At 48.3% G+C, this 284,546-nt stretch overlaps 5 protein-coding genes across 10 annotated transcripts; all 5 read left to right on the top strand.

Annotated features, from left to right (window-relative positions):
* The first annotated feature begins 23,791 nt into the window (after positions 1-23,791).
* Positions 23,792-28,555, top strand: SLC32A1 (solute carrier family 32 member 1). Its single transcript, XM_032420010.1, has 2 exons — positions 23,792-24,441; positions 26,643-28,555. Exons 1-2 carry the CDS (start codon positions 24,049-24,051, stop codon positions 27,828-27,830), a joined length of 1,581 nt encoding a protein of 526 aa, XP_032275901.1. The 5' UTR covers positions 23,792-24,048; the 3' UTR covers positions 27,831-28,555.
* A 6,629-nt stretch (positions 28,556-35,184) lies between these two features.
* On the top strand, positions 35,185-63,902 carry ACTR5 (actin related protein 5). The gene is made up of 10 exons (XM_032419676.1): positions 35,185-35,585; positions 36,761-36,990; positions 39,107-39,276; positions 44,234-44,451; positions 45,170-45,352; positions 53,415-53,531; positions 54,288-54,427; positions 55,638-55,770; positions 59,564-61,052; positions 63,541-63,902. The coding sequence occupies exons 1-9, from the start codon at positions 35,187-35,189 to the stop codon at positions 59,819-59,821; spliced, it is 1,848 nt and encodes a 615-aa protein (XP_032275567.1). The 5' UTR covers positions 35,185-35,186; the 3' UTR covers positions 59,822-61,052; positions 63,541-63,902.
* Positions 63,903-87,165: 23,263 nt separating this feature from the next.
* On the top strand, positions 87,166-180,077 carry PPP1R16B (protein phosphatase 1 regulatory subunit 16B). Of its 2 annotated transcripts, none has more exons than XM_032420191.1 (11): positions 87,166-87,245; positions 113,876-114,239; positions 156,818-156,888; positions 160,773-160,918; positions 162,993-163,096; positions 164,789-164,913; positions 167,700-167,825; positions 168,568-168,643; positions 169,381-169,510; positions 169,606-169,770; positions 175,329-175,679. In XM_032420191.1, exons 2-11 carry the CDS (start codon positions 113,990-113,992, stop codon positions 175,582-175,584), a joined length of 1,449 nt encoding a protein of 482 aa, XP_032276082.1. In that variant the 5' UTR covers positions 87,166-87,245; positions 113,876-113,989; the 3' UTR covers positions 175,585-175,679. The 2 variants fall into 2 exon arrangements, with proteins under 2 accessions (XP_032276082.1, XP_032276081.1); XM_032420190.1 differs by having other exon boundaries at positions 87,170-87,245; positions 169,602-169,770; positions 175,329-180,077.
* A 1,854-nt stretch (positions 180,078-181,931) lies between these two features.
* Positions 181,932-201,470, top strand: FAM83D (family with sequence similarity 83 member D). The gene is made up of 4 exons (XM_032419759.1): positions 181,932-182,421; positions 191,761-191,928; positions 197,638-197,762; positions 200,089-201,470. Exons 1-4 carry the CDS (start codon positions 181,945-181,947, stop codon positions 201,074-201,076), a joined length of 1,758 nt encoding a protein of 585 aa, XP_032275650.1. The 5' UTR covers positions 181,932-181,944; the 3' UTR covers positions 201,077-201,470.
* Positions 201,471-208,120: 6,650 nt separating this feature from the next.
* Positions 208,121-273,793, top strand: DHX35 (DEAH-box helicase 35). 5 transcript variants are annotated; one of them, XM_032419340.1, is made up of 22 exons: positions 208,121-208,226; positions 212,861-212,994; positions 218,053-218,145; positions 224,285-224,362; positions 230,116-230,220; positions 232,310-232,371; positions 233,209-233,278; positions 235,236-235,295; positions 241,444-241,556; positions 242,698-242,794; positions 243,653-243,811; positions 245,752-245,962; positions 249,894-250,018; positions 252,755-252,809; positions 255,631-255,726; positions 257,518-257,612; positions 259,311-259,388; positions 260,915-261,044; positions 263,869-263,950; positions 265,414-265,485; positions 267,620-267,731; positions 268,962-273,792. In XM_032419340.1, exons 1-22 carry the CDS (start codon positions 208,187-208,189, stop codon positions 269,115-269,117), a joined length of 2,223 nt encoding a protein of 740 aa, XP_032275231.1. In that variant the 5' UTR covers positions 208,121-208,186; the 3' UTR covers positions 269,118-273,792. The 5 variants fall into 5 exon arrangements, with proteins under 5 accessions (XP_032275231.1, XP_032275233.1, XP_032275232.1 ...); XM_032419342.1 differs by having other exon boundaries at positions 271,445-273,789; XM_032419341.1 differs by lacking the exon at positions 268,962-273,792 and having other exon boundaries at positions 267,620-268,738.
* Positions 273,794-284,546: the final 10,753 nt, after the last annotated feature.

The following is a 284,546-nucleotide window of genomic DNA, read 5'->3' as shown; positions in this document are numbered from 1 at the left end:
CCCAAGCAGGATACACAGGCTGGAGATAAGACCAAGAACAGATTCCCTTTGGTGCTCAGGTGCTGTTCATCAGAAATCAACAGCCCCGAAGCCCTGGCTGTGACAGGCACAGGATGATAACAATGCCATGTGATCAGCAGCCTTGGAGGATAGGCTGTCACTGGCTCCCAGAGATAAGGGAACAACCCCTCCACCTAGGGAGGGGTGTCACAGAGCCTACAGGCCAAAGCAGCAAGAGCTAAAGCTTGCCTGACCCTTATACCTCGCCTGGGCTCCCTCTTCCCAGCAGGCCCCTGGAGCTCCCTTCTGTCACTCAGGAGCCCTGGCCCCTATTATGCACCCACACTTCCGACCCCTGTTCTCTGGAGTTAATCATGTTATCTCTAGAGCACAGGTGTCAACAGATGATAACAGACAAGGGGTTTCTTTCCTACCTCCCTGCCCCACAGAGGCTGCTGAGAGAGTTGGTGGTGGGGGTGGAGGGGTGGGGGGATGGGGGGTAGGGGTTGGAAAATAGACAGATCTTCCTCCAGATGGTTTATCCAGACCACAGACTCCACATTAACAGCCCTCTCCACGATCAGACCATTCAAGTCAGCCTCAGAGACAAACTTGAGGCTAACCTAGGACTCTGGAGGAATCAGGAGGGTGGGCATGGGGGAGATGCTAGCAACATTTTTGGTGTCTTCCCATCCCACCCCCATCCCACCCCCTATGGAGCAAAGCTGCTGACCCCACACCTGGGTCCTAGTTTTGAGATGGGTTCTGCTGCTCTGGTTCTGCTCTACCCTTTCCCCATTCCTGCACATCCCTTTCCCTACCAGGTCACAGTAGCCATGAAGTGGAGAGTCAGCATGCTTGGGTTCTGGTCCCTTCTCTGGCCCAGCTTTGATGAGTGATCTTGGGGATCACAGATGAGTCACTTTACTACCTGGCCTCAGTTTTTCCCCTGTAAATTGGGTTACTAATGTGTGACTATCAGATCTGTCAGGTGGTATGAAGTTCTAGTAGAGGAGGGAGGTCTGAGATTTACCCTCACAAAACAGGCCCATGGAGCAGAGCTGGGTCTCAGCCTGGGTGTCAGCTCTGCCTGACTCCTAGGGGGTGAGATCACCCTCCCTCCAGTTTCCCTATTCTTTCTGCTCCTCTTCTTCCATGTCTATGATGTTACTGCTCGTTGGTTCAGCCTCTAGGCTCACCTCTGTGATGCCCTCCTGTTTTCTTCCCTTCCATTTCTGTCACTCAGTTGGTTCTCCCTCTTGACCTTTTGCTGATTGTTTATGTATATCTTTACACCTCACTCTGCTTTTTTGCTTGCTGCCAGTGAGGGATGTATGCAAAGGATTATATTTACCTAGCCCATATTTTAATACTATTATGGATGCCGTTGATGTCATTATGGATGACCATCCAACATCCTGGAGTTGACCTCTCAGCTCAAGTAACCTCCACCTCCCTCACCCTTTCTGTTTGTACTCACGGATATATTCAGACTTTGTCATCACCCATGACCTTCCCGTCTTTGAAATATTAAGCTTTCCAATGACAGTCTCCCATGTTCTTGGTTCTCTAATTCCCTCTCTCTGACATCACTAAGATCTCCAGTTTCTTACCATGTCCTCTCCCTTTTTTTTTTACCAACATACCTGCCCCTGCTTGCACAATAGCCTTTCTACCTGGTTAAGATCCCTTGATTCATCATATGAAACATCTTTCTGTCAATGGTTCTCTTGTCCTTCAGCTGCCTTCATTTATTCACTCACTCATTCATTTATTTGTTTATCCAACACATCGTTATTGAACATCTACTATGCTCAGGCACAGGGCTAGATTCTAGAAACGATGGTAAATAAATAAACATTAATTATCCTTTAGAGTTCCAGAATTTTAATCCAATCCAATTCACTCTTGGCTCTTATGTTTGGGTGCTGAGTATTCCTAAAAATTTCTGGTTTCCAACATTCTCTGGACCCTCATTGTTGCCAAGAGTCCTTCTATATGCTTTTTACATTCTTTTTCCCATTCCCTGGGAGCTATCTCAACTTAAGCTTCTTAAGCTTCCACTATGAAAACTTTCCTGAATATCTCTGGTTTGATGTCCTTGTTTTCTGAGTCTCTGCAAACAAACAAACAAACAAACAAACCAGAGGCCATTAGGTCTATTAATTCTGAATAATGAGGTTACATTGTATGTGATGTAAGAGCGGAAGAGACCATCCCCCACAACGTGTGGATTCTAATCTTGCCTCTACTGTGGTCTTGCTGGGCAATCTCAAATGCTGCTGCATTGGATCAGTGGTTCTAGGTATTTTAGTGTCCTGACACCTTCAGAAATTGTGTTGAAGCTTTGGACTCTCTCTGGAGGAGTACCCTTGCAAATGCATTCCACCGACAATTTCAAAAAGTTCACAGACTCCATAAAGCCCAGTTAAGAGCTTGTGGATTAGATGAACTCCATGGACATTTTCAACTTTCTGGCCTAAGAATTACTGATCTTATGTTGCCTTCGGCCCATACATCAACCTTGCCCCACATCAGGGTACAGAGTGTAAGGGGAGGGTTCAAGAATCCAATCAGAGGAACAGAGATATGAATGAAGATGGAGCAGGCATTGTTCACTCTCTCCAATGGGCAAAATAGTGTAAAAGAATTTCTCTTCCTTTGCCAGTTCCCAAAAATGCTGAATTGGAAAATGTGAGTGTATTTCCTATTGCTAGGTAAAGATAAATTACCCCAATCTTAGCAGTTTAAAACAACAACAAGGGCACCTGGATGCCTCAGATGGTTAAGTGTCTGCCTTCGGCTCAGGTCGTGAGCCCAGGGTCCTGGGATCAAGTCCCACATCGGGCTCCCTCCTCAGCAGGGAGCCTGCTTCTCCCCCTCCCACTCCCCCTGCTCGTGCTTTCTCTCTCTGTCAAATAAATAAATAAAATCTTTTAAAAAAATAAAAATAAATAAAACAACAACAAATATTTATTACCTCCCATAGTTTCTGCAAGTTAGGAATTCAGGATTAATTTAGCCAAGTGGCTCTGGTTTGAGTCTCTCAAGAGTGCAGTCAAGAAGTCAGCTGTTGTCCAAGGGTTCAACTGGGCCCAAGCATCCACATCCAAGGGGACCTACTCACCTGGACAACAGATTGGCCCTGCCTATTAGTAAAAGGCTATCCCTCCCCACGTGGGCCTCTCCCTAGGGCTGCCCAAGTGCCCTCATGACATGGTGACTGGCTTCCTCCAGAGCCAGTGATCCAAGAGAAAGTGAGGTGGTAGCTGTGATGTCTTTTCTGATCTAGTCAGGTGTCACCATGTCCACAATACCCCATTGGTCATGCAGGTCAATGCTTTCCAACGTGAAAGGGACCTGCACCAGGGCATGAATTCCGGGAGGCGATCATCACTGGGGGCCATCTTGGGGGCTGGTTACCACAGTGGGAGATGTTCCCAATGGGAAGCCATCATGCTTGCTCAGAAGTTGGGAGTTTCTCAGCCATATCTGCCTGTACTTTGGAGAACATCTGTTGGTCTTTGATTGTTCACTTCCCTTTGCATCCAGCTCCATGAGGCTAGCTGGTAAAGTGCATTTTTCTTTTGTTACAAATGTAGTGTAGAAGTTACCACCACGTTGGGTATATAACAGCCAACCCTTATGGAGAAGTCACTACATGCTGTGCACTGTCCTAAGCACCATACATGTATTACCTCATTTAACCATTAAAAAGACCTATGAGGTGGAAGCTATCATAGCCCCCAGTTTACAAATGAGAAAACTGAGGGGCGCCTGGGTGGCTCAGTCATTAAGCATCTGCCTTCGGCTCTGGTCATGATCCCAGGGTCCTGGGATCGAGCCCTGCATCAAGCTCCCTGCTCAGCGGGAAGTCTGCTTCTCCCTCTCCCTCTCCCACTCCCCCTACTTGTGTTCCCTCTCTCACTGTGTCTCTTTCTGTCAAATACATAAAATCTTAAAAAAAAAAAAGAGAGAGAGAAAACTGAGACATGCAAAAACAAAGTAATTTCCCCAAGACCACACGGTTAGCAAGTGTCAAAGCAAGAGTTTGAACCAAGGCAATCTAGGGAGTACGTGCTCTTGACTGCCACCCTTGACCACAGGCAGAAGGGGCCATAGGTGGCTTGGGCTGTGGGAGTTCCCAAGTTCTGTGGGAGCATTTAGAGTGGGCCAGTGACTGGTGAGCTGGGAAGCACAGGCACGTAAGCACAAAGGAAACGCTTCGGAAGGAAGAGACAAGCACAGAGGCAGGGAAAGAAGCGGGGGCTGGGTGTATACTGGGAATCAGACAAGGGAGGAGAGAATTTGGCCAAAAGCTTCATAGGCCACCAAGTGGTTGAGGAGAATGAAGATGACATTGGAGCCCTTGGAGGAAGCAGTTTGGGAGAGTGGTGAGTGGCAGCCAGATTATAGTGGGTCTGGGGTGCGTGGGTGTGAGGCAGCAGGTATAGACCAGTCTTAGGAGAGGCTGGCTGTGAATCAAGGGGAGGCAGCATGGGGAGTACAGGGAGAGAGAGAGCAGGGCCATCCCCGGACAATATGAGGGGTCCAGGACAGGCCCCCCTGAGCCCCCGCTTACTGCCCAGAACTAAGCAGAGCAGAATCTGCCTGGCAAAGACTTGTTCTCAATCCCAGAAAGAATCCCCTATCCCAGGGAGTGCCAAGTGAGGCCTGAAGACATAAATATTTGCTCGGCTTCTGCCCTTCTTGTTCAAATAAGGCATTGCTTAGGGGATGGAGGCTGGCTGCCTAGCAAGGAAGTGAGAAATCAGTGAGGGTAGAGGAGTGCGAAGGAGCAACAATTGCTCTTGGGGCCACTAATGAATCCCCCAGGCTCTGGAGCTCCTGGAACCCATTAGCTCATCAAAGCAGCTAAATAATACCCCTGCTCCTTTACCAGACATCTGTTCAAACAAAGCCAACCTTTCCCCTCCCAGCCAGTCTCCACTGCAACGCCTGAGCCTGAGCTCCGTCTGTCCGTGGCTGATCCGTTGGATTGGGCTGTGTGTAGTGCCCGTCTGTATCTCTGGCCGTAACATGCTGTGTTATTTCAACAGGGTATGTTGCTATGTTATGACCATGACCATGGGCTTCTCTGGGGCTGTGCCCTGTGTGGGTTTCTTTTGCCAGTACGTAAGAGTCTACGTGTGCTGGCTACAATGAACTGAGTTACTGTGTGTGTGTGTGTGTGTGTGTGCGCAACACCATCTTGCCGTGCAACCCTATTGGGTGACGTGTGGCTATGTCGCCATAAGACTCAAGTGTTTTTTTACATGCGGTGACAATTCCTGTGCTGGGTGTTGAGATGGTACGTCCCTGTGTGTGATTTGGTGGTGTGCCATGAGACATCTCTTCTGCGTGTGTGTGTTTGTGTGCACACACACTGTGAAACTGTCCCTGGGCCCGTATGTAGCTATATTGGGCCATCTGGTCATATACAAAGGTACTCGAACAATGCTGTGACTGTGTGTAACTCTGTGAACTGGGTGTTGGGCTACATCCCATGAAGTCAGGTTGCCACTGTGAGACACTGTGTTTTAGTAGGATGCTTTACTACGATTGCTGGCATGAACAGAAGGATCGAAATCTCTGATTTCCCTTCCCAGTAGATCAGGGGCTACCCTGAGGAGCATCTGGCCAGACGTGGCAGATGTGAATGGATGCTCAATGGGGTGGGGCACCTCTTCTCAGTTGTTGGGTATAAGTCCAAGCCCTAAATCCTAAGAAGCATCAGACAAAAGCAAAGGCAACATCCAGGAGGCAGCCAACCCAGTAGCTAGATGAGGGAAGAACCTGGGAACAAGTCAGGCCGTCTGACAGTGGCCACCAAGCCCAAGGAGGCAGTGGCCAGTGAAGGGAGGGGGCAAGGCCAGGGTCTGAAGTTTCCAGAACTGACCAACAGATCCCTGTTGCCACCGTGATGTAGTGGGGTTAGACTAGCCGCTTCTACATACATCAGAATCGCTTGGGATATTTATTTCAGTGAGGTTCCTAGACCCATAACCAAAGGTTCTGATTTAGGAGGGCCGGGGAGGGCCCGGGTGTCTACATTTTTAACAAGAATTCCGGGTAGTAAGGACCACACTTTAAGAAACCTTGGATTCCAGGAACCCTAGGAAATGATGCTGAGAACATGAGGTACAGCAAGGATCTAGAGGGGAGGAGGAGGAAAGCAAGAGGAGACAAGGAGGGAAGGGAGGAGAGCTGGAGACCATGGAGTAGCAGGTGTCCTTGGTTCCTGCCTGTATCTCCCAAGCACTCCCCCGGTCCAGTCTGTGCCCAGTCCCACAGGCTTTTCACCTGAGCCTGTGCACTGGGCAGCCCGAGCAAGCACCTGGGAGCCTGGGAGTTAATCCCTACCAGCCCCCCCCAGCCCCCTCTGAGCAACCCTCAACCCAGGATGCACAGGAGTGGAGCATAAACTCCCTGGCTCCCTCATCCCTCAGGTGGTACAATCAGTACAATTGGAGGTGCATTCTGCTCTGTCTCCTAGAGGTCCCCAGTGAGACTGAATCCCACTTGCCCACAGCAAAACCTGCTCACTAACCACCTCTCCCATTTCTTTGGGGCTCTTTTCCCTTCCCGCTCTCTCTTGCTCTCTTGAAGGTGCTCCCTGGAATCACTTGCCATGTAAACTACTAGCACCCACTATTTCTTTGGGGCTCTTTTCCCTTCCCGCTCTCTCTTGCTCTCTTGATGGTACTCCCTGAAATCACTTGCCGTGTAAACTACTAGCACCCACATTCCTTGTCTCAGGTTTGGCTTCTTGGGGATTTCAACCCAAGACAGGTGAAGGGAAGAAACCCCAAAGCTTCTCAGCATGAAGAATCAAGGGGTGCTAGATGGAGCTGACCAGGTGGGAGAGGGGAGGGGGCGGGGACTTCCACCAGCCACTTGAGACCCTCCCCTGCTTTTGGAGGGGGCCAGGGCTGCCCCCTCAGGCGCCCTGGGGAATGAATGAAGGTTCTCTCAGTGTAGCTGCTTCCCTTCTGGTCTTTGATGCACCTGATCAATTTGATGGCTCCTTGGAAATCTCTACTTACCAAACCCACAGGTTGTAACCCCCAGCAGTTCCACTCAAGGGCACCTTCCAGGGCCACCCTCTTAGCCCCTGGCCTGGGGAGGCAGCCCTGGGCCTGGCAGGATCTGCTGAGCAGCATCAGGCTCCTTTCTAACTCCATCTGGATGGAGTTCCTCCGCTCAGACTGCTTGGAAGCGGTGTCCACGCTGTCTGAAGCTGCTGCTCTTCCCAGCCTGTCTCCCTTGGGCAGCCCCTCCATCTGCTCGGGCAATTTCCTGCAGGAATGTACTGTGTGAAAAAAGACCCCCCGCCCATGATGAGACCCAGCTGCCCAAAGGTCAGTCTCTCTGAGTAGAGCATTTGGGCTTTGTTCTGGGGTCATTTCGATGCCCAGCATTTCTTAGTATACATAGCACCATTGCAGCCTTTTGCCCAGTGCTGGCAAGTGGGGGCTCGGGGTGTGACCACAGGTCCATGTGTCTTCTCTGGGACAGCAAGTACGTTTCCTTGTGCATGCCACCCAATGAACAGCTGGCTGCCCAGGGCACCATGGTGGGACAGAGTCTGAAGCTGTGTCTGGGCTCAGAAGAGGGTAGTGGAGCGGCTTGCTGATGGCCTGGTGTGGGGAATGGTAGCAGGCTGTTGATGCCCTGCCTCACCTCCCCTCGGCCACCTCCAAGCTCATGTCCAGCTTCGGTGGACAGTTTCTGGGCCCGCTAGAAGTTTCCCATCTCTTGACCAAAATGTGAAATCTAAGCTGAGGCTGGAGGGTGAGCTAGCCATCAACCAGCAGTGGCTGGGCAGGTGGGGTACCAGCCAGGCCCGAGGGGGGGCATCAACTATAGACCCCCAGACTACATAGCTCTGGTCATCGGCTTTGAGCTTCCTGCAAGTTCTTCGGCCCAGGAGCACTCCAGGTCTTAAGAACATAGCAGCTTCCTGGAGGTCTTTAATTCTCCTCTCATGTCCAAGCCAAGATCCCCACTGTTGGTGCAGGAAGGACTCCCACAGCTCTGGCTTTGACTGGATAAACTCACCCTGGCACCCTCTGAGCCCATGTCTGGTTTCTAGTTTGAGATCCTGAGTTTGCTTTTAATACCAGAGGTGTCACTTAACCTGGAGCATGCACCTCTAACCCAGGAGGGGTGAAGAAAGCATGACCAGGACATATACCATCCCCTCCTATACCCAGGGCAGACATCACTAGCTGATCAGATAACCCTCCCACTGAGGATACACTTAGCTTCAGAATCCAGGGCTCTTGTCCATTGCGTTTGAGGAAAGGTCTTGGGCTCAGGCAACAGCAATGACAACGATGATGGTGATGATAATCTTATTCACAGATGTTCACTGTGGCTTGAGGCTTGCAAAGTACTATCAGCAACCTTCCTTCCATGGCTTATCCTTCAACCTTCAAAGATAGGTCATTGTTTTATTCAGGTTTCTTTAGGTTGTCACTAACAGAGGATGTTTGTTTTTCCCCCAACATGCTTGAAAAAAAGCTCCACAGAGAATGCTGATGTCTAGGCCTGGGTCACATCTCTGTCCCTGGGGTCCACACGGCGGGCCCCACCCGTATTGTATGTACTGAGAAGGATGATTATGAAATGAGGTGGGGAGCAGGTGATTCTCCAAGAGAATGGATACTGGAGGTACAAAGAGCACAGGTCCACGGGAGCATGATTGCCTATCCCTGCCCCGTTTCCCAGAGGAGGAGACGGATGCTCAGGGATAGCAGATGCCTTGCCCAAAGTCACACAGCCAGAGGGTAGAAGTGTCAGTATGAAAACCCAGGGTCCTAAAACTGAGTCCAGGATGCTTTTCCCTTCATTAGGGCTGCTCCTCCGAGGTTAAAATGAAGTGACTCTTACTCCCTTCAAGAAACTCCCCAGACAGAGTACCCTGAGACCATCTCTAGTCCTGCTGGCCAGGACCACACGGGGACAGAAGGGGCCTCTGCTCTGTCATGATCCCTCCCCAAATGGCTGGACATGGATTCAGAGGGGACGGTCGGGGCAGGATGAGCAGGGACACTTCCCAGCAGTCAGCCACCCCCGGCCCAGGTGGAGCCATCCTGCATCCCCCATCCAGGGGACAGCAGGCGGCCAAACAGGCAATTAATTACTGCCTGGCGGTTGCAGGCTCCCCTTCCCACTCTGTTCAGCCAAGTGTGTAATGGAAATGGGACTAAAACAGACTCCCCCGCCCAGAGGGACCCTGGTCTGCTCAGCAGACAATGAGCTCTGGGGAGCCAGGGAAGGGCCTGGGACACAGAGATGAGTGAGCTTCTCTTGACTCTTCCTTCCTCCCCGGTCTCAGGCCCTTGGCTGCAGGCACAGTCTTCTCAGGGCCCTGCTTAGAAGCAGTCCTTTTCTGGCAGCCTGAATACAGGAGAGTTGTTAGTATTAGTCTCCAGTAATATTACCCACGGTGTATTGAGTGATGTCCTACATCCTTCACAAGCGTTCTCTCTTCAAATGTTCAAGGAAGTCTTTGATGGGACTTTTTTTATCCCTCTTTTATAGCTGGGCTATCCCTCTTCTTATTTTTTTAAAGATTATTTATTTATTTAACAGAGATAGAGAGAGAGAGCACAAGTAGGCAGAGCAGCAGGCAGAGGGAGAGGGAGAAGCAGGCTTCCCGCTGAGCAGGGAGCCCGATGCCGGGCTCGACCCCAGGACCCTGGGATCATGGCCTGAGCCGAAGGCAGACGCTTAATGACTGAGCCACCCAGGCGCCCTGAGCCATGTACATTCTGATGGTGAATTTGCTTTTAGTAAACTTCTACACACACTCCTGTTACAGATTCTTAGAAATCATCCAACCTGGTTGAAAAATGGTTGCCCCAGAACAAGGGAACTTGGCTCCCCTAGACGTCCAGATGGGCAGCCTGGCAAACCCAGGGCCATGGCTCAGTCAAAGGAAGAAAAGACCAAAGTCTAGTCCAGATCAAGGCACACAGAGAGAAGTCACACACAACTAAAGTGAGCCAGAGATTGTCCCCTCCCCCATGCACGGCTTGCTGGGGGTGTCCTGGCTCCCCAAGCCTCGGAGCCCTAGGATGAGGGGGTGCTGAGAGAGTTTGCTCAAGTCACCCCAGCAGCTGGCATGAGATCCAACCCTGAATGGGGGTCCATGAATGCTGAATAAAGGAACAAATGAATGAACGGAAAAAAGAATGAATGGCATATCTATTCAGGGGAAGCTGTAAAGTATCAAGAAAAGAGGGAAGGAGAAATGATTAGACAGTGCTGTCTATTCTCGGCTCCTTTAGAATACTGCATAATCTCTGTATTCTGATGTGAAAGCTCTCCAAAGACAAATTAGATGAAAAGAAAAAAAAACCAATGCCAGTGCTCCTTCTGTGTTTCAAAAAGGGGAAGAGCACATATTTGTACTTGTTTCTATACTTGTACATGTTGTACAGACAAATGGAAGGGTACTTAAGAAACCAGTAGCAGGGGTTTGGGAGAATTGGAAAGTGGGTAGGTGGGTGACAGCAGCTACAGGGACACTTTTCATTATATATATATAATGAAATAATGAAATAATGTTATATATATACATATATAACATATATATATATTTGTTTCTGAGCCATGTGGAAAAAAAAATCAAGAAAAGGAAAAAGAAAAAAGGAAATTTCTGCTCCAAGAAAACACATAAGAGTCACCCCTTGCTTGACGCCAGGGGAGGTAAGGGATGCCTAGTTTTCTTCTCAAGGACTTAGTTTAATTAAGGGCTTAGAGATCTCCTAACCTATTGATCTTGGACCACAAAGCATTAGGTGAATTCCCAGGAGCTCCGGGCTTTCTGAAATCATTCCCTTACACTCCACATCTCTCTTGTAGCCTCCGTACCCTTCCATGGTGGCAAAGGGGTGGCACTGGTGGTGGCCACTGGGACGACAGGCAGCAGGAAAGAATTCTTTGGGGGCCCCGGAGGCTGTCCTGGTGAGGAGGAAGGGGAGAAGCTCAAAGGCCTGAATACAAGAGGCCGAGAAGCAAAATGAAAGAAGCTTTGTTTCCGCCTTCACTGCACCCCTCCCACACCCACCTGCTGGGACTCCGGAAAGATCCACCAGCCAGGGAATTGGGTGGGGGGCAGTCCTGAGTGGGCACTCTCTCCCGGATCTCCAGGGGCAGGGAGCACCCTGCTGACATCAGGGCTACATTTATAATAGTCCAATGTGAAGTAGCACAAATATTGTATGCTTTGAGCACGGGGCGCCCCAGGGGCTGAGCCCAGCACCATGAGCTGGGAGAACGGGGAGGCGGGGGGAGATTGCAGCCCCCACACCTGGGGTCAGATTGATTAGGAGCCAAAGGGAGGAGGCCAGCAGCTGGGTGTCTATGGGATCTAGACTCAGGGACCCCACGGAGAGAACCTCCTGCCCCAAGAAAGCCTGTGGCCTTGGAATTTCTGACACTGACAGACACGCTCTACTAGAGGCCCTTCAGTAAGCACATTCATTTGGCTTTTACATCTTTGCTTGGAGGAGGCCTCCTGATCCTTCAGTGACCTTCACGTTGAGGACATAGCCCAGGCTGTGAGTCCCTAAGAGGAAAACCCCAGCCTTGGTCTGCAGCTGGAAGGATCGAGGCTGGAGGGAGGCCTCCAGCAAGCTCCTAAAGAGCCTCATCCTTTGAACCTGCCCTGGAGCCTGGTCAAACCCCTGGCTGCGGTGACAGGCTGGGTGTGGGGCAGGTTTTCAGAGCAGGGTTTGTTCATCCTCGGAACAGGCCCATGTGGCCTAGCTCCAACCTCACAGACCCACCTGGGAGTGCCACATCCTCTGGGGCTGAGCCGGGGTCCACACTGGTAATTCTGACGCTACTAACAACAACCAAACCAATGTGAACCCCAGCTGCCAATTCCTGAGCCCTTCCTAAAAGGCACGGGGCTTTATGCACATCACCCCACTGAATCCTCACATCAGCCTCAAGAGGAAGGTAGGCACGCGTCTCCAGCTGCCTGGGACTTCTCAAGCCAAGCTTCGAGCAGGCACCCAGTCCCACTTACCAGCTAGGATATGGGGAGGCGGGAGACGTAGGAGCCGTTGGCAGTCATGGAGAGTCAGAACAAAGGCGACCTGCAGAGGACACAGATGTGGGAGAAGGAGAGGGGTCCCCCCGGTCCCGCTCTCCTGAGGCCCTGCTGCTTCCTGCCCTTCCTTCGTTACCTGAGACCCCAGCATGCTACCAGGAATGCCCCTTTGGACCTAAGCTAGGGGCTGAGGTTGAGGATAAATGAGATAACACGTTTAGCCCCTTTGATGGAAAAAATAAGTCCCTGCTAAGGGACTATTATCACTCCAATTAGGAGGACACGGGCTCACCCGGCGGGGGGGCCTGTGTTCTATCTTTCACACACTACCGTGAGCTGGGTGGTCCCGGGAAGCCCATTAGACACGACAGACCTGTGAGCCAAGGAGGAGGGTGGAAGGTGCTCCCACAGGGGTGCTGTCCAAGCAATGGTCTGGGGGCTGGCACAGGGAGATGGGGGGGCTGAAGCATACAGTAAGGAGGCTTGGGGATTCAGCCCCACCTTCCCTGGTCCAGACTCTTGGGGGCCCGGGGTGCTTGGCATCCTCATGTGGTCCTGGCTGTCAGCACAGTGGTTTGTACAGAGGCCTGGGAGGAGCATCATCCACGGCAGGCTCCGTGCTGAGCACCAGGATATAAGGACGAGTAAGACACAGTCATACCGCATGTACATGCAGTAGACCAGGGCCAAGTACAGAGGAGGGCGGGAATACCTGGGAGGGGCAAACCCAGCCTTGGGGAATCAAAGAGGGCTTCCAGGAGGAGGTGACATCTAAACAGTGACCTAAGAATGCCTAATAATACTAGCTAATATCCACGAAGGATGTATTACATATGAGATCTTTTAGATGCTTCATATCCTTTGAGGTAATCCTTTCTGCCACCCGTGGAGGGAGGGCTGATTATCCCCATTAAACAGATGAGGCTCTGTTGGGTGAAGTGAGTCTCCTGGTCACATAGCTTCAAAGTGGTGGAGATTGGACACACACACACACACACACAGCCACAGATTGTGTTGAATTGAACAATACTACTTGAAAACACAGCGAAAGCCTCTTCCACATCTTCCTTTGGACTCCGTGTGCATTTCTGAGCGCTGACCAGTTTAACAGTGAATGCACCACCCCTTCTTCCCACTGCCAGGACGTAGTTCTAGGACAATCATTTTCATGCCTGGTTTAAGTGTGGGTTCTGAACCCCAGAAATGAGGGTGAGTGGGAGCAGGGGTGGGAAGCACCTGTAGCAGGAGCAAAGAGATCCTCCTGACCCGCTGGATAGGAGGCTGCTGAAGCCGGCCTGGGGTCAGAACTCACAGGGCCTCATAGACTGAGTGGTGGGGAGGGAGTTTGGACTCTGTCATGAGGGCAGCTGGATGATGGAGAACGCTAAACTTGGCTTTATTTTATTTTATTTTATTTTATTTTATTTTATTTTATTTAATAGCTAAGAAGCCATTCACTATTGTCAAACATGGAAAGTAGCATCTCTCTCGCTCTCTCTTTTTTAAAAAGATCTTCATGTATTTATTTGACAGAGCGAGACACAGTGAGAGCAGGAACACAAACAGGGGGAGTGGGAGAGGCAGAAGCAGGCTTCCCGTTGAGCGGGGAGCCCAATGCCAGGCTCGATCCAGGACCCTGGGATCAGGACCCCAGCCGAAGGCAGACGCCCAACGACTGAGCCACCCAGGCGCCCCCAGACTTGGCTTTAGACCTCTGCCAGGTAAGCATCATGCCCACAGAGGAAACTTCGGTGGTGGTGGAGAGGGGAGGCAGTGCCTAAGCCTGAGTGCAGCTTCCTCCCTGGAGGGCAGAGCTTCCTTCTGAGCCCCGCCTTCTGAGCCTCTCCGAGCTTGGGCCCAGGCTCTGGAGGGAGGGAGCTGAGGGGCTGGGTTTCCAGCCGCCTTCTGCAGACCCTCTTCATCTTGAGTGAGGAAATAGCTGGTGCTTCTCAGCCAATCACCAAGCACCCCCCCCCCCCAATGAGCCATAATGACTCCTGATTGCTCCTTTGTCGGTGGGCAGGCTTTCAATGCCATTTCCATCTGAGACTGTGGGGAGGAGGAAATGGGGGTCATGCAGACCAATAGGCTCTGCTGGTTTTTTATTTTAGGATAAATGCATGTGGTGGGGGGTTGAGCCGCACCCCCCCAGGCTCTCAGATCCAAGTGCCAGGCACAGAGGAGTGGGGGTGAAGGTGGAGATGGACAGAACCAGTTCCCACAGTGGGCAGGACTTCACAGATTACAAGGCACCATGGGGTAGGATCATATCCTTAGTGGACTAATGAGTAACTGAGGCTCAGGGAGGGGTTAGTGTATGCTCACAGATCCTAAAGCGTGGAAGCAAGTGAGGTTTCATTCATTATCAGTCAGGGGACATTTATTGAGCACCTACTCTGTGTCAAGCACTGTGCTCGGTGTTAAATATAAACCCAGAGTTTTTCCAGTTGTGACAACATTAGAATAGCTAGAGTTGGGCGCCTGGGTGGCTCACTCAGTTGGGCATCTGCATTCAGCTCTGGTCCTGGTCCCAGGGTCCTGGGATTGAGTCCTGCATCGGGCTGCCTGCTCAGTGGGGAGCGTGCTTGTCCCTCTCCCTCTGCCCCTCCCTCTGCTCATGCTCTTTCTCTCAAATAAATAAATAAAATCTTTTATTTTTTTTTAAAAGAATAGGGGCGCCTGGGTGGCTCATTCATTAAATGTCTGCCTTCGGCTTAGGTCATGATCCCAGGGTCCTGGGATAGAGCCCCGCATTGGGCTCCCTGCTCAGCAGGAAGCCTGTTTCTCCCTCTCCCACTCCCCCTGCTTGTGTTCCCTGTCTCTCTGGCTCTTTGTGTCAATTGTCAATAAATAAATAAAATCTTAAAAAAAAAAAAAGAAAAGCTAGTGTTTACTGAGCATTTACTATGTGCCAGCTGTTTCACTGCCTACGTATCAGGTTACAGTTCACCGATCTTCCCAGCAACACTGTTCAGGAGAGTGCGACAGGCACTTGCATGGGGCAGGAAGTGTTTCTCTCTGTCTCCATCCTGAAGGTTGGCACAGACGGAAGATGGTTCAGAAATAGGAGCATTTGGAGAGAACAAAGACTGATGGCCTGAGGAGATAAGAGAGAGGGTCCAAAGGGGAGGGGTCGTCTCAAGGCGGATGGTCAAATGGACGACTCCAGGAGATCTGATCAAAGAACCTCAGCGATCAGAAAGAATGAAGTCTGTCCTTTGCAACCAAGTGGATGGAACTAGAATGTATTAGATTAAGTGAAATAAGTCAGTCAGAGAAAGACAGATACCATATGATTTTACTCATATGTGGAATTTAAGAAACAAAAGAGATGAACATATGGGAAGGGGGTAAAGAAAAAAAGGAGAGAGGAAAACAAGCCATAAGAGACTCTTAATGACAGAGAACAAACTGGGGGTTGATGGAGGGAGGTGGGTGGGTGATGGGGATTAAGGAGGGCACTTGTTATGATGAGCACTGGGTGTTGTATGGAAGTGATGAATCATGAATTCTACTCCTGAAACCAATATTACACTATATGTTAACTAACTAAAGTTTAAATAAAAACTTGAAACACTAAAAAAAAAAAAAAAAAGAACTGTCCTGCAGAGCCTGGGTAAGCTGAGAATAGCACACACACACACACACACACACACACACACACACACACACACAGAGCCACAGATTGTGTTGAATTGAATGATCCTACTTGAAAACACAGCAAAAGCCTCTTCCACATCTTCCTTTGGACTCCGTGTGCATTTCTGAGCGCTGACCAGTTTAACAGTGAATGCGCCACCCCTTCTTGCCACTGCCAGGACGTAGTTCTAGGACAATCATTCTCATCCCTGTTTATAGATGGGTAAACTGAGGCTGAGAGACCCTGAACCACCTGCCCAGGGTCACTCAACCAGGAGTGGCAGAGGGGACTCCAGAGCTGAGCTGTGAACCAACATCCCCCTCAAACTGTCCCTGGACCCACTGGTTGGAAGGGGGGGTGCCCCGGGTACATAGCAGGCAGTGGACAATCAACCTCTGCCCGACTGTGGAACAGCAAGCCCCCTCCCCCTCCTCCTGCCCCTCCTCCCCGCGGCCCAGCTCCGCTCAGAGCTATTAACCAGGTCACGCTGGCTTGTCCCAGTCCAATAGTTCCCTTAATTGCCTTTTTATAGCACGTCGTACAACTGTTCATTACGCTGTCATATTTCCCCTCGAAGGCAGCAGTGGGGGAGCCAAACGGAGGATGGGGACCCTTCCAGGTGGCAGGGGCTGTGTGTGGGGCACCAATGTGCGAAGCTTATTTTCTACTTGGTCAGAATGAATTAAATGCATGCTGCTCACACTTGAGTCATACACGAGCCACTTTTAAAGGGGAAAAAAAACACAGCCCCTTCCCAACAATTGATGGGTTATTTTTATTACAATTTTACTGAAATACGTACAAACATAAAGCTAGGTAGAAATCCTTATCCTTTTAGCTCTACACAACAAGAAAAGCTAAGACAATGTGTCAATGGGATACAAACAAAGCTACAAAATAAAAAGATTCAAAATAACACAATGAATTTCATGTGATGGATGATGTACTGCTGAAATTAAATTGCCACTTGCACAATGAGTATGGTTCTGTATGCTTGAGCATTTAGCCTCCCTCTGGTCTTTTGTCATGAGGCCTATGACAATTACAGCAGTTTGGTCATCCAGGAGACTCAGAATCTGGTGGTAGATTTTTTAGATATAAAATAATATAATATAGTAGCGCCTGGCTGGCTCAGTGGGTAGAGCGTGTGACTCTTGCTTGATCTCAGGGTTTTGAGTTGGAGCTCCATGTTGGGTGTAGAGATTATTTAAAAGTAAAATCTTAAAAAAATAATATAATATAAAATGAACCAATTCTGGGTGAGAGTTCACACATCCCAGGTTAGGAAACAACTGACGTCCCAGGAGCCTTTATCAACTGTTCTGGGCTAAGCCATCCTGTGGGGAAGAGTCATGTTCTCTTGAGGCTGGGTAGCCCAGACACAGGGAGCAGCCCTCTGAGGCCAGACTGCACCCAGAAATCCACAAGCTCTTCTGAGCACCTACCAGAGGCCTGCTCTGTGCCTCCCCATCTCCCTGTCCCAGAGGAGTTGCCTGTATAACCGGGAGGAAGAAGAGGGTGGCCGGAGTAGACATATACACCAGTCAATGCATGGAGAGCTATCCGGCCAGTGGGAGCCAGATCTAGATTGTAGCCCTTCCCCAGAGTCCAGGGTCCAAGCCCTACCACGAGGACTCACCTAGAGTGCTGAGGTTTTAAGGACAGCTCTGAACCTAGGTTTGAATCCTGGATCCACCACAACCTAGCTATGAGACCTTGGGCAAGTTACTTAACTTCTCTGTACTCCGCTGTCCTCATCTTGTAAATAGACATGAAACCAATCCAAGCTCACAGGGATGCTGTAAGGCAATCACGAAAGAACATGCATGGAATAAACACTTGTTAAACAGTAACGTGGACATTTCACCCGGCTCCAGCTCTCAACACAACTGGAAGAGACAGAAACTTAGAGGTTGGGCTCTTAAGCTGGAGGCCATTGAGTCATCATGGGCAGGCTATAGAGGATTTGAAATCGGTGTGACATGTGTATGCAACTGGACAGAGGACCTTCAGCCTCATCAGATGTCCAAAGGGATTGTGACCTAGAAAAATCTTTGCCCACTAAGCTAGTGCTGGTCAGGGGCTGGCAGAGGTACTCTGTGTCTTAGTCAGCTGGAGCACCGTTAACAAGACAGCACAGAATGGGTCGCTTACCCAAGGGACATTCACTGTCTCATGGTTCCAGAGGCTCAAGTCCCATATCAAGGTCTGGCAGGGTCGGTTTCTGGGGAGGACTCTTCCTGGCCTGCAGATGGCCACCTTGGCACTGTGTCCTCATGTGGCAGAGAGCACAAGCAAGGTTTGAGGGTCCAGGAGGTCAGACTGTCCCCCAGCCCCTTTGCATTCTGGAGCCCAGGGTCCTTGATGCGGGGCTCACAAGCGTCAGGGCCTCCCCCATGGTTGTCTCTCCCAGTCGCTAGAACCAGTGACCCACAGATTCCTAAGGGTGCTGAGTGCTCTCGAAAGGAGTCCCTGGGGACGCCTGAGTGGCTCAGTCGGTTCAGCGTCTGCCTTCAGCTCGGGTCGTGATCCCAGGGTCCTGGGATCGATCCCAGCATCGGGCTCCCCGCTCAGCGGGGAGTCTGCTTCTCCTTCTGCTTGCCGTTCCCCCTGCTTGTGCGCTCTCTCCCTCTCTCAAATAAATAAATTAAATTAAAAAAAAAAAAGAAAGAAAGGAGTCCCTGAATCTGAGTGTGCACCCCAAGCCCATCTGAACAAAGATCACATCTTGCATGTATGACTAGCTTCCAACCCTGCAGAAGGTGATGTGGGTGTAAAAGACAAATCTGTTTAGAGGGGCTACGGAACCCAAAATTCAGAGCTGGATTTTGGTCATTGTGTATGTGTATTTCCTCAGCCAATTATACTAAAAGTTCACGGGGGCAAATGGTTTTGTGACACCGATTTAATTCAACCCCATTAATGTTTATTCAGTGTCTACTGAGTGCTGGCGACCCCAGCGCTCCTCCTTCAGCTGTAGGCAGCTTTTTATGGTTTCCAAGGCTGCCGAGAGCCAGGCCTGGGTCCCCACGTCCCCGGCTCCCTGGCCTTTTCTCAGAACCATCTGCACAGAAGGTTTGAATCTAGAAGCCCAGAAGTTATGAAAGCCAGCCTCCCTTGCCCTGAGACAGGACTCCCCTGGACATTGTCCCCGATGGGCATCCGGTCTCTGCCTGCATGCCTCCAGAGATGGGCTGCTAATTTAGGAAGGAAAACCACTCATATTTAGTCATTAATGTATTTTAATTTGTTGTACCCTGAGCTTTCAGAGGCAACAGCTACACCCCCAGTGGTCCCACCTGATTTGTCACACCAAAGGGAGGAAGACTCAGGGTCTTTGTTCCAGGCATGGGCTGCCCCCTCGGAACCCTCAGCCCTGCTGCCCCCTCTCCTCCCTTGTGCCCACAGACGCAGCATCAGGAAATTGAGTTCTGGTTTGGGGCAAGGTAGGCATGGCTTCCTCCATCTGCATGAAACCCTCACTACTGCCCCAGCTTGAGGGAGGGAGGACGATTTATAGGGCCAGCATCTGTCTCCTCAGCAGGAAAAGGCTCACTGACAGAATTTGCTCTGGAAAAGGAAGGGGGGGGTCTGTCTGTGATCATTCAGCCCCAAAATGATGCTCATGATGTTGGCTTTCCAGGCCATTAATTCAAGGGCTCCCTACCCCATCCCCCATGTTGCTGCCTGCTCTGGGAGATAAGCCCAGTTCTATTTAACCCTATTTATTCCTCCCAAAAGTGGCCTCCATCTCCGTTTGCCAGGCGTTTAACCCCTTGGGTCCTGAAATCATCAAAAACAGAAACGGATCTCCTGTTGCCAGAGGGGTGCACATTCCACCTGGGCCCAGACTGCAGGATTGGTCCAGAATACTGTCCTTGCTTCATGGGGCTTGGCAGGAGTCCTGGGATCTCCCAAGCCCCTCAAGACTGTGGGACCTTGTGTGGCCCTGAGAGGAGAGCCCCCCGGCCCCACTCCCAGGGTGGACAGCAGCGACAGTTCCGGCTCCCTCCCCACAACCCTCCCAGCTCCCATTTTCTCAGTCCCAGGGCTGGGGTCTGGCTCCGGCCAAGAGGGAGGCTGTGGAACCTCCGTTTCTTTTGTGCCCTGCTGGCTGGTGCCTCTGCCTGGCATGTCCTTCTCTGTCTCCCTCTTCCCTCTTCTAGCTTGTTCCTTTTTATATCTCCTCTGTCCCTTTTCCTCCCTTTGTTCTCCCTTCTATTCCCCTTCGGTAATCCTATAGGGGTACGCTTGCATTCGGGGGTGCCTGACTATGGGTGTGGGTGTGAACTGTATGTGTGGTCCGTGTCTGGGTGTCTGTCAGTGTGTGTACAATTCTCCGTGTTACCTGCCCATCCTGTGCTGCTGCGTGTCTAAGTCTGTCATCTGGGTGACGGTGCCCCTGGGGCTCCATCTGGGGGGGGGGGTCTGTCCTGGTTTCTCTGTGTGGCGGGCAGTCTCGGTTCAGATCTTCTGTGTGTCTGCATGCTGGCCTGTCCTTGACCTGTGTGCACTGCCCAGTGTAAGTCTGCCAATGTGCTTGAATCTGGGCACTGGCCCTCGCTTCTTGGTCCATCCGTCAGTTGCCTGGTCATTCTCTGTGTGTGAGTGCATGTGTGTCTGTGTGCATTGTGTTTCAGCGCAGGGGGCCACGCTGCTGCAAATTCCTCTCGAGAGGGCGCCCCTAGAGGAGCTTATCAGGAGAATCTGGAGGCTGATGGCTTCTCTAGAGCACGCCCAGCTCATTACCAGCTAGGCAGGTTGTCCTGCTTGCCTCCTGGGGCTGCCTGCCAGGTCCCCTGCCCTCTGCCCAACTCCTGACCTCCATTCCCTTCCCTGGAAGGGGTGAGGATGGGGAGGTGAGGCAAAGACAGAAGAGGGCACATGCCAACTCACCCTGACTTCCACACACATCACGGGCTTTTTCTTGCACACTCACTTTCCCCCCCCCAAACAATGAGACATGGCCATTCAGTATGGCAGCAAAAACAAAAGAATAATTGCTACCATGTCCTGGGCACTGAGCATTCCCTGCTAGGCATTTTACATACAAGACTCACCGAATCCTTTCAAGAACCAGATGAAGCTGTTACTATTATTTTCACATTTTAGTGATGAGGAAGTAGAAGCTAAGAGAAGTTAAGTAAGTAGTCCAATGTCGCACAGCTAATACGTGAGGGAGCAGAATATTCCAATGAGGGAAGGCTGCTTGGGAGCTGGCCACCCTGGCCTGGGAAGAGGCATTTGTGGCAATTAGCAGGAAAAGAGGGATGCAGAGGCTTTCCTGCCCCAACTGCTGACATCTGATGACTGCCAGAGGGACGGCTGTCTGCTTCAGATGTCACCTCTTGACGGTGTGGTGGCCAAACACAAACAGCCAGGGAGAGGAGATGGAAGGACAGACAAGGTCACGGAAAGGGAGGCACAGGAGGAACATCAGGATTCCTGGGGCTCTACCCTGGCTCTACCCTGGACTCTGGGTGACCTTCAGCAGGACACCTCATGGCCAGGCCTGGGTGTGCTTATCTGTAAAAGAAGGGGTGTTTTAGGGACGGCTTAAGCATCGCAGGAAGGATGATTGGACTGAATGCTCTCCAATGTCCCCATAGACCCAAAAATTGTGGTGGGGAGCCTAGACAAGGACCATGCTCGCATGGTCCTGGTGGTTCCCACAACAGTGGGAAGATAGTCACGTGCACAGTAGGGCAGTGAGAAGGTTTGCTGAATGAATGAATGACCCCATTTCTCACTAATGAAAGAACTTCACAGCGCCCCTTGGGTCTTAACAGCAGGGAACAACATAAGGGAAAAGGAAAGAGAGGATAAGCATTTTGGACCCTCCTAAAATCCACACATAAATCAGCAATGACCAACTCATACATAGACGGCATTGCCTCACTTGTCAAAGAAGGCATCAATGGCCGTCTTCAGGTCTGGGTGTGTATGGGCTAGAGGCAGGCACTAGGGACTCCTGGTTTCTGCCCGGATCACCTTGTGTGGAACTAAAGAATTTCACCAGGAACAGAAAAGGTGGCATGAAGATTAGGAGGTGAAGACCTTTGTCTGTAGGAGTCTAGGGAAAGGGATCTCTTTCCCAGCCTCTGGGGATGGGGATGGGGCTGGAGGAGGGTCTCTGTATAGGGCAAATCTCTGGGATGGGAGATCAGTTCTATTTCAAACCTCTCTAGAGGAGATGATCTGTATTTGGGGAGGAAAGATTTCTGTTCTCTTTGTTCTGAGTCGTATCATGACTTGGAGGATCTGTGTTTGGGGTCAGGCTCTATGGAAAGGTTTTCTTGTCATAGCAGCTGGTGCAGGGGGATGGATTCTTCAGGTTACTTATGGGGGTGGGTTTCTGTCTTGGTTTCTGGCGAGCAGGCTCTTGGGGGAATTTAAGGGGGTACCTGGGGAGGGATCAAGAGCATCTCTGTCCAGTGTGGCGGAGGTTCCCTATCTGGAGAGGAGCTTGCCAAAGACTGAGGCGCTGAGAGGAGGGGACAGGGAGTAGGGGGGAAGTCTTGTCTTGCCTGTCTTGTCCTGGCAGTTCCAACTCGCTGGTCAAAGCCCTCAGGCCGCCCTACTTGTGCGCTGACGTGAGCTAATCTAGAAATACTACAGGGGAGGGGGAGACTGGGGTTCTCAGAGAGACAGAGCCTTGAGAGGGGGAGATAGGGGATCCCTTTCTTTTCCTTTCCTTCAGTTTCTCCCTACCCCTACCCCTACCCGCACCCCAGTCACAGCCGCCAGTCCTCCTCCACCTAGGCCAGGTCGCATAGCTGCTGTTTCCTGCTCAGGCTCAAGAGGAGTCCCGGTGGGAGCCCAGCTGGGAACACAGGCAGGGACCCATACCGAGCGGTGGACCCTCAGGGAGACACAACTACAAAAGGGCGCACACAGGCAAAAACGCAGGCAACCCATTCGGGAACACTTAACCACACAATCGAACACACCAGCTCTGCGAACGCACAGGCTCAAATGCGCACGAAACCACACATTTACAGAACAAACACGGTTACCAAATCTCACCCTCGGAATCCGCTCAGATTCGGCCCGTAGCAGTATCTGAGAAGGTATCGGTCTTTGTCTCGGGGTCGCTCTCTTACTCGCGCGCGCACACACGCACCCCACTCAACAGAAAGGGTCTAGGTTTTCACCACCGCGGCGAGCGCACAGCGCACCTCCGCGCCCGGGGCCCGCGGCGAGCCCTGCTTTCCTACCGGCGGGACACCGGCTGCGCCCCTCTGCTCCGTGGACATTCGCAGACCCGCCACGAGGCTGTCGAGAGAGGCCCTCACGAAGTCCTGCCTCCTTCCAGACTCCCAAACGAAAAGAAAGTGAAAGGCCAACCTTTCGCCTCCATTCTGCGCACATTTGGAGGCCGGTCGGTGGCGAGCGAGCCGCAGAATCGCTTTCATCGCGGCGTCTCTGGACGGGCTGAGACAGCCCCGTGACCCAGACGGGCTGAGCATTCTCGAGAGCGGTCCAGGACGGACACTTCTGCCTCCGAGGGGGGCTTGCGGCCAGGTCTCAGTGTGAGTAATGGGTACAGATCGACGCCCAGACGGCCCGCGCCGCGGGAGACAGGTAACTGTCCTGCCGCCTTTCTGGACCTCCAGAGCAGTCCTCGGCCAGAGGCTCTGGGGCCGAAAGACGCCCGGGCTCTGGAGGGGGTAGTCGCGGCCGCGGGACCGCGAGAATCAGCACGCTCCGGCCCCCTCCCTCCCTGCGGCGGCGAGGTGGGAAGGGCTAGGATCCGAGCTTAGCACCTCCCCCAGAAATGCAGCACTCCAGCCCCCACCGTGCCCTCCGCGCCCCCTCCCGTGTGCGCTCCCTCTCGGTGCCACCCGGCGGGCGCCCTTCGCCGGCCCCCATCTCAATTCTCCCGAGTCCCTTCGCGCCCCTTGTCTCTTCTCGCTGCCCTCCTCCCCCAACCCCTCGCCTCCTGGTGTTTCCCCTTCCCCAACGCCCGCCCCCCGCCTGATTCCGAGGGGCGGGAGCGCAGTGGGCTGCGCACGGGTGGGGGCGCCGCACCAGCCTCGCGTAGCCGCTCTGACGCCGCCGCCGCCGCCGCCGCCCTCCGCAGCCCAGCGCGCGCCCCGCGCCAGCTCCGCAGTGCACTCGCCGCCGCGGCTCCGCCAGCCCCGCTGCCCGCCCGCAGGGTGGGCTCCGAGCGAGCCTCAGACGCCCCCCGAGGGGGTCATGAGCCAGAGCGCCCTGGGGCGCCGCGGGGAAAGCGAGCGAAGATAGCGGCCTCGCGCCCCCCTGGCCCTCGCCGCCTTGCCGCGCATCCCCCGCGTCCCCGGCCCCTTCTGTCCTTTCCACGGACCCCGCCGCCGCCATGGCCACCCTTCTCCGCAGCAAGCTGTCCAACGTGGCCACAACCGTGTCCAACAAGTCCCAGGCCAAGGTGAGCGGCATGTTCGCCAGGATGGGTTTTCAGGCGGCCACCGACGAGGAAGCGGTGGGTTTTGCTCACTGCGATGACCTCGACTTTGAGCACCGTCAGGGCCTGCAGATGGACATCCTGAAAACAGAGGGTGAGCCCTGCGCGGACGAGGGCGCCGAGCCGCCCGTCGAGGGAGACATCCATTACCAGCGCGGCGGTGGCGCGCCCCTGCCGACCTCGGGCTCCAAAGATCAGAATGTGGGGGCTGGTGGCGAATTCGGGGGCCACGACAAACCCAAGATCACCGCGTGGGAGGCGGGCTGGAACGTGACCAACGCTATCCAGGTGAGCGCGGGATTCCCTGCTCTGCCTGCCCCTACCCTCCACCTCCTCCAGCTCTGGAGCACCAGGCTCTACCCCCGTCCGAGTCCCCGGGCGATCTCAGCGGAGAGATCCCCTCCTCTACCCAGGATCTCACCTTCCCCCATCCCTCCCAGCCCTGTGGGGAGGGGGGGCGGGGGGGATCTACAACCCTACAAGCGGGGTCTCCCGCCCTGATCCGCACTCCCTCCAGCGGCCCCAGGCGCAGGACTGCTAGGCTGAGGTTTGGTCCGAGGCACTTGCCCTGAGACCCTGCAAACCGGAGGGAAACAGGAGGAGGGGAGCGGGGAGGGGTGAGGGAGAAAGAAAATCAGGATTGGAGGGAACGGTGTCGCCTGGGACTCCGGAATGGATTCACAGCTGCATGCTCAGGAGGAAAGGAGAGAGGGAAATTGCTGAGCTGGGAGTCTCCTCCCCTGACACAGGCACAAGACACACTTGCTCACATCCACCCTCCCCCACGAACAATCGCCGCACAGGTGCACACGGCATGCATCTATATATAGACCACAAGACTATCCTCAAAGGCACCTTCCTACACCCCCCCACAAGCACATACCTGTACATACCAAACACACACACGAACCTTGAACATACACATGCACACAAGCACAGATTCTTGCAAACAGGATCCAGCCCACTTTCTCAGGTGCTGCCCTATTAGGGACATACAGGTGTACACAAACATAAGCACATGCATGACGTGCCCACACAAGCACACTTAGTCTGTGGTACCTCAGTGCTCCCTGTGCACAGACACCCCTTTCGCCCGAAATCCCGGCTACACGGCAAAGAGGCGACCAGCTTCTCCGCGTGTGACTCTGGAGAAGCAGCCTCCGGATGCTCTGAACAGTCTCTGGTCTCCAGGCCTGCCACCCCTTCACCCTACTCGCAGCACCCCACTCCCCACCAGGCGGCGCCGGACTCTGCGGGGAGCGGGTTTGGAGTCTGCACAACGACCCCAGGAGCTGGCGAAGGCGGGCAGGCCACGGCTTGAGGGGAGGAGGAGGTCTCAGCCCAAGGAGCCCCCGGGCCCTGTGGCTTGGTCCCCCTGGCGTCCCCAGAGTGCACAGTCGTTGGGGCGCACAACATGGATCTCCCGGGAGTGGAAGGCCAAAGCGGGGTTGCTTCAGGGACCCAGGCTGCGCAGGGCCCTGCACACTAAGTGGTCCGACTCGAGGCGCCTCCCGCTCCCGGGCCCTGCGAGGCGGCCGTGCAGAACCATGGGCAAGGGACAGCGACCGCCTCCTTGCCACCCGCGCCTTCGCCAGGGGCGTCTTTGAAGGCCCCGTTCCATAGGCCCGGAAGGAGGCCAGGGAGGGAGACTGGAGGCCTGGAGGCCGTGGGAACCCTGGATTTCGTTAGCTTCTCTTCCCTTTGTAGATTCTAAACCCTTCTTCCACGGTCCGCCCACCTGAGTCTGCAGCTTGACTCCTTGATTTATATTCTCACCCGCTTGCACTTTCCCCCAGAGGCCCCTTATCCTGCTTGCCTCTACCACTCTCAGCCCCTTCCTTAGGCTCCAGCCTCTCCCACCCTACTGAAGCCTTGCCTTAGGATTCTCACCCCGTGCGCCTCTGGCCTCACCCCCTCCCCCCAAAGCCTTTGGGAGCATCCTCACTTTCCCTCCATTCTTGCCTCCCTCTGCTTCCCGTTAGTGCACCCTCAGCCCCTCTTCTGTCCTACCCTAGCTCTTTCCCCTCCCACTGCCGCGTTCATGTTCTCTTCTCCAGTCGGCCATAGGCCCTCATTAGCTTCCCTGTACCCCATTCCAGTCCCACCTTAAATCCCGTGCCCCCTCTTCCTGATGGCTCAGGCCTCGCTCTACCTTTCTCAGCACCCTTTTCTGGCCATGACTCCTCCAGCCCCTTCTCCATATACCAGTCCCTCCTTGTGTCTTGACCCCACACTCAGCCTCCTCCGCACCTCCCAGCCGTAGGCACACCTTGAACACCTCCCTCTCCATCTCTGACTGACTCCCCCAGCAGGCCTCGGTGCACCCCCATTCCAGCCTACTCTTAACCTCTCCTCCCGGTGGCTCAAGTCCCGTTCTCACTCCACTTAGCGCCCCCTTGCGGCTGCAGCCTTAAGCCACGCCCCCAGGTCCCCTTTGGCGAGGCTGCGGCCGCTGAGCACCCGGGTCTGGTTGCCTTTCCGCTTCGCAGGGCATGTTCGTGCTGGGCCTGCCCTACGCCATCCTGCACGGCGGCTACCTGGGGTTGTTCCTCATCATCTTCGCCGCCGTGGTGTGCTGCTACACCGGCAAGATCCTCATCGCCTGCCTGTACGAGGAGAACGAGGATGGCGAGGTGGTGCGGGTGCGGGACTCGTATGTAGCCATAGCCAACGCGTGCTGCGCCCCGCGCTTCCCCACGCTGGGAGGCCGCGTGGTGAACGTAGCGCAGATCATCGAGCTGGTGATGACTTGCATCCTGTACGTGGTGGTCAGCGGCAACCTCATGTACAACAGCTTCCCAGGGCTTCCCGTATCGCAGAAGTCCTGGTCCATTATCGCCACCGCCGTGCTGCTGCCCTGCGCCTTCCTTAAGAACCTCAAGGCAGTGTCCAAGTTCAGCCTGCTGTGCACTTTGGCTCACTTCGTCATCAACATCCTGGTCATCGCCTACTGCCTCTCGCGGGCGCGCGACTGGGCCTGGGAGAAGGTCAAGTTCTATATCGATGTCAAGAAGTTTCCCATCTCCATTGGCATCATCGTGTTCAGCTACACGTCCCAGATCTTCCTGCCTTCGCTGGAGGGCAACATGCAGCAGCCCAGCGAGTTCCACTGCATGATGAACTGGACGCACATCGCCGCCTGCGTGCTCAAAGGCCTCTTCGCGCTGGTGGCCTACCTCACCTGGGCCGACGAGACCAAGGAGGTCATCACGGACAACCTGCCTGGTTCCATCCGTGCCGTGGTAAACATCTTCCTGGTGGCCAAAGCGCTGCTGTCCTACCCGCTGCCCTTCTTCGCTGCTGTCGAGGTGCTGGAGAAGTCGCTCTTCCAGGAAGGCAGCCGCGCGTTCTTCCCCGGCTGCTACGGCGGCGACGGGCGCCTCAAGTCGTGGGGGCTGACGCTGCGCTGTGCGCTCGTGGTCTTCACGCTGCTCATGGCCATCTACGTGCCGCACTTCGCGCTGCTCATGGGCCTCACCGGCAGTCTCACGGGCGCCGGCCTCTGCTTCCTGCTGCCCAGCCTCTTCCACCTGCGCCTGCTCTGGCGCAAGCTGCTGTGGCACCAAGTCTTCTTCGATGTCGCCATCTTCGTCATCGGCGGCATCTGCAGTGTGTCCGGCTTCGTGCACTCGCTGGAGGGCCTCATCGAGGCCTACCGAACCAACGCGGAGGACTAGGGCGCCAGGGCTCAGGTTCTCCCGCGCTCTTCCCACCCTCCCCACCCACCTCCACCGGCCCTGTACGCCCTGCCGCCGTGCTTGGGAAGCCAAGCTTTAAACATCTCTGGTTCCTAGTTTCTGATTATCGGGGATGGGGGGTGGGGTGGGAGGGGATAGGAATCCACAATCCATCGCGTCTGCGTTTCTGTTGTCCTTTCTTTTCCACAACACCCTAGTTTCTGGGGAGGCGGGGGCGAATTTGTGGGCCGGGCTCTCTGTCCTTCCCGGAGGGACCCCGACTCTTTGGTCCCTGTCACCGAGGCAGGTGGGAAGGGAGGGAGAGGGGGCGCAGCTCGCAGGCGCAGAAACTTGACCTTGGGGGGGGGACATTTCACAGCCATCCAGTGCTCGGAATCTGCAGCGTCCAGCCATTTCCAGCAAGAGCGCTTCCCATTCCAGGGACATTTCAACCCTGCAGAGAGAAAGGCTGGCCGGGAAATCCGTTTCGGGTGGGCGATTTCCTTCGGCGAAGCGGGGAGGCGAGAAGCCGAGGCAGGGCCGGCTTGTCTGCCGGTTTTCAGGAATCCAAACTCATCTTGTGCAATTTATCAGGTTGTGGAACTGTTCTACTGTGCGTGTGGTGTGCTCGTGGTGAATAAGATGAAATGTATATCAGAAAAAAAATCTATCTCTAATTTAGAGTGCGGTACATAATTATATCCGCAAATAAAGAAGAAACAAAGGCGCCCGCGCCTCGTGTCAGTTCTGCATTTTTGCGCCCGGGGCTGGGGTGGGGGGAGGTTGACCGGGTGTGGGGCGGGGGTAGGATCCCAAAGCGTTGGACCGCAGGGGAACCGGCTCTGGCCAGGCCGGGTGAAGCAGGTGTGGGTGGAGGAGCACCTGTAGTTAAAGGGTCCTGGAAGAGCCCCGGGGGGAATGAGGAGGATGGTTTGCAGTAAGAGGAGGCTCTCCAGGTGTTTGCGGGAGGCAGGGGAAGGAGCATGCCGTGCTCCCTGCGGTTTCAGTGTGGCCTCCGTGCCGCAGCCAACAGGACAATATTTGTTCTGAATCCCTCCTGGGGGTTGGATCCATCTGAGAATTCTGGGGACTCTCTCAACCTCCAATCCTGGTGGGGGGGAGACAATAAACAAGGGCATGCAGAAATCCACACTTGGCTGTGGACTGTGAAGAGAACTGTAAAGGAAATCAACAGCAGGTTGTGTATTTCCCCGGGGTTCCCAGGGCCAGGGGCCAACCTGGCCTCCCAGGCATCTCTCACCCAGGAGAACCCCACTCAAGTCCAAGCTGAGGTTTATACGGCCACAGTGAAGAAATCTGGCTGTTTAGAATCAACAGCCTGAGCAATTTGTGTCCCAATCTCCCCTCTTCTTGAACAGCCTGTTTGAGATTTTTTTTTTTTAATTAACCTAGAGGATCCAGTCCTTTTTTGGTGCAGATCCGACTCCAGGGTGCCAATCCCAGACCCGTTGGAGAAGGTCATAGTCAGACTTAATAGATGCGGTTGAGGAAGGCAAGAAGGCCAGGCCATTCCTAGGGTCCTCACAGGAGACAAGCCATGTGGGAGGTTTTCAGTCTCCACCACCAAGGCAGAGGACTAGTTTGGAGCGGTTTCTCTAGATGTGATCTGTGCACGAGGAAGAACTGTGAGAATGCCCAAGAACAATGTCCATTCTCCCTACTCTCTGCAACGGCTGTGGGTGCCCATGCGCGCATGTATAGGAGATATAAAGATCTGCGTGTGGGGTGGGGGGAAGGCTACATCTGTGTCTTGTGAGAGCCTTGATGAATGTGTGTGTGTGTGTGCGCACGCACGCACACACACAGAGCATCTTTGTGGGCTTGCCTGCGACAGAGGTGACCTCTCACCACCTTGGTTCTGCAGCCATGGAGCAGAAGAGGGTTAGGATCCGGTCCTCTCTGCTGCCTGAGGTTCTGACTATTTAAACGGGCCATCTGAGATGTTCAGATGTCAAACACCTAATCCCCCTTTGTCACAATTGTCTCTCATCCAGGATCCGGAGCTGGCCAAAGAATCCTCAGTTTCCAGCTTCCCTAGGCTTTCTGATGTCTCCCAGGCCTGGAAGCTGACCCTCCCCCTGCCCTGCTTGCCACTTCTCCTGGGCTGGTCTACTGGTCCACCGGTCCGCCGACCCTGGGACGTGCTCTGAGTCTCAGGGCAGTCTGTAGTCTTCAGAAAAAGCCCAGACTGCTGCAGTGGAAGGCAAAGTGGGGGCATCACGTGCACCAGCTCCATCCTTCCCGTCTTTAGAAGGACAAATGAGACAGCAGGCAAGTCTGGACGCAGTGGCTGCCACCTCCGCAGACTTGCCTAGATCCACTCCCCTGAGTCCAGCTCCGGGCTTTGTGCTCAGCTTGCAGGAGCCCTGGTCACCCCGGGCCGGGTCCTGAGGGTGATGGGGCAGGAAAGCCAGCCTTCTAGGCGCACCCTCATAGGTAGGACATCCATTTCAGACTCATATTCAGGCTGCCGGGAGAAATAGGGAGCAGGTAGCTGGGACCCATCTCCGTGCCCCCAACACACCAGCATGCATGGGTAGAAGTTGAAAGGAAGCACTCCAGTGGTGCTTCGGGTCCGCAGCGAGGGCACTGTCTGAGTCTGAGGGAGGTGTTAGGCCTGGCCTAATGAATCTTCATTAGGGGGTCGAATTGAGGAAGGGGTGGGGAGAATCCACCTCTGCACCCCCCCCCAGGGTGCCCATCTGTACCCAGCAGGTCTTAGCATGGATCCTGATAAGGGGTCCCCTCCGGCGTCCGTGGCAGGCAGCCGTGCTTTGGTGTACCTGGCTCAACGCCTTGGGCCCCTGGCCTGGAACCAAGACCCTTGCCATCCCCCCCCCCAACCCGGGAACCCAGGAGTCGCCGCCACCTGGTCCCGAGACAGCCCTGTCTTGTCCCCCAGCAGTGAGAACGCAAGCTGCCAGCCCTCAAAGAAGGCTCTCCACTTTTAGAATTTGGATAAACTCTTTCCTGCAGACCCCAGATTTCTAAATGCTTCTTCCCTTCCTGCCATCCGCCCCCCCACCCCACCCAGTTGATAATCACTGTTTATCTCTAGTGCTTTATTTTCAGGTCCTCCATATTTCAAAATGGGCTTTTGATCGTTTTCCCCTCAAATATAAAAAGATGCTCTGTTGTGGAATTAAATGACATGTCTTACCCCAGGGACTGATCTGTTCCTGCCTTAGGAACTTGGGAGGGAAGGAGGGAGCCAAACAGGCTCATAAGGACCAGTCAGGAAGTTGAGAGGATCCTTGACTTTCTGTTGGTGGGGATGAAGGATCTCAAGGTCAAGGGCCAGAGAGAGACTTCAGTCAAAGAGGCAGCAGACCAGCTACAGGGCTTAGTCCTCACTGCCAGTGAGGGTGTGATGGAAAACCCAGACCTGGACATCCAGGGATTCAGGAGAGGGAGCTGATTTGACCCCAGAGAGCCAGCCTTGGGTGTCCTTCTCACTGTTTTTTATTTTTTTCCTTTTCAACCTTAAGAAAAATTTCAAGCATACAGAAAAGGTAAAAAAATTCTACACTGACAGCCCACATACCCACCACCTAGACTGAACAATTAACATTTTTACAGTGCTGAAATAGCTATCCCATATCTATCCATCTATTCATCTAGAAATCCACCTTTAAAAAAAAAATGCATTTCAAAGATGCAGACCTCAGTGTATTTCCCTGTTGCTGAAGCATGCAGGATCAGTAACAGTGACATCCAGAGAGTATAGACCAGTAGCAGCACTACGCTCAGCCATCCTGAGTCTGAAGCAAAAGAAAGGATCAGCAATGATCCGGTCTTGATTTCAAATTTTATTATTTTGTTCATGTTATTTTGAACATTATAGTTCAGTTTTGAATTTTGACCTTGAAAATCGTTTATCAAATATCTTATTGAATTCTTCTGTACCTTCTTAAATTTTGCTCTCCTAACAAATGCTTCACTTGCCTCATGCTAATCTCAGTGAGGTAGGGGCTTGGGAGATGAGCTCTACTTCCTAGAGGTTTGGATTGAGTCTGTTCAAGAGACCGGCTGTGACTGATCCCACAGTGATGCTGTGGGTGCCATCTCTGCCAGTTGTGGGGGCCAGGAGGGACCAGGAGAGGAGAGGCCTCTAGCCAGAAACACCCAGCCGGATGGTCCAGCAGTGCTGAGGGCCAAGCTCAAGGCAAGTGGGGGGGTGGGGGTGAGGGAGGAGGTTTACACTTCTAGCAGCTCCCAACAACACTCTGTGGGTGGGATGGAAACAGCGTGTACAGATGTAACTAGTTAAGATAAGGTCATACTGAAGTGGGACGGGACCTTAATCCAATATGACTGTTGTCCTTATAAAAAGAGGAAAAGAGATACACATACAGGGAAAATGCCATGTGACAGTGGAGGCAGAGAGGGGAGCGATGTGTGTATAAGCAACACCAAAATATAAGATAAAGGCATGGAACAAATTCTCCCTTAGAGTCTCCAGAGAGAGCATGGCTCTGCCAACACCTTGATTTGGGACTTCTGGCATCCAGAACTATGAGAGAATAAAATTCTGTTGTTTTCAGCCATTCTCTCTAGTGGTACTTTATTATGCCAGCCCTAGGAAACTAATACAGTAGGCTTTTGTCTATTTTCTTCTAGTCATTTCCATGGGCAAATAATCACAACCATAGATTTGACTAGTGCTATGTTGTGCAACAGAGTAACCACTAGCTACATATGGTTATTTAAATTTAAATGTAAGTTAAAATTAAGTAAAAGAAAAAAATCAGCTCCTCAGTTGCACTACTCACATGTGGCTCATGCATTAGACATTGCAGACTGTAGGACATTTCCATCATGGCAGAAAGTACTATTGGACAGCATTGGTCTAGTGTAGCTGTCAATGTTCTCCTGCAATAATGCTGCATGGCAACCCAGAATTTCAGCAGATTATAAGGACAAACGTTTTTGTTGTTGTTGTTCATGGGTCCACAGGGCAGGTCAACTTTAGGTTGCAGGTCAGCTGGACTTGGCTCCAGGCTGTAGTTTGCGTGCTTGTCTGCTTCATGGGTCTTCCATCCTCTTTAGACTCAGGGCATGTTCTTCTCCTGACTAACAGCAGGAGTGCAAGAGGGCAGTCTAAACCACAAAGCACATTTTAAGTCTTTGCTCAGATCACATTTGGTCATCCTTGGCTAAACGCAAGCCACATGGCCAAGCCCAGTATCAACGTCTGCAGTGAGAGGCCCTACAAAGTTACGTGGCAGATGGTATGGATTATAATCCTATTACTGTATGGGAGTGAAGAACTGGGATCAAGAATCCAGTCTACCTTACTTATACATAGTGCTTTTTTTTTTTTCCTGAAAAAGTAATACATTCACACGGCTAAAAATGTGTTAAAATATGCAGTGAAAAATTTTCCCACACCTGATCCTCCCACCTTGACTCCTCCCTTTACAAGTAAACTCATATTAGTTTCCTCTCTATCTGTATGAAAATACAAGCAAAACCATATGTATTTGTTCCCTCTCTTTCGTAAAGGCAGTTCACTATACACTGTACTACTGCCTTCACTTATTCCTTTTAAAAATAAATCTTGAAGATTTGTCCATGTTAGCATACATAGATGTAGTTCTTAAACTTACGTTCACTTATATTTACTGTTCTCTGTGTTCTGCTTATTCCTGCTTTCTCAGCTCAAGGATGGGTACTTTCATAGTTTTTTTTTTTTTTTTTTAAGATATTTTTTATTTATTTATTTGACAGAGAGATAGAGAGCACAAGTAGGCAGAGTGGCAGGCAGAGGGAAAGGGAGAAGCAGGCTTCCTGCTGAGCAGGGAGCCCAATGCGGGGCTCAATCCCAGGACCCTGGGACCATGACCCGAGCCGAAGGCAGCTGCTTAACCAACTGAGCCACCCAGGCGCCCCAAGGATGGGTACTTTCAGATATCTGAGACAATGGGTTTGTGTTGGAAGGCAACACACTTAACCTGATTTTGCCACTAGGCTGGTTCTCAATCTGGCCTAGAGGTGTTCACAGAGATTTTGAGAAAGGCTTAAGGTCTTATCTCTTGCTAAAAGTGTTTATTCGGAGCCATCTTTTATAATTAACTTGCTTTTCTGTCTCAAAGTTACATGTTCCAGAACTGGAAGTGTAGAGTGCAGCTGCCCTAAACCTTTGTATCCCCCTAGCTGGGGGAAATCGGGTAGGGGAGAGCTTGCCTAATCCTTTTAGAGCTAAAACTGGGAGGGAGGGGTGTCACATAATCTCCACTCCTACCCCCATTGGCCAGAATTTAGTCATATACTCATACTAGATGACCTTGCGTGGGAGTTATACCACTAAAAGGAAGAGAGAATATACATATTGAGGATCAATTAGTCCTTTTCTCAGTCTCTGAGGTCTCAGTGAGAGGGCATAGTCTGTGGGAGTTAATAAATAAATAATAATTTAATTATTTAATAATAAATGTATTAAGACACTCTATTGTATTACAAAATATTACACACAGGCAAGTGCACAAATCCTAAGTGGACAGTTTGATGAATTTTCACAAAGTGAAAGTGCGTAGCAAGATCTCTGGTCCAGAAATTGATCTCTGTCGGGCGCCTGGGTGGCTCAGTTGGTTAAGCGACTGCGTTAGGCTCAGGTCATGATCCTGGAGTTCCTGGATGAGTCCCGCATCGGGCTCCCTGCTCGGCAGGGAGTCTGCTTCTCCCTCTGACCCTCCCCCCTCTCATGTGCTCTCTCTCATTCTCTCTCTCTCAAATAAATAAATAAAATCTTAAAAAAAAAAAAAGAAATTGATCTCTGTCAATACCCCAGAGTTTGAATTTCCCTGACTGCCCGGCTAAGGGAGTCAAAACCCTGTGGAGGAGGAGCCAAGGGCGGTTGAAGGTGAGCTACCCAAAAAACGGGGTGTGGCCAGGCGAAAAGGCGGGCCCGGCGTAGTTTCGCGCCCCTTTCTGGAGGCCGGGAAGGGGCGGAGCCTGATGGTGTTTCGCATACAGGGGCGGGGCTTACTGGCCGACGTCCCGGATAGAGCGAAGGGGCGTGGCCAGATCGGATGGTGGGGCGAGGTTAAGCAAAGGCGGGACTTCGAGGCCAGCATGGGCGGGGCTTAGTGATCTCAAAGGCGGCCTGGGTCGCTAGGGGCGAATCACGCGAAAAGGGTGGCCAGGCGCAGCGAGGGGAGGAGGCTTGGGGGGGGCTCTCGTCACGCACGGGGCGGAGTCTCCTGCCGTCGGTGCGGGTGCTACAGTGGGGGGCAGGGATAGCGCCCTCTGAGCGGGCGCTGCGGCGAGGGGCGGGGTTAGCGCCGTCTGGGCGGACGCTGCGGCGAGGGGCGGGCACAGCGTACGCGCTCCAAAATGGCGGCGACCGGTGCCGCTGGGCCGGTGGCGAATGTCTTCCCGTTCCGCGATGCCCGCGCCGCGCCAGACCCAGTGCTGGAGGCCGGCCCGGGGGCACACGGGCCACTGCCGGTGCCGCTCGTGCTGGACAACGGGTCGTTCCAGGCCCGCGCCGGCTGGGCATGCCCCGGGCCGGACCCGGGCCCCGAGCCGCGCCTGCAGTTCCGCGCCGTGTGCGCCCGCGGGCGTGGCGGGGCTCGGGGCGGGGCGGGCCCGCAGGTGGGAAACGCGCTGGGCAGCCTGGAGCCGCTGCGCTGGATGCTGCGCTCACCCTTCGACCGCAACGTACCGGTCAACCTGGAGCTGCAGGAGCTGCTGCTGGACTACAGCTTCCAGCACCTGGGTGTCTCCTCACAGGTGAGGCAGGGGGAGGTGGGTTAGGCTTGAGGGAAGGGGTGAGGTCGCAGCTCCCCGCACTCTGCTCTCCGAGAGGACGTAGTCACAACAGTAGTTCTCGTTGTCCTTTAGTCATTCATTTAGTCAGTCGAGTAAATCTTAAGTGCCCAATGTGTGTAAGCCCTGGGCTAGGCTCTTGGAGTACAGCAGTGAACAAAACAGCGCTCCTTCTCTCTTGCAGCGTACATGTGGCGTAGGTGCTCGTTTGTTATCAAATTCATTTATTAACTAATCTGTATTGAGCACCTACTCTGTGTCAGGCACTTTTCTAGGCGTTTGGAATACATCCATGAATGTAACAGAAAATTTCCTGTGCTATGGACCTAGAATGAAAAGGCAGACAATAACCAATAGAATTAAGTAGTAGATTCTAAGGCATGGTAGGAGAGGAGAGGATTACGTTTTTTCAGATGGTCAGGGTAAGACTCAGGAAGAAGGTGATGCTCTAGCAAGGATTGAAGGAGGTGATTGAGGGAGTAAGCCATGTGAATGTCTGAGCAGATAGTATTCCAGAGGAACAGCCAGTGAAAAGGCCCTGAGCAGGAGTGTGCCCTAATCCTGAGAGCAGCCAGAGTAAGAGGAGAGTAGTCAGTGGAGGAGAAAGTCAGAGAGGTAATGAGGGAGCAAATCACATTTGGCTTTTACTTGAGTGAAATGAGAAGCCATTGCAGGGTGTTGAGTGGAGCAGGGACATGACTTCTGTCCCGAAAGGATCACTATAGCTGCTGTTTGAAGAATGGATTGACATGGGTCATAGGGTAGAACCAGGAGACCAGTAAGGAGGCTGTTGGAATAATCCCAGTGAGAGGTGGTGGTGACTTAGGTGAAGGAGGTCAGGGGAGGGGTATGTGGTAGAAGCAGTTGGATTCTGGAGGTAAATTGAAGATAGAGCCAACATGATTTGCTGGCAGTTTGGATGGGGCTTGACTTAATAACCTTAAATTGACCCTACTTTCATATTTTCTCAAACAACCTCTAGTAAGGATGAGATCAGTGTTTTACAGTTGCTTCTGGTCAGGTTTTTGATTGAAGACCAAAAGCAAATTGAGTCTTTACAGTAGGACTTTGGTTTCTTTTATGTTTTAAAAAGAGTATTCTTTTGTTACTCATCTGTTCTCCCTTTTCTTTCAAAGTAGGGCTGTGTCGATCATCCCATAGTTTTGACAGAAGCTGTGTGCAACCCATTGTATTCTCGGCAAATGATGTCTGAGCTTCTTTTTGAGTGCTATGGGATTCCTAAGGTTGCCTATGGAATAGACAGCCTTTTCAGCTTCTACCACAATAAGCCAAAGAACTTGATTTCCAGTGGGCTCATCATTTCCTCTGGATACCAGTGTACACATATTTTACCCATCTTAGAAGGGAGGTGAGTAGCACTGACAGCATTTGAGTGCTGTTTTGAGAAGCATTTGGGAAACATTTATTGGGTGCCCACTTGAAAGGTGAAGTGGAAAGAACAAGTATGAACTGGCCTCTGGGCTTGGCGCTGACATACTTCACTATGTGATTTCAGTTAAGTCAATTCACCTTCCATCCTTTGTGACCTCCTGGTGGGAGTTGCAGTAGATAGTCTTTGAGGTCCAGATCAATAATTCTAGAACTTTACTGTTTTGATTTATGGCAAGATAGCTAACATAGTACCTACAGGTAGTAGGTGCTTCATAAAAATGTTTTGAATAAATTATTTGAGTAATTTAAATGGTCTTTGTGTTCTGGAGTCACCTTTTTATTAATCATGATTGTTTAGGCCTTTTTTTTTTCAGGTACAGTGCCTGGCACATAATATAGGTACATTTCCAAGTTGGATAAAAGGTGAGGGTAGTTTCTGTCATTTTTAAACCTGGTTTTTTTTTTTTTTAAGATTTTATTTATTTGATAGAGAACACAAGCAGGGGGAGTGGGAGAGGGAGAAGCAGGCTCCCCACTGAGCAGGGAGCCCGACTTGGGGCTCGATTCCAGGACCCTGGGATCATGACCCCAGCTGAAGGCAGACCCTTAATCGACTGAGCCACCCAGGCACCCCTAAACGTGTTTTCATGTTATAGTTGGACTTTTATTGTCTGAGAAGAGACTACGCCAACATCATGCTCTCCTGAGGTTTCTTACTGCGTAAAGAGGGTGTGTAAGTAAGGAGTGGAATCCTGGCTTTGGAGTTGAATGCCTGGGTTTGCAGCCCTGCTGAGGATGAGGTTATTTGCCTTCTTCACATAGCTTCTTAACATGTAAAATTGGGAAAAACTGATTTTTTCGGGGTTACCCTGAGGATGAAATGAGATCATGTAGGTGATGGCATTTTGTGAACTATAAAAGAGTCTGAATGTTTAAGTCAAAATAAATGTTGCTGAATTTATTGAGACCTAAAATGGTCATTTCTCTTGAAGTTTCTATAAAAATTTATGAAGATAATACTTCTTTTACACATTACCAAACACTACTGATATATGGAATTTTCTATTTTATGTAAGCAGAATATGTGGAAATTAAAAATAACATTATGTTATTTTTATAGCGTATTGAGAGAAAAGTATTTTACCTGAAAGCTAAGAAATGATCACAGTGAGGGGCGCCTGGGTGGCTCAGTCGTTAAGTGTCTGCCTTCAGCTCGGGTCATGATCTCAGGATCCTGGGATCAAGCCCTGCATCGGGTTCCCTGCTCCGCGGGAAGCCTGCTTCTCCCTCTCTTGCTCCCTCTGCTTGTGTTCCCTCTCTCGCTGTGTCTCTCTCTGTCAAATAAATAAAATCTTAAAAAAAAAAAAAAGAAATGAACACAGTGGAGCCTGTCCTGTTCTGTACTGGCATCTGCTGGTGAGGGGTGATATAGCAGCAACATTTCAATATGCAGCAAGATCCTAGTGCTCTGCTTCTCTAAATTTTTCGCATTAAGAAAAATGTTATTCTGGTTCTCTTCCCCTTCGCATCATGTGAAAAGGGACCTGGTCCTTTTAGGAGATTACAGTAAGCCAGTATGTGTGTACTTAATGTGTATGCATCAGTAGAAGGGGAGTGTCTAGGGGAGGGGTTCTCAGACTCCAGCCTGTGCTATAATTACCTGGGAAGCTTGTTAAAATGTGTATTCCCAGGCTTACCCCAAAGCAAATGAGTCCTGAGAATTGGCATGTTTAACATTTCCCCCAGCTAATTCTACAAGGACCACAGTTTGAGAAATCCTGACAAGTGACATAAGGGTCTGAATTCAGAGTGCACAATCTTCCCATCAAACCTTGTTTCTTTCTGAGACTCTTGATGGATGTTAGATGCCATGTATCTGGGTGTGGACTAGGACTTCCTGCATAGTGTAAGAGGCTGAATCAAGGGAGCTTTAGAGTCCCTTCATCTGTAAAGTTTTCTGTTCCCTCACTGGGTCCATTTCTTCTTTGTTCATCTGAATTGTTATCCTTCCCCCAAACTCCCCACGAAGTGTTCCCTGTTCTTTCTTCCATGTTGCCAAAGTGTCAGTGTTGTTTTCCATTCCTTGATTGTAGGTTAGATGCTAAAAACTGCAAACGCATCAATCTGGGAGGAAGCCAAGCAGCGGGCTACCTCCAGCGCCTCCTGCAGCTGAAGTATCCTGGGCACCTGGCAGCCATCACTCTCAGCCGCATGGAGGAGATCCTGCACGAGCACAGCTATGTTGCTGAAGATTATGTGGAAGGTAACGAAGAGGGCATTTGCCTGTAGCTTGTAGATATTGTACATGGAGGGTATTTCTTAAATTGTTCCCAGGATGACTCTTTTGCTTTTCAGTATCCCCTCTTCCTTTTCGTATTTACTTAAACTTTTCAATAAACTGATAACTTATACATGTGGGTTCTTTTTCAAAAGGGTTTTGACTAATTTACTTCCTTTGCCTTTCCATATAGATGTTAGGATTAGCTTGTTTGTATCTACAAAAATGTTCTGTTGGGATTTTGATTGAAAGTGTATGAAATCTGTGGATTAGATTGGATATGAAACAACAGCAGTTTTTTTTAAGATTTTATTTATTTATTTGCCAGAGAGAGAGAGAATGAAAGAGAGATGGAGAGAGAGCGAGAGTACAGGCAGGGGGGAGGCAGGCAGAGGGAGAAGCAGGCACCTTGCTGAGCAGGGAGCCCGATGCAGGACTCAATCCCAGGACCCCGGGATCATGACCTGAGCCAAAGGCAGACGCTTAACCGACTGAGCCCCCCCAGGTGTCCCTGAAACAACAACATTTTAAATAAAAATCCAAATACAATACTAAGTCAAGATGTAATATTAAATCTAGACTGGGGAGAAGTGACATTTTGTACTATATGGAATCTTCTAATCCATGAACGTAGTAGGTCTTTCCATTTACCTAGGTCCTTTATTGATTTCCTTCAGCATTTTGTAGTTTTCGACATACCGATCCTGTACGTGTTCTGTTAGATTTATGCCTAAGTCTTTCTTTGCTTGTTTCATCTCAGTTTCCACTTGCTCATTGTTAATGTATAGAAATGCAGTTAATTTTTATGTGTTGACCTTATATACCGGACCTTGCTAAATTTATTTTAGTTTTTTGTAGATTCCTTGGGAATTTCTGTGTAGACATGTCATCTGTGAATAGGGACAGTTTTATTTCTTCCTTTCCAGTCTGTTTGCCTTTTTTTTCTTTGTCTTGCTTTTGGATATTGAACTAGCCTTGATTGGGTGGGGTGATAGACCCCACTTACTCAGGTATATTATTATTTTTATATGTTGCTTTATTTGAGTTGGTAATATTTTATGGGGTTTTATGTCTATATTCATGAGGGATGTTGATCTATAGTTTTCTTATATTGTCTTTGTCTGGTCTTGGTATCATGGTGATGCTGGTCTTGTTAAATTAGCTCGAAGTGTTCCTCCTTTTTTTTTTTTTTTTTTATTAATTTGGTGGGGGAGGGGCAGGAGAGAGAGAGAATCTTAAGGAGGCTCCCTGCTCACCTCTTGAGCTTGACATGGGGCTTGATCTCACTACCCTGAGATCATGACCTGAGCTGAAACCAAGAGTCGGATGCTTGACTGACTGCGCCACCCAGGCGCCCCCCCTTCTTCTATATTCTGAAAAAGATTGTGTAGATAATTGATACTTTTTTTTTTTAAATGTTTGATAGAATTCTCCAGTGGAACAATTTGAGCCTGGGGATTTCTTTTTCTGAAGACTTAACTATGGATTCAATTTAATAGATGTAGGACTATTTAGGTAATCTCATTGATGTCTTTTTATTATTTCCTTCCTTCTACTTGCTTTAGGTTTAGTTTGTTCTCTTTCTTCTAGATTCTTAAGGTAGAAGTTCAGATTATTATGAGACCAATCTTCTTTTTTTTTTTTAAGATTTTATTTATTTATTTGACAGAGAGGGACACAGCGAGAGAGGGAACACAAGTGGGGGAGAGGGAGAAGCAGACTTCCCGCTGAGCAGGGAGCCTGATGCGGGGCTCAATCCCGGGACCCCGGGATCATGACCTGAGCTGAAGGCAGACGCTTAACTACTGAGCCACCCAGGCGCCCCGAGACCATTCTTCTTTTTAAGCATTTAATGCTCCAGATTTCCCCTTCAACATTGCTTTATCTACATCCTATAGATTTTGATATATTTTCATTTTTATTGAGTTCAGATATTTTCTAATTTCCCTCAAGATTTCTTTTTATGAACCATTGATTATTTAGAAATGTGTTGTTTTATTGGGACTACATCAAAATAAAAAGCTTCTGTACAGTGAAGGAAACAGTCAACAAAACTAAAAGACAGCCTATGGAATGGGAGAAGATACTTGCAAATGACACATCCAATGAAGGGTTAGTATCCAAAATACATAAAGAACTGATATAACTCAACACCCAAAAAAACCAAATAGTCCAATTAAAAATGGGCAGAAGGCATGAACAAGCATTTCTCCAAAGAAGACATACAGATGGTCAAGAGACACGTGAAAAGATGCTCAACATCACTCACCATCAAGGAAATGCAAATCAAAACTACAAGGAGATACCATCACACACCTCTCAGAATGGCTAAAATCAAAAACACAGGAAACAGGTGTTGGCCAGGATGTGGAGAAAAAGGAGCCCTCTTATACCATTGGTGGGAATGCAAACTGGTGCAACCACTCTGGAAAACAGTATGGAGGTTCCTTAAAAAGCTAAAAATAGGGGCACCTGGGTGGCTCAGTCATTGAGCGTCTGCCTTTGGCTCAGTTCATGGTCCCAGGGTCCTGGGATCGAGCCCCACGTCGGGCTCCCTACTCCAAGGGAGGCCTGCTTTTCCCTCTCCCACTCCCCCTGCTTATATTCCCTCTCTCGCTATGTCTCTCTCTGTCAAATAAATAAATAAAATCTTAAAAAAAAAAAAAAGTTTAAAATAGAAGCACCAGTGATTCAGTAATCACACTACTGGGTATTTACCCCAAGAATACAAAAACACTAATTTGAAGGGATATATGTACCCTATGTTTATAGCAGCATTATTTACAATAGGTGAATTATGGAAGCAGCCCAAGTGTCCATTGATAGATGAATGGATAAAGAAGATGTGGTGTATATATATACACAAAGGAATGTTACCAGCCGTAAAAATGCATGAAATCTTGTCATCTGCAATGACATGCATTGAACTAGAGTATTATGCCAAGGGAAATAAGTCAGAGAAAGACAAATCATATGATTTCACTCATGTAGAATTTAAGAAACAAAACAAATGAACAAAGGGAAAAAAAAAGAGAGAGTGAGGCAAACCAAGAAATAGACTCTTAACCATCAAGAACAAATGGATGGTTACCAGAGGGCAGGAAGGTGGGGGGATGGGTGAAATAGGTGATGGGGATTGAGGAGCACACTTGTGATGAGCACTGGATGAAATATGGAATTGTTGAATTGCTATAATGTATGCCTGAAACTAACGCTATATGTTAACTATACTGGAATTAAAATAAAAACTTAATTAAAAAATAAAACCTTCAGGTTTTAAGGGTTAAGTCTAACTTTATATTTTAATGAATAGTTGATGTAGAAAGCTGAAAGTTAAAAAAAGAAAGGTGTTTTATTTTTTAAAAATTTCATCCATTTATTTGAGAGAGAGAGAGAGAGCACGCACAAGTGGGGGAAGAGGCAGAAGGAGAGGGAGAAGCAGGCTCCCAGCCGAGCAGGGAGCCCCACGTGGGGCTCGATCCCAGGATCATCCCCAGGATCATGACCTGAGCCGAAGGCAGACGCCCAACCGACTGAGCCACCCAGGCACCCCTAGGAAGGTGTTTTTTTATAGCCAAGTATTTGGAGATACTTCTATTGTATTTCTATGACTTATTTCTAGTTTAATTTCATTATGTCAGGAAACTATGTGGTATCAGTGGAGCTTGTGAAGGTTTGTTTTATGACCCGGGCATGGTGTGCTTTGGCGTATGTTCCATTTATACTTGAAAAGAACATGGACTCTGCTGTTGGGTGGAGTATTCTGTGATGTTGTTTAGGTTTACTGGTTGATGGTGGTGGTGAGTTCTTCTGTGTCCCTGTTCCTTTTCCATGCTCTAACTCTGTTGATTATTAAGAGTTTTGAAATCTTAAGGGATAATTGTAAATTTTTTATTTCTCCTTTCATATCTGTCGGTTTTTGCTTTAAAGTATCTAAAGCACTTTTGTTAGGGACATATTTAGAATTCTTAGGTTATCTTGACGAGTTGACTTTTTATCATTATACAGTATCTCTTTTTATCCCTTGCAGTTTTCTTGGCTTTGATGTCTACTTGGCCATTAATACAGCCACTCCTATTTTCTTTTGCTGAGTGCTTGCATGGAATAGTTTTTCCATCCTTTTAATCTACTTATGTCATTATATTCAAAGTGAGTTTCTTCATAGTTGGTGGTTTTTTTTTTTTTTTAATCCACTGTGTCAGTCTCTATCTTTTAACTAGTCTGGTAAGACCATTTAAAATTAATTATTCATATGTTGGATTTAGTTCTACCATTTTATTATTTGTTATCTTATTCTCTTTGTTGTTCCCGTTTCTCCTGCCTTCTTTTGGGTTATTTGAGTATTTAAAAAATTTGTTTTGGTATTGGTATTTTAATTTATCTGTTGTGTTTTTACTGTATCTTTCTGTGTAGTTTTTTTAGTGGTTTCCCTGAGGTTATAATCAATAGACTTTTCGCACTGTTTTTAGAATCTCTCTTCTACTAGTTCGTGTGGAACGCGGCAATGTTAGCACCCCAGAGGCTCCTTGCTCCTTTATGCTGGGTTGTCTTATGCAGCACATGTACGTATGTTGGAAACCCAACAGACAGCGTGATGGTTTTACGTTGAATTGTCAAACATATTTTAAAGAACTCAGGAGGTTAGTCTGTCACATTGAACGAGATTGTCTTTTCTTTTGCTCTTCCTTCTTTCCTGATGTTCCGAGTTTCCTTCTGCTGTCACGTCTGTCAGGCGAACTTTACTTAGCAGTTCTTTGAGAGCAGATCTGTGGGCATTATGTCCAGGGGGTACAGCTGCATTTTGTCGACTGGGTGGAGTCAGAGATTGGGTGGATCGTGCTTGCTCCATCTTACCTGGATCTGGAACCCTGGTATTGACTTTCTACTTTTCTGTGCTAATAGTGTTTTCCATTTCATAACTTCCAAAATTATTTCTCTGAAGAACTGCAGAAATGGCGGTGCCCTGATTATTACGAAAACAACGTCCACAAGATGCAGCTCCCGTTTTCCAGCAAGCTCCTCGGCAGCACTCTGAGCTCGGAGGAGAAGCAGGAACGGCGGCAGCAGCAGCTGCGGCGGCTGCAGGAGCTCAACGCCCGCCGGCGGGAGGAGAAGCTGCAGCTGGACCAGGAGCGTCTGGACAGACTGCTCTACGTGCAGGTACGTGCGCATCCCGGCAGCGGGCTCCGGCCTTTGCGCAAGGCAGTCCCAGAAAGGGTTCTCCCTGCATCTTCCTCGGCCAGGAGATGCAGTGACTGTCTGAGTGCCCCTTGGGGTCAAGAAGGAGTCGAGGGTGCTGAGTGTGGAGCTCCTCAGCACAGAGGACCTGTACTGTGCACAGAGCATCAGGTGTCTCTGACAGAGCTGTGCACTTTGGCTTCCCTCATTCACTTTGGCCTTATCATCTTTGTTTTATAACTTTTTAATTGAAGTGTAGCACATGTGCTACCAAGTGCACAGATCTCAAGTGTGTAGCTCAATGGATTTTCACAACATGAAACACCCCATGTATCTGCCATCCAGAGCACTCCCAGCACCCCGGAAATCTCCCGTGTGTCCCCTCTTAGCCAGTAACCTTCCCACGTCTTCCCCACTCAAAAGGTAACGACGTTTCTGACACCTGGCACCGTAGATTAGTTTTGCCTACTCAGGTGGTGCTAAGACCGGGGAACGATGCAGCCTAGAGACAGCTGGGGAGGAGGGCGGTGTGTGAACCACGCGTGGGAGGTGAGATTTTGTGGAGGGGCAGGCTAGGGGAGTGCTGGGAGCCCCCTCCTGCTGTAGTTTTTCTGTTTGGCTTCCAAGCTGCTTCTCTTTCCTTCCTGTATATGATTGCGCTGTCATCTTTGAAGATGAATTGCGACTGCTCGGGTTTCAGGAACTTCTAGAGGATGGCCAGATGGATCAGTTTCACAAAGCTCTGGTGGAACTGAACATGGACTCCCCGGAAGAGCTGCAGTCCTACATCCAGAAGCTCAGCTCGGCGGTGGAGCAGGCAAAGCAGAAAATCCTCCAAGCAGAAGTCACCCTCGAGGTGGATGTGGTGGACAGCAAGCCAGAGGTACCAAGGACCTTGGGAGGAGGGTCCTGTAGGGTCATTTAGCCTGAGGGTCGGAGGAGTGTCTGGAGAAGACTGACATCAGAGATGTGACCACACTTGGGAAGGCAGTGCGGTGCGTGCCGTCCACGCGGACAGGGGCGGGGCAGAGATGGCACTGACTTCGTGCTGACCTGATGGCTTTTACCCTGTAGATCTCTGGCCCCCCTGGGACGGGGAACTGTTCTTGTAGAGTAGAACATTCACGCACCTGCCGTGTGGTGCCATCTTGGAATCTGAACATTCCCTTTTGATGGTTATTTGCATTTAGTCACACACTCCTTTCTACTTTTTTCTGATATTTTTAAAAAAATTTTTATTGTTATGTTAATCACCATACATTACGTCATTAGTTTTTTTTTACATTTTTATTATTATGTTAATCACCATACATTACATCATTAGTTTTTGATGTAGTGTTCCATGATTCATTGTTTGCGTATAACACCCAGTGCTCCATGCAGTACGTGCCCTCTTTAATACCCATCACCAGTCTAACCCATCCCCCCACCCCCCACATCATTAGTTTTTGATGTAGTGTTCCATGATTCATTGTTTGTGCATAACACCCAGTGCTCTTCTGATATTTTTTTAATATATTGTGGTTCATGTTTCACTTCCTTTCCATCTTCATGTCCCCTAAGGACAGGGATCATGCTTCATGATAGTTGATGGATTTTTTACAGCAAATAGCAGACGTGCTTAATAAAATATCCATGGGTTGATTTAAGATCAGCCTTTTATGACTAAAACTGATTGTTTGAATAAGCTCTTTGGTGTTCTCTGTCTCTCCTTTTCGTTTCCACACCAGTGGCCTGTTTATAAGTGTTGATGTGGCGTAAAGGCAGGTGGCAGGGCTGAGTGAGGGCCCCGGTGGTGCACACCCTCACCCTGGGCGCTGCACACGTGTACTCATGAGTTGGCTCGCCTGGCTTTAGAACTGGAAGAAAGTGTTAATAAAAGTGTGTGCATTGTTCCCGAATCCGTCTGCTCTGGAGTTCTAAGACAAAGGACTTGTTCATTGCCTTGTGACACTTCTAGGCCAGGATTAACCAATCTAGTGTGGTGGCTTTTTGTTTTTCAGTCAACTTGCTTTAAATTCTAAAACCTATACTTTTATTTTTATTTATTTATTTTTTCTGTAGGTGGCTATGCCTTTAATAGTGAAAGATACATGTTCATCCTCACCGTTTTGAGGAAATGGTTCTTTTTTTTTTAAATTTTATTTTATTATGTTAGTCACCATAAGTTACATCATTAGTTTTTGATGTAGTGTTCCATGATTCATTTAAAACCTATACTTTTAGAAAGAAACAGTCCCATGGAAAAATCCAGTTTGGTGCTGGGCGTGGTGCGGCTGCTTGCCACTGACTTGAGATGTGTCTTTAGCTTGGCAGGAGGCCTGTTCTTGCTCCCGGCTCTCAGCTAGAGGCTCACTGACATGCTTGCTGCGCTCAGCCTCCATCCCAGCTCTCCCACAGCTGAGACTCCCAGAGGCCAGCAACCGGCCAGGGCACGCATGTCAGAGCAGACCCCAAGTCAGGCTCCCTGCATGTGGCTTCCGGGATGGCTGAGGTGGGGGCGAGGGGCCTTGACTGCCGTCTTACTCTGGTGTGGTGTCCCAGGTCAGCCTCGAAGAGCCGGTGTGCCTTTCCTCGCTCGCCTCTCCCAGTTTCCCGACTATGCATCGGATCTCAGCTGTTTACTGGGATCCAGACCCATGTTGCCTTTGTTGTTTATTCATCTGTGTTCAGTTTTCATCGTGCTTAATGCGCCAATAGGACATCGGCATCTTTATACCAGAGATGTGCCGCTAAGCCACGGGCAGGCGAGGGATTTCAGATTTAAAAAGAAAAGCTGTAAAATGTGATTCCTGAGCAGTTGAGGAGCTAATTTTTCCTTCCCTTTGTTCATTTTTCTGCATTTGTTACAGGCTGTGATTCAGCCACTCCTTCATACATTTAGCAGGTACTTATTAAGTCCCTACTTCGTTCTGTGCTCTGGGGATACGTATTCTCTCTGGGCTTGGGGAGGTTTTGAAATGTTGGACTTCCAGTAGTTTCTCTATATACAGTGATGAGTTGGTCTGTCCCCAAAGCATTGAGGGTGTCAGCATTTATTGAGGGTGATTGTTAGTGATTAGGGTTGGTTACAGTAACTTTCATGGGATAAATGTGACCACAACACTGGCCGGCTGGTTCTACCTTTCAAAAAGTATTTATAGTGTGTTTTCCAACTATGTAATTCATTTAGAATGGAGGGAATGGATTTATGTGGATCAAAGTTCATATTGAAATGCAGTAATGGCTAAATTGGATTAATCCAGCAAAATTTTTAACTTACAGTGTTTCCTAAGGTCCATTTTTTTTCCCACAGACCAGGCCATTCCAGCCCTTGCTGTTCTGCAAATAATGTGATGAAGATGTTGTAAAGGAGTAGGCTTTGTTAGCATTCCTAAGGAAGTATTTAGGCTAGAGGATGTTAGCCTTCCGTCACTGTAAGCACAGCAGTGGTTGGGGGGGGGGCACAGTTTTAGAGCACCATTACTTGTTGGAGAACACAATGAGCTTAATACAGAAAGTTCTCTTGCCTGATTAGCCAAGATCAGAGCTGGCCTCTGCTTGTTCTTTTTTTTTTTTAAGATTTTATTTGTTTATTAGAGAGAATGAGCAAGGGAGTGGCAGAGGGAGAAGCAGGAGAAGCAAAGCAGACTCCCCGCTGAGCAGGGAGCCTGATGCGGGGCTCGAAACAGGACCCTGGGATCATGACCTGAGCCAAAGGCAGACGCTTAACGACTGAGCCACCCAGGCGCCCCTGGCCTCTGCTTGTTCTGATGCCGCTCAATCAAGATTGTTCCAGGGAACCATGCTGCATCTTCTCTGATGTGCTTTGGCAAACTATCATTCTGTTCAGTTCCAAAAGAATGCCTGTTTGTGTTCCTGAACGGCACGCAGTGCATGTAGAGGCTCTGGCAAACCGTAGAGAGAGAGAAGCCAGCCGTGGTAGAGGAATCTGTTCTCTGTAGGGTCTCTATAGCCCATTGTCTGCTTTGAAATTATTAGCTTTGTTTCTCTGTGAATCATACGAATTAGGGTAAGTATATGTGCTGCCGAAGCGAGCACACGAATTAGGATAAGTAAAGTATCTTTTTATCATTTTTAGTGAAGCTTAGAAGTTATCTTTAAGGTGACATGCTTCTGAGTACAGCTAGGTGAAGGTGGATGATGATGTTTTTGCCGTAGCTGAGGAAGCCTATTGAAACTCGAACATTTTACAGTCCTCTTTTCCAGGGAAATTGGAGGGTGTATCCCAGGCCTCACCACTCAATGGTAGGTATGGTATGCTAGGGACTAATGATGCAATTAAGGTACATTTCCTGCACTCCTTGGTACCTAAAAGAATAAGGCTATCGGATCATACTTAGCTGACTAATGAAGCTTATCTGGTGTGATGGTACATGTGTGTGGGAATTTAGATGCTAAAGTTTTGAGAAAGGATTGGATATGTGAGCTGGGCCCTGAAAGGTGATATGATTTCAGTAGGTATCAGGTGAGGAGGGAAAGACATTATGGATCGAGACGTTTAGATGCAAAGCAGCCCGCGGGCAGGGAGCACTGTAGGTTGGGTGTGGAGTGCGGGAGATGGAGCAGGGGAGGGAGGCAGGGGCCGGCCGATAAAGGTCTTTGTCAGTCAGCCTGGATATTATCCTTTATAAGACAGAGTCTTCAAAGGATGTCCAGCAAGGAAGTAATCCAAGGAGACTTGCTGTTAGGAAAAGAACTGGTGGCAGTTAGGATGATGGGTTTAGGGAGAGGTGAGGCTGGAAGTGGGAAGGCAGGATATAAATGTGTTGCGGCAGTCCGGCGGAGAGCTGGTGGAGGGGGTGGGAGAGTAGCCATGGCAATGGGGGGTGGAGGAGACGCTTCAGAGGTAGCTCCAAGGATTTGGGTGCCACTTAGGGGCAATGGTGACAGGAGTGGCGGTGGCTGGTAACAGAACGTGTGACAAGTGCCAGACCCTGTACTGAGCATTTCTGTAAGTGTCGTCTTGATTCTGTGAGTACTGTCGTATTTCCATTGGACAAATAAGGAAACTCAGGTTCAGGAGAGTGAAGGAATTTGCCCAGGGTTGCACAGCTAGAGGTGGCGCAGCTGAGGATCGGACCCAAGCGATCCGATTGCAGATTCACTCTGGTCCCACTGAGGTCCCACGGAGGTGCTCCTAAAAGGCTGCGGGTGGGGGTAGTACCTTTGGTTTGAGCACCTTATCTTCAAAGGACTTCAGGTGGAATTTGCCAGGACCCAGCCGTGGAAGGAGCTAGAATCGCATGGGGAGTGAGAAAAGAAGGATGCCTGGGGAAGGCCTCTGCTTAGGGGTCCAGGACCTGAGGAAAAGCCGGGGGAAGAGGCCGAGGAAGAGCAGAGATGAGAGAGCAGCAGGGGTGGCGGGCTCAGCCTCGGATGGGCGATGGCACGGGAGCATGGAAGGACGGGAGGACGGGTGAAGAGGTGGGGTGCAGGAGAAATAGAAACACCTGAGGCGAGCTGCTGAGAACCGCCAGCGGTGACTGGAAAGGGGCCTGAGGAGAAGTGCTGGGAGGGGTTGCAGACACCTGCTCTGGGGAATGCACAGGGGAGCTGAAGAGGACCACAGGCCCACCAGCAGCAGCCTGGCACTTTCTTTCTCCACTCTTGCCCACGCCCACGAGGAGCATATTTTACTTACCTGTTGCCATGTGGAAAAGCACTCCAAACTTAGTAGCATAAAATGATGATCATTGTGTTGTGCTCACGAATTTGACGGGTCAGGAATTCGGGCAGAGCGTAGCAGGGATCTCTGCTCTGTGATGCCTGGGGCCTCAGCTGGGAAGACTTGGACATCTGGGGACTGGGAGCCCTGGATGGTTTTTCACTTTGCTAACATCTGAGCCGGGATGACTCAAAGGCCATGCTTAGCAAGATGGTGGACCTGAGCACCCACACCCACCGAGCACCCAGACAGGAGCAAAGCCCGTGCCTGTCCATGTGCCTTGGACTTCTCAGCTTGGCAACCGGCTTCCAGGAGGGAGCTCCCCAAGGGAGAGTAGCCAGAGAGCCAGTGTTTCAAGAGGTCAAGGTCAAGGGAACTGTGTGGCCTCGTATGACCTCACATTGGAAGTCACATGACACCGCTTGCACCATACTCTATTGGTTGGAGTCCCACAGGTCCCTGCTAAGATTCAAGGGGAGGAAATAAACCACACCTCAGAATCCCCTTGAGGAAGAGCTTGTCGGATGGAAGATATCGTTTTGACTGTTTTTGAAAAATACAGTCTACCCCAGCGCAGAAGTGGAAAGAGCATTGGGTGGCACCCTTTAGGATTTGAGAGTGGTTGTTGGTAGAGCAGGTAGGGTCGGGCTGGAGGGTGGCAGTTGCGATTGGGCTCCGGGGCGGGTAGAGGAAGGTGTGAATGCACAAGGGAGGTCATCACTGGGAGGTCAGAGAGGTTAGAGGAGTGGAGGTTGGGATGAAGATGAGGAAGATGGAGGTGTGGGGGGTGGGTAGAGCAGAAGGTAGGAGAGAACTCCATGGAGCCCAAGGCTTGCCTTTACTCATTATTATTTGGGGGAAGGACCCACAAGTTTGGCCTGTAGTTATTTTAAATACACAGGTGACATTTGTGTGCCACCAGCCTGGTATTGTAATAATTATCTAAGGGGCCAAAATGAGTGCCTAGTTAGAAGAAGGAAGAAGTGTTCAGTTCTCACCCCACCACTGCCCTAGGGGTGCGCCCTACTTACAGAGGAGGAAGTGGGCTCAGACTGTGCCATTCAGAGCTGGACCGATGTGACCCTTAAGCCTTGCCTCTTTCTGTAACACCGCACCGCTCCTGGTTGCTTGTCGTCCCGGATGATAAGCCACCAAATGAGAGAGAATTTTCGCGATCCGTTTCTGATCCTCTCTTGGGACCCCGGAGTTTAGTGCCAAGCCAGAACAGGCACAGGCATTCCCAGGGTTGGGGCTTCTTTCTGGGAGATGAGAGTCTTGCAGATTAGAAACCTCACACCTCCAGGGGAGCATTCCTTCTAACGGAGTTCTGCGGCCCCTGCTGGGGCAGAGAAGCCTGTCACTTCATTCAGCTGGCCTTGCTGCCGCTTGTAGATCTTTTGTTCTCTTCTTGTTCACCTTGACCTCAGGGAGCTCTTTTCCATACTTGCAGAGCCAGTTGTCCTGCCGCACTCAGACTCATGATGTATAGAATTTCAGCTTGAGGCAGCGCAAAGACTTTGGAGCTAAGCCATCTGTCTTGGGCCAGGTTTCTACCACTTACTAGTGTGATGTGATCTTGGGCAAGTCTTGGTCCCCTGTTGAGCCCATTTCCTTGCCCATGAAGCTCAGGAGTCATCTCTGCAGGGAAGATTGTGGAGGAGCGGGTTGCCTGTTCCTGAATTGGGTTCAGTATTCCGATGGCTCTCGCCTCCTTCCCTGAGAGTAAGGTCCTTGGATTCTCACCTCCCAGCCCACCCTCTTTCCTCCTTAAATTACCTATTTCCAGACCAGTCCCTCTCTTCCTGTTCTCTACTCTCAGAGGAAGAAATGTTCCCTGTCCTTTCCAGGGTTTACTCCTTCCTTAAATTTATAATTTGTGTAGAGGTAGAATGCTCTATATTGAACAGAATTTAGGATCCGTTGTCCCCCATTCTATAAGCCATATATGCATGTGACTGTTCTGGTGTGTGTGCCAGAGGAGTGTGAAGGGCACTGCCTTGTTTAAGAGTGAGTTTGAGTGCCTGGGTGGCTCAGTCGGTTGAGCATCCGACTCTTTATTTCAGCTCAGGTCATGATCTCAGGGTCCTGAGATTGAGCCCTGAATCGGGTTCCACACTGAGCATGGAGCTTGCTTGGGATTCTTTCTCTCTCTCCCTCTGCCCCTCCTGACTCGTGTGCAGTCTCTCTCTCTCTCTCAAAATAAAAATAAAAAAACCTTTAAAAAGAGAAGGAGGAAGTTTGAATGCTAATTTACATTGGCAGTATATGTGGCTATGTTCTAGAGATTGTATTTAAGTGCTCTGAATTATGTTGGTAGTTTATATACGTCACAGAGTCCAAGGGTAAGGCCAGACTCAGGATACATACTCCACGCAGGGACCTCCCCTCGGGCATGCCAGGTGGATAGTACTGAGTCGGCTTGTGTCCTCCCAAGACGCCTTCTCATAAAACAGTCCTTTCTCCGCCAGCTGTTATTGTTAGAGCGGTCTTGCATAGAATTTCTTCCTGTAACTTCTTCCCCTTGAGTCCAAGTGGTAAAACTTCTCTGCCTTTCACATGGCAGAACAACAGATGGCTAGAATGTCACCTAAAACCACACCACCCCCTGCCCAAATTCTTTTGTCCAGGTCAAAATTACAATATACCGTAAGTCCTCTACTGGGAGCAGTGCCAGTGTGTGTAGGCTCTACCCAGGTTCGCTGTGGCTGAAGCGGAAAGCCCGTTCTGCGGGGCACCACAGTCCCGAAGCTCTCTGCCGCCTCAGGAGCTCTTAGTCACGTCTCCAGCCCAGTGGACCAGCCGATAAGAGACTACTTATTAAAGCCCATTAGTGTTGGCACTTGGATTTATTAATCGTTAAGAGATTTATTTAATTTTGCAGGTGTCTGGGCCACTCTGTAGGATACAACTCTTGCTCTCTCTCCCGCAGAGTTGCGTGTGCGGTCTCGTGCCTAAGGCAGACAGCATGACCCCCCACCCCCCCGCCCCCCGCTCCGGGCCTGCCAGAGGGCTTCAGAGAGGAGATGGGAGTTGTTGAGGTTTGTGTGAGGGGGAGGGGACAGGAGCAAAGCCCATGCCTGGCTTTTTAGGCTTTTAATCCTTGTGTTCACATGTCTTAACTTCTTCTTTTTAATAGTTTAGAAAATTTTTCATAGTTTCTATATAAACTTCCAGGACATTGAGCGAAACACCAATTCTTGTTTGTGACCGTGAACTGATAGAGTGAAGGCCTCCTGAAGTTACAGGTGCTGTTTTGTTCTGTTTCTTCTGTTCTTAGACCCCTGACCTGGAGCAGCTAGAGCCGTCTCTGGAAGATGTGGAAAGCATCCATGATTTTGAACCCTTGTTTTCAGAGGAAACCCCTGAAGCGGAGAAGCCAGTCACCACTGTCCAGGTTGGGCCCCTGTAGCCCGCACCATGCTTCTGCTTTGAAACCTTTGACGTAAAAGACCAGTCTGCCCTAGTTTGCTTCTTTAGGAATATTTTTGCAAAAAGAAAAAAAAAAAATTCCAGTTGTATTTTCTAGAAAGGTTGGGGGCTAGGGTACTAACACTAAAACATCTGAAGTCAGGGCTTTTCCTACTGATTGATTGGGGTTCCAGCACTAAGATTGTGACCCTGTGGGAAACAGTCCGCCTTGGTAGAAATATTTAGGCAAGTAATTGAGGACTTTAGACCTGAGGCCTAGCTTTAGTGGTTTCATTTAAATTTAAGCCAGTGTAATTGTGCTTAATCCTCATTTGGGCCTATGTATCTGTCAGGGCAAATGGCCACCAGACAGACTGACCTGAGTCTGGGGCTCACCTGGGAGAGCGCTTTCCCGGCCGCGCAGGGACCAGGCTGCTGAGCAGGGTGGTGGTAGGAGGCTTGGCCGGCCAGTGCCGGGCCTTCCTGCTACCTCTCTTCATGAGCTCTTTCCCTGCGACGCGGGGACCATTTCGTGATGCAAAGTTGAAGGTATTTGTAATACAGAGGTGGGAGAAAGGCAGGTAATGGAATTATCCTATCAGGAGAGTTGGGGAGAGGTTATTCTTGCAGGAACGAAGGACAGAAGCTATGTTGGCATAAGAAATACAGTTTGAGGGAACTGGCAACTGGAATGTTTGTCACTGTGGCCTAAAAATATCTTCTAAACCTTGGGTTTTTAAAGCCCGTGTTTAACTTGGCAGCCTATCATCAGCTGTTTGTCGGGACAGAAAGAATTCGAGCTCCAGAAATTATCTTCCAGCCATCCCTCATAGGGGAGGAGCAGGCTGGCATAGCAGAGACCCTTCAGTACATCCTGGACAGGTGAGACTGAACCTTCTTTTCCTTCCATTTTCCAGAACCGTTTCCTCAGATTTCACACTGAGTAGTAGATGAGGTGGGCATTTGAAAATCTGCCTCACGCCCTCCTTTTTATTGACTTGCTGTGCTCAGATAGTATTCTTTATCTCTCCCCAACCCCGGCACATTGCAGAGGCTCTGTAATTCTTTTCTAAAAATGTAAATGCTCAGTTGATTTGAGGAGCTTTAAGAAATTCTTTGACGTTTAAGCAGCACAACAATATATGTGCATTGGCTTTCATATAAACCTTGACATTATTGAAGACTGGTGATTTTTAAGTACCCTAAAAACGTGCAGAGCTTATAAAAGTTTTTTTTCCTCCTTGCAGACATTTTATTTAAGAGTTTGCACTTCCATAAAATGCTCCTCCCCCATCCCATTTATACAGGCATTTTCCTGCAGTGTGAAATTGTCCTAATTCAAGCTGGGCAAGTGGAGAGCATGATTTGTAGTTTTCTGGCTGCTGTTGGCTGAAACCGGATGAAAACTGGCACCTAGCAAGGAGGAAAAGCTACTGCGGCCAATGTGTATGAGTGGCTTTGAGCTTTGTCTTAATGGGAAAGTGCTCAAGCATGTGAAAGATAAAGCTGTTATTTAAGAAAAAAAAAAAAGGAAAAAAACAAACCACGCAGGTGGAAAGGTGGGCCAGCAGAAGGGAGGCAGGACTTTTTGGGGTGTTGGAAATGTTCTGTTTCTTGATTGTGGTGATGGTTACTGGGGGGTATACATTTGTCAGACTTCATCAAAATGTTTGGAAATCAGTCCTCCATAAAGTCAAGTTTTTAAAAAAAGTGTGTTAAAAGACACAAAACTTCTAATCTTACTAAGGAAATGAATTCTGTAAAGTCATAAGTGAAAAATGGAAGTTTTGTGTTTGTTTTTTTTTTTTTTAATTTATTTTAGAGGGTGGGGAGGGGCAGAGGGAGAGGGAGAGAGAATCTCATGGAGCCCAACGTGGGGCTCAGTCTCACAACCCTGAGATCGTGACCTGAGTTGAAATCAAGAGTTGGACACTTACCGACTGAGCCACCCAGGTACCCTGGAAGTTTTTTTAAAAACACTCTTTTTGCAGATGTTTTCTGTTCTGTGCCAAGACCTTACGTTTCTACATCAGCATTCTCCTTTGATCCTACGTTGGTAGGACTATGCCAAAAGGAATCTACTTCCTCCTAGGTACTCAAAGGACGTTCAGGACCTGCTGGTTCAGAATGTTTTCCTCACCGGTGGAAACATGATGTACCCTGGGATGAAAGGTAGAATCGAGAAGGAGCTGTTGGAGATGAGGCCCTTCCAGTCTGCTTTTAAGGTACTGCTTATTCACATAACCAGCTGTTGTGTAAGATTATTCAGTATTTGTTTTCTGATTGCAAAAGTCATAAATACGGCATAGAGGAGGGCAGGTACTTTTTAGTTCCATCATCCAGAAATATCCACTGTTAACATTTTTGGGGCTTTTCTTCTGGTCTTTGATATGTGTTGAATTTTTGAAGCAGAATGGAAATCATGTTTTATGTATTTCTCTGTTTTGTTTTGTTTTTTTTTTAACTGGAAAAAGACACAAATCTAATAATATTCAGGGAATACAAGGAGTACACACTGAGAGTAGTCATTCTCTTTACCCGCCCCTCATTCTAAGGGCAAAGCTTCACTTGCACAGATTCTCTGTACATGAGTGTAACCTGCCTTGTAACCTGCATTTCTTCCCATGTCATTCTTCCAAAATACTTTTTTTTCTTCCGTATGGTGTGGATGCCCCATAGGGTATCTACTGAATCCTTTTGATCTCTAAGAAACATGGTCTCAGCCCCTATCGAGGACCAGGCACCTCGCAGATGCCGAGATGTCCTAGACACGACCCCTAGCTGCAAGGAACTTGCTACCTGAGGGGCAGCAGCTGATTAAATAGGCTGTGATAGCCCAGAATGTGATGGACGTCCAGGCATGGGCACCTGTCCGTCTTGGAATTTAGGAAGGGCTTTGTGGAAGTGAGTCTTCCTAAGATGAGGATGTGTGTGCCATCTAGACATTGTGGAGTGGGGTGGGATGGAGGGAGCATTCCAGAGAGGGATTAGCATGAGCAGAGGCTCAGGGTCCAGAAGCCTGCTGAGCGAGTGAGCTGCAGTTGAGTGTGGCTGGAGCACAGGGTTGCTATAGAGGAGTGGAGGGGGTTGCAGTAGAGAGGTCGGTAGGCCCTGCAGGTCCTGCTGAGAGGCTGACCTCGGTCCCCTGTGCTGCATGATGTATTACACATTCCCGGCACGGGCTCTGAGCTCTGGGCCTTATTCTATCACCACTGTTCCTGAACCTTGCCAAGCCTTCGTTTTGTCAGTGGTGTAAAGGGGTAATCAGAACTCCTGTTACCAGGATTCACTAGTACAATGAAGTGCTCAGCATAGGGCCTGCACAAAATGAACACTTCGACGTTAGCTGTTGTATGGGGGGAGGGGTCCCTAGGATCACCCCAGGTTCCATGATTTGCTAGGAGGACTCACAGGAATCGTATATATATATGATATAGTCACATATCATACTCACATATAATTATCCTCATGGCTACGATTTGAAAGGAAACAAAGCAAAATTAGTACAGAGAAGAGGTGCGTGGGGCGACGTCCAGGGGAAAGCAGGTATGAGCTCCCAGAGTCCTCACCCAGTGGAGTCTCACAGAACACGTTTAATTCTCCCAGCAGTGAGCTGTGACAACACATGTGAAATGTCACCAACCAGGGAAGCTCGTTAGAGACTCAGTGCCCAGGGTTTTATTGGGAGCCGATCATGTAGGCACCCCCTGCCTGGCACTTACCCAAATTCCAGACTCCCAGAAGGAAGCAGGTGTTCAGCATAAACTACATTATTTGTTCAAACGTCAGGAACAGTGTCTACTCTTACCAGTCAGTGGTGGAGGCCTGCCAGAAGTCCAAGTTCGTAGGTGCCAGCCAAGGACAGCCTTGTAAGCAGTCAGGCCTGTGGGTTAACTCTTTTCTGCACAGCTGTTGTTACTGTTAAGCCCACCGGACTGTGAGGGAGTCTAAGCAGGGGAATCGTTTCATTCAGTTTGAATATTAGGAAGCTATTTTTGACTGTTGTGGAAAATGGGGTATCAGGAGAAATACTGGAAGCAGGAGGCCAGTTAGGAGGCAGCTCAGAGGCTTTAGGATTGAGTCCTCCTACCAGTTTGCAGTGTCTCCTGTGAGCTGACCTTGAATTTCTCCAGCATTATCTCTCATCACTCCCCCTTCCACCCTGTACTTTGTTCCCCAATATGCCATGTTTTCTCGCCTCAGGGTGTTTGCACCTGCTGGTTCCCTTTGGAATACCCTTCCCAGCTCAATACTCATGTCTCTCATGGCTGGCTTGGATGTCACATCTGCCAGAAGCCTTCCGTGTCCTTAACCTGTATTCCTTACTAGACCCACCTCTATTAGGGAAGGATGGACTGTTTTGTGAATTGTTGTTCCCCAGGTCTTGGCTCAATGTCTCTGGGTAGCTATGCAGGATATAAGCAGTAGGCATTGGGAGAGGACAGGAGGGAGCTCATGTGGCAGAGATTAAGGGAGTGAAGTTGTGAGAACTGAGTAACAGGTTGGATATGGGGAGAGAAGTGTGGGACCCAAGACAATTCCCAAGTCCTAGGTTGGGCAACTGGTGGGACAAATATGACATTCCCTGGACTAGGAAATGGGAGAGGAAGAGCGGGCTTGAGGGTGGAGAATGAGTTCCACTTCTGGGGTGGGTTGAGTTGGGTTTCCAGTGGGATGCCCAGGAAGCGGTGACTCCTAGCCAGCTGCCGAGTGCTCCAGAGAAAGGCAGAAGGGTGGACTCGGATCCCCTAGCATAACTGTGTTATTAGTGGGCACTGTTTGGAGGATAGGTGATGTCCATTAGGCCTTACATAACATCAGCATTTAAGGGCCTTTGGGAGGGTGGGGGTGCCCATGAAGGAGGCTGAGAAAGAGGTGGTGGGAGAGGCAGGAGGAGGGCTAGACTGGGGGGTGGGGGTGGGGGTGACGGCACAGAAGGAGAGCACAGGTATGCGCTGGCGGGCTTGACTTGTGATGACATAACTAGTGCGTCCTATTATCAAATGTTTAAGATCTATTTCTTGATCATCGCAAAAGCCTTTCCCGTGAATTACTTTGTGAATATTAGCTGTAGGAATGCTGCCAGATTGCTCTTCCCAGCTCTCTTTTAGCTGGTTCATCCTCGTGGGGCACAGCCTCAGCTTCCGTCCCTTCCACCTTCGCTGCTCCTTTTCAGCTGCGGATGTGGTAAGTGTGTGTCAGGCCAGAATTAATAACCCCTGATACTCAGCATTTAGGTTATGTGCATGCTGAGTCCACTTTATGTCGCCTGCCTGTTACTTCAGAAAGTTCTGAAACCACCACTCCAACCTGGAGCTCCTGTGGTTGGGGGAGGGAGGTAGGAGGGAGGTGGGAAAGCAGGTGGCGACTCTGGGAAACAGGAAGCCTGGTTTGAGCTACAGAGGATGTTCCCCGCTCTGGTCAGGTCAGCTGGGTTGAGGGGCTCCCCCGGGGCTGCTGACCACGGGATTGCTCCAATAATAAGCAATGGAAACGGCACTGGCAACGTCCTGGACAACACCCCAGGCCCTTCTCTCTGCTCTCTGCTCCTGAGGCTCATTGGTCACCATAGTGAGACCCACCTCGTATCAGCCCCTGCTTCTCGCTGCTCACAGAGTGGGCGTCAGGATGGGAAGGCCTTTCCTCCAGGTGGAGTGCCTGCTCCGCTTCCTCTCTCCATCTGGCAGCTTGTGGTCGACAGCGTTGGAACAGGAGGGGGGCAGCTGGGCCCTCTCTGGCCCATAGTGGCAGGTGGGTGTTCACGAAAGAGCCGGCAGCCGTTGATTCTGTGAGGCCGAGCCTGGTGTGCTCTGCATGCTGTGTGCTCTCTTGGAGAGTCTGCAGCATCTCAGCTCAGCTGTATTTGGAGGGTGCGGACAGTTATGCACCAGGGCCCTCCCGCGTGTGTATTTCTGGGGATATCACGTAGGGAGGGGGCTGCGGCTGGGTCTGCTGAACGCTCACTCCTCGAGCCCTGAGGGGGAGACGGCCCTCTGCTGAGTGCTCTTTGTGTTTCAGGTTCAGCTTGCTTCCAACCCCGTGCTGGACGCCTGGTATGGTGCTCGGGACTGGGCCTTGGACCACCTGGACGATGATGAAGTCTGGATCACCAGGAAAGAGTATGAAGAGAAGGGAGGAGAGTACCTCAAGGAGCACTGTGCATCCAACATCTACGTCCCCATCCGCCTGCCCAAGCAGGCCTCACGCTTCTCAGACGCGCAGGCCCCCGGCAGAGGCTCGGGGGCCAGCGGAGGCAGTGCTGGTGAGCAAGCCTAGTGGGCGCCCTCTGGGACCCGGGACCGCGGTGGCCAGTGTGACGGACGGATGCTGTGCTAGCTGGGTGCGGCCTGAGCCTGCTGGCGGCGCTGGTCTGCAGGGTGGATTTCTCCTGGGGAGAACAGTTAAGGGACACTGGAAATTACCCTTTTGAACTGCATTCACTTGGGGGCTCCTGCAGTGAAGAGACTTTAAGTGACTTTCTGGTCTTTGCTGAACCATGGACGAGCTGTGGCATCAGCTTCCCGCAGCAGTAAATGAAGATGGAATGGAGGACGGGGATGTACAAAACGTTAAGGGTTTATTTCTTCATTTAAAAAATCCTTTAAAAAAATCCTTCAAAATTTATGTTGTCCGTGTAGATATTTTTCTGACTTTACTCAGAAATTGTGTGAATGCCCAGCAGGTGGAGGCCTTTCACATGTGTATAAAGAAAAGGTAGAGTGTACTTTATACACACTTTATACATGTGTATAAAGTAAAGATAACAAAAGTAATCACCCACGAGATCTCAGGAGCTGGAAATGTTTTCCTCCTATTATTTCCTCTTAAAATAAGTAAAAAGGGCCCAAAGAGGGGAACCAAACTGCACGGAATTTCTCCATCAGGGACCTCCTTTGTGCCCCCTTCTGAATGGGCAGAAATGAGGCCTTAGCCTAATTTTTGTTCATACTTTCTATGCTGGAAACTTTTGCACCATATGAGGCCTTCCTGCAGATTTTTCTTTCTATGCCCACAAGTTTGTTGGCTGCTTAACTTTCTCAACCTTTCAGAAGAAAGAGAGTCTGGAAAAGTTGAATCATGTAGCCGCCTCAGTTTTGCCATAACCTTACATTCCCTGTATCCTTGCAGCTTCATCTTCAATGGACAAATGTCCCCTCTCTTTTATAGAGATTGCTCGGTGTGAACTTTAACTCTGCAACATCTCTGGTAGTTGAGCCCAGAGGCCCCTGAGACGCTAGTGTTCTGTCACAGAATCTATCCACTTAAATCCCAGGGAGCCTCTAGCCCATCCCTCTCATGAGGCCGCCTCAGAACCCGTTGGCTCGTGCAGCTTTCCAGGGGCGATCGCCTGGATCCGCAGCCCTCGGGGCTCAGGAACTCAAGATCTGGAGCAGACAGCAGTGATGGTGGAGACAGAAGACTTGGGCCGACCCAGGGCCTCCCAGAGCCCGAGGACTGAGAGATGGTGATAGGCATGAGCTGTGAAGAAAGGATAGTTGCCAAGAAGGTAAGGGAGGTTTTCATATCCTGTTCCCGGGAAGAAGGACGCCAACTGCTAGTAGGCCTGGGGGTCTCTCTCCCATAGTCAGTGGTTTCAACAGCCTGAGCGACAGTGATGAGCTCAGCACGGCCATGGAGGCTGAGCCCTGCTGGGGAGACCCCGGGTGGGCAGGTAAACCCAGACATAGTTACGTAGCTGGGCCTGCTCAGGGTTTCCGTAGACCGGAACAGAGGAGATGTGGGGCTGGGCAGGCCGAGGGGCTGAGCCTTGGGCTCTCTAGTTTCATCTCTCGCCCCTCACATTAAGCCTGCCGTGACCTTCCACAGCCGCCTTAGGGGTTATGGTGGCTCTCCCTCATCGAGGCTGCTCCTCCCTCCCTTGCACAGACCCCCTGCAGAGCAGTCACCATGTGCCTTGGGCTTTGTCTCTCCCCCAGGATGGTCTCCTCTAAATTAAAGTGTTCCCAAGAGCAGGAAGTATTCCATTCAGTGTGGAGTATCCACAGTGGATTTTTAATGGACGGCTAGATCTGTGACCAGAGAATATTTGAGGGTAGTCTGTCCACTCTGTTGAGAGGAACAGATCGAGAGTCCACACTGAGGACTTCCTCTCAGCCATACTGAGGCATCTGATGTTCCCTTCCGACCCTACCGTGGTTTTTTCCTGGAGAGGTGGGCATGACTGCAGCTGAATGTTCTAGGGGCGGCTGTGAAGAAACAAACTCCTATAGCCCAGCTTAGGCTCTTGTGCTCTTGTGGCAGGAGGAGATAGCCTGGGGAAGGGACTGTCCTGGGTCTCTAGGACCCCCCAGCTCTGGATTTGAGTTAGGGCAGCTCTCAAGGTTGGGTGGCCACAAAGAGTGACGGGGCCCCCCGTCTGTGGGTACCCCGGCTGCTGCCTGCTTACGCTGCCGCTGCCTCCTCATGGCAACTCTGGAAATAAGCAGTTTTGTCAAAGGAACCAACAAAGAAGGTAAAAAGAGAGTGAAGCAAGAGTGCAGTAAGTGTTCAAAGATGTGCAGATGAGGCTAGCCCAAGAAACGGAGAAGCCAGATTCATACAAGTATAATACGCAAAGATCATTTTATGCCTACCTAAGGGACTAAGTGAATAAAGTGACATCTATCATTATAATAAGAATTTTGCCATTAAATCGTTCCAAGAAAATTAGAAAATGCTAGGATGCCAGAGGATTCAAAGCTGTAAGCAGAGATCCTGGCTGTGTACGAAGTACATTCTCCTTTCTTCCCGGGCCCGTGGTCCTGGAGAGGCGCCCCTTCTGGGGATGAGGGAGGCCCCCAGGTTGTCTGAGGTGGTATAGAGGGAAGCATGGAAGGGGCTGGCACCTGGAGACTTATTACAGCAACAGAGGATCATTTCCCAGCCTCCCGTGCGGTTGTTCTCGTGGCCATCTGAGTTCTGGCTGGTGGAATATGGGCAGAAGGACACCCATCATTTCCAGGGCTGGCTTCTATAAACCTCTTTCCTCCTTCCCCGATCACCGGCTGAATGGGGCGCCATTAAGGCTCATGAGGAGTGCAGAGCCACTAAGTGGAGGGAACCAGGTCCCTAAGTGACTACCTGGAACAGAGGCTCTATAAATTCCTCCCCCTGTGAGGAAGTAAACTCTCACCGTGTTAAGCTGCAGAGCTCTTAGGCCTTATCTGTTATAGCAACTAGCATTTTTCCAACGAAAATTTTAGGTTACAAATAAAAATGTCATTAACTCTGTATTAAACAGGGATTTGTTAGGAAAAATAAAAAATAGTATGAAATGAGGAGAATAGCGTGATAGTTATTCCTTTATTTAGGAAATGGGAATGATCATTTCTTTTACCCTGTAGGAGGATTAAATGAGATAATGAAATCACCTAAGGATTTCCACCAACATAGCAGACTTCTGATCTAGAAGAGCCCCTGCCCCCAACCTGCTACAAAGTTAGGCAATAACTAAACAAAAAGTTGTGATGCTGAGCCTGACAGAGAAAATCATAGCTATCATAGAAAATCATAGAAATCAGAAATGAATACAAAAAAAATCAAGGCCAGAGTGGTAACCACAAGTAGGCACTGAGGCAGACCGAGATGAGCCCTAGGGATGGACAGGGACTGCTAAGCCCCGGGAAATCCCTTAGGTAGACTGACCTGCTCCCTGCTTTCCCTTTCTGTTCCCTTCTTTCCATGACGTCCTCTCCTTTATTCTCCCTGTTCTGCTTATGTCTGAGCAGCCACCAAGACCCAAGCACTCTTCCTTCTGCCCCTTGCCCATCAGGGCTCCTCTTCCTTTCCTAGGCCCAGGGAGCCCTGTGGAATCCAGTTATCCCAGGGGCTCAGGAGGCATTTCCCATAGCACACATTTTCACTGACCAAAATCATCATGAGGTCAAGAGGAGTCTGTGCTATAGGGAAATTCAAGGTGATGCAGTGGGTTGAATTATGTCCCCCCCAAATGACATGTCCATGTTGTAACCCAGTGTCTGCTTATTTGGAAATAGGCTCTTTGCAGTTGGAATTAAGGACCTGGACGTGAGATCAGCCTGGATTTAGGGTGGGCCCTCAAGCCAGTGACTGATGTCCTTATAAAAGAAATGACACGGGGAAGAAGGCCATGTGAAGACAGAGGCAGAGACTGGAGGAGGGCAGCCACAAGCCAGGAACACCAGGAGCCACCAGAAGCTGGAAGAGGCCAGGAAGGATTCTCCTCTAGAGCCGTCATAGGGAATATGGGCTGATGACACCTTGATTTGGTATCCAGAACTGTGAGAGAATAAATTTCTGTTGCGTTAGGTACCATGTTTGTGGTCATTTGTTACAGACACCGATGTCCAGGTTAAATCTGGGAAGGTATCTGGGTATGGGTGGGAAGCTTTTAAGCCATAAAGAAGCAGATAACTTGCCCACAAGATGGAGGAATCCTAGCAATAGCAGGACCTAGATAACAAAGGCTTATCCCGAGATAAGGAGTAGAGAGGAGGCAATGAAGGAGTAGAGGAGGGGTTTGGAAAGTGCGCAGGACCAGAGCTGAGGGTCCTGGAGAGGCACCCCTTCTGGGGATGAGGGAGGCCCCCAGGTTGTCTGAGGTGGTATAGGGGGAAGCGTGGAAGGGGCTGGCACCTGGAGACTTATTACAGCAACAGAGGATCAGAGGAAGCTTGACACGCAAAGGTGCTAAATACTGGAGAATCTGCCTTGCTGCAGCACCAGGAGGGGGCGTCCCTGAGAGACTTGGAGACCCACCGAACCCCTCTCCCTGCCCTGTTCCTCACCCATAATCCTCCTGCTAATAGTTGCTCAGGTAAATCTAACATGCCCAAATATGAACATTAATAAACCAGCACCCTAATGGGGATACTGCAAGAAAAAAACAAAATCAGAAAATTCAAAGTCAAACTTGTGAGCAGAAAACACACGGGAAAAAAAGCCAGAAGGAAATTGTAATGCAGCATTCCAACAGGAATTAAAATAATTAGACAAGCAAATGCAGCTGTGAGGACATCGCGAAACAAATGAAAAGCTTTAAGTAGAAAGGACCAAGAGGATGTGAAATGGAAACTGACGGGACCCAGGTAGGAACTGAATGTAAAAGAAAAATGATCTCGGAAACCTAAATCCAAGATGCACAAAGGGGAGAGATATTCGACTGGAAAGAAAAAAAGGAAAAACCAAATGAAAATAAGAGAAAGTTACAGATAAGGAAAAGAGGCAAAGGAAATCTAATCAAGTTGAATGTAGTTGAAGAAAATTCGACATACTGAATTTTATATTGTAAAGGAAGAAGAAAAACAATGGAACAAAAATTCATATTAAAAATGGTAATTCGGTAATACTTTCCCCCAAAGAGGAAATGCTCGAATACAAGTACTGTAAAGACACGCTGTGTGTGAGCTTGGGAAGAAGAGTAAACTCTGAGAAAATCCTAGGTAAATAAATCCTCTGGGCCTCTAGGCAGAAAGACACAATGGCTTGCACTGTCAAGAAAAATTAGATGTCATCGGACTTTCTAACAGCACTCTGTGTAATTTAATACTAGAAAGTTGACCAAAGAAATTGAATAATGAAAAAACAAAAATGGTAAAATAAGTTTATTTGGAAAAAAAAAAAAACAAAATTTAAGGAATACTAGAAAACCTGCCAGAAAAAGACCAACAACAATTTAAAAACTACTAGAAAGAATACACGAAATAATAAGGAAATAATTATTAAAATAAAAATCATAATTACTTTGTACAATTCTTTGCAAATACATTTGAAAAATATAGACAAAAATCGTCATTTTTTTAGGAAAATGGAATTCACCAGAACTGCCCCTAATAGGAATATATAAAGTCCGAATAGACCCATTTCCATACAGAAACTAAAGACCATTGTCACAGAGCTGCCCCCTCAAAAAAGCTCCAGGTCCAGTTAAGTTCACAGAATTCTATTAGCCTTTAAAGACTGGATACTTCCAATGTCCCTTAAACTTTTTCAGAGCGCAGAAAACAAATCCTCTAAAGTATTATTATGCATGACTGCTATAAAAATCTGGTAGATTGCACACACACAAAATTATAGATAGCCCAATCTTACCTAAAATGTCAATGAAGTAAACACAAGTCAATTATTTACAAACAGAATCCACTAGGGGCGCCTGGGTGGCTCAGTCTGTTGGAAGGCTGCGTTCTGCTCAGGTCATGATCTCGGGGTCCTGGGATAGTGCCCCACTTTGGGTTCCCTGCTCGGCAGGGAGTCTGCTTCTCCCTCTGCCCCTCCTCCTACTCATGCTCTATCTCTCTCTCTCTCAAATAAATAAAATCTTTATTTTTTTTGGATTTTATTTATTTGAGAGAGAGAGCATGAGCTGGGGAGAGGGGCAGAGAGAGGACAAGGAGACTCCACACTGAGCAGGGAGCCTGACCTGGGGTTCGATCCCAGGACCCTGGGATCATGACCTGAGCCGAAGGCAGATGTTTGACTGAGCCATCCAGACGCCCAATAAATAAAATCATAAAAAAGAAGAAGAAGAAGAAGAAACCACCAGCACATGAAAAGAAAATACATGCTGACCAAATGAATTTTATTCCAGGAATGCAAGTGTAGCCACCAAATACCAAAAATCTCAGAGCCTTAACGCACGGTTTATTTCTTATGGTGCGTGTCCAGTGATTGTCATCGTGTGTGTGGTTTGGGAGGGGCTGCACTGTCCCACATAATCGCTGCACACCATCTTAGGAGTCTGCCACCTCAACGAAAGGAAGGAACAGGAATATGGAGAGTCAAGTCCTGGCTCCGAAATGCTTCTCCCCAGAAGTGACGCACAGCATACGTGCTCAGATTTCACTGGCCAAAGAAAATAAGGTAGCCGTGTGTGATCTCTTAGCATTCCATTTTACCCCCTCTGCCTAGTTATGCCTCTCTCTTTTTTTTGTGATTGCTCTAGAAATTACAACATGCATCCTTCATTTATTGTAACATAGATTAAGTCTATAATACTTCACGTACAATGTAAGAATATTGCCACATATAACTCCATTTTTAACTTTGGGGATTTGCTCTTGGTATCATGTGCTTCACTATTATAAATCCCATAACATATTTTTAATTTTTTAAATTTACTCAGTAGTCTTCTGGAGAAATCTAAAAAGATGGCCTTTTACCTGCACATTGACTCTTTCCGGTCAAGAAAGTGGGGGTAGGAGGACGTTTTCTTGGCATTAGGGCTTGCACATTCTTCTCAGGAATGCTAACAGGATGGGGGAGAGGCTTTCCTCTGGCTGGTGCCTAACGAAGCAGCCTTTTGGAAACCTCCCAGAGGAAATGCAGTGGGATTCTCCCCGCAGCCATTCTTCAACCTGGACAACAAGAATTGTCTGGAAGGCGAATTCACCTGCTTGGCTCTTTCCCTCCTGAGTCACATTTTGATGACCACCGGGCGGGGACTGGGCTGTATCAGATCTTGCCCGCCCTTTCCCGGCCTGGGCAACCATCTGGGGATTGCCTGGGAATCAAGTTGATGGACATTCCTCAGTCTAGACAAACTTCTGGAAACTCTTTAACTTTAGTTGTGGGAGGAGGAGTTGGCCCGCTGATCATTCCCCAGCTTGGGACACCGGCAGTACTTTGGACTGGGTTTCGTATAAGTATTGTTAAATCTAGAAGGCTTTATAATTGGGCCAGCAATATCCATGCCCTGGTCACTATTCATAATAAAGGACATTCCAAGAGTATCAGCTAAGGAAGTCCTTTTGTTGATAGTGATTCTGTCAGCCTTTGTCATTGGCATGCCTTCGGCCACTGTGAGGAGGTACACTCGATGGCTAAGTACACAAATAAGAATCTGAATAAAACTGACCAGAATATGTACAAAGCCCCCCAAGGAGGAGGAAGAGCTTCTGCTTGACAGCTTTTTCCACATTCTGGGTCTGACAATAGGGAAGCTCTTATAAGATTATTGTGGTCCACTGGGAAATTTGGGGACCTGCCAACTACACCCAGTGAATCCTGGCATCCCCTTCTGTGTGTGCCGAGCCATGGGTTCTGGAAACAGGATGAGTAGACAGACCCTTTGGTGCCTCAAAGTTGTGCCCCAACTTTGAGGGTGCACCAAAGAAGACATGAATGCAAGACATCCCACGGTTTCTTTTCTGAAATCGGAGCCGATTTTGGAGAAGGACCAAAGTCAAAAGGGCTTCCAGAGGAGCTTGCTTGGGTGAAGAAGATAAGAGCCGGGCGGGTAGCTGGGGAAGGTGAGGTACCTCGGCCTCGGCCCCTTGTGAGCTCCGGGAGCAGAACTGGAAAAGTTCTCAGTGCTCTTTTCCTTTCCACATTCTGAGTTGGCGTTCCCAGGCCTTCTCTTTTCACTCGCTGCTGTCTAATGGGATTCCGGGGCTTGGCCTTGAGCATGGAGAGCCTCCTTATTGACAACTTCTAGTGAAGAGAATCTCAGAAAGAAAAGAAGGAGGTGTTCCCTCTTCCCCTGAAAGTTTGGAAAAGCAGACACTCTCCTGAGAACAGCAGAAAGCCATTTCCAAGAGCCTATTCGGAGAAAATGTGGGCCTCTCCTCAGGCTCTGATTTTGGCTGCAAATGTTATTTGTAACAAAGGACTCTTTAAAGTCATCTGGGTTTCAGAAAAATGTAATCATATGCTGTAAAAAAAAAAAAACTTTAAAAAAGGTGGCATCTTTAAAATTAAAAAAAAATTAATAGGTAGCTTTGCTTAATTATATATCGCCCAAGTAATAACATTTCATTTGACATTTCTGTTTTAAAAATGAAGGTACAACTCTTTGTCCGTTGTCTGTATTGACCAGAGGAGCTTTGCAATTTCCCTCTTCTTCTTTTTCCTATGACTATGACTTTAAATGAACAATACACAATACAATGTACAAATACTGTATATTTGGCTTTGGAATTGTATATATGTTATATGCAATTATAAAACAAGATTTTATTCAAAATAAGAACACAGTCCTTAAAAATCAAAGGCAAAGTGAAACAAGTGAACCTAATTATCAGGTTGGTAGCTTACTTACACAGAGAGGTCTTATTTTAAGTCTTGAACGAGGTGACTTTAATTAGGTGATTTTATTTTAAGTGACTTTTTTCACAGTAGTGAGGAAAAAACCAGTAATTGAATGTACATCTTTAGTGGGATATAGTCTAAGAACAAAAAAGGACTGTAAAGAAATCTTGCTATTTTCAGCAATTATGTTGTTAGTAATGGCATTGGTGTGGCTATTCTGAAGATATATATATATATATATATATATATATATATATATATATGCAAATAATTATGTTAAGGTTGCTAGAATCCAGGATTTCCAGCATAAGAAACAAGATATAAAAATATAAAATCAGGGGCACCTGGGTGGCTCAGTCGGTCACACGTCCAACTCTTGATTTTGGAGATGGAGCCCTGCATCAGGCTCTGGGCTGGGCATGGAGCCTGCTTAAGATTCTCTCTCTCCCTTTCCCTCCGCCCCTCCCCCCACCGTGTGCATGCTACCTCTCTCCCTCTCTCAAAAAAAAAAAAAAAAAATATATATATATATAAAATCAAAAATGAAAAGTCCTGTAATCCTATATTTGAGTCATAAGTATCAGTATGAACACGTGATGTATTTTCTCTCTAAAAGTATTAATTTCTTAGCTGAAATATGATCTGGAAATAATGAAGAGCCCAGTCATCAAGGAACACCCCTAGTGTGGCTTCTCATTCAAAGGAACCAGGGCTCATTAGAAGGAACTGTTTCTTATTAAAAGGAACCAGGGCTCCTTGGAGAAATGGCTGCTTCCAGTTCTGGGGCAGGAAATAGACAAGATGAACCTGGACTATCTTGTTGCATCAGAAAGCAAGGAAACTATCAAAGACTCCCAAAGATTCCTGGGATCATATTGAAAGAACTCAGGAGCCAACTTGAAGTGGCTCCCACTGGCCAAGGAATGAGATCACTGGACATTCAGAAAGAATAAAAATGAAGGGTTAAAGCACATCAGATATTAAAATCCACGAATTCATCATTGGTTATCTTTGGAGGAACCAGCTCATAATTCTGCAAACGATATAAAGTGAAAGAAGCAGGCATTGATCCGGCCTTTCCTGTACCAACCGTTTCCCATGGTAAACAAATAGATGATAAGGGAATTTTTCTTTATAGAGGATTTCCAGCTAATACATGAAGAAAGAATGATAGAATACCCCTATCGCCTAACTCCTGATAATGGCAAGGGGCCATGATCATCAAACCCTGCTAGGAACCATCGGGTGAAGAGCTGAAGGTACCTTTATAATGGACAGATATCAGGTGCCTTCTGATATGAGGCATTATAACACATTGAACACCTTCATGAAGTACTCTTACAAAAAATTTTTAATCTGAATCTGGTCAGGCCTCCAAATTTAACTGCCAGTTTCCTGGAAATATTGGGAGCAGAGAAACATTGTATAAATTAGGGTCCCAACAGGAAGCTGGAAGCAGATGGTGAACTCCGATTAGGAAAATTCCAAGAGGAGTTATTTATCCAGGTGAAGGCAGCGTGGAAAGAATTAGTGGGATGAGGGGCAGAGAAGCCTTCACCAGTAGAAACTGGAAAGGGAGGGAGTTGTGTCTTGAGAGGAGCAATTACCTTCAGTCAAGAAGCACAGCCAACCCAAGGTGGCCTTGCGGTTGGGGGGGCCAGGGAAATGAACACACTGAGCTCACTCTTCTCCCTCCCTCCCATTCCCACCAGGGCTCCCTATTGGCCAAACCCTGGAGCCAGAGTGTGAGCCAGCCTAGTGGATGCTGTCCACGAAGGTCAGCCTCCAGGGGAAAAGACCAGTGTGGAGAAGGGTGGAAGGAGGACCTGAGTGGGGCAAATGAGTAAAATCAGTCACAAACATGCTAACATCATGGGGATGCAATCAGCAAAATTCAGAATGCAGAGAACTCTCCAGGACAAACAATCTTCCTTTTTTTCCGGAAACTTCCATCAAATAAATTGCAAAGAGGGGAAAAAAGAGGTCCAGTGGGGAAACCTATAAATTAACCTTTCCCCCCTGCCCCCAACAAATAAACTGCAAAGTGGATAAAAGGAAGGAAGACCTGTAAATTAAAAGACACTTGAAACCAAACGCAAATATGAAGTTTGGACCTTGTTCGGATCCTGATGGTAATGAATCAATTGTTAAACAAAATAAACTTCTGAAGAAATCCAGGAAATGTGAACTCTGGATAGTTGATGATACGAAAGAATTATTGATACGTTTTTATTTTCCGATGTGCTTGTTATGCTGACAGAGGGGTGGGGAGGCTTATCGAGATACCTACTGAAGTATTTGCAGATGAAATGATGTGTCTGGGATTTGCTCCAGAGTAATCAAGTGGGGCAGAGGGGCGGGTGTGTGGTGGGGGAGGTACAGAGGAAAAGTGGCCATCTGTTTGGGGGGGGTAGGCACACCCCTGTTCATTATCCCTCTGTCTACTTTTGCTTGTGTTTGAAGTTTCCCATTTAAAAAAGTAAAGTACTAGTACTCCAATCTAGCCTTGGTTTTTTTTGTCCTGTAGCAATCGGTCTCAGATATTATGCAACATTACTGCATTTGGAGCGGCTGCTCTCTCATCTTTGAAAAATGTATGTGCATGCGTATCTGCCACAAACATGGTGGATAACTCCACGGGAATGTGATCTGCATATCCATGACATAGATATATGCTAATATAGCAGCTGATACACAGCACAACAGTGTTTCTTGGAGATCACACCACATCAATACAAAGAGAGCTTCCACATTCTCTTTTTTTCCTTTGTTCTTATGTGTGTGTGTGTGTGTGTTTAAAGATTTTATTTATTTATTCGACAGAGAGAGATAGCAAGAGAGGGAACACAAGCACAGGGGAGCTGGAACAGGACGCTGGGATCATGACCTGAGCCACCCAGGTGCCTCTCCTTTGTTCTTATGTTTAATGGAAAATGCATTCACAAGATTCTGAAAAACCACCCTCCAATCCTTTGCTCTTTCATACCAAGAAATGTGATAAGAATTGCAACCATTTTCCTGTCATGGGTGTTTGTCATTTGACTTTGTTGGGTGTTCTTCCATGCAGAATTCCTATGGTCTCAAATCAAACAATCTTTTAAAATTGCTTTTGGGTTTTATCTCATACTTAGCAGTATGAGATAATGAAAAAAAACCTTCCGTTTTCTTTCCATATATTTAATTCTTTTAAACCTTTTAAAAAAAGATTTATTTATTTGAGAAAGAGAGTGAGTGGGAGGGAGAGGGAGAGAGAATCTGAAGCAGACCACGCTGAGTGCAGAGTCCGAAGTGGGGCTTGTACTCAGGGCTCCATCCCACAACCGTGAGATCACGACCTGAGCTGAAACCAAGAGTCAGACGCTTAACTGACTGAGCCACCCAGGTGCGCCTCTTTAAAACCTTTTTATGTAAAAAACAAAAACAAAAACAAAAAGCCATAAATAATGGCATAAAATATAAGTGCACAACCTAACACCTTGTTATAAAATGAGCACCTGCGTCATCACGGTGGTCGAGAGACTGAACATTGCTACTCTGAGCCCCCTCCCCAGGAACCCCCAGCATGATCTTTCCTGATCGAAATCTGCTCCTATCCCCTGGTAAGAAGCTACTGTACCAACCTCTAGAGTATTCCTTCCGGTGCTCTTTATAGTTTTACCACGGAATTCTGCATCCCTAAACATGGTCTTTAAGATCCATCCCTGTTACATGCGGTTCTGTATTCAGGCCTGTTGTTCTATAGTATTTTACTGACATGTATACCATGATTTATTTATCCACTTGAAATTTATGTTGGTGTAGGTTTATGGTAGAACTCCAGCTGAATTACTTTTCAGATAACTAGCCAGTTGTACCAACAGTATTTATTAACTAATCCATCTCTTTTCCACTGATTTAAATGCCACCTTTATTATTTATTAAATGACCTTATATTTTTTGGTCTAGTTCCAGACTCACTCATCTGCTCTATTCATCTCTCTGTCTATTCCTGAATTCATAATGAACTATTACTCTCACTTTGTTGCACACTTTAAAATGTAGCAGAGTCTGTCTCCCCAGAATTCTCTCTCTCTCTTTTTTTAAGAACTTATTTTTATATTCTTGCATGATCCTTGGAATCAGTTAGTGAAATTCCAGAATACTCCTGTTGGAATATTTGTTTGCATCCCATTAAAATTATGGATTAAACGATGAAAGGTGGGATCTTTTCTTTATTGAATCTTCTAGCCCCAAATGGAAAAGTGCCTTTTTCCTTTATTCAAGTCTTCACATCACACAATAGACTTCAAAAGTTTTATTCATATATTTCCTACACATTTTTTTGTGAAGTAAACTCACTCATTCAAACGTTTGAGTAGTATTCCATGATGTTTCATGTCACGATTTATTTAATTATTCCACCTTTTTTTTTTTTTTTTAAGATTTTATTTACTTGTCAGAGAGAGACAGAGCAAGCAGGGGGAACGGCAGGCAGAGGGAGAAGCAGGCTCCCCACCGAGCAAGGAGCACGATGCGGGGCTCGATCCCAGGACCCTGGGACCATGACCTGAGCCAAAGACAGATGCTTAACTGACTGAGCCACCCAGACGTCCCTTAATTATTCCACTTTTGACGGCATTTGAATAGATCTGTTTCTAAGTTTATTCCATTACAAACAACGCTGCAGTAAATATCCCTGCACACACACATATTTGGAAAGGATTCACTCTACACATGAAATTGCTAGACCAAAGGATGTTTTAAATGTTGACAGATGTTGTCAAATTACTGTCCAAAACGATACCAGTTTACACTTTCTATAGGTATCCACCCATTTTCCACCCTTGGATAGATCCCGCGTATTTACAACTTTAAAATCTTTTTCTAATGCTCAGTAAATTATATCTCACTGTGGTTTTAGTGAATACTTCTTTGGTTTCTGGTCATTTGTATTTCTTCTGAGCATTCCCCATTCATATCCTTTACCTAGTTTGACATGGGATGTACATCTTTTTCATATACATTTTGTATATGCTCTTTATTTCGTGTGCGTACCTTTTATTAAAGTATGAAACATTTAGTTCTTCTTCAGCGTCTGGCATTATAGTTTTCTAATTTTCTCCATAAAGATCTTATGCAGGTTTATTATTCTGAGATGCCTCTTAGCTTTTATTGCTATTGTAAATGGCATCTTTTTTTTAAGAGGATATTTTCTAATTGTATTGCTGTTACACTGATCTGTATCACTGATGTTCATTTACAAAGCTAGATCTCACAGCCCCGAAGAGCTCTCTTATTAGTGCTCATGATCCGAATGAGAATCTGTTGGATTTTTAAATGCAGAAGATCATAGACCTTTTTTAGTGTCATGTGGCAACAGGTAATTAAGCAAGTCTTGCGATGTAGAATCCAGAAAGTGGGGAGAGGGAGACAGAACTGCAGAGGCAGAGGCTGGAGGAAAGTGAGGAAGCAGGACAGGCAAGAGATGGTCGAGAGAGACAGAGGAGGTGGGCAGACCGGGAAGCCTGGGGGTGTGTGCGGGGAGCGGCCGGCGGAGAAATGAGGGTTTGAGTAAGTGTGCCTGGGAATTTTGTATCTGTATGCCCTTCACGGTGTTTGAAAAATAAAAGCGGAGTTCTGGGTAACGTTCTTGGGGACCGAACTGTGCTTGTGTGATGGGACTGGACGCCTGGGATCCCGGCTCATTCCTGCTGCAGAATGCGCCGACCAAGCGTGAGACCCCACACCGAGAGTGAGGGGACTAAAGAAGGAAGAAAACAGGAAGAATAATACTCCATTAATATAACAGAAGAAACAACTAGGCCGCAAAGAGGCAACATCACTAATTAAAGAATTGTGTGCTGTCCCGAAAAAAATAGGGAATATGGTGATAAACGTAAATCAAATAAAATTAAAATCTATAAGGTCCTTGATATTAAGTAGAGGTTTATAGCAAAAAGGTAAAATAAAATAATGTATTTATTATTATATTTATTTTTATAAGTTTAATTTATTTATTTTGTATTTTATTATATTCATTAATTATTATTACGCTGTTGTAGCTTTCTAGATGGACAGGTCTGGGCTGGAATTCTGGGTCCTCCACTCACAAGCTGTGTGAACTTGGGCAAAGATAGGCAATCCCTGAGACTGAGAGGTCAGCAAAGAAGGCAAACATGGGACACAAACACGCTCGCTGGCTTACGACCACAGGGAAATCCAGGCCCCAGCTGGGACCCCTGAGTCAGGTCCGCGGGCTGGGTCCTTCTCTGCCCTTGCGCTCTCATCCTTGGGTCCGCTCAGGTCTGGTGCACCAGGTGGCAGTGTTCCGAGAGAGCCAGGCTTGTGCACATGTGCCTTTGGAGCTCCTTCTTGCATCACATTTGCTGATGTCCCACTGGCCACAGCAGGTCACTTGGACAAGTCCCAAGTCCATGTGGGAGGGGGCCACGCGAAGGCATGGATATCGAGAGGTGTGGTTCATGGGGGACCGTTAATGTGATAGCATTACAATGGAATGGACAGCGTCCTGTGCAGGGCACGCTTGACCCTCAGCCCCTACTCACAAGCTCAAGTGAGACCTTCCCAGGAGCAGCCAGAGCATAAGCAGGTAAAACCAGCAGATGGGGCTGGCGCTGGTACAGTCCGAATTATTGCAGGGGACTGTTGCTTTGATAGGAGGGTTGAACCAGGATCGGGGCAGCCCAGGGGAGGCCATCAGAGGCCCAGAAGAGCAAGAGGTGACAAACACAGGCTCTGGAACAGGAAGACCTGAGTTCAGGTCTTGACTTTGCCATTTACTTGTTCATAGCTCTGGGCTAGGAACTTCCCCACTTTGGCATCTTCGTCTGTAAAACTGACCTCACATGTTGTTATAAGAGTTAAATGAGATCAGTAGAGCTTAGCTTAGCACAAAGAAGCGGTCCACGAATGGTAGTGGTTGTGGCCAGTGTGGCAAGAGTGGTGGTGAATAGAATGATGGTCAGTGATGACGGGGGACAGAGGGCAGGAGTGCTCCGGATGAGCAGTGAGCTCTGGACGGGTGAGGGCATCCCGGGCAGATGGAACAGCATGTTCAAAGACGTGGGGGTAGGATGAGTCTCATGGGCTTAACACACTGTGATGCTGTTGGAGCAACTGGAGGTGGGGGGCATGCAGATTGTGTTTTCCCAAGAGGCCATAGGACTCTCTCCCATCCCCCATGCTCTTCCAACAGTATGGCTGTTATGGGCTGAATTGAATCCCTCCCAATTCATACGTCGAAGCCTAACCCTAGTACTTCGGAATGTGGAGAGAAGGTCTTTAAAAAGGTGATTAAGTTAAAATAAGGCTGTTAGCATGGGCCCTAATCCAATCTGACTGGTGTGCTGATAAGAGGAAATTTGGACACACAGAGACCCAGGGGTGGGCACGCAGAGGGAAGACCAGGTGAGAACAGAGCAAGAGGGCCACCATCTGCAAGCTAAGAGGAGAAGCCCCAGGAGAAACCAAACCTACTGACACCTTGATCTTGGACTTTTAGTCTCCAGAACTATGGGAAATACATTTTTATTGTTTAAGCCACTCGGTCTGTGGTATATTGTGGCAGCCTTAGCAAATCACTACAGTGACCTTGGCATTCCTCCCATTTTGGAGGTCCATGTTGTCTCCCCTTGAAGCTGGGTGGAAACGTTCACACTTGAGCCAAGCCGCCATGCTGGCAGGAAGCCCGAGCTCACATGGAGGGGCCCCATGGAGAGGCCCTATGTAGATGTTCCTGTTGACGACCTCACTGAGGTCCCGCTGACACTCAGTGCCAGTCAGCACACACGTGAGTGAAGACACCTCCAGATGATCCCAGCTGCCAGCTGTTGAGTCACCCCCAACCCCGAGTCTTCCCAGCTGATGCCCCAGATAGGTGGAACAGAGACAAGCTGTCCCTACTGCGCCCTTTCCATATTTGGGACCTGCAGAATGTAGGAGCGTAATAAAATGGTTGTTTCCCTCACTAAGTTTTTAGGAAGTTTGTTACACAGCAGCATGAATTCCCAAAGGCTCTTCTAGAGCAGCTCCCACAGACCTGGCTCTCGCCTGTAAAGGCAAGGACCCCTGCTCTCCATCCAGCGCACTCCCAGCCTTGATGCAGAGCTGTTGCTGCCACCTGGCGGCCAATGGAAAGAATGCAAGACCCACCGTTCTCCCGTTCTTTTTGTTTATTTATTTATTTACTTATTTATTTATTTTAAATTTTACTTAATTAACATATAGTGCAATATTGGTTTCTGGAGTAGAATTCAGTGATTCATCACTTACATACAACACTCAGTGCTCATCACAACAAATGCCCTCTTTAATACCCATCAGCCATCTAGTCCATCTCCCACCCACCTCCCTCCACCACCCCTCAGTTTGTTCTCTATCATTAAGAGTCTCTTGGGGTGCCTGGGTGGCTCAGTCGGTTAAGCGTCCGACTCGATTTCAGCTCAGGTCTTGGTCTCAGGGTCGTGAGGTCAAGCCCCATGCTGGGTGTGGAGCCTACTTTATTATTTTTTTTAAAGATTTATTTATTCATGGAGAGAGAGAGAGAGAAAGAGACAAAGAGAGCACAAGCAAGGGGGGGGCAGAGGGAGAGGGAGAAGCAGACTCCCCGCTGAGCTGGGAGCCCAACATGGGGCTCCATCCCAGGACCTGGAGATTGTGACCTGAGCCCAAGGCAGACGCCCAACCATATGAGTCACCCAGGTGCCCCTGGAGCCTACTTAAAAAAAAAAAAAAAAAGTCTTTTATGGCTTGTTTCCCTCTCTCCTTTTTTTCTTTTCCCTTCCCATATGTTCATCTGTTCTCTTTCTTAAATTCCACCTGTGAGTGAGATCATATGGTATTTGTCTTTCTCTGACTGACTTATTTCACTTAGCATAATACCCTCTAGTTCCAGGCACGTTGTTGCAAATGGCAAGATTTCATTCTTTTTGATGGCTGAGTCATATTCCATTGTGTATATATAACACAACTTCTTTATGCATTCATCAGTCGATGGACATTTGGGCAGAGTTTGGCTATTGTTGATAATGCTCCCTTTCTTTTTATTTTTTTTCCTGATTTTCCTATTGCTCCCTTTCTCTTTAAGAGAAGCTTATTCTCACTCATTCTTTCATTCCACAGACATTCACAATCCCTGATGGTGGTGGGTCAAGTGTAGTTTTAAAAAGCATAATCTAACATTACTGGTTCTTATATGCTTTTGTCTGTGGTCATGAGATTTCAAGTCCTCAATCCCTTAAACTTTCTTCTAAAATCCAAAATTCTCTGAAAACGGAAAGGTTTTCATCAGTTTACAAAACCTCGCTCAGGAGCTAGGCCTTATCTGAAATGACATGAAGCTATGTATCCTCTCTCATTAACATTTCTCAGCAGAAATATTAGTGTTTGAATATGCCCTAGACTCCTCTAGGGGTGTTATATAATAGGGAGCGCTGGTTCTCAAAGTGTGGTCCCCAGACCAGCAGCATCAGTGTCCACTGGGAACTTGTCAAACATGGAAATTCTCAGGCTCCACCCCAGCCCTACTGAATCAAAAACTGGGATGGGGTCTAGCCATCTGTGCTTTAATAACCCCTAATGGTGATTCTGGTTCTTGTTTAAATATGAGAATCACTGATCTCATGAGTATATACTCTATAGAGTATATGCATCACATTGCATTTATAAAACCCAAAAGCCTGAATTCTAAAGCACATTTGGTCCCCATGGTTTCAGATAAGAGATTCCTTGCAGACTTGTATTTTGAAATTTGAAGTCACGTTAAAGGAAGCCATGAGATCTTTGTGTTTAAGAGGGCAGTGGGGATGCCTGGATGGCTCAGTCGGTTAAGGTTAAGCGTCTGCCTTTGGCTCAGGTCATGATCTCCAGGTCCTGGAATCGAGCTCCACGTTGGGCTCCCTGCTTAGCGGGGAGTCTGCTTCTTCCTTTCCCTCTGCTGCTCCCCGCCTCGCTCGTACTCTCTCTTTCTCTTAAATAAATAGATAGATAGATAGATAAATAAATAAATACAATCTTAAAAACAAGTAAAAAGGAAGAGGGTAGTGGTTCCTTGTAGAAAGGGTGATTAATAATAATAAAAGTCAACTTCTCCTGAGTGTTTATAACATACCAGGCACTGTGCTAAGTGCCTACGCTCATCAAGTCCATACAATGAACTTAGAAAGTGGGCATTTTCATCATCCCCATTTTATGAGTGGGAAAACTAAGGCCAGGGGAGTGAGCAATTACCAAAGCACGGAGAGGGCCACCAACAGGAGCTGTGGCCTCCAGTAGAGGGACACAGCCAACTCACGTGACCTTGTTTCTTCAGCACTGTGAATCCTGGGGCACCTCTCTTTGGCTAAACTCTACCAGTCAGAGGACAAGGGAATCCCTATAGCTTAACCTGCAGGGGGGCTGAGCAGGGTGAAAGATGGAGAATAGGGGCCATGTGTTATATTTCTATAGCATGTGTATATATCCTAACCAAATGCTACCCTGTTTTTAAATACCAAAGTATCACATTGCAAGTATCCATTTGCAACTTGCTTTCTTCTCTCACTCACATTTCGTTTTCCATATGTATCTATGTTGATACAGGTAGATTTATTTCAGTTCATTTTCTCTGTTGTTTAGCATCCCATCATATTCAAATAGCCCTTCACTTATTGGTATCAATCCCCTCTTGGTGGGTAGTTAGAATGTTGCCCATCTTTTGCTATTACAAATAAAACTACAATAAATATTCTTAGACTTCTCTTTTCCTACACAGGTGGGAGTCTCTCTGCAGGCCGGGTGCTCCTAAAAGTGGAGTTGCTGGGGCACAGGACGTGGACCTGCCTATCCAACTTTTCCAAACAATGCTAAATTTCGAAGTGGTTGTACCACTGTTTAGTTCCCCTCACTCCAAGGGGTTCCTGTCATATCCCTGGCCTGTCCCTCACTTGAAAGGACTTTTTTGCCTTTCTGACAGCCGTCCAACTTCTCTCTCCTGGGTGTCTTACTTGCATTTCCCCAAGAATTTCGAAGCTGAGACCCTCTCCAGCCAATCTCTTATGTGAGGATAAGCATCTTGCCTTCTCACTTAGGCTGTGCCTCTTCATCTTCCAAGCCTAGATTTCTAGAAAGCCAAAAGCCCTTTCCTCTCTTGTCTGAGGCAGTAACACATGAAAAATGCCACCTGGGCCTTGGGTGTCACCACTTGGGACTGGAGAGCGACTTTGTTTGCTCTGCATGGTATCTGTCCTTCCCCAGAGGCGAAGAGTGACAGACAGCAGCTGATGGGCACCGAGCTGAGGGCAACCGCGGTAGGGACAATAAAACAAAAATCGTGGGGAAGAAAACCTAAATGTGTCTGCTTTCCAAAATATTGCCACATTTCCCAGAGCTGTTTACTGAACCCTAGGGCATGGTGGGACCGGTGACATGTTCTCCGTAAACCCTTCCAACATCTTGTAAAGCAGGGTCACTTCATCCGCTCCACAGATCCTCCCTGTGCCCCTAAGTGCTGGGCTTTGTTAGGCCCTGGGAATTCAGTGGCGGACAAAACAGACCTGGTCCCAGCTGGTGGTGCCCACCATCTATGTCAGTCTGTCAGGCCTGTCGTGACAAAAGACACACACGGTGGGGGGGGGGGGGGGGCTGAAACAACAGAAACTTGTTTTCTCACAGTTCTGTGGGGTGGAAGTTCAAGATCAAGGTGTCAGCAGGGTTGGTTTTTCTGAGGCCTCTTGGGCTTGCAGCTGGCTGTCTTCTCCCTTTGTCTTTTCTTTTTCTTTTAAAGATTTTATTTATTTATTTGACACAGAGAGAGAGAGTGCATGAGCAGGGGGAGGGGCAGAGGTAGAGGGAGAAGCAGGCTCCCCACGGAGCAGGGAGCCCGATGCGGGGCTCAATCCCAGGACCCTGGGGTCTGAGCCGAAGGCAGACGCCTAACCGACTGAGCCACCAGGAGCCCCTCCCTGTGTCTTTACAGTGTTTTCTCTGTCTTAAACATCTTCCTCTAAGGACGCAGGCCACACTGGATGAGGGGCCACCCATATGACCTCATTTACCTTCATCGCCTCTTTCAAGGTCCTATCCTCAAATGTAGTCCCATTCTGAGGTCCTGAGGGTGAGGACGGAAACATGCATGGAGGTGGGATGGGAACACAACTCAGCCCATAACACTCTCTAATGGCAGAAGCAGACATTCATCCAGCGGTTACAAAGCTAGGTCAAATTATAGCTGTGTTCTCGGGGTTTGACTGAGAGGCTTCTAGGAAGCCTTCACTGAGGAAGTGACATTTGGGCTGAGCCCCAGAAGAAGGGCGGGAGTTCAGCAGGGAAAGAGGAGCAGGTCAAGCAGAGGGAAGAGGATGCGAGAGATGAGAGATGGCAGTTCCCTGCAGGGCATTGGAGAAATGAAAGGCAGCCAGGTTGTTGGGGGGGGGGGGGCAGGAACGGTGACGCCCTGCATCAGGTAAAAATCACCGGGGCACCCCTTAAAAACACAGATCCTGGGCCTTACTCCAGGCCTCCTGAATCTGAATCTCCAAGGGAGGGGGCTCAGGTACCTGCATTCTTTCCCACTGTCCAGATTTTGTGATTTTGAAAAACATCAAACTTGCAGAGAAATTGAAAGCAAAGTCCAAGGAACACTTGGATAGCCTCCACCTAGATTCACCAATGGTGACTATTTCGGCACATTTCTGCTTTTCTTTCTTCCTCATTCACCCTCTCCTCAGCAGGCATCCCCTAAGAATAAGGGAAGGACCTTTCCTCCATAACCACAATACCGTGATCATAGCTCAGAGTATTAAGGTTGATTCAGTAATGGCATCTAATATATACACTCTTTACTTTTTTGATCCAGGATCCAATCAGGGTCCACGCTTTATGTATATATTTTTGGTTATGTCCCTTTAATCTCTTTTAATCTAGAAGAACTCCCCATCTTTACAAAAAATTAACTTTTTAAAAGAGAGTCTAGGCTTGTGGAATGCCCCACATTCTAGATTTGTCTAAATTGTCCTCATGATTAAAATCAGGTTAAGTATTTTTGGCAAGAATATGACATAGATGATGTTGCGTACATCATATTACATCACATTAGGGCACGCACACAATGTCAGGTTGTCCCATTCTTGGCGATGTTGGGTTTGATCATTTGGCTCAGGTGGGGGCTTCTGGATCTCTCCATTGTAAAGGTACATTTCCCCCTTTTTAATCAGTACATAATTTGGGACAGTGATCATTTGAACCACGTGAATATTCTGTTATCCGGCAACTTTTTACTCAGTGGCTCTAGCATCTGTTGATGACCCTTGTCTCCTTAGTTGTTATTAAACTGGTGACTGCACAGTGGCATCTGCATTTTTAATAAGTGCCCCAGGTGATTCTTTTACTCAGGAAATTTGGGAAACTCTGCTTAAGTCAAGGTAAGGGATGCAGGAGAATGAGAGGTCACTATCCTGGCAGCTGGAGGCATTAACTAAGACCTGTTGTTCTTTAGAATCAGTTACAGTGCATATCCCGAGGCCCCCGTACTACACCTAAGAATGAGGAAGGAGTGCAAAGGACAGGCCTGGGAAGCAGCGTTTTAACACTCTTCCTTCCTGGGTAATTCGGTGCTTCCCAAACATAGACTTAGGTAGCCATCCTTAGCCTGGCTGCACATTGCATTTTCAACTCACCTGGGGAGTTTTTGTGATCTGTGTGTATATGTGTGTGTCTAGAGGTAGGAGCCCCACCTCCAGAATCTGATTCAAATGGCCTGGGGTAGAGCCTGGCCATCAACCTTTCCCAAAGCTCCCTCCGTGATTCCAACATCCTGCCAAGGTTGACAGCCACTCACTGGGTTCCGAGGGTTCTCTGTAAACTGAATATAAAAATGAAAACCCATCTCTCCGCTCTCCTAGTGACCCTGAAACTCCCAGTGTTGCAGGACTGAGCTCACCTGCTAGCTGAAAACATCTGGTGCTCCCTCGACACCTCTATGGGGCTCCCACTGTGTGCAAACATTTCTGACTGTGTTCTTTGGGAAGAGGTCAAAGAAAGGTCACTTCCCTCAAAAGCACGAGGACGTGGGAAAAAATACACACACAAACACATGCAAGTCTTGTACAAAAGGAGTTTCGCAGACCAGGAAACTGACCGTCTGGAAGGGGAAATGACCGCCCAGCAAGTTCACGGTGGAGCCAGGACCCGTGGCCAGCGTGCCTTTCTACCCCTCTGGCTCATTTTCCCCTGAGCCCATGCTGCACTTGCTGCACGTCTGTTGGTTGGGCCTGGCCCGCCGCCAACACCTTCACCAGCCACCTAGCAAGGCTCACCGGGGGCCAGGCATCGAACTTGGTATCTGCTACATGAATGAATGTAGCTGGCCCAACACCTGCCCACTGGCTGGCATTAAGAACCAGTGGCTCAGATAACCTTGAAAATGAATCCCTTTGAGCTGGATTAGCTCATTTTCCCACAGACTCAGGAGTCTCTGGGCCTTTCTTCTTCTGGAGTCCTTGCTTTACATCAGAGCAAACCTATACTGCACCCCAATTCTACCTTCCGTGTCATGTGTATGTAACAATGAGTTCACTCGAGCTGCACTTGACCAGTTAAACAAAAGTTATTGTAGATATTTAATTCTATATTTATAAACACTCACGTTTCAGATTTTATGCATTGGGGCCAATCCATTTATTCTTCGGTCCTCAAACATTTCCAGTGGTCTGTTAGAATGCTCCTTGGCCTTGGACTGCACCCTAATGTCTCACAGACTGCAGCTGAACTCAAAATAAAGGGCAGGCCTTTCCTGCCTGGGGACGGAGGCTTGGAGGACACGGTCAGTGTTGCTTTCAAAGGACCAGTTAGCTTCTTTTGGGGAAAACTTCACTGCGATACAATTCATATACCATACAATTCACCCATTTAAAGTGTACAATTCAGTGGATTCTGGTATATCCATGGTTGAGCAACCAATCACCACATCAGTTTTAAAACCTTTTCATCACCCCCCTAAAGAATCTAGTGTCCTTTATCATTCATGCTCCACTTGCCCCCCAAACCCTCTCCCAACTCCAGACAACCGCTGATCTACTATCTGTCTCTAGAGATTTGCCTCTTCTGAACATTTCACAGCAACGGAATCACGCAGTATGTGGTCTTGTGTCTGGTTTCTTTCACGTGGCACAATGTTTTCAAGGTTTATCCATGCCGTGGCCTGTGTCAGAACTCCATTCCTTTTGATGCCCAAATAATACTGCGTGGTATGGATATACTGCATTTTATTTATCCATTCATCATTTGATGGACACTTGGGTTGTTTCCACTTTGGGGCTAGTATGAAGAGTGCTACCATGAAGGTTCGTGGACAGGTTTGGGTGCATGTATGCTTCTATTTCTCTCAGGTGTGTACCTACCAGTGGAATTTCTGGACCATCTGGTAACTCTGTGTTGAACATCGTGAGGAACTGGCAGACTGTTTTTGAAAGCAACTACACCATTTTACATTTCCACCAGCGATGTATGAGGTTTCTCATTTCTTCACATCCTTGCCAACACTTGTTATTGCCTGTCTTTTTGATTATAGCCATCCTATTAAGTTTGAAATTGTGCCTCATTGTGGTTTTGATCTGCATTTCCTCGATGGCTAATGATACTGTGTATCTCCTCATGTACTTACTGGCCACTTATATATCTTCTTCGGAGAAATATCTATTCAGGTTCTTTGTCAAATTTGTAATTGATTTATCTACCTTTTTATTATTGAGTTATAAGAGTTCCTTATATATTTTAGATACAAGACCTTATCAGATATACTATTTGCAAGAATTTCCTCCCATCTTGTGGGTTATCGTATTAGTTTGCTAGGGCTGCTGTAACAAAATAGCACATTCTGGGTGACTTAAACCACAGAAATTTCTTCTCACAGTTCTAGAGGCTAGAACTCCAAGATCAAGGTGTCTGGAGATATGGTTCCTTCCAAGGTTTCCCTCCTTGGCCTGTAGATAGCCATCTCCTCCATGTGTCTTCATGAGGTCATCGCTCTATGGGTACGTCCCTGATGTCTTTTCCTCCTCTTTAAAGGACACTAGTCGTACTGGATTCAGGCCCCATATTATGGGCCTCAGTTTATTTTTATTTTTTATTTTTTTAAGATTTTTTTTTAAAGAATTTTTTTTTTTTTAATTCATTTGAGACAGAGATACAGAGTAAGAGAGAAAGCAGGAGCAGTGGGGAGGGGCAGAGGAGGAGGGAGAAGCCGACTCGCCGCTGAGCAGGGAGCCCGATGCGGGGCTCGATCCTAGGACCTGGAGATCATGACCTGAGCCTAAGGCAGACGCTTAACCGTCTGAGCCACCCAGGTGCCCCTGGGCCTCAGTTTAATTTAATGACCTCTTTAAAGACCTTATTACCTAATACAGTTACATTCTGAGATACTGGGGGTTGGGACTTCCACATGTGAAATTTGGGGGGGGGGAACACAATTCAGCCCATAACAGTTATCTTTTCATTTTCTTGATGGTGTCCCAACTTTTGTAACACAGAAGTTTTTTTGTTTGTTTGTTTGTTTTATCAAGTCTGACTTATCTATTTTTTTCTGTGTTGCTTGTGCTCTAGGTGCCATATGTAAGAAGCCATTACTTAATCCATGGTCACAATTCATGCTAATGTTTTCTTATGAGTGTTTTGCAGTTTTAGCTCTTACATGTCAGTCTGGTCTGTTTTGAGTTAATTTCTGTATATGGTGTGAGGTAGGGGTCTGTCCTCCTTCTTTTGCAGATGGAAATCCATTTGTCCCAGCACCATTAGTTGAAAAGACTATTTTTTTCCTCATTAAATTGTGTTCTCACTCTTGTTAAAGATCAGTTGGTTGTAAGTGTAAGGGTTTATATCTGGACTCTCAGTTTTATTCCATTGATCAATATGTCTATCCTTGTACCCATACTACACTGTCTTGATCACTGTAGCTGTGCAGTAAGTTTTGAAATCAGGAAGCATGAGTCCTCCACCTTATTCTGAGTGCACTTGAACTTTTGGTATCAAACATGGTGAGAGCTGTGAATGAACAGTAGAGCATGGGGTTTGGGGCCCATCCTCAAGGCTTCATGTCAGGAACACAGGCTCCAAGTTTGACACCTGCCTTGGAGAGATGGATTCCCGCCCTCTCAGCCCACAGCTCCTCATGACAAATCAACGGAAACATTCTGCAGAGAACAATGATCCCCTTGGGTTATTTTAAACATCACTTTATGTCTTCCCTACCTGCTCTGCTCCCTAATTGCTCTTTCTGAAACAGTGTCATTCACAACTGGATTATTAATGAACTTACAGGGAGCCCAGGGGGTGAATGAGGGAGGGGGCTTTCAGGGGAGGCCTTGGGGGGCCTGAGGGCCTGGAACAAGGCCAGCCCTGAGGTTTTCACTTCCCCAAGAAAGTTTACTGAGTTTCCTTAGCAAACAGGAAATCACTAAACTCAGGTTACACTGTCCACCTCAAAAGAACATTGCAAGTGTGTGATGACCCAGAGGAATTCTTTAAACCAGACTGCTGGGACTTGAAATAACTGTGCAGCACCCCAAAACTCCCCAAACTTAAACCTTGTCTGCACCCCCGCTGGCTGACCCTGGGCTGCCTAGGGCTCGAAGCTGAGGCTGAGAAAGCTCAGGAAACAAGGCCCTTTGTGGAGAAGAGAATTCTATTGTTCTAAAGCCAGTGTTCAGGGAGTGTGGATTCTAGAGAATGTTTTGGTATGGGGTTTTTCCCTTTGTTAACTTTCTCTTCTCTTCTTGGGGGGTGGGGAGGGGAGTAGGGCCCTCTCTAGAGCAACTTAAAAATAGTTAAATCCATTATCCTGTTTAAAAAAAAAAAAAGAAAAAGATGGTGCTCAGAGGGCTGGGGCCTTGAGCCCCAGAAAGAGGCTTGAAGTGGAGGATAGAAGGCACCTCGGCGTGTTTTGCTTTTCGTTTTCGCCATTACATCTCTGGAGAGCAGCCCCTGTCCGGGTCCTGCACACCTCAAGCGGTGACAGATGTCAGCGGAGGTACGACCACTTCCTTCCTCCTGAGCCTCACCTCCTTTCTTTTCAGAAAGAGGAAATGATAGGAGGCCACTTCGCAGGCCACAGCCCCCAAGCTCCCACTGATCTCCCCACCCCTTCTCAGCTGGGGAACCTGCCCAGGCTAACACGTCCCCAGGGCAAGGCCTAGTTGGGCTCCTTAACGTCCAAGGAAGCCTTCAGATTCAGGCGGCGCAGGCCCTCAAGGTAGGAGACCTGACTTTCCGGCACTGGTACTAATTCTGGGTGACCTCGGGCAGGTTACTGCTCCCCTCTGGGCTTCATGACGCCCTTCCGTTGAATGGGAGCAAGAATACAGTCGTGGGCTTCCCCCTTTCCGCGTTTGGTGGTTGTGAGGAGGGGGCGTGAGGAGGGGGGAAGACCATCGGGAAGACTGGCCGTGTCCCATCGCCTTCGATTTCCCGCTGCTCAAAGGAGGGGGCCGCACCGCCCTAGGGCCCCGGCACCCTTGGGCGAGCTCCCTCGCCAGGCAGAGGAGCCGGGTGAGCGTGCCCACCCACTTCCCGCGAGCTCAGGCCCCGCCTGCGGGGAGGAGCCGAGGGGCGGCGCGGAGGCTGGCGGCCGGGCTCAGCCCGCTTCTGTCGCCGCACGGGCAGCTGCGGCTCGGGGACCGACTGACGGAGCCAGGGCCGGAGCCGCTCGGGGCCGGGCGACGGAGAGCGGGTGAGTTCCCCGGCGGCACCGCCCCTCCCTGCTGGACCCGGCGGGGATGAGGATCGCGGCGGGGAGGTGGTACCAGCCGCCGAAGGTCTGGCTGGGGGTGTGTGGGCGCGTGGGCCAAGGGCCGGCGGCTGGAGGGAATTGGGGGAGGGGGCACTGGAACGGCGGGTGCCGGGAGTCGGGCTGGAGTGGGGGCGTTCTCCGGGTCTGGCGCGCCAACGACGAGGCCGGGGTAGGGGGCGCATTGGCAGGCTGTTGGCTGGGGCCGCCGTGGCCCGATCTTGGGGCAGCCTGTGGGATTTCGGCTGCTTCTGTCGGGGGGCGCAATGCCGGGAAGCGGGAGCCACGACCAGCATCAAACAGCCCGGGCGCCCAGCCTCGGGGCCCGGCATGGGGGTGCCGCCCCCTCGCGTGGTGGCGCCAGGACCCCGCAGGGAGCGCTCCTGCCCCGGCGGGAAAGGTCCCCAGGGCAGGCACCCCCGCGTGCGGACCCGCCCCGCCGCCGGCTCCAGCTGACAGCGCCCGCTGGACCCGGGAGACCCCGCGCGCTTCTTCCCCGTGAGAGGTGCGCCCGGCCTCTCCAAAGGGCCTCCGTGCGCGGGCTGCTGGGTCCCCCGCGCCAGGAGCGCGCCTCTCCTCCCGAGTCCCGCGCCCCGACTCCGGCCGGAGGAGCGCCCCCGAGCGCCTGGGATGGGCAGAACCCGTGCAGCGCGCCCCGGGGAGGTCGCGCAGAGGGGTCTCCCCAAGGTCATCAGGAGCGCCCAGGCTGAGCTGCCCAGACCTCCCCGAGTCGAAAGCAGGGAGGGGGAGGCGCCCGCTTCCCGCCTCCTTCCCTGATGCAGACTCCCTCCCTCCTCCACCACCTCCCCCAGTCCGGACCCGGCTTCACGGGAGCTGCTGCTGATGCAGCTCCCAGCCCCGAGCGGATGGCTGAACCTAGGCGAGCTTCGAAGCCGGTGCTCCCGGGAGGGCCGCGCGAAAAGCCTGGGCCCCGGTGCTCCCGGGCACCTCGGGGGCGGAGAGAGAGGTGGCTGCATAAGCGCTCCTCAGAACCGAAAGCCGAGCTGCTTGCGCGCCCATGTGATTGGCTTCCACATAATGGGCCCCTGTTCTCGCTGTCAGAAGCGCCCACCAGCTCCCCGCGGCCGCGGGCACCAGGTGCCGCCTCTGAATCGCCCTCTGTGGAGGACCCAGGGCCCTGAGGTGCCAGGCGCCCTTTCCCGCAGGGCTCTCTCGGGAAGGGGCCTGTCGTTAGCCGCCTGAACCCGCGTGATACTTTCCTGTGTGCCCTGCCATTTCCTGCGGCTGGTGAGACACCGAGGGGGAAAAACCCTCCATCTGGGAGGCCTCCCCCTAGGCTGGTAGTAAAGCGCCTTAGCTCAGCCGGTGACTAGCGCTCCGCCGGAGGGCAAGGCACTTGGCCTCTGGGAGCCTCAGTTGCCTCTAGGAAATGGGGCTAATGATCAGGCAGTGGGCAGGGGTGGTGAGGGGCCCCGTGTGAAGTGCGTGGTGCAGTGGAGCAGGACAGGAGGAATGCTCTTAGGTAAATACTGGCGACTTTCATAATGGTTTTGAGCGGGGCGTGTCTCTTCTTTTAGGCAGGAGCAGAAGTGGAGTTCTGGTGGGTGGTTCTGCAGGGGCGGGGGGAGTTTCCACATCTTCTTCCCTCAGCTCCGGCCGTAAAGTTCCAGCCTGCAGGCGGCTTGTGGGCCCTGGTGAGTCCTTTCAGGTCCCTGCCTGCTCACAGGGCAGTCCTACACACATCCCCCAGCCCCCACCCCTTCCCTCCCACCTGCCACCAGGATGTTGGAGGCAAGATGTCACCCAGGCTACTCCGACGTGCAACTCTGCACCTTCCCCTCAGTTGGAGTCTACCCAACAGTGTCCCTCACCCCGAAACCTTTCTGACCCCTCTCCTGGTCCCAGCCTCTGGAGTGTCTCCTTCAGGAAGGCCAGCCCATCCTTCCTATTCCTCCCTCAATCTCCTCTCACTGGGACGTTCACCTGCATGTCTCTGGTTAGTGTGTTGGGGCTCCTTGCATCCTGGTGCTCTCTGGACCTCCTCTGCATGCATGCAAGGACATGCAGGCAAGGCCAATGTTGGTACTTGGTGCTGGAGTGAAGGTTAAATTCTAATCTAGCCGCTAAGTCTGTTTGGGAGCGTGAGTGACATGGGGGAAGAGGATGCTGACACAGGAGGGTGGGAATCCCCCTGAGGCAAGAACCTTGCTGCAGAGCCCATTCAGACTCTTTGGAAACTAGGGCCTCGGGTTCTTCTCAAAGCCAGCCCCATCCCCAGAGTGACCTTTCTCTGGCCAACAGAGGTTGCAGCTAGCCTGGTTTTGCAGATAGCAGAAGGCACATTCCTGGATTCATGCGCTGTGCTTGGACCCTCCGGAACCCCACCCAACCTTGCCCCTTCCCCCAACTAGCTGCCCCAGTCTGCACCCTGCCTGCACCCAGGACTTGAACCATTTGGTGTATAGTGGGTCCCACAGGGCATTTTTCCAGCAGAGACCAGGACATCCTTCTTTCCCTGAGCACATCTTAGAGATTGGGCTCAAGGAGAGCTCCAACAAACAAGCCTGCCTCCTACGGAAAGCTACAAAGTAAGAAGAGCAAGGGCACCAGACAGGTCTAGTTCAAATGATAGCTCTATCCTTAAAAGCTCTGTGATGCTAGGTAAATTATTTACCCTCTCTGAGTCCTGGTTTTCTCATCTGTAGAATGGCAGCAATAGTAATGTCTACGTCGTGGGGTTGTGAGGATTCTGTGAGACTGTAAGACATAGAAGGTGCTTAGGACAGCACCCGGCGCGGGTAGGAATGCAGGAAATGACTATTGTCACCAGCACCACCATTTCCTCCTTTGCCCTGGGCTGTCAGAGGTCCTACCGCCTCCAGTCTGGGGGTGTCAGACCTCTTGTGCCTCTCCCTCTCAGGACTGGGGAAGCCTCTCGGCTGGGGAGGCCTGATTCCTGGGAACTGGAGTCCAGCCTGGGCCTGTCCCCAGGAAGTCTGCAAGTTAGCCTCTCCCGACCCGGGCTGCCATTTCTCAGGATTTGTGGATTCATTCACTAGATATTTACCCCATTCTAGACCTTGTACTTAGGATGGGATTTTAAGATGAATCAAGCAGCTCAGGGCCCCCTCTGCGAGGGAGAGGCCAGCCTGGAAACTGAGATCGAGGACAGTGTGGGAGAACAGCCTCACTGACAAGAAGAGGAGTGGAGAGTAGAGCGGCGGATGGACCGGTGGCCCGGGCCAGCAGACCCAAGTTTCACTCCTGACTCTGCCGCCTCGCTGCTGGGGGGTGATGGGCAGATGCTCAGCTCAGGGCCTTTTAGACATTAATCAGAGCTGTGCACATGTTAGTTGCTATTATTACTAGTCTATGATGACCAGTAACAGGTGGGCAAACTTTGCTGTGGGAGCACAGCTGAGGTCTTCAGAGACAATTTTCCAGGTGGCGGGTAGCAGGGGGCGGGCAGGCTGAGCAGAGAGAGCAGCTTGCACAAACGCACAGGGGCTCGAAAGTGCAGCAGGGTGTCTCTGAGAGCGGTGGGCGGGAGGGGCAGCTGGAACACCATCGCCATGGGGCGTCGTGGAGGCAGGGCGGCAGGCGAGGCCAGGGTGGTGGGCAGAGGCCATCCCGCCAAGGGGTCCCAAGTGATTAAACGCTCACTGATCCGAAGCAGGCATCCTGCGGCCCGTGGAGGGTCGTCTGACTGCACACCCAAGGAAGTCCACGATTAACTTCGGCACGGGAGGGCTGGCCTGCACTCCTCTGCCAATAGGTAACTGTCCCTTCTTCCTTCTCCTGGGAAGGCACGGAGATCCCCTCGTTCTTCCTACTGCTTCTCCTACTTCTGCACCTGTTTCTCCCTTCCTGGGACTCGGTTTCTTTCTTTCTTTTTTTTAAGATTTTATTTATTTATTTGACAGAGAGAGACACAGTGAGAGAGGGAACACAAGCAGGGGGAGTGGGAGAGGGAGAAGCAGGCTTCCCGCCGAGCAGGGAGCCCGATGCGGGGCTCGATCCCAGGACCCCGGGATCATGACCTGAGCCGAAGGCAGACGCTTAACGATTGAGCCACTCAGGCGCCCCTGGGACTCGGTTTCTTATCCGAAGGAAGGGGATGTGGGTGGAAGAAGTGTCGTGATTTGGCTCCTTATTGATTATAATATTGTACCAAGTGCTTTCCTGGATGCTGGTCACCGTCCAAGGTCTTTGCTTGCATTGCCATGGAATCCTCATAGTGACTTACTGAAGTGGATGCATTTATCCCCGTTGCACAGAAGGGGACACTGAGGCACCGAGGGTGAGGCGATTTGCTGAAGGGTGTGCAGCTCCTAAGTGGCAGGAATTCATGTATGGGGGTCTCCGAAGCTGCTATGTACTGTCCTATACCATTTCACTCATGCTCCTTCTAAATATCTAAAGCTGACTGCAGAACGTCCGCCTTCTTTCACTGTCTACCGTTGGATGCTGGGCAGTAGGCACCTTGGAGATGGGTCACAGTGGGGTGTGCTCTAGGTAACTGGACACTGCCCCATTCTCTCCCTGCCCTGATTTTTGGGGAGGCCCTGGGTGCAGGCACGTGGCAAAGGGGAGGAGGTGTCCCTGCATGTCTCAGAGTTCAGGGCGGCGTTTCTCGGCCCCACAGGGTCCCCCAAACATGCCTTGAGGCAGGCAGTTTGCAACTTGATTGATGTGCCAGGTGGTGGTTGAGTTCCCCCGTGACCCCCAGGAAGGAATGAGCCTTTTAGGATGGCCAGTCAGAGCATCACGTGACCCTACCTGTTTTCAGAAGGCAATGGCTCAAATTTCCTTTTCCTTTTCCGAGGCAGACTTTAGGTTCAAATCCCAGTTCTGCCTTCCACTGGCTTTGGGACCTTGGGCGATTTCTTCACTTTCTTGAGCCTTAATTTCTTCATCTGCAAATACAGATCATATATACCTTACGTATATATGCTATTCGGTGTCATCATAAAGATTTGTAACCCTACAAAGAATATCTGGCTTCCATGTCGTAGATAATACGTTGGTGTAATATCCACAACATTGACCTCCATGGTACTTACCGTAATTGTGATGATCTGGTTATTTGGGGCCATTACTCTTTTAGTCTGTCTCATCCACTAGACCAGTGGTTCACATCTGGGAGCACTTTGGGCCCCAGGAGTCCTTTGGGAATGTCTGGAGACATTTTTGGTTGTCACAACTGGGGAGGTAAAGAGGGGGAGAGCTAGTGGGTACAGGCCAGGCAGGGATGCTGCTCAATTTCTTACATTGCACAGGATGGCCCCTCACCGCAAAGGACTACCCGATCCCAAATACCAATAGTGCCGAGGCCAAGAAACGTCGCATAGGACTATGAGCCCCATAAGGTCAGTGACTGTGTCTAATTCATTCAGCTCTGTGTCCCCAGTTGCCCAGCATGAAGCCCGGTACACGGGAGACAATCTATATGCATGAGGACTTGGAAGGCCTTGTGTCCCCTGGAGTCCCAGAGGTTTGGCTTGTAGGACATTTTGAATGGGCAGAAGAGATTTAGATGAACCTAAATGATAAACGGCCAATTGGTAATTCAGGCCAAAGATATTCCGACCAAGCTATTTTCCTTCCCAAGCAGGTGCTGGGGGGCCCAAATGATCATTGCTGCAGTCACCAGTGCATTCTGGTCATGTGGATACGGGACCCACCTTTATCTGGACAAGCAGGCTAGGGCAGGGGGACGTCGGTGCTGACAAGGTCCTGTCGCCCGGGCCCTTGGGATTTGCCAAGCTGGGGCACAGCTGCTGTTACCTTCCTGTTTTTCCCTTTCTGGTGGAATGAAGGAAACCCACTGAATGGCTGTTTTCCCACTGACATTTACAGCAATGTGATCGGCCTTGGATTAATGAGGTCAAGCTCCAGTGTGAAATCTGCCCGATAACTTGAAGCCTGGCCAACAGGAAGACGTGGCTTGTTTTCTTTGGGCCATTTGATGTCTTTGGATGGCTTTGGCCAGGGAAGCAGGGGCCACAGCTCTGTACAAAAGGAGGGAATGTTTCATGCCCCAGAATTATAGAGCTGGAGTTGTTGTCTCTTATTCAATTTACTGGGAAGGTTTATTTTAACGGGGACTCAGAAAGAAGTAACTCGTTTAAGCAGAGGTTCACCGTGGGCCCCAGCTGGCTGCTGAGCATGGATCTGGGCTATGAAAGCCTGTTTTTCTGGGGCTCTCTGAGGGTTTGAAGGAGAATATTGGCCCCAAAGGGCGCTTGGACAGGTTAGAGGAGCACATGCAGATGCAGGGAGGGACCTTGGACATATGCCTCGAACTTGCTCATGAACCATCTTGGGGTTCCTGTAAAATGCGGAATCTCCTTCAGTAGGTCTGAGTCCTGGGAGTCTGCATTTGTAACAAGCTCCCAAGGGGGAGCCAGTCCGCTGGCTTGTGAACTGCACTTCGAGTAGCAAGGGTCTGGGGAACCCCACGTCTACAGGTGAGGGGTCCCTGGTGTGAGCCACACAAACACGAGAGCGTTCCGCCCGCTACGCCTGTTGGCCCAGCCATCTGCTGTGCTAGCAGGCTCTCAGACGCGCGTGTTTATTGCTTCCCTTCTCTGTGTGCCCGGGTCTGGGACCGAACATGGAAGCGAGGCTGCTTGTTCCCAAGAGCAAGAACAGGTGTGACTAGGGCTTCCAGCAATGTGTGTCCAGGGACGCACTGTTCCTGGGTCACCTGATCACCTGGGGCTTGTTAAACGTACAGATCCCCGGGCCCTCGCCCAACCCAGCTGTATCCCAACTGGCCGGGCCGTGGGAATCTGTATTTTTAAAAAGTGGGTCTGGTGCTTCTGATTCTCGGCCAGGCTGGCGGAGGGGAAGCCGGCAGGAAGCAGCGGCGGCGGCGTGTGCAAGTGCATTGCTCAGCGGGCGCGGTGTGGAAGGTTGTAAAGTTGTGTACAGCTCCGCGGCACCTGGCGGAGGGAGGGGCCCAAACCTAGCCTGCTCCGCTTGCCAAGCTCTGCACCCTGCCGGGTTGCATCTGTCTGGAAGGAAGGGCACCTTTTTTAAAATAGTAATAATAATCATCAACATTTGGTACTGATTGTGAGCCAAGCACTGTCTATTGAACCGTTTTAGTCTTCCTGGCAAACCGAAGAGGTGGCATTACCACTACCCTGATTTTACTGCTAAGGAAAGTGAGGCAGAGAGAGGTTCAGCGAATTGCCCCAGGTCACACAGCCATTAAGTACAGGAGTCGGGGCGCCTGGGTGGCTCAGTCGTTAAGCGACTGCCTTTGGCTCAGGTCGTGATCCCAGGGTCCTGGGATCGAGCCCCGCATCGGGCTCCCTGCTCGGCGGGAAGCCTGCTTCTCCCTCTCCCACTCCCCCTGCTTGTGTTCTCTCTCTTGCTGTGTCTCTCTCTGTCAAATAAATAAATAAAAGCTTTTAAAAAAAAAAAAGTACAGGAGTCAGGATTTGAATACAGGACATCTGGATTCAAGGTCCTTGCACTTAAATCATTACACTCTCTGGCTTTCCTTTGGGCAAAAATGCTGTTGTGTTTTGTGGGGCTGTCCCAACTCTGAGGGAGTGCCTTTTTGGATTTCTTTCCCAGATGGGGGAAAGGCTCTCAGGGACCTTGGCTGCTCCTGGAGTCAGACCTGGGTTTGATCCCCACGTCTACCACTTTCTGTAATCTTGAGCAAGTTACTCGTCACCTCACTGAGCCTCAATCCCCTACGTGTAGAATAAGAATAATAATAGCATGAGATGATGTGACTAACCATCTAGCTCCGCACACAGGATGCCCTTGATATATATCAGCAATGCTTACTATGTTAGTATCGGCCCGGGGTAAGATAGATGGCTTCAGAGCAGAGGGGATAGGTGTGCAGAGCCCTGGGTCATATATGTCCCTGGAGGGTGAGCGGGGGTTGCTTTGCTCACCCAGGTTACTTACTTATGTTTATGACTTACCAAGGCATCCCTTCCTTTGCCTCTTGGCCCTGGTTGGAGGCCCCATGTCCATGCCAGCCTGGTGAGTTCTCAGAATTTCTTGGCTCCCAGACTGACTCAGAGTCTCAGTCAGAACTGGCCTTATTTCCTCTCCTCCCAGAGCAAGTAAAAGGCATGCATGCTCACACTTTATTTTCTTCAGGGCTCTTGGCCCTTCTCGGTGACTGGTCCTGTGTCCAGGCTCCTTTCTGGAACTCTGTAGACATCATTGGCTCCCCCATGAACTGGACAGAGAGCCAATGTTGCCTTACAGACATTGCCTATTGCCTTATAAATAGGGAAGATTTTCCCCCAAATTTCATTAGTTTTCTTCTTTCACATATAAAGCCAAGCTTTTGTTTTCTTATTGCTGTATTTTATGCTTTTTAATTATAAAAAGAATACAAAATCATTATTAGCATCCAGACAGTACAGAAATGTGGAAAACAGAAAGTAAAATGTCCCCAGCCCTCATCCCCAGCCACTCATTGCTTTTCCCCAGAAGGAATCCCTGGATTTTTTTTTTTTAATCTTTCCATAAATTTCTTATATACATACAAACCCATATTCATTTACGTGTCTATCCTTTTTTCTCTTTAACACACCTCTACAGCACTCTTGTGAAGCTTCCTTTCTCCGCTCGGAGCGCATGTCAACATGTAGAGATACATAGCTCGGTCTTCAGGGCTGTGCGGTATTGCAGTAATAAACACGTGTCTTAATGGATTTTCTAGTTCCCTGTGACAGTTAAGATTGTTTCCGGTTTTTTCCTACTACAACTATGGTGCTGCAATATCCCTCTGGTGCGGAGTATCTCTTTGTCCACTGGCACGAGGTTATCCCTGTGGAAATTTCCCTGCGGTTTGAACTGTGATGGGCATCGTCACATTGTCCTCCCAAGAGTCCAGGCCACTTTCTATTCCCTCAACAGTGTGTGTGAATGAATGCCTCTTTCCCCATCCCCTTCTCCAACACCGTGTGGTAAGCCACTTTGATTTTTGCTGGTCTGATAGGAATAACTGGAAAGAATGTTTCTGAGTCAGGTGCCACATTAATACAGATTTTATAACCTTTTAGATGGTGCCTACATAAGGATTGTTAAATATTCAATGAACTACATTTTACCTGGCCTTATGATTGGAATTAGAGATATAAGATTAAATGAAGCTGGTTTCTGCCCTCAAGTTGATCCCTGTCTCCTGGAGGAAGCAGACACGTGGAAAAATCAAATCAAAACAAAACAGTGCGGTTCAAGTGTGCCAGAGGAATGCATAAGCTAAGCTAACTCTTGCTCGAGAAACTCTATCTTCATGAATACACAAATGAGTTTGTAAAATACAGTATGCACTATGTCCTGGGGGAAGAGGGGTACTTGAAATCCTCAGAAGAAAATGACTTGGTTAGAAGCAGAAGAATCCTGCAGCTTACCCCTAGTGGGGAGAGCAGAAGAGGTGGGCAGTGAGGAAGCAGGGTGGGGGGGGGGGGGGCGGGGGGTGAGGGGGGACTAGATGATTTTCAGAGAGTCACTTTGGTGGTTTCTGGCTTTACTAATAGAAACCCATCAGTCCAAGGAAGGTGGTGCAGAAACCCAGCTGAGTTTGTAGCGCTCATTACCCATCACTCATACCCGGGCAAATGTGTACGTTAGTGCAGAAACAGTGAGAGCAAAGGAGCTGGAAGCTGGATTTGAACCCACAACCCTGGGGCTCACAGAGGCTGGCATTGCGTGGCAGGAGTACCTCCCCCAGGAGGTACAAGGACGCGGGCTCCGGACGGTGCCCACTGTAGGGCAGATGCACAGAATGGGTGTTCAGTGAATGAGAGAACATCAAAGATGTCTCTGTCTCGTAAAGGGGCCTCCTACTCGAAGAGAACCAATTAGAAAGGGGTATGATCCCCTAATCTATCTACCTGTGGGGAGCCACACCTTAGCTGTACGTTTTCTTTGGGTCACTGTCCCGATATCTCTTCATTCTCTTGGGATGGCTTAAGAACAATACAAAGCAGGGGACAGTTGAGAAGAACTGAAACTGCGCTTTGGGATGAACATAAGCATCATTTTACAACAGATCACCTAAGCAGGGGCACACAGAGCCCGTTGGACAGCATGCAGAGTCGAAAAGAGACCGTGAAGCCAGGGACAATCCTATGCTGCTCCCCACCCCACCCCCACCCCGTGGAAGGCAAGGCAGGGGCCTGGGAGGTGTGTCCTGGGTCGGGCCCTCGGTATGCCCCCACATCCCCCATCAGCCAGATCTGTTTTGTCTGGTTTGATTCTCCAGTGCTGGTTCCAAGCCAGGATCACTCCTTATGATCCAAGGATGGAATAATCTCAGTGAATTTTCAGTCCCTGGGTCTCCTGCCCTACTGTCCACCGTCTCCCACGGAATACCTACTGTGTGCTGGGGTGGCTGTGTAGTGGGTTGTAAAGGTGGATGATGTATATCCCTTGCCTTTCGAGAGCATCTGGTCCAAGGGAAGAGGCATATCTGAAACTAACAATTACTACAAAGTTCAGAGCGCCGCAGGAGAGATGTGGTCATGTGCCCTAGAACTGGAGAGGAGGAGAAAGAAACCCATTTGGCACAGGGCAGATGAAGATCAACCCGGAGGGAAGAAAAGGAGCATTGAGACAGTATTGTGTAAGTGAGACAAGGCGAATGTGGAGCACCGTGCCTGGAAAGCACTTAAGGGATGACAGATACCATCATCCCAGCATTTGTACCAGCTCTCAAAGAACGAGGAGTTTGCCAGGTAAAGGGAAAGAAGGGTATTGCCATCCCATGGAATGTAATGAATGAAGGTGAGGAGAGTGGGGTATGTGGTGGTGTGAAACTTGTGGGGGCTTCGTAGCAGAGAAATCTAAGTCTGTGTCTCCCAGTCCTGGTTTCTAGTTGTGACTTTGGGCATGTCAAGATGAGCCTCCATGTCCTAATCTGCCGATTAGGGATAATCCTATCTGTTTTTAACGGCTGATTGTGGGGATTAAAGTTAATTTGTGTGTGGTAGCTGGCACATAGCAGAGTCTCAGCATATGGGGGCTACCATTGCAGAGGTGTGAATCCATCAGTCTGCTTCAGTGTAGCTGGAAAATGGAGTGTTAGCGGGTTGGGGATAGGGAGGGAGGTTGGGATGGCCAGAGATAAAGCTAAAACATCAAGGCCAGATACCAGATGGGCTGGACTGTGAGGCTGAGGAGTTTAGACCTGGCTCTGGAGACAACAGGGAGGCATTAAAGTCTTCCTTACGAGGGCAATCCTACAGGATCAGACCTAGTTTCAGAATGAACGCTCTGCCAGTGGGATGCATGATGGGTTGGAAGGTGAAGAATGAAGATGAGGGAACCACTTTGGGAAATGCTGCATTCCACGATCCTGTCTTGGCAACCCAAGGCTCACATTAGCTTAGAAGAAGTTCTTTTTTTTTTTTTTAAAGATTTTATTTATTTATTTTGATATATATAGAGAGACAGCAAGAGAGGGAACACAAGCGGGGGGTGGGGGTGGGGGGTGGGAAAGGGAGAAGCAGGCTTCCCGTGGAACAGGGAGCCCGATGTGGGGCTCCATCCCAGGACCCTGGGATCATGACCCGAGCTGAAGGCAGACACTTAACGACTGAGCCACACAGGTGCCCCTAGAAGAGGTTCTAGTAAGTCCTGCAGTCAGGCACTTTATGGAGAGGCAGATTAAGGCAGTGAGTAAGAACATGGCCTTCGGCGTCAAGGCCAGTGTGGATGTGAATCCTAGCCCTGTTGCTTATTATTTAACCTCACTGAGCTGTAGTTAACCCTTCTGTAAAATGACAGTTAACAGTACCTTCCTCATAGGCTGGTTGTGATGATGAATGAGATTGTGTAGATAAAGCACGCAGCTTAGCTCTAGGAAGTCAGTAGGTGCTCAACAAAAGTTGATAATTAGAATTTTTAAATTTATATATTTGACCATGAAACCCCTTCTCCATGTAACACCTGTTGACCATCCTTGGAGCTCCTGGTGTTCTACAGAAAACATCTTGCTTTAGACCTTTCTGGAGAAACAGCACCTCTTTTTGCCCCAAGAGATAGTAAGGAGCATCACCAAGTTCTAACACAGTGTGGTTCTTGGATGTACATTAGACCCAAGCAGGGAGCTTTCAAAAATGTCAATGCTTGGCTGCACCTGGAACCAATTCAACTAGAGGTGGGACCCACACATCAGTATTTTTCCCTAAATTTAATGATTTATTAAAGTAAAACAAATATAGGAAAGCACACAAACCTTAAGTGAATGAATCTTTCACAAACTGAACATGCCATGTAGCCCATACCCTGCTTGCTAGTATTCCTGCAACCCCTTTTACGTTCCTTTCCAGAAGCTCCTCCACCCCCAAACCACGATCCTGATGAATTTTAGATGCATTTTGCCTGTTGTTGAATTTCACGCACATGGAATTCCAGAACATGCTTTGTTGTGTGTGTCTGGTGGTTAACATTGTGAGAGTCCTCCATACTGACGAGTGAGTAATTTTGAATTGCTCATTGTCTTTGCTGTACAATGTTCCCTTGTGTGATTGTACCATAATTCTTTTCCAGACTATTGTTGGTGGGCATTTTGGATAGTTTACACACTTTAGCACAATTACAAACAGTGCTGTTAACATTCTTATAAATGCCTTTTTGTGAGTGTATACAGAAATTTCTGTTGGGTATATTTCTAGGAAGGAAATGGCTAGATTAAAGCTGCCGAGCAGTTTTTAAAAGTGGTTATACCAATTTATATTCCCAGTGTATAAGAATTCTTGCCAACAATTGCTATTTTCTGTCTTAAAAGTTTGTTTGTTTGTTTGTTTTGGCCATTCTGGTGGATATATAGTAGTCTTACTCTGTGATCTTAATCTATGTTCCTAGCATCTCCAGGTGATTCCAATGCATAACCAAGTTTGCGAAACTCTTTCCTTTTTTTTTTCCCCAAGATTTTATTTATTTATCTGAGAGAGAGAGCATGAGCAGGGGAAGAGGGAGAAAGAGAAGCAGACTTCCCACTAAGCAAGGAACCTGACGCTGGGCTCGATCCTAGGACCCTGAGCCAAAGGCAGATGCTTAACTGACTGAGCCACCCAGGTGCCCCTGTGAACTGCTTTCCTAACAGGTTTTGAAAAAGCAAAATACCCTTTAGTGGAACTGGATAAAGAAGGGTTACAGTGGCCAGTGCCTCCCCTTCGACTCCCTCTGATGTCTGTACCCAGAGTTTTGTATTGACCTGATCTGTGTAATCAGCCAGTGGAGGATGCTTTTGCTGTGGAAGGGAAGTGCAGAGGTGCACCAAAGCTGACAGCCTGCCCCTTGTTCCTCTGTGCTTGATGTGGGGCACATGGTGCCATCAGGAATGATCTGGAAACTGGAAAGAGGCCATGGAGGGACTTCACTCTCTTCTTCCAATTTAAGACCTGAAAGAGAAGGGGAGGACTCAGGGAGTGGCTAGTGGTCTACACAGATGTCAGGTGAAAGATCTGGTCTTTGGGACCAGAGTTTAAGGTTTTGTGTTGTGTTTTTGCTCCTCAAAGTTTGCCCGATACCTGGCACTTGGAAGGTACTCAAAATACGGTCACTGTGAAACAAACTGAGGGTTCTAGAGGGGAGGGGGTTGGGGGATGGGTTAGCCTGGTGATGGGTATTAAAGAGGGCACGTACTGAATGGAGCACTGGGTGTTATAGGCAAACAATGAATCATGGAACACTACATCAAAAACTAATGATGTAATGTATGGTGATTAACATAACAATAAAAAAATACTGTCACTGAAGTCAAGATGAGAGAGAACTACGTGACTGTCCCAAGGGGAAAGCACAACTCACGTGGATGCAGAGAAAGGCGTTGGTGGGGATTTAGCAGATCTGATAGCTTTGGTTCTCTTCTTTGTAGTGTCTGCATTGTGGCCAATACTTTCTATGTGCTCATTTATTTTCCCTTACACCCTTGAGCAAAGTTACAGTAGCTGCTTTAAATCCTTATCTTTTCCAACATCTGGGGGCATCTTGGGGTAGATCTCTGTTGATTGCCTTTCCTCTTGAGTTTGGGTCACCTTTTCCTGTTTGTTTTTAAATTTTTTTTCTAGTAATTTTGGATTATATTCTGAACATTATGAGTGAGACTTGAAGAGACCGTTAATTTTATTATGTTCCTCAGAACAGTAATGATTTCCTTTGTTTTATCAGGCAGTTAACTTGACCAAACTCAAACTCAAAACTCAATTTCCCCTGCGTGGGCAACAGCTCAAAATCTTTGTTCAGTTCCTTTGGCCTGAGTTGAACTGCTGGGAACCTGTCCCGTAAATGCACAATTCAGGGAGATTTGGGTGGAGTTTATACCCAGAATTTGGGGCTACTGTTCTGTGGCTGTTTTCTGAGACACCTCTTCTCATTTTCCGGGTGTAGTTACCGAATTCTGCCCCTTAATTGCTCAGACAGGAAGAGTGAAGTTGTAGCTACCATACACATTAATTGGGGCCTGTCCTTGGTGAAAACCCTATAAAAACATGGAAGTCGCTCTTTCTTTTAAGTGTTGACTCCCCTCTATTTTCCATATGTTTGTAATTGAACAAACTTAGTGCCTTCTAATAGATTATGTGTGTGTGTGTGTATGTGTATGTGTGTGTGTGTTTTATAGTTATATGTGAGAGGGTAGGTCCAAAAAGAACCTCTCTCCCATTACTAAAAGCAGAAACTTTCTGATCAATGGTTCATTTAGGGACCTTCAGAGCCCCCTTATTTATTTATTTATTTTTAAAGATTTTATTTATTTATTTGAGAGAGAGAGAGAATGAGAGAGAGCGAGTACATGAGAGGGGGGAGGGTCAGAGGGAGAAGCAGACTCCCTGCTGAGCAGGGAGCCCGATGCGGGACTCGATCCAGGGACTCCAGGATCATGACCTGAGCCGAAGGCAGTCGCTTAACCAACTGAGCCACCCAGGCGCCCCAGAGCCCCCTTATTTTATGGAAATAAATAGAGTAGATGGCAATAAATGTTTATTTGTTTATTGAATAAATGCATGAGGCTTTAAATAAAAAAAAAAAAAACGGAAGTGAATTGGGGAGAAAATTGCCAAAAGAAAAATCCCGAGACCGGCTATGCCTGGATGGCTCCAGGTATCAAGTAGGGAGGGTGTCCGATAATTTGCTGGAGACAATGTTGGGTGGAGGATGGTAATAATATTAGGGCTCTGGATCGCTGAGGATAGACCACAGTGGCTCACAAAGTGAACCTGAGTTTTCAACACGAGATGACAAACTCAATTGTGACAGTAACATCACTTTCATGGGGTCGAGTCCATGGCTTACGGAGAACTTATCATGTTGAGCGGAAAGACAGCTGGTCAGAGGGGAGGCAGAGGTATGCCTGGAGTTCTGTGCCCTCCCGAGGAGCTGAGGGGAGGGAATCAAAGTGAAGGAACTCTGGCTGGAGATCAAAGAGCAGAGGAAGTAAAGTCCAGGCAGTCCTACTACAGCTTGCTCCTCTCTGCATGGTGACCTGGGAGGTCACGGACCCAGTATGGAGAGACTTCAAAGACTACGTAGATAATGCACGGAAATGTCTTTTACCAAAACGCAGAGCATCTGGAGACTTCCTGACTTATTCTACCGAATTTCATCTCTCAGAGAGTAGAGAAGAGAGGACAGTTGCTGGGATGAGTCTGGCTCAGGAGCCGCTGGGTGAAGTAAAAATGAGAAAGTGCCTCCCCAGAAAGGGAATGCTGAGCCCACAGGGGTTTGGAAGACAGGTTTTATGAAATTTAAGGGTGTGATTACAGTTGACCCTTGAACAACATGGGTTGAACTGCATTGGTCTGCATAACTGTGGATTTTTTTTCCCATACGGCACAGTCCCGTAAATGTATTTTCTCTTATGACTTTCTTATGTATTTTTTTTTTTTAGATTTTATTTATTTATTTGACAGAGAGAGAGACAGCGAGAGGGGGAACACAAGCAGGGGGAGTGGGAGCGGGAGAAGCAGGCTTCCCGCCGAGCAGGGAGCCCGATGCGGGGCTCGATCCCAGGACCCTGGGATCACGACCTGAGCCAAAGGCAGTCGCTTAACGACTGAGCCACCCAGGCGCCCCTCTTAGGACTTTCTTATTAACATGTTCTCTCTAGCTTACTTTATTGCAAGGATACCGGATATAATACATACAACATACGGAAGCTGTGTTTATGTTATGTTATGTTAGCAGTAAGGCTTCTGGTCAGCAGTGGGCGATTACTAGTTAAGTTTTTGGAGAGTCAAAAGGTGTTATGTGGATTTTTGAAAGTGGGGGGGTCGGCACCCCTACCCCCTGCATTGCTCGAGGGTCAACTGTACATATATTTCCTGTCCCAGCCTCCAAAAGTAATGACAGCTCCAACAGTCAGGGAAGTTATAGCTTTAATCAGTTATCCTCACTCTGCATAGATTTTCTTTTTCCTCCTTCATGGGTTTCTCTTCTTGCTACCAGTCAAGCTTCTGTGGGCCATCTTCCCTGTGTGACATTTTTTTTCTCTTCTTTTCAAGTAGGGAAGATATTAAAAATACTGAACCATCATGGCACAGGCTTAGACCAATCAGAAGAGAGGCTAACCTCAGCAGCCAGAATATGAGCCCTTCTTACCAGCTCCTTACCTCTGAATCTTTGTTTTCTGCTCTTTGAAATGGGGACACCACTTCCACTGCCGAGTTGGCACAATGGTCCGAGAGCTACAGGGAAAGAGCCTGACAAGTGGAAGGCGTGCTGTGGACAGAAGCTGCCCTTGGTACCCTGCACTCTCTCTCTGGGTCGATTTCGTCTACACATCGTATAGCTTTTCTGATGCTACTCCTTAGTTTCATTAAGTCTATATTTTTTTTCTAAAGATTTTTTAAAAATATTTTATTTATTTATTTGAGAGAGAGAGAATGAGAGAGAGAGCACACGAGAGGAGGGAGGGTCAGAGGGAGAAGCAGACTCCCTGCCGAGCAGGGAGCCCGATGCGGGACTCGATCCAGGGACTCCAGGATCATGACCTGAGCCGAAGGCAGTCGCTTAACCAACTGAGCCACCCAAGCACCCTTTTCTAAAGATTTTATTTATTTATTTTAGAGATAGAGAGAGGGAGAGAAAGAGAGGATGTGAGTGGTGGGAGGAGCAGAGGGAGAGGGACAAGCAGACTCTGTGCAGAGTCTCCACAACCCCGAGATCCCACTGGAACCAAAACCAAGAGTTGGATGCCCAGCCGACTGAACCACCCCGGTGCCCCACATTAGGTCTATGTTTTACTGTATGTTGACTTCAGCAAGTGAAGTCTTGCATTTCATGAGGAAGATCTTTTAAAGCAATTAAGGTTCTTTTAGGGTTTTCCCTAGTTCTTTCTTCTCCTTCTCCTTTTATGTGTGTAGACTTCGGAATTAAGTGGACCTGGGTTCACATCCCAGCTCCACCCCTCACTGGCTGCACCACTCAAGGTGTCTGCTCTCCACTGTGCTCTTCCTCCTCGTTCTTCCTTCCTCCAGTGTGGGACTTTCTCCTTCAAGTCTAGCACTCTGTTTTTTACTGTCCTCGCTTCCTTGGAATATTCTCTAAACCTCAGTGAGCAAACAATATGAAAAACCCTTTAAAATTCCCACCCCTGCTACTTCCAATTGGCTCAGAAGACCCCTGGTCCAAGGGGAGGAGAGAGCTTGCTAGTTTCGGAAGTGGAGAGAGGGGTCTTGTTAGGAAGCAGACCATGGTCCCCTTCCTCCTTTATGTTGGCAGTGGTGTGGGACCCATGATGCTTGGAACGGACGAGAAAGTGATCCCTGGATGGTAGTAGTGCCTTTGCCCCTCCTCCTGCAGGAATGGACGCCGTCCAGTTACCAGGAGAATGTGTCATCTCCCCGTCTCCAGGGGCAGAGCTGAGCCAGGTGGCAGTCAGCTGTGGGAGTTGCCTTCCTTTGCTTGAGCTGGCTCCGCATACTGCTTCCTAGAGTCCGGATCTAGTCAATTTAAGGGATGGAGTAATGGAGTACAGTTCTTCCTTCTACCCCCTTGAAGTTATTAGAGAATAGAGGGAGTTATTAGAGAAATTCCTACTGGAACCTAAGATAGTCTTGATTCTTGTCTACCACAGAGGCCACAGTGATTTTGTATTGTTGTTTGGGTGATATATTGGGATTTGAGGGGCCCTTCCACTCAATCTGATAACTGTCTAGATGTTTGTGTTTAAGACTCGAGGATTTTGAGCCCTGGTGCAAAGGCAAGTATTGAAATCCAAGGTTAGGCAAGCATGATGTAGAGCAGAGCTGCATGCCCAGTATGCATGCGAGCCACTCTCCACTGCTTTCCCCATGGCAGACATTACTAATCGACCACACCGCTCATTCCTCCTGTCGTCACACACACACACACACGCACACACATACACACACACACACACACACACGGCCCCAGAACCCCTCCCCTCACAGTGCTCCAGGTGGCCATCACCAACCCAAGAGCTGGTGCCACAGAGGAAAGCTCGGCCCAAGATGTCATGCGGAAAGAGAGAGGCAGAGGACACAGGCCACTCTGGGCTTGGCCAGTGTGAATGGCCATCCCCTGTTTGATAAATGCGTAACCAAGGAGGGCGTTTTGTGGCCACAGGTGGCCTCCTTTGGAAATTGATCCTTCCAGCTGCAAAGGGAGTTTTTTCTCTCCCTGCAAAGAGAGGGGGTGGACCACACTCCCTCAAGCCTGGAGAAACAGTATGTGTAATTTGACTCCTGTTTCCCCGTGCTTAGCTGTTACATAAGCTTCTTTAGAGCCTGGCTGTTGGGTGTAGACTGACTAATGTTCGTAGACCTCATGTCGGCTCTGTGTGTGCCCCATCCTTGGCACCTTCCCTCTGGCCCCTGCAGCCTCCCCCACACTTGACATTCTTATCGACAAGCATGTGGGCCTCTCTGTGGGTTCAGGTTCACGGGGAGAAGCTCAGCATGAAAGACTGGTGTGTTCATGGGTTTTCCTTCACCTGCTTGAGCTGTGGTTTCCTTTTAAGTTTTCTTGGAGTTGAGCCCGAGAAAGCTGTCTCACCATCATAGGCAAGAAGGAATCCAAAACATCATCAACCAGTATCTACTTCAAATGGCCCTTACAGTCTAGCTAGCCGGGTGGTTACCAAGTTCCAGGCTGCAAATATGCGTGAGGGGTACTTGCTCCTAATACAGGTGATCTGTCTACCAGGCCAGGACTGGGGCTTACTGGGCCAGTCCCACCCACCAGCCCACATGGGTGGTAGACCTTCTCTGTCAGCAGCCTCACGAATGGCCTTGGAGTTCCTGGTGGTGGGACCCCAACACTGTGCCATGGCTGGGTTTTGCACAATTGTCAGTGTTGGACAATTTTTCCTCTTGCCAGGCTGATCCTACCTCTTCATTTTGCCTGTCCAGGATCTCAGCTCTGCCCTCTAGAGACTTGGAAAATAGCTCATGGCTTTTGTTAAGGCCTGGTCCTATACTACCAAAGTGGCCCAGCCAGTTCAGTCGGAGGTCTGCTGGGCTCTGATCATCCCCAGTGCTGGACACAATTCTTTTCCCAAGAAAGTTCAAGTCGCACTAATTACTTGACCCCTCCTTGTTCTTGTTGAACGGTGGGTGTTGAATCCTGACACCCTCCCCTGGCCGGATCCCCCTCAAAGTCTTGCCAAATTGGGTCATAGTAAATGGGCTTCAAGAGACAGTGACAAGTCGGGGGCCAAGCCCAGGGCCACCACTCAGAGGTCTGAATGAAGGAGCACAGCTGGGAGAGGCAGACTTGAGGAGCAGGCCCTTGGGACCTGAGTCCCCCAACAGACTTAAAACCAGAATGCCTGTGTGGGATGACTGTGCTTGAAGTCTAGAAGGTACATCCCAGAAGGGCTAGGATAGTGAGGCCATAAAATCCCATGAGGATGGGCTTGAGGGTGACAAGGCTAATTTCTAACTCAGATATTTGGAGCACCAAAGGCCCCAGAAGTCTCTTTGCTCATGGGTAAAACATTTTTATACTGGGGCGGGGGTGCGGGGGTTTGATGCTGTTATTCAAAGCAGTGTGTTGTGTGAGGGTGGGGGCATACATCTTTAGGAGAGAAAGTGGGTCCCAAGTGAGCTCCAAGGAGGAGGGAAAGCCAACGCTGTTTGTTTTGTTTTGGTCTTCTCCTCGAGCTCAGCCGCACAGGAAGCACGAGGAGAGAGCACTCTCGGGCTTCCTCTAGGCTGAGGCCAATATTGTGTGGAGAAGAATAGCTGAAGAACAAGAAAAAAATCTTAACATTTTCTTTTGACGGTGTGAACTTTGAGACACTGTCTGACTCATGTTTTAAAGACTCTTCAATTTGAATTCACCTTCCTCCGTGTTGTTTTTCTCAAGGCACTAGGCTCGAGTCCAAAGATGTGTCAACCAGCTGCCCCCCTGGGATTGAGGAGTCTCAAGGCCCTGGGCCCCCTGCTCCCCTCTGAGGGGGCGGGGCTGCTGACAGAACCCAGCTTTGGCCTTCCCACCCTTCCTCAAGGCCGGCCTTCAGCTGGGGGGACGCGGGGCGGGGGGGGAAGTGGCCATATCTGGAACTGTGCCCCTAGCAAGAGGCCACTCACCCTGCTTCAGACAACAGTTCCTTCCGGGGTCCCCATTCCTGCACCCGGAAAAGCAGCATTGCTGTCTGTTAGGGTACTTTGGGCTACAGGGAACTAAATTCAGTTCAGCTAGCTTGAATAATAAAGAGGATTTTGTTGTTTTGGATCACCGAAATCGAGAAGCACCTAAGTGAAAGGACCCCGTTTCCCCTCCTCTGACTCCCAAGTATTGGCTTCACCCCTAGGCTGGCTTCCGGCTGCAACTGGGGTTCATGCTTCCACGTCAGGGGCAATGGGAAAAGAGAGTTACTGCCTGGGGCCAGTGTAGGTCATGTGCCTCCCCCCAGCCAATCAGCAGGGCTGGGCAGAGGCCTTTGCTGACAGGTTCTGGCCAATCAGGGCCCAGCCCAGAGTAATGCTAGGGCAGCTACAAAGACCACCAGCAGTCTGTGTCTTTTAGCGGACCCATGCCTCTCTTTCTTTTCCTGTTCCCCCAGAGGCATATCATTGCCCGAACAGCACCCCTGTAATGGTCTTCTTTTTCATTTTCAAGGAGGAGGGGGTTCTATAGAGTGTCCTCCCCAGTCCCTCGTCCACCCCCAGCACACTTCCTCACCCCTTCCCCTGGAGGGCAGCCCCTGCTTCCCTAGACGTGCGCTGACTTGGTTTCTCCTTGAGCAGACAGCAAGGGTTAGCAGATGCACCAAGAGGAATCAAGCTCAGACTTTGTCAACAGGAACCAGACGCTGAATCAAGGCTCACCCCAAATGCCTGTCCTGCCCCACTGAGGTCAAGTGGCTTGGCCTCAGACTTCCCGCTGCCCACAATCAGACTATTTTGTTTCATCTGCCTGACCTCATACAGCCACTTGTGGGAAAATTAAGTACCCTGCCCTATTTCCCCCTTGCTTCTGATTTCTCTTCTCATATCACACACAGTTCCTGGATATAATCTCACCTCAACCTGGCCTCTGCAGACCATTTCCACACCTGCCTCGTCAGCCTGGCCGCTCCACTGGCTCGTGGCCCCACGTGCCCAGTTCTCTGCGGGATGGTCTGTATGGATGTTCCCACAAAACACCGGGCTCAGTATGTCTCCACAGAGCTGGTTTTCCTCCACATGAGGTCCCCCTTGGGGATCCCCTGACTCAGACTCCGAGATAAGTGTTGATGATGTTGCTCTCCCAGGTCCTGACAGTTGGGGCTGCGTCCCTAACACCATCCCGGTTTTCCTCTGGAAGTGCGGACAGGTGCGCCCAGGTCTCAGAGGGGGCCAGGCCACAGCCCTTAGGAGGCAGGACTTCTGTGGGCTGCCCCAGCACCCAGACAGGTGCCCTGTCTTGGGGGCTGCCCAGCTGCTGTGTTAGCAGCACGATGGCAATTCTTTAATTAGACCAAGCAGGGTTTTCTCGGACGGGGGTGGGAGGAGGTGTGTGGGTCTATTGGGGGAAACTAGGTCACCTGAAAACCAGCAGTCAAGAGGGAGCTGTCCTGGAGCCCCAGCTCCAGGGAACCCAGAGGGGTGAGGAAGGAGGGGGCTGGCAGGGAGAGCAGAGTCAGACGAAAATGTGCTCTGGCCCCTTTTACTGGCCCTTGGGAGGCATTGTCCTCGCCTTGCTCCAGGGGGCTGGGCAACTGCCCTTAATTCCTTCCTCCTGAGCAAACTGCCCTAGTCAAGGAGGGCATTGCAGTGAGTCCCTTCTGTCTGCCTGGGGCCTGCTACCATGGGGCCCGGGGAGGGAGTACTGCCCTGGGAATCAGACCCATGGCTTGAGGTTCTGCTCAGTCTGTTTCCTTGGAGCATGTTCCCCACTCCCTCGTGCCTCTGTTTTGTCTTCCATCCAATCATCAGGGACTGTGCCTGTCTTCTGCCCTGCTGTACCCCTAGCCCTTAGCACAGTCCTGGCATGTGCTAGATGCCAGATAGGTATTTGTCAGATGAAATTGTCAATTCATATGAGTGTTTCTCTTATAAAATTGTCATTGAGGATCAGTAGCCAGGTGGATTTCCCAAATGCCAATCACTTACAGTTTTTGCCAACATTAAATCCCATCATTATTTCATTTTTTTTTGGCTACCACCTTGCTAGTTTTCCACTGAAGTAGATTTCTTTAAGAGCGAAATTTTATATCACAGCCATAAGTAAACAGTAACCGTGAAAACTAATCCACAGAAAACAGAACAATGTGTTTGCGTTCTATCCCAGATGCCATTGCTTGCCCAAGGCTATGAGCCTGAGGCCCGCCTTCTCTTTGTTTACAAGGGAGAGTGACATGGTTATAAGGATGGATGTTTAAAAGTCTATTAGTACCCAACTGACACTTTCTTCTGGGGAAAATCCAATAGATGAAAAAAGAAGTGAAGAACATGACTTGCTTTCTGTAAGTCCATGTTATGTGAAATCTTGTTGCATACTTTTGAAAATTCCCTTGGAGTGGATTCTCTTTCCACACTTAGGGAAACACTTGGCTGAGATGATGGGTGGGGGGGTCCTTAGAAAGGATTAAGGGCTTTAATTAACAGGCTAAGTGATTGGTATGCTTATTCTTTAGTCTTGGCAGGGTTTTGGTACCTCCCACTTAGTAGGTGATCAGTAAACACTCAATAGTGCAAAAAGGAGTAACTGTGTGCAGAATGTTAGGGCCCAAAGCGATCTTACAGAATACTCAGGCCGATCTGGCAAAAGTGGAAATGGTGTTCTCTGGCGCGTGATGGAGAATCTGCCACCTCCTGAGAGCACAAGCACCTTGCTGACTTGCTTGATGGACTGCTCTGGAGGCTGGGTGTCTGTCTTTCTGGTGCACAGCACTGCTCCCCTGCACCCGGGGCCTGTTCTTCAATGGGGAGATACATAGACTCTCTTCTCTTTCTTTCTGGATGTTTGGAGAATGCTGTCTCATTCTGCCTAAGACAGGGCTCGCAAACTCAGGTGACCACAGGAGCTAACAAGGGATGCCAATTAGTGAAGGAGGTCAGGTGGGGTAATGGGGGGGGGTAGTGTCCCCACCTGAACGGGACAGTCCTACTCCATATCTGCAGATTGTTACCATAGGAGCCTGGCGTGGCCAGGTGCTGAGATGGTCTAGGAAAACCTGAACATCTGATTTCGGATATTAAAACTTCAAGTTTTAAATGTTAGCAATACATTACTATATTATAAAACATAGTACGGTCCAGAGCCCAACCAACAAACCAGCCAAACATGGTGTGGACCTGGGGGCTTCCTGGTTAAGTCTGGCCCCTAGTCACATACTGCTCACTGCTGCCCCGAAGACTTCTGTTCTTTCTAGGCTGAGCAGCCCCATCCTCAAGCCATGTTTGTGGGTTTCTAGAATTCCCTGCATGATGATCAGCCCCTCTGCCTGCCTTTGAACATTGGCAAGCTCCCTCTCAGCCCATGTCTGTCCTTTTCATCTGGCAAACTCCTACTCATCATTTCAGATTCAAATCAGTTGTCCCCTACTCTGGAGAGCTTTCCTCATCGCCTCAGGCAGACTGGCCCTTCCATTTTCTAGCTATGACATGATGTTGGGTAAACTGCTTAATCTCTCTGTGCCTCAGTTTCCTTCTCTGTGAAATGGGGATGATGATAGTACCTACCTCATTAGATTGTCAAGAGGATAAAAAGAATTTGTAGATACACTGATAGACAGACAGACAGACAGAGGTTTCCTAGAAGGCAGAGCTAGTCCCTGATCCATCTCTGAATCAGGGCTTGTCACAGAGCAGGTGTTCATTAGATGTTAGATCACTTGAGGAAGTGGGGAGAAGTAGATATGTGATCCACTAGCTCCCAGTGAGGTCTGACTGTCATGATATGATGTGGTTGGGAATTCAACTCTTTCGAACTCCTTACTTTTTAAAAAGGCAACCAAAATATCTGCCTAAATGGCTAAAATGCAAAAACAGTGATACCACCAAATGCTGGCAGAGAAACTGGATCACTCATACATTGCTGGTGGGAATGAAAAATGGTACAGTCGCTCTAGGAAACAGAGTTTGACAGTTTTTTATAAAACTAATCATATAATTACCAAACGATCCTGCAGTTGTGCTCTTGGGCATTTACTCCAAAGAAGTGAAAACTTGTATTCACACAAAGCCTGCACATGAAGGTAATAGCCCCAAACTGGAAACAGCCCAGACATTCTGCAGTGAGTAAGCAAACTGTGGTACATTCACACAATGGAATACTACTTGGCATTGAAGAGAATGGACTATGGATACACACAACAATTTGGATGAATCTCAAGGGAATGAACTGAGTAAAAAAGTCAATCCCAAAAGGTTACCTACTATCTGGTTCTATTTATATAACATTTTTGAAGTGACACAGTTCTAGAGATGGGAATCAGTTGATAGCCCAGGGGAAGGATAAGAATGCTTGGAGGGAGGGGGGTTAGGGAATCCTTGTGTGATGGAACTGTTTGTATCTTGACTGTGGTGGTGGACACACGAACCTACACATATGATGAAATTGTGTTAAACTAAACACACACACACACAAAGGAGTACATGTAAAACCAGGGAATTCTGAATAGATTGATAGGTTGTATCAATATCAGGTTCCTGGTCATGCTACTGAGTATAGTTTTGCAGGACCTTATCATGGGGATAAACTAGGTAAAGGTTGCATATTATTTGCTACAACTGCATGTGAATCTACAATGATCTCAAAATAAAAAGTATAATTAATTCATTTAAAAAGCATTACAAGGTATCCACAACAAAATAAAATAAAAACAACCAAAGGCAGTTGGCTTGTTTTTTTGTCTTTTTTTTTTTTTGCTGAGCTTTGCCTTCGGCTTATGTTTACTTTTGAAGTTGGGTTCACTCAGACCCTGAGGACCTTTGCCCTCTGAGCATGGTCAAGCCAACCCCTTCCCCATTTGCTTGTCTGCCCTCCAGTCTCAGAGCTGGGAGGGACCTGAAGAACAATCTGACACAATCTGACCTCCCAGGGGTCAGGCTAACGCCGCATCCTGGTCGTTAGCCTCTGGAGGATGGGCAGTCCGCGAGTGAAGCGGGGAACCCAGAAGATCAGCAATCACTTCTTGAAGCCCAGAGCTATCCTGACCCCTGGGGACCAGCAGGCATTTCCATATTACCCAAATGCAGACCTGTGCCAGTCTTTCTCTTTCTCTTGCCCAACACCCCACAACTCTCCACCAGCCTTGCCTGTGAGGTCCCAGATGAGCTGGGTTTACATGATCTGGCTCTTTTCCCTGCAAGCTGTTTCTCTCTGTTATTAGGTGTATAACTTTTTTGGTCAGCTCTTTTTATTCCTATTAATTCTGGAAGGTGGAGACAGTATTTTACAGGTGGGAAAACAGGCTTAAAGAGTTTCAAGTGATTGTTCCAAGACCCTTTCCCTGTGTGTCTGAGAGTCCACAGGGTCGGCGCTGAGTGAAGACAGGGACCAATTAGCATCGGACTGAAATTTGGTTGACTTCATGTTGTCCAGCAGTCTATGAGAGCAAAAAATGTGATTAAAAAAAAAATTTTAAGGTCATCTAAAGAAGAAAACTTCAACCAAGATTTTCTAGGTCTCAGTAGTTCAGCAATTACCAAACTTTTTGGTCTTAGGACCCCTTTACATTCTTAAAATTAAGGATGCCCAAGAGCTTTTGTTTATGTGGATGATATCTGTCAATATTTACCACATAATAAATTAATACTGGGAAATTTAAAATATGGCATTAATTCCTTTAAAAATAACAATAAAGCCCTTATATGTTATAATAATATAACAAGCCCCTTATGTGTTATAACAATATAACAACCTTATATGAAATAACAATGTAAACTCCCCCGATTAATAATTTTGTGGCATGATGGAGGTGTTAGCAAAGGCTACGGTGGTAATCATATTGCAATAGATAAACGTATCAGATCAACACTTCATATGCCTTAGGCTTACACAAGGTTATAGGTCGATTCTATCTCAATTAAAAAGAAAAAGAAAAAGAAAAAGAAAAAGAATATAATAGAAAAAGCAAGTGTTTGGAACACGGGGCGAGTACCACCGCTCAGATGGGAATTTCGAGGCTGACCGGCGTGTCCATCTGTGTCTCTCTCCCCGCACAGGCCCCACCATGAGGCCCCAGCCCCGCAGGAGCCCCCGCGCCGCCCCGGCACCCCGCGCCCCGCGCTAGCCCGCCGCGCCAGCCCCCCGCCAGGGTGTGGGGAGGCGCCAAGGCCATGGCCAGCCACGTGGACCTGCTGACCGAGCTGCAGCTGCTGGAGAAGGTGCCCACGCTGGAGCGGCTGCGCGCCGCCCAGAAGCGCCGGGCGCAGCAGCTGAAGAAGTGGGCGCAGTACGAGCAGGACCTGCAGCACCGCAAGCGCAAGCACGAGCGGAAGCGCAGCGCGGGCGGCCGGCGGAAGAAGGTGTCCTTCGAGGCCAGCGTGGCCCTGCTGGAGGCCTCCCTGAGGAACGACGCCGAGGAAGGTAGGCCCCTCTGCCCCCGGTCGGCGCGGCCCCGGGTGCCTCCCGCCCGGCGCGGGGGTGTGTGGGGGGGAGAGCTGGGCCCCGGGGGTCTGCGCCGCGGAGGCGGGGTGCTGGCCGGGCCTGGCCGGTCTCCCCGGTGCGGGCGGGCGCGCGTGTCCTGGCAAGGGCATGTTCCGAGGTGGGGCTCTGAATGGATCTTCGACTTTTTTTTTTGGAGATAAGAATTCTAGCCTTTGGCTCATGAACACCACATTCATTTTCCTTCCCTCCCACGAATGTGCACCAACATCGCACTTCTGCGCACGATTATTCTAGATGTGGCGAACAAACGGGATCTTGTCTTGCTCCTCCAAGAGCTCACTACTCAGAGCATCTGGCATTTCTTAAGCCCCTCCTCTGAGCCAGGCCACCCGCGCCGGACGCTCCGTATGCGGTTGGGTTTTACTGGGCCTCGGCTGCGGCCCGGGATGGGGTAGGGCCTGGTTACTAGCACAGGCCTGCACTTAGCCTGCCCTCGCTTCTCAAACTGATTTTGTCGGTTATTCCCGGGGTGACTCTGGCAAGGAGGCAAGTCACTTGGGCTCCCTATACCTTAGTTTCCACCTCTGTAAAATGGGGATAAATGCTAGTATCCGCCTCAAGGGCTTGCTGTGAGCATTAAATTAGCGAATACCGCTAAGTTATTGGATATGTGTGGTCCCTCGTACTCTGTGAGTGGTTATTAGTATGTTTTATTTTATTACATGATTCCTATATTTTATTTCATTATATTTATAGAATGAATGTATGTTTATATACACATTTGTATATATATAACATTTGTATAATATCATATATATATATATACATATGTATATATATAATTGTTTATATGCAGAGTGTCCATAAACTCTGGAAACAGAGGAATATACACAATGTTGTCTAGGACATTTTCACTCTATAAAGCAAACTAATAAACACAAATGCAAATACACACTCATATAATCTGTTTCCAGATATTATGGATATCCTGTACTTGTTACATTTTACTTAATTATGTTATTATATGTCCCCTGATCCAGATACCATGATACCCCAGAGGCATGTATAATAAACACCCATTTTACAGATGGGGAAACTGAGACCCAGAGAGGTTCAGAACCTTGACCAAGGTGGCAGAGCTGGGACCAGGAACCACAGGATCCAAGGTCTTGTCACTGGCCTCATGGCCTTGTAGGTTTGTTTCCCGTTATATCAATGATTGGAGGATCCATGATTCGACCAAAGCTCTCTTCTCTGAGGATGCTCTGAGGGGTCATCGCGCAGCTGAGGTTTGTGTGTGTGTCCTGTGCTCCCCTCAGCAGCCTCCAGTCCCCTCCCGGTATAGGAGGCCTTTCTGGCTGTCCCTGGAGAGGCTCGCTAGCCATGGTTCCTGGGTCCCTCTGGCCTCCTGCCTGCGCACACCCTCCAGACATGTGCTAATGCAGTCATCGAGAGAGGGATGGCACTTGCTGCACTAGAGGGTTGGGTTTTATGCACGTTGCTCCTCAGGTTCTAGCACCCTCTGAGAAGCACAATTCCCCTTCTGCCCTGGTTACAGAGTGCTCTGGGAACGGAACAGAAGCATTCCCAGAACTACTCAGCTGGAAAGAGCGCAGCTGAGAGCCTGGGGTGAGCAGCCCCCGGGAGAGAGGCATGAAATGTCGGGCTCGGGGGACTGGCCCTGCGAGGCTCCTTCCCACATGAGGTGCTGGGTGACGTGGCAGACCCATCCCGCTCAGTGGGCGGCACATCAATGATGTCTAATTTGTGTCGTGGGCGGCGGTTCATCAGCTCTTCTTTGCCCCTCATCTTTTCCTCCCTCCTTCCCTGACAAAGCCCTGTTCCCCTCCCTGAAGGGACTCTGTGAGCTGGCTGACAGCTGATCCAGAATGTCGGCGCCTCCCCAGCCCCGGCGTGGGCCCCACACCCAGCCAGCCTCCCACACAGACTGGTGAGAAGGAGCTCCAGGCATGGGTCCAGGACCGCAGGCCCCCTCGGCCTTGCGTGTGACCTTGAGCGGCTTGTTTCACTGCTCTGGGTCCACCTTCTTAATCTGTAAAATGGAGTTTGTTTGTTTGTTTGTTTTAAAGATTTTATCTCTTTATTTGACAGAGAGACGGTGAGAGAGGAAACACAAGTAGGGGGAGGGGGAGTGGGAGAGGGAGAAGCAGGCCTCCAGCTGAGCAGGGAGCCCGATGCGGGGCTCGATCCCAGGACCCTGGGATCATGGCCTGAGCCGAAGGCAGACGCTTAACGACTGAGCCACCCAGGCGCCCCATGTAAAATGGAGTTTTGAACCTTGTCCTCAAGGGGGTGTGACAAGAATGAGACAAGACCCTAAATGTGACAGCTCTCTGAAAAGTGACCCTGAATGCTGCACCAGGGTGGTGACCATTTTAACACACTTTGTTTTTAAGAACCCAAATATACACAAACATGTTCTTCTTGTAAAAATCAACACAGAAGCATACAGAGTAAAAAGTCCCTCCCTCCACCCTTCTTTCTCTCTGTTAGTTTCATGTGTTTCCTCCCAGGCATTTTTCTTATTTGCCTGTGTATTTGTCCACTTGGAGAAACAGGGTCTAGTTTTTAATTTTTTTTTGTTTTTACGTAAGTGATGACATGTTGGATACGTTATTCTGCAGTTTTCTTTTTTTTTTTTTTTTTCCACCCAACAAGATACCTTGGAGGTGTTTTCAATGCCAGTACCGTGGAATAATAGAGCTGTAGTATTCTTTTTAATCACTGCATAGTATTCTGTAGTATGGATTCAGCAGAAATTTTGAACTGGTTCCTTAGTGAAGGGCATGGAGATTTTTTCAGTAGTTTTGCTTTTGCCCAAGTGAACATTTTGTGCACACAGGGTAGATGTTGATCAAGGACAGATGTGGGAAAATGGAAGAGTTGGTTGCAAGGGTATGTGTATTAAATTTGAGTGAGTCAAGTGCTGCCCCCTTCGGCTGGTCCCTAGCCTTGGGGCAGCCAAGTGAGGGTGGAGGCCTGGAGCACTGTGCGCTGTGGGGAGCTGTAGGGTGGGGTGAGAGGTCCCCCTGTAGTCCACAGGTGGCTGGGCTTGGGCTGGGGTGTGCAGCTTCCATCAGTCAGCAGGCAGTCTGGCCAGGCTACGCTCAGCATCTTGGCAGCATGACAGAGCCCGCTGCTCCCAGCTGGTGGGGATGGTTTCTGTGTGCTGGCGGAGCCGGTGCTGGGGAGGCTGCAGGGGCGTTAGCTCACAGCGGGATGGGAATGGGGGTGTCAGCTCCCCCGCTCCCTTGAGCTCACAGCAGTGGCTGAGTCAACCTCCTCCACCTGCCAGGGCAATGTGAGTCAACCCAGAGAAAGGCAGCGCTGGAGAGGGACTCACTGTACTTCCTTCTCCGGCTCTGCATTGTCTTCAGGCTAACATCCGGGCACCAGGGACCCTCCTTGGTCTTGGACCTGCCTGGGATCATGACCTGAGCCGAAGGCAGACGCTTAATGACTGAGCCACCCAGGTGCTCCATGTAAAATGGAGTTTTGAACCTTGTCCTCAAGGGGGTGTGACAAGAATGAGACAAGACCCTAAATGTGACAGCTCTCTGAAAAGTGACCCCCACCCTCTTGTGCCCCCTGCCCAGCATCACCCCGTACTCCAACCATCTCCAACTCCAGCTTCTTCCCGTATGCCCTGCGTTCTCATACCTCCCCACCTTTGCATACGCAGTTCCCTCTGTCTGGAACACTCCTTCCCCTGATTCCTATAACCTAGGGGTTGGGTCTTGAGTGACCTTCTTGGGGAGCAGTCTGTGAGCCTTTTCTGCACCCCGCCCCATCACTAGTTAGAGCAGTAACAGACACAGCTGACGTTTCCCGAGAGGCAGTGCAGTGTCGTGGAGAGGAGCATGGACTCTGGAGCTAGTTCTCCAGGATTCAAGTCCCAGCTCTGCCGCGTACTAGCTGTGCAACATCAGCAAATTTACTCAACTTCTCGGGGCCTCAGGTTCCCCATCTGTGAAAATGAGGAGGATATAATACAACTGCCTCAGAAAGTTGTCGTGGGGTTAAAATGAGTTTACAGATGTTGAAGTGGTATGCTAAGGAGTAGATTTAAGTGCTATAAATTGTAGCTATTCTGCATCATCTGTGGTCTACACTTACATAATCTACACTAGTGTATACACTGATTATCATTGTTACTGTTATTTACGGAGTGCTTACTTTGTATCAAAAGTTATCTCAGTTAATCCTCATAACGACCCTCTGCGAGGGAGTCAAATCTCATTTTTTAAAAATAGCTCTATTGAGGTTTAATTGACATATCACAAAATTTGCCCATTTTAAGTGTGCGATTCAATGATTTTCAGTAAATTTACAGAGCTACGCACCCATCACCACAACCCAATTTTTGAACGTTCCGTCACCCCCAAGAGAAACTTTGTGCCCATTTGTAGTCACTCCTGATTCCCACCCCTGCCCCCCAGCCCTAGGCAACCACTAACCTGCATTCTGCCTCTATACCCTTGCTTTTTCTGGAACGTTCCACTTACATGGACTCATCCAATATGTGATCTTTTGCGATTGGCTTCTTTCATTTAGAGTTATGTTCCCAAGGTGGGTTCAAGTTGTGGCATGTGTCAGGATTTCATTTCTTTTATTGCCCTATAGTATTCCTTTGTATGGATATGCCGCATTTCGTTTATCCATTCACATTTGGATTGCTTCCTTTTGTGGTAAGTCTTTGTTTGCACTTATGTTTTTATTTCTCTTGGGTGGTTACCTAGGACTGGAATTGCTGGGTCATATGGCAAATTTGGGTCTAACATTTAGGAAGCTGCTAACCTGTTTTCCAAAAGGGCGGCACCATTTTGCATTCTCCAACCTCATTTGACAGATGAGGACATCGAAACTCTGAGAGGCTATGTCACCTGCCAAAGATCTCATAGGTTTTTGGTGTCAGACCTGGGACTCAGACCCACATCTGATGTCTCTGAAGCCTGTGCTTTTAACTGCCAGGTGGACCTGGCACCTCCTGCTTTGGATGAGAGAGCCACTCACTTATGGTTCTGATCTGTGTCTCTTGGGGCCTGAAGATCCTGCTGCTCCTGCCAGCCTCTTAGGCCCTTGGCACTGGGGGTGGGGTGGGGGGTCCCCTGGATAAGCTCTTCATCCCGAGGTGTAACCTCTTTCCACGGCCACATGAGCCAGCCTCTGTTGAAACCACCCAACATTTGTTAAGTTGTCAGGGCTTCTGTTCTTCTCTCCGAATGTGCAGGGTTTTCTTTATGGAAACTGTTCACATTCCCAAAAAAGTTTGAGTGATTCTTCTATAGCCTAATTTTAACGCTTCAACTGTTATTCTCATGGTAAAGGTTTTCAAACTTTTTTTTTTTTTTTTCCAGCAGTGGAAACTTTTCTTTCTGTGAAATTATGCAGAAACTCAATATGTAAAAAGGGTGAAAGAGCTATTCTGGCTGAGGCTGTGGGGGTGGGGGCGGTGGCCACCGGACCCTCACCCACCACGCGCCCCGCAGACGGCTCCCTCGCTGGGAGGTGTACTGGGGCACACCTGGGCTCTGTACGTCGTGCTTAAACTGTCGACTCATCCAAAGGAAACGTAGGTCTGACTTTCACGTCTGGTGATTTTGAAAAGGGAAGTTTCTTTTCTCTTAGTTATAAAAATCATTCATCCTTGTTAAAGTACAGGAAAAAAACATTAAGAAAATAAAATCACAGATACACCCAAAGTGAACAACAACAACTACTGATAATGTTTTGGTATTGTTCTATTACTCAGGGTCCTGATAGGGAAGAAATGGAGAAAAGTTTAATAAAGGGGTAGTTTCCAAAGAGCTTAGGGCATTAGTCCTCAACCTTTTTGGTCTCAAGGCCCCTTTATATGGTTCAAAACTGAGAAATCTCAAGAGCTTTTGTTTCACTGGGTTCTGTATTGATATTTATCATATTAGAAATTAAGACTGCGGAATTAAAAAATATCTACTCATTAAAACATAAAAATAAAGCCATTATCTGTTGTACTAGTTATCTATTGCTGCATAGCAGAGGAGCTCAAAATTTAGCAGCTTAAAACAATAAACGTTTACTGTTTCACACAGTTTCTGTGGATCAAGAATCCAGGGGCAACGTGGCCTGGGTGGTTCTAGCTCAGGATCTCTCATAAGGTTGCAATTACCTCACGATTTAATGGGGCTGGAGAATCTGCCTCCAAGATGGCACACTCACATGGCTCTTGGCAGGAGGCCTCAGATTCTTGCCATATGAGCCTCTTCATGGGGCCACTTGAGTGTCTTCTGAACATGCTGGCTGGCTTTCTTCAGAGTGAGTGATCCAAGAGATCGAGTAAGGAGGAAACCACACTGCCTTTTATGACCTAGACTTTTAAGTCATATATCATTACTTCTGCCATATTCTATTCATTAGAAACGATTCACAAAGTCTAGCTCACACTCATGGGGAGAGGAATTAGGCTCCACCTCTTGAAGCGAGGAGAATTTGTGGACATGTTCTAGAACTACCACATGTGAACATAAATATTTTTATGAAAAATACTAATATTTTTCAAGACAAAAAAATATAGAGTAGCCTTGTTTTATACTTTGCTTAAAAGAAGATAGCTGGATTCTCTTATCTGCTTCTGCATTCAATATGTTGTGATATGTTATATTGGTTAAAGTAAATGAAGAAAATCTTACCTCACACAGATGTGTCATTGGAAAAGAGAGGAATATTTTAATTGCTTTTTCAGATCATTGTGGATATTCTTTGATATTGCAACCAAATTCAACAAGTGGTAGCTTCTTGAAGGTTAGTCTCAATGTGGAATTTGAAACCATATCGATTTTTTGCTTTTCTTACTTTGTTACATTAAAATCCATTGGTGGTCTTGCATTTTGAAAGGTTCTTTTACCCATGTCTACTTTCTTTTCTTTTTTTTAAAGGTAATGTATTATCTGTTAGAAAATATTAGCTCACTTTTTTTTGGCTATTACACCAAAAACACAAGCAACAAAAGGAAAAAATTAACAGGTGGGCCTATATCAAACCCAAAAGCTTCTGCACAGCAAAAAGAATGGTCAGCAAAAGAAGAAGCAAACTACGGAATAGGAGAAAGTATTTGCAAACTATATCTCAGATAGGGGGTTAATATCCAAAAGATATAAGGAACTCATACAACTCAATAACAAAAAAACAAATAATCCAATTAAAAATGGGCAGAATACCTGAATAGACATTTTCCCACAGAAGACATACAGATGGCCAACAGGTATATGAAAAGATGCTCAACATCATTAATCATTAGGGAAATGCAGATCAAAGCCACAATGAGATAACACTTCATTTAAGACCATGGAAGAACTTTAATGGCTTCTCTCCCGTAGTAATAGCAAGGTAGATCGAGCAAAGAACATAAACCAAGAGAAACCCTGGGATACCTTGGTAGCTCCATGTTGAGCCAAGAAGAAGAGAACAAAGGAGACCAATAATCATCTGCCAGGGTGGAAGAAAGACAACTAGGGCGGTGTGGCATCTCAGAACCCTAGGGAGGGAGCCATTTTTAGAAGAAAGGTCCATCTGCTGAGCCAGATGTGGCCTAGAGGTGGACAGTTTTATATTGTATTAATATAATCTTTGCAAAAGAGATTGTTAATGATGACCTCCTAGTCCTCTGTCTGAATGTACCATAATTTACATAACCACTCCCCTATGATTGGATTTTCAGGTTGTTTCCAATTTTTGCTACTATAAATTATGCTGGTGGTGGTGATTATCACTGTATTAAAGTATTTGGTCACAGGTTTGATCGTTTACTTTGGGTAGATTCCTTGAGGCTCATAGTTTTGAGATATAAACATCTACAAGGCTTTGGTAGAAGTTGCTTATTTGGTCAGTTTGCAACGCCCCCCAGCCTGTGTGCCGGCCTGCCTCACCTCTGCCTTGCTCATTGGCACCGCTGGATGCCACAGAAAGCGTAAAGTTGCTGATAGATTCAATATATGGGAGATAGTCCTGTTGTCTTAATTCACATGTAAGGGAGAAGTTTAAGGTTGAATACCTATTCATAATCTTCCTGGGCATTCGTTTCTTTATTTCTCTGAGTTGTCTATTTTTTGGGTCCATTTTTTCTACTAGTTTCTTTTTCTTGTTGACTTCAATGATTGAGTAATGTTTGTGACAGAGGAGAGAAAGGGAGGAGGAGAGAGAGAAAGCATGAAAATGGAGGGGAGGATGTGGGTTGTTGTCATGTACGGTGCACATGCTTTCTGCAGACTGTGTGTGTGTGTGTGTGTGCACGTGCGCATGTGTGTATGTGTGTGTTCGCTTTACCATTTTGTTTATAGATCATTTTTATGTAGTTAAATCTAATGATATTCACTCCCCCCCTTCATTATTTTGTTCTTTGCTTTTATCCCTCAAAAACAGGGCTTTTATCCCTCTAAAACTATGGCTTGAAGGCCAAATCTTGCCACCATCTGTTTTTGTAAATAAAGTTTTATTGGAATACAGCCACGTCTAACCATTTACATGTTATCTAACCTTCCCACTGCAGCGACAGGGTTAGGTAGTTGCCACAGAGACCATATAACCTGTAAAGATAAAAATATTTACTCTCGCCCTATACAGAAAAATTTTGCTCACTCTTGCTCTAAAGCGTTGCCTCATCCAGTGATGTATATTAGCCTCCATGCTCTTCTAGATTTTTGTGGCCTTATGTAAATAAAGTAAACATGTAATTTTTCTGGAATTCACTTTAGTGTAAAGTAGTCAATGAAAATCTGTCTATCTCCATTTTGTTTCCAAAGCATTTCCAATTGTCCAGCTTCCTTCCCTTCCCTATGAGTTTGCGATGCCATGCTCATCCTCCTGAGCCTCATCTGTGAAAAAGGGTAACTTTCCAAGCTGTTTATTGTGTTCCAACGATCTGTTTCTGTGCCAATTACACATGGTTTTGATCCCAGCTTTCTAATGTGGCTTAGTGTATGATAGAACGAGTCCTTCCTCAAATTGCTCTTCTTTTGCAAAATGTTCTTGGTTATGTTCTTGGTTACATAAGAACTTTTGGTCAAGTGTTCCCTCCAGAGCTCAAAAATAGATTCCTCCAAAATTAATTAATATTATAAATGGGTATAGAGTTTTGGTTTTACAAGATGAGAGGAATTCTGGAGATGGATGGCTATGACGGTCGCACAGCACACGGCATTATGAATATAATATTCATAATATTATTGTGATATAATATATAGGCATTATATATTATATATAATAATAATAATACCACTGAACTGTACTCTTAAAAATGATTAAGATGGTAAATTTTATGCATATTTTACCACCGTAAAAAAGTGAGAAAAATGAAAAAACAAAACAACCTCCCCAAATTTAGCCAGGGACCAGAGGGAGGGGAGAAAGGGAAGTTATTGTCTAATGGGTATAGAGCTTCCATTTGGAAAGATGAAAAAAGTTGGAGATGGATGCTGGTGACGGTTGCACAACAATGGGAATGTAATTAATGCCACTCAGCTGTACAGTAAGGAGTGGTTAATATGATAAATCTTATCTTCTGTATATTTTACCACAATTTAAAAAATTAATTTGGGGCCAACGGATATCTGTGTCATGAGTTTTTCTAAGCAAGCAAATGGCACACGTCTCTACTGGGCAACTCTTCTTTTAAGTCCTTTGGGAAAGCTACAAGGTTTTTGTTGTTGTTGTTGTCCTTATGGGTTTTTTTGTTTTGTTTTGTTTTTGTTTTATTTTATTTTGTTTTTTATCATGTAAGTCCTGTTTATTTCTTGAAAGGAAGGCTTTAAGTTTTTATCTATTAATTTTGTAGAAAGACATTTTACTGTCTCAATTTTTCAGCGGGTTCTTTCAGGGTTTTCATATAGAGAATGACATTATCTGCAGATGATAAGGTCGTCTGTTCATTCCGGTGTTTCAGTGAGGCTGTCATGCCCATAACCTATCCTCCCACCTCTTCTCTCTAGGCCAACAACTCCTGTTCCTTTTGCTGACTTTTATAAGAAGTGACTTTGAGATTCGCGAACAACTTTCCCAAAGCCTGATCTGGCTCCCCCTAGGGTGAATGGAACTGTCGGTTTCCTCATTCTGGTTGAGTTTGTCAGTTAGTCTGGCCCAAATTTCCATTGGCTTTTTGGGCCACCACTGTTGACTCATCTGGAGTTTATAAGAAACCGAAACCCCCAAGTGGGTGTCCCATTAGTGAACTTACATCTTCCCCATCCTGTTCTTATGCAAGTGATTAAAAACAAACAAACAAACTATCTGTTGAAATACGTTCTTCATACAGAAAAGGGCAAAATGGGTTCCACTTTCACATGTCACGGGTGCCTCTGTAACCAGTACTCACTCAGATTGAAAAACAGAACATCACTGGCACGCCAGAAGCCGTCCTGGACACACAGGTGATTTTCGGCCCTGAAGTCGAGACCCTAAATTGATCTTGTTGAATTTGAGCCCATTATCCACCTGCTCAAATAATTTGGACTTTGAATGATAACACAGATTTCTGTGTTACCAGTGACAGGAAATCCAACTCAAACTAACTGAAGCCCATGTGGATCCAGGGGGCTACCCAAAATTGTCTCTGATCACTCTTAGCAGCTCGAAGTGTATATTCTCTACTTTCAGTAACTTCATTAGGAATAATTTCTCTTTCCAACAGTCTTCCAGGTTCAGCAAGTCCCAGAATTGAATCTCGTTGGCTCAGATGCCTACCTCTGAGGCAATCACAAGGGCTGGAGCAGGGATGCAATGCTATGATTGATCTGATCTGAGGCATATGCACACCCCTGAAGTCAGCTCCTCCCAAAACACATGGGCTGACACTTGGAGATATGTTGTACCCACCCCAAGGGCAAGTGGGATGCGGTTACCAGAAGGAAGAAAAATGGATGATGGGCAGGCCATAATGAAATATGTGCGTCTCAGATGAAATAGTAATCTCCAGCTTCTATTCCGTGCCATTCACAAATGCAGTCGGCACTTGCCTTCTACTCCAGAGTTGTTCAGTAGAACTTTTTCTGATGATGGAAATGCACTATCCATTATGGTAGCTACTGGTCATATGTGGCTCTTGGGCCTTTAAAATGTGACTAGGAGACCAAGGAACTGAAATTTTGATTTTATTTAGTATAAAATCATTTAAGCAGTCTCCTGCTTAAGTCACCAAAGCCTGATCTGGCTCCCCCTAGCCTAGAGGGCCCGTATCAGACAACACAGTCCTGGACCCTATCCAGATCCCTGATAAAAATGTTGAATAAGCATTGGCCAAAGACAGAGCCTAGGGCACAACCCCAGAGGCCTCCTCCTTATTAATGTATCCAGTCAATCATTACCCATTACGGATAGTTGTTCAACTGAAAGGCATTTAACTATACTGTTTTTGTAGTTGGTATGTGAGGTCAATCGCAAGAGTTTCCTATAAAAAAAAGAGCCTTCCTGTCCTACATAAACTTGGAAGAAGTTTTCTCTCTGAGGATTAAATTATAACAAAACATGTAAGGGATCAGAGTAGAATTTCATGCACAGACATCCATGGAGCACAGTCTGAACATCTTCAGACCAGCGCCAGTGGCCCCATAGTGAACAGGAGACTGGCTCAGGCCATAATGGAGCTCACAGTCTAGCAAAGTCAGTTTGAAGAGAGCACAGTATTAATATGCTGAAGAGTGGATGATGTTATAAAGAGAGCCTTGTCAAGAACAGATGCCTAGAAAAAGGAGGCTAGGAGATCATTAACGAGTGAGGCCATCTAAATACTGTCCAAGGGAGAAGACCAACAAATGTGACCAACAACTTTGAAGATGACCATCCCCTTGCTAAGGGCATTGTGATTATGGAAAAAGAGACTTCAACCCATCCTGACATGATGCCATTAATGTGATGATTATGTACCTGCTTGCAATCCTCTGATTATAACTTGGCCTCCCAGCCAGGTCTACCTGCAGGCGCAGAATGAGTCGACCATGCTTAAGTGAATTTCTGGCACGTAAGACAATTCCTTTTCTCAGGTGAAACTGTGTTGTGGTTTTATTCAGCAGCCTCCTAGGCTCAGATTGTATGGAACTACTCTGGAGCGAAGAAACCACTTGTGGTAGGTAAACCATAGTCAATCATGGTAAACCATGGTCAGTCACCAATGGGATGCCATCCTGGGGGACTCAGCCAATTGGAACTCTCCTGGAATCTCTTTAAACCCCAAACACCATGACTTTCCAGCATTTCCCTTCCCCACGTAAGGAGATATGTGAGAGGCTTGTCAAATGCTCACTGGAATCCAGAAAGTCCCTATCTTTAACATTTCTCAGTCTAGTGACCCTGTTGAGGAGATAGTTGAGATATTTGGGGCATGACTTATTCTTGCTTGGCTTCTAGGAACCACTGTTTCCTTTATAATGGAGTGAGAAGATGTATTTCTATCAGAGGAACTCAGAGGCTCTTTCAATGAACAAATCCTAAGCCCTTCTAAAACAATCACCAAGGCCAAAGTCATTAACTAACCCTGGGGAGGAAGGCTGGGGTTTAGCAAATAGGAGAATGTTCCAGAATCTGCTCAAAGTATTAAATCGTCTAGTACATCCATCCATCCCGTGTTTGTGCCAACAAACAGAGCTGACCCCACCGCCCCATCCTCTTGTCTGCCACTTGGTGGAGGCAGTTGTGTCCAGAACAGAGGTGAAAACCAAGAGGAGAGATACGAAATCTGCTAAGTTGGGGAGAGGGAGTGGTGCCTTCATCCTTTACACATGAAAAGCTCAATGAAGCCCAAATCTTGATGGAGGAGTCAGTGTTCCCAATCCTTCAAGAGAAACCTGAGGACACAGGCTTTTTGGCATAAGGATCCCCAATTCCCTAGGCACCACAAAGGTAGTAATGGCAATTCTTCAGGTGAGTCATCCTCAAGAACTGTACTGAATTGGCTGCCTATTGTTGCATAACAAACCATCCTGAGACACTTAGTGGCTCAGAACAACTTACTTCTCAGTGTTTCTTTGGATTGGCTAGGCACTTCTGTTGGTCCTGCCTGGGCTCAGTATGAGGTTGTGGTTATTTGCTGGGTCAGCCAGTGTCTGGGCTCAGCTGGGATGGCTGGGATTCTCTCTGCGTGTGGTCTTCTATGCTGGGCTTCCTCCAGCATAGTGGGCTCGGGGTTTCAAGAAAGCAAGCTCCAGTGCCCAAGCATGTATGTGGCCCTTTGCCTGCATCATGTTTGCTGATGTCTCATTGGCCAAAGTAAGTCACATGGCCAAGCTCAGCATCAATGCTGGAAGAGCCTCTACATGCCTTCTAGTACCCATGTGCATGGCTGCTGAAAGGCCTGATTCACAGGGGCTCTTACTGGTACAATCTACCACATACTCTAGACTTTGCTTTGCTTTAGACCAGAATTCTAGCAACCCAGTGTGATAACCCTGGGCATATTGTTTTGGTCAGATGCTGTGATTGGCTGTTGATATACCTGCAGTGTCTGGGATTGTACCAGGTGGGCCAAACCCTGTGGGACCCCAGACCCTGGGTTGAGCATGTCAAGTATATGATTTGCATTGACTCCAGAACCATGTGGCAGTCAGAATTCAGCACCGGGGAATGGTTCTTATGCTTATTTAATTTTATTGCTTATTAACTGCATAGCCACGACAGTGATTTATGTGATTTCATAATATTAGGTTGAACCCTCAGTAATTGGGGTTAAAGTCTGGAATAATGTTGAAACAGAAGCAGGAACAGAAAAATAATCATCAGCCAGATGGAACGAATTATTAGTTCACAAATGCAGTGTGTTCAGTAGATAAAAATCTTTCAAAACATGGATGGCATAGGGAAAACTGAATCAAAGTGGGGCCCTTGTTGGAAAGGTTGGGAAGCTTTGCAGAGAGGTGATGGACCTTGAGAGTTAGCATGGAGTCAGACAAAACTAAGTTTTAATCTTCATTTTGGGCCTTGGGTGAATGACTTAATCTCTTTGTGCTTAGATTCCTCATCTGTAAAGTGGAGAGAATAGTGACTGTGGGGGTGGGAGCAGTGGAGATTCATAGAGATAAAGTCTGGCCAGCAAATATAGCCTAAGTGGCAATTACTATCATCCACCACTAGCCTCGGTTACGATGGGCCAGCAGCAAGGTTAACATCTCTTCTGTTTTCTTTCTAATCCTTCTTCCACTCACCCCGACTGCCATAACTACCCCATTTCTTCGATCTCCATTTACTCAGTGCCAGCCTATCTATTAGTCATTCATATAAGAATATCCTGATTGTAGTCATTTACACTTTAGTATGAAAATGAAAACATTTTACAGCAATTTTCATTGCAAGCCAGTGGGAAATGAAAGGTTTTGGCCACCCCACATGATGGAACACTTAAAGCCTGCTTGCATGAGGGAGTCCTTTCAGACTCCCTAAAGTGAAAGGGCCTGCCCCCCTGAAGAACTTCTGTCAGACCATTTACTGAGACTGTAGAACTCGAGGTGCCTGGGATCTCCTTGTATCATGTGTCATCTCTCAAGGCGGCCACAAATACATGTTTTGTTTGGCTTGAGCCATTTGAATTAGGTTCAAAACCCATCTATAATTATAAAAGCTCTTTGGAAGGACCCTAATTAGCTTCTATAAATGGCTTTCTCTAACCTTTTGGAGTTAATATGATCCATTCCCTTGTCATTAAAAAGAAATATCCTAGATTATTTCACAAAACTTCTCCTAAGTTCCTTGGCACCTAACGTTTTCTCAAAGAGACATGGTGGCCAACCTTCCTCTGAATGGGCAAGGTTTCTACACAGTCATTCCTTCCGGCTCATGACTTTCTTCTTCATTTGCTGCCCACGGATGCTGAAAATAACTTGTTTTCTGGCAAGCCTGGGATGAGATTCCTTATGATTTAATCAGATCCATAATGAAGCTCTCCTGGCTTTTAGGAGAGAGCATCCCAAACTGCAGGGATGCTGTGGGCAGGGCCCTGGTGAGGGGAAGGAGCCTCTAGTCTTAGCATCACATCTGGAACCAGGAGAGCGGCTCCAGGACCATGCTACCCAACCCGCCAGGGTCCTCCCGTGCGGCTGGGACTCCTGGCTCTGCCTGCCAGTGTTCCATGCCCTGTTCCGTGTGGGCTTTGCCTTTCCACTCCCAGTAGCCCAGACCAAAGGCCTCACAGATAATAAGCAGGAAACATTCCATTTCTGAACATCAGCTGCTTGGTCCAGGAAGACATAATTTCCTGCAGAGATATGTATATATAGACCAAGACATATTTGTCCTGACTAAAGCCAAGATTCCCTTGATCGTTCCAAACTAGTGTGAACTCTAGATAATACAAAGATGCGAGAGAAGCTGGGGAGGGGCCGAGTAACTAACTGGGTGATGAGTGATGATCTGAGTGGGTGGCACAGAGTTGGATAGTGAAGGAACAGCTAAGGTAATGGGAAAGTAGCTGGAGAGAGGGAGTAGCTGGGCAATGAAGGACTAGTTGGAGAATAGAAAAGTAACTGGATAATGAAGGTAAGGCACAAAGTGGGACTTACTGCAGTGGGATAGTAGAAGAGTCCCAGACCTGCAGTGGGACAGTAGAAGAGTCCCAGACCAGTCCCAGACCAGGGGGTCATTCTGCTCTGCTCCAAGCGCCTCCATTTTGCCACTTTCTTAGGTCTTGCTGGTGAGAAAGAAGCTCTAAGTGTGTATCCATGAACTTGAATCTAGGCCGCTACAAACTAGGGGGGTAAAGCTTTCCCGGATTAAGGCTGATGTTATGGCAGTGGTGGGTGGGTGCTGTGTGGCTGGCTGAGTTTCTTCCCTTTAGGAAGGGGTTCTCTCTTCTCTCAGCTCCTCAGAGGATGGGTGAGGTTGCCTGCCAGATGTCCCATCGGAGCCCACATCTGATCCCCCACTGGCCCAGCATCATCTTCATTGTTCTGTCTGCCAGTTTTCATTGGACACTATGTGCCAGGCACTGTGCTATAAGTTTTTCCATGCATCATCTCATTTCAGCCTTTTGACAACTCCATAAAATAAGTATTATTGAGAGCCCCCACTTTACAGGTGGATTAACTGAGGCTTAGGTCTAGTCCCTTGCCCAGGCGAGAAGCAGAGCGAGCACTGTCTGTACTCTAAGCCTTATGCTACAGTCATGGATTACACCCATATGGAGGATTTTCCCCTCTTCAAAAGCCCAATCCTCCCCCATTCACCCTTTAAGAGCATGTAGCAAGGTCTGATCCAGAAGTGAGGGCTCAGGTAGAGTATCCTGTGTGAGTGAGGAGCCTGAGAAACAAGCCAAGTGCCCATGACCCCCACCTGCGGGTGGGTGCAGCTGCCTGTTAGCTGTGTTCCAAACCCATCCCCAAGGAGGTCTGTTAGATAAAGTCACAATTTAGAACCAGTGTTCCCCAGGGTGTACCCACCACTGGCAATCAGACCTCATTTGCACTTAGACATTTATAGTCCGTTGTGAATTTCCATCATCTGCATAGGCTGAGCCATAGGAATAGAAAGCTCCTGGGCTTGGGCAGTTTGTCCTTCTCTCTTCTGTCCTTTCCAGCATGTCTTGGGACAGATGCCATGTCAAGGGTCATGCCCCGCTGACGTTTTCAAAACACTTTCTGACACTAGGTGCTTGCAAAACATTATATGGCAATAACTTCAGGCTTCAGAAAATTGTTTTAATTCAAAAAAGATTTACATTTGGGTCCTGAAGAGCCTGACTGTTCTCCTTATTTCATGAAAGCAATGCAATCTCGTTGTCATAGGTGACGTGGTGCCTTATTGAATAAGCTGCTGATTCCAAGATAAGCCATTCACTCCAGAGGCTCTTGGTTGGTAAAATTGTTTTTCGCTAAAAGAAGCTTAAGGTTAAGCTCTAATTAATGGAGGGGGTTGGATTTTATACAGATGGATTGGTAAGTAGGTTTGAGGACATGTCAAATACGCCATCTTTTTCTCTGCAGCTGAAAATATATTCATAAAGCCCACACAACTCTGTAGATTTCTTAAAACTCCATTTTTGGCAAGCATATTCTTGGTCTTGGTGTGCTCTGGCTAATAAACAGCTTCTGACTCATGGCACTCAGTGACTGATTATTGCCTTGACCGAGGTGTCTCCCAGGGCAGACCCAATGGGAGCCAAAATCCCCCAGGTCTTTCCAGGGTGGCCATGGCTTGGAGATCTCAGCCAGGCACTAGGGCTCTGTCTTAGTCAGCTTGGGTTGTCATAGAAAAATACCACAGACTAGGTGGCTTAAACAATAAAAATGTATTTCCCACGTTTCTGGAGGCTGAAAGTCCAAGATCAAGGAGCCAGAATGGTCAGTTTCTGGTGAGAATCATCCTCCTGGTTTATGGATGGCCTCCTTCTCACTGTGTCCTTACATGAGAGAGAGAATAAGCAAACCCTCTGGTGTCTCTTCTTCTAAGGCCACTAATCTCATCACAAAGGCCCCACCCTCATGACCGCATTTAAACCTAATGACCTCCTAAAGGCACCATCTCCAAATACCATCACACTGGGGGTTAAGGTTTCAACGTATAAATTTGAGGGGGACACAGTTCAGTCCATAGCAGGCCCTTTGTGCTATTGGGTCAGAGGGGTTCCTTACAATCTGGAGAAGCTGGTAAGGAGTCCCCAAGGAGGACACAAAGGCAGCCTAAGACTAGGAGGGTATTCCCAAGGGCTGGCTACACCGAAGGGAAGTCCATTGTTGATTAGAAGAGCTCTGGGATCCCCAGATCCTGGCCGACTCAGAATGGATCATTTTTGGAGGAGAATCCTGGTCTTTGAAAACTTTCTGGCGGAGAGGAAAAGAAATGGAGGCAGAGGGAAAGACCAAACTGATCTTCTGGGTAAATGAAATGGGCCTGCTAGCTGCCACCCACTTTGCACTGTAAGATTTGAGCAGGGGGGCTATGATTGGGTTCTGCAGAATCATGCAGAGGGCAAGGAGCTTGTTGACCAAATCCCTGAAGTGACCCAGAAAGGTGTAAGGAAGTAGAGATGTGGAGGGGAGCTGTATTACCAGGGAGGGGTACTGATTCTCTATTGCCATGTAAGAAAAACCACTCCAAAACTTAGGGGTTTAAACAAGCACCATTTTATTATTATCTCTCAGGGGTCAGAATTCAGATAGAGCACAGCAGGGAAATTTCATCTGTGCTGGGGCCTTAGCTAGGATGACGTACATAGTGAGGCCTGGGGCATCTTGGAGCTGGCTGGGCATCTCTCTCTCCATGTGGCCTGTCCAACATGGCAGCCTTGGCAGTCAGACTTCTTATGTGGTAGCTCAGGGCTCCCAGAGTACATGTTCCAGGATCAAGGAAGTTGAAGCTGCCTATATCTTGAGTTTTGGAAGAATCACAATGCCCACTAAGTTTTAAGGAGGAGGGATGAAGACCCCATCTCCTGATGGCAGGAGTTCGATGGTCACCATTTGTGGCCATCTTTATAACAAGGTGGTAATTGCTGTGACATTTTGAAGTTTATCTCTTGCTCACATAACCATCCAACGTGGGTGTTTATGGGTTACCTGGGGCTGGAGGTGCAGGTAGGGAATGGGGAATGACTGCCAATGGGCATGGGGTTTCTTTTTGGGGTGCTGAAATGTTCTAAAATGGATTGTGGTGATGGTTGTACAACTCTGAAAGGTCCTCTTAGGTGATTTCCTCCATGCGGTGACCTTGTACCCAGGTTCCTTCCATCTATGGTTCTGAGCTCTACATCTACATCATCCAACAGAAATATAATGCAAGTCACATATGTAATTTTCAGTGTCCTAGTAGCCACATTCAAAAAGGTGAAAACAAACAGGTGAAATTACTTTTAATAAATTTAATAATATATTTTATTCAACCCAGTATATCCAAAATATTATTTCAACATGCAATCAATATAAAAACTTATTAATGAAATACCTTACAGTCTGGGGTTTTTTAATAGAAGCCTTTGAAATCCAGTGTGTGTTGACACATTTGTATGTCAGTTCGGATTGGACACCTTTCAAGTGTCCGTGGCCACAGCTGGCTTGTAGTCCCATATTGGGCAGTACAACTCTAGACCCCCAGGTCCTGTCCGTTCAGGCCAGGAGTGGAGAGTGTGTTGGGATTGCAAGGGAGGGTTCCACAGAGTTCTTCCTATGCCACTCATGCCCACATCCCACTGACCAGGACCCAGACTATGGCCCCACCTTTACAAGGGAGATGGGGACAGATAATTCTAGCTACGTGCCCAGGAGGATAAGGAAGCAGGGTTTGGTGAACACATAGAAGCTTCTGCCCTAGCAGCCAACTATTTCTGGAGTACCTACTGTGTGCTGGTGGTCCTGGTCAGCAGCCTTTGCTTAGGTTTGGAGTAAGTGTGAGGAAGCTTTGCTTTATACACTGTTGCCCTTGACTCATAGTCCCTTCTGCTTCAAGTGGCATCCAGCTTAGTAGCGCTTTCTATGTGCCAGACATTTAAAGTGCTTCATTAATATTCACCCCATTGAATCCTCCTGACAACCTTATGAGAGGTTCTGTGATTACCCGGTTTCTGCAGTTGTGGAAGCATATGCACAGAGAGGTAAAGCAACTTGCCCGAAGTCACACAGCGAGTTAGGGGCAGACCTGGGAACTGAACTCAGACATTCGGACTTGTGCCCTCATCTCCACACTAAGCTGCCCCCCTTTGTGGCCATCAGAGGTCAGACTGTATGTGGGACGGAGAGGGTCATGGGACTTCTTCAGCGGATAAGGACCTCCTACACCTCTCACAAGGGACCTTCCAGGGCCCGGGTGGGCTGCTGGAGCAGTGCCAGGGGCTCCGTGGCTGTTGTGCTTTCTCAGTGGGAAGGTGGCACTGACAGCTTTGTGGGGAGACAGAGGAGAGGACTGTAACCCAGCAGCGCCTGGTTGGCGCACCCTGCCGTCCAGCTCCGTTCCCTGTGCCAGTCTCCCGGCCTTCTCTGTCAGTCCTCGCTCCCATACTCACCCTCCACCGACAGCCTCTTCACATCTCCCCACTGGTCCGCAGAGAGCCAGCCCCTCCCTCAGCTTGCAAACCCCCCGGCAAAATGGAGGCTTGACCAGATAGCAGCCACTGCCCCTGGGGTCTCAGGGTACCCTCCACTGGAAGTTCTAGCTTCAGCCAGCTTCCTTTGATTTACGAAGTCCTCCACGTCCTCCCCGGGGCCTGACTCCTGTGGGTACAGCCAGGAGGCTGATCCTCATGGCATCCCCACTGGTCAGGCCCTGGAGCCTGGGGGTATCCACAGGGCACAGGCAGCCAGCTCTGGCAGGAGGATGGTGTTGAGCACTGGTCCCGGGGAGCTCATAGGCCAGGGCAATTGAGTCACATCCGAAGCCAAAGCTCAGTAAAGCCCCAGCAGCCTGGCGGGCCCCCATGGGTGCACTGTGTGAGATTTTTCCCATGAGTCAAGACGCAGATTAGCAAATGGTGGAGAGCAAGGACTTGGCAGTCAGCCGGGCCTGGGGTCCAGTTCTGACTCTCTTGTGGCCTTGAGCAAGTCACTCCATCTCTCTGAGCCTCATCTGTTTTACCATCTGTAAGATGGAGACACTGACAGGATGCTGCAAGATTTAAATAAGGAAATGTATGTCCCCTGCGTGGGCAGACTTCTAGCCCATTGCGAGCCCCTGAGAAACACAGTCTTTTAGTACTGTTAAGATATCCACAGCAGGGGCACCTGGGTGGCTCAGTCGTTAAGCGTCTGCCTTCAGCTCAGGTTATGATCCCAGGGTCCTGGGATCGAGCCCTGCATTGGGCTCCCTGCTCTGCGGGAAGCCTGCTTCTCCCTCTCCCACTCCCCCTGCTTGTGTTCCTGCTCTCGCTATCTCTCTCTCTGTCAAATAAATAAATAAAATCTTAAAAAAAAAAAAAAAAAGGAAATCCCCAGCATATATCTGGGCCACGGCTCATGGCTTCTGTTGAAGGCCTTGTCTGAGCTCTGCCCCTCAACCCGGGCCTTCTAGCTGGTAATCTTTAACCCCCAAGATGCCCCTTTTGCCTTCTGTTTGGACTTTCTCTGGGCTGGTTCCTTCTGTTCTCATTGATGAACTCAGCAGGTTCTGCTAGGCCCTGCCCATGAGCTGGGCTTGCAGCCCCAGATGCCTTGACCCTGAACCAGCCATGATACATGACCATGCCCCCCCACCCTAAGCACCCCCTGGACCTCTGAGCCTGGCATTGTGGGGTAGCCGGGGGAGGAGCCGCCTCTCCAGAGAGGAATGCAATGCCCATTGGGGTGGGCTGGGACGTTGGAGGTTAAGACCTTGGTCAGTGACCCAAACACAGGCGCCAGGGTGGGGAGTGTGTGGGGCCTAGCTTCACCAGCAGAGATGCAGGTAAGAAGTCGGTGCTTCTGGGGGACTCTGAGGGAGTAACAGTGTCTGACCCAGTTTGGGAGCTGCTGGCCCCTCTCAGAGTTGGAGCTGCAGAAATCGATTTGCAGGCTGGCACATTCCACTTAATTAGCGTGGCCTCCTTCTGGCTGGGAAAGCACCAGCAAATGGGCTGGGTTGGCCTGAAATCCTGCCAGTGGCCTCAGCCCCAGTCCCACAGGGCTCTCTGTCCCTTGGGCTCTGTCCCCTTAGCCAGGCTGGATTCAGAATGACCTGAGTTTCCAATTTGGAGTGTGAGACAAATCCTACTCTTGTCCAAGCCCAGGAAAACACCAGGCTCCAACATGGCCCTGGGGCCTGCGGTGTGCAGGGACCAGAGGAGGAGAAGTAGAGGCTTCTTCCCCCAGCACACTCTGCCTCGCTGCACCCTTCTGCCTATGCACCTGCCCCAGCTCTGACTTCTCCTAGGGCACCTACCCTGACTCCTGCACAGTGCCCTGTCCTTCCTGTGCGTCACCTGTGTGCCTATAACGTGAGCTCGACTTCACCGACGAGGAGACAGGCTCAGAGAGGTTGTCACCTCGCCCAGAGCTCACACAGCCAGGAAGTGTGTGAAGAGCAGGGTTTGGACCAGGTCCGTCAGTCCGTATCCTGGCTTCTGTGCGATCTCGGTCTGCCTGTGCAGAGCCTGTCTCTAATTTGAGGGCAGCCTTCAGCACCTGTGTTTGAAAAGCTTGTGAGCTTTGATCTCCACTCCTGGTTTTGGAGGGAGAGTAATCACACAGGCTGTGGGCCCCCGGGAACAGAGGAGCCCCTAAACCCTAGGCATGCGGTCCTCTGTTGGCTGAGTGTGCAGCTGGATGAGGGGGGCACGTGTGAGTTCTACCACTTACTTGCTAGGTGAACTTCAGCAGTGAGCTTGATCTCTGAGCCTCTTTCCCTTGTCTGTGAAATGGGAGTAGCAGCCGCACGAATCTCACGGTTGTTGTGAGGACGAAATAGGATGGCGTGCAGAGCACTCGGCACCTAGTAAGGGTCCCACAAATGTTGGCAGTTGTCTACCCGCACCCCTGTTGTGGTTAGCTTCTCGGAACCTGGCCCAAAGGGATCTGTTTGCTCTCCGCTCAGCCCCGTGGATGTCTGGGGTGTGAGGCGGAGAAAGTCTTTTCCCACAGAGAGGGCACAGCTGGGCATGCGGGGGCAGCCTGGGATGGAGGGTGGGCCTCCCGGACCCAGACATAGCTCTCCCCGGTTATGTCAGGAATCCAGGTGTGCCTGTGAAGTTAAAGTGCCCCGAAGTCTGTAAATTACTGAGTTTTTTAAGATTTGAAGCGCAACTCACGTAACTTAAAATGGACTGTTTCAAAGTGTACAAGTCAGGGGCACTGAGTACATTCACAGTGTTGTGCGGCCATGGCCCCTACCTAGTTCCAGAACATTGTCATCATCCCAAAAGGAAGCCTCATTCCCACTAGCAGTCACTCCCCGGGTCCCCTCTCCTCAGCCCCCAGTAAACACCAGTCTGCTTTCTTAATCTGTGGATTTACTTATTCTGGACGTGGACATCCCATGTAAACGGGATCATACAATATGTGACTTTGATGTCTGACTTCATTCAATACCTGGTTATCAGCCTTTCAAGGTTCATCCGTCGCATCAGCACTTATTTCTTTTTTATGGTTGGATAACAGTCCTTTCTGTGGATACACCACATTGCGTCTATCTGTTCATCGGTAGATGGAGAAACTGCTGTTTTGTTTTGTCTTTGTTTTTGTTTTGAAACTGCTGTTTTTAAAGGGACTTGAGGAGGGGCAGGGCGGGGCCCAGAGGGATGCACTCATGTGCGCATGCACGACAGCCCACCCTAAGGCCCACCCCCTGCAGCGATGGGCAAAGGGCACTGTGGTCATGGTTCCCTCTGGCCTCTTCAGTGCATTAATGCGCATTCAACCTGGTGCTGATGGGAGTGATGGAGGGGGGTTAGTTCCAGGGAGTGGTTAAAGATCCACCAGGCACCCAGCCTGGGAGTCACCAACGTGCATAGGTCAGACCCAGGGCTTTGGAGCGAGACCGTCTGGGCTCAAATCCCAGCTCTGCTGCTTGCTGGGTGATCTTGGGGAAATCACTCAACCTCTCTGTGCCTCAGTTTCTCTTTTGGCTAAAGAGAAATAATATCACCTACTTAAAAGTGTTGTACCGAGGACAAGATGCAGCCTTGCTTCAGCCAGTGTCCAGCATAGAGGAAGTTTCCAAAGCATGGTAGCTATCAGCTCTCATTAGTCTTCAACTCCATCAGTTGGCGTTTAGCCATAGACGTGCAGGCTTGTGGGGATGCTGAGCCCCTGACTCAGCCTGCTCCCTGCCAGGAGTCCTCGGGGCATGGTTCCATCTATTTGAGTGGTTATCTTGTTACCATGCATCCCTGCGACCCCCACCAAGGCAAGGGCTGGGGCCCGTTTGGCTCAGCCCAGTAGAGGTGTCCGACAAGTCTATGTGAGTGGCTGCACACCCACATCGCCTCTCCCTTTTGTGTCTGGAGTCCAAGGCCCTGCCCCGGTGAGCAAAAAACTCATGCCTTTTTATTTTGAGATAATTTAGGTTCACATACAGATAAAAAAATGATAGATCCCTTCTACCCTTTGCCCAGTTTACCCCAATGGTAACATCTTACAAAACTGTAACATAGTCTCACAACCAGGAAATTGACATTGATACAACTCATCAAACCTACTGGATTTTTTTTTTTTTTGCTAGTTTTCATGGACGAGTGTGTGTGTGTGTGTGTGTGTGTGTGTGTGTGTGTGTGTGTTTAGCTCTGCAGTTTTTTAAATCACAGATGGAGATTTGTGTGACCAACACCACAGTCAAGATACAGAATTTAAAAATATTTATGACATGTTAAAATGATAATATTTTGGATATAGTGGGTTAAATAAAGCATATTACTAAAAATTAAAATATAGTAAGATTAAAATACAGTATTAAGATTAAAAATATTATTAAGATGAAAATATATTGTTATTAAAACCTATTTATTTTGTAATGTCGCTACCAGAAAATTAAAAAAATACATATGTGGCCCACATTATATTTCTGTTGGCTGGTGTGGGTCTTGAACATCACCATCCCTCCAGAAATTTCCCTCATGCACCTCCCCCGCCAGTCCTCTACCCACTGACAAGTTCTGTTCTGATGGGTGTTTTTGTTTTTGTTTTTGTTTTTACCACTACAGGTTAGTTATTTTGTTTGTTTGTTTGAGGTGAAATTCACATAACATAAAACTAACTGTTTTCAAGTATACAAGTCTGATAATTTAGTACATTCACAGTCTTGTGTGACCACCACCTCCATGGAGTTCCAGAACATTTCCACGCCCCCCCCACAAGGCAGTTCTGTATACATCAAGCAGTCACTTCCCATTCTCCCCTCCCTGCAGCCCCTGGCAACAGCAGTCTGTTTGCTGTCTCTATGGGCATACCTATTTTGGTTTCTCTTATAAATGGGGTCCTCTGGTATGTTACCTTTTGAGCTTGGCTTCTTTCACTTAGCATAATGTTTCCAAGGTCCATCCGTATTGTAGCACACGTCAGTACTTCACTCCCTTTTGGGACCGAAAGTATGTACAAACTTGGGTTGTTTCCACCTTTTGGCTAGTTTTTAGCTATTGTGAATAGTGCTGTCGTGAACATGAGCATACAGGTATTTGTTTGAGTTCCTGTTTCCAGTGATTTGGGGCACGTACCTAGGTGTGGAATTGCTGGATCATATGGTAATTCTGTTTTCGTTTTTAGGGCACTGTCAGACTTTTCCAGAGCAGCTGTGCCATTTTACATTCCCACCAGCGATACATGAGGGTTCCAATTTTTCCACATCCTCGCCAACACTTGTTTGGTCTGCTTTTTGATTACAGCTACCCTAGTGGGTGTGAATTGCCCAATTAGTTTTGCTTGTTCTAAAATGTCATTCAAGTGGAATAACAGCATGGACTCCTGGGGCGGGGGGTTCTTTCTCTCAGTATAAATGCCTGAAACACTGTGTCATGGCCTGTGGAGTATGTTGAAGGGGAAGATAAGACTCTTGAAGGCATGGGTGGCAAGTCACTCCCCTTGTCCCCGAAATCCCCTGCTGTGCCTTGGTGATGGACTGTGAGGTGGTTAGGGAGGCCAGCTGGGGAAGGCCTCTCCAGGGGCCTTAGGAGACCTGAAGGATGGGAAGGAGCCAGGCGTGGAGAAAGATAGAGGAGGCTGGGCTGGAGGAGAGGATCCTAGCAGTAATAGTCACATAAGCAAGGGCCTTGAGGCAGGGAAAAGTGCTTCAGCGCTAAGTTGGGAAGGGTGTAAAACCAGTGGGAGCATGAGGGATGTTCCTGCTGGTGATGGGCCATGGTGTGAGGGCTACAACCTGTGTTAGTGGCAAGTGGGTCCCAGGGCGTGAAAGGCCACACCCCAATGCCAGCCTTCTTGCTGCCTTCCCAGCCCCAAAGGGCAGTTCCTCTGAGGTATTGTGGCTCATCCCAGTGCCTTACTGCTCTCAAACTGGAGGGCTGGTGGGTGGGGATGGGGAGGGGTGCAGTCAGGGGCACTGAGTCTGAGATTCGAGGACACTCTTACCCAGTCCCCAAAGTAGGCCTGGAAGCTTGAGTCTTGCTGAACCACCTGCACCCTCATCCCCCCAAGCTCATTGGGGTTGGGGTTGGGGGGCAGTGCATGGCTCAGCCCAGTGCTCTCCCCTCACTGGAATGCTTGGCACTAAAGCTCCAAGCCCAGATCCATGCTCTGGCCAGCCTTTTGGAGCTTCAAGAACAATTTGTCCTGCACACAGAGTCCTGGCCCCAGAATCTGAGTGCTCTTGAGCCCCATATACAAGAGGAGAAGTGACCCCTTTGAGTTACATAAGGACATCTTTGGAAGTTGGCTTCCTTTGGAATGAAATGGGAAAACTACACCCAAACAAGTAGGTATGGGGAATTAAATAGGAGGGAAACTCCCTTAGGGTCATCTCTGGGTCAGTCTGCTTCTGAGTGTTGGTTTATTCATTCAGCAAATGCTGTTGGCACCTACTTTGTGCCAGGTCTCATGGTGGGAGCACAAGAGCAGATGGCCAATAAATGTTTGTGGGAAGAAGGAGAGGGGAGGGGCAAAGAGGGAGAACGTGAGGAAGGAAGGAAGGGAGGGAGAGACGGAGGGAGGGAAGGGTGAAGGAAGGGAGGAGGAAAGGAAGGAAGGAGAGAAGGAGGAAGGAAGGAAGTAGGAAAGGAGGGACGAAGGAGGGAAGGAGGGAGGAAGGGGGGATGGGGGAGGGAGGAAAGATAAACAGCCTGAAATACCCTCACAGAGCTCACATCTGTGCCCATAGCCGTGTGATTAAATGCAGTCTAGCTCAGTGCTGGTCAATAGAAGAATAATGTGAGCCACATACTTAACTTTAAATTTTCTAGTAGCCAAATTAAAGTGGAAAAGAAACAAGTGAAATTATATAACGTATTTTCTTTAGCTCGATATATCCTTTCACATGTAGTCAGTACAAAAAATTACTGAGACATTTTCCATATCTTTTTTTTTTTTTTTTTTTGTATAAATCTTCTGAGTTCAGTGCCTTTTACACTCACAGTGCATCTCAGTCTGGATTGTGCACATATGAAGTGCTCCACAGCCCCAAAGGGTTCATGGCACCTTACGGGCCACTATGCAGAGTGACAGGGGCTCTGGTTGAGGTGCACACTGTCCACCGAGGGCGCCTAAGTCAAGGTCAAGGAAAACTTAGCTGAGGTGGTGCATTCAGTCTTGTATCCATTCCTTCACTTAATGTTCAACTCGTGATCATCGAATGTCTCCTGCAGTGGTGTCAGGGCTGGGCAGGGATTTGGCTGGTGGGACAAAGGGAAGACTATTCCAAACTGAGGGGAGGGCAGGTTGCAAGCTGGAGGAGGGTGGAGCTGGTGTCTGTCGTGTTCACTGATGTGTGCCCACAGCTAGCACCGAGCTGGTGCCTGGTGAGTGTTTGTGGAGAGGAGATGAGGGTGGGGAAGTGGGGTGTTTCTAGAGCCCAGGAGACACAGGAAGGAAAGATGACAGAGGAGGCTGGAACATCCGAATCACTGGGAGGGCTTGTCAAACCATAGATCCAGTAGGTCTGAGGTAGAGTCACAGGATTTACATTTCCAGTAAATTCCCTGGTCCTGCTGCTGCCACTGGGACATGGTGTGTGGACCTCTGGGCTCGCTCACCCACGGACCCTGGGAAGGCAGTGGGTAGCCATGAGAGGTCTTTGAGTGTGAGAGAAGCACCTTCAGGTCTGCGATTTAGGAAACTCTGGGTGGCCGCTGGGGGCAGGGGATGGCAGTGTCCTCCCCACTTCTCTCCAGCCAGGTCAGTGGTACCTTAGCTCAGGAAGGTGCCTCAAGAGCCAGTCCATTGTCAGGCAGTAGGGAAGCCTGGGCTGTGCCCCTACCACGAGAAAGAGACCCAGGCGATGGCTGATGTGTTTTCAGCACCGGGGGGCTGTGCGGAATAGGAACCCTTAGTCAGCTGTCGGATTCGGCGCAGACTTTCCCTGGCTGACTGTGGGGGGCGGGGAGGCTCAGGTTAGGGCAGCTGGGCGGCCAGGGTTCTGGCTCAGGCTTTCTCGTGAGGTTGTAGTCATACATCACCAGGGCTCCGGTCATCTGAGGGCTTGAGTGGGGCTGTGGGTTCTGATTCTGCCGTGGCTGGTGGCAGGGGGCCTCAGTCCTCCCTAAGCGGTCTTTCCATAGGGCTGCCTACGTGCCGTCCCGACATGGAGCGATCCGAGGAGCAAGATGGAGCCCACCCTCTCTTGTGCCCCAGGCTCGGAAGCCACACTCCATCCCGTGGTGCCACACGCCAGCCAGCACTAGTCAGCGTGAAGCTTAGGATGAAAGGCACGTGTGGGTGCGTTTGGACACTGGCTGCCACACTCGGGCTGCCCTGGGGCTCTGTGTTGTGGTCATCCCACAGGAGTGTCAAAGATGCTTACTCCCTGGAGCCACCATTTGGTGGCTGAGAGCTTGAGGACATTTCTGTGGAGAGTTTGTGTGCGGGGAGAGCCAACTAACTCATGTTGTCATTGTTGTTACTGCTATCATCATCATCATCATCATCATCATCATCATCATCATCAATACTTTATGATCTACCTGTCAGATAACCTGTTATAACCTCATGAGGTTATAACTCCTCTTTTACAGATGGGGGAAATTGAGGCTCAGAGAAGATGACAGGCCTGGGATCAGATCACTGGCTAATGGGGTCTGAATCCTTAGCTGTGACACCTGTGTTTGCATGCTAGGTGCCATGCTTATGTGGTTTGCCTGTCCCCCAGCAGTACGTTCTGGTGTCCTCTCTCCAGGGTGGGAATGACTATAGCAAAGGTCAGACTAAATTCATTCCTCTGGCTCAGAGCCTGGTGCCAAGTGTGCTGGCGGAATAGGAAACAGGAAGGTTCTGGGCTGCAGATCCCCAGCTCTTGAGACCTGGGGTCAGGCTTAGCTCCAAGACATGCATTGAAATCGTCCTGCCAGAGCAAGCATGGAGTTCAAGTGCAGGGCTACTAGAGTCTCTTACCAGCTGAGTGGTTTTACTAGCAAGCTGATAAGACTCGCTGTGCCTCAGTATCCCCAGTTGTAAAATAAGAGTGATCAGAGAGGCTGCCCGGCTCCTGCCCAGGGCTGTTGTGGGGATTTAGTGAGCTCATTCCTGCTCAGTGCTAGGCACACAGTAAGTACCCAGTACATGTTCACTCTTGCTATCACCGGCTTATTAGATGCTGACGTGTTTGCTCCCTGTTCCCACATCTGGCTGAGTCCTGGGAATAGGACGGTTGAGGATAGTCCATTTTCATCTGCTGCTGGGAGCATCAGCAAATGACAGTCCGAAGTCCTGGACTTAACTCTGCCTCCATCAGCAACCTGGTTCTCCCCAAGCCAGGCCTTGCTAACAGCGGTGGGTTCCAGAGGCTGTCCTCCCCAAGCTAGGCCTTGCTAAGAGCAGTAGGTTCCAGAAGCTCTGGAGAACCTGCAGACTTGCATCCCCCGCGCCCCGGCCCAGCCAGCTACCCTCTGATCAAAGAGTGGTTCCCCCTGCCCAGCGAGGTGCCCTGGTTTCTGCAGGTTACACAAGAGGCTGTGGGTGTAGCAGCCGGGGGAGGCTGAAGGACAGGTGGTGGGTGGTGGGCCTGGGTGGCAGGCAGCTGCCCTGTTAGGAGACAGCTCTGTTCTGATGTGGCCAGGTAGTGGAGTCTGACAAAACCAAACACTAGCACATGAAACCCGCCAGCCGTCAAACAGGAAGCAGGGTCCAGATAAAAATACCTTCCTTCCTGCAGCTGTAGCCCCCGCCACCCGGGTTTCAGAAGGTCACGCTCTTGACAGGAAGCTCAGCTGCTTAGGGCGGCTGAGCTGGGGCTGGGGGGGTGCACCAGTGGGGAAGAGAGGTGAGGAGCGACAGCAGGCTCTCGGGGCTCTGTGCCCTGCATTTCTTGGCAGGTGAAGACATGCAGCCTGATCTGCCCACGCCCCTCCTGGCCAGGATGCACCGGTCTACCTCGAATGTATATTGATTTCTTCCTCTCCTGCCTAGGACCACGAGGCTTTTATGTAGGAGGGAAATGACTGTGGTTTTCAACATGCTTCGTTAGCTAAAAAGCACTGCATCAGAGATCAGCAAGTTTGCTCTGTAAAGGGCGAGATAAGAAATGTTGTAGGCTGTGTGGGCCATCCCGTCTCTGTTCTGATGGAGGAAGCAGCCAAAAGCAGTGCATAAACAAATGAGCTTGCATTCCAGCTCAACTTCATTTACTGACACTGATATTTGGCTTTCATATAATTTTCTTGTGTCATGAAATACGATTCTTCTTTGATTTTTGTCCCCAACCGTTAAAAAAAAAAAAAAATAGAAACCGTTCTTAACTTGCGAGCAGTTCAAAACTGCACGACTGAGCCATTGGACCGCCGACCCCTGCACGATACAAACAAAGGAGTATCATTATTGGGTCTATTTAACTTCCTACCCGACATAGGAGTCTCAGCTTCAGCATTTGCTTCACAGGGTCAGCCAGCTTGAGACCTCATTTCTGCCCTAGAAATTTCACCAGGAATGTAGTTCTTACCACTTGGCTATCATTCCATGGAGGATTTTTGTTTTTTAGCGAAACTGGAAAATTCTGGTTATGAAGGTAGTACATACGTATTTTTAAATGCTTGGAAAATTCTGATCACCATAAAATAAAAATCACTGATAACCACAGTTCATATCTTAATTCTCTTTTTCCAGTGAGCAGCGTGTGCCTGTGTGGAATGCATTTTTCCTCTCCAGTTGAGAGCGCATTGAATGTACAGTTTTGATCTCTTGTTTTCCATTCTACACGATATATCAGGCATGTCCCCCATCATTAAAAATTCCTCAAAGATACAAGCTGCAGAATATTCCATCACATGAATGTTCCATAATTTACCGAATCAGTCTCCAATTGCGTAGACCTCTGGGTTGCTTCTGGTAATTCTCGATTGTAAACAATGTATCTAAACAATGCTGCGGTGAGCGTCATTGTCCATAAATCTTTTCTCCCACCCCTCCTCTTTTCTTTCGTGTGTGTATGTGCTGGAGATTCCAAGGAAAAACTGTATTTTCGACTTATATACGGGCAATTTTTGTTTTCCTGGATTTTGCTTTGTGGATTATGTGATTCACAGGGTTTTCTTATGATAATGACTTCATTCTCCCCACTCCCCCACTGACCCTCAGCAGCCACTGATCTGCTTGCTGTTTATGATTTCATTTTGAAGTATCTTTTTTTAATCAACCTAAAATTGCTTACCTCCTGTTTTTGCCCTGAATCCCATTCTGCATCATAGTAATGTTGCCACCCCCGCTTTCTTTGTGTTTGCATTTGGCTGGTTTATATTTGAGCATTCCTTTATTTTTAGTCTATTATTTTGTTGGGATGTATCTCTTGTAAGCAGCACACAGTTGACATTTTTTTTTTCTTTCTGACAACCAAATCTTCACTGCTTTATAGGGGAGGGTAGATGATTTCATTTATTGTAGTAGATGTTTGGTTTTTTTGGTCATCTTGCCATAGGCTTTGTGATGTTTGTGCTTCTATGTTCTTTCTTCCATTCTGTGACTTTAATGAATACGATGCTTATTTTCCTTTGATCTTTCCCATTGATATGGAAGACAGTAATCCTGATTTCAATTTCTCAGGTGGTTACCTTTACCATTTTCAAAAAATCTTGTTGAATTTCTTCAACCAGACAGGTGAAAGCCCAGAGTGGGATTTGCCCCTGTCCTGTGCAACACAGCGCTGAGGGAGAGAAGCAAGACACAGCATCTTTAGGAGAAAATTGAGAGCCAGGCAGACAAGCATGGGGGGAGGGCAGGACATGATTATGGGACAGGAGAGTGGAACCAGGGAAACCAGGCAGAATGTTCAAATGGACAGGTGGAAGCTGGAGGAATCTCCCCCTTCATAGACAACTTGTTTTCTCTTCCTGAATATTGTTAAGAATGGGTTTTATTCTTGTTTATATCTGGGTGAGGAATCCCTCGTCACTAGTTATGCCTGAAACGCCAGTTGTGCCTGCAGTCAGCCACGCTAGAATGGGTTCTCCACACTTATTAGCTAAGTGAGCTTGAGCAAATCATGTAGGTTTCCTGTTGAATGAGATGATCATAGCGCCTAAGTCATAGGATTATTGTGGGGGTTAACTGGGATGAGACATATAGCATCTGAGCATAGTGCCTCACACTTGGAAAATATTCAGTAAACGTTAGATATTATTACGATGGCTGTGAAGCCATTTTAGTGTTTATGTGTATTCAGCCTCTGCCTGTAGGGCTGGCAATATTTTTATCTGTTTCTTGCCTGGAGATATGAAATAATTAGACAATTTTTTAAAAATTGAGGAGTGATAAGTATACAGAGGAGTGAGGTGAAAGAGACAGGGTTGGGGAAGCAACAGGAAGAAATCAGGAAGAGGAGTACAGGGTGTTGGTGGGGAGGAGAGCCATTGGGGGAAAAGAGCTGGTACCTTGGAGAGTTCCTGGGTGGCCAGGCGCTGCTGGGCAGAAGGGAGATCAGGTTCCTGGATCTGCGTTGGGAAGCCGCAGGGAGAGGTACTGGGAGCATTCTGGAAGCAGAATTAGTGAAGACCAGGGACCTGGCACAGTTGGGGTCCATTGTGTTCATGAATGGAATGGGGGAGGTACGAGGGTCATGTTTCTGGACCAGCAGTCCCCTCACCTTGAGTTTGAGGTGTAAATGGGCAGTCTTTGCAGCTTTGGTGGAGAAACCATACAGACCCACATCTTCTCTTATTAGGTGGGTTAAATGCAGTTCTCCTTCCCTTTGAGGAAATCCAGTACAAATATCTGCTGCTACCTTAGGAAGTTATTCTTCTCCCACCCCCACATTTCAGAAAGACTATGCATTTTTCATGAGCATTGATGGTAGCTTATTTTGCATGTAGGTTTCCCTGCTTTCTTCCTGTTTGTTTATTTATTTAGACTTTAGTTTTTGAGAACATTTGTAGGCTTACAGCAAAAATGAGGGTAGGGACAGAGATTTTCTGTATACCCCCTGGCACCACACATGCATAATTTACCCCATCACCAACAACCCCTACCAGAGTGGTACTTTGGTTACCATTGATGAACCAGCACTGACATATCATCATGCAAAGACCACAGTTTGCATTAGGGCTCACTCTTGGTGTTGTACATTCTGTGGGTTTGGACAAATGTATAATGATGTGTATCCATCATCATGGTATCATATGGAGTATTTTCAGTGTCCTAGAAATCCCCTGTGCTCTGCCTATTCATCCCTTCCCCTCCCCAACTCCTGGCAACCACTGATTTTTTTTTTTTTTAACTGTCTCCATAGTTTTGTCTTTTCCAAAATGTCGTATAGTTGGAATCATACAATATGTAGCCTTTTCAGAGTGGCTTCTTTCACTTAGTAATAGGCATTTAAGGTTCTTCCATGTCTTTTCATGACTTGATAGCTCATTTCTTTTTAGACTGAATAATATTCCGTTCTCTGGAATGGAATATTCCATTGCCCACTTACCTGCTGAAGGACATCTTGGTTACTTCCAACAGTTGGTGATTTTGAATAAAGCAGTTATAAACATTTGTGTGCAGGTTTTTGTATGGATATAGTTTTCAACTCTTGAGTAGATACTAGGGAGTTTGATTACAGGATTGTATGGTAAGGCTATGTTTAGTTTTGTAAGAAACCATCAAAAGTTTCTATACCATTTTGCATTCCCACCAGCAATGGATGAGAGTTGACTATATTTATGTAGGTCTATCTCTGGGCTCTCTGTTCTGTTGCATTGATCTTTTTGTCTGTTCTTTCACCCATACCACACTGTATTGATTACTGTTGCTTTATAATAAGTATTGAGATCAGGTAGTGTCAGTCCTCTAACTTTGTTCTCTTACAGTGTGGTGTTGGGTCTTTTGCCTCTTCATATAAACTTTAGGATCATTTGTCAATATTCATAAAATCACTTGCTGAGGGTGCCTGGGTGGCTCAGTCATTAAGTGTCTGCCTTCGGCTCAGGTCATGATCCCAGGGTCCTGGGATCAAGCCCCGCATCGGGCTCCCTGCTCTGCTGGAAGCCTGCTTCTCCCTCTCCCACTCCCCCTGCTTGTGTTCCCTCTCTTGCTGTGTCTCTCTCTGCCAAATAAATAAATAAAATCTTAAAAAAAAATCATTTGCTGAGATTTTGATTGGGATTCCATTGGCTCTATAGATCAAGTTGGGAAGAACTAACACTTTGACAATATTGAATCTTCCTATCCATGAACATGGAGTATTTCTCCATTTATTTTTCTTTGATTTCATTCATTAGGGTTTTGTAGTTTTGCTCATATAGATAGTATACATATTTTCTTAGATTTTCCTAGTATCTTTAGTTTTATTTTCTTAGAAGAAATCTTCTATTTGTTTAGTCTCTCAACAAATATTTGTTGAGATTTTACTCTAGGTGCTGGATACTCCAGATAAGAAGACAGACAAGATTTGCCTGCATAGAGTTTGCTTTCTAAAGGGTCTGCAATCACTTTTCCTTCACACATCTAATACCAGATGTAAGTTACACATGTGCAGAGGCATCTGGGTAGCTGATGTTAGTCCTGTCAACAACTCCTATCCAGCACGACCATGTATCCTGGGCATGGAGGTTCTTGAAAGGAAAAGGTTATAGCTCCATGCCTGGCATGGCCTTGGCCACCTTGTCTTCATAGTTTTGAAGGTATTGGAGATGCTAAGAGAGAAACTGGCCTCTTTGTATAAGTCAAGGGATGAAGATTCTCTCTGAGATGGAAATGTCTGTCGCCTGGTCCAGGAGCCTTGTTGTCCGGAGGAAGAAGCATAGAACGACCCAAGAGAGGATGCTCTGGCCAGTTCTGAGGCTTGGGTAGAGACTAGGCAGACTCTGTTTATAGCTGCAGTCATCAGATATTGACCAGGAGCTCAAACCATGTCATAGTAGCTAAAAAATTTACGGTTCCTCTCTCCCACCCCTCCAGAGCTTATATTCTAGCAAAGACACAGACAAATCCATACACAAATACATTACAGTGTTAAGTGTTTTGGAGAGGGAACAGAAAGCACGTGAGAAGGGTACCTCACCCAGCCTGGGAGCCGACTTCACAGAGGAAGTGACATTTAACCCAAGACCTGGTTAAGAATTAACCAGACGAAGTGAAGGCAGAGAAAGTCAGGCAGAGGGATAGCCTGTGAGAAGGCCTGGAGATTTAAGAGAGAGGGGGGTGCATGGTGGTCCTGGAAGGGTCTCTGGTGGTTGGGAGGGAAGATGCTGGGAGAGGTGGACAGAGGCCAGATCATGCAGGGCCCTGAAGGAACCAGGTGGCCAGCGGCCTCCTTCTTCCTTCCCCTTATATTAAGTAAGACTTGAACACCTACTGCATACCGGCCGCTGTCCTAGGCTCTGTGGGTACAGTAGTGAATGGGACAGATACTGTGCTGACCTCACAGAACCCCTGGGCTGGCAGGGGAAAGAGCTCTCAGCAGGATGCTCAAGGCCACCTTGGAGCCCCTTCCTCTTTTTTTTTTTTTTTTAATTGAGATATCACTCACACACCGCAAAATTTACCTTTTTAAAGTGTGCCGTTTGGGTCTTTAGTATATTCATAAGGTTGTACAACCATTAGCACTATCTAGTTCCAGAAAATTTTTATCACCCCGAATGAACCCCTGACCCATTAGCTGTCACACCCCAGGGCCCCTTCCCCTCAGCCCCAGGCAACCACGAATCACTTTCTATCTTTATGGATTTGCTTATTCTGGAAATTTCATATAAATGGAATCATACCATATGTGGCCTTTTGTGTCTGGCTTCTTTCCCTTAGTGTGATGTTTTCAAGGGTCATCCATAGTTAGTGTGTGTCAGCATTTCGTTCTTTTTTATGGCTGCATAATATTCCACTGTATGACCAAACTACATTTTATTTATTTACTCATCCATGGATGGGCACCTGGGTGTTTCCACTTAAGGGTCACTATAAATAACGCTACTATAAACATTTGTGTACAAGTTTTTGTGTGGACGTTTGTGTTTATTCCTCTTGGATACATACCTAGGATCTGAATCACTGGGTCACATGCTAACTCGACATTTACTTTTTGAGCTGCCGCCAGACTTTTCCACAGCAGCTGCTCTGTTTCACATGCCCACCAGCCATGCACTCGGGTTCCAAGGTCCCTTCTTCCTTGCCAATGCTGTCATTTGTCTGACCCTTTTTCTCCAGATGGGCCCTGGAGGGAGGCTCCCTGGGGAAGAGAGAGGCCTGGCTCCTGGGGCCTGCGCCTGGGGATGTGACTTTGAGGGAAGCCTGGGTCCCCCTCGCCCACCCCCCATCACGGCTGAGTCATCGCCCGGTTCCTGGGGTGAAGCGCCTGGAAGTGGGACGGGCTGCACCAGCCACTGCAGAAGTCACCATCAGACTCGCCTGAGTCTCCACCCCCAGCCCCAGGCGGCTGGGCTTCCCTGGAAGCAGCTATTTCTGGCTGTTTCTGCTCCAGGGAGGAGCAGTGGTAGGTGGAAAGGTTGAAATTGCTCCGTGGAGTGATTTTGGAGGTTCCCTGCATTGAGGACCCAGGACAACCTTTCTGAGAGTCCTGGTCCTTCTGGCCTTGTCTGAGCAGCATGCTGGGCCCCCTGGGACCCCGGAGAGCACCCTGGGGAGGGGTAGAGCCGAAGGGCAGGCGGAGGAACTGGTTTGACCAGGCTGTACCTGCTGGACCCTGTGAGACTCTAGGCAAGGCCGACCTGGGACCTGAGGAAGAGGAGGAAGTGGGATCGAGGCGGGCAGGGTTTTCCATGGACGGGGAGCAGCCCCGTGGGGGGGGCGGCAGCTGGTGGTGCCAGCAGGGTGCCTGGAATTGAGTAGGGTGGGGTCTACTTAGAATGGAGGTGCAGCAGGAAGACAGACAAAGCGTTGGTGCTCGGGCTGCTGCGTGGGCCCCAGAGCTTCCGCTCATTTGCCACGGGCCCTGAGGCTAAGTGTTAACCTCTGGGCCTCCACATCCTCATCTGCAAACTGCACTAACAAGGTCGTTGTGGTGACTATTAGATCACTGTCGTTATTATCGAGTACTGAACGCTGAACTACCGGTGATGATCTTGACCATTCTAGCTCTTCATCTCTGTGGCTCTCTTTTGCATTCACCCTCCTCGTCTTTTGGCTGCCCACGTTCCCTTTCCCGGCCCTTGTTGGGCACCATTCTAGCCAAGTGGTTGAGTGTTCAGCCTTTGGAGGCAGCCAGCCGGGATTAGAAAGCCAAGCTCTGCCATTCCCAGACATGTGCCCTTGGGCAAGTCATTTCATTCGTTCAAGCCTGAGTTTTCCCATCTGTGGATTGGGGCAGTAATAGCTCAGTTTTCCTATCTGTGGCTTGGGGCAGTAATAGCAGGTTTTCCCATCTGTGGATTGGGGCAATAATAATAGCAGGTCATTAATCCTCATACTGGATCAGGAGGACTAATGGAGGGACGGACAGAGGGCTTACCACAGCGCTGAGCACAGTTAACGCTGGCTGCACGAAGAACACCCAGGGGCGTCAGGTCTGGGACCCTGGCCCGGGACTGGGCCGAAGGACTGCTCCAGTCAGCTGCCTGATCCTGTTGTCTGTAGAGGCTGAGGGACAGAGATTTGCTGCTTCATTTCTGCACAGAATCCATATTGTTGCTTTTCAGTTCATGAGTCACCTGCCTTGCGGTGTGTCTGCAGGGCTGTGCGCCTGTCCCCACGGTCCTGTGGCCCCAGGAGCAGGCAGCTCTGTGGGGCCCCAGAGCATTCTTCCCTTCCTCCCTCGCTTCCTTCCTTTGTTCATTCACACAATAGATACTGCTTTTGTTCATTTTTATTTTTTAATAAAAATTGTGTATATTTAAGGTGTATAACAGGATGTTTATATATATATGTAGAAATGATGAATACAGTTAAGCTAATTAACGTACCCATCTTCTTATATAGTTACCTTTTTTCCTGAGATGTTGGTCAAAGAGTTCAAAGTTGTAGGTATATAGGCTCTAATGTACAGCATGGTGACTGTGGTTAATGATAATAATACTATATTGAGAACTAGAAATTTGCTGAGAGAGTAGATTTCAGGTGCTCTTGCTACAATAGATAATCCTGGAGCCCCTGCTAGGAGCCAGGCTCCCTCGTGGAGCCCAAAAAACTAAACAAAGAATGATATAATTACTATCTACTAACTAATCACCCTGTAATTACAAATTGGGAGAGGTGCTACTGTGAAGCTGAAATGCAGAAATGCAAGGTACTATGGGAGAGAGCTACCCAGGCTACTCGACTGAGATTGGGGTGATCAGGGAAGGCCTCTCAGAGGAGGCGGCATTTCAGCTGGAATCTGAAGTTTGAAGAGGAGTTCGCTGGCCCAAGAGTGAGAAGAACAAGGGCTCCAGGCACAGGAAACTGTGTGTGTAAAGCCTGGAGGAGCCCAGTTTTTGTTTTGTTTCATCTTGACTTGGGAAATGAAAGAAGCCAGCGTGAGTGACCCAGTCACTGAGGGATTCGGGAAGGGGCAGAGGTTAGATCATGCAGCGCCTCAGAGACAGTGGAAAGGTGGGCCTCGTTGCTGGGTGCTGGGTGGAAAAGGAGGTGAGATGGGGAGGGAGGAGGGTACCCCACCAACGTGATTGTGCAAGTCACATGGCCAGATGGAGCGCCCCTGACTGGCGTGGACTGCCCGAGGTCCACCTCCACTGGGCAGACGCCCCTGGCCGTCGCGGGCCTGGAGCAGAACCACACCTGTGGTAGCTTGTCAGTGTGCGGCTCGAGGTCAGGCTGTCTGCTCTGCGGGGTACAGGGGGTCAGGTGACAAAAAAGAAACACACCCCACAAGCTTATCAGCAGTGATTTCTCCCTGCAGAGGCAGCCTCCACCCGCTTCCTGCCGAGATGGGTCGGTTCAGCCTCACTCGTTACAGCTGGAGATGGAGGGGAGCAGATGGCCCTGCTTGGCTCAGATTCCAGCCAGATTGCCAGGGAGGTGTGGGCGGAGGGACAGGGTTGGTGCCAGCCGCGGGAATGTAGGAGAGGAGGGTGGGAGCCACCTCCTTGCCGTCTTAGTGGGACCTTGCTTGCACGGGGGGCAGTGGGCACCACCGCGTTGTGGTTCTCGAACCAGCAGGTGCTCGGGGCTCTCTCTCGAGAGATGGCCCTGTCCTTTGCAGCCAAGGCAAGCGTTCTTGGAAATGCAAGATGTCGATGGTTACGTCCCCAGTGCCCAGCACCTGGCCGGACCAGGCAGGAGCTTAGTGGTTGTTTTTCCTTTGTATTTAAAAAAAAATAAATGATGGTAGTAGCTTTCAGGTATTTTCTTACTTAATCCTCAGGGCAACCCCACAAAGGAGCCATGGCTGTGATCCCCATTTTACAGATGAGGACACTGAGGCGCAGAGAGGAGGAGTAACTTGCTTACAGCCCTAGCTGAGCAAATGTGCAAGAACAGATGGCTCACGCTGACAAACCAGTGGCCGAGCCTGGGAGCTGGGGCTTGGGGAATGGGGAGCTGACCTAAGTGTGGGCCACCACGTGTGGACACGGCTGGCTAGAGGGAGAGCATGCCCCACTTGTGTTTGTGCTCCCTGAGCCCTAGCTGACTCCCGAGACACCCCCAAGCCAGCTTCCTCCATTGTGCAAGGTGCTTGGAGAGCAAGAGATGAGCCTGGAGAGGTACGGAGATGTGACTGCCAGGTACAGCTGAACAAGCTGCACACTGCACAACTCCAAGGCAAGGCATTCACACAGACTATGATGAGAGCAACGCCCCCTTGGAATGGGGCAAGGTGGCCACCCTGTAGGTGGGACCCCACCATGCAGAGCCTTGAAGACCAGGGTCTGCAAACCTTTCCTGTAAAGGGCCAGATAGTAAATATTTTAGGCTGTGTGGCTCATACAGGCTCTGCTGTTGGGTGAAAGCAGTCTCAGGCTACATGTAAACAAATGAACACAGGTGTGTTGCAGTGAACAACGTGATCTACAGGCACAGGTTACCTGCCAGATTCGGCCCGTGTACCATAGTGGGCCAGCCCCACGAAAGGACTGTGAACTTCATTCTTGGAGCAAGGTGGAGCCACGAGAGGGTTTTAAACAGGAAGTGGGAGGAGGCAAGCTCACATTTAACATGGCCCCGAAAGACCCTTCGGTGCCCCCCCAGGACCTGTGGTGTTTCTTCTGTCCAGCGTGTAGATTGCTGAGCCCATTTGTCTGCAGGAGGAGGCCCGGCTGGGGCCCCGGGGGCTCCGAAGCTTGCAGAAGCAGAGGCCACTGCTGTCCCCCTCCTCCCCACACCGGCTGTCAGGGCCCCTACAGCCCTGCTTCCTGCTCCGGCCTCAGGGGCAGCGCCGAGCAGCCCCGGGGCCCACTGTCTGGCCTTCGGAGTCCGAGCGTCCGACCTGCTCTGCTTGGTTGTGTGTGACCTGGACCCTCCGTCTCTTCCACGGGGGTAGTAATTACAGATGGGGACCCAGGAGAGAAGGCAGTCTGCGCGGACCTGGGTGCAGAGGACGGGCTCAGTAAGAAGACACGATGGATGGAGGAATCATTTTCCTTGCAGAACCGGAGGCAGGAAGGCCTGGTCGTGCCCTGGGTGCGGGCAGTGGGGTCTCTGCTCCGGTGAGGTGTCCGGGGCCAGGCTCCCTGCTGGAGCAGAGCGCACTCACAAGGGGGCCTTGGCTCCTACATACGACGGGTACTCTGTAGAGATGGGGGTGATTTGTCGCACCTTTGGGCTGAAGATAACTGCCCGCCATGGGAGTAATTCCACATCTGGGGCTCCCAGGAGCACGGAGAACACCCTGATAATTACTGCACACAAACGCTTTTGGCAGCTGGTGTGTAATTTCTCCCTCAAGGAGCGTCTTCTGGGACAGGAAGCCTGGTCCACCCCCCACCCCCCCACCCCCCCCACCCCTACCGTGGGATTTGAACCCTTGCCTCATGTGAGCAGAACCTTCTCCAAACCCCTCCTACATAGTAGGAACACAGTGGCCACTTCTACTCTCCCAAAGGCCACCTGCCCGGCCCAGGGCATTCCCCCCAGCCCGTGGATGGGCAGGGTGGGCCTCAGTGATCAGTGGCCTTGCCATAAATCTTACTCAGCGCTGAGGCGGCGACCAGCTACGGGGGCATCTGGGAGGGGCCTGTAGGCAGCGCCGCATATGACAGGGGCTGTCACAGGACAGGCGGGGTGGTCTGGTTTGTTCAGAGCTGGAGAGGCTGCTGATGAGGTCAGGGTCCAGGAAGAGTGGCTGAGGACTTACCGTGTGCCAGGCCTTAGGGAAAGGACAGTCAGCGCCAGGTCACTGTCCTGCCCCCTTGGGGCTTAGTGTCCTACCGCAGACAGACCCAAAGCCCCTAATTACCCAGATAGTTATGTAATTATCATTGTGAAAGGCTATAAATGAGATGTATAGGAACTGTGGGTGCCCTCATCTGGGGAGTTTCAGCTGAGACCTAAAGGTTGAGGAGTGAGGCACATGGGGGTGTGTGCGCGTGCGTGCATGCATGTACGTGCCTGCGTGTGTGTTAGGAGTGGATTCCTGAATGGGGCTGGCTGGCTGGTAGATGGGTGGATGGATGAATGGACACATGGGTAGATGATTGACGCTTCCAGGCAGTGGGAACAGGCTATGCAAAAGCTCAGAGGCCAGAGGATGTAAAGTGACTCTGTACCTGATGGAAGACCATTGTGGAAGATGTGTGGAGCTTTAAAAATGAGACTGGAGAGGTAGGGAGGGAGGGAGGAGCGCTGTGTACTGCCGAGCAAGTTGCGCACTGCACTGCCCTAGGAGATGCCGGTCCTGTAGACGGCAGTGTGAATGGTGCCCCCTGGACTGTGCAAGATGGAGGCCTTCAGAAGGGATCACATCACATGGACCTTGTATGTCTTCGTAAAGGTTTTGGATCTTGCTCCCAGAGCAGTGGGGAGCCATGGACGGCCTTTAACAGCGGGCTATGGGGCTAATTTCCATTTATGATGGCCCAAACCAGCGCTGCCCAATAGAACTTTCTGCACTTTCTAGTATGGTAGCCACATGTGGCTGTTGAGCAGTTGAAGTGTGGCCAGAGCAACTGAGGACATGACTTTTGAATTTTTATGAATTTAAGTTTCAAAAGCTATAACAATAGCCAGATGTGCAAGTGGTTCTGCAGAGGACAGGGCGGCTCCAGAGGCTCTGACCATACCCTCTGCAGACTCCCGCCACTCCTAACCCACAGCCTGCCGGAGACCTCACCTCTTGCCAGAAGCCTGGTGGAGGCCTCAAACTCCCCTCCGCGCGGACCTCAGTTCACACTCAGGCCAAGGATGCCGCAGGGCTGTGGCACCAGGAACTGGGGCTGAGGAGGATGGAGCTGAGGGCCCGCGTCCATCCCCCACTGCGCCTGAGACCTCGTCTTTTCCCCAGCACCTGCTGGGGGTGCTGACCTGGTATTTGTCCTGTGGAATGGATGGCCTTCTCCCCGCCCTTCCCAACTCACTCCTAGTTTCCCCACAGCTGCTTCCTCATCCTCCCATGCCTGTTGTAAAGAATCAACAAGATGGTTAGCGTCAGGACCTGGGGGAATGGGGGTCTTCCCCGGGCCCCTCACATCGCCGCACACCCGGTGCATGATGGGATGCTCACTCCTCTCCCCTCTGTTGCAGTACGCTACTTCCTGAAGAATAAGGTCAGCCCTGATTTGTGCAATGAGGATGGACTCACAGCCCTGCACCAGGTAAGGCCAGGCTCGCTGGGGTCCCTGGATCCCTGCCCCCCACCTGAAGAGTTACCCCACCTCCCTGCTTTTTCCTGCCCAGAACCCTCAGGCAGGAGGGAGGGAGGGAAAGGAAGCCTCAGCGGCCTCATCTGAAAGGCTCTTCTCTACTTGGGGGAGAGACATGTGTCTGTTACAAACACGCCCACGGAGCCCCTGTGAGCACATGCGCGTGCACACACGGCCTCCAGGGACAGGGAACCTTTGTCCACTGCATCCTCACTGCCCAGCAAGAGGCTTGACAAACAAAGCAAGTTTGTTTTGAGCTTGAAGTTTATGAAGCATGTTTATTCACACCCACCAAGGCATCCCTCCACCCCGGTGAGAAAGGGGATTGACAGGGAGGCCATGTGACCTGCCCGGGCTCACACGCCCTGATCTGTGGCCTTGAACTGGGAACAGTCACAGCACGCACCCTTTCTAGGGCAGTGTGATGGCCTAGCCTCCCTAGCTGGTCCCCAGCATTCAGTTGCCCTGCCCTGTTTCATCCTTCACGCAGTGGCTGCAGGGATGCTCAGGTCAAAGTCTCATGTTACTCAAAACACTCTGTGTCTTTCCACAAGGCTCCTCGAGGCCTGGCCCCTGGCCAGCCCTCCATGCTTCCCGGCTCTCCATGAGGCTCCAGCCATGTGGCTTTTCTGGTCCTTCCACACGCTGGCTCCTCCCCACCGCATTTCTCATGGCATGTGGGCATGTGCCCTGGTTAGCCCCAGTGGGTGGCAAGGGCCCAAGAGCTGTGCTGTGCTATAAGATCCTTACCTTCTGAGCACGCCCTCGGTGGCCATTTGAGCCATTAGCCTGAGCATTTGATGTTGGCCTCCCTCTGCCCAGACTCAGCTTCATGAGGGCAGAGCCCATGTCTCTTGCTCATTGATATGTCCTAGTGTCTTTCCCCATGCTGGCATACAGTGGGTGCTCAGTATGTGCATGCTGACTTAATGAACACAGGGAAGCCTCCCTGTGCCTTGGCCCAAGTTTCTGAGCAGGAGGACTTGTAGGCAACCTGGCGAGCGGGAGGCCAGGCTGCCAGACCCCCGAGCTGGTGAGAGCCTCTTCCTGTCCCCACGAGGGCAGGAAGGGATGGACGACGACTGGCTGCTGCCCCCACCCAGGAGCCCCAGGAACAAGCCCCACCCCTGGCCATCAGCCCAGTGGCTTCCCATGTGTCCTTTTGGCTGCTTTTCCTGTCCACAGGGTGTCCCGCATCCACTAAATCTAGCTGTGTGATCTGGGGCAACTTACTGAAGCTCTCTGTGCTTCACTTTCCTCATCTGTGAAATCAGAATAACAAGCACACACAACACGGGGTTGTTGTGAGGATTAAATGAATACCCATAACAGCCCTTCAAGCATCTCCCGACACTGCATAAATATGAGATGGCACTATCATTATTAAAATCCGTCACATTGTTCGCATCTGTGCAGAGTCACTTTTGTGAAGCGTAAGTTGATCCTCACAACAGCCCTTTGAAATATTATCAACCCCATTTTACAGCTCAGGAAACCGAGGCTTAGGGACAGCACCATCCAGTAGAATGTTCGGGATGGTGGGCTGTCCTGTGCATCTGCCCCGTGCAGGGCAGTAGCCGCTAGCCGAATGGGGGCCCTGGAGCACTCGGAATGTTGTTCTGAGGAGCGAATGAGGCAGTCCGTGGCCAAAGGTTAGCGAGGTGGTCCCAGTGGCCCTCCACTGCACTCACAGTGGTTACTGGTGAAGCAACAGGCTGTTTCCGCCGCCGGGGGCTGTCCTTACTGTCGCTGCCGCTCCTTCCGACCGAGGAGCACATTAAGAAGCAGCTTCACACGCCTGGCAAAGGAGTGTGGCTCTTCTCTAGGCAACAGGGAGCCTTCGGGGTTTGTAAACTGAGACTGATGGTTTGATGAGGGCGCTCGCTGGGTGGAGGCTTTGGGAAGGGGAGAGACAGGGAGAGACCGTGAAGCCTCACCAGCACAGTGGGGCTGGGGGCAGGGGTTTAGGAGCCGGCATCCCCACCCGGTGCTAGATTCGATGTGGGAAGGGAGGGGGCGGGAGGCGTCATCCAACTGCAGGTGCCATTTCCCACCTGGGGGAGTGTAGGGGAGGAGGCCTGCCCGCTCCACCACCGACCACCCCAGCAAGCACCCCAAACCCAGCCCTTGCCCTGGCCGGGCCTTTAAGGCTGGGCATCCCTCTCACAAAACTGCAATTCTGGGTGCACCGTCCCCTCTCCTTTCAACCTGAGCTCCCCCGCCACCCCATCCTCATGTTTTCTGCAGCCCTAAGGGTGGGTTCTCTATGGGCCGCTCCTCCTATGGACAGGGGCTCCTCAGACCCACCTCCCTGCCACAGACAGCCTGGGGCCCCTCGCAGGTCCCCACAGCCCCACTCCGGTATTTTTGGCGCCCTCTGCTGGCCACGCAGTGCCACTGCATGGTTCTCTCAACCACCTGAGGCAGCTCCACACTTCCTTGAGTCACCTGTACCCCGCCTTTCTGGAGAGATGCCCTCAGACCCAGCCAACCCCAGACCGGCTGGAGCAGAAAGGGGATCTGGATCTCTGGCATCATCTGTGTGAACAGCTGCTCCTTTCCCACATGCCCTTCTGGTGCTGAGCCCTGGCTCTGCTGGAGATGGGGTCAGGTACCATGGCCCCCTACCCCATCCCCACAGCCAGGGTCGTGGGTTCCCAAAGGTGCCCCTGATCCTTCTGCTGACATCCAGTCACTTCTCCCTATGCCCAGAGATACTCCTGGAGGCCCAGCCACCATCATCTCTTAACTGGATGATTTCAACACAGATTCTCACTGTCCCTCTCCTCCCCCAAAAGTGCTCACTTGCAGTCTGTTCTCCACATGCACCCAGAGGGAAGATTTAAAATAAGTCTGATTATGTTGCTCCTCTGAATATGACTCTGCAACATCTCGCATTGCATGAGGGCCAAGCCCCTACGTGGATGGGGAGTACTGAGCCCAGATCCCTGCTTCGTCCCCTGCTGGCTTCTCCATCCTGGTCTATAAAGTGACTCCCTGTCTTCCTCCTCTGTTCTCACCTCTCTCTGCTTTGTGGGCTTAGACCCCTCTGTCCCCTTGGAGTCTTTCTCCCTCTGTCCCTGGAGTGTGAGTGCTCTAATGGCTGTCAGAGCTCTGTCTCTCTGGGGGGGCTGCAGAGAGTCTTCCCTCTCACCAGGACTGACCTCCATGTGGACAGGCGGGAGCACAGACATGGCTGTGTCCTTTCAGGGGCTATATCGGGGTCCCCAGAGCCCTGATGTGGAGGTGGGTTCTCTGGGGGGAGTCTTGGTTACTTGGGGCTTCCCTAAGAACAGAGCTCCTGGGTCAGGAGAGGTAGCAGACTGACCTAGGGCCACACCTTGGAGGCGACCGCCAGGAAGAGGGACTCCCCCCAACAGCCCCCTCATCCCACCGACACCCACTCCTGCTCCAACCCGAGCAGCCTTCCTTGAACGTATTCGTTCTCTAAGTTACAGTCGTCCATACAATTTTGTTTGAAGAAAGCCTTCAGGAATTAAAAAAGAAGAAGATTTTAAAGCCTCATTCAAAATTTCCTTTCATTTCACCAACACTTGCAAAGCATCTTACTGCCACCCCCTTATGCTTTTTACGTTTCACTTATATTTGTATCTTGAATACTAAGAACTTACTCGTGGGGAAACCGAGGCTCAGAAGGGTTATGTGGCTTGCCCAAGGTCACACGGCATGTAAGTCATACAGCTGGATTCAGACTCAGACAGTTTGGCTCCACTGTCCTCGTGGCCTCCTGAGGGGAAGCTGGCGTGTCCCCACTGGGGCCGGGGCCCTGCGGAAGCTGACCTTGCCTGTGTCCCCCCTCACCACCACCCCTGCAGTGCTGCATCGACAACTTTGAGGAGATTGTCAAGCTGCTCCTTTCCCATGGTGCCAACGTGAATGCCAAGGACAACGAGCTGTGGACGCCCCTGCATGCGGCGGCCACCTGCGGCCACATCAACCTGGTGAAAATCCTCGTTCAGTAGTACGTGGCCCTCTCTCCCCCGGAGGCGGCCTCCGCCCTGCCTTTGGTGGTTCTCTGTTGGTTTTGTTTCTGCCTTTGGTCTCCCTCCTCTCTCCTTTTCGTCTTGGGTGCCATTTCCTTTACCTCTCGTGGGAGCTGCTGTCTCTCTCCCCACACCCTCCCTCCACCTCTGTCTCTGTGTCTCTCTCTCCTCCTCTGCCCCCCCTTCCCTTCCTCCCTCCATCTCTGTGTGCCTTTCCCATTCCTCTTTGTCTCTCTTCATTCTGTCTCTCCCTTTGTGCTGTTTCCCCCCAAAATATTAACACATCACATAAAAGCAACCACCCTTGCATTGTGGGAATGATCCCCATTGGTCTTGGTGTATAATCCTTTTGATGGGCTACTGAGTTGGGTTTGCTGGTATTTCGTGGAGGACTTTTGCATCTGTGTTCATGAGGGATGTGGGTCTGTAGAGTTCATTCCCTTAGGGGTTTGGTCTGGCTTCATATCAGGGTAGCCTTCTCTTTTTTATATCTCTTTTTCTCTGTCTCTGTGAATCCATGAGTTTATACTCAACTCCTCTGCTAGTACTCTTTATGTCTTATTGCCATTTTTGGCTTCTTTTGCTATTAAAAAAAAAAAAAAGCAAGCATACTTCCTTGGCCCTGTCTCCCAAATGCTACTTACATGCTTTTCCCTGGGGGTAGAACCTGCTTTGAGGGGCACCAGGTAGCAATGTTTTCCCTAGGAATAAGGCCATTTCTGTATGTGCCATTCTGATGGGCCTTTCCAGCCCTTGAGTTCCTTCTAGTTTGCTCAGGTTCTGTAAACACATAGGAAAGACAACATTCCATTTCAAGTGTGTTCGACTGAATTCATCTAATAACTGGTGGGCACTTGAGCTGGGCACTGGGCACTCAGGGATGCAAAAGTCCTAAGGGACCGGGCAGGAAACCAGGGCATTTCAGTGCTAGTGCTGAGACAGGGTGGGTCCTGGGAGGCCACGGAGAGCATCTGAGTTTAGGGAGTCAGGAAGAGTGGCCAAGAGCAGGTGACCTTTAGTGGAGGTCTCGGCAAAGCCGCAGGAGCTCATCAGGTGGCTGCAGGGGGCGATGGAGGTGATTGTAGAGGCTCAGAGAGGTGGATCAGCTTGCCCAAGGGCACATGGGAGCACAGAGAGGTCTCAGTGCAGGGCCCTTCGGCCTGAAGACTTACTGGTAGTCCATGCCCACACCTCTGATGAGAACCTGGCTGTGACTCAGTCTGCCAGGAGCACCTGATCAGTGATGGTGCCCAGAGGGAAGGGAGTGGTGCCAGCCTAGTGCAGTGGGTCCCCAGTGCTGATCTGTACCAGAATCATGTGGGCCGTGGCTTCAGAATATCCACTCCCAAGCCCCACCCCCAGAGATTGTTTCAGTGGGTCTGGAGTAGAGTACAGGAAGTTGCACTGTATTTCAGGGATGCCCAGGGAATTCTGCAGGGCAGCCCAGGACCACACGTGGGAACCACTGGCCCCCAAAATAGGTTCTGCTGGGGAGCCCCAAGGCTCTCTCCTGCCCCTGTCCTGTCAGCCTCTGGGTTGGGACTTGGAGACAGTGGGGGAGAGCTGAGGGTGTTTCTGCAGGGGGACACAGATTGAAATAGAGTGGGGGTTTGAGCCTTGACCCTCCCACATCCTCACTGTGTGACCTCAGACAAGGGACTGAACTTGTCTGAGTCTTTGTATCCTCTTGAGTGAGATAGCCAACAGGAACAACCCAATAGGACTAGTATGAAGATTAAAGAAGATGATGTGCATAGAGGGCCATTCGTGTTATTTGTGTTATGGTCACCAGGGAGGACTTTGACATTTGTCCCCAAGTGCCTGCCTGCTGGCCCAACAGAGCAGGAAGCCGGGGGAGGTCTGCTGGGACAGCTTTCCTGGGAGAAGCTGAGTCCTGAAGCTGCTGTCCTAGCTGGGGTGCCCCAGCGAGGAAGAAGGGCTGGGGGCGCTGGGGTGCACAGTGGGGCTGCGTGTGAGAGGCCAGAGGGCAGAGGCAGCCAGACCAACCCCAGCCACACCTCCCCGGGCCTCACTCTCACCCTCTGTCTGCAGTGGGGCCGACTTACTCGCTGTCAACTCGGATGGGAACATGCCGTATGACCTCTGCGAGGATGAGCCCACCCTGGATGTCATCGAGACGTGCATGGCATACCAGGGTAAGACCAGGGCGGCACGCCCTAACATGGGCACAGGTTATTCCCAGCCAGTGAGCTGGCTACGTGCCCACCTCATGCTCAGCGCCTAGGAAATGGGATGGGTCCTCATTACGATTGTTATCCTGGTGATTAACAAGCTGAGGACAAAAAAGGACCCTTGGAAAACCGTGCTGGGCAGGAGGGGGGCGTTGTTCTCCTCCGTGTCACCCACACACGCAGGCAGCCTCAGCTGGCCCTGTCTCCCCTTCGTCAGCTGTGACAATCCAATTCAATAAACATTCACAAGAAAGATATATTCCCATTTGGGAAAATAATCAAGAGTCAAGAACATTCGCGAGTGCCCGCTCGGTGCCAGGCACCATGCTGGCTGCCAGGGGCCGGGGTAAATAAGCTGTGGGCTGTTTTCAGCTCACAAATGAGCTTCAGAGAGGAAACAAAAGTAGCAATCAGAGACCTGCCCACCCCCACCAGCACGCGGACATATTTCTGGAGGTCTCCGCAGAAAGCTCAAATCCAGACCCTTGGCCGCAGCGTGAGGGCCGGCCGGGACCCTGCCCTTGAGTTCCTTCCCCTGGGGTGCTGTGATAACCACGATGGGGTCCCTCCATTCCCCAGCACCCGGGCTCTGCCTATCTGTCTTCTTCCGACCGTCTTCGTTTTTGTACCAATCTGGTGAATCTCTGGGCCCCCCTTCAGGAATTGTGTTTTCAAATGTGGTTGTCACAATCACAGGATTGATTATAAAGGAACCCAATGATATTAAACTATGGCTACCAAAATATTCCTAAACGTGTTATGTAGAAACTTGATTAATTCACGAAACAGCAAGATGACACGTTAGGAAAATAGGTGCACTTTCTGTTGGTGACCAAGCCACAGGCATTGCTAGTTCTGTGGATTTGACTCTCGGCCTCATGGAAGGAAATGCTATATTTCAGTTCGACGTTAGCACGAATGAAATTGTAATTTTTTTTTTCTCCTTTCCAGTTTACAGACCTCCCCCAAATTCTGTCCCAGAATGTTCGATCTAATGGACCTTTGTATAGAACATGTCACTTTCCCCTCCTTAAATACTATTTAGTAGCTGCCAGTAACACTTAGACTTTTAGCCAGCGATTCAGGCTACAGAACATCTGTCCGGGTCCTTCCACCTCAGTGGACTCGATGTGCTATTCAGAAGTTATATATTTGTTCGTTCAATCGTTCATTCATTCATTCATTCATTCATTCCCATAACGGAAACTCATGAAGCACCATGCCGCGAACACAGCCATGGTCGGGATGAGGGGAACCAGCAGAGCCCCCGGTCCGATAGGTGGTCAGAGGAGGTCAGCAAGGGAGGTGATCCCGGCCGGGTCTACAGCGTGAGGCAGAGCCAGCCATTTGAGCGGCTGGAGGCTCTCAGGTGGACGGTAGGGACTTCTGGTATAGAGGAACAGAATATGTAACAGTAACCAGTACTCTTGTAGTGCCTACAGGGCACCAGGCAGGAATGGCCCTTGTTCAGTGGGCCGGTTCGTGGCTGCGTGTTCCCTGGGCCTGGGGGACAGTGACCCATGGGCGTGGCTGTCTAGTCCCTTGCCCGGCAGACCCTGGGGAGTAGGAGCTGTGCCTCGCCCATCTGCCCCGCCACCCCTCCCCGGGTGGGGCCTGGGCCCGGGGCGCTGATTCAGTCCTCACTTTCCTACACAGGCATCACCCAAGAGAAAATCAACGAGATGCGGGCGGCTCCTGAGCAGCGGATGATTGCAGACATCCACTGTATGATCGCAGCGGGCCAGGACCTTGACTGGATAGATGCCCAGGGCGCCACACTGGTGAGCAGACGGGCCAGGCGGGTTGGGGCTGGGGGGCTCAGTACCAGACCAACTCGGGCTGAAGTGGGCCCGCACCTGGTCGAAGTTAAGCTGACACAGTTGGGGCCCATCCGTGGCCTTGAACCTCCTCCAGACCCGCTTTGGGGCCGGGGTTGCCCCCGGAATATGGAGAGTTAGCAGAGCAGGGCTCAGCCCCTTTGAGAATCTGGCCAGTCTCAGCTGGGCCTGGGGGTCAGGAACCCTGATGTCCACCAGCTCTCTCTCGCAGTTCCTCCTTCACCTCAAGTTCCAGGTGTCCATCTGAGCTCATTATGTTGTTGTCCTCCAGTGGTGTCTCCCACATAAAGACTGGAGCCACCAGCCATCCACTCCCACGTGCCACCTTGCTTTGCACCGTCCATTCTCCTGCCTTAGGATCTCCTCTCCCACCCCTCCGCCTAGCCTCAGCAACCTCCCCGAACCTCGCTGCAATAGCCTCTCCCCTGGGTTCTTTGGCTTCCGAGTCCAGACACCCCCAGTCATCCATCCATCCATCGGTTCATTCATCCATCCAAGCAACACACACCCGTGTGCCACATACTTCGCTAGACCATGGAGACAGAGAACAAGGGAACCCTCTTCTCTCTCAGGTCTGCCTGATTGGCTCCACTCATCCTTTCAGCTCAAGTGTCAGGGATTAGAAATTTTGACCTCTCTTCATAGGCTCTCCTAGCACTATGGAGCCCAGTATTGGGGAGGGTCTGCTTCTGAGGCTCTAAACTGAAAACAAGAGCATGGCCTCGGAAGCCCATGTACCCCCTCCGCCGATGGCTGGGCCTTGGCCTCGGCTTGGGGCCCGTGCTGGCCATGAGCACTCAGGAGTCTCAAAATCTTGAGCTTACTAGGTAGGGCTCAGCGGTACCAAGACCCCTCACTGCCCCTCAGGCCTGACCTGGTGACTCAGGTATAATAACTGGGCTCCTCCCACCTGGTTCCTGAGCCCCACCCTCTGCCTCATGCCCTTTCCAATTAACTGGGTCCCTGCTCAGCCCGGCACTCAAACATTCAGTGAGACTGAACACTGCGGTACGAAGGCAGAACCAGGCTGTCCCAGGGCGAGGCCCATCCTGGCTGGAGCTTCTTTGGGTCTGTGGCTGGGCCTCTAGACACACGGGTTTCCTCCTCTTGGACTGAGGCTGGCCAGGCCCATACTAGGTCTCAGGTCTTCCCAGGAAAGTGGGGTTTACTAACAGTCCCTTCCTCACCAGGTTGTTGGGAGGAATAAATGGGATTCTGCATAGTAGGTGCTAAGCACAGAGTCTCTAAACTCTCAGTAATATTAGGGGTTCACATTGTCATTATTATTACTAACACTATCACGATCCCAGTCATGCCTTTTTATTCCCCGCCAAGTATGAGGCCGCACAGTTTGTAATGTCTGGCTGGCCCTGCTGGCTGTCATCTCCCCAACTGGCAAACAGCACACATTTATAGATCAGATGGTTATTCTAATTTTCATGTGTGCCTGTACCAGATCACACCCAGGCTTCTTCTGCAAATTGAAAGGTAAAGGAACACCTCTGTTTCCCAGAACCTTATAGCAAGCGTACCCCAGGATGAGGCAGCGTCGGGCCATCAGGGCCGTGTTCTGAAGGGCTGCTTCCTAGGGCCATGCCTTCTCTCTCCCACTGCCTGCAGCTCTGTTGTCCCAGACCTCAGCCCCCTGGAACTCTCTGGTCTCCTCCCAGCCAGCCTTCCGCCAGCCTGCTTGGGCTCTCACCTCTGCCTCCCACCTCAGCTGGGCAGTAGGTTTCTCTTTGCCTCATCTCCTTACTCCTTCATCCATTCCCACGGTGTGCCTCGTCATCACTCACGGCTCTCTGAGAATGTTCATCACTTACTGAGTGTCTGTCACGTGCTAAGTGCTTTATGTACTTTCTGGAGATCAAGCAGATGGGACAAGTGAGGTCCCCAGGGTGGTGTCCATCACCAGAGGCCTTGAATGGTGTCAGGTAGAAGAGCTGTGGCCTCAGCACGAGGCTTTCCTTTATTGGATGTACTGATTGCCTATTGTGTAGCGAAGGAGCCCAAAAATTTAGCCTCTTGAAACAACGATCGATATTTATTATCTCAGATGGTTTCTATGGTTAGGGAATTGGGAACAACTTAGCTCGGTAGCTCTGGTGGGGGTCTCCCAGGAGGCTTGACCGGGGCTGGAAGATCCATTTCCAAGATGGTGCACTCACATGGCTGGCAAGTTAGGGCTGGCCTCAGTGTTTCACCTCCTTATGGCCTCTCTGTACTACATGATGGCTGCTTTGTCCGAGAGTGATTGATCCCAGAGAGCATGAGGTAGAAGCAGAGATGCCTCTTACGACCTCACCTCAGAAATCACACACCACCCCTTCACAATGTCCTACTTGTTAGCAGTGAGTCACTTGTTCTGGTCCACATTCAAGGCAAGAGGAATTAAACTTCCTCTCTTAAGGGAGGTATGTCAGAGAATTTGTAGACATTGGAGACAATTTGTAGACCACACTGGGCCTCTGAAACCCCTTCCTCAGAGCTCAGCACATGGTAGGGACTCAGTAAGTGCTGTTGCCTTAACCACAGGGGCTCTCAGACCAACCACATGATGAAGAGTGGCCTTAATAATACTTTGCAGTGTGGCTGGATTTCTGCTTCATTCTATTCCATTCTACCATATCCGGAAATGAGCTGGGATTTGGGTTGCAAAGAGGGCTGTCCCATCTCCAAAAGTGGTACTGGCACCCATAGGGAAGGCTCACTTTCCCCCTCTCCTTCAGCTGCACATAGCTGGAGCCAATGGATACCTGCGGGCAGCTGAGCTCCTCCTGGACCACGGGGTGCGCGTGGACATGAAGGACTGGGATGGCTGGGAGCCCCTGCATGCAGCTGCCTTCTGGGGACAGGTAACTCTCAGCCGTGGGGCTGTGAGCGAGGGCACGAAGGACCCACCCGCTGTCCTTTGGGCTGGCAGTTGGTTCACAAGACCCACTTAAGGTGTTGACTACAACTAGTTTGCGGGATAGGAAAAGACCTAGAGAGTTCACAAAAACATTTGATAAGTTGTGTCCTAAGAAGATGATAATCAAATTTACCAAATTAGAAAATTCCTCACATTTCTGATTTGCATCGTTTCTCCCTCTGTTTCCCAGATACAAAACTCTGCAGCTTTTGCAGTACCTCCTTAGATACCTGGCAGCTCGGGGCGCCTGGGTGGCTCAGTTGGTTGAGCGGCTGCCTTCGGCTCGGGTCATGATCCTGGGGTCTTGGGATCGAGCCCTGCATCGGGCTCCCTGCTCAGCGGAGAGCCTGCTTCTCCCTCTCCATCTGCCTGCCACTCTGCCTACTTGTGCTCTCTCTCTGTCAAATAAATAAATAAAATCTTAAAAAAAAAAAAAAAAAGAGATACCTGGCAGCTCTAGGTTTACAGCGGACTCCTTCTTCTCCTATCCCTTGGCCCAGGCGGTCGGAGGAGCTGTCAAGCCCATTGTGTTGCCAGGATTCCTGGCTCCAGGGTGCAGAGCCTTCCCTGCGGACCAGCTTTGCCCCATCACTCTTACATCAGATCCTAAGAAACGTGGGGGCACTCTCTCTACCTCCTAGGCTTTTTGAGCCCAGGGGGAACGTGGGCTTCTTCCTGTGTTTCAGATGCAGATGGCAGAGCTATTGGTGTCCCATGGGGCCAGTCTCAGTGCTAGGACATCCATGGATGAGATGCCAATAGGTAAGCCCCGTATACAACCCAGTACACACTTAGGTACTCATCAACTTTTTGATGGATATTGGGATAATTGGGTAAATACAGAGTTGGCTAGATGGTGGATTGGTGTGTGGATGGGTAGAAGAATGAATGAATAAATTAATGAAGGGTAGATTAGTGTGCAGATGAACAGCTGGATAGATGGATAGATAAATGTATGGATGAGTGGATGGATGGATGATGGATGGGGGATGGATGGATGGATGGGGGATGGATGGATGAATCAGTGGATGGGTGGGTAGGGGATGAATCTATGGGTGGATGGCTGGGTCAGTGAGTAGGTGGATAGATGAATGAGGGATTGGGTGGATTGAACGGGTAGGTATATATGATTCGAGATATCTATAAGTTTTGGCTTGGGCTACGTAAAGTACCTGCTTGTTTCTCTTGATACTTCTTACATCACTGGAGAGTTGATGACTCCTGTTGGAAACTACTGAGGGTGGATGGATCTTTTGGTCATAGCGGAGAACCTTAGGAGCTGTGACTCTGTGGGCCCTGCGTTTCCTGCTCTTATCCTCTAAGGATTGGGGTGTAGCCCAGGAAGTGAGGCCGGTGTTGTTTACTTCCCTCTCTGGATGCCCCCAAAAGATGCTGGGAGTTTTCAGTGCATTGGGGTGGCAGCTCCTGTGGTCTGGAGGGCACTTGGGGGCCACGGGCCCCTGCGCTGCTCCCCACAACAGCCTCCTCTACCCCTTCAGACCTGTGTGAGGAGGAGGAGTTCAAAGTCCTGCTGTTGGAGCTCAAACACAAGCATGACGTCATCATGAAGTCACAGCTGAGACACAAGTCATCCTTGAGCCGGAGAACGTCCAGCGCGGGGAGCCGTGGGTGAGTCAGGGCAGGCCGGCCGCGGTCCCCTGGGGCGCTCCTGCCTGCGGGGCTTGGGCGCAGCCCACCAGCAGCTCCTCTCTCCCCTCAGGAAGGTGGTGCGTCGAGCCAGCCTGTCGGACAGGACCAACCTGTACAGGAAGGAGTACGAGGGAGAGGCCATACTGTGGCAGCAGCGGAGCGCGGCCGAGGATCAACGGACCGCCACCTACAATGGGGACATCAGGGAGACCAGGACAGACCAAGAGAATAAGGACCCAGTGAGTGGCCTCACACCCTGGCTCGCTGTCGGCTGGGGCGGAGGACCCCAGCCCGGGCTTGGCCTCTTCATCTGAGGGCCTTCGGAGGGAGGGCAGCAGGGCAGCGCCCTTGCACCAGCTGGATCCCATTCGGTGCTGGTGGTTCCTGGGCTTACTGAGGCGGTCCTGGGGGTGTGAGAGTCAGAGCTGGGAGCTTTGGCACCCAGGAGGGTCTCATAACGGACAGGAAGTACCTGCTGCCTGCTCGCTTGTGCTCCCGCAAATCTGGCTCTGGGCCCCCCAGAAGAGAGGCTCAGTACAGCAACCACCCTGGGCGCTAAAGGCACTAGAGCCTTTTTGGGGGGAACATAACAAGATGTTGAGAATTGTGTTTACAGAGCACGTCTGGTTGGAAGAAATGTTTGGGAAAACCGAGTAGGGTCCTGGTCGGAGCTCTAAGAAGCCAAGAGTAGCCAGGGGTCTGGGCGTTGAACGGCTTTCTTAAGGGGATGCCATGGTGGTTTTCTAGGACCGCTGGATCACAGTTCCACAAACTCGGGGGCTCAGAACCGTAGAAATGTATTCTCTCACCGTTCTGGAGGCCAGAAGTCTAAAATCAAATTGTCAACAGGGTTGGTTTCTTCTGTGGGCTCTGAAGGGGAGTCCGTTGCATGCGTCTCTCTCAGCTTCCTGTGGCTCAGGCGTTCCTTGGCTTTTGCTTGCAGGACTCCAGTCTCTGCCTCCGTCGTCACATGGCCTTCTTCCTTGTGTGTGTCGGTGTCTCTGTTTTCTCTTCTTAGACAGCAGTCATTGGATTAGCGCCCACCCTAATCCAGTATGACCTCATCTTAACTTATTACATCTGCAAAGACCTTGTCTCCAACTAAGGTCCTATTGAGACGTGTGGGGTGGCCAGGAATTTTGGGAGGACACTGTTGGACTCAGTACCAACATGCTCGGGTTTCACACATGGCTGCTGGCTTGCTGAGTGGGGCCAGCAAGTTTGGGGCCAGAGCAGAACTGCTGGGGCCAAAAAGGGAAAGGCTGACCATCCCAGCAGCAGTCTGCCTTTTTGGTACCTCCACCAATGATGAGCAGCCGAAAACATTTCTGGAGAGTATTGCTTTGGCGGGATGCAAAATGATTAGCCCAGAGTGCCCGCGTGGGACCCTGCTCCCTGCTGGAACAGAGAGCTCACATGCAGGCTTGTCTCCAGCCGGTGAGGGTGCCCACCCAAGGGAATCCAATCACAGCCCTGGCTGGGGACAGAGAGGGTGCCTTGGAGGCTTTGTTCTGCCTAGTTCCTAGGGTCGGGAAGAAAAGAGCTGCAGACTGAAATTAAATCACATTTATTTATCTTTCCTTTGTGAGTTGAACTTACGTACAGTACACGAATCTTAAATGTTTTTTTTCAGTGAACTTTTATAAACGTGTACCCTCAGGTGAATGCGTAGAGCATTTCCATCACCCCAGAAAGCTCCCAGGTTCTCTTTCAGTGGTCCCCTCACCCTAAAGGTAGCCACTGTTTACCTTTGAGCACTCAAGATGAGTTTTGCGTCCACATCTGCATATGAATGGACCCAGGCATTCTGTAGTCTTTTCTGTCTGACTTCTTCCGTCACCATGAGATTCATCTCTGTGCAGGCATATAGCAGTAGTTCAATCTTTTTCCTTGCTCTGGAGAGTTCTGTTGTTTAAATATACTACAGCGTACATGTCCATTCTCCTGTTGGTGGACATTTGGGTTGTTTCAAGTTTGGGGCTACTTTGAATAAAGCTGCTCAAAATGTTCTTATACGTGGTTTGTGGTGGGCATAAGCCCTATTTGCTGTAGGATTATATAGCCAGGAATGCAGAACGAGTCATGGGGAGGCTACTAGAGATACTGCCAAGCAATCTTCCAGAGCGACTGTACCTCTCGCTCTCCCAGCAGCCCCATTGAGCTCTTCTTGCCCGTCCCTTTTCATCCGAGCCACCTGGCGGGCTTGCTGCGGTAGCTCGCATTTTAAATTTGTATCTCCCGGACGGTGGACGATGGGGAACACGTTTTCATGTGCTTATTGGCCGTCTGCTTATCTTCGTTTGTGCAGTGTCTTCTTTTGCCCCTTTTTGTTGGGTTGCCCTCTTTTCCTTATTGATCTGTGGGAGAGACTGAGATTCTTCAAGAAATCCTCACGGAAGCAGCTCCTCCTCCACACCTGTCCCTGTGTTTGTTCAGATCTCACAGGCCCAGGACTCTGCCAGAAATGCTCACTGGTGTGGAGCCGCATAAATCATCAGCCCTGCAGGGGAGAGGGTGGGAGGATGTGGCCTGAGTTTGTCGGTAACTTCTCTGGCTTTCTCAATGCTGTGGTTTGTTTGGGGGTTAGGTGAAGGCAAACAAAGGGGGCTGCTTTGCAAAGAAAAAAGAAGGAGCTCTGGGCTTCAGGCCAGTCACCCAGATGTCCAGTCCCAAGGACACCTGTCAGGGTCCAGGGCCCCAGATCCCGGGCCCAGCCTGGGGAAAACCAAGGAGATGGCAGGGCACAGCTATGAAGCCCCGAGCTCCTTCCTTTTTCTGACCTACCCCTTTCAAGGCTTTAGGTACTGGCAAGGCTGTGAGAGTCTCTAAGGTAGACAGACGTTCTCAAAGTGGGTTCCCTGGACCAGCAGTAGCAGCATCACCTGGAACGTGTTAGAAACGCGAATTCTTGGGCGCCTGGGTGGCTCAGTTGGTTAAGCAACTGCCTTCAGCTGAGGTCATGATCCTGGAGTCCCAGGATCGAGTCCCACATCGGGCTCCCCGCTCAGTGGGGAGTCTGCTTCTCCCTCTGACCCTCTCCCCTCTCATGCTCTCTCTCATTCTTTCTCTCTCAAATAAATAAATAAAATCTTTAAAAAAAAAAAGAAAGAAATGCAAATTCTCCGGCCCCGCCTCAGATGGACTGAATCATACATCCTGGGCTCCGGGTTTAACCAGCAATCTGTGTTTTAACTAGCCCTGCAGGGGATTCTGATGTGCACAAAAACTTGAAAACCACTCACCTAAGGGAGTGTTTGCTTGGTCTGACCCGCAAGTAGGGTTTCAGCCAAGACTCCATCCGATCAGCCACCAGGGCTGGCTTTGGCACATATTTTGGCCAAGCTGACTCCCTGGCATGAGGCTCAGGAGTCTCCTGCAACAGCCCCGTTTCTTCAACTGGTGGCTCACAAACTTAACTGTACCAGCACATCACCTGGGGAGGTGTTTTTGTTTTTGTTGTTTTAAACTTCTGGTGTCTAGGTTGCAACCCAGACTGATTAAATCTGAATCTTTGGGCCTGGGGCTCAGGCTTTGTATTGATGTATTAAAAAAAAAAAATTAGTAGACTTGATTTTTTGGAGCAGTTGTAGTTTATAGAAAACATACGTAGGAAGTACATACAGTTTCCACACACCCCCTTCATCATGTGGGGCTTTCCACTGGTATTAGCATCGTACATTAGTGTAGTAGGTATATTATCATTGATGAACCAATATTGATACATGATTATTAACTAAAATTCATAGTTTACCTTAGGGTTTACCCTCGGTGTTCGACATTCTATGGATGTTGACAAATGTGTGATGTCATATATCCATCATTAAAGTTTCATACAGAATACTTTCACTGCCCTAAAAATCCCTGGTGCTCCACCTACCTGTCCATCCCTCCCCAGCCCCCTGGCAACCACTGAACTTTTTACTGTCTCCATGGTTTTGCCTTTTCCAGAATGTCATAGAGTGGGAATCACACGGTGTAGCCCTTTCAGATGGGCATTGTACGTGTGTTTTTAACTCCCCCAGGTGATTCCAATATGCATCCGAAGCTGAGAACTAGTGTCTAGATCCGTGCTCATCAAAGCATCATCAGGAGTTTGTTAGAAATGCTAAAATTCAACCCAACCCAGACCTGGTGATTCAGCATGTGCATTTTCACAAGAGCCCCAGGTGACTCATATGCATAGAGTTAGAGAAGCGTTGATTTAGACAATGAAGAATGGTCTTTTCCAGGACCATTCCGGAAGTAAAGAAAATAGATACAAAAATTCAAGCTGAAAAAAAAATGCCCCAAATGTGGCATCAGTCTGCCTGCATAGCTCAGAGGTGCCATTAAAAACAAAAAAAATAGACCATACATACATGGAAGCTTACTATGGGAAGTGCCCCTCACCTTACCATATTTTAACCTAATTATATATTTCTTAGAGATCTTTCCAAGAAGTGGAGATTCTTGGAATCACGAATCAGCACAGGAAGACTGCTTTCGTTCTTTTTACCAGATGTGGAACATTCTAGAACAAGTACTTGTCATAATTTCCCACCTGCCTAATGGTGACTTTCAGGCTTTTCTCCCCTAAAGGAACATATATCTGTGAAATGAAGTCCTAGAAATGGGCTTGCTGGTGCAATGTATGCATTCTTCCTCAAAAACGAATTTTTGGGGGGTGAGATGATGTGATATTGTCCTCCAAAGAGATTGTGGCACTTTATGTACCTGCCTGTTTCCTCACACTCTTGCCGACACCAAGTCATAACACATTTTTTAAATATTTGTCAGTGTGACAGGTAAAGATATTTTGTTGCTTTAATTTTTATGTCATTAATTATGCATGAGATTGAATATTTTCTCCTGTGTTTGTAGGCTATAAACATAATAGCATATGTTTAATAATAATAATATTGATATTATTATTTTTTTTATTATCATCATCATCATTGCTGTGAGCTGCACATGAGTCTTCTTTGTTGGTTTTTTTCTGTTGGATAGTTGGGCTTTTTAAAATGGGCTTTTAAGAATTGTTTATTTGGGAAATTAGTCCCTTTTTGTCATATATGTTGCAGTTTTTTCAATGTCTTTTGACTTCATTTATGGTGGGTTTTACTATGGTTTATATTTTTGTGAGCACGAAATGTAGCTACCTTTTAGTTTCTAGTTTTTAGGCAGTGGCTCCTTTTAAAGCTCTTGTTATCCAGGGATTTCTGTGTTAGAATCTCTGCCGTTCCAAGTAGGTATTTGCTGGGAATACATAGGAAAGATTATAGGTGACCAAAAACTCAGCTAAAACCGGCTGACACGAAACAGGAATTTTTCAGCTCATGTAACTGCAGAGTCTGGGACCAGCTGGATCTTGGGCCTCCAAGTGCACCCCTTCAGCCTCCCTTCACATCAGCTTTGCTGTCAGGCAGGCCCTTTGACGTGCAGTCTGCCCAGCCCCCCAGCTTCCATCGTCCTCACCACCCTTCGAGTTCTGCATACACAGAACTTCTCTTTCTCAGTTGTTCTGGCACAAGTCCCAGGGTTGAGTCTCATGGCACCAATTTCAGTCAAGAATCAATTCCTGCAGGGAGTATGTTGATGGGCCAGGCCTGGGGGTCATGGTCCAGCCCCTGCGGCAAGGATGGGGATCAGTCAGCTCTCCCAAAACACATAGATTGGCGAGTCCCCCAAAGCGGAATGCAGGTTCCATTAGCCCAGTTGGGCAAACAGGTCCAGACAAGAATGCCCTCCGCAGAGATGCAAGTGGGGAGTGCATTCCGATCCTCTAACCGGCTGGCAATGTTGTCCTTCTCCCCCTCAGAACCCCCGGCTGGAGAAGCCCGTGCTGCTCTCTGAGTTCTCTACCAAGATCCCGCGAAGTGAAATGGATGGGCCTGTTGAGAACGGCCTCCGGGCTCCGGTCAGCACCTACCAGTACGCGCTGTCCAATGGGGACGTCTGGAAAGTGCACGAGGTGCCCGACTACAACATGGCCTACGGCAGCCCCGGCGTGGCCGACGCCACCCCTCCTTGGAGTGGCTACAAGGAACAGAGTCCCCAGACGCTTCTGGAGCTGAAGCGGCAGCGGGCTGCAACCAAGCTGCTCAGCCACCCCTTCCTGAGCACCCACCTGGGCGGCAGCATGGCCAGGACGGGCGAGGGCGGCAGCGAAGGCAAGGCCCCCTTGATCGGAGGCAGAACTTCACCGTACAGCAGCAATGACACCTCGGTCTATTACACAGTCACCAGCGGAGATCCCCCGCTCTTGAAGTTCAAGGCGCCCATGGAGGAGATGGAGGAGAAGGTCCATGGCTGCTGCCGCATCTCCTAGTCTCTGTGTCACGGAGGAGAGAGATGCTTCGGGGAAGGGTCTCTGAAATCCAGGCCCACCCAACAGCCCTGGCTGGGGAGACATGAGAGGGCAGCTTGCAGGGAGGTGGGCTCTGCTTTCCAGGGGAACGCTGACCCCACCTCGCACCCAGCAGCCCAGAGCATCGCCACTTCCCACGGTTCTGCTTCCCGCTGCATTGTCTGCCATCAGAAACAAGGCCCATCGTGGCTTCCTGACTCACCCCGCTGCCAGATTTTGGGAGGGGGGGCTGGGATTCCAGTTCGGTTGTCGGTAAAGGCTTCTCTGGACTAGTACCTGCATATCACATAGCAGCGCGCACGTGCACACACACACACACACACTCAACCATGTGTGGGAATGACACAGCTGGGCTCATGGGAAGCAGGTGGGATTGATGATTTGTGGGCTCTTCCCAAAAGGATTGAGGCTAAGACTCCGTTTTGTCACCACTGCCAAAGTGGCTTTAGCAGGGAAGGGGGCCTGCTAAGCTGAGACCCACAGCCCTAACCCGGAGTCATACCGGGGCTTGCATCACCACCCACATCTGGAAGGAGCAGGAGGTCTGCTCTTTGATCAGAGGGAGCTACAGAGCCACGTGGGTCCATGAGATGGGCAGTGGCCTGCTCCCCAGAGCCTTGCCCATGCCGGGAGCCCGCTGTGTGACCTCCCGGAGGCTGAGGTGGAGAGCCAGGCTCTTCCATTCCCTGAATAATCCAAATCACATTTTACTTCTGGATGGAAGTAGCAAAAATTGGAGGGAAGGGGGAACAAAGTTAGTGTGTCCAAAAGTGCACTTGATAAAAGAATTCTCTTAGGCGGCAGAAAGCCAGGTGGGAGATAACTGAATTTGCTTTCTTGCTTTCTTTCCTGGATAGCATCATGATCACTAGGTTTTACTGACTGGTGTTGGAAACATGGAGCTAAGGGAGGAGCTTGCTTTGGAAGGGCTTTCCAGGGCGAGGAGTGAGTTGGTGTTGATTTCTGTAAGCATCTTTAGTAGCCGTGACAGAGCCCAGTGCCCTGGGGGATCTTTGTGAATATTCAGGTAGCTTCAGTCCAGCCTGTGTCAGCCAGACTTCCTCAGCCTGAGCCGTCAGAGTGAGTAGTGAGGGACTGCTGGGAGTCCCCCACCCTCCCAGAGTAAATGCTTAGGACCCCAGGCCCAGCTTTGCCTTTTCTGGAATGCTTGGTGAGACAAGTCTGCCAGGTGGCCCTTGTGAGGTCCTGCCAGGCCCAGGGGCTCCCAGCCTGCCCTCGTGGGAGTGGTGACACCCCACGGCTGCAAATCCAATGTGCCCATGGCCAACACCCTGCATTGCGTTCAGGAGAGCGGTGGTGGGGCTGGAGTTGGGCCTCCCCACAGCCCAACAGTCTCGTAGCCCCGATCTCCCTGACGCTGGGGAGGGGAGACTGAGAAGGGCCGGCTGCCCACCACCTCTCTACTGCATCTTCTCAAGAGCCCCCTTGAAATTGCTGCCCATGAGTTGGGTACTGTCCACAGCCTCAGCCAAAACCTATTAGTGTACTTAATAAGCAGCAGGTTTGTTCCCTGCTCTGAGCGCCTTTTATTTGTCCTAAAACTACCTCCTTAGAACTCTTGAAGGGGTCCCCTTAGTCCAGATTCTGGGATTTGGGGGCCAACTCTGGGTTCCTTCTAATCTTCTTCTTTCTGAGCCTATGAGAAATTCTCCCCGAGGGGCACCTGGGCCGGGGGGGGGCTGGGGCTAGAGGAGCCCCCCTGTGCCACAGTTCTAGTAATGGGGTCTGCTGTTTATCAGTCCCAGTCCCCACTGTGGCCTCCATGGCCCCACAGCCCAGAGAGGGAGCTGGATCCCAGGGGCCTGGCTGATGTTTTACCAGGAGCAGGGCAGCTGGACCAGAGAACAGAGGGCTCAGCAGAGTCACTGTGCTCCTGGTGGCGCCTGGGTGCAGGGAGGGTCCCAGCACCAGGCAAGCCCCACCCCAACTCCAGGACAGATCCAGGCTAGGGTGGAGGGGCAGCTCAGGAGGCTACAGATGGATAGGCATGATGGCTCCCGAGTCCCTGGCATCTGGGGCAGGCTCTCCATCATGTCAGCCTAGGGCTGGAGCAGGGCAGAGGATGATCCAGAACACACATACCTTTGGCTTTAAAACTGTTCAGATTAGACTGACCCTGAATTCCTCTTGAGCCAACGTAGCTGCAAGCAGAAGAAGCCATACACTCCTAGGAGGGGGTTGTGCAGGGTTTTCCGATCTGTTTGCTCAGGAGCTGGAGACTGAAGGCACTTCTTGCCCACGCTGAGCCCTCCTGGCCAGTTCCTCCTTTGCCCTCACTTGTTGCCTCCTGGGCCATTCATCTCCCACCCAGAAGGCCGGGAATCCCAGTTGATTGCCTGGCAGGAGCCAACTGCAGACTCGTGGGCATTTTAGCTCTCGTTTTCAGTCGGGGTAAGCCATTCCCTATTAGGGCTTCAGGGACCTGGGGAACTTTCCCTAAGGGTCTCCTTGGTGTTGAGGGACAAGGTGGGGTCAGGGTGACTCATTTATTTGTTCACATAGATTATTGAGTAGCTGAGACCTACCAGGCACTACGTTAGGTTCTCGGGGTAAAGGAGGAACAAGACAGGGTGAGGAGACTGCCTTGTACAGTTCTCATCCCTTGAGGACCACGGGTATCAGCAGCCCCATTCAATTCACTTGAGATGGAGTGACCACATCCTGGTCCAGCTTCAACCCGGTTTCTAGCTCCTAGAATCCCTAGAGAAACTGCTGCCGTGGCCGTCCCTGAATAACATTTGCTATTAAATGCAGATGTTGGATCTTGGTTCTAGGGAGACAGCATTCCAAGTCTGTCCGGAACTTTCAGGGATAGCTGCCTTCAGGCCAGCATCTTTGGGGCATTGTATAATAGCAGTTTGAGGTCAGTAGGTAGAAGAACCAAGAGTCTGGAATTTGCTGCCAAATGCATCTCAGGTTCTGAAACTCCTTGTCTCTTGCTCATTTTTGCTCATTTGTTATGGGGTCCTCCTGCCCCACCAATGGATAATGGGAGGCGAGGAACTTCTTTAACACTGAAGCCTCTCCTCAAGCATCTGCCTCTCCTCCCGGTGGGTGGGGATCAAGGAGCTGGAAGAAAGCTAGCAAGGTCTAGCTCAGCTCCCTCTGAGACCAGGCAGGTTAAAGGAGGCTACTTCCAAAGCATGTGCCACGTGGCTCACGGTGAGCTCTGGCCTTTGCTCCCACCCTGTGCCCCCAAACCACCGAAAGTTGGTGGCCATCATCAGATAGTGAGTTCCTGGCGAGAGCACAGGGAAGTTGAATAAACCCTAGCCCCAGCTCTACTGAAGAGTTCAGGATATAATTCTCCATCAAATACGCAGCAGCGATTAAACTGCTCTGCACTGTTTGATCAATTTCAGTGGGCATGGGAAAGCTCACGGGGGGTGTCCCCTGTCCTACCCCACCACAGTTTGCTGGCTTCGTCATAACATGAGACCATTTGGTGATTGGTGTCAGATACCTTTTGATCTTGAGCTCTCTCTCCCACTTGCTTTCCCAGAGCAGGATACTGGGGCACTTTCCAGAAGGGCAGTTTTTTACGAGATACCCAGAAGGACTGTGTTTAACTCTTGCTATTGTGGCCTGGGGACAGCCTCCCCCACCCCAGTTCACGTAAGAGCAAAGGGTCATGTGGTCAGTGGTTGACTCTGCAGAAGTCACCCCCTTTGCCAGAAGCTGTAGACCTCTCCTTGACAGGAGACTCTTGTTGGCCAGTTCACCAGAGGGCCTGCTTCCCATGGGCATTGCAAGTGCGACAGTGTGAGGCCTGGCTCTGCGCGCTGAGGAAAAGTCTGCAGACCCCCAGCCCTCCGCAATAATCCCCCAGACCAGAAGCCACTGACGTACAGAGAACATTTAAGAAAAATGTATTTTATGTGAAAAAAAAGTTAAAACTCTGTATACTGTATCAGCAGCTTTGTGTAAAAATAGCAATCAAGAGAGTCTAATATATTTAAAACTTTTTTTAAAAAAAATCCTTGCAGATCTTTGATATTGTATTGAAGTAACTTCCAGGTAGCTCCTTGCCATGTGGCAGTGGTGGGCCTCGATCCAAGACCGTGGCTCGACCACACCCAGAAGGGGCATGCTCCTGGAGTTGCTTCCAGCTGCCAAGGCCTGTGACAGAATTCCCTGTTGAGAGTTTTTAATTAAGATTATTAAATTCCTTTTAATAACACCTGCTAGCATGGCTGTGGTTATTGCTGTGAGCTCACTTGAATTATGGTGATTTGAATTCACAAAGAGGTGATCCCTGGGACAGAGGGCAGGGAGGGCTCCTGGTCCCTCTCCCCACCACAGAGGGCTCTCCCATGAGGCCCCTGAAACAGAGGAAGCTCTGAGGGCTCAGACATGCAGCAGATGTCTTTCTAGACTGGGGGGTGGTGAAACCCGAGGAATTCAAGAAAAGAAGGGTGGTTGGGAATGACCTTCGCTTTGTCAAATGTTCCCTTTGGAATAACATGGAGCCCCATAATAATGCACGCATGCAGGCATGTGCGCGCACACACACACACGAGGATATTGAATGCCAGAGCAGGAACACATGGATGGAAGGCAACCCCATTTAGGCTTGAAAAACTTCACAGGCAGGCTGGGGATGGGGAGAGGGTGGGAAGAATAGAGGTATCTTTGCAGCAATGGTCATTCATCAATTTTAAATGTTTACTGGTTTCCAAGTAATCTTGGTAACCTCTCACATTTATGAAGAGGCACTTTACAGTTGTACATGTGCTTTCTCATTTACACAAAGAAAACGTGGCCTAAAAACGGACTCTTGGATTTAGCACTGTGATGGGGCTCCTGATGATCTTGACAAGAGGTTTTGGCTGAGCAGTGGAAGCATAGCCTGTTTGGACCAGTTCGAGAAAGAATGGGAGGAAAACTGGGGACAACTGGTTTCAGGTTTAATGCTATAAGAGGAAGCTCTAGAGGAATGTAAGGTCAAGAGAGGGTGGATCTAAGATGAAAAATATTCCAGCATGTTTGTATGCTGATAGGAATGAACCAGTAAAGAAGGGAAACCGGCGATCTGGGCAAGAATTGCTGTAGGGATGTAGGTTAGTAGTAGCGGGGCTGGCAGCGAATGCCCAAATGGAAGGATTGGTGTTAGGCGCAGGGATAGTTCATTGGTAGTAACAGAAGGCCCAGTATGTGGGCAGAGGTGTAGACGGGTAGGTAGATGTGGCGGGAGCGTGTGGGAAGTTCTCTCTGACCGCTTCTATTTTCTCAGTGAAATAGGAAGCAAACTCTACGAGTAAGAAAGAGAGGAAAAGGTAGAATGAATGAGGGAAATGTAGGCTAGCAGGCAACCTTAAGGACCCAGTTGAGATCGTGAATTTAAGGCACAGGTTGCGTTTTCTTTTCCCCAGCACTCTGTGGTTGCCCAGATGCAGGTGGAAAGTGGGTGGAGAGTGGGGTTTTGCCAGGCCAAAAACCTGATGGAGTGAGAAAAGGGAAAGCTACCTGAAAGTGTAATCAAAGGAGTAGCGCTTCTGAAGGGCCGGTATTCTTGAAGGAATTTACGAAAGATTTAAATGCACGGGATGAAGACAACAGGGCTGGTCACACACCCGAGCTCTGACAGCCAGCAGGGGGCGCGCTAGGATGGCGGGGTCCGGGCTCTCGGGCTTCAGTTCGGGCTCGGGGGCCTGGGCCGCCGCCCCGGGCAGCACCGCCACTAGGGCTCGGCACCCCCTATCTCGCTGACCCTGAACTGTTCGGCTCTCCGCAGGCCCACAGCGGGTACTGATCAGAGAAGGCGTGGAGTCTCCACGCTTAAATTCCACGCAGCGACCCCCGGAGGAGTACAGACCCGGCCGCCGCCGGCAGCCGGCGCGGGGCGGGGCCAGGTCGCGGGGCAGCCAATGGCAGGTCAGGGGGCGGAGCCGCGGCGGCGTGCGTTGCGCCCGGACTCCGCCGTTAGGGGTGGCAGCCAATGGGAGGGCCGGGACGCGGGCCGGTTAGATTCAAAGGTGCCTATAAAGCGGCCCGCACGCCCGCATTCGCCCGAGCCGGGTGTGGTCCGTCCCGTCCGAGCGCCGCTATGGCTCTGCGCCCCGAGGGTCTGGACGAGCTGCCCGCCGCCTGCCTGTCGCCGTGCGGGCCGCCCAACCCGGCCGAGCTGTACAGCGAGGCGCGGCGCCTGGCGCTGGAGGAGCTGGTGGCGGGCGGCCCCGACGCCTTCGAGGCCTTCCTGCGGCGCGAGCGCCTGGGCCGCTTTCTGAATCCCGACGAGGTGCGCGGCATCCTGCGGGCGGCCGAGCGGCCCGGCCAGGAGGGCGCGGCGGCGGGGGCCGAGGACTCCTTCGGCTCGTCGCACGACTGCTCGTCCGGCACCTACTTCCCGGAGCAGTCGGACCTGGAGCCGCCGCTGCTGGAGCTCGGCTGGCCCGCCTTCTACCGGGGCGCCTATCGCGGCGCCACGCGCGTCGAGGCGCACTTCCAGCCCCGCGGCGCGGGCGCCGGCGGCCCCTACGGCTGCAAGGACGCGCTGCGCCAGCAGCTCCGCTCCGCGCGGGAGGTGAGCGGCCCGCCTCGGGCCCCGGGGCAGACGGGAGGCCCTCTCAAGAACGGGAAACAGGCCGGCCGGGAGCGCGGGCCGGGTGGTCCCGGGGGCCCCCCCGACTCGTCCAAGTCTGCTTGCCTTCCTTCGGGTCACAGGGACACTGGTCTCAGCCCCCATGGATGAGAGTTGTGTCCGAGGTCCAACTCCTGATTCACATCCCCTGGGGGAGGGGACCAGAAATACTTCCAGTTCCACGTTTCAGTTAAAACCAAACCAGATTGCTAATTTTCCTGGCCATCAGCCAACACTGGATCCCATCTCCTGAGAAGTGCATTCCCTAGGGGAAAATTCCAGAAAGATTGCACTCAGCGACAACTATGGAGCATTAGGAGTCTGTTATTGCTAGTCACAGCCCTGTGTCTTATGTTGTAGAAAGCAAATACATTCGAGTGGCAAAGTGACAACCCTGCCCCTTTCCCTCCTGCCATAGACCAGAGGAGAAATTGCTCTTTCTGTGAACGAGGGGGGGCTGCGCCAGTTAGTAGCCTTCTAAAATGCAGATACCCCTACTTTGGGTCATTTCTCTTCACACTGGGTTTCGGTGTTGTCTTGACTCTTAGTGTGGGTGCGGTGGGAAGTCTTGACTTCAGCAGGGTGCTGGGTACCTAGGGGTGTGGGAGAAAGGTAGGTGGGGGCAGGGTGGGTGGCGCGGCAGACACATAGTTAGCTGCCACCTTGCTTGCTGACTGGCAGGGCCCATCTCCCTGGCTGTCACCTGTGCCGGGGACATGGCAGGTAAAGCCCCAGGCCATGGTTAGGCCCAGTAGGGCTGGTACCTGAGTGTGTCTGACTGTGGCTTATGAAATCTGCGTCAAGTCGGACTGAAATTGTCCAGTCCAGGAACAAGCCCCAACTCTCTCCAGGGTTCTTGCTGCTGGCTGTTCTTTTCCTGATAAGTGTCACTGGGTCGAAGGGAGTGGGGGCTAGTGCCTTGCCTTTGGGGGAGTAGGTGTGGTGGGTAGGCCGCAGTGCTATCGGTATGCTGAAGGTCCTTTTTTTTTTTTTTTAAGATTTTATTTATTTATTTATTTAGCCGGGGGGGGGGGGGGGAGTACAAGCTGGGGGAGTGGCAGGCAGAGGGAGAAGCAGGCTCCCCGCCAAGCAAGGAGCCCGATGTGGGACTCCATCCCAGGACCCCGAAACCACGACCCGAGCCGAAGGCAGATGCTCAACCATCTGAGCCACCCAGGCGCCCCGCTGAAGGTCCTTTTGATATAGCAGACACTTGAGAAGACTAAAAAGACGGAGAACGGCACGATGGGGGGATGCATTTCCAGAGCTCACCTCCAGGAGGATAATTTGGGCACTTGGAACTTAAAAGAGTAATGAATAGGTCTCCATGAAAGAGAGGAAGGAATTGCCTTAATCTCTTGCCCAGCTCCACTTTTTATTGGTAGTGAGGGGGCAGCGGAGCTAAGGCCAGGGGGAAAGCTGTCAACTCACATGCTGGCCTTGGAAGGGGCTTGAGGCTGTTGCTCAGACTCCCCTTTGCCCTGGGAGCATTCTGTAATACTGGCATTCCAAGTAGGACCTCCTGCCCTGTTCTGTGCCCTAGTTCAGCTACACACTCATATTTTTGAGATTCTGTATTTGGAACCTGGGCAATTTTAAAGGAGAAAGGTGGTACATTACCTTTTCATCTGATTAATATTTTCAGTATCTCTGCCAGATGCCAAATTGCTTGCTCATTCAGCACCTACTGTGTATCGGATGCTGTGCCAGGGCCCGGGGCCACAGGAGAAGGGCACTTGACAGTTGACAGTCTGCTGGTGGAATGGGTGGAGAGGTTGCTACAGACAGCAGGGGAAGGGTGGAAGAAAGAAAATTCCAGGCAAGGCGGTGACCTTGGAGCTGGGTCCAGAAGGCTGCCTGGGGCTTGCCAGGCCAGAGGGTAGAGACTGGCCCAGAAGGGTGAAAGGACCCAGCATGTTTAGAGGCAACCAAATTCCTCACAGCTGGAGCAGAGAGTATGCCAGGGTTAGTGGTAGAAGGGGAGACTGGAGCCAGGCTTTGCCCACTAAAGAGCAATGGGGAGCCACTGAAGGTTTCGAGGGAGGAGCATGATCATATTGGTGTCCCTGAGCAGCAATTCTGGTGGGAGCATGAGGGAGGATGGGTTCGAGAGGGCTGAGGCTGGTATGTGGGGTGCTTGTAGGGAGGAGGCCACAGGCCTACTGATGAGAAGAGGGTGGGTGCTAAGGCGGGGGGGGGGGGGGGGCGTTGGGCAGGGGATCAGTTTTAATGACAGGCCTTGGTCAGTCAGTGGCCTGGGAGGGTGTTGAGTTGAGGGGGTAGGAGAATAGGCAAGGTGAAGAAGTCGGGAGAGGCAGAGTTAGGGAGGATAGAGGTTTTTTTAGCTTGGGTGGGCAGTGAGGCTACCAAATTAGATTACAGGAGGGAGAGCAAGGCTGAGAGTCGGGACCAGGAGAGGAGTTGGATTTGAGACGTTAGCCTCGAGGCCTCAGAGACCATCCCCTTTATTTAAAAGAGCACGATCATGCTCTCTGCTAAGCAATGTTCTGAATAGTCCCGGGGTAGGTGCAGTCATCCCCGCTCCACAGGCGATGGAGCTGAGGCACAGAGAAGTTGCCTGAAAAGCCATTATGCACCCGTGTCCTGGTGGTGAAAACACCTGCTGGTAGGATTGAGCACTTCCCGTGGGTTAATTTCTGTGCTAGCCCTTTACCCGGATTCTCCCATTTAACCCTCCCGCCGCTAGGAGGAGGCCACATTAAGAAGAGACCAGGCACTTAACTTGCCCAAGATCACAGTTAGTGGGGGCAGAGCTGGGCTCAAGCCTGCCTGCCTAGCCCCAGAGCCTGTGCTCATAACCACTGCTCCACGTGCATTCCCTCCCGTGCGGGAGGATTGGCACCTTGGCAGGTTTCAACAGGCTGAAGGTTTCTTAACAGTTTCTGCAGATTTGGACTTTTTATTTCTGTGTTGCCCATCCTTTAACCTGGAAAATGACTAGGACAGTACTAATACTTCCTGCACTTTTCAGGGTGAAGGCTGGAGTGGGCAGGATACAGGCACAAGAAACTGGGGTCACTTGGTAAATGGCGGTGTCTAATCCTAGCTTCGCAGCCCCGACAGCTGGTTTTCGGAGAGTTTCGTCCTCACCTAGGACTCCTGCTGCATGCTGTCTGGCACAGTCGGCGGGGAGGGGAGAGGCAGGGCAGCAGATGACGAAACAGTGCGGGCGATTCTACCTTCCTTTCCGCTCAGCGAGTTCTTTTCCCAGAGGGGGTGTGACTGGGGCTGTGCATCTGCCAGGTCCTCCGTCGGCTCGGTTTCTGTGCGCCTTTCAAAGTGTGGGCATCCTGCCACACGAGTAGGCCACAGCATTTAGAACACGCACGCCAGATGTGCAGCATGCCTTCATGCAGGCTGACTGCTGCCCTGGCGCTCAGCTGGGCTTCACCACTGCCAGAGGAAATAGTGCTTTGGACCGGAGAGCCAAGAAGTTGGCTTCCCAAGGAATTTTTAGAATAATTTTGAACGGAACAGGATTTGTTTCCCTGACACACCTACTCCTGTTTTCCCTACACTCCTGTCTCTGTTGCCATGTGAATCAGTGTGTGGCTGGGCTCTGGCCCCCACGAGTCAGGCGGGAGTAGAGACCTTCCCTGGAAGTGCTGCATGCCCTTGATTGGTGGGGGATTTCTGCGGTGGCCCTTGGGGTATTTCTGGTTTTTGAATGGGAGTTCATGGGCAAAGCTCATTCTACCAGGAGGTTCCACACTCCTCAGAGGCATCGTTCTCACCAGCTGCCTATGTTCCGAAGAGGCACTTGAACTGTGACGCACCCTTGGGCCTTCTTTTGATAACCTGAGCATCAGTAGAAGCAGTCCTTGTATTGACGAAGAGTCCTGCCAGGAGGAGTAGCTGCTGAGAAATCTGCTGGAGGCCCCTGGCGTGCATGCGGATGTATCAGAACCAGGGCCCTCCTGATCTTGCTTAATGCTCCTCTGAGTTACAATAGGATCTATGCGGCGTGATCAGTTCCTGTTCCGGATGCCCCGGTCAGCCCAGAGCTTCCTCAACATCACTAGTGTTGATATTTTGGACCGGATGATTCTTTGTCCTGGAGGGCTGTCCTGTGCCTTGGACCCTGAGCAGCATCCCTGGCCTCCACCCACTAGATGCCAGAAGCACCACCCCCCTGCCAATAGTCAGGACATTCGAAAGTCTCCCAAGGGGAGATAGGGAGCTATGCTTAAAGGTTACAGAGTTTCTATGTGGGGTATGACAAAGTTTTGGAAGCAGATGGTGGTGATGATCGCACAATGTTGTGAGTGTAATTAATGCCGTTGAAAATACTGAGGATGGCAGATTTATCATATATTTTACCACAATTCAAAGAAATTGCTAAGGGGCGCCTAGGTGGCTCAGTCTGTTAAGCACCTGCCTCTGGTTCAGGTTGCGATCTCAGGGTCCTGGGATCCCTGCTCAGCGGGGAGTCTGCTTCTCCCTCTCCCTCTGCGTGCCGCTCCCCCCTGCTTGTACGTGCGCACTCTCCCTTTCTCTCTGTCAAATAAATAAATAAAATCTTAAAAGAAAAATAAAGAAATTGCCAAATGTCCCCTGAGGAAGGAAATTGCCCCTGGTTGAGAACCACCGGCCTAGAAGGCCTATTATCTGATGCACAATTTTAGGATGTGCCCCACCAGGCAGTCTGGCTGCTTTTTATCTCTTCTTTTGATTTTATGTGTCAGGTGAAGGATTTTGGAATTGTTAGCCATTTCTTTCTTTTTTTAAATTGTGGTAAAATACACCAAATTTACCATTTTACCACGAAGTGGCATTAAGTGTAGTCACATCGCGCAGCCATCGCCACCATCCGCCTCAGAACCGTGTCGTCTTCCCAGACTGCCGCTCTGTCCCCACTGCACAGTGACTCCCACCCCCCTCCCCTCCGCCCTGCAGCCACCCTCTGCTCTGTCTGCCGTTATTCCTTCGTTCTTTTCATCTGACGTCCATCAGACAGCAGAGATGCTGCAGGATCATCCTGGGTCCTTTATGGATACGGGGTCAGTTCTCTCACGCACACACACAAAACGTCCTGGGTATGCGGGCTTTTAAAAAATCCTGATGCAAATGATAGAACCCGTGGAGGGGAATTTGGCAACATCCAGCAACATTTCAGTTGTATTTACCCATCGACGCAGCAACTTCACATCTGTGTGTCTGTCCTAGAGACAGGCTGGCAAAAACATGAATAGATGCGTGCAGTAGGCGGTTTGTTTGCGGTGCTATTTACAATAGTGAGAGATGGGAGGAGCAGAAATGTCCTTCAGTAGAGTGGGAAGTCAACTGACCCGTCTCCAGAGTGGGGTCCCCTGCAGCTCTAAGGAAGGAGTGAGGACCTGTTCTGTTCCCTGTGACTAAGTGTCCAGAGCTGCACCGGCCAACGAAGTCACCACCAGCCGTCTGTGGCTATTTCAATCTATATGAATTAAAATGAAATATGAAAAATTCAGTTCCTCTGTCTCATTAGCTGTATTTCAAGTATTCAGTCTACAGTGGTGGCTAGTGGCTACCATGTGGATGGCACAGAGCTAGAATATTTCCATGCTCTCGAAGGTTCTGTTGAAGGTTCTGTTGATCGGCACCTCCCTAGAACGTTGTGTATCACATGCTGCCTTTTATCTGTTGTTACAGTAAACAGACGTTATGTGTTTATAGTAAACAAGTGTGTGTGTACACACATAGGCACACTTACTTAGGAAAGTGGAAGACCAAGAACGGATCAAAATCCTCATCGTAATGGAGAAAGGAGGAAGGGAAAGGAGGCACAGGGACGAGGACGGGAGCTAGGGGACTCTGCAAGCGCCCTGTTTTGTAGATCAGACTTTGGACCCAGGTAAATGCTTTACATAAGTATAACATAAAAATAACTCAGAACGATAACCCCCTTCACCCCCCAAACCCCTCCTGGACGCTTTTTCTTTCTAAAAGCCCAGCTGCCCTAGGTGCTTCCTGCTGGAACACGACAACCGAGGAGATGCAGCTGCCGCCGGGGCCAGTGAGGGGCGGGCGCTGCTCCCTGCTTTCTGGAGAGGCGCTGTGCCACACTGCAGACGAGGCCGTGCCAGCCTCCGTCCCGGGACTTTATTTTATTTTTCTTTTGAAGATTTTATTTATTCATTTGACAGAGAGAGAGAGCACACAAGCAGGGGGGAGCGGCAGGCAGAGGGAGAAGCAGGCTCCCTACTGAGTAAGGTGCCTGACGTGGGGCTCCATCCCAGGACCCTGGCATCGTGACCTGAGCTGAAGGCAGACGTTTAACCCACTGAGCCCCCCCAGGCGCCCCCTCCGTCCCGGTACTGAAATGGTTAACTGTACAATAGCAGCCTATGAAACTGAGGGAAAACGCACAGGCAAACTTAGGGTCCATTGTGCACGTTTGCTTTTTGTGTTTCTAAACCCTGAAGATAATACCAAGTTATTTAAAAATTTTTAAAGAAATTTCAAGGCCGTGATTTCCGTTCTTTTAAAACCTGTAACGAATGGGGAGAAAAGACGTCTTTTGCTTTGTGAGCAGGAGGGTCTCCAGAAGCCTTCCCCGGCAGGAGCACCGGGGAGCTGAAGGAAGGGAGTCTGAGGGTCACGTGGTGGGCGGGAGGCTCGCCCCAAACGGGCTGTTGTTGACCCCTTTCTTTTTCTTTCTTTCTAGATGGGGGGAGGGGTAGAGGGAGAAAGAGAATCTTAGGCTGGGCTTGGAGCCCGATGCAGGGCTTGATCCCACAACACTGAGATCATGACCTGAACCAAAATCAAGTGTTGGTGCTTAACCAACTGAGTCACGCAGGCATCCCTGGAACTCCTTACTCTTCTTCTTCTTCTTTTTTTTTATTTATTCATTTGAGAAAGAGAGAGCGCACACGAGAGCGTGAGCGGGGGGAGGGGGAGAGGGAGAAGAAGACTCCTTGCTGATCTGGGAGCCTTATGCGGGGCCCGATGCCAGGACACTGGGATCATGACCTGAGCCGAAAGCAGATGCTTAACCCACTGAGCACCCCCTCCTTACTCTTCTTAAACCTCCCCCTCCATTGCCTGTATGGTGATGACTCTGTGGTTGACACACAGGCCCTCCACGACCTGGCTCACCCGTATGCCTCTCAGCCAGGTCCAGCCACACGGGCCCCTACCCAGTCATTTCCTGCCTCTTCCTCTGCCACCAGCTGGCTTCCTGTACGAATGCCCTCCTCTTCACAACTCCCCTGTCCAAACCGGGTCCTTATTTGTGATTCAGCTCAGAAGCCCTGTCCTCCAGGAATCCTTCTCTGCTCTCCTCTGGTGAACATTTGAGTGCCTGTAGCACGTCCACCACAGCAAAGGATGAGTCCGGTGTCTGTCAGATTCTTTCTAGCTGTCTTTCCGCTTAGTCCAGGGTTCGGCCCCCAGCAGACCCTGAAGAGGTGCTGGCTGCACGACGGAGCACGTGTTTCCTGCCTGAGCTAAGCCCCTCTGTCTGTGTCTCGTGTAATCCTCACAACAGCCCTTTGACGGAGATGCTATGATTATCTCTTCCAGAGGAGGAAACTGAAGCTCCGAGAGATGAAGAACTTGCCTAGGGTCACACAGCTAGTGAGCTGCAGAGCTGGGGTCGGTGCCCAGGCCTTTCTGCCTTTTGCCCACTATGGATTAGTGGGATGGCTACAACTCCACGTGGGACACGTAAAACAATGTGGGAGGTGGTAAACTTCTGACGATGCCACAATTTCGAGAGAACACTTATTTTTGGGGTGCCTGGCTGGCTCAGGCAGTAGAGCATGCAACTCTCAGTCTCAGGGTTGTGAGTTCAAGCCCCATCGTGGGCATGGAGCTGACTTTAAAAAAACAAAAACAAAAACAAAAAAACATTTGTTTTTTAAATCATTGTATCCAGGGGGTTTTAGCTAAACCCTTCCCCAAGAATAGCTCAAAAAAAGCTGGGGCTTTATCAACACTGCGGCTTGGGGTTTGGGGAAGGCAGCCAGAGAGAGAAATTGGTCTTCCCAGACTCCACATAACAGTGACTTCCTGGGAGCTGGTGTTTCATGGTCCCTCATCCTGGTAGGTGAGATTGGGATGTTGGAGAAAGACCATAGAATCTCCTCTTTTTTTAAAAAAATATTTTTAATATTTTATTTATTTATTAGAGAGAAAGCACAAGCAGGAGGGAAGGGGAGAGTGAGAAGCAGACTCCCCACTGAGCAGGGAACCCTATGTGGGACTTGATCCCAGGACCCTGGGATCACGACCTGAGCTAAAGGCAGCCGCTTAACTGACTGAGCTACCCAGGCGCCCCCAGAATCTCCTCTTTGTGTTGCTTCTTGAACCCCCACCTCCTTAAGGGGCCATGACCGTCAGGTGCTATCTTGAGTCCTCTGGGGCACAGAGCCAAATCCATCCCGTTCCAAGGCCTCCATTCCCATAGAAGACGTGAGACCTGTAAATAAATTACCTTAACGTTCAGAAAAGGAGTTAATGTGGTACTGAGAGACACAAGTTCTTGCTGTTGAAGTGAGGAGGTGGGAGACCTGCTTCCAGCCCAGGCTGCTCCTAATGGTGGCTCAGGGAGGCCCAGCTCTGGCCTGGTTTTCAGGGGCTTGTGCTAAGCCTACACGTTCTGACACCCCGCACCCTCACGGAGGGCCCCGCTCTTAAACTGCAGAGGGTATGACAAGAGGCTTGGTGCCTGGAGCGGCCTGTCTCCGGCAAGGAAAGCTAGGCTCTGGCAGATGTCTCCCTGTGTTGAAGTATCTGGACACTCTGACTCTGGACTGGTGAGGGGAATCAACGAGCAGATACTTGAGGGATCCTTTGTACCTTGCAGTTCATGTAACATAGTCATTTAGTTCTGGCTACACACCTATTTTGCAGACTCAGGACCAGACCTTGGAAATGACTGTAATTTGCCCGGGGCTGTGTGGCTGAGGCAGCTGTGAACTGTAGTCTGATGCTGAGTGTGCAAGATTGGACAGCAGGCATGAATGGAGCCGTGTTGCTGGGGAGAAGAAAGGACTGGTCCAGGGCGGTGCGGAGGACGGTGGCTGGGAGTCGGTCGGGAGGCTCAGCTGGGCCAAGTCCAGATGTGTAGGGTACAGTGGCCTGCGTGTCTTTGGGGGTGGAAGTGTCTGTGGCTGGGCGCAAACAGTGCAGAAGGAGAAGAGGGGAGGGGAGGGGTGCTGTAGGGCAGGGATCCTTTCCCGGCTCTGAGGTGGGCTCCAGAGTGCACAGTGAGCTGTAAGCTGGTGTTCCCGTGAGCTGACCGCTTGCTCTTCCCTCTGTTGCCTCACTCTGTAGGTGATCGCTGTGGTGATGGATGTTTTCACGGACATCGACATCTTCAGGGACCTGCAGGAAATAAGTCGGAAACAGGGAGTCGCCGTCTACATCCTTCTGGACCAGGCTCTGCTCTCACAGTTTTTGGATATGTGCATGGATCTGAAAGTGCATCCTGAGCAGGAGAAGGTTTGTGTTACACGTTTCCAGTCTCCCCACAATCAGCAGTAATGACTGAGCGTCCGAGACCTACATGGTCTGTATGGTGGTGGGCGGGGGATCCCCATGACAGGAGAGGCAACTGAGGCCATGAGCAAAGCCATTTGCCTGAAATCTCACAGAAAAGAAACCACAGGGAAGGCAAGCTGTGCAGCCACTCTGGAAAACAGTATGAGATTCCTCAAAAAGTTAAAAATAGAGCTACCCTGTGACCCAGCAATTGCACTACTGGGTTATTTACCCCAAAGATACAAATGTAGGGATCTGAAGGGACACGTGCACCCCAATGTTCATAACAGCCAATAGCCAAACTATGGAAAGAGCCCAGATGTCCATCGACAGATGAATGGATGAAGAACATGTGGTATATATACACAATGGAATATTAGCAGCCATCAAAAAATGAAATCTTGCCATTTGCAACAACGTGGATTGAACTACAAGGTATTATGCTAAGCGAGATACGTCAATCAGAGAAAAACAACTATCATATAATTTCGCTCATATGTGGAATTTAAGAAACAAAACAGGTGAACATAGGGGAAGTGAGGGGAAAATAAAATAAGACGAAACCAGAGAGGGAGACAAACCATAAGAGATTCTCAATCATAGGAAACAAACTGAGGGTTGCTGGGGGGGAGGGGAGTAGGCGGATGGGGGAACTGGGTGATGGGCATTAGGAGGGCACGTGATGGAATGAGCACTGGGTGTTATATGCAACTGATGAATCTCTGAACTCTACCTCTGAAACTAATAATATACTAGTTATTATCCATGTTAATGGAATTTAAATAAATAAAAAAAAAATAAATTACCACTGTGACTAGGAAAAAAAAAAAAAGAAACCGCAGAGTCAGGACTCAAACCTTGGCTTGCCCCTCATGTCCCGCTCTGTCCTAACCAGGAGCTCAGCTCTTGGCAGCAGGAGGCTGTCTTGAAGGTGCTGCTTTTCACAGCAGCGCCGGCAGGCCCACCGCTCATAGAGCCCCTGCTCTGTCCTTGGCTCCGCCCTAGGCTCCTGACAAACGTTATGCGACTCAGTCCTCACCGCAGCCCTGTTTCAGCTCCGAAGTGGTGGCATAGAGAGCCCAGCGTCGACCAGTAGAAAGGAGTGGGCCGAGGGTGTGACTCCCCATCAGTGCACCGGCCCGCCTCCTGCCCGGCTGTTCCTGATCACCTTCATGTGCTGCTCTCGGTTCTCGTTCTTGTTTTTAAAGATTTTGTTTATTTATTTGAGAGAGAGAGAGAGCACAAGCAGGGGGAGTGGCAGGCAGATGGAGAGGGAGAAGCAGGCTTCCCGCCAAGCAGGGAGCCCGATGCGGGGCTCGATCCCGGGACCCCGTGATCATGACCTGAGCCGAAGGCAGACGCTTAACTGACTGAGCCACCCAGGCGCCCCTTGGTTCTCATTCTTATAAAATTAGGCTTTTTATATCCTTTGCTCTGAGCATGAAAATAATTTGAGCTTGGGGTGCTCTCTGCTCGGCGGGAAGCCTGCTTCTCCCTCTCCCACTCCCCCTGCTTATGTTCCCTCTCTCACTGTCTCTCTGTCAAATAAATAAATAAAACCTTTAAAAACAATTTGAGCTTAAGTATTTAAATGTAAGGTTATATAAGTCAGCTAGCCGATTCTCTGTAGTGGAAAGAGGCAAGAAAAATCATCATATTTTTTATTCATCTTTTTAAATCAAGCATCTTAATGTGAGCCGTGAGCTTCGGGACTTAATTCATCCACTTGGTTCATCACCTATGTGAGCACCTTCTCTGAGCCACTTACTATTCTAGGTACTGGAAAGAAAGCAGTAAACAAACCGAACTAGGAATTTGGGCTTTGGTACTGTAGGCTACTTGCGTAGTGAACATCAGCTTACCACCTTGTTATTAACAAGTAACTTGGTCTACAAAATGTCACCATTTACTGTCCCCCGCAGAGTTCCTGGGGGTGGTTTTCCCTAATGAGGAACCTGAGGATTGGGTTTAATTAGGTAGTTACTGGTTGCTGCAGCTACAAAGCATATTCATGTTCACGGTGGTGGTAGAATTGGAGCTTGGAGCCAGAATGAAATGGTCCAGCCACGTGACCCAGCACTAGCTGAAGCAGGAGGTCAGGGGGGCCCCAGGAAAATGCACGTCGGGCACGGAAAAGCACGTTCTCATCTAGCCAGATATCCAGCCTGTGCCGGCTCTTACCTAGAGCCCGGTGACGCAATGCAGGATGACCCTGTGGAACTCCGAGGCTCTGTGTCTGAAACTAAGGCTGTGTGTCAGCAGCAGGAATCTCACAGCGTGGCTCTGGCGCAGCTCTGCTCGGGACATTGGCTGCAACCCCTGCACTCCGCGGAAATCTAGCATTACCTACCGACTTGGTTGCACACTGTCGAATGTTGCCCGAGGGAAGAGTTGAAAGGTCTGTACCTTTGGCTTCAGCAGTTTTCTAGTGTCTTAACTTCTTCCTAGAGAAGCACCATCTTCTCTGGTGGCTTCTCACCCGGGCGCATCTGCTGGTGAATCTGTCCCTCACCCGGTGGGGCTGACCTCCGCCCTGGCTCCGTGGCTGGTTCTGAGCGGGCGTCCTGTCTGTAGGAACTTGGTCATGTGTTTGTGTGTAGACACTCAAAAGTGCTTTGGCCGCAATCACAGGGGCCTGTATGACATTCAGGTAAGCGCCAAAGGAAAATATGTACAAAACCACACCAAAATGTACCCATAGTGATATTTTTTAATGCTTGTTTATTATATGTTGATCCTTAAAGGTTGGATCAGGAATTAGCATCTCCTCCAGGAAGCCCCCCACCAAGCTGTGCCCTGCCCTCCCCGCCCCTGCCTGTTCCATGTATGTGTACAACTTTTTGGAAGTTCCTAAGCTTTTTTGTTTGTTTAATTTTATTTTAAAACAATTCAATTTACAAGAGTTACAAAAATAAGGAATTCCTTTTTTTTTAAATTTGTTTTTTATTTTTTAAGTAGGCACCATGCCCAACATGGGGCTCAAACTCACAACCCTGAGATCAAGAGTCACAGGCTCTACCACCTGAGCTAGCCAGGTGCCCCCAAATATAGGGAATTCCTGAATACTCTTTGCCCAGACTGTCTAAATGTTAACATCTTAAAAACCTCGGTGCAAATTTCAAAATTGAGAAATAAATTTGATATAATACTGTTATCTAATTTACAGACCTTATCAATTTCACTGATAATTCCACAAATGCCCTATTTCTTGTCCAGGATCCAACTCAGGACCATATCTTGCATTGGGTTGTCATGTCTCCTTAGCATCCTCTCATCTGGAACTGTTCCTCTGTCTTCCTTTGTCTTTTAGGGTCTTGATGCTTTTAGAGAACACTAGCCAGTTTTCTGTAGAATTTGGGTTTGTCTGACATTGCCTCATGGTCAAATTCAGATATGTGTTTTGGTAAGACCACAGAAGGGATGTTATGTCATACCATACTGTTTTGTTTTGGCTTTTGTTTGTATTTTGAAATAATGACAGATTCACAGAAGCTGCAAAGGTAGATAGCGGGTTCCACGTGTCCTTCACCCAGTTTCCCCCAGCGGTTACATCTTGATTAACTTAGAGTACAAAATCAAAGCCTGGAAATTGGGGTTGGTACAACGTGTGTCTGTAGTTCTGTGCCATTTCATCACACGTGGACTCATGTGTACCTGCCCCCACCATCACAATACAGGACTGTCCTGTCACAATGGTCTCCCTCTTGCTGCCGTTATGGTCCCATCTGCTCCCCTCTCTGTGCCTTCCTCCCAATTTTTAACCCCTGGCAACCAGTAATTTGTTCCCCATCTCTGGGGCGCCTGGGTGGCTCAGTCGGTGTTAAGCATCTGCCTTCGGCTCAGGTCATGATCCCAGGGTCCTGGGATTGAGCCCCGCATCGGGCTCCCTGCTCAGCGGGAAGCCTGCTTCTCCCTCTCCCGCTCCCCCTGCTTGTGTTCCCTCTCTTGCTGTCTTTCCCTCTGTCAAATAAATAAAATCTTAAAAAAAAAAAAATTTGTTCCCCATCTCTATAGTTTTGTCAGTTAGAGAATGTTCTATAAATGGAATCATAGTGTATGTGACTTTTTTTTTAAGATTTATTTATTTTAGGAAGAGTACGCACACATATGTGTGCAAGCAAGGGGGGAGGGGCGGAAGGAGAGGGAGAGAGAGACTCTGAAGCAGAGTCTGCACTCAGCGCGGAGCTGGACGTGGGGCTCGATCTCACGACTGACATCATGACCTGGGTTGGCCACTTAACCGACTGCGCCACCCACGTGCCCCACTATGTAACCTGTTGAGATTGGCTTTTTTTGTCCTGCACAATGCCCTTGAGATCCGCCCAAATTGTTGTGTGTATCCGTAGTTTGTTGTTTCTACTGCTGAGTCGTGTCATGGGGTATGGTTGTCCCATGGTTTGTTTAACCGGTCACCCACTGAAGGGCTTTAGGATGGGTTCCAGTTTTGTGCTATTATGAGGAGAGTTGCTATGGATCTTTGTGCACAGGTTTTTGTGTAGTTGTAGGTTTTCACTTCTCTGGACGATGTCCTATCTTGTTGCGGTTTTTCATCCTGCATTACTTTCCTCTCTCCTAGTCCTTAAAGATAAGGGGCATGCCAGATATCTCTGTTGTCTCAAGGCTCAGCACATTGTAGGGGCTTTCTTTGTTTATGGAATGAAGGAGAGAGTCGAACAAATATCTTAAACATTTCATTTGAATCATGTTAAGATTTCTAAAGGTATATAGTTTACTCAGTGCTGATTTGCCCCAAAGAATGCAGATGGTCTTAGTACTTTACATACCATTGGATATATGTTTCCATGCGTCATTTTACAAGGATAATTATGCCCACATATGCACCATGAGGCCCCAGTATGTTGGTGCCCTTTTGGTAAATTCATTCTTACAAGAGATGTGACATTGCTGATTAAGCCCCTTGTGATATGAGTGTTTCAGCCTCAGAAGTCCCATGTTAGAGAAGGCTTGTCCTGATCTCCAGACTCATGGTGTGGGGTAAGTGAGGATGGGCTATTATTATTCATTACTGATGCTTTTAAATAAAAAAGTAGGAGAAATAGCAGGTTAGCTTCTTTAAGCCTTTGTTAAAATGATATTTATTAGTAGCGTGTTTTTTTTTTTTTTTTTTTTAAAGATTTTTATTTATTTTTCAACAGAAAGAGACAGCGAGAGAGGGAACACAAGCAGGGGGAGTGGGAGAGGGAGAAGCAGGCTTCCCGCGGAGCAGGGAGCCCGATGTGGGACTCGATCCCAGGACCCTGGGATCATGACCTGAGCTGAAGGCAGACACTTAACGACTGAGCCACCCAGGTGCCCCTAGCGTGTTTTCTTTGATGATTTTATCCCCCACGTTTTGTTTCAAAATCACTTCTTGGATTCTGTTGTGTCATATCCCCAACAGTGAGTCTTCTTTTCAAGCACATGTACACAAGGACCAAGAGTCTCAAAAGTCAGTGTGATCAAAGGGCTCACAAGAAGATGGACTCAGTGAGGTCGCATTCCTTGAGTCCTGAACACTCTTGGCTCGTGTGCCCTGTATGGTGTTCCTGAAGGGGCCTGGGGACCACTCCTTTGCCAATGAGTGCATCTGTTGGGGAATTATAAACCAAGCCCTCTTTATCATTTGCTCACTGGACTGTTGTTTCTTTTTCTCCCATTCCCTGCCGACAGCTGATGACCGTTCGGACCATTACTGGAAGTATTTACTATGCAAGGTCGGGAACTAAGATAGTTGGGCAGGTTCATGAAAAGTTCACGCTGATTGATGGCATTCGAGTGGCTACAGGATCCTATAGGTAAGTCTCTAGCCTGCCCGTGCTTGCTACTCTAACCTTTGTAGAAGGTGCTTGCTATATAAAGGGAAAAGCTGCTTTTTCCTCTCAATGCGAGTCTTTGTGGCCAAGCATTCCGATAGGTGTGCATCTGTGGGTGTGAGTATATCAGTCAGAGCCTCCTCCTGCAGGAGGTGGTCGGGGTGTGGGGTCACATCCTATGGGCCACAAAACTAAAGTGCAGATGTGAAACTTGCCAGGAGACCCCCGGTGGATGAGTCGATTCCAGCCTCGGCCAGGCCTGCCGTGGCTGAACCAGGGGTTACCAGTGACAGGAGCAGTCTCAGATCCTGTTCCTTGGGGCCTTTGCCCTCCCCCTGTCCCTCGTCCCTGCTCACTTGCAGGTAAGGGCAGTCACAGGCCTCAGCATCAGTGGAGGGCAGAGCTGAAGCTGTCACCTTACGCTTAAATCCTTCACCTTCCTTCAAGCCTTGTAGCCCAATGCTTTAGTCTAGAAAGCCCTGGTCCCTGTTTCTGGCCCACCTTTGGAGTCTCACCTTGGCACTGGCACCTTATGGTAGGGTGCCGGGATGTCGAAGAGGGTGGACATAATAGTGGTTCACACGGGGCTCCAGAAGTTAAGATACACCATGTTTACTTGGGCGGATCTGATGGTGGTGTGTCTGTGTGTTAGATTGTCTGGTGGTATGCATGAGGTATGTCTTGAGCTTAGAAAAGAGAAGCTCCTTTTTGAAGACACATGCGTCTCTGGGTGGTGATGATGTGTCAGCCCTGGGTAAAGGCGGACATGGAAAGGATTGTGGAAGCTGAGGTGGTCAGATCAGCAAACTCACGATGCCTGTCCTTGTAGACAGTACCGTCATGGCTCAGAGCAAAATTCATGCTCTTCCTTGAGACCTCCTTTCATGAGCTGTTCATAAATAACTGGAAGAAACTGGATTTTCATCCAAAATAGGCTTTATCTACATTATACAAACTTAGTCTCAAATGGTTTTTGGATCTTCTAAAATATAAAATATAAAAATTACATTACTCTCTCTAAAAAAAATACACTACCATTGAGGATAAGGATGAAGATGGTAGCTTCTATTTGTTGAAGGCATTTCATAATCCTGGTGTTGGGTAGGTGTCTTGTTTGCATGATTGAAGGTTTTCCATTTCAACCCTCATTGAGGGTTTTCAAAAGAATCTTTCTTCTCCGGCTTTGAAGGCAGTTCTTAAGGTAGGATTTGCATCAGCAAGGAATCTTGGTTGCCAGAGACAGAGTTGACACTATGTGTTATGATCTCCTTTAAAACATCCTATTCTTGATACAAACTTATTTATCAGTGGGGTGACTGCGAGTGCAGAAAGCTAGCTCAAACTACTTTATGCAAAATAGAATTTATTGAGTCCCATAACTTGCAAGTGTAGAAAGGTGCAGTTGGTTTTCAGCTTGTCTTGACCTGGAGGGCATATGTTTATCAGAATATTGTCCCCTGGTTCTGCTTTTCTCTAGCTGATCTTTATTCTCAGTCAGGCTTATCCCTTTGAAGGCGAAGATCCAGGCTTACTTACATAGCCTTTAGTAGCTATCTCCCAAAGAGAGAGACTTTCTTTCTGTTTGCACTGGCATCAATCCTTGAAAAACTCCTTGGTCCTCACTAGGTCATGTGCTCACCCTGGGTAGATCCCCGACCCAAGGGAATGGAATACTCTGGTGGCCAGCCTGGGTCATATGTCCACCCCTGTTGTGATTGGAGAAGATGCATAAAGGAACGCCCTTTGGCTGGGGTGGGTGGGGTTCTATCACTAGAGGAAGGAGAAGGGATGCTGGACAGGCAGGGGCACATGGCCACTAATGAGCTCGGAATGTGCTCGGAGCAACAGCACCATCCTTAGAATGACAGTACTGTCTCCCTTTGAAAATGACAGTATTGGAGGAGCAGAGCACTGGCAATCTTAAGGACTGGGGTCTAGTCTAGGGTCTACCACCAGCTTCCCACTGGGACATCGCTAGCTCGTTTCCTCACTTCTGAAGTGAGAGCCCTGGCCTGAATATTTTTAAAGCCCTTTCTAGTTTTTAGAAACTCCGAGACTGAGGAGGTGTGGGTCTTAGTGTGTTGGTTAAAGAGCTGGCCTTTTTACTTCTCTTAATGCATACGTATGTCAGACCCCGGGGTAAGGCTGGTTGAATTTACACCGCCTGGTAGGTAGGCTGTCGCCAGAGCTGTGACTCCTGGAGCAGAGTATCTGGGCTTTATTATTCAGTTTGACAGTAAGTAAACAGTAAGGAGACTGACTGCTCATCCTTACCAGCTTCTCTGTTTGTTTGTTTTTAATCCTTAAGTTTTACGTGGACGGATGGCAAATTAAACAGCAGTAACTTGGTCATCCTGTCTGGCCAAGTGGTGGAACACTTTGATCTGGAGTTCCGAATCCTGTACGCACAGTCGAAGCCCATCAGCTCCAAGCTGCTGTCCAACTTCCGGATCAGCGGCAAGTTTGACCATCTAGTCGACCCGAAGCCTCTGTCTAAGGAGCTCACGTTGGGCAGCCTGCTGCGCCTGCGGCTGGCCCGGCTCTCAAGCACCCCCAAGAAGGCTGAGCTGGGGTTCGAGGCGCCCACTGAGGGCAGGGCAGAGGCCAGGCGCCATGACTCGGAGTCCTCCACTATCAGTGACAAGGACGACTTCAACAGCCGCAGGGACAAACTAGAGGGCGGGAGGATGACCGATGCCGCCACTCAGATGGAGGCAGGAGAGGAGGCACCAGCAGTGAGCGTGAGTGATGCGGGGACCCAGGCCAGCGCCGTGACGGCGTGTGCCGGGACCCAGACTGCAGTCACCACCAGGGTGGCGAGCTCCCAAACCGTGGTTCGGTCCACGTCGGCCACCACCCAGACTGACGTGGATGAGAACGTTCTCTTTTCTCAGGGCACCCAGTCTAAAGAAGGGTCACCAGTGTCCAGGATGTCTGTGTCAAGATCTTCCAGTTTGAGATCTTCCTCCTCTCTGTCCTCGCAGGGCTCCGTGGCGAGCTCCCTGGGTTCCCAGGCGTCCAGCAGAGCCACTGACTTTGTCCGCGCTGGACATTCTAAGTTCTGGGGCGCCCCCCACTTGGATCTGTGTTTGCGAGACTCCTTTAGGAACTTGAATCAAGAGCGCCAGTTTCACTTTGCTGGCATCAGGTCCCGGCTCAACCACATGCTGGGCATGCTCTCCAGGAGAACGTTCCTGACTGAGAAGTACCTTGGTTTTCATCCCGGAAACGTTACCAGGGCCTCGGTGAATCTGCTGGCTGTGAGAGACATGACACTGTACCCCTCCTATCAGTGACCACTCAGCATTCAGCACCCGTCCCCTGAGCACCCTGCTTTGCAGCCCGTTCACCCGATCTTTGGTCACCCCGATTTTCTCTGAGTTCTATAAACTGCACATTCTTTTACATGCCTTTATCTTATTTTTGTCATGTATAAACCAGGTGTTGGTTTTATGGTTGAAACACTATGGGTACAGTTTCTTTGCACGACTTTAATATTGGTATCTCTTAAAGAGAGTGTTTAGGGGTTCTCAGGTTAATTCAGGTAAGAGAGAAAACACATTTTGTATTTTTCTAGATATGTGTGCTCTTCTGTTTTAGAGATTTGAATGACTAGTTTTTATGATCAAAATCCTGTTTAAGAAGAAACTTTCTTATCGTCTGTCTCTTCTTTAGGATATCTATGTTCTTAGCATTAAATAAATATAAACAACTTTTGTGTGGTGATTGCGCGGGTAATATTTTTCCCCTCTGGCACTTTTCTCTTTAACCCTGGAGTGTGTCACAAGTAAATACATGTAATAGCTATTTTTGCAGGGTTTTTTTTTTTTTTTTTTAATAGTGTTGGGATGGGGAAGAAGTAGATGATCCAAACTGTTAAAAGAGAAAATATCCACTTAAAAGTTAGAAGATGTAAAATAAGTGTCAGGGTCGTGCCCTCCTTAGTGATAGGAATGTCGGTGTTACTATCTGTATAGTTTGAAGGAGGGAACTTGCCAGCAACTGCAGGTCTTTTCATGTGCTCTGCTTGTCTTTTCTTCACAGGAAAAGCTTGAGCTATTTAGACAAGGAACTTGGTTCTCTGCTGTGCTGCCAACGGCGGCCTTTGTGTGCGTTCCTGGATTCAGCCCTGGTATTAACTCTGGTGGCCCCATGGGCCTAATTTCATCAGATGGGTGTATTGACAATGATTTAGCAATCTCATATCCTGGAGTAGTGGCAGAAGAGGACACTGACAATTATCCCAGATTCCAGGTCCGGTGGCAGGCCATGCAACTGGTTTCTACACCCTGCTAATCAGGGTTGGTATGGCTGTGGAATCCTGTTTTTGTCCAGTCTCGTTTGTGTGGACAGACCAAAGGAAGAGAATTAAAGGGTGGCCTCCTCCTTCTGATTTGGCCAAAGCAAGAAAGATCTGTCACAGGGGAGGGTATCGTCTGCCACATAGGCACATGCTGATGCACTGGATCATGAGCATGCCTGTGGGTTTTCATGCGTGCCCTGGGCCTCCCTGATGGTCCCCAGGCTGGTTATTTGCTGGGTTCGTGCCTTAGTCTGGGCTGTGAAGCCGGCCAGACATCCAGTTCATGTCCGGTTGTAAACAACTCGGGCCTAAGCCTCACACAAACCTATAGTTAGTTGAAACCAGTTGCAGGTTTAGATCATTTCCTATGTTCTGTCTTTGACCCTCGCAACAAAGTAGTGCTGGGACAGCTGTTATTCCCAATAATCGAGCAGAGAAACAGAAGCTCAGATGCAGTGGCATATTTTAGGTCGCAAGGCTGGTAAACAGTGACATAGGCGTGGAACACAGGTTTTTTAGACTGGGAGTCCGGGACGTGGTTGTACGAGTCTCTGCGGGAGGGTGGAGGCAGCACCGGGCGTATGTTGAGAAGTGGCAGTCAATACACTGATGAGTTGAAACTGAAAAGGTGTTGCCAATGATTAGAAATTAGAACAAAAGAAATATGGGATCCCAAGGAAATGGCTAGGTCTCTTAGAGTGAACAAAGCTTTTCGGGCGTTCGAGTTTGGAAAGAATATCATTCCAGGGCATAGCTGGTCAAGATGAGGTCTGAGGACCACCTGCATCAGGGTGAGCTGGGTCCTTGTTTACAATGTCCATTATTGGCCCTGTTCCCAGGGGAGGGGAGGATGAGTAGGGCAGACTATCTGGTTCAAAAATGTTCGTTGCCCCTTCCTGGGAGAGAATTACTATTTCCTTATATGTCTAATGTCAGACTTAACCATTGCAAACTTGGCTGTAAATATTTCAGTATGTATCTGTAAAAGATCAAAACAAAAAACAACTCGCTTTTAAAAACAACCACAATACCATGATCCTACCTAAACAACTTTAATAAAAATTTCCCAGTATCATCAAATAGTGTTGAAATTCAGTTGTCTTGTTTTCTCCCTGCTGATTGGTTTGTTAGAGATCCATGCAATTGCAAGGTCAACACAATCAGACTGCAGGGTCGACATTCTTTTGAAACACTTAAGGAGTCAGCTGAAGAGCTGGCCACCCCACCCCCACAGGCAGTTGGATTGGGGAATATTTATCTTTTACTAAGGGAACTTGAGGTGACTTACAAGAAAACCTAAGGTTCAAGATCATGTAAAGGAAAAATTACATGGAAGAAGCCCAGGGGTGGAGTGGAATGAAGCCACAATGACCACCATGCTCCCTTGGTAGTCCACACGTTTATCTTTAAGCTTCTCAGTAGGCGAGGCAGAAAGAGAAACCTGGTCAGATCCACCATTCGCATTAAATCCAGGTTCAGGAAGAATCCTTTCTTTTTTTTAAAAAAGATTTTATTTAATTATTTGACAGAGAGAGAGACAGCGAGAGAGGGAACACAAGCAGGGGGAGTGGGAGAGGGAGAAGCAGGCTTCCTGCAGAGCAGGGGGAGCCCGATGCGGGGCTCAATCCCAGGACCCTGGGATCATGACCTGAGCCGAAGGCAGACGCTTAACGACCGAGCCACCCAGGCGCTCCAGGAAGAATTCTTGATGCTAAGATCAGGTAAGAATTTCTCACAAGGATCTTATAAAGATGATACTGTGGGGGCTCCTGGCTGGCTCTGTCGGAAGGACCTGTGACTTGTGGTCTTGGGTCATGATTTTGAGCCTCACGTTGGGTGTAGAGATTTAAATAAACTTAAAAAGAAATAAAGATGATACTGTGAGGTGTTCAGACAGAAACGTCCTGATGATAAACCCTACAACAGATACTCTGAGGTGTGCCCAGACACTGAACCCACTAGGACAGTTGTTTAAAGCTATAAATGAGTTTATATTTGGACGTACTCTGTGAGCATGGACTATGTACCTTACGTTGAATATGTTCCCATAAGCATCATTATGCTAGTTTCACTGGTGCCTCACGCCCAGAAAGATGCCCCAGTTTGCCTGGCAGAGTTCCAGTTTATGCCTGCGAGGGCCCCTCTTTGGTCAGAGAAGTGTCCTGTTTGGACAATAAAGCATACTATCATCCTATCTTGAAAGCACCAGATCTGAGGCCCTCCCCAACTGCATAGATGGGCCTTGTTCCTCAGACCGACATGACAGAGACTCCCCCTGCTGAGTCTCTTTCCTGGTGGATCCCCACACCTCTGTACCCAAATCCTTGGAGCTAAGTAACACTTTTGCTTATGCTAATACATGTGTGAACTTGCTCATTTGTGCGCAAGCCAACAAACCAGACAGGTTTATAGATGTTACAAGTTTCAGAGGGCTACACCTAGACCCAGGGAGAAATCCCAGTGTCGTGCAATTTGGCCAAAGACTACCTCTTTTCAGGCTGGGGGACAGCTAGCTCTCTCTGATCTGGCTTCATGGAGGAGACCCAAGGGCAGTTAGGATTCTTCTTAGGAAGCTAAGAGTTCTAGTGCATGAATCCAGGGATGGTGTCATGGACATCTGTTATTTCTGCTTTCTTCATTCCACTTTGGCTAATTTCACTCAGATGTCCCTCTGAGGAACTATTCTGTTTCCAACTCTTAGTCCATGTCATTCTGGTGAAGCTGACCACACCTGACTTGGGGTGAAGTTTGTGATCTATGTTTAAGTCAGTCAGTATCTCATATTCCACGGCCCTGGTGATTGGTTCAGGGATGGATATGTGGTCAGTCAGATACTTTTGCCAGGGATTTTCGTAAAGAGGCTTGATGCTAAGGATGTGATGCTTGAGCTGACATAGCCACGTGACACTCATGACAGGAGAAGGCAAAATGTTCAGAAGTGAGTCCTGATTTTTTTTTTTTAAAGATTTTATTTATTTATTTGAGAGAGAGAGAACGAGAGAGAGGGGGGAGGGTCAGAGGGAGAAACAGACTCCCTGCCGAGCAGGGAGCCCAATGCGGGACTCGATCCAGGGACTCCAGGATCATGACCTGAGCCGAAGGCAGTCGCTTAACCAACTGAGCCACCCAGGCGCCCGAGTCCTGATTTTTTTAAAAAAGATTTTATTTGTTTGACAGAGAGAGACAGAGAGAGAGGGAGCACAAGCAGCAGGGTAGAGGGAGAGGGAGAAGCAGGCTTCCCACTGAGCAAGGAGCCCTATGCGGGGCTCAATCCCAGGACCCCGGGATCATGACCTGAGCCGAAGGCAGATGCTTAACAACTGAGCCACCCAGGTGGCCTGTGAGTCCTGATTATGTCCTATGTGTCTCAAGTCTGAACTACTCTTGGACTTTTTGAAGTATATGAGCCATTTTTTTGCATAAGAGAGAATGCATTGGGTTTTCTATCACTTATTACATAAAAGCCTTAAACTAGTACAAGGATGAAAACCCCTAAATCCTATGCCTCCTAAACATGGCCAAGATGGTCGGACTGGAAATGTTTCAAAGTAGAAAGGAACAATTAACTACCGTAGGCACAGAGAAACTTCTTTAACATTTCCATGAAACATAATTTTGAGGAATATTATCTTTCTGAAAAACCAATTATCATTCAGAAGTTGCAAAATATACCCCCATGTAACAAAATGTTCAAACTTTCACAGAATTGTTGGCAATGAAGTAAATAAATTCTGGATGCCATCTCAAGAAACAAGTTTTAATTTTAGAGTAGTTATTTAGGGTCAATCTTTCCAAAAATAGTTAATTAGGAAGGATAAGATCGTCTATTAAGACCACTCCTAGTTTGTGACAATAAAACCACAACATCAGCATCTAGGTTATTACTTAGGTGTTTTCTCTAATAAAAGTATGTGAAAGCAAAACAACCCATTAGGGACAGTCAGGCTTTAGAACTTTCTGAGGCAGATTAACCAATTCTCATCTAAGAGAGCTAAACTCTAATGGTTTTAAATGGCCTATGTGGGTGAAAAACCACTGGCTTGGGAATTAGAAAGCCTGAATTCTAGTTTCAGTTCTGATACTCAAATTAGCTCATTGAGTGTGACCAAGTCCTTTTAATCTCCATGAACCAAAGTTTTTTTCTCCCATAAAACAAAAGAATTTAGGCTAGATGTTGACTAAAGTCTCCTCTAGCTTTAAGATTATGATCCAGTAATTTGAGCATGGCCAGTCTACTGTCTCTTTGTAAATAGGAAGACTTCTTCACATAAGTCAGAGTAATCTATAAAATATAGAAATAATAAAAAGTGGCATTTATTTCATTTTCCCTTGTATTCATGTATAAACCCCATTTTCTATACTTCAGCTGTTAATGAAAATAAGATAAAACAAGGAAGGATCAGTGCTATGAAGAATTAAAACTAAGTATAAAGCATGGTGTTCCTATATACATTACTCAACAGGTACTTTGTTATTGGGCTCTGAGTATGAATGTGTCATGATCTTTGTCCTTAAGAAGCTCCCCATATTAACAGTAGAGGCAGATTAACTATAGTTCAACTAAATGGTACCACAAAAGTGAGCACACAGGCTCTGAGTCTACAGAGGCGGAATGCTTAAGCCAGTGAATTTATTCTTAGAGCTGGCCCATAGAAAGATATTTTAAAGATGAATGACGATTTCTTGGCAGAGAGGTTATCATGTATTGAGCCCTATTTTTATTATTATGGAGATAAAGGAGATATTTGGAAAATGAATGTATGCATGTAAATTCTGATTTTTTCCTCCTGGTGGATTTGCTCTATTTAAATTAAGGAGAGCTAACATTGACTGAATGCTTATTAAGTCTTCCACTGTTAGGTGTTTTACATGTTATCTCATTTAACAGAACCTTTGAAGACCTCATTTTACAACTAAGATTAGATGACAGCTCAGCCTGAGGAAATGGCAAAGTTAGGATTCCAAATCACCTCTACTTATCTTCAAAGCTCTTGATCTTTCCAAGAGTATGCCATTTTTTATAACGAATGCAGAATTTTCATCACAGCTCGAAAAATGCGTAAATTCTGAAGCCTCTCTTCCAGCTAGGTGTCTACCCATAAAATATTTCCTCTTTTTTGGATTAGTGGAATCTTTCTCTAGCTTGTTGATTGGAAGAACCATCTGTGGAACTTCCTAAAATACAAGTTCCCAGGCCATGCCCCTGGAGATTCTGACTCAGGATTGGATCAGGGCTTAGAATCTGTATTTTTAACAAGCACCAGAATCCTAAGAGCAGTCAGATAGGAGGAAACACTGGGTTAGTGCCCTAGCCTAACTGATCTACCCATTTCTAAGACTCTTATTCCAACCCATTTTTTCCCCAATTTTTCAGCATTACTCTTAAGGCCCTAAATTTCCATACCACTTCCCATTGTTTTATTCACTGATGATAATAAACACTACTGTTTCTCGAGCATTTATTCATTTACTATTCACCCTCGCCCCCTCCTTGGACAGATGTTGTATTAAGGCGCTGAAACTACAGGTCCCGGGCATACAGTGGGCTCCCAATAATTATTTACTGGACCAGCAAACCCACGAGGTAGTTACTATTAACCTTCATTTGACAACATGGAGAAGACTGAAAGAGAAACTGTCTAGCTGGGGCAGCCTGTAACACAATCAGTATTTATTTAGCAGTTAATTTGGGACGCATTATCTCTGTGCTCTCCGCGTGCCGCTGGCAGCCACAGGACTCCCGTGCCACCAATTTTCTCCCAAAGCTTGCCCTTCCGGGGGCGAACGGCCGACAGCCGGCCCACGCCGTGCTCCTGGAAGGGCCACCTGGAACCCTCACACACCACACTGAAAAGCTCGGCGAACGCCGCCCTCTTTCCCCAATATGGCGGGGCCGGTCACGTGGTCAGCGCGCGGGGCCGGAGCGCTCTTGGAGACCGCCGTAGGTCACGTGGCTGGGGGGCGGTGGCGACCACGGGGGCGTGGCCGTAACTCCGAGGAAGCCTCCTGGGCCGAGGCTCCTCGCGGGCCACGCCCCCCGGCCCCTCCGGGGGCTCACGCGCAACGGAGGGGTGGAGTCTCCCTCGTGACCTTTCACCCCAGCATGGCTGCGCCCTTGGGACCGGTGAAGTTCTGGCGACCCGGTAAGGCCCTTAGAGAAACGTTGGGCAGATGCGGCGGCCTGACTTTGGTCTTGGCTCGGCAGCCGGCGCCCTGGGGCCTGCGGACCTGCTCACAGGCCTGACCTCGGCGGGCTGGCCACCGCCGCCTCAGAGCTGGTGGGCTCTGCGGCTCAGGCGCCCACGGTGGTCCCGACAGATTCGGGCGTCCGCCCCCAGCCTGGGCAGAAACTCTCTGTGTGACCTTGTTCGAGTCTCAGCTTCCCCGGGCCTCGTTTTCCTCACTCGTGATCCCTGCCTTGCCCAACGCTGGGGAAGCGCTGAAGCGCCCACGCGTGTCCTGTTACCGCCCTGGGGCTACGCTGGGGCCGGACGGGCGGTGCTGCTCAGGGTTTAGGAGCTCAAGCTGTGGAATCGGGTTGCCTGGGTTCGACTTTTCGGCTGTGCCCTATAGTAGCAGAGTTCCTTTGGGCAAGTCACTTAATTTTTCTGAGCCCTAGCCTCCTTACCTGTGAAATGGGTAGAGTAATAGTTATCCTGTGGGCTTGAATAACGAGTACGGCGCCTTGTCTGACCCCAGAGTAAGTGCTCATAAAAAAGGGAAAGTGCCTTATTTTGTTTTAGGGTAATTCTTGCCCATCTCGAGTGTCTACCAGAAAGTGACCACCCTCCTTCGTATTGGCTGTCACCCACTTCCCTCTGTCGGGGAAACACGAATGTTAGTCACAAAATGCTTTGCTTGATGTGTTTTGTTTCTTCATTAATCAGGATTTTATTGAATGTGTACTTGCCAGATCCTGCTAGATGCCTTACTTCCTCCCCTTCCGTCAGTTTCTTGTGAAAAACAAAAGTTTCTTAACAGTTAACCAGCTTACGTTTTTCCACCACTTGCACCTCTGCAGGTCTGGGTGTGCAAAGTATATTGCAGCAAAAGTAAAATGAGACGGAGAAGGTAATAGGGGAAAACTTTTAAATGGTATTTTAAAGTTTTGCCCTGAGATGCTAACCATGCATATACTTGATGTGGGAGATAAGCCCAAGCAAGGGATGTGTTAATTCTTTTCAAAAATCTGTAGTTTGTCCCTTAATGACAGTTTTATTCAGTATTTCAAATCATTAGCCAGTTATCCATCCTGAATTTTATTTGCAGCCAGAACTAAGATCTCATTAGGTGATGAAATACCCTCTATTTTACTTATTCAAGCCTTTAATAACAGGTCAAAGTGTTAAGTATAATAAAGGCATGAATGAATTGTTGCAAATCAGAAGAGGATACTATTTTGGCTAAAGAACATGGGGTTACTCGGAGAGTTCTATTCCATTATTTAGTTCCTTTGTTGAGGGTATACTTATTGAGCGCCTAACCTTGTGATCAGGCGGCAAATATAGATGACCAGGCTGCTGCTCTGCTCTCAAGATTTATTCTTTCTTTCTCTCTCTGTCTCAGTTATGATATAAAGTTAGATATCCTTTAGAAGAGATATTATGAATGAGGCAGAAAGAAGTGGTGGTAAGGGGGTGGTAAGGGGGATAGGTTCTACAAGTCAGACTGTAAAGCTATCCTTGACTGCCATATTTACTAGCCTGGTGACTTGGCAAAGTCACTTAAATGCTCAGAATCTCAGTGACCTTATCTGTGAATTGGACAGAACAACACCTACCCAAAGGATTGTTTTTGTTTTTTTTTAAAGATTTTATTTATTTATTTGACAGGGAGACAGAGATCACAAGTAGGCAGACAGGCAGGCAGGCAGAGGGAGAGGGAGAAGCAGGCTCCCTGCTGAGCACGGAGCCCCATACGGGGCTCGATCCCAGGACGCTGAGATCATGACCTGAGCCGAAGGCAGACGCTTAACCCTACTGAGCCACCCAGGCGCCCCTACCCAAAGGATTGTTGTGAGGATTAAATGAGAATACATGTAAAGCTCTTAGTACTAGATACATATTAACTATTAGAATTACATAAAGGTAGAGAAGAGAGGGAAAGATTGAATGTGTAGATAAGAAATACTTCATAAAGATAGTGATATTTTTGAGGTGAACAGTGAGGCACAAATAAGGTTTTGTTCCTTGGAGAGGTAGGGGTATGGAGCTCTGGGCAAAGAGAGCAGCCTGACCAAGGCAAAGTGGGATGTGTGCCTCAGGAATGTCCAAAAAACCAAAGTAATTGAGTAGCGAGATGGTGTTAAGTGATAGGGTACGTTTTGGGGTGAAGCAGGAGATAATGCTATTCTGTTTCTAGTTCATTATTAAAAAAAAAAATGCTGGTCATGACCCCACTGCATTCATTTCATAACCCACTAATGGGGCATCACTCAAATTGAAAAACTGAATTGAAAAAATTGAAATTAGAGGGAGTGCTGGGTGGTGGGTGGGGGTGCTGTTGTCAGCCTTGTTTTGTAGATGGAGAAATGAAGGCATTTGTGGTTTGCAGGATTACAAACTTGTTACTCCCTTAAGTATGGAGAATGTTCCCGAGGGAAAGGCAACCATAGGCAGTCAGAATGGACCGTGGGATGTATGTAGAAGGGAGGCAGTCCTGGTTTGGCTGAATGAAGTCTTTTGTAAGGAGACATACTCCTTATTGATTGACATTAGCTCTTGTAAAACATCTCATGACAGAATATACTGAGGTGGACTTGGCTGTAGGCTAGAGACAGGGAGGGGAGGGGTAGTAAAGAAGACACCTGGGTAGATTAAACCCTGGTGTGGGAGGAAGCAAGAGACCTTGCAGGAGCAATGCTATTGCTAAGACAGGCTGGAAAGGTTTAAAACGTGTTTTGAAAAGGAGGGAATTTGTGACAAAAACAGAGCGGATGAGGATGAACTATTCTTTGCAGCAGTTTTCTTGGGGAAGGGTTACAAGAAGTTATGTAGATGTGGCAATAATAAGGGAAGAAAGGAAAGGAGACCTGCCTCTTTGAGCACAGGCTTTGTTCCAGGTCCTGTTCTATCTTTTATCTTGTTGAAAGGAATGTCAGCATTTTGGCAAAAACAATATAGCAGTGCCCCACTTAAATGATTTTCGGCAGTCTTGGACCTCTGGAACACAACTATGTTCCTAGAAATAAGTGGAAAAGGGATTAGAGATCTGTGACAGTGACTCTAAACTTAGCTCTAGGGGGTCTATGGACCACGAGCATTTTCTGTCCTGATACATTATATTCTGATGTATTTTTCAGGAGAGGGGTCCATAGCCTTTATTAGATTGTCAAGGGGTTTGGGACCTCCAAAAAATGTAAAAATAAATCACTGGGCTAAAGGTGCTTGTCATAAAGCCCCTGTAATTTCACATGGCATCAGACTCTGAGTTCAGAAGATCTGGGAGATGATAGTTTGGGGTAATCACTCCTATAGTGCCCCCAGCAGAAGGCTGTGTGGCCTGTGTTTGAACTTCCAGGGGAGGTTTTTAAGATTCACAAAGGCATTACACCCCAGCGCTCAACAGCCCTAGCTTTTGAAAATAGCTTCCTTGTGTCCTGTTGAATTCCAAACCGTGTGTCGCTTATTACTCTTAGTTCTGTCCAAGGCCTACACAAACAAATTGGCACGAAAAGTTCTGGAAGCTGATTGTAAAAATTGAACCCATGTTCCTCTTAAGGCATTTTCCTTCAAAGGCTAAAATTCATGGTACCTGAAGAGTTTTACATGATGAGATATGGCTTCCCTATTCTTCACTGTCCTGAGCACCAGTTTGTCATTGTTCTCACCAAGCCAGCATTGTGGAAAGCTGTTGTTTAATTTGCTCAGCACGGTGGTTTCTTGGAATGGTACTTCACACCCAACCACTCCAGTTCTGTGATTCAAAATGGGGGCTGCCGTCTCCCGCATCCCGCTCCACTGGCCATGGTTGGTTGGATCAGGCTGGGCATTGGACCTAAGCTGGGGGAAGAGGAGCCTTCCCCCGCCTCCAGACCACAGACCACACACACACCGGGGACTCCCAGCCCCCCTTGCTGAGTCTTTTACTTTCTCTTTAGCACGTATTACCACCTTATGGACAAAACTGTGTTATGGGAGGAGGAGTGAAAGAAGCAAGTAAGCCGCACGAGGGTAGGACCTAGCATCTGGAGTGTTCCCTGTGGCATCTCTTGCATTCAGTCCTTGTTGGGGAGCGAATGGAGGGTGGGGAGTTGTGAGCCTGAGCAGCCTTGATTCCAGCTCCCACTGAGAATCCAAACTTAGGGATCGAAAGGAGCTGGTGGAGAGGCGCTGAGATGAGAGAAGGAGCAAGCCAAGGCAGCATTTGCGTCCCCGGCCTTGCTGCCGTCCTGCAGTAGCATGTTCCTGCACCTCAGCCCGTTCCCATTGGGTTTCTGTCACTTGTAGGAGGAGTAATTAGAGTAATTAGTAGTAATATGTCGGGGCCAGACCTGAAAACATTGTCCTCTGGAATACAGTTATGAGTGGCCGGTTTGGAGCCCAGTGGGCCTCTCCTCTCTGTCCTTGATGCTGCGGTGAAGCTTGTAGGGGAGATTTTTGTATTCTCGCAGGTCCTTTCCTAGATGCTTTCCTGAAGTTAAAGTTTAGTATCTTCTAGTAGTTTGAGGTAAAATGCATTGCTTGTGTTGTATCTTCACCTTGGAATTTGTAAAGTCTGCACATTTTTCTGTCCATTGGTTGCATCAGAGAATCTGAAAAAAGCATTTCTGTTACAGGTACAGAGGGACCAGGTGTCAGCATCTCTGAAGAGAGACAGAGTCTGGCTGAAGACTCTGCACCACCCGTTGTCTACAATCCCTATGCCGCCTTTTCTATAGAGCAGCAGAGGCAGAAGCTGCCGGTGTTCAAGGTACACTAAACAAGCCTGGGCAGTCGGTCGGCCTGAAGCCGTGCGCGGTGGCCTTAGACTGGGTCCTGAAGTGAATCGTGTCCTCTTACTCTTTTTTTTTTTTTTAAAGATTTTATTTATTTATTTGAGACAGAATGAGAGAGAGAGAGAGAGCACATGAGAGGGGGGAGGGTCAGAGGGAGAAGCAGGCTCCCTGCCGAGCAGGGAGCCCGATGCGGGACTCGATCCAGGGACTCCAGGATCATGACCTGAGCCGAAGGCAGTCGCTTAACCAACTGAGCCACCCAGGCGCCCTGTCCTCTTACTCTTAACGACTCTGTAGGACACAGTGAGCTCGGAGCTGCCCTTATCTGAGGGAATGAACCTCAAAATATGTGTGTGTTGCTTAACCATATAAATCTTGAAAGTCCTTAACGGTTTTTTTAGTTAGATGTTGTTACAAATTGAAAACCTGGAAGAGGGGCGCCTGGGTGGCTCAGTCGTTAAGCATCTGCTTTCGGCTCAGGTCATGATCCCAGGGTCCTGGGATCGAGCCCCGTATTGGGCTCCCTGCTCTGCGGGAAGCCTGCTTCTCCCTCTCCCACTCCTCCTGCTTGTGTTCCCTCTCTTGCTGTGTCTCTATCAAATAAATAAAATCTTAAAAAAAAAAAAAAAAAAAGAAAACCTGGAAGAGATGGAATGACATTCTTTTTCCCTCTCTTTGCTTTTCGATTATGGACAAATTCAGACATACAGAAGAGTAGAGAAAACAGCACAATGAACTGCTGTGCCTCCAACTTCAACAGATTACCAGTGTATGGCCAATGTTAGCTTTCTTTTTAAAGGCGAATTTCTTTAAACAAGACTAATTGGACATCTGAGGAAGTTTCTGTGGAAGAAGTTAACTCCCACTGACACAGTGACGGGATTTGGGTGCTTATTATGTACTGTGTGCACATCCAGCATTTGATTTTATTGGTCTCATGAAATGGACGTATGTTCATCTCACAAGAGACCAAAGCATGAACTAGAATTCGGAATACATTTGTTTATAACCGTCGTTCTCCAGTGCAGACAGACATGGTCCATGGGCTCACTTTTCTCCCTGTTGCCAAGACCACATGGGAAGGGGCACCTGGATGGCTCAGTTGGTTAAGCGACTGCCTTCAGCTCAGGTCATGATCCTGGAGTCTCGGGATCGAGTCCCGCATCGGGCTCCTGGCTCAGCGGGGAGTCTACTTCTCCCTCTGACCCTCTGCCCTCATGCTCTCTCTCTCACTCTCTCTCAAATAAATAAATAAAATCTTTAAAAAAAAAAAAAGCTATAGCACAGTATCTGTCATATAGTAGTGCTTTAATATATTTTTAGTATGCCAAATATAAAACCTTTCATCATGAAGTAATCACAACTTCTACATTATATCAGTTCAATAAATAAAATTAGATTATTTATTAAAAAAAAAAAAAGACCACATGGGAAGCCAGATTGCAATCAGGAAGTGAGCTCTAGGCCAAAGGCCATTTAGATAGAGCTGAAGAATGTTTCATATAGCCCCCAATGAAGGGCGACGTGCTCTCCCAGCCTCACGTGATGCCCCTGGAATGACCCGAGTAGATGTGGCCACCAGCACCCGTGGCTCGCTCTCTTTCTCCTGGACAGTGCTGGGGGAGAGCTGCCAAGTTCTCACACTAAGGGAGTCTCTTTGTCTAGACTGTGCTAATCATTCCTCTTCTATTGATATGTGCTTTCTCCAAATGGATTCGAAACAGAATCCTTCTTAACTTAGCCAAGTCACCTAGATTAGAGTGTTATGTGGCCCCAAACATTTTAGTCACTCACTGACATTTCTGGGTTTCTCCCTCAGGTGATTAACCTCATCCAATATGTGTGAATGTAAACCGGTTTGCCCCTCAGGAGATAAGATTATAGGTTCACCATTGCTGCCTCACTGTTGAGGGACATAGTTTGAGCTCCGGTGAAGTATCAAGATTCTGGAGCTAGACTTTAGAGCTCAAACCCGAGCTTCATTGTTTTTGTGCTGTGTGACCTTGCTTCACCATCTGAGCTTCTGTGTTTTTATCTGTAATATGGGACTAATAGCACCTGCCTCATTGGATTGTTATGAGGCCCAGATGAGATCATCCACATGGAGCATTTAGCAAAGTACCTGACATATTGTAAGTATTCAAGTACACAGATAATTACTATTTACCAAGTATTTAATTTTGGCCTTTCCTTGACTGTTTTTCATCGTCCAGCTGAACTTACAAGATACCATAAATGAAACAAATGAAAAAGTAATCAAGGTTTAACATTGATGGAAATTAAAATTGTATGGGTTATTGGTAAAAAGCAAAACAGAATTTAAGCATAGTTAGGCACTCATGAGATGTTAAAGATAAATCTAGGAGATGAAAAGGGTGAAAGGGACCCATTCACCAACCCCTCCCCCATTAAAACTAAAAGTAGCTTTAAAGACAGAAATTGAAACTAAAGGGGCAATAAATTTAAAGTTCCTCTCTTTTTCCTGCTGCCATTATAAGGCAGCCTTCTTGACCACCTCCCGTAGGCTGGCATTCTTGCTGGGGCTTGGACATTGCTATGGAAGGTGGTCCTCTCACTCCTTTACACACCGCCTCCCTGAAGCTCAGTTCCCTCCTCCGCACCAGCCCTTGTCCATTTCTCTGCTTGCGCCTGTGGGCGCTACTGTCATTTTTGCAGTCTCCAGACTGGAAATCTTGTCATGTCTCTCTGGAATGTTACACGTTGGACCTTCTTCGTGTGCAGCCCTTCCTATCTAGTATGTGAAATGTGAGTTACTGCCTTCAGTTTTCTTCTGCTCAGTCTCGTCTGGTGCAGCACTGACAGCCCAGCCAGCGCCCCAGGGACGGTCCAGACCGTAGCTCTGCTAGGGAAGCCTGGACTACCCGTCTCATAACTCATTTCCAAACTACACCTGGAGCCTTTTGTGGGCTCTTATGATGCCCCTGGAATAGAGTTTGTATTGTTTGCTTGTTTCCGTCTTCTTCCTTTTGCTTATGTTATTTCCCTTTCCTGGAATGCCTTATCTTGTTTCTGTCTGTATTCAGATTGTCTTTCTAGTTTTCCTTGACCATCCACCATCCATCCGTCTATCCATCTATCCATCCACCCACCCACTGTTGGATCTACATTCATAAAATACCTGCAAAGATCCCAAACCTTTCACCTTCCCCTAGCCAAAACGAAAGAAAGCACCAAGTCCAGGCAACTGACAAAAGAGTGTCTAGACTAGTCATTATAGACCACCTGCAGCAGGATCTGCTGTGGGGGCTTGAGAAATGCAGATTCCTGGGCCCCAACGTAATCCTACTGAATCAGAAACCCTGGGAATAGGGCTAGGAATCTTCATTTTTAACAAATATCCTAAGAGGGTTTCACACTAAAATGTGAGAACTATATATTTAGACCCCAAATAATGCCAGATTCAAAACCCCAAAGCAGCCAATACTTTAGTGAGGCAGTGAGGCAGCATGTTCGCTCTCCCAGTCCTCATCACGTTGTCGGTGCCTAATCAGACGGGCCGAGCAGTAGTCAGAGTGGGGGAACTCATCAGGGTTTACTTCATTCCAGACCAGGTATTGATGGAATACCTTCATGACTTTCCAGACCAAGTGCGTCTTTCAGCACATGTGGGTACAAAAATATACTAGGGGGCTAAGTAGATAGGATGTTGGAATCATCTCTTCAGTTTTCTGCTCACACTGAATGGTAAAGAAAGGCTCAGTTGAAATACAGGTGTAACCTCTGGGTGCTTTATTACGAACTTGGATTTAGAGGTAGAGGTGAAAGCATATTCTTTTTGTCTTTTTTTCCCCCAGTTAATAAATGAAAGAATTTGTAACTAGATAATACATAATTTGTACAAAATGTAAAGGTCTGTCTCCTTCACATCCTTGCTCCCCGGCCACCCTCTTCCGCTCCAGGAGATAATACAATGACCGGTTTTTTGTTTTGTTTTATTTTCTGTAAAGATAGCTTGTACATAGCATGTATGTATCCTTTCTTTAAAAACACAAATAGTAGTGTATTACTTACACTGTTCTGCACCTTGAGTTCCTCCCTTAACATATCTTGTTGACCATTCCATATCAGATAGACATTTGTTCTTTTTTTAAAATTCAATTAACATATAGACATTTGACAAATAGACATTTGTTCTTTTTTTTTTTTTTTTTTTTTTTTAAAGCTAAGTTTAAGACAAATTTTTTTTTTTTTTTTAAATTTTTTTTTTTTTTTTATTTATTTATTTGAGAGAGAGAGAATGAGAGAGAGCAAGCACATGAGAGGGGGGAGGGTCAGAGGGAGAAGCAGACTCCCTGCCGAGCAGGGAGCCCGATGCGGGACTCGATCCAGGGACTCCAGGATCATGACCTGAGCCGAAGGCAGTCGCTTAACCAACTGAGCCACCCAGGCGCCCCATTTGTTCTTTTTTTAAAATTCAGTTAATTAACATATAGTGTATTACTAGTTTCAGAGGTAGAGTTCAGTGATTCATCAGTCTTACATAATACCCAGTGCTCATTACATCACATGCCCTTCTTAATGTCCATCACCCAGTTACCCCATCCACCTGCCCCCTCCCCCCCGCAACCCTCATTTTGTTTCCAATAGATATTTGTTCTTTTTAACGCCTGAGTATATTCCATTATTGGAGTGTTTCATAACTGATTTAACCCTGTTGATGAACATTTAGACTGAAATTTTGGCTATTATAAACAATACTTCAGTGAGTATGCTTATGTATATACCTCTTTGTTCATATATATTATTAGTATGTCTGTAGTATAACTTCTTATAAGTAAAAATTTTGAATTAAAGGGTATGTATATTGTATATTTTGGTAAGTTACTGCTCTCAATTGCACTTGTTTCAGCTTGTATGGACACCGACACTGCGAGATGGAAATATATTTTGATAATTCTTTTTAAGATTTACTTTCCTTTGGCAAACAGCTCATTTCATAATGTTTAAATATCTTTGTTTAGATCTTTTGAGAACACGTATGACTCTTTACAATGTATGGTTCTATTTTTCAGCTTAGGAATCATATATTATACTTGGTAGAAAACTATCAGACAGTGGTGATTGTTGGAGAGACGGGATGTGGGAAAAGCACGCAGATCCCACAAGTGAGTATATACTTATATGTGTCTTTGCACTTACATTTGGCCAGAAGGGTTTTGTAACTTGAGAACTCTCTTTACTATAATTTGCTTTTTAAAGATCTTCTGTCAGAGAGAAAATATTCAACCCGACTAGATATTTTTTATTCAGCTTTTGGCTCTTGTGATGGATTACCATCGAAGTAGTAGTCATCTTTGATTTATTATAATTCCAAAATAATGATTGACTAGCCATACTCTGAAAGGAACAGTGGAGACTCCTTCAAAGAGGTATAATGCCTGGTTTTTGTCCTCAAGTAGTTACAGTTGAAGAGGAGGGTGAAATGAATGAATACTGCTCTAGTTGTAAATAAAAATGGACTACCAAAGAATTACATGGTGCTGTGGAAGGAGCCCGTGTTACAAGGCAAGCTGCTGTCTGGTGTGGACAGAGGTGGACAGAAGGATCAGGAAAGGCCTTGTAAAAGAAATGACATTTGAAGTAGACTTTGAACGACCAGTGGGAGCTGGCCAGGAAGATGTTCTCATCCAGGGAATATTGTGGTCAGAGATACTGGGGTGTGAGAAGTGTCTGGGACTCAGCAAGAGTGGAAAGACAGGGTGGGGTCAAAGTGTGTCTTACGAGCCTTGACTTGGAGGGTGAAGAATGATATGTAAGTGGTCAAGGATGAGAGTCATTGCAGGTTTTTCTTTCCTTTTTAATGTAGATTTTTATTGAAGTATAAAACGTATATTGCAAAGTGCTTATAATTGTACAGCTTGATAAACTTTCACAAGTGAATACACATGTTTACCAGTCCCCAGATCAAGAAATGGAACAGAACATTACCAGAGCTCCAGAAGTCCTCTTGTGTCCCCTTCTGGTCTCCTGCCCTCTCTTCCTGCTTCCTGTGCAACACACAGGGGTATCTCTCATTCTGGCTTCTAACACCATAGATTAATTCTGTTTTTGAACTTATAGAAAGAGATAATACAGCTTCTTTTGCCCAACCCAATAATGGATTTAGGCTGTGGCCTAGACATGGTATTTCTTAAAAGGTCCCCAGGTGATCTAATGTGCAGCTAGGGAAAAGTAAGCAGAAGGGAATGGACGGCAGTAGAGAAAGGACAGCGGAGCACATGGTGGCCTGGAGGGAAACATGTGAGGTGGTATAAGGACCATAGCACATTACTTGCTTCTTACAGACAGACACGGAACAGGGGCCATGTTGAATTACTGAGAGAGTATCAGAAGGCAGTAATAATCAGTACCACCACCATCGTCATTGTCAAGCAAGTAATAAGTAAGTGCTACGTAAAGTGGTCAGTTTGCACATATTAATCCGTTTAATCCTCAGTGACCGTGTGAAGCAGGTACTATCATTACCTTCCTTTTACAGTTGAAGACATTAGAGAGCAGTGATGTGGAGGAGGGAACATAGAACGGGTTGAAAGATGGGCCACATGAGGTGAGGTGGTCTGTTTGTTAAGGAATAAGTCTGTCTGGTTATTTAGTCAGCTCAACATAACTATGTTATGTTACCAAAGAACCTGAAAATCTCAGTGGTTTAAGAACACAAAGGTTTATTTCTTCCTCCTACTATGTGGTCTTCTTAGGTTGACGACCCAAGATGGCTGCTGCATGTGGTCCCTGGGACCGAGGATGATGGCCCAGCTCTTATCTGGGGCTTGGGAGTCTTGGGGTAGATGGCAGGATTAGGAGATGGCTCAAGTTTTAGAACTTATGACTGGAAGTGGCACTTCTGCTCACATTTCATTGCACAAGGCAGGTTTCACTGCCCGGCCCGGTAGCGGTGGGGTGGCGGTGTGTGGAATCCTCCGACAGGGGTGGGTGGCAAATGTTTGGATCCGAGATGCTGTACAGCACGGCGATCTGGTCATTTCCCCCAGCAAGGCTTAGCTGCCAGGGAACAGAGGGGGCCTGCTGAGGGGCGAGTCCAGGGAAAGAATGGCCTGGAGGCGAAAGAGCAGGGTCTGAGGATCCAGCGGCAGTGAATAAAGGTAGTTTTTTTTCAATTTTGGAAGAGTATTTAATAGGTTCACATGGTTTAAAATTCAAGAGATGCGAAAGGACATAAAAAGAGAAAGATCTCTCTTCTGCCCTATCTTCTGATGCTCATTTCCTTTATGTGGATGCAACTGATGTCATTAGTTTCTCAGAGATTTTCTTACTGCATTTACAGAGAAGTGTGTGTGTGTATCTCCTCTTTTTAAAACACAAATAGGTGGCATCTGTACATGCTTTAATGTACCTTGTCTTTTTTCCCACTTAATGTATCATTTTTCAGTTGCATAGATTGCACATAATTTATTTTACCAGTTCCCAGTTGATAGGCATTTAGGTTGTTTCCAGTTTTGTATTATCACAGTGATGTAATGAATCAATTTGCATATAATTTTGCACATGTATAGGTATACTTACAGAATAAATACAGTAGTTATGGAGTTGCTGGGTGAGAGGGCATATACATTTGAATTTAACTGCTTTTAAGGAACTGTGTTTTCTTACAAGCACTGTGTTTTTTGAATACATTCACATGGTACAAAATTAAAGAAGCACAAGAGAATAAATGGTGAAGAGTGAATCTCCTAAGCTTTGCTGGTGAAATTGATGAATAGGTCATTGTGATAGTTGATTATATCATTGGTCCGAATACCTGCCGCCCCTTGTATGGAAGGATCATCCTTCTTTCCTCACCACGCATTCTTCTTCTCTGAGACCGTCACAACTTCTTGTGACGCTAATTTGAGTTACAGTCTAGGAAAATTCGACAGGCTGAGGAGCTGAAGGTCACGGCAAGAATGTGGAGCAGCTTTTTCTCAACGCACTGTCTTGCTGGATTTATATAACATCTTTCCTTGGAAAAGTACCGCATGCTGAGGCACCAAACACCAGTTTTGAAATTTCACAAACTATTTGTGGAATCTAGCTGATATTTTTTCCCAGAGCACTGTCAAAACAATGGACTATGAAAACAAGCTCTTTGCTACAATTTTTATTCGTGTTGTTTTTGATGGAGTGCTTCCTTATCCCACTCCTTAATGAGAAGACCAGATTTGGTGACCCTTAAAAAGAGTGAGGATGGAATTCAGCGTGACATCCACTGCCTTTTGATAGCAACACTATTCCTGCTTTTGCAGCATCTTTAAATTTCCATCTGTCAGCAGTCATAAGCATGCAGGAGTCTGAATCACAGGTGTATCGAGGAGACTGGCTTCATGGGCAGGTTGTTTATTATGGAAATTTTTTTTCTTTCGCTTACCACTGTTACTAAGAGATTGACTACAAGTATGTGCGTTTTATTTTGGATGGTAGAATTGTGTCCTGGTTATGTGGCAGGGCTGTGGTTTGCCGAGCTTAAATCCCAGCTCTAGATTTTTATCCAGGTCCTTGGACAAGTTCTGTGATCTCTTTGTTTGCTTATCTCTAAATTGTTGATGATGCTGTTACCTTCCTCATAGATATATTGTGAGGATTAAATGGGCTTATGCATGCAAGGTGCTCAGCACAGTTCCTGGCACTTAATAACGTAGTCTGTGAATCTTAGCTATTATTTCTTGTAGTTCTGTTTTTGCCTTTGTGTTGATTGGTGTGGTTGGTAGTGTTTTGTGTTATGTATTTAATCAAGAGAGAGAAACTTTACAGTTTTTATGGCAAAAACCTACATTATCTAAAACATGTTGTCCCTTACAGTTGTTTTTTTAAACTATTATTTATAGCTAATTTTGGGCTAACAGAACAGTTGTAAAAATAACACAGAATTCCCTTAAACCTCTCCCACCACTTCCCCTGCTGCAGTAATCAAAAGCAGGCGTCTCTACTGGTACAGTGCAGCCGCTGGGCTACAGATCTTCCGCATCTCTTCAGTGTTCTCACTGGTGTCCCTTTCTAGTTCCAAGATCCAGGACCTCACATTGCATTGAGTTGTTATGTCTCCCTAGTCTTCTCTAGGCTGGGGGAGTTTCCTCAGTCTGTCCTCCTCATCCTTCAGGACCTTGATATTTTTGAAGAGTGCTGGGCATTTATGTGATAGAACACCTCTCAGTTTGGATTTGTGTGATGTTTTCTCATGGTTAGAATGAGCTGGTGGATTTTGGGAAAGAATACCACAGAAATGGTGTGTCCTCCTCAGTGCATCATATCACGGGGTTTGAGATGCTGATGTCTGATTGCTGGCGAGGTTAACCTTGGTTCAGGTGCCAGGCTTTGCCCCTAAAGTTACTGTCTTGCCCTTTGTTGGTAGTTGGTAAATATCTAGGGGAGATATTTTCAGACTGCAGATACTCCCCTTCCCTTCAAGCTTTTGCCTCCTAATTTTAGCATCCCTTAGTGGATCTTGTCTGCAGCACTTACTCAGGGGTTTGCTTGATGCTTTTCTCTTTCCCTTTTTCCTTCATTAAATGGAATCTTCTCTAAGGAAGAACTGTCCTTTTTCCCTCATTTATTATATACATCAGTGTGGATTCATGAATATATATTTTGTTCCGTGGCTTAAAATCCAATACTGTCTTTTTTAGTTTGTTACTTTGATCATTAGGAGCTCCTTTAGTTAGGCCCTATGTCCTTTCCTAAAGCCTTTTTTTTTTTTTTTTTTTTTTAACCTTTCCTTACTTTCTGGTACTACAGGACATTTCAGGCTTTTCTTATATTTTCCCTGACTAGCCCTGGGGTCAAACACTTCTCCAAGGAGCCCTGGTTCCTTTATTGGAGAATGGTGTTTAGAAATCAAGAATTGGGTGCTAGGGTGCTCGTTGCCACTGAGGTGTCATTGCTATAAGTCTCAGTGGGCAGATTTAGGAAATATATATGTGACTACTAATCCCCACACATAAAAACATCTGTATATCTGTATCAGTCTGTGTATGTATTAAAAACCATGAATTTATGCTGATACTTCTGATTGTAATCCAACACCATAGGGCTCATTTTAGCCTTTCCTTATTTGTAAATTTCTCCTATAGTGAGAAACTCAGTCCTCATTATTTACAATATGTTAACTTATTTGTTGGATTCTAATATAAACATAAAATAGTTTTAGAATTACTAACCCATACCCCCATTTGGTTATTTACCCACATTTACTGACTAGATCATGGTTCTCTCTCATTGGCTTTTATAGCATCTAGTCCAGACCTTGTTTTCCAGTTACTTAGGTTATGTCTTCCCCATCCCCTTGGGTGTGATCCTGTAATTCATTTGTGCTACAGAAAGGGCCATTTGTTAGTGTTTGTATTTCCTCCTGGTTTCCCATCATGTACATCTTGGTTGGTTTTGTTTATGTTTTGGGCACTTGAAGAGCATGTGAAACATGCCTGGCTCTGAATCAGAGCTCCCCAGAAACATCTACTCGGAGCATTGTCATTCCCTCTTCATCCCCTGCTGCCCTGTTTCCATTTTTCCTCCTTTCCTCCCGATCCTCCGTAGATAACCATTCTCTTTAGTTTCTTCCCTTGTTTCTTTTGAACAAGTGAGTAGATACATGTAGTAGCATTTTTAATTTTTTTCCTACTGTAAAATATATATTCATTGTGAAGCAATTTAGACATTATAAAAATATGTAACTGATAACAGCTGTTACCACTTTGGATTTTAAAAGTGTATACGATCAAATGAATACATAACAAATGAATATATATAGCAAATAAATACATAAATAAATCAGATAAATACATACTGTCAAATTTTGTGTGTTCTGATATAATGGCATATATACACATGTACAAAATCTAGTTATTTTTATTTAATCTGACTAAAATGTTCTGTATGGTTGATATTTACATTGAGATGTCTCTCTATGTACTTTAAAATTCTTTGTCCCGTAGATTTAGCACTGTGTGGCCCATGGATAGTAGTTTATTCCTTTAGGCAGCTCTGGTACTTGGAAATTTGTAAGGGAGTCAGAATGTTAAACTTGGGCCTTGGTTCTTCTGATTATCAGCTCTGGTGTGAATGTAAGCAAGTTACTTAACATTGCCAAGCCTCAGATCCCTCATTTGGAAAATAATTTCCAAAATGTCTGCTGGGATAAGAACCATCTGTTACTAACTTTCTCAGTGATTTTAACACAATACAGGATTATCTTGGAAGAAATTGTTTCTGGAGAAGTGGTGTCAGATGCATACTTCGGTGTGGTTTTATTTGCAGTACCTTGCAGAAGCGGGCTGGACTGCCGAAGGAAGAGTGGTGGGAGTGACCCAGCCTCGAAGAGTGGCTGCTGTTACAGTAAGTTTCTTTCCCATGTTGTACAAACTCCCATCTGTGTCTTCTGTTTCAGTGACTTTTTTTTTCTTGTTTCCTTAAGGCCCCAAATGAATATGGTGTGGCTCCTTGAGTGTTTAGTTCTTCAGTTGAAAAAGAACTACGACCTGCTTATTTTTGTAAAATTGATACCTGTACATTACAATTTTTTTTTTAAAGATTTATTTATTTATTTGACAGAGAGAGACACAGCGAGAGAAGGAAGTGGGGGTGGGAGAGGGAAAAGCAGGCTTCCCGCTGAGCAGGGAGCCGGATGGGGGGCTTGATCCCAGGACCCTGGGATCATGACCTGAGCTGAAGGTAGACGCTTAACGACTGAGCCACCCAGGTGCCCCACAAATTTTTAAGTAGTAATAAAGTACAGTGGAAGTCAGAACAAACAAAAAATAATTAAAATAAATAAAAATGTCACCACCCAGCGAAAACCTTGTGAACATTTGTGAACATCATTCCAAGCTTTGCTCTTATGTTCACATGAAGATGAGTGGTGCCTTGAATGCATAGAAGTAATTCTACAAAAATGGGATGCCAGCTATACATTTGCTTTTGTTGAATTTCACAAAAGGGGAAACTGAAGTGAAATAGGAGTAGTTACTTAACTTTGGAGAAATATTTGTTCACCACATGAGAATGTATGGAGGCTTGAAAACTAAGAAACAAGATTACAGAAAGCTTTAACATCACTTGTTTTTGAAACCGTTGCAGGTAGTTTCCTGTTACAAAAGAGCAAAGGCCCACTTATTCTTTCTGCATTTTCTCCCTCTGTTTGTTATAGATGCAGTGCTATGACTTTCATTTCAAGGGCATAAATACATGTTCTTTTCTGTAATCATAACTTCCACAGCTGATTAACTTTAATTCTAGTTTAAATAGATCCAGTGTTCATCTCTAATTCTCTATCTACCATGGTTTTGCTAACCTTGAATGGCTCATTTTGCCTTATTTCTAGATTGACTGAATTGTATATGCCTGAGAATGTTTGGTTGTAGTCTTTGTTATGAAACTCTTGCTTCGCCTTCTCTTTCCCTGGGAACTGTGCAGACATTGCTCACTGCCCTTTGACACGGAGGATCACTGTGCAGAAGTCTGAGTTCCAGTGGGCTCTCTTCCCGCTTCCTTCCTGGCTCACTTCCTGCTTGGATGCTCGTAAGCTTGTTTTTGTGCCAGGACGTATCTCGATGCTGGTTTTTCTGTCTCATTGTTTCTTAAATATGGAAGAACTTTTGAGTCTTCAGGTTCATATCTCAGGTTTTCTTCTGTTCTATCTTGGCATGTATATTCTTTTTCCTAAGGGCATCAATTAAGTGTGTATTAGATCTCCTTTGTCTCTTTTTAGTATTTATCACCATCTTTGGAATCATCTGCTCTTTTCCAGTTTCTTTTGTAAGATGTCTCCAAGCCTGTCCACAATGTTCGTGATTGTTTTTAGTCAAATGTATTCCATTTTGGCTCCTTTATATCTCTACCTGGGTCTCATAATCACTTCTTTGAATGTTTTTTTTTTTTCTTTAAAAGGAAAGTGAATATCTAGAATGGGAGGAGATAATTACAATACATTACAGATTGAAAAGCTGATAATACTACAAACATTTAAAAAATGCAGAAAAATAATGTAACATTTTTATTAACTGTCTGACTCATTGCTTTTTTTTTCTTTTTTTTTTGAAAGAGAGAGTGCGTGAGCGGGGCTGGGGGAGACAGAGAGAGAATCTTAAACAGGCTCCGTGCTCAGTGCAGAGCCCAGTGCAGGGCTCAATCTCACGACCCTGAAATCATGACCTGAGCCTAAACCAAGAGTCAGATGTTTAACCTACTGAGTCACCCAGACGCACCCCCTGCCTGACACATTTCTGTAAATCTTTTTTTCCTGCAGTTGTTGGTTATATTCCCATGGGTCACCTCTTCACATGAGAATGATTTTCTCTTCTTTTCTTATGGAGGGAGTAGAATAATATTTTAGTGTTTCCCTAGCATAGTTGATTCAGATTTGCTTTTTATTATTGCCGCTGTGGAAAAGTTTCTCTAACTTTATAACTGTTGTTTGTAGCATTGTATAAATATGGGGATTGTTCTCAAATTTAAGAAAAGTCTCTCAGGTGTCCATCATATCCAAGCTGTGAGATTTGGGGGACCTCTACAGACTGGCTTCTGACCTGTCCATTTCAGACCTTGTTTCTCCTTGACTCTCCTTTGACTTTGTCTTTCTGCCTTAAGCTGTTTTTAGCTCCAGCTTATGGTTTCTTTGAAACTGGATTCCTTTAGCTGAATTCTACTTGTTTCTTTGAACAATACTTTTAAAGTTTCTTTTTAAACTGCTTTTTGGCTTCTGTTCCTGTCTTTCTTTCCTTCTTGGTCGGCTTTACTGCAGTGGGCTGGCGTTAGGACTTTGATGATAATTACCCGTCTTTGAGTTGGACCACTGATGGCTGCAGAGTTGTGAGGTTGTGCTGGTCTGGTTAGTGCACGGCCTCCCACCAAATCTCTTATCCTCCTCTGCTGGGGCAGGATGAGGATGAGGATGAGGATCTGGAGGTGCACTCCTTAGTGATTGCAGAGGTCTGTAATAGCTCATGATAAAATTCGGTGGGCTCTCTGATTTAGGACTTGGTACTGGCTGCCTGCCTGCTGCCTCTCCTTCAGTTCTCTCTCCCTCGTGATTGTTTGCTAGCAAAATGGGTCTCTATGGAAACATTTCCTGTGTCTTCTGGGCCTGAACACACGGCTGCTTCTTGTCTTCCTAAAGTAAGCATTGTCCGCCCTGCCTGTTAGGGTGGTAACATTAAGAGAGCGGTAGTGTGCTGGGGCTGTGAGGAGGCCGGAGCCTGTCTTCTAGAGTCACACCTCACGGTATTCGGCAGCTGTGCTTCCTCGTTTGTTTGGGCTTGTAGCCGTTTCCTTCTTTCATTGAAGATGTAGGGTTTGGTTGACAATATTTTTTATTTCTTTTGTTGTTCTAAATTAGCTCTCAGAGGAGATGGGGGGTGCCTTTATTTTGTCGTCTTACCTGGATAAGAAATTAATTCTGTTGCCTTGAGTTACTCAAGTATTTGCTCAGTATTGAGTTTTCATTATTGTGTTATCCTTTTCCCCAGAGTTCACTTTCTAATTGTCTTCAAGGTAGAAGTTACTGATAGACATTTTCTGAGTCTTGTGAGTGTAAGTATAGAGATAACAGTTGGGAAACTACACTGCAGCATTTAGACTTAACCTTTTATGTCACCGAAAGATAAGTCAGTTACTTAGAAATTAGAGCAATTTTTCCTGTTTGTAGTTGGGAGTCTTAGCTCTTAATCATTTTGCACTTAGCTCCAAATGTGTAGCTATGGATAATTCCATGAAACTCCATGCCTTCTCTTGAAAGAGCAAAGAGTGTATAAATTAACGGTGGAGTATTAATAGAGCTGTCAAGTTTGAAATGCTACATCTCAAAGAGTACTTTGTGTGCCAGCTGAACTCTGAAAACAGTCTCAGAGCCTAAGAACAGATGGCATGAGCCATTGCTTGATCTCTGTGAGAGGCACTTACTAACGAGCTTGTTCACTGGGCTCATAGGGTCTGAGTTTGTCTTCCAGACCAGGCCCTGCCTTGACCTGTGACTCAGGACAAGCTCTAAACCTGTCTTATTTCAGTTTCTTTCTTTGTAAAAACGAGGGTATCTTGCCTACCTCATGGGCTGCGTGCATATTTAGTGAGATACAATTTGTGAAAACTTGCAGCCTAGAACCTGCAGGTGGTAAGTACTCAGTGAGTGGATTTCTTTTTCTCTTGATCTCCCTTTCTCTGTATTTATTTGCCTCAGTCAAATAGATAGTATTTATCCAGTCCAATTGATGAAGTTATGGGAGTAAAACTTAAATAGTAGAGGTAAAAATCTGTTAGAAAGCTGATAGAATATGACCTTTCAAATGTCCAGTGGTGTGATCATACATAAAAAATAAAAGAGTTTTACGATAAAATATATTTTATAGCATATGTATACAAACAGTGAAATAAGAAGAATAAATGTATTTGGCTTTTACCTTTAGACCTGTAAAATGATTATATTTTTATGGAGAGGGTTGGTCCATTTATACTCATTGTTACAAGCCTGTTTTCCCATTAGCTCCTCATAGATCTACGTACACATTTTCTATCTGTACCATTTTCTGAAATTTATAGTATAATGATCTGTAGAGTTGAAATTGAAAAAATAACAAAATTTTCGCGGTGAAATCCTGGTTGGCAGGAAATAGAACCTGCGGAGGTAGAGCAATACTGTAGGATGGATTTCTGATTTCATAAGGTGATTTCCAGGACTGCGTGGTGTGGAATGAGTGATTCGGTTTTGGCCTGCCAGCTCTGTAATTCCAAGTCATTAGGCAGAGCCCCTTCTATTCATCATCTGCTCTTGGGTTTCTCCAACACTGATGGCCAGAAAATGCCTGGAGAGCTGAGTGCAGGAAGGCTCTGGGCTTCTGACCCTGGGGCTGCTGCACCCAGTGGCAGTAGCGAAAAGTGCCTCAGGCCACCGCCTGTGCCAGCCCACGTTCCAGACCCAGGACTCAGATAGTCCGTGGAGAGGTGGCCTCACCTGTGGACCCAGGCGGAGGGGGGAGGGGGGAACAGGAAGGGACACTGACTGCCTGCCTCACGTGGGGGGTTGGGGGCGCTGTGCCAGGTCCCAGAAGCCTCTCATATGGTTTTCCTGTAGTTTTTTTCAGTCAGGCAGTTGATATAATGACCGTTCAACTCTTCCGTTTCTTTTTATTGCCCTTCACTTTGATTTATTCATCATTTCAAACATTTTCTGTTAATAAGTTGATAACCTTTGAATAGCCTTCTAGGGGTAGTAGGAGATCTTGCTGTTGGGTTTTGTTTTCTCTTTCCTATGCTCCCCTTTTATTTGTCATATATTGGTAAGTGAAAAATATATCTATAGTTTATGGTCTTCATAATATATTATTATGTATTTTGTTTTCTGCTTTTACTTCATTATGTTAACTTGGATTCTTCATTTACCTTCTCATCCGCTTTTCTGCCCCTTTTCATTGCTTTCATTTTTTAACCTGCATTCTTGTCTTTATTTACCCTTTTAATGCCTTTGGTAGCTGGGGCACTGTTGCAAATTGTTTTAGGTTATCTGGCTCAGGAAACGTCATTTTTTTTGCCTCCAAAGAGAAGATGACCTTGGCCCGGTGTTGAATTTGATCATTCCTATTCTCCTGCCTTTATGGTCCAGTGGAAGGTACTTTATTTCAAGGCACAGAGATGTGAAAATTTTTCCCCAGTTGGTATGCTAAAAAGCTTTACTGCGGTGAATCTTGTCATTTCTTCCACTTTTTGCTTCGGCTGCCAGGAAATGCCGAGCTGAATTTGTGGTTCGACTGAGATAATTTTGGCATATCTGTGTTTTAAAATTTTCTCTTTGGCTTTGATCTTTTGAATTTTATCTGCCATTTCTTTGGTCCTGATCTGTAACATCTTTATGTGATTCCATTTATGTTGCTTATTGTTATATGATACTTAATTATAAGTTAAGTTGCCCTAAGTCGATTGTAGATGGAGGAGTGAGACACAAAGTAAATAAATCATGCTTTTTCTCTGATGACCTGCCCCTTTTCTTCTCATTCTCCACTGTGTTCACATACTTATTTAAAAAAATACTAGATTTTCCTTGGTATGTGCTCTGTGCAGTAATTTCTATGTCTCTATTTTCAGCATGATCTTTCTTCCCAAAGGTTGCAGGGAGAGTAGCCGAGGAAAGGGGTGCAGTGCTGGGCCACGAGGTGGGCTACTGCATCCGCTTTGACGACTGCACCGACCCACTGGCCACGAGAATCAAGGTGAAGTGCTCACACTGCTTTTCCTACTGTGAACCAGGAAGAAGATTATTGGGGGGGCGGGGCTTAAAAACATGCAGCATCACTGCTGACCGAGACCCTGATACCAGGGCAGAAAGTGTACGAAATCACCCTGTCCTCAGGGAGTTTAGTCTGCGGGGAGGTGTGGAGCTCTCTCAGAGAGTCCTTGAATCGTGGCCCAGAAGGGACCTCGGAAGGAAGGTTGAGCCCTTGGTTCTACAGATGAAGAGCTTGAGGGCCTGGGAGGCTGAATGACTTGCCTCAGGTATGTGCCTGTTGATGATAGAACCAGGACTTGAGGCTGTCCTGTCTTATATGTTTTTTGTTTTTCCACCAATCCACATAGCTGTCAAAATATAGAGTCTTGCCTGTAAAAGACTGAAAAACAGGGACAAGGCAGTATAAATTGATAAAGCGTCGAATTCACAAATACTATTTTCACGAGTTAGAACTTTTTCACGTTTACGTGATGATGGATTTTACTTGCATGTTCTCTGACCTAGTTGCTACTGTTGAACTCGTGTCCGCAGTTACGGGTGTTCGTCAGCGGAGCGCCTGCTCCGTAGCACAGGGCTGGGGTCGTGCGGGTCGGGTGGTTCTGCAGAACAATGGAATGCTCTCAGTTTCCTCTCAGTTTCCACAGAGGAAAGTTGAAAATAATCAGATGAACCAGACAAGGTAGTGATTTATAAGAACAGGGATCTTATTTTCTAAATTTTTGTATTTTGTTACCTTTGAGAGTCATTTTGCTGGGTAAAGAGAATATTCTTCTGTACCATCAAATATATTTAAAGTAGGTAATTTTTAGTGGGTTACATAACCAAATGGTTGTTTTTGACTCTTGTATGAAAAGCTTTTGTATTCCATTTGGTCATCATTTTAGGCGCTCTGCTCTTAACTGGTGCCTGTCATTGGTGACAGGTCCTCCTCACTGCTGTGTGTATGTGTGGCAGCTGGTACAATGCCCAAGAAAAATGTGATGGAAACGTATCCTGTTCTTAAAACAAAAAGTAAAAGCACTAAACTACAGCATGCAGGGAAGATGGTTAGCCTTGTTCAAGTACTGAGTTATTTTGGGCGGCAGTAATAATATGTTACTGCATGTTTCTGAAGCATTTTATAAACATACATTAATCCTAAATAATAATAACTGATACTCTTTTTTTTAAGATTTATTTATTTTAGAGAAAGAGAGGGAGAGCGACAGAGGGAGAGGGATCGAGAGAGAGAATCTTAAGCAGGCTCTATGACCAGCACAGGGCCTGACATGGGGCTCGATCCCACGACCCAGAATTCATGACCTGAGCAGAAATCAAGAGTTGGCCACTTACCCGACTGCGCCACCCAGGTGCCTCCTGATAGTCATGAACACTGTGTACCAGGTCCTGTGCTGAACACTTTACCTGTACTGCCGCTCTCTCTCTCTATATGTATGTATGTATAATAACCCTCCGAGGTAGATACTTTGTTTCCATTTTACAAATGAGGACTCAGGCTCAGAGAGGGTAGGTAACTTGCCCAAGGTTCACACAGCAAGTAAAGGCAGAATGAGGATCTGGGCTCCCAGCCCACTGACACCATGGCCTCTGTTCTTAACCACAGCCCTATCCAGCCTCTCTAAGATAATAGCAGTCGAAGCTGAGGTTAGTAACCTCAAGAGCTGCAGGTCTGCAGTCTTTGGGACATTTTAAGAACAATGATCTCAGACTCGTGGCCTTCCTTTGTGTGGACAAGGTTTGTCTACACTGCCTGTTCGTCCACAGTACCAGTAGTGCAGGCCCAGAGGAAATGGGGCTGAACCAATGTTCAGATAGTAAATGCAGGTGGAATTCTGCTGGAAGATTTGCAGGCCCCAGCTGAGGACCCTGTGATTGAAGTCTTGTTTGTGACCAGTTGCATTGCTTGATCGCTAAAGTATTGGGGCGTTTCCTCATGGTCCTTTGTGGGAATTATCTTGTACACACACTGGCGAAGAGTTGTATGCATTTGGTTACATTTGAACTTTTTGAAAAAATCATTAATGTACAGTGTAAATGAATTATTTCTAAAACTTTGTGTTTTTGTTTTTTAGTTCCTGACTGATGGAATGTTGGTCAGGGAAATGATGGTTGATCCATTGTTAACAAAATATAGGTAATTGTGCTTTTCCTACAATAACTTCCCTGAAGTTTCAAAAAGCACCCAAGTAGTTGTGTTAATAGCTGGGACTTCATGACTGCCTTCAGCTGCCCCAGAGCTTTCTCTTTACCTGGGCTGTTGCAACCTTTGATGCTTTCTCAGAATTTACAAACAGTAAAAAATGGGCACATTAAAATCCCTGTCATTATTTGAATAATCTGTTGACTTGTCATACTTCTCTTGCCTCTGTTATGTCCCAGGATTGATGGTGACTGCAGATCATAGCACAGAACTGGGCAGTGTTTTGTGTCACGTAATACGCAGAGTCCAGATAGTTAGTTACACTGTCTTCCTCTTTGTGTGTCTTTGTCCATTGCTCATGGCATTAACATTGTCCTACACAGGCTCTGTGGTATTCTAGGGAAGAACGTTAAATTTGAGTCCTGGGTATATACACGCGACACAGCTGTGATCACATGTCTCTGTGCTGTTCTCTGCAGCTTAACAGTCTTCAGTGGGTGGGGCCTTGTTCCGATTTTTATGTGCTCTGTGGGGTTATGCGTTATATTGTAATTTAAAATCAGGTATTAGGTCCCATTAGAATCCACTATGGGTTATAAAACTCTTTAAAGATAGCAATAAATATACTGTTTTCTTCACCAAGATGTGTTGATATCACCATTTTTATTAGCTTAATAGTTCCTTCCTTGTCAAGGGGGAGTAACGTAGCTCAGCTTTTGATACAAGGTGATTGCGTGGGGACTGGACACACAGAAGTCCCTTTGATGATCTGGATGGGATGATGTGGGTGGTTTGTGTGATGCTCACCGAGGTCTTCCCTTCGCTTCTTAGTGCCGTCGTGCTGGATGAAGCCCACGAGAGGACACTGTACACAGATATTGCCATTGGCTTGCTGAAGAAGGTGTGACTTCACTGCCAGACTTTTGTTCTTGTGTTCTCATTTTGTTTTATTGCTTGATTAGGAAAGTAATTGTAGCAATTTGGAAAATCCAGTCAAATAGGAAGGAAAAAAATTTAAATGATCCATAATTCTACCCATTCAGAGAAAATCGCTGGTGGAATGTTGGTATGTTTCTTCTTTTTTTGTGTGTGTCTGTGTGTACGTGCATCTGTTTTGGCACGATAGGGATTGGACTGTAGGCACTAATTTGTACCTTGCATGTTTCTCTTAATATTACATCAAAATCATTTTTCTGTGTCATTGAATATTCCTTGAAGACATTGTATTTAATAATGTCTATACAATCATATGTCCCTACCATAAAGTGTTTGACTCTTCCCTTACTGTTAGGCATTTATATGGCTTCCAGATTTGAAGTATTTGAAATAAAATTGTAATGAGCACCTTTATAATGAAATCTGTTGCACTTCTGTTTTAATTTTTATTTTTTATTCAGACATACTGCAGAGTAAGAGAAGGGTTTAATGACCCCTCTGTGCCCATCATCTGGATTCAACTATTACAACTCATGGGCAATCTTATTTCAGCCTTACCTCTCCTCCCGTCCTGTATTTTCTGATTGTTTTCTTTGAGCATATTCCCAATCACAGGAGTCTAGAAACAGGGAGTAGACCAAAGTAATTAAAAGCATGGACTCTGGGTCAGATTGCCTGGGTTCAGATTCTGACTGCTGAGTTTACTCATCTCTAAAATGGGGATGAAAGAAGTCTCTACATCTGCGCTAGTATGCTTTCCCCTATGGCAGCCACTAGCCACCTGTGGCAGTCAGCTAATTAAAATAGAATAAAATTAAAAATACAGTTCCTCTGTCACATTGGCCAGATTTCAAGAGCTCTGTAACCACGCACGGCTAATGGCTAGTGCATTGGACAGAACCTCTCCATCCTTGGAGAGAGCTCTCTTGGACAGAGCTGTTCTAGATCATCATTTATTGTGAGACTTAAATAAGATCACATAAAATTCTTCAGATGGTACCTGGCACAGGGTCACAAATAGACTGAAGTCCTACCGGTGTACAAATTAGAGCAAGATGCCCGCACTTGGAGGCTGTTCACAGCTAGGTGAGGGGAGGATGTTCTGGGCTTCAGATGCCTCTAGCCCCCTCAGCCGGGCATCTCTGCACGGCCGTGTGCAGAGACCCGGGAATAGCACATCACTTAGTACATGTTAGTTGCCATTGTTCTTGTTGTTTTCACGATGTTATTCTTTGGCCAAAGATTTATACTTTTGATACTGATTAGGGATAATCCCACCTGCTTATTATTCTCTGGGAAGCAGTATAATAAGAGCCTTATTTCACTGAATCTTTGCGAGCCCTGAGTATTAGCCTTAAATAAATCTTGGCCAGTGCGATAGATGAAAAAGTAATGTCATGTTATCATATATTTTTGCTATGCTTTATATGATCATTTCTTCTCTGCCTGTTGATCATTCCTTTCTTTGAATAACTGTTAAGATCTTTTGTCTGTATTTCTGTCTCAGTGTTATCCTTTGTTGTTTGTTTGTTTTTAATGTACTTTTTCCATACTTCAACTGCGTATACATAGATTCTGACTATCCAGAAATCCAAGTATCAGGAAGAAATGGTTTTACTTTTGGTAAATTCAAATTCAGTTCCTAAAGCTCCTTTAAACTTTCAATAAACATTTTTTTTAATGTTTTTATTTTGGAAAATTTTACTATTTAAACAATTAGAAAAAATAGTATAATGAACCACCTTTTACCTATGACTTTAATAGTTACCAACTTGTGGTCAGTCTTGTTTCATCTATAAGCTCCCCCCTTGACTCCCCAAAAATACACACACTGATTTATTCTGAAGTAAATTGCAGGTACCAAAATATATCATCTGTACGTATCTCACTGTTTCATTTTTTCCTAATGCCTTCTTTTTTAGATTCAGAGAAAGCGAGGGGATCTTCGATTGATTGTAGCTTCAGCCACTCTGGATGCAGAGGTAGGAGCATTTCCTGCCTCACCCTGCTGTTCCCGTAAGCGCTGGAATTGTTGGACATGTCCTTGGGAAGTTACCTTTAGCGAGAGCTTATCTTTCTGGCCTACCTTCCTTATGGGGCCATCTGATGTCCTAGATTCCATATGAGCTTGTGGGTGGAAATTAACCTGTAATTAATTGAGTTCATAATTACCTCCTCCTCTTGTTTCTCTACATACTGTGTTTCTCCCCACATAGGCAGTTTCCTTTTGTTACTTTTTTCAGTATGAGGTTATATTTCTGAAATTTATTTATGACTGTAGCATTTAGGTTTAGATGTTTATGTGTGCAATTGAAGTTTTCCCTCTACATATAATAATTTGTTATAATTTTTATGGCTCAGTTTATACTGTTTTTCTCTTACCAATTAATGTTTTAGTTCAAAACAGCAGTTCAACTCAAATAATTTTGACCACTTGTTATATATAAATATATGTATATAAATACATAACTATAAATATATGAATATATATACACAAGCTCAGCGCGGTGCTGGCTACAGGTGATTCGTAACCTCCCTGACTTCTTGGGAAGCAGACACATAAATAGATGTTTACAGATCAGTATGTCAAGGTGCTGAGACAGCCAGAGAGGGGGGCTTCTTAAGTCTAGCTGGCTGGAGAACGTCCAGAAGCTTTCACAGTGGTGAGATACCCCATTTGGTTTCAAAAGATGCACAGAAGTTTGCCTGATGGGCAGGGGTGGGGAAGGGTGTCCTAAATATGCATGGAACCTCAGGGTTGTGAAATAGTGTGTCCGAGGGGCTGGGAGGCAAGTGGAGGTGGGAGTCTTACTTTGCCTGTAGGGCCCTGTGGGGGACACTCTCTGCCCCCCAGTCACCTCTCTTGTCACCTCTCTGACTTCATCTCTGTCCAGTCTCTCCCATGCTCCTTACACTCCAGCCTCACCTTGCTGTTCCTCAGAAAAACCCAGGTATGCTTCTACTCCGGGGGGACCCTCTCTGTAGACCATTCTTACCCCACACGTTCTCATGGTTCTTCGCTCATTTCATTTCAGTCTTGACCACGTATTATCCTCTCAGAGAGGCCTTTCCCGACTACCCTGATGGAAACAGTGCCCTGCTGCTCCATTGTCTTACTCTGCTTAGTTTTTCTGTTTAGCACTTATTTCCACCTAGCATAACGTGCATAGCCAAGTGTTTGTTTATTGTGTGTCTTCTATTAGTAAAATAAGCTCCATGAAGATTGGGACTTTGAATGTCTTACTCATTATTTTATCCCTTTCACCTAAAACAGTGTCTGGCACAGAGTAGATACTTTAGGTTCAGTGATTTTTGATAGAATGGGAAGCAGTGGGAGATTAAAATGGAGACGTTGGTAGGCATCGGGTGATGGAAGGCATTACAGGCCAAGTGAAGGAGGAAGGATCTACCCAACACCTGTTTGGGAGTCCTGGGATGTGTGTGAGCTGTGGCAGTGACTTGATCACGTTCGAGTTCTAGAAAGATCACTCTGGGTGTTGTGTAGAAGAGGCAAGAGTAGTTGTGGAGATACCAGTCAGCAAGCCAGTTGTGTCAGCCAGCTGACATATGAAAAGGGCCTGGCTCCTGGCTCCTGGCCTCCCTGTGGCTTCAGGGATGTAGAGCAACTGAGGGAAGAAACTCAGCATGGCTAAGAGGGGTGTCTGCGTGCATAGCCTGGCTGGTTTCTTGGACCTTCTCACAGGCTGTAGGAGCTTGTTGTCTTCAGTCTGCACATGATAGCCTTTGGGTCAAAGCTCTTTGTTGCCCTCTTGAATTACTTCTCACCCCCCTAAGCCCATGGCACCCACCGGAATGCCGGTTTGGGGGCTACACCCAGCCTCACCTCCCGCCATCGCCTCCATGCCCACGTGGCACAGAATGTCTTCCTCTGTTTTACTTTTTACCTTCGTCACCCCCTCTCTCTCTTTTAAAAACGAACAGTTTTTACTGTGTTTTGAAAATTACCATGTCCGAGTCTTTTCTTAGAATTGTTAATATTTATCGCTTCCAATATCCTTTTGTTGTCTTTTGGTGTGGCACAGAGATTTAAAAAAAGAGCTTCTTTCCTATCTGCCTACAATAGTTGGTCTAGGTAGACTTTCTGGAAGTTTTTTCAAGTGGGAAAATGGAGTGTAGGAAACTGGGCCTGGCCTGGGGTGTGCTCTGACGCAGGGCACGCTGGGCCTTCAGTAGCCATCAGCTGGGCCTTCGGTGGCTGGGACCTTCACTCCTTCACCCATCCTTGCCCAGTGTGTGTGTCTGAGCTGGGACCTGGCGGGTGGAGTCCTTCTTCTGTGACTGAGGGCATGCGGGGCGTGGAAGTCCTAACGTGAGAGTAGGAGGGTGAGGAGGGAAAGCAGTGGGCTGAGGGGGGAGGGGGGAGAGTGGAGATGGCATGTGGCTTTGGGCAGCATTGGACCTGGAGGCCCAGGCCTGCCAGACCCCCTCCCTGGTGCCCCAGCTGCTAGGTCTATGGGTGACAGACTAATTCCAAGCCCTGCTGCCTGGAGGGATAGATGCCCTCTACTCTGGTTTCGCTCAGGGCCCAGGGTGACCCAGCCTGGTGGTGTCCCACCAGTGACAGCAGCTGGGAGGCAGAGGCGGAGTATGAGCGGGCTGATCACATCGTTGCCTTGATTGGGTTAGCTGCTTTGTTAATGTAAGCCTAACTATGTGAGCGGTTATAGAGCATGACCAGGTAGAATTATGAAGTATTAATGTTTTTTTTTAAGATTTTATTTATTTATTTGACAGAGCGCGCACAAGCAGGGGGAGCATCAGGCAGAGGCAGAGGGAGAAGCAGGGCAGGGAGCCCGATGCGCGGGGCTCGATCCCAGGATCCTGGGATCATGACCTGAGCCGACAGCAGACGCTTAACTGACTGAGCCAGCCAGGTGCCCCTAATTATGAAGTATTAATTGACCATTGTATCACAAGCTGTTGATTTTCTTTTATTTGTTTCCATCCACATGGCAGGAAATAGGGTTGCTGACAACTCCTACAGTTTTTTTGTCATCGGTTCAGCTTCTTGGAGAGAGACTAATTTCTCTTTCCAGATACGTAGAGAAGGAACTGGGGGTCACCTGGGTCAGGTACCCACTCGGAACCAATCTGCATGGACCAAAGGCTGTTGGCCCAGGGTGGGTGTGTTGTGTAGACATGGCTGCTGGGAGCTCACTTCTGTGGGTCAGGTCTGAGCAGCTACCAGGGAAGGAAGACGGCCCAGCAGATGTGCACATCATTTACATTCTGTTTCAGACTGTCCTCTTGCTTTTTGTCATTTTATGTTCCTTGCTGTGTGTCTGTGTCGGTGTGAGCCCACCTGTTTAAAACCTGACTCACGCTCTCCTTTTCCCTGTGAAATGAACTCATCTTCATCTCACTCTTGCCTTTCCTTCACTGTCCCACAAGGCGTATGCTGTTGATACCAGATTTATTTGCTCTCTAGTCTGTACTTTTCTGTATGTGCATATTTTATATTTCCAGGTAAAGATAAAAGATACATATCTTAAGGATAGAGATGTCATGCTTTCTCAGTAAATGCTGAATTTTATTTCTTGAAAGAATAACTTCTGGTCTGCTCTGTTCAGCACCACATCGTCAGGAATGAGGTGTCCTCCCTGTTCTGCCTGCCTTCTTGGTAACATTCAGCTCCGTTCACCAAGTCGTTCTTAAAATCTTCCTCTGTCTGCAGCTTTGGAATACCTGCCGTCTCCCCTCTTTCCTGCCTCCCTGAGGCATCCCCCTCAGACTCCTTTGCTGGCTGCTCTTCTTCCTCAAAGCTGCCCACCTCCATGGCCCCTGGTTCAGCCGACACTTTGTGCTTGTGGCCGTCCTGACCGTGTTCCTGTGCTCCAGAAACTCACAGACCTGTGAGTCCTGCTGCCCTGTGACTGTTGGCTTCTCTGTGGCAGTCCCTCTCTCATCGTGGTCATTCAAGACTTCCTTTGCTTTAGAAAGTGTTCTCCCTGACTAAGAAGTAACCCCCTCCTCCCCAGTGTGCACGTGCGTGCGCTCGCACTCACCGATTGCCAGGCCCCGTCGCTCATACCTCTGGCACGCTTCGCTTTCGCCTGGCCCCTGCCCAGTGTTGGCCTTCGTTCTCTCCTCTGAGCTATTCCAGCACCTTCCTGAATTAGCTTGCCTCCAATCTCTTATTGTCCCTGCCCTCCTCCAAAACGGCCCCCCGAGCCAGGCATCCGCAGTACCGGTCTGATGACGTCATGCCCGTGCTCACTGCCCCTGTCTTTCCCATCAAATGAAGTGCCCGTGAAGCATGACATTTGGGCCCCTTCAGAGTGATAATAAGATCACTTACTGAGTACACATTCTAGGCCAGACTGGTGCCGACTGCAGTCCGCACCCAGGGTAGATGGCAGTTTGTCCTTTTGTAGACGAGAGGACTAACTCAGAACGGGGCTGGCCTGCCCTAGACCTTGGGCTCTCTCCTTTGTCGGTGGCCCCTTCACGTCTTAGTCTACACTCTGCTGTCATCCTGGGAAGGGTTGTCCCTTCTTCTTCCAGGCAGTAATAGTCTTCCTCGTCCATTCAGGCTTCACCAGGGGGTACTCCTGCCTCCATGAAACCTTCCCTGAAAGCCGCTCAGCGTTGACCTTTCCTTCTCGCTGAGTAACTTTTGACTTTTTTCTGGTTATGTGGTCATTCTGCCTCGGTTTGTGTTATGATTGGTTCTTGGTGTGCCCGTCCCCCCAGATTATTCACTCTTTTGGGGTGTGGGGGAGCTGTCTCTTCTCACTTGTTCGTATATCACTTGTAGCCTGCCTGTGCTGTGCACACCACGGGACACAGGAGGGCTGAAGTCACTTGAACCGAATTGAGCCAAAAGGGAAGTGAAGAATGGTGCCAGGAGGTCCTTTGTAGCACAACACGGTTCTTTTGTTGGCATGATGCACTTTTACGTCTTTGCTTACTCTTCTCAGATACAACTTTGAGGTCAGCATATCGCACCCCATTATTCTGTAGTTCAGTCCAGTCAGCTCTTGTAGAGGTGCTCCTCCATGCCCATTCACTGCATTCGATGCAGTCCTCAGTGCACCCCGGGCTCCCGGTGTCCAGGAGCAGGCATCGGCATGGTTAGTAAGGATACGCGGGGAAGTGAAGGAGGCAGGACTGTGGTCACATAGCCAGACCTCCTAGGATAACAGAAAGCGATGCCCAGCCAGGCCTCAGGGGGACTGTGGAATATCACCGGTGGGGCTCCGATGACGTACTCCCCCCAGCAGGATTTCCATGTCCCTCCACCACCGACACAGCAGCTTCCCCTCTGGCACTCACCCCAATGCCCAGAAGCGTCTCTGTGTATCTGGGGTCAGGCTCCCCGTGAGGGGATCTTCAGTGGAATCTCCCTGTCCCGTCTTCGGCCGGAGCTCTTGTGCCAGGCCTCCCCGTAGTCTGCCAGTCTGGCGGTCAAGTGTGCCGTCGAAGAAGGCGTAGCCACCTGTCCTGGAGGGGCTGCCAGGAGCTACTTCTCAGGGTACTGTGGCAGTGCCGGGCAAGTGCATACTGGGCGACCTGCCCAGACGGGGTGGTGTGCTCACTGCCACAGGGCATGGGGGGTGGGGGAGACACTGTCCCGGCCTGCAGTCTGGGGAGGTTGTGGTAAACCTGTGTGCGTCTGCAGCTGCAGTACTAGGGCTGTACCTAGCGTTCCTAGAGATGCAAGTTCTCTCTATACATTGATAACCTTGTGTGGTCAGATACGTGCTTTTCTGATTAAAACTACACATCAACCTGATTTAATCTGTATTTAATTTGAATCACACCTTTAATAAGATACAGGGGATAAAAATAAGAAAAGTAATACCACAGCTACATGTTGACCCAGATGCATTAGTGAATAATACAGTTTTGAATTCTAACCTGCATTTTATCAAACCTTAGTAAAGAGTCTGGCATTGAAGTGTGATTCCTCAAAATTGCAATAATTAAAAAAAATAGGATTTTTAGTAGTTATTTTGTAACCCATAGTCTGTGTTATGTATATATCCAGTCTCTACTACCCACCCCCTGCTCTGCCAGTTTTATATTATTTTCTTTCTTTCAGTGAGTTACTGTGAACCATTTTTTTTTTTTGAGAGAAATGAAGTACTCTTTTTTTTTTTTTAATAGAAATTTCGGGATTTCTTTAATCAGAATGAAACCAATGACCCAACGAGGGATACTTGTGTGATCCTTACAGTAGAAGGGCGAACATTTCCAGTGGATATCTTTTATCTACAAAGGTTTGATGATAACTTGCATTTTGTGTGTGTGTGTGTGTGTGTGTGTGTGTGTATTCACCTGAATAGTCAGGGAACTTCCACCTATTTTATTTAGGTTTTCATTTTTTCAAATTCCAACCAGAAGCTAAATACAATTGGAAACCAGTAAGCACTAAATTTTACTCCAAAGGAGTAGGATCATTCAGATTTATTCCATAAAAGTATGCAACCCTTAAGTATACTTGCATTTTTAATGATGGTGATTAGCAAATTGGGCCTGAGTTATGGAATGAGAAGCCACTGTATCTGCTTGCAGCCCCAAGGGCAGTATATCAGACTGCTGAGAGGAGCATGTTTTGTGTCTCCTGTCATTGATAGGATGTTCTGGAACCCTGCTCAGTATCACTGCTGAATGCAGTTGAAACTCTTGACACTGATGTGTAAATTTCTATGAGTCTGTGGTCAGTAGCTCAGTTGGAAAGAGCAAAGTGGTAACAAGATTACAGGGAAGAGGCTTGATAGTCTTCAGAACTGGGGTTTACAAGACTGCCTGTCTCTGAGGGCAGCAGTGATGCTTTGAATCATTTGTTCTTAGCTCTCTCCATCTTAGCAGGAAGGCCTGGTTGACATGGTTGGGAGGAGCCCCCTTAGATAGGAAGAGACCATCCTAATTACCTAGTCACTGGACAAAGACCAGGAGCCTGGTACAGTGGTTGATAAATCCAGAGAGTTGTGGGTTTGACTTGTGAGTTTTTCTTGCTGGATAGCATATCCATTAGCTCTGAACAGCCTACTCAGACATGTTGCTAGTGGTCAGGAGGGAAAGTGGAAAGTGTGGGATTTGGCATTGGGACCGCAGTGCCTGAGTTTCATTGACCAGGTATCTTTGCATGCTAAAGATAGCACATTTATTTGCATGCGTTTTTATTTCTTTGCAAATAAAGCTAAGAATCATGGTATACATGTAATTATGGATTACTTTTGGATGCTGCCTTTAAAAAAAAGAAGAAAAGGGAGTGAATGTTTATTTATTCATATACTGTTTACCTGCCAGGCAGGCCCAAGCTAACTTTCATGAAGCTTTGCTGCCAGATTATTAGGGTAATTAATCTATAATTAATGAACATGTCTAGTGATGAATTTATCTCGTACATCTTTTCAGTCCTGTTCCAGATTATATCAAATCGACTGTAGAAACTGTGATGAAAATTCACCAGACAGAGGGAGATGGAGACATACTAGCATTTCTGACTGGACAGGTAATTCCACTGGAATTTTCTCTGATGAACGGACACGTTAAGGCAGCACCAAAATTAAACAGGGGCCTGTTCCTTTACTTAGCCATTCATTTCATGTTTTATTGTGTTTTATGTTTACTTAATTGCATACAAAATTGTTTGGATTGATGTCATTCATCTACTGAGTAGGTTGTCAGGGAATCATTAGTTCCCAGCTGTTCTGTCTGCAGAGGGTTCAATATATTTTAAATTTATTAGTTGAGTCCAGAGTAAATGATGTAGTCAGTGGCTGTTTTGTTTACCACAATGAAATATTGCATTAGGTACATTTTGTGCATGTGTGTTGCTCCTGCAAGCCTCTTTCCCATTGATACCGCTCCTCCTGGAGGTGGTTAGTGGGCATATCTCTGGAAGGACAACTGAACAAGCCCAAGAGCACTGTTCAGAACTGCCCTCCCGCCATAATCTTTTCCACTGTCAACACTTTCCACGGTACCGTAATCTCTTCTGGGGAAAGCTTCTAGTGATTGCATGTGTCACGGCTTGTCCTTACGTATGACATGCTTTGTTTGGCCACAGTACATGAAAGCCAAGTAAGATAGGTTTGGTTTTGTTTATCAGGAGCTCTTCTGTTCACTGCAGATAGTATCGATTTCAGTAATGAATCTGACACTTGCAAATTTTCACCCCATAGGCACCGCTGTTCAGTAGCATTTGGTTGAAAACCACCCCCAAGCAGAGTGTGGTCACACTAGAAATCATGAATCTGACCGCAATTAAAACTCTGATCCCGATTTTCATTTTCTTTCAAGTCTGATAAAATGATGTGCTTTGGATTGATCTTGGTTTCTTTGGTTTTTCCTGGTTGGGTGTCTTTAGGAAGAGGTGGAGACTGTCGTGTCTATGCTGATTGAGCAGGCTCGGGCGCTGGGTCGAACTGGGATGAAGAGACACCTCCGGGTTCTCCCCATGTACGCAGGACTGCCTTCCTTTGAGCAAATGAAAGTGTTTGAAAGGGTGTCCCGCAGCGTCAGAAAGGTGAGACTAACCCGATGACCAGGGCCGTTTGCAGCCAGCTGGGGTCGTGTCGGTGCCCCTTTCCTTGCACTGGGAAGATTTTCTTTTTTTTTAATTGAAGTGAAACTTGCTAAATGGGAAGGTTTCTTTAAGAGTTTTAAGTCCGTGTTTCTGTGCAGTGGATCTAAAAGCACACAATAAATCGTATGTCGTAGAGATTTCTAAACCTGCCTCACAGAAGGGTCACTCTGACAGTAATTACCAGAGCAAGTGACTTCTCTTTGCCTCTTTCCACCTGCTCAGTATTTCCCCACAGCACAATGCTAGCTTGGCTTAAACGACTGTCTGGGTGAATTGTGATCAGTCAGGAACAATAGCTAAATTACTACAAATGGTTTCTAAACCATTTGTTTTAGACATCAGTTAGCCTATAAAGCCAAATTTAAATCAATTAATTCAGGGTGTGGCTTAAAAATATTTAGCCTTGAAATTGGGGTGGGGGAGGGTGTGGTGAGAAGCACTGGTTGGAAGGAACCAGCAGGCAGCCAGTCTGTGTTCTGCTCGTCACCCCCTGGGCCTTACTTGGCTTTCCTTCCCATTAGATGAGGAAGGCACAGAACTAGCCCGAAGCTGGCTTATTGTAGCTGTTTATCAGCAAGTGGCAGAGAGGACAGTAGGTGAGGGATGGTCTGAGGGTCCACTCCCAATTCAGACCCCTTGGAAGAAGGTGCTCAGCCTCATGGCCATTGGGATGAAGCACCTCAAGTCGGCCCCGCCAGATGTGAACTGTGGCCAGTCAGTCAGGAGGCCTGGATTTTGTGCCTGAGTTACTCTGCGCCTGGTTGAGTTACTCAGCCTCAAGCCCAGTTTTTTCAGCTGTGAAACATAAATAAGAACCTTTGGATCGGTGGTTCTCTGGTGTAAAATCTTAAATGTCTACTGTATAAAAATGGTAGGAAGATTTTTATAAGATGATAGATATAAAAGTGCCTTTAAAAAGTTCTAAATGCTGTCTGTCTATACGTGTTCCTTGCTTCTCGAAACCTTGGGGCAGTGTCCGGTGCACTTGAGATAAAATGTAAACACCTCACAGTGGCCCAGAGACAGCACGTGATCTGTGGCCCTTGCTGTCCTCCAGCCTCATCTCGTCCTTCCTCTGGATTCTGGCCTCCCTGCCTGTTTCTCCTTTCTGTGAACTCTTTCTTCTGCCTGGATCTCTAGAGGGTTGCCTGCCTCTTGTTACTCAGGCCTCAGTTCAAAATCTTCGTTTAGAGAGGCTTTCCCTGGCCATCCAAAGTAGCACAGCCCACTATTATTAATACACAGGGAACGCTTTAAATGCTATGTAATGTTGTGTTACTGCTCTTTCGCATTTTGTTCATGGTATTTGTCACTCTGAGGTTATCTGCTTGTTTATGTTCACTGCTTCTCCACCCAAACACACTAGAATGCAGACTCTGGGAGAACAGGGGCCTTGTCTTCATTGTTCATACATGCCCAGCACTTTGAACAGCGCCTGCAAAGCACAGACCTTCAGAAAATAGTTCCAAGTGTGAGTGAATGAATGAATGAAGATGTTCAAGGTGGTGATTTGCTTCAGTTGTGCAGAAGGCAAAAACTAACATTTGTTGAGTATTTATTATGGGCCAAGCACCAAGCTGTAATTGCTTTATGGATATTTCACGTTTGATGCCCCCACAACCCAGCAGGGGGTGAATATTCTGTAGATGAGGGACTGGCAGGAATTTAAGTAACTTGCCCAAAGTCACACCTTGGAGAATTCAAACCCAGGGCACCCTGACCGTAAAACTCCTGTTCTTTCCAGTATATTAAACTGCCTCTTACAGATTCTACACTGTTGGACATATCTTTAATAAATCTTTTAGGATTTTGAGTAGTTTCTTAAAAGTGAAAAGAACCAAATAACTTCTCTTTTTACTTTTCTTGCTGTGGGGACTTAGGTGATAGTGGCCACCAATGTGGCCGAAACCTCCATTACCATCAGTGGGATTGTGTATGTGATCGACTGTGGCTTTGTGAAACTCCGAGCCTACAATCCCAGGACGGCCATTGAGTGCTTGGTGGTGGTCCCGGTGTCCCAGGCATCAGCCAACCAGCGCGCAGGACGTGGTGGCCGCAGCCGCTCGGGAAAATGTTACCGCCTTTATACAGGTTCGTGTGGCGTTCCTTCAGGGCTTTTGACTTGCTCCTAGTTAGTCTGAGCACTGGAGAGTATCACAGATGCTTCCCCCATGTGCAGAACTTCACATAAAATCCAGACCCCCCCCCACCAGCCCTCTGTCCCTTGGCCCCGCTGCTCTCTTTGCTACTGCTCCCCTTGGCCGAGGTTGGCCCATGAGTCCCCAGTTATTGCCATCCCCATTCCCAGCCTAATGTCTGGGTGTAGACCTCCCTGTAGTCTGAGCCACGTGTCTCGGGTCCTGTCTTTCTTACCTTTCCGTCAGCTTATCGTGCTGCTTTCTTGTTCTGGGAAGAACGAGAATCCTGACTCCTATGAGGCCTCACAGTGGGTTCCATCTTTGCCTCTGGTTCAGAGCATCTTTGCAGAGTGAAAATGGCAGGCTCTGTCCTGAGACCACTGACAGAAAGCAAATAGTTGTTCAGCTCCTGCTCTGCGCCAGGCACCATGCTAGGCTCTGAAGGAGCAAGATAAAATTATGGTAAAGACTATCCCAGCCCTTCGGGAACTTTCTCTCCAGCTTGAAGGCAGCCTTGCCTTCGACAGTGATATGTCCAGAGCTTCTCTCTCGGTCTCTCTCTCTCTGTGCCTCTCTTTTGTGGGTGATGGCACCAAGATTTCTCCTCAGTTGTCCAGCTTTAATTTTCACATTATTTTTAATCCTCTGTCCAGCATCCATCTGCGCTCACTTCCCAAATCCAGGGGTTTTGTCATTTGTCTCTTCTTTCCTTCCGGTAACCATCACCCTTGTTCAGTCCTTATTTTTTCTTGTAGCGAATATTTACAGAGCACCTGCCGTAGGCCAGCCACTGTGCCAGGGTTTGGAGATCTTGGGCTAGGCGAGACGTGGTCTGGGGGCACGTGGTGGACAGCCAGGTGCTGGAGGCAGCCCTGCAAACAGATCGGCATATTATGGTGTGATAGGGTCGCCATACCGGAATGAGCCTTGCAAGCAGAGCGCAGGGAGTTATCCTGCCGGGGAGGGCTTCACAACTGAGCATTTGTGCCTGATCTTACTGGCCACCCAGTGGTTCTCCAAGGGAAAGGAGAGCACCAGGCAGAGGGAATGGAATGTTACAGGTATGTGGTGGGGAGGAAGCAGGTAAGGGGAGTATCCATGGGAGGGGGCAGGCAGAGCCAGAGGCTAGGGCGATAAGGAGGAAAGATGGGAGAGGAAAGAGAGCACCGAGGGTTAAAAGGCATCTGGAAATTTAGAAGAAGAGAAAGTTTCAGAATACTTGAAAACAAATGTATTGAGGTGCAATTCATATCACATAAAGTTAACCATTTTAAATCAAACCGTTCAGTCGGATTTAATTACATCCACAGTGTGCATCACTGCCTCTGTCTAGTTTCAGAATATTTCCCTCACTCTGTACCCATTAAGCAGCTTCTCTGCACTCCTCCCTGGCGACCACCAGTCTGTTCTGTCTCCATGGGTTTATCCGTTTAGGATATTTTGTATAAATGGGATCATAAATATGAGACCTTGTGTGTCTGGCTTCTTTTATTTAGCGTAATGAATGCTAAATGTTTTCCAGGTTCATCTCTGTTATATTAGTGCTTCATTCTTTTTTTTTTTTCCTTAAGAGAGGGAGAGGGGGGTTGGGGGCAGGGGGGAGAAGGAGAGAGAGAATTTCAAGCAGGCCCCTGCCCAGCACAGAGCCCAACTTGGGGCTCAGTCTCACAACCCTGAGATCATGACCTGAGCTGAAATCAGGAGTTGGCCGCTCAACCGACTGAGTCACCCAGGTACCCCAGTGCTTCATTCTTTTTTATGGCTAAATAATAGTTCATGGATGGATATGCCACAATTAGTTTATCTATACATCAGTTGATTATTTCCACCTTTTGGCTTTTGTGAATAGCTGGTACTATGAAATTGTGTTTTGAGTACCTGTTTTTAATTCTTTTAAGCATATACCTGGGAGTGGAATTTGTGGGGTCATACATGTTGAACTTTTTGAGGAACTCAGGCTATTTTTAAAGAGGAAATGGCACGCATATCTCATCCTCCAAAGAAATAAAGTCACAGAATGCAGACTAAAGATAGGTCGATTTGGTTGAAAGGTCACCAGCCTCCTTAGCAGGAGCAGTTTTAGTGGAGTGGGGTTGGGTAGGGCCCACCTGACAGTAATGGGGTGCACTAGCATCCAGCCTCTAGGTTTTCTTGGCTGACTGGCTTTCAGATGAGCTTTCACAGAGTGTAGTCCTGAGCAGGGTGCTATGTGCTCAGACCCTGAACTGTTTCCCAGAATCCTCCAGGACTTTTCCTGGCTTATGTTCTCCCACTATCCACATACCTGCCCTACACTGCATCCCAACTGCACTCCGCTCTTCCTAAACGCACTTTCTGTTTTTCTACATCCACATCTCATATCTTTGATACCTTTCCTTGGGCTGTTTCCTCCGCCCAACAGATCCCCCTTATCCTTCAAATCCTCTCTCAAATGACAACTCCCTCATGAAGTGACCTCACATGCCTTTTTGCAATGACTGTGTTTCCTCCTTCCCTGAGCCTCCACTCTCCTTCAGGAGGACTGTTCACTGGGACCTGGCCTTGGAGGTGACCGTTTTTGGTCTTGGTTCCAGGCCCTTTCGTATCACTGAAGCTTCTGGAGGCTGTTTCTGCTGCTCCTGGCCCAGGGCCTCACACACTTGGTCTTCAGTAGAGTTTAATTGAATGTCATTAACTCTTGGGCAGCACTGTTTCCTGTGAGCGGCTTCTCAGCAGGGTCGTCCTGGTATCTGAGAACATCGATTCTCCCTCTGTCAGCAGTATGCTTGGAAAATGTGGTTATCCTACCAAAAAGCTATCCCCCAAATGCTCTTGAAACTCAAAAGGAATGTTCCATCTGGAACTTCCTGCTGTTGCTTGTTCTTCAGTATCTCCCAGTTAGACCCGTGCCTGTGGCCATTTGTATCAGTTGGTCCACAGAACATTGGTTATCTGTTCACTCACAACCTTTTTGAAAAAGTTCTTCAGTGATAGTGCTATTTCTTCATGACACCTCTTGTTGTTTTCTTTCTCTAGTTAACAAAAGCCTTATGATCTGCATGGAGGTTGGGCCAGCCTCGACTTAAGGAGGGTGTGCAGTTAAAATGTTGACTGATGTGAGAGGGATTTTGTGGATGGAGCCTTCTGTATATAATCTATAAGCTTTCTGAATATATACCAAAGTGATTTAATCCCTTCCTCCCTCTCCCCGCCCCCCTCACCGCCCTGTTTGTCAGGCTTTTATGAAAAGGCCTCCAGGGTCTCTTCCTCCCTGCCCCCTCTCCTGCCCCTCCCATCTTGGCACCTCTATGCCTTGTGGTGCTTTTTCTTGTTGGAGGTCACCTTTTGTTCCTGGTGGGGCATGTAAGCATTCGTTGATCTGTTTGGTGACCAGATTTTGAGTGTGATGCGGGCCTGGCTCGTTGGTTTTAAAAGTTAGATTTGGACAACTTTTGCTCTTTGTAAGATTTGGTCTTTTCTTATATTCTGGTTACCATTTTGGTGATTTACTTTGAGATTGTTCTTTGCTTATAGTTACAGGTCTTGCCTTCCAGACTTACTGCAGCCCCAAGCAGAGGGCCTGGGTGCCAGTCGTGATCCAGCACATACCTGTGGCTTTGATTTCACGTTCTGCTGACAAAAAGCACATTAAAAAAGCATCCTAAAGTAAAAGAACAGACTTGTATAAAGATATGTTATTTATAAAGATATAAACTGCTAAGGTACCTTTTAAATAGAATGGTCTTTTCTAAACGTGAAACTATTCTGTGTCGTGATATCATATGCATCTGATCCTAGAGTCTTCAAGCCTCTCTTTAGAGAAGGAAAACTGTCCCGTGGGCATCATGATGATTGCGTTTGATTGTGGCATTTGACCCCAAATAGTTCTGATTTCTTATCCTCAGAGGAAGCCTTTGACAAGCTGCCTCAATGCACCGTCCCTGAGATGCAGCGTAGCAATCTGGCGCCTGTCATCCTACAGCTGAAAGCGCTAGGGATCGACAACGTCCTCAGGTTCCACTTCATGTCGGTAAGTCCTGCCTTCTCTCTGGAATGCCCATGGGCAAATGTCGGGACATAAGATTAGAATGCATCACTTTTTGTTTTTGTTTTTGTTTTTTTTTTAATTTCCCCTTAGCTCGTGTGTCGTGTGCCTACTTTGGACCAGGCCCCGTGCAGGGTATGGGGGAGCAGGGCCAGACAGGGCAGACACAAATCCTGTTCTTGCCTGGGGCGGGGTGGATGACAAGTAAGTGGGTAATTGCCGTGCGTGGGTCCAGTGCTCTGAGACAAAGGAAGGGCCCCCAGCCTGGTTAGTCTTGTGCGGAGTGAGACCTGAAACCCAAGTAGGACTTCACCAGGTCAGGAGGTGGGGAGATCCGGGACGGCGAGTGTGTGGAGGTCTCCGTGAGGGAGTGTCACAGCTGGGGGAGCCAGGAGGGCTGTGATAGAGCTGCGGCGGACGTCCTCGTGGCTGATTGCCCTTCTGCTTATTTCCTGGGGCAGGTCCCTGGAGTAGAATTACTGGGTCAAACAGCCATAGTGTTTTGTACATCCTTGCTGTGTGGCCAGATTGCTGTAAGCTCCAGCAGCGCACGCTGCCCCACACAGTGCCTCTGCCATGCCGTGGTACTTTCTTTTAGAGGTTTGCTTCTTTGTTGATGTCAGGAGGGAGAAGGGAAGGGAGGACAAATATCTGTACCTTATTATTTGATTTCTCAAAAGACAGTTTAAAAAAAAAAAACATTTATTGTCCACTTTATATTTCTTCTGAATTGTTAAGCCATTTATCTGTTAGAATTAGTGTTTATTGTGGTTTTTAAGAGTCCTTTAATTATTAAAGACATTAATCTTTGTTTATAGTATTTCTTGCAAATGGTTTTTTAGTTATTTGTATTTTGTTGTTTTTTTATTTTTTTTAATGTGCAGACATATAAGTATTTCCACAGTAAAATCTTTCTATCTCTGTCTCTCTGATGTCTTCTGTTATTCTTGTCCTTATGAAGCACTTCCCCACATCTAGGTCAGTTAGTAAACATTCAGTCATATTTTCTTCTTGAATTTTTATGATTTGAAGACTAGCGTTTTATCTCTTGTTCTATCCCAGCTGCATTGTTATGTGGTGTGAGAAGCCCGGATTCTCAGATAATAAAGTCCCTCATGTCATATATGTCGTGATGAACTAGGTGAATGAAGTAATAGAAAATATCAGTCTCTCTCCCAAAGAAAACAACTGTGTGTTTATCATAAGTATGGAAAAAATATACTCTTTGATTATGGGTGTATGCAAGAAATTATAGAGAAGGTAAACAGTATATGCAAATTAAAAGCTTCAGAAAAGCCTCCCGTCTAAGATGAAAGGAAAACATATAATGGCAAAAATGATATATCAGCATCTCGAGAACTGCAGTTTTTCAAGCATCATTTGGAATAAATATCCACTGAAGAAAGAGCTAAAGGAAAGGAAGCCACACAAATAGTAAACTAACATTGGAACATGTTTGGCTTCTCTAGAAGAGAAATAAGTGCAAACTGAAATAGCTGTAAGGTACCACTTCACATTAGTTAAGTGATCAAACAGGAAGAAAAAGGAGAAAGTCCAAAGCTGACACAGTTTGGGAAAGCGGTTTCATCCTCGGCTTCAGTCCTGGAGGGCTTTCTGATGTTATTTTATGAGACTTAGAAACGCCTGGTATTTCTTCTCAGGGAAATTTCTCCTGAGAAAAAGAGGAAAAGAACGTACATAGCATGATCATGTTTATAGTATCATTGTATATTAAATTTTTAAATAGAATAATGAAAATCATGAACTTTTGGACAACTGAAGAATGAGGAAAATACATACAAATTCATCTTCATATATTCCCTTCTGGTTATTTTCTCCTGAAATTGTGGTTTTGTTTTGTTTTTTTTACAGTTGAAATCACAGGCCACATATAATTTTGTTTATTTAGCAGTGTTAGTTAAAGTAGCAAAGAACTGAAAACAACTCAGTTGCCCAGGAGGAAGACAATTGTGTATTTTATGGAGTATGACCTTGTTGGAACATTATGCAGCCATCCCAAGTAATCACTGTGAAGTTTCTCTGGGTTAACAAACAAACAAACAATGAAAACAGAAAACCATGCAGAAAAACAAACTAAAATTATACATATGCAGTCCTTCCAATTATGTTAAAACGTTCGCATATGGTCCCAAATCAGATGAGGCTAGAGAGAAATACTAGTCAGTGTGTGTTTAGGTGAAAATACCAGAGATGTGATTTGGATCCAGAGAATCAGACCGAAGATCACAATAGCAGCTTTGCTTAAATTAAGGTCAGATTGTCTAGCATTATCTCTTTTCAGAAATTCAGATTCTGCGTATGTCAGTTGCCCCCTGTGGGCGAGGCCTGGTGCAGTGTTACCCACCAGGGCTGCTGGAGTAGAAGGTTGAGACTGTGAAGGACAAAATCAGAAGTGTCTGATGGGGGTGTAGGACTAAACAGGAAGGTTGTTCAAGGTAGGGACCCATCACTTCTGGTGGAGGGGAGCAGGAGGGAGGGCTCCAAGGGGCAATGTTTAATCAAGCTGACATTGAAGACCAAATAGTAGTAAAGATGCTGAGGAGAGAAAGGGCATTTCAAGGGCACCGGCATGAAACACAAGCACGGAGGCTGGTATGTATGGGGCACATAAGAGGGAAGAGTGGATTTGAGCAGGAAATAGTCACATTTTAGTCTGTTACCTGAAGAAATTAATTTAGGAGGATTTTTATGTTTTTACAGCCCCCCCCAGCCCAGTCGATGGTTCAAGCGTTGGAGTTACTCTATGCTCTGGGAGGTACGCCTGTCTTTTATGTGTTCTCTGATCTGCTTACTAATAGATGGTGTTGGTTAGGTTGTATTCACGTTAGGGCTCCTTAGTATCTTCAGGGATGGGACTGGTTCTCCCCATATATATAATCCTCTTAACAACCCTTAAGCTTCATGGAAATAAAAAGGTGGGACCATAATTAGATTAATAGTACATGAATCCCAGTTAGGACAATGAATTTATAAAGCGTGTTGGTATATCAGGAGCTGTTAATAATCATCATTAGAGCCGCACTCCTGAAAGACATCTAGAAGATTCCCTACCAGTATTTCAGATGTTACCTCTCCAGGGCTATTTTTCAGTCCCTCCACCCCATCCTAAAACCTCTGGCTTAGTGTTCTCTCCCTTTTTCCCCTCATTTCATTCCTGGAGTTCCCTGTGGAGAATTGGGCCGATGACCAGCCTGTGGAATTCTTTGGGGCAAGGAAACACCGTGCTTTGGAAGAACCTCTGTTCTCTTGTTTAAAAACGTAGTGTTTAAGATAGAGAACACTGTAGCCTTGAATTCACCTGTTGAGGAGGTACCTAACTTCTGTGAATGTTGCCCCAAGGGAACATAATGTCTGGTTTGGTAGTAAGTTTCAGTGGAGGTTTTGTCCTTTGAGATTGTTTTGTTTGTTTGTTTTTAACATCTTTGTTGAGGTATAATTCACATACCATACAGTTTACCCATTTAAAGTGTACAGTTCAGTGGTTTTTAGTATATTCACAGGGTTGTGCGACCATCACCCCAAGTTTAGAACATTTTAGAACAGTTTCATCACCTTAGAAAGAAACCCTGTACCCATGAATGCTCACTCCCCACTCCCTTTCCCCTCTTCCCAACCCCAGGCAATTTACTGATCTAATCTCTGTCTCTATAGACTTGCCTATTCTGGAATCTCACATAAATTGAATCATATAATCTGTGGTCTTTTGTGATTGGCTTCTTTCACTCAGCATGATGTTTTCAAGGTTCATCCGTGTTGTATGTAGCATGTGTTGACACTTCATTCCTCTTTATTGCTGAATAATGTAGCATTGCATGGATTGGATATACCACATAATATCCTTAGCCAGTGAGCAGTTGATGGACATTTGGGTTGTTTCCCCTTTTTGGCTAATGTAAATAATGCTGCCGAAACATTTATGCGCTAGTTCTTGGTGGACATTCCTACCGGCAGGGTATGAGGGTTCCACTTGCTTCACATGATAGCAAGTGGCCGACACTTGTTATCTGTCCTCTGTGTTGTAGGCATCCCAGTGGGAATGAAGTGGTATCTTGTGGATTTGATTTGCATTTCTCTAATGACTAATGGTGGTAAGCACTTCTTCATGTGCTTATTGGCCACTCATAGATCTTCTCTGGAGAAATATCTATTCAAATCCTTTGCCCATTTTTACTTGGGGTACTGTCTTTTTATTATTGAGTTGGAGGAGTTCATTATGTGTTCTGGGTATAAGTTTCTTAACAGATCTGTGACTTGTAAATACTTCCTCCATTCTGTGGTTGGCTTTTCTTCTTTCTTGATGGTATTTGTAGTGCAAAGGTTTTACGTTTTCATGTAGTTCAGTATATGTATTTCTTCTTTTGTTGCTTGTGCTTTTGGTGTCTTACCTAAGAAACTGTTGCCCAACCCATGGGCGTGGAGATCTCTCTTGGGTTTTCTTTAAAAAGTTTTTGTAGTTTTAGCTCTTACATGTAGTAAGGCTGTGCTCCTTTTTGAGTTAATTTTTTTTAACTCAAAAGATGGGGTCCATCTTCATTCATTACATTTGTGATACTTCCCCACAAAGGAATAGCCAATTACTGATTTAAAAGATCGTGAAGTGAATTAAAAGGCCTTTAGCTGGGTCTGCCTCAAGTCCCAGAGTGAGTGTGCTGGAATGGGTTCCCATCCCTGTTCTCAGGCATGTGATAGGACCCTGAAAGCAGGGTTTCCTGGGATAGTCTGTAATGAGTATGAGAGAACGTTGACAACGTAGAAGGTTTTCATCTGGATTGATTTGCCTCTAATCCAACAGAATGAAAGTTGAAATATTTTCTATTTCTTCACTGTCCTAAGTAAGCTGGAGAAGGCAGGGGGAACCACCCAACTTAATTTACAGGTACAAGCTGAATTGTCACCTTTCAAGAGATGATTATATGGGAACAGAAGAGAAACTACCTTTCCTGTCTTACTCTGAGCTCTGCAGCATGTGTTTTAATGGTACATCTTGGGAATAGTCTGAATGGCAATAAAACAATAGCGTCTCCGGAATCCCATACCTGAATATTGGCTAGTGGCACAGAGGCAAGGAGGGATGTGGGGAATTGGAGTCCATCCAGTTTAGTAAACTGCCCAGGAGGCAGTTGGATGAACGGTTCTGGTATTGGCATCCAAGGGAGATCTGGGCAGACGTTTAGATTTGTAGTCGCTGGCCTTGTAATCGCTCTCATAGTGTGGGAGTGGAGGGCGTGGGATGCCCTTCTGGGACATCTGCATTTGCACTTGGAAGGAGCAGTCTCTGGGGTGGGTGAGGAGAGTGGGGAGCGAGAGGAGGCTGCAGGGCTGTTTCCTTGGAGTGAAGTCCTTGAATAGAAGCTATTAGAAGTATCAGTTTTTCAAAATTGGCTATTCAGGAGCTCAGAGGGGGTCTTTTCTTTTAATGTAACAGCACTCTGATGTAAGATTGAGTTTGGTAGCATGATTCATCTTTTGGACACCTTTTCCTAGTGTACATCATCGTTTATCCTCCTGATAACCGTACATCTTCCAACACAATGGTACAGGCCTTCTGATTTCTGTTGTTCTTGTTCTTACGGCAGGTCTGGACAAAGACTGTCGCCTAACTGAACCGCTTGGCATGAGAATTGCAGAGTTTCCTTTGAATCCCATGTTTGCAAAGATGCTGCTTGAATCAGGTAGGTAGAGACCAATAGTTCTCATTGATTCTGTCAAAGGATTAGTTCTTCGAATTTTGTGCACCCTGGGGAAGGGCATGATATATTCCGAGTAGTGAAGGAGCTTTCCTCTAACGCTGTCTGATTTGGGGCATGTTGTTAACTGGGCATTCTGTGTCAGTCACCATTAATTAATTCAGTAAACGCTTTTGTTTTCCTAGGGGGCATAGATCGGACGCCTGTTTTATTTTTTTAAACAAAGAAGTTTTTTTTTTTAAATTATGGTAAAAAATACATAAAATTACCATTTTAACCATTTTTAAGTGTACAGTTCTGAGGCATTAAGTACACTCACATTGTCAGTCAGCCCTTATCACCATCCATTTCCAGAACTTTTTCATCTTTTCAAACTGAAACTCTGTCTCCATTAAACACCAACTCCCCATTCCCTCCTCCCGCCAGCCCTGCAGCCACCCTCCTACTCTGTCTTCATGAATTTGAGGATCCTGGGAACCTCCCTTCAGTGGAATCCTACAATATTTGCCCTTTCGTGACAGATTTATTTTACTCAACGTACTGTCTTCTAAGGTTCATTCGTGTCGTAGCTCATGTCAGAATGCCCCTCTTTAAGGCTGACTAGTATTTCACTGTGTGTATATACCGTTCATCTGTCGATGGACACTTGCGTTGCTTCCACCTTCCGGCTATCCTGAGTAGGGCTGCTGTGAGCATTGGCATCCAAGCATTTGTTGGAGTCCCTGCTTTCACTTCTTTTGGGTATATACTTCAGTGGAATTGCTGGATCATCCAATAATTCTATGTTTAATTTTTTGAGGCCTCACCATACTATTTTCCACAGAGGTTACACCCCTTTGTACTCCCACTGCCAGCATACAAGGGGCCCAACTTCCCTGACGCCTTCAGATGTTTGTGAGAAAAGGAGTAAGGGGCGAAAGTTCATAAGTTAGAGGTCAGGTCAGAATCATCTACCCACCACCCCTACCAGGAAAGGAAGTTAGAATTTTTTCTTGCTTTTGGCTAACTTTTAGATTCACTAGCAATTTACAGAGCTGTATTTCAGACTAAGCGTGGTGAGAGGTAGCTTTAGTTTTGAAACATCCAGATGACCTCAGGCTTACATTGAGAAACAGGACTCTTTTTAAGTTTCGGGTGGGGGAGCGTGTCAGCCATGAGGCAGGAAGCCGTGGGGAGGACTACAGATGGGCAATTCACTGTCATCGTCCAGTTCCCCGGTGCGCCGACGGCTGCAGACCCTGTTCCCAGGCGTGAGCAGCTGCTGCTCACGGAGTGCTGCCCTGGTCTAAGCATGCCTTAGGCTCGCTGGGTCAGGTGAGCCCTGTCAGGAGTGAGGTCGCCCCAGAGAAGGGTCCAGGAAGAGAGAGACTGCAGAAGGGACACAACCCACATAATCCCTGCCCCTCCTTTCCCTCTTGGATTTTGGCCAGGATCCTAGCTGTTCCGATGGGAGTAGGGAACAGGTGTGGAGTGAACCTGCCCTTAGGGACACGGCTCCTCTGGCCCCACCGTGGTGCACAGCGAGAGTCCTTGATGTCCCAGCTGCCTAGTGTAGCAGCCCCTTTCTCAGAGTCTTCCTGGGCCTCCGTTCATCTGGGCCACTTATGGGACATTACATTCAGCAGGGTAAAGGGTTGATATGCTACAACTAAACAATCAAACTGTATATAAATATATGACTTTAGGTTTATAGTATGGTGTAAGAAAATAACAAAATGTCTTTCACTTCTCATTGACAGTGCATATTTGAAATGAAACATGCTTTTTGTTTTATAGGAAATTTTGGCTGTTCTCAGGAAATTCTAAGCATTGCAGCTATGATGCAAATCCAGAATATCTTTGTGGTCCCCTCAAACCAGAAGTCTCAGGCAGTAAGTCTAGCCTCTTCCCCAAGCCATTCATACCGGTCTCTTTCCCTGTGGGCTCCCCTTGTTGAAACTCTCCGGGGACCACTGGCTGGGCAGATGGGATCCACTTGTGTTCTGAGTGTTTGCCGTGTGCCTGACACCGTGCCAGACATTTTAGGTGCATCGTATTCCCTAGTGTCTTCCCCATAACCGTGGGAGGTAAACACTCTTCTCATCATTTTTAGAGGTGGAGGCACCGGAAGGTCAGGTAACTCGTTTGTGATTGCACAGCCGTGGGGCAGTTGCCTTTCACAGTCTGGAGCCCCCGGTCTGAACTGTGACCTGCTGACCTCCCCATAAGGGAAACTGGCCTGCAGGCTTCTCCGGCAGCGACCTGGTGGCACACTAGTGACGTAAGGAGTCGTGCCTGGGCACAGCAGGCCGATTTTGGTGGTGGTGGAGGGGTACTCCAAGCCAAGGAGATGGCAGGGCTCTGCCCAAGGCCCGGCACCAGAGATGTCTGAAGGAGCGAGCGCCGGGGAGACTGGAGAAGTTGGGCTACGCAGACCACCCCGGAGGTGAGGCGCCCTGACAGGCAGGCCAGGGTGAGATCGGGGCCGGTTCCTGTGGGAAGAGTGAGATGTGGCAGCCTTGCACACGCAGGAGCTGAACTTGGACTTTCTTACAGGTGCTTGTCTTTTTCCTGACAGTCGTAACATGATAGATTATACCTTCCTGCCTCCGTGCTTGGTGGTTAAATCCATTTTCTCCCTTGTTTTTTTGTTTGCTTTTCTCTTAACCCTTCTGACAATCCTCCCTCAGAGCAGACAGACTCCTTTGTAAGATGAGGAACCTGAGGCCCTTGCCACTGTCTGGAATTGCAGCATTCCTCCCCCGCCCCGGCCCAGTCTCTCCTCTGCTGTGTTCTCTAGCCCGTCCTCCCACCTGCTGTACCATATATTTGTGTGGTTTGCTTGTTTGGTTTTGGCTTCCACCGCTGTTGGATTCACTGCGACCTCCCAAATGCTTAGAACGACGCCTGGCCTCTAGTAGTGCTCAGTAAATACCTCTTAACGAAGGAACGGATGGAAGGCAGGAAGGTGGCTAGGTAGGTTGGTTAAGTGTGTGGTATTTGATGCAAGGAGAAAATTCTAGAGATACTAAGTATATTTGTGTGCTTATGTATGTATCATCTGGGCTGTTTCTTGAACTCATGAGAGCAGGGTGGTGTTGCCCAGGATCTTACAGAAAAGAAAATTGAGGGACGTCTGAAAGGATTGTGCGGCTGGCGGTAGCCCCCGAATACAGAATGTCTACCACGCGCCAGACAGCTGGCCCCCTGCCCTCCCGGAACTTATATTCTCCTAGGGCTGTGGGGGGCGAGGAGGGGTTCTTCTGAAAGAGATGGTATTGACTGGATAGAGGAGGAGAGAGACAAGAACACTAACATTTCTCTAATACTTCTGGCAGGTGTCATAGTGAATCATCTTAATTCCGCAGCAGTCTTGATAGGTTTAATAATCCCAGTTTTACAGATAAGGAAGTTGAGGCCGAGAACGGGTACGTTACCAATCTGAGGTTTTCAGGAGATGGCGGAGCCAGAGCTGGTGCAGACCAGGTCTTTCAGACTCTGCAGGCCGCGAGCTATTCAGCATGTAATGTTACGTCCCTGTACCAGAGGCTCACAGGAGTTGATTCTAAATGTTGCTTTATTCTTTCCAGATTCGAGTGCACCGAAAATTTGCTGTGGAGGAGGGTGATCATCTCACTATGCTCAATGTGTACGAAGCATTTATCAAAGTAAGTACAGCTACCACTCGAAAGGCCCCTCCACCCCACTCAAGGTGATCTAGGAGTGAGGATTCCAGAAGGTCAAGTTTATAAAGGAGTGGCCTAGAGACCTCGGTATTTTTCTGTTAGATTATTGCCAGTACTTCTAATCCACGTGTGGGGTCCCTGCCTGGGTTTGTGGTGCCATTTTGCCTGGAGGAACACAGAAGTCGCCTCTGGTTGCCCCCGATGGCTAGCAGCACGCCGATGGCTAGCAGCAGGCTGGCGGCTCGGCCTCCCCGCTCTCCCCACCGTCTCACACCCACTGGTGCTGCTGGACGGCACTAGCAGACATCTGAATAGCAAGCCCGGTTTTATTTTCTGCCAAATAAGTGAGGCCAAGAGTGTGTGGTGTTGAGTTCAATCTTCAAAGCGGTCTCTGTGAGTCAACGGGGACCGGCTGTGAGGAACGTGTGGTGAGGACCCGTGTCTGTTCACACGCCCTACCCGTATTTAGTCATAGGCAGTGTTAATTTTTATTGTGTTTTTCTGTAATACTCTTAACGTTTTGTAAAACTTAGCAAATAATACAGCTTAAGAGTCTCACCAAAAATTGCTAAGAAGAGAGCTCTAAAGATGATGAAAACCATAAGAAACCTCTTATGTAAAGGAAATGGTGGGAGGGGGAAATTAGATATTTCAGACTTCCAGTATCTTGTATTTGTTTCTTAAATATTTTCTTAGAAGAGGAGAAATACTAAATTTTTGTTTCACCAGTGATCTAAGGAAGATTATTCATTTAATGAACAGTCTTCAGAAAAGCCTGATCGCTTACTGAGATCATGAATTATGAGTTACGGGAGTTAGAATTCATTTGTATGAGCACAGTGTGCCGTCTGCACTCTGAAGCTCGCTCTGCTGGTGGAAAGTGGGCGCACGTCTATATCACATTAGTGTATTTTCCTTGGAAAATCTCCTGTGGATGATATTTTCTTCTTTAAAATGCTTTCCTTTCTGGCTTAGAGTAGAATTTCAGAGTACATCCCCACAGCAGTAATTTAATCTAAGACATAATGATCCTACTTAAGAATATAGAATAAGCACTGTTGATAGAAAAACCATATGTTGGGGATAAATAATAGTAATTTGCAAATTATTTCTAAATTGGCAAGTATCATTGCTCACCTGTAGTCTCCTGGAATGATGAACTCAAAGTTGCTCAAAGTTAATTTACAAAGACCCACAGGGAAGTGGGTCTTTCTGATAATTTGCGCCACTCGGGTGGGTATTTCAGATTGAAAACAACTCTGCTTGTCAGTAAGTTCTCCTTTGCCCTTTGGCACAGGAAGCGAGAAGGAAGAGCAGTCAGATGGTACGCATGGCGGTCAGCATCTGTTTAGGGAGATGGGGCAGAACGGGGACCATTAGGGTGGGATGATCTTGTCCCACCGAGTAAGCAAAAGGGGGAAGAGGAAACAGGGCACCTTGCGGTGTAGCCGTGGTCGAGAACTTGTCTGCGTTTCTCTCACTCCCCCTCTGTCTGGGTTGCCCTATAGCACAATAAAAGCTCTCAGTGGTGTCAGGAACATTTCCTGAATTACAAGGGTCTTGTCAGAGCGGCGACAGTGCGAGAGCAGTTGAAGAAGCTTCTTGTCAAGTTTCAAGTGCCCAAGAAATCTAGCGAAGGTAAGAGCAAACCTCCATACCCGGCGACGCCCCATTCTGTGCTGTTCACTTGTATTCCCGGACGGTCCGTGCTAGGCTGGTGCAAGGCGGCACGGTGTGCTCCGTACCTTCCCCAGGCTCACACGGAATTGCCCATGTCGGTGAAAAGCTGAGCGTGTGAAAGTAGCATGTTTTTTCCAGGGAGGTCTGTTTGTATTTCTGAGGGCTATTCTTAATGGAAAAAAAAATTGACAAGCCCTGACAAGACTTCAGGATCATTAGCATTCACATCATTGCATGTTATGTAGTTAATTTCCCCATGTAGGCTTTGCAAGAAAAGTTGCTTTGAAGTGGACGATATTTAGGGCTAATCCAAATAAATTACATTTTATTTTCAAATGCAGACATTACTCATGAAGTCTGTGTGTTGAGCCTCAGCGGTCCCTAGGGTAAGACAGGAGTGCTGCGTAAGGCATGGGCTCTGGCTTCTGGCTGTGACCGTGACTACCATTAATTGAGGACATGGTTATGCAATGGCAGGTGTGGTATCACAGGTGACACTCTGTGAGGTGTGGGTGATACTGTCCTTATTTTACAAATGAGCCTCAAAGTCTTGGGGAGAAATTCAGTTGAGTTCAGGACAACACAGCTGGTTCAGCTGAGCCGGATCTGTGAGGCTTATAACCAGCGCTCTTGAAGAGGTGACCCATCTGCTCATTCACTGGCCATTGCCCAGTGAGTGCCAGGCACGCGCCAGGCGCCCTGACCCCCTCGGTGCCGCGAGTACCTGCTAGCATTCCCTAAGTGCCGAGAGCGGGCCGGCGGTACGCCGAGTGTTCCTGCGTGTGAGTTCATTTAGTGCTCACACCGATGCAGTGAATATATGCCGCTCGTATCCCTATCTGTAGATGAGACCAGTGGGCGAAGAGGCAAAGAGAAACTTGCTGAAGGTCACACAGTGTGTGGTGGAATCAGAACTTGAACTCAGGCAGTTTCATTCCTGCCATTTCAGCCTTATTTTTGCTTCTATCCTACTAGAAAGTGATTACAAAATGGCCAAGACATGGTTCTCTCAGGAAGTAGTGCAGTGAAGGGAGAGATGGATGCAGGTAGACAGAGTGCTACAGTGTGAGGTCTTCAGCTCTCTTCGAAGTTAGAGGAGTAGACCCGTCAGTGCTTTAGGCAAACGGGTGGTGGATGTAATAGGAATGCAGGGAGGAGGGAATCCAGTGGGGCTGGGCCTGGGAGGTTGTAAAGCAGGCCTCGAGTGGTGGCCAGGTCCAGTCCAGCAGCCTGGTTGCACTAGCAAGCACAGGGCAGGGAGGCTGTGGAGACAGGTGCTTGGGGTGAGGGGCATATCAGATGCTCAGAATATTGATGAATGAAGAAGCTCACGGGAGAGGGGAGAGTTGAAACCGGGGTGATTGGGTAAAGTTGGTGTCATTGATAGAAACGGGGAAGCTTCCAAAGGCAGCTGACTGGGGAGAAGCTCATCTAGTGCTTGTCATCTAACAGACAGATGACAGCCTTACTTCTCTATCTGTGTTTCTTAACCTGTTTTTCATTATCAGCCTCTCACTCAGGAGAAAAGTGACATTAAATTTAAATTCTTCCTAACGAGAGAAATTAAACATGAAGGAAAATACGATTTTGTAAAGTAGGGTTGAGCCTTGGTGGGCCACAGCCATGGCAGTATCTAAGATATCCTCCCTTTCCTGCCCCCAAGAGCCAGTTTTCATCCCTTTGGAAGCGATATCCCCCTAATAAGAACATATGTTCTACAGAGAAGTTTCTTTTGGGTAGCAGTTGGAGAGAAGAGACTGAATCTTGGATCAGGTTGTGGTTAGAAATGTAGATTTGAGATTTATCAGTTCTGTGCTGAGAAACAATAGAGAAAATGATGGAAACACAATAAATTATGTACAAATTTAAAATTTCAAGATGTTAAAAAGCAAATAGTAAAAATATTTTTAGCAGACAGATGAAAAATTAAAAACCTTATCATAGAATGAGTTCATTTAACACGCTTAAAAAAAAAGGTTTCCAAGTTGATATATGGGCAGAGGAACAGAAAACTCAGAAAAGAAGAAACACAGATAGTAATTGATAAATGTACAGTAATAGAAGGGGTACCTTTTAGCCAAATCATTGCCGGTAAGAATGTGGTGACGCTGACATTGTTATTTTATGCACCACTAAGAAAAAAAGTACTGCCAGTTATAATTACAAAATGCTGTCCTGATTTCAGTGAGTTGAAGGGGGAAAAAAGAGTGAGTCTTAGAATTGATGAAATGAAGTATGTTGTTAAGCCACACACATGACATTTTCCGTTGCGTGATCATTTAGAATGTATCCTGTGAAAATCATCTAATAAATGGTTGGGCTCTATCCTTGGAAGATGTTTACTCTAGCAATATAGACATCAATTAAAATGGGGCATTTGAAAAATGGTGAAGAATTACGTGCTGTAGCTTATAACCACAGAAATAATGTGTCTCATGGAAGAAACATAAGATTTTCTCCTAAAAAGCAGTTCTTGGGGTCACTGGCCAGCCCGTGGTGTGCTCTCTCGGGTTCTGGTGCCCGGCCTTTCCCCTGTCACCCTGTGGCCTGGTGGGGTTGGGGCATCCTGAGTTAAAGGAACAGTCCAGCTTCCTTCAACAGCCATAGATGGTGCCCGGGCAGGCATCCAGCACCGGGAGGCACGGGGCTGGGGCTGGTTCAGGAGAGGTTTGTGAGGTGGCTCGAAGCAGCCTGGGCTGGGGCCTCACAGCACAGGCTTGAGCACGCAGAGCATAGGGCAGGCAAGGGGCTTACCCGTCACTCTGTTTGCTGCCTTGTGCAGGTGATCCGGATCCAGTCCTGAGGTGCATTGTTTCGGGATTCTTCGCAAATGCAGCAAGGTTTCATTCTACTGGAGCTTATAGGTAACATGATACTTTGTGAAGGCATTTGTTAAAGGAGAAATCTTAAAAATGATCCAAACCCCATAGAAAGCTGATGTGCCAGGAAAGTACAGCAATTAAGTTAAATAGGTTTTCTTTATCTCCTTCCAAAGATGAGTTGAGGTTAACTACATAGCTTTCAGCATGATATCTTAACTTGATGGAAATGATTCTGAAATATTCAGCTCATCCATATGTTGTGGAAGGATAATAATTACAAGCCTGGAGGCTGGAAATATTTCCATTCTAATAACAGAATAATAGAACTGGAAAGGACCATTAGAGATGATCTTTCTTGGAGGAACTACCCCGGCAGTTCATTTTGTTTCTTGAGACCTGTGGGAAGTTGTGGCCATAGTTGCCATCTTTGTATGTTGGCAAGTGTTTCTTCATGTGCTGGATGTGCCTCCTGCCACAGACCACAGCCCAGTTCTTCCATTTCCACTTTCTGGGGAGAAAATCACTGGTCACCCATGCCCTCCTATTAACCTCAGGGCCTCGGCTCATTCTGGTCCAGAGCGTTACCCGCGCCTGTTTAAAAGTGCATCTGTTCTTTCGTATGGAAGTCATCCCAAAGGCTTCCTCCCCAGCTTTTCTTTGCATTTCCTTCATGTATTATTTTGTCATTAGCCTTTTCCTCTCAAAGAATACTACATTCCTGTTTTCGGAGAGGAAGTCGGCTTCATGTCAGTCCCTTTGAAGCAAAAGTTCAGTGTCGATCAGCTCAGGCCACCTGGTAGCACAGCCAGGACCCTGGGGTGCTGATTTTATCACAGAGCTGGAGATGGGCTCACTCATGGTGCGCGAAGCGATTCCCTGACACACAGGTCCCTGGCACCCACAGAAACACCCCATAATTAGGGTTTGGGCAGCAGCATCCTAATCTGTTGATGTTCTCTTGTGATCTGATCTTACCAATAGTTGTGTGCTCGGTAATTATTTTTTGAATTAAATTGAATCTAATCTGGGTTGAAATTTGAAATATTATGTGAGAAGCATGGATAGTCTAATACTGAGCTTTCTTTTTCCCCTATTATTATGTCCTCCGTAGCCTTTATCTTTACTATTTAATTTTAAATAGAAACATTTTTATTTTTCTATTCAATAGAAAAGTTTATACAGGTCACCATATGTGTTATTTCTGTCCCTAAGGAAATTGTTTTGAAAGAGAACGTATGGAAGATAAACGTGAAAATGGGCAGAGCAGTATATTTTCCATGTTTTTTCATGAATAGCCATATGCTGTTTTTTGTATGGTTTGTTCTTGACTTCTGGGGTGGCAGTGGGCGAGGGGTCAACCAGGGCACTAGAGAAGATGGAGAGAATAGTTTGTTGGAGTGAAGTACCATCTGCATGCATTTTTTGATAATATGAAACACATCTGTGGAAGAGTCCCGCTCTAAGTATTTCAGGCTGACTTCAGATAAAATTCTTCTGTTTGCAAGGACTATCCGTGACGATCATGAATTACATATCCACCCTGCCTCGGTCCTCTATGCAGAGAAGCCACCTCGCTGGTAAGCCACCGCCTGCTTCTGAGCCTTGTAACTGCTCAGAAGGCAAGGCCTGGTTCTTGTTCATCCCCAGGTCCCCAGGCCTGGCACAGCGCCTGGCATACACGTTTGTTGACTTTGTTATGCTGAGTCATCTACAGAATTTCTGCTCTTATCAAAGATTTCCTTACGCAAATGGGGATATTCCTCTCCTCACTCATGTACTCAGCAAACTTTCATCCTCACCCACAGACTAGGTCCTAAACCCTACACTGGGCACAGCGATGTGGAGGCGGATTGGGGTTCTGGGCCACAGTCCTGATGGAGACACAAATTCAGACAGATTCCAGCAGCTCAGGAGAAGGACCTGGTGTGGGGGGTGTAAAGCACTGAGCTCGGTACCTCACGTGCCAGGGAGAGTCAGAGCTGGCTTCGTGGAGGTGATGACATTTGCTCTGGGGCCTGCAGACAGTTTTCAGGCAGAAAAGGATGGGGAGGGAATACACACTGAGGCAGGAGCAGAAGTGAAGGCACGGGAAGGTGAGGGAAGCTCCTGTCTGGGAAGTGGGGAGTCCCTGGTGCAGCGGGCCCAGGCTACCCCAAGGTGGTCTGTGAGATGGGGCAAGTCTGGGACCGTGCCTGTGAAGAGATGCACACACAAGTTAGGAGGCATTTAGACCTTTTAATAACACTTCAGTCAGTTAAATTTTTGTCTGCTGCCCAATTTGGTAATAAATTGGAGCCTGTCTTTTGTATGTCTTCTTGAAATCTCATTTTTCTAGTAATTCATTTGTATTGTGTTTTAGAAAAATATTGCTCTCACAGTGGATTAGAAAATTTAAAAACAACAACTGGTTCTTCCCCACAGATTGGTGGAGAAGGCGGAGGAGAGAGCGCGGGCCTGGGGAGGGGAGATAATGGTAGAAGAGAGAGAGGGCAGAAAGGTCCACTGGTCGTTGGCATCCTGGAGTAGTGGTTTCCAAAGTGCGGTCTGCAGGCGGGCATCAGCATCACCTGGAAGCCCGTTAGAAATGCAGATGTCCAGGCCAGGCCCAGCCCTTCTGAATCAGAAACTGGGAGTGGGGTCCTGTTTTAATAAGCCCAGAACCAGGTGGTTCTGATGGGTGGTAAAGCTTGAAACCCTTTCCGAGACCTGTGCAGATCCAGAAGCTGCTTAGCTGGAGCCAGACTTGGTCAGGCAGTTTTGGGTTTAGAAATGTTGCCTGATGTCCATCACCACGCAGGGTAAGTGGAAGAGGGAAGCAAACCTCAGTTCTAGATCCTTTCCCAGCGGTTTGCCAACTTTGGGTTGACTAATTTGGGAGTTGCTTAATTTGGGAGACTTTTTTTTCCTGCTTCATTCCCAAGGAGCCCTGAAGGGCAAAGAGAGCATGGCTGAATAGAGCCAGTCCTGAAGCAGCCCCGTCACCTTAGGGTGGTGAGGGAGCACCCTTCCCCTCCGGCCTCTGCAGAGGGCCCCCCCCTTCACTGGGTCCGACCTTCAGCAGCTGATCGTTTGCCAGCTTCCAGGAGCGCACAGTGGCAACGTGGCGGGTGTTTATGGTTGTTAGGGAATCCCTGCGTCAGCACTTCACATAGCTCAGAAACTGATGTCTATCTAATACGTGCACTTGGAAATCTGGGGATTTGAAATTATCTGCTTGGCTCTTTGGTGTCTTTTACCTCAGCCTCAGGCAAGGCCCCCGCCCCTCCTTTTTTTCCGTGAGTAGTGGTATAATTTGTGAGAGTATTGACAACTGTGTAAGATGTAGAGTATTTCAATCTCTCTAAAAAGTTCCCTCGTGTCTCTTTACATTAATTTCCATCCCTTTTCAGAATCCGGCAAGCCTTCGCTTCTCTTTCTCCATTTTCTAATAAAGTCAGTGCTCTGTTGAGAGTTCTGTAAATGCAGACTGAGAATCCAGAAGGGTCCTGCACTGAGAGTGAGATGTTCTGGAAGTCATGTCTGAGCTGTCCTGTAAAGTGGACACACTGTTACCCACCAGTCAGGTCATGAGGCAGAAGTGCATTTGTTTAGTGTAGCCCCCGGCACACACAGTAGGTCCCTGGGAAAGGGGGACACTCGCCAGCCCTGCTTGCCGTGGTTCTGGGTTCTCACCATAAGGTTTAGGAAACTCCTGTTTTCTCCTGGTTTCAGGGTTATCTACAACGAAGTTATACAGACCTCCAAGTATTACATGAGAGACGTGACGGCCATCGAATCCGCGTGGCTGTTGGAGCTGGCTCCACACTTCTATCAACAAGGAACGGTAGGGGTGAATAGAGACTATCCCTCAAAACACCTAGTAGCTGCCTCTTCATATTTCTAAGTGCACATCGATTCTCTAGTTTCATGGCCTAAATTTGTTCCCCCCAATAGTGCATGGGGTGGAAAGGCCACTCCCCTATCTCTTCCCCACTCTGGGTGAAAGCACTATACTATTTGATCATAGTGAAGTGCATTTGGAAATGCATCCCTCCAGCTTATAAGACAAAAAAGAGAATGTATCTTCGGCTCTTCCTCTCCCCCTCTGCTTTTCTTTCTTCAAAAGAAATTCTATCACACTTTGGGCCATGTTCACAAGGAGTGGCACAAATATTCTCTGATGAAGATTGACTCACAAAGAATATAAACTGGTGTGCAAGCTTACACCCAAGGTGGTTTACCCAGCGGTGGGTGCTACCGAGCATTGGTATTCCTGCGTATACTCTTCTTCCACAGCAGGCCCTCGTGTGGGACCAGCAAGGTAGTGAGCCTTGTAGAGGAGATGCATAGTTTTGGTTGTTTTATTTTCACAAAAAAAATGGTCTATTCATTGGGATGGGTGGGGAAGACCATACATTCTTCTAACAAGATCTTTAGTTGAGTGGTGGTTATATTTGGAAGGCTGGCATGAAAACAGGTAAATCAGGGTTCACAAACTTCCATTGACTCATTCTGTTTGGTCTGCATCATGTTTTTAATTAGAGTGTTTAGTGTACTCTTAATGCAGTTACTGATATGGTTTGATTGAAGTCTGCCACGATGCTGGTTGTATTCTGTAGTCTGAATTAGTTCTTTTTCTTTTTTTACTGCCTATGCTATGTGTTGCCCAATGCCTGAAAACAGTTGCCTTAGATACTTCGTTCAGTTTTACCACTGTTTACCCCAGAAAGGAAAGTCCAAACCTCTTACTTCATCAGGGCTGTAACCAGACTGCCGTGTTTTCAACCCAGAACTTGGATTGATGGGTGCATTTAAAAATTGGGAGATTTCACAGTAAATATAGATTTCAGGTTTCTCTTAAAAGAAATGGTACATCTGCCAGCACTGGGGGTGGCAGGGCTGCCTGGGTGGCTCCGTCCTTTAAGCGTCTGCCTTCAGCTCAGATCCTGATCTCAGTCCCGCATTGGGCTCCCTGCTCAGCGGGGAGTCTGCTTGTCCCTCTGCCCCTCCCCCTGCTCCTGCTCTCTCTCTCTCTCAGATAGATAAATAAATAAAATATTTTTTTTTTTAAAAGAAAGAAAGAAAGTCTGCTGGCACTGGGCCCGAGTTACTGCTTGGTGGCAATCAGCAGGGGCCAAGGAACGGCTGCTCGCTGGGAATGACGCTGTCCAGGTGCCACGGTCCTGTTTCACTTGTTAGCCTCACTTGCTTGACTCCTGGAAACATTTGAGTTGTGACCCTGTAAATGGAAGGCTCTTCTCCTCCCTCAATGTCAGGGGAAATTGTCCTTTTAAAACCTTCTTAAAGTATTTAAATTGTATCCAGTTGGATGGAAACTGTTTGAAGCCTATATAGTTCTTCACACATCCTCATACAGATGCTGCAGCTAGAAACCAGGTCAGCTGCAGGCACCAGGCACTGAGACGCATTCAGAGTGTTGTCTGTGCTGCGTTGGGCTGACAAGAACACACCTCAAGTGAGAGAGTGTCTTTCCCCCAGAACCTCTCAGGCGGGAAGCAGCAGACTTCAGAAGTCCAGGAGGAGTGAGGAGAACTGGAAGCTGAGAAGCGCTGGTGGTTCGAGTCGGAGGATGCGAGCATTCGAGGGGGGTGAACCTGAAGTTGTCTTGCATCCATTTAGACTCTCGGAGAACGGGATTAACCTAGAAGCTGAGTCATTTTCCCTTCTCATCTCAGAACCACAGTTCAGGCCGACCAAGTTAGAGCAGATAGCCCCGGAAGTTGGAAGGAAGTGACCACCCCTGATGTCTGCGTTGGCCTCTTCTCTGCAGACGCCTGTTGTCCCACTCACTGGTCCATTCCCATCACTGCCTGTGAGCCGCGTATTTTTAGAGATGCCTGGATCTTACAAGTCGTCTGGTGCCACAGCTTCATCGTACGGGCAAGGGCCCCGAAACCCCCCAAGAACCTTGGCCTCTTTTTACCTAAGCAGTCCATAGGTACTTGCACTGTTAACTTGTCGGAATGAATGGATTTCCCCAAGAGCCCTGCAGGTCCCCACTGGCCGCCCATGTACGGTAGACGCTCCTTCGTCGAACACATGGCCTCCCCCGCCCGCAGAGGGTCCCTGGCTCTGTTCCTGGCACCTTTCGTGACTTTCCATTGCTGTTGTTTTCAGAGTGTCACTCTCGTCCTGTATGAAGGCCTGAAATGGTCCAGAGTTGGCTGTGTTTATACTCCGCATTCTTCTCAGAAATGAACACCAAAAATGGTCCTGTGCACAGGCCCGATGACATCAGCCCCATGCCCAAGCAGGGCTGAGAGTGTCTTAACAGTAGCTGGAGGGGTCCTCTCGGGTAAAGTGCAGGGAGGAGAGAAATGACCGAAATGCAGCAAGACCCCCAGCTGGAGGGAACAGGGTGCCCTGCTCAGAGAGTCACCTGCCAGTCCTTAATTTTGTGTCCTGATTCTCAGAGGTGTCCTTGGGATCTAGGAAAAACCCTCTTAACCAGGGCCTTTGCAAGAATCCATACTGGTCCTTTCTCCAGCACACACGGTTAGAAAGGGACTTCCTACCTCTGTCACATTCACTCTGTCAGTGGGTACAGGTACTAGACGGTGTGTTATGTCTCCTGCACCCCGCATTCTTTCAGGGCCTGTGGTTCCCCGTCAGCAGTGGCCTTGCTATCTCAGCCCACGTGGGTGTGTGGGTGTTGGTTGGGCACTGAGCGTGTTGGGGACCAACAGTCAGGTTGGGAGTTCCTCATGTGAGGATCCCACTGCATGTTAGGGTATCTCTCGGTTGTTTGCTTATGATTATTGAGGGGGTACTAGGGATACCTCAGTCGGTGAACAGAGGTCCTTTATTAAAAGCTTCTGTTTACATACTCTGCCTTAGACGTGTGCTTTAGGATTTCCAGCACTTCTGGCTTTATCTTCGAACACAAAGTATAATTGTATCACTAAATCCTATTATCTGCTGCCTGTGATTATGTTATGCATCCTGTGTTCTTTATACTGGTAGGGAGCGATGTTTCTGAAAGGAAAGGGTGGTGCTAGGAGGTGTTCTTTCCCTGTTTGTCTTCCCTCATGTGCATTTGCCAGGGGGTCCGTGGGGGCCAGGGCCCTGAGCACATGTATCTGCATGTGGAGGTGCTTGGTGAAATGATGGATCTCCTTGTTCCTATGGGGAGGGTACCTTTCCTTGACCGTTTATAAGAAATTCATAGAAATGTGAGGTGACTTCCAGCCCGAGCCCAGTCCCCTGAGCACAGGGGTTTGGCTGTGGTGCTGTCCTGGGGGCTGGGGCAGAGGGGGAGCGTGTCCCATTGACACCTTCTCGCAGAGCCCTGGGTGACCAGGGTCGGCCATGGTGGGTTGGGCCTTGGGCTGCTGGGCCTTACCGAAGGTCCATCACCTTTGTTGGTTCCTTGGGCTTTTCTTCCCCTCCACACTGCTTTCTGAGGGGCACGGCATCTGCCGAGAATGTGCGAACCAGAGGGCAGCGCTGGCGTGGTCGTTGATGTGGGGGTCCGGTTGAAGTCCAGTCTCTCTGTCTGAGCAACCCCTAACGCTGATGGTTTCTCTTCTCTTGCAGCACCTGTCCCTCAAAGCCAAAAGGGCCAAGGTCCAGGACCAGTGAGCGGAGCTCAGCTGCCGCCGCAGGGGGCTTGGCGCCCTCTCCTCCACACTGGGGTCCCCCGGCCCTGGGCGGCGAGCTGGCCTCGGCTCACGTGGAGTCTTCCGCTGCTCTGAAGTGGGCCGCAGCCCGTTTGTTAGCCCCTTCCTTCCCGCTCCCCTCGGCATCTGCATTCCTTGCTGGGATCCCGGGGGCGTTCATGCATGAGCGGGCACCCCGCTGCGCTGCACCCAGGCAGAGCGGGAGTGGGCAGGGCCGTGCTCTCTGCTCACGCAGCACCCCCACCGACCCAGCATGCCACTTCCGACCGGCGCCTGGTTCTGGCCCAGCTTCGTCGTGGGGCACGGGGAGGAAAGCTGGCCACGGCGGGCTGGAGCGCTGGGCAGGGTGCACGGGGAGGTGTGCGGGGCTGCCTTGGCTTTCCCTGGCCGGGCCCCGGCTGTGCTGCTGGGTGTGATCGAGCGTGTGTCTGCGGACGGGTGAGACGGCCCCGCAGTGTCCGCCGCATCTCTGAGGGGCGTGGCTGGCCGGCGCAGGGGCTCCCAGACCAAGCAGCTTCGGTTTTCCCTCTGCGCCGTGACCCTGCCTGTCTGTGGCAGGAGACTCTCGAGGGTTGGTGACCGACAGACACTGTTCTTTGTTGGCTCTCACAGGCGGGCTTAGCTTTCTCTGCGCGTCTGACCCCACGGCCCGCCGCCGCCACAAGCTGAGCACTAGTGAGCTCAGGCGCTCACACCCTGGCGGGAGCCCTCTGCCGCAGGAATTCACAACACTTTAGAGGCGCTAAGCTTCTGTAGCTCAGGAACATAACTTGTATATTTGTTTTTTGTTTCTTTGCTCGGGATCGGCAAGAACCCGGGGCGGACCTCCCAGCAGGCCCTGGTTTTGTCGTCGCCCCAGGGCTTCTTCGTCGGGATGGCGATTGCCTTTCAACACGTGACCAATGCAGGTTTCTCCCCTTACTGTTTCAGTGACCTTTATTTCAAAAACACGTGGCTTGAAACTTTATTTTTGTACTGATCTTAGTTTGGATGTGCCACTTTTGGCACCAAACATGTATGTCATTTTTATTTCCATTTTGTAAACCTGTAAATAATAGTGGTAACTTGTTAATAATCGTAAACCTTTGTACCTCAAGTAAATGTGTTCCCTCCCGCCCGTGGTACTCGTGGTCTGTATTTTAAGATGGTCCAGTGAATTCTTCTGCGAGAGGGCCTGACGTTAGCTAAGAACCCTGATGCTCTGGCGGACCAGCGGCTTTGGGGGCTCCGTGGACGTGGGAAGCCTCCCAACGCAAGGTCCACGCCACCATACGCCCTCAGGAGCTCAGGGGAGCAAACTGTGGGATGTTGTTTAAATAAAGTCCTAAAGAGGTGCTAATTTTTGCCAGTTTCTCATTGGGATCTTTTTGTAGAGAGGTAGAAACACTTACTTTTGTAAAGTCTGAATTTAGAACCAGGGCGGATGGTGATGAGCTGCTGTGGGAGTGGGAGGAGGAAAGGGTACGGGACCCACCCCGTGTGCGGTGAGACTGGAGATCTCCCAGATGGGAGAGCCGACAAATGGGGCTGGGCGAGTGGGTGTGCGCAGGCGGGAGGGAGCACGGCGGCGCCTCTGCCTCGGAGCCCCCACCTCCTGCGGGGCAGCCCTTCCCGGTGGAGAGGGGTCTTCGCTGTCAGAGGCGCCCTTCCTGTGTGTGAGCAAGCACACAGCCTCGTCAGCCAGCCACGTCCTGGCCTGGTTCCGCACGGCCGGATTGCCTGGCCACCCAGACTGGCCCTGCGGAGCTCCGCCAGAACCAGTTCCCTCAGGCTCCTCGTCGCTTTTCAGGTGTTTTTAGTGAAATTCCACCAGCATTGCGGTGGCTTCCTTTGAAGCCAGGTGCTCCAGTGGGAGTGGGGAGGGGAGTTGGTGCCAGAAGCACGGTGGACGTGGTGGTGTCCTGGAAGCTTGAGATGGAGCTTTCTCTCCGGTAGCTGTCCTGTAGCTGGTCTCCCGAGGGCGGGCCGGTGCTGTCACAGGGGCCCTGGCCCAGCGCTGCTCACTCGGTCCGTCAGCAAATGCTTGGGCACCTGGGCTGCTGGTGACACGTGACTGCACAGGCAGACGAGAACCACCCAGCGGGAGGGACTGCAGAGGCCCAGGTGGCGTTGGAGGCCAGGGCAGCAATCAGAAGAGGCTTCCCCACAACAAGGCCCTTTCCTTGTGAAGGTAGATCGTGCTCATGTTCTGCTCTGTCTGTCCTGTCCCAGCTGAACGTTTCCCTTTGGCTGTGAACTTGGCGGGATGCACGGGCCCCAGCTCTGCGCTCGCCTCTTGAGTCCATCAGCACTGCCTGTGACCGGTGCTGCTTTCCCTCAGTCTGGGTCCCCTGGCCTTCTGGCCTGTTCTCAGCTGCTCTGCGCAGGGCCCAGTGCCGATGCGCTGGTCAGTGAGTTCAGGGGGTTGCGTGGTGGGGGTGGGGGGCACCACAGTTTACCTGACTGCCCTTCCAAGATGAGGAACATGCAGTAGTGAGCATTTCAGAAAGCTTATGTTAGTCTGTCAAAGTCCTTCCTTTAGTTTTTTTTTTCCTTTTTTTTTTCTGGTGCTAAATATTCTTTCTTTTGGAAAATGGTGATGATAATTAGATGGTACTTTGGAAATGTTTTCCTTGGAAAAATACAATTCCAACAATCCTACATCAGTCTCCTGATTAAAAACAAAAATGAAAACTGGTTGAGGAAATCCCCAAGGCCGGGAGCCCTCGGGCTGTGGGCCATGCAGACCGTGGGGCTGCTGGTGACGGGAGCGTCGCGCAGCATAGCTCCGGGGGAGTACGTCTGCCTTTCCAAGCAACTGACTTTCTAGTGAACTCTGCAGCAGCTGGGAGACTACCTGTCTTTACATAACTGGAAGGATTCAAGTTAGCGGGACTCAGCGCCCACATCCCTTACCTCACCTTTAGATAAGATCAGATATTTTCCACTCTCCAGTGACTCATCTGGATTTTTCCTCAGCCCTCCAACTTGTGCTGAAACAGGGTGGTGGAACTCTGGATTCCCTGTCAGTTTAATCTTTCTGTCACTGAACCTGAAAATAGCCAACCCAATTGTTTCATACATAGCTGGCCACTTGGGGTGAGTGGCTGGAGTGTGCACGGCAGGGCTTGTCCCCGCGTCCTCACGGTCACGGCTCCCTCCGACAAGCCAGGGTGATGTTCCGCTAGCTGGTGAATCACGGAGCTGTTACCTTGTGCACTCTTGGGTGGTACTGAGCTTGTTCAAACAGGCTGTCTTCCTGCTTGCAGACGAGATCTCAGTGCAGCACTTCCCCAGGCCCCGGGGCATACGTGGCCTCAGCCCCTACCTGGGCTCTGTGGAAGGCAGCGAGCAAGCTAGGGAGACTGGGACGGACGTAAGCGAGTCAGTGTGGTGGCAGGGGCCCCGTGGTGGTGCCCAGAATCTCCAGAGCTGTGCAGAGGCCCAGCACAGCTCCGCCCAGGGCTGGTCCACTGACCATGGCCCGCACAGTGGCTCTGAATACAGATGTCCAGGCCGGGCCCCCAGACTCATGGGACAAACACATGACCTAAAAGTAGCTCAGGCTCCCTGCCTCCTGCCCTCACCTCTGGACCCCGGGGGCCCTGAGGGCAGGATTGGCTAAGGACTTACCAGTCTGCCTTCAGCTGGCTTATTTTAGCCTTTTCTTTCCTTCCCGCTGCTTTCTGTTTTGAAGTCCAATGAGGTTTGCTCAGTGTCTGCTGTTATTGCATTTACTCTTAGCTCTTGTTGCTTTGTTTGCACTTGTGCATATGCTTTGTCCTTTTAATCTCTGCCTCTCTGACTTCTGCATTTTTTCCCTTTTTACCATGAAATTGGAAAAAGAATACAGACGTGTTGGATCTGCTTCATTTTTATACTCTTTTTAAAAGAAGTGTTTTTACCTTAACCTTGATTTTAACTTCTTGATCTTTTTTATGCTTTACTGATTTGTTTCTAGCTTTTATTTTGTACTTTTAGGTACAAAAAGAAATCTGTTAAGTTTTTGGTTTTGTCCTGTAAATATTTTCTTCCATTATTTTTCTCATTTTAATATTATTCGTTTTAAACTCACCCGGACAATTTGCTTTCCATTTCATTTCCTCTCCATTACCCACCTTCTGTTATATCTTAGTCTGCTTAATTTGTTTTCATGGTTGGCAAGAGGCCTAACTGTAGGTGTGGGAGCTGAGAGAAGATGTGTGCAGTGGTTGAAACCAGCAAAGGATTAACTGCCAAGAATATACAAGGAGCTCCTACAAATCAACAATAAAAAGACAACCCCCGTAGAAAAAAATTGGGTAAAAGGAATGAGCAATTTATAGAAGCAGACCCCAAAGTCTACCAAGCCAGTGAAGAGCTGTTCAAACTCAGTCATCAGAGGAACAAAAACTAAAGCAACAATTAGAGAACGCTTTGCTGTCAGGCTTTGCTGTCAGCGTCAGATTAGCAAAAAGCGCAAAGGTGGGTCATGTCAAGTGTCGGCAGAGATGTGGGGACTCGGTGCAGTGTCGGTGGAGAACCACGGGGCACCGCTCATTAAATGAAGTCTGTGCATGCCCCACAGTCCAGAAATTACATGTCTGGGTAAATGTTCCCAACAAAATGATCTGGGTCCGCAAGCAGCCATGTGTAAGGGTGCTCCTGCAGTGTGAGTGTGGTGGGGGCGGGGGAATGAGTCACGTCGGTCACCGGGGGAGTATTCAGGAAAAGGTCCGCTGCTGACCCCGACGACAGAGTACTACAGGGCAGTTTCCAGCCACAGACAACACGCAAACATGGACCTTAAAAACAGCTGAGTGAAGGGGCGCCTGGGTGGCTCAGTCGTTAAGTGTCTGCCTTCAGCTCAGGCCATGATCACAGGGTCCTGGGATCGAGCCCCATGTTGGGCTCCCTGCTCGGCGGGAAGCCTGCTTCTCCCTCTCCCGCTCCCCCTGCTTGTGTTCCCTCTCTCGCTATCAAATAAATAAATAAAAAATCTTAAAAAAAATATAGCTGAGTGAAGAAAGTAAGAAATAGATGCGACAGTATCATTTACAGGCACCAAAGATAATACGCGCAAGAAACAAGACACAACAAACAAGAAACAAGGCAACGTTTCCAAAAACGTGTACAGATATGCATTAAAAGGGTTGCCTGTGAGGGGTGGGGGGGGGGGGAGTGAGGAATGGGGGTGAAAGAAAATTAACAAATGGAACAGGACAGGATGGAGAGGGAACCTCAGGCATTCTGAGGGCATGTATCCTTTTGTAGTCAAGGTCTGAGGCAGGTTTACCTGTGGCCCAGATAAGCGGGGGTTCTGTGAGGTTGGGCACACTTAAGTGTGTTGATCTCAGCGAGCCTACTGCGGGCTTCCCAGTGTCTGTCCCTGCAGGAGCTGCTTCTATCCCAGATGTGATGCTCTGATGAACACCATGGGAGGTCCTGATGCTTACGTTCCTCGTCACAGCGCATTTCTGCTCTGGTATATGTTCTCGTTGTGATGCCCATTTAACTCATAGTTATTCTGCACCCCCCAAGGTGGGGCTCACTGGCAATCGGAAGGCCAGCAGCAGCAGCAGGTCTTGTATGACCACTGAGGAGTGGGAGGCATGCAGCCCCACGGTCCCTTTTAGTAGCGGCGAACGAATTTGCTGGAAAAGCCCTCCCCAGACTTAGGCATAGACAGACTACTGGAATGGATGGTAGCTCGCGTGATTTATCTGGGCAAAGTTCATCCACGTCTCTGAGACAGGAACTTGTAGGACAGATTACATCATTGGGAGGCCTTCCTGCCGGTCAGCATCCTTAAGATGAAATGTATGCTTTCGACCCACGGGGACTGTCGTCCCTTCATTGCAGCTCTTGGCACTCTGCTTCCAGAGCCTTCTTGCTCTCAGAGCTGGCGGGATCATTATGAGGCTAAAAAGAACAGGATATGCCAAGGCTTTGAAAATCCCTGATGATCTTTTATCATTCAAGGAGTGTGTAAACTTCAGCTGTGTTTGCTGCCCTGAGGTGTGGCTCCTCTTTCCTGACCATTGGCTTGCTTGTTGTTTAAGAACCAGTTTAATTAACATTTCTCCAAAGAAGACATCCAAATGGCCAACAGACACATGAAAAAGTGTTCAATATCGCTCGGCATCAGGGAAATCCAAATCAAAACCTCAATGAGATACCACCTCACACCAGTCAGAATGGCTAAAATTAACAAGTCAGGAAATGACAGATGTTGGCGGGGATGCGGAGAAAGGGGAACCCTCCTACACTGTTGGTGGGAATGCAAGCTGGTGCAGCCACTCTGGAAAACAGTATGGAGGTTCCTCAAAAAGTTGAAAATAGAGCTACCATATGATCCAGCAATTGCACTCCTGGGTATTTACCCCAAAGATACAAAAGTAGGGACCCGAAAGGCTACGTGCACCCCAATGTTTATAGCAGCAATGTCCACAATAGCCAAACTGTGGAAAGAGCCAAGATGTCCATCAACAGATGAATGGATAAAGAAGATGTGGTATATATATACAATGGAATATTATGCAGCCATCAAAAGGAATAAGATCTTGCCATTTGCAACGACGTGGATGGAACTGGAGGGTATTATGCTGAGCGAAATAAGTCAAACAGAGAAAGACATGTATCATATGACCTCACTGATATGAGGAATTCTTAATCTCAGGAAACAAACTGAGGGTTGCTGGAGTGGGGGGTGGGGTGGGAGGGATGGGGTGACTGGGTGATGGACACTGGGGAGGGTATGTGTTCTGGTAAGCGCTGTGAATTGTGCAGGACTGTTGAATCTCAGATCTGTACCTCTGAAACAAATAATGCAATATATGTTAAGAAAGAAAAAAAGAAGAAGAAGAATGTAGCAGGAGGGGAAGAATGAAGGGGGGGAAATCGGAGGGGGAGAAGAACCATGAGAGACGATGGACTCTGAAAAACAAACTGAGGGTTCTAGAGGGGAGGGGGTTGGGAGGATGGGTTAGCCTGGTGATGGGTATTGAGGAGGGCACGTTCTGCATGGAGCACTGGGTGTTATGCACAAACAATGAATCATGGAACACTATATCTAAAACTAATGATGTAATGTATGGGGATTAACATAACAATAAAAAAAAATTAAAAAAAAAAAAAAAAAAAGAACCAGTTTAATTAGAGCTGGTGTCTGGTTTTCCAGTAATTGCCTTGTAGGGGGTGGGGGGTAGGGAGAAATCTGGGCCAGGTTAGGGAGGCAACATGCAAATTCGAAGAGGCCGCCAGGGATCTTATTAAATTTAAGTCTCACTTTAAACTTTTTATGGCTTGGGGAAAGAGTGTTATAAATCATCCTGGCTTGGGCAGCAGGCTCAGAAGGAGAGCAGATTCTGGAACAGTGACCTGTCCCAGTGGTGAGTGGGGTCATGGAGACCCAGCTTCTAGGGAAACAGGGCAGGTTTCCTGTTCCCAGATTTATAAATCAAGTCAGCTCTCCCGAACTGTGACGGTGTCTGGCCCAGTTCTGAGTGGGTCCAGGTGGAGTACAATTCTTACATTTGGTTTTTGCCAATTGAAGAGTGCATCATTCCAGCCAGAATTGGGATTAAAGACCCTGCCTTCCAGTTCCCTCTCCTGCCTCCTGCGCAGGTGGGACTCAGACAGCCCCTGGGTGCGGGAAGGACTTGCAGGCCACGGGGACACCAGTGACAGCACCACTGGATGTCTCCCGAGTGGTGGGGGTGAGAGCCCTGAAATCTGAGTCTCAAGACCCGGATTTAAAAAGCAACGACCAAAAGCCTTTATTGAAGTATGATTTACATATGATGAGTGCACTCATTTTAATTGGATAGTTCAGTGAATTTTGACCAATTCATGTACCACAAATGACCGCCTAAATCGAGTATAGAACATTTCCATCCAAAAACCTTCCTTGTGATCTATGATCTTCTGTCGTCAACTCTACCCCCACCGCAGCCCCCAGCCTCAGGTTTCGCTATTCTGCTTTCTGTCACTATGAATGGCTTTTGCTTTTTCTAGAATTTCATTATGAATGGAGTCATTTGCTTCCGGGGCAGACCAGGTTTAAGCCCCAGTCCCACAAAAAGATAACTAGGGGACCCTTGGCGAGATGCAGTTCCCCTCTTCACCTCAGTTTCCTTGTCTGTACATTGAAGATAATAGTAACTTACAACATTCACTCAGTCACATGTGCACTGGCTCCAGGCTTAGGTCCATGGTGATGGCCCCCGGGCGCTTGGTGACAGGGCCTCTGTTCTTCAGTCTCACTGTCTCCCAGAGGGCCCACTGCTGCCCGATCCTGCCATACCTGTCCTAGCCTCCCCTGATCTCAGGTCCCACACTCCCTTCAAGGAGGACTCCTTTTATTGAAATGAGAGGTATGAAGACACCCCAGGAAGACTGGGATGAAGTGATGAGGGCCCCCCGCCCCCAGATGGGCAGAGGCAGCCAGGGCCTGAGCAGAGGAGAGGGATATATCTGGAGGTGTCCACAGAGCCCTGGACTGGGGCTGGGGTCTGGGGGGACACTGGGGTTTCCCCGGGAGAGAGAGTGAGCAAAGGCATGTGGGTCTGCAGGACATTTCCAGGTGAGTGATGACACCAGGGACAGACCCACACACTCAGATCCACCAGAAGCAAACCTCGTGGACACCCCCAGACCCTACATGATAAGACACACACTCACATCTGACACACCCAGGAAAACTTTCAGATCAGGCAATTGCACACACATAAACAGACCTCAACATTCAAATATGTATTGATCGTCATTTGCGTGCATCCCAGGCTCTGGGAGATGCAGCCCTGAACGCAACCAAGCCCCTGCTCTCCTGAAGCTCACATTGCTAGAACATGATCCCACATTCAGGATGCACCCCATCCTTAGCCAGGGGTATGGGGTGTCCTCAATGTGGCCCTGAGTTCCATCGGAGACCATCAGTCCTGCTCATCTGCTCAGCTTCTGATGCCTCAGAATGGGGCTGCATCGCCCTCTGCTGGTCATATGGTGGCGGTGATTCCCCAGACAGGGCGGTCCCAGCCTGGCAATGGGCTGAGGGGAAGGGTGAGGGTGCTTTTGGTCCCTTGCTTCTGGCATCCTGGCATAGCAAATATGGAGGGGAAAGGACAGTGTGAAGAACTCTTCCTCTGTGCCCTGAGCTCCTTGTTATTTCCTGCATTCCCCACCTTCCCCTTCCCTAGAAGTACTGTAGCCAAGGGGGACCCAACCAGACCAGGTTCAGCCACTCACCGCTGACCAAATCCAAAGGCAGAGAAATGACTGGTAGTGAAACAAGAAAGGAACTTATTTCAGTGAGGCCAACACTGGGAAGACAGAAGACTAGTGTCTCAAAGATTGTCTCCAAAGTGCTGAAAATACTTTCAGGTTTATATAAAGAAAACGTGGGATAAACGTCTGTGGGTATGTGCAGATGGGCAGTGAAGGTCAAGTCCATCATTGTCTTGGGGTCAGTCCCGCAGGGTCTTGCTGGCTCTGGGCAGTCCTTCTTGCTTGAGGGGGCGGTTTTGGTTCCCATTAGGGGACCCTTCGCCTGCGGGGTCTTTTGCCCGAGTTAAGAGACAAGCTGGAAAGAAGAACTTAATCAACGGGAAAGTTTGAGGTCAAAATGAGGTAGTCCAAGTCCTCTTTTTCAGTACTTGAATTTGAAAAGAGAGTTGATCCAAGTCATGATGGTTTTTGAGCTGTGTCCTGCAGTGCCCCCTTCCCATGGCATCATCCTCATGGCCCCCAACTCTTGCAGTTGGTTCGGGGAATCCTTCCTCAGCCATCTTCTGTCCAGCAGAGATGGAGGGACCCACATCTTGAATTTGTAGGTGAAATCCAGCTGACCGCCTACGGAGGCCAACTACCCCGGCCTGATGTTGGAGGGGCTCCAACCAATAGGCCAGTGGAGCCCAGCCTCAGCCATCCCAGTCTGGGGCAAGGATGCACATGAAGATGTCATCTTGAAGGGGATTCTCCAGCCTGAAATCGTCCAGGCCCCCAGCCTTTTGAATCCTCTGAGCTCAGCTGAGGCCCCAAGCCATCCCCACTGTGCCCTGTCCAAATTCCCGACCCACGGAATCTGTGGGCGTTCTTGTGCCACCGAGGTTCGGGGTGGATTGTTCTGTGGCACCATGCCAGTCTACCACGTGACACCCAGGCTGTGACAGGCCACACGGGCTTCTGAAGCTTGAGCTGGAAATGGAACCCACCTTGGTAATGCTGTTTCCTTGGAAGAATGACCTCCTCCACCTTTTCTAGCTAATGTCTTGGAGGTCTGGGGGTCTCCATCCCCTGTGATTTCTAGGGGGTTTGTGACCCTGACGGTCTCTCCATGTTCCTTCAATTTGGACCTACAGGGCCCTAGTTTATTCTAATGGGAAAGCAATGTTTTATGCAACAGCCATTTTGCCTGCAGGGTCTGAAGCAGAGGAGTTGGCACACGGGGACTTGGAATTGCACAAAGTGTCAGGCACATGGGGTGGGGTAGCAGTGGGGTTGGAAGTGGACCCCAGGGGAAGGCAGGGACACCGTCGAGGACGACGTTGCGGGGACACTGAGGCTCAAAAGGCCATGGGCCTTGCCCAAGAGAATGCAGCTCACTGGGTCCACACCCCGAGGCTTGCGTGTGTGCTCGGCCGCTGAGTCCCTGTGGGAGTTGCCGGAACGCTGTGTCCTGCGTGGCCCCAGCGCAGGCAGAGGCGGCGCTGAGCGCAGCAGCCGGCAGGGGGCGCTGGCGCTCTGTGTTTGTGCTGCCAGGACAAACCTGTCCAGCTCTGGGTCCCGTGTGCCGCTAGTGCCCAAAGCCCGCCAGACCCGTGTCGCTCGGGCGCACGCTCGCCGCCCGTCCACCAGGCGCGCTCCCAGCTACCCTGGCCCCGGCCTGAGCGCCTCGGAACGTTAGGAGACTCCCTGCCCCTCCCATGACAGCCCCCTCCTCTGCCCACTGTGCTCAGGGCTGGGCAAGACCCACCAGCTCCTTCAATCCTGACCACCTCCTGGAGGAAGGTCTGAGCCTCCCCAGTTTACGGGTCCAGTATATGATAATAATAACAACAGAAATCAAATTATGACAGCTGAACTTTATGGGGTTCTAATTACTGACTTGGCTGGCCAGGGACCTTCAGAGTGGAGTCAGGGCAGGTAGGGGAGGGGTGTAAAGCCAGCCCCCAGGAGGTGGCCATCCTCATAGCTCCCTGCTCTACCATCAGGATCCTTGCAGACCTGAGGACCTGGGGCGAGGAACAGATGTGCAGAGTAAATCTGAAGGGCCAGGGGGATGTCCAAACCCTCAGAGGCTGCCCTGTATCTGCATTTCTGTCCTTTGCAACCATCCTTCCTGTGGTCTTAAGTGGCCAGAATGTCTAGGTCACTGCCCAGGAACAGGAGGACTAGCACCTACCAGGAAGCATTGCCCAAGGTCATGGTACTCAGAGATACGGCCTGATCCTGGAGCTGTGTCCATCTGTGCCAGGGCCGTGAGGTTGAAGCCATGGCCACAGCTTGGCTCCATCCCATTCCAGACCCTGGGCTATTGGAGACCAGCCAGTGAGCAGCCCCATATGGGGGGAAAATCCCGGGTGTATGGTTGTGTGGCATGGTGGCTAAGTGCCTGATTTTGGAGCCACAAGGCCTGGGTTCAACTCCTGTTGTCACCAACCTACCAGCTGTGGGCTTTGGGCATGATTCTTCAAACCCCTGCCTCAGTTTTCTTGTCTTTAAAATGAAGATGATAGTAATCTTGTACCATATCTGTGTTAATCATGCTTTTTTATTTTTTGGGTTTTAGGATGCTTTGACATCCTGGGGCTTTGCAGACCCGGGTGGGGACTGTCTCTTCCCAGGGCTAGCCAATTTCTAGAGAAAGTAAACAGTTTGCCGGGAGCATACCTTTCATATGCAAACAGACCAATCTAAAGCCCATACCCCGGCCTTCACCTTTTTCTAAGACACATAAGCCAGTATTCCCGTGCTCCACATCACCCCAGGGCCGTTACAGGTACCACCCCACTCGGGACAGCCTGATAGCCTGGAGCCTGCAGAAGTTACTCAAACTCACCAGTCCTGAACTGCTTACCTTGCCTTGCCCATTCCTTCCCGTGAAAACCACAACAGAGCCTCTGGCCCAGGCTCTCCCTTGGTGCCTGCTTCCTGAGGACTCTGCTCTTCTCCACGGGGCCCTGCTGCCTGTTGTCCTCTTGGGAATTGTGAGTAAAGAGGCTCTTCTTTCAAGGCAGTTGTCTTTGTCATCTTACTCCACCTGATTACGACACAGTCCCAGTTACGTTTTAGAACAGTGGCGTAAGATTGTTGCAGGAATCGAACGACTTCGCTTTCCTAAAGTGCTTACAACAGTGCCTGACTCCTGGCGGCTGCTAAACAAGGAGTAGCTGTTACGATCCCCTCTGTGCTGTTTGTACCAACAGCCTCCCGCTGGGTGACTCTGAGCACGCGCATGCAGCCCAAGAAGCAGCCAATGCCAGGTGCCCGGACGAAGGTCAGCCAAGTGCTCGCTGCCCTTGGCAGTAGCGCTGAACGTCCAAACTGCCACGTAAGGAGGGTTCTAGAAGCCAGCAGAGGGAACTGCCCCCACCCCTGCCCCGCCCCCATTTGGCTGCAGGGACTAAATCCCCAATCGGGGTCTCTGGCAACTCCCCTGCGCCGCCCCCGCCCAGAACCCTCAGCTCAAGTGGGGGAGATCGCCCATTGATAATTACGTCTAATAGTACTTTACCCAGTGCTGCAGTGACCAGGCCCTGTTGTTAGCACTTTGGATCAGCAGTTCTCAAACGTTTTAGTCTCAAGAGCTCCTTACACTCTTAAAAGTTACTGAGGATCTCAGAGCCCTTGCTACTGTGGGTTGTGTGTGTCACTATGTACCACTAAAGAGTTAAAACTGAGAAATTGTAACCATATTTGTTTATAATTTATTTAAAATCGCAATAATAAATGCATTACAAGTTAACATAAATATCTCATGAAAGATAACTGCATTTCCTAACAGACAAATGTAGGGCGAAGGCAGCCTGGCATTGTTGTACGTGTTTGCAAATCTCTGTCAT

This window comes from Phoca vitulina, unplaced genomic scaffold (assembly GCF_004348235.1).
Source record: "Phoca vitulina isolate PV1807 unplaced genomic scaffold, GSC_HSeal_1.0 scaffold22, whole genome shotgun sequence".
In the NCBI taxonomy this organism is placed as follows: domain Eukaryota; kingdom Metazoa; phylum Chordata; class Mammalia; order Carnivora; family Phocidae; genus Phoca; species Phoca vitulina.
Note: the sequence above shows the minus strand (reverse complement) of the source record. Positions and strands in the feature narration are given on the sequence as shown.

Bases quoted from the DNA above. Each gene is read 5' to 3' on its own strand.
- SLC32A1 (XM_032420010.1), top strand. From the start codon at position 24,049: ATGGCCACCCTTCTCCGCAGCAAGCTGTCCAACGTGGCCACAACCGTG. The intron at 24,442-26,642 runs GTGAGCGCGGGA...TCCGCTTCGCAG, and splicing joins ACGTGACCAACGCTATCCAG to GGCATGTTCGTGCTGGGCCT.
- ACTR5 (XM_032419676.1), top strand. From the start codon at position 35,187: ATGGCGGCGACCGGTGCCGCTGGGCCGGTGGCGAATGTCTTCCCGTTC. The intron at 36,991-39,106 runs GTGAGTAGCACT...CCTTGATTGTAG, and splicing joins TTACCCATCTTAGAAGGGAG to GTTAGATGCTAAAAACTGCA. The intron at 55,771-59,563 runs GTACTGCTTATT...TTTGTGTTTCAG, and splicing joins CCTTCCAGTCTGCTTTTAAG to GTTCAGCTTGCTTCCAACCC.
- PPP1R16B (XM_032420190.1), top strand. From the start codon at position 113,990: ATGGCCAGCCACGTGGACCTGCTGACCGAGCTGCAGCTGCTGGAGAAG. The intron at 160,919-162,992 runs GTACGTGGCCCT...CTCTGTCTGCAG, and splicing joins GTGAAAATCCTCGTTCAGTA to TGGGGCCGACTTACTCGCTG. The intron at 164,914-167,699 runs GTGAGCAGACGG...CCTCTCCTTCAG, and splicing joins ATGCCCAGGGCGCCACACTG to CTGCACATAGCTGGAGCCAA.
- FAM83D (XM_032419759.1), top strand. From the start codon at position 181,945: ATGGCTCTGCGCCCCGAGGGTCTGGACGAGCTGCCCGCCGCCTGCCTG. The intron at 182,422-191,760 runs GTGAGCGGCCCG...CTCACTCTGTAG, and splicing joins AGCTCCGCTCCGCGCGGGAG to GTGATCGCTGTGGTGATGGA. The intron at 191,929-197,637 runs GTTTGTGTTACA...CCCTGCCGACAG, and splicing joins TGCATCCTGAGCAGGAGAAG to CTGATGACCGTTCGGACCAT.
- DHX35 (XM_032419340.1), top strand. From the start codon at position 208,187: ATGGCTGCGCCCTTGGGACCGGTGAAGTTCTGGCGACCCG. The intron at 252,810-255,630 runs GTACGCCTGTCT...TTCTTACGGCAG, and splicing joins GTTACTCTATGCTCTGGGAG to GTCTGGACAAAGACTGTCGC. The intron at 259,389-260,914 runs GTAAGTACAGCT...GTTGCCCTATAG, and splicing joins TGTACGAAGCATTTATCAAA to CACAATAAAAGCTCTCAGTG.